The 271,039-nt window shown below is 51.2% G+C and overlaps 12 protein-coding genes and 1 long non-coding RNA gene across 27 annotated transcripts; 6 read left to right on the forward strand and 7 right to left on the reverse strand.

Annotated features, from left to right (window-relative positions):
- Positions 1–3,907: 3,907 nt before the first annotated feature.
- Positions 3,908–8,917, forward strand: IGBP1 (immunoglobulin binding protein 1). Its single transcript, XM_062006518.1, has 6 exons — positions 3,908–4,181; positions 4,310–4,615; positions 5,418–5,613; positions 6,495–6,580; positions 7,486–7,598; positions 8,404–8,917. The coding sequence occupies exons 1-6, from the start codon at positions 3,991–3,993 to the stop codon at positions 8,550–8,552; spliced, it is 1,041 nt and encodes a 346-aa protein (XP_061862502.1). The 5' UTR covers positions 3,908–3,990; the 3' UTR covers positions 8,553–8,917.
- Positions 8,918–10,798: 1,881 nt separating this feature from the next.
- LOC133626580 (diacylglycerol O-acyltransferase 2-like) lies at positions 10,799–17,409 on the forward strand. Of its 3 annotated transcripts, XM_062006603.1 has the most exons (9): positions 10,799–10,838; positions 12,404–12,532; positions 12,605–12,712; positions 12,951–13,021; positions 13,120–13,324; positions 13,798–13,972; positions 14,059–14,261; positions 14,398–14,512; positions 17,367–17,409. In XM_062006603.1, exons 1-9 carry the CDS (start codon positions 10,799–10,801, stop codon positions 17,407–17,409), a joined length of 1,089 nt encoding a protein of 362 aa, XP_061862587.1. The 3 variants fall into 3 exon arrangements, with proteins under 3 accessions (XP_061862587.1, XP_061862588.1, XP_061862589.1); XM_062006604.1 differs by lacking the exon at positions 17,367–17,409 and having other exon boundaries at positions 14,398–14,552; XM_062006605.1 differs by lacking the exons at positions 10,799–10,838; positions 17,367–17,409 and having other exon boundaries at positions 12,386–12,506; positions 14,398–14,552.
- P2RY4 (pyrimidinergic receptor P2Y4) lies at positions 16,493–17,581 on the reverse strand. The gene has a single exon (XM_062006606.1). The coding sequence runs from the start codon at positions 17,579–17,581 to the stop codon at positions 16,493–16,495; it is 1,089 nt and encodes a 362-aa protein (XP_061862590.1).
- A 5,092-nt stretch (positions 17,582–22,673) lies between these two features.
- On the reverse strand, positions 22,674–33,017 carry LOC104564157 (phosphatidylinositol 3,4,5-trisphosphate 5-phosphatase 2). Of its 2 annotated transcripts, XM_062006457.1 has the most exons (28): positions 32,749–33,017; positions 32,151–32,571; positions 30,921–30,984; positions 30,362–30,500; positions 30,124–30,274; positions 29,882–30,022; positions 29,654–29,741; positions 29,247–29,333; positions 28,955–29,062; positions 28,745–28,862; positions 28,477–28,583; positions 28,214–28,316; positions 27,381–27,577; positions 26,982–27,099; positions 26,794–26,890; positions 26,488–26,626; positions 26,303–26,402; positions 26,078–26,166; positions 25,746–25,827; positions 25,582–25,671; positions 25,376–25,492; positions 25,192–25,280; positions 24,950–25,037; positions 24,630–24,785; positions 24,450–24,531; positions 23,885–24,368; positions 23,439–23,626; positions 22,674–23,299 (listed from the first exon to the last, which is right to left on the reverse strand). In XM_062006457.1, exons 2-28 carry the CDS (start codon positions 32,285–32,287, stop codon positions 23,170–23,172), a joined length of 3,489 nt encoding a protein of 1,162 aa, XP_061862441.1. In that variant the 5' UTR covers positions 32,288–32,571; positions 32,749–33,017; the 3' UTR covers positions 22,674–23,169. The 2 variants fall into 2 exon arrangements, with proteins under 2 accessions (XP_061862441.1, XP_061862442.1); XM_062006458.1 differs by lacking the exon at positions 24,630–24,785.
- A 4,882-nt stretch (positions 33,018–37,899) lies between these two features.
- Positions 37,900–44,417, forward strand: ARR3 (arrestin 3). Of its 2 annotated transcripts, XM_010207260.1 has the most exons (17): positions 37,900–37,916; positions 38,397–38,427; positions 38,734–38,794; positions 39,110–39,154; positions 39,519–39,718; positions 39,817–39,876; positions 40,102–40,169; positions 40,490–40,625; positions 40,702–40,786; positions 40,884–40,956; positions 41,417–41,554; positions 42,035–42,118; positions 42,377–42,400; positions 42,480–42,532; positions 42,893–42,902; positions 43,917–43,919; positions 44,318–44,417. In XM_010207260.1, the coding sequence occupies exons 1-17, from the start codon at positions 37,900–37,902 to the stop codon at positions 44,415–44,417; spliced, it is 1,188 nt and encodes a 395-aa protein (XP_010205562.1). The 2 variants fall into 2 exon arrangements, with proteins under 2 accessions (XP_010205562.1, XP_061862651.1); XM_062006667.1 differs by lacking the exons at positions 42,893–42,902; positions 43,917–43,919 and having other exon boundaries at positions 42,480–42,537; positions 44,310–44,417.
- Positions 44,418–45,461: 1,044 nt separating this feature from the next.
- RAB41 (RAB41, member RAS oncogene family) lies at positions 45,462–62,023 on the forward strand. Of its 8 annotated transcripts, none has more exons than XM_062006287.1 (9): positions 45,462–45,611; positions 46,766–46,824; positions 48,452–48,505; positions 50,513–50,622; positions 54,111–54,235; positions 54,496–54,607; positions 57,631–57,724; positions 59,377–59,443; positions 60,059–62,023. In XM_062006287.1, exons 1-9 carry the CDS (start codon positions 45,533–45,535, stop codon positions 60,121–60,123), a joined length of 765 nt encoding a protein of 254 aa, XP_061862271.1. In that variant the 5' UTR covers positions 45,462–45,532; the 3' UTR covers positions 60,124–62,023. The 8 variants fall into 8 exon arrangements, with proteins under 8 accessions (XP_061862271.1, XP_061862264.1, XP_061862263.1 ...); XM_062006281.1 differs by having other exon boundaries at positions 45,522–45,611; positions 50,513–50,618; positions 54,127–54,235; XM_062006284.1 differs by having other exon boundaries at positions 45,522–45,611; positions 50,513–50,618; positions 54,130–54,235.
- A 1,817-nt stretch (positions 62,024–63,840) lies between these two features.
- PDZD11 (PDZ domain containing 11) lies at positions 63,841–66,725 on the reverse strand. 2 transcript variants are annotated; one of them, XM_062006520.1, is made up of 6 exons: positions 66,603–66,725; positions 66,403–66,486; positions 65,966–66,022; positions 65,577–65,675; positions 65,326–65,386; positions 63,841–64,661 (listed from the first exon to the last, which is right to left on the reverse strand). In XM_062006520.1, the coding sequence occupies exons 1-6, from the start codon at positions 66,687–66,689 to the stop codon at positions 64,627–64,629; spliced, it is 423 nt and encodes a 140-aa protein (XP_061862504.1). In that variant the 5' UTR covers positions 66,690–66,725; the 3' UTR covers positions 63,841–64,626. The 2 variants fall into 2 exon arrangements, with proteins under 2 accessions (XP_061862504.1, XP_061862505.1); XM_062006521.1 differs by lacking the exon at positions 66,403–66,486.
- Positions 66,726–66,971: 246 nt separating this feature from the next.
- On the forward strand, positions 66,972–87,901 carry KIF4A (kinesin family member 4A). Its single transcript, XM_062006540.1, has 31 exons — positions 66,972–67,043; positions 67,247–67,389; positions 67,481–67,595; positions 68,469–68,659; positions 70,450–70,539; positions 70,839–71,005; positions 71,257–71,351; positions 71,528–71,647; positions 72,812–72,987; positions 73,930–73,991; positions 74,449–74,584; positions 75,088–75,146; positions 75,344–75,449; positions 76,108–76,173; positions 76,492–76,677; positions 77,314–77,417; positions 77,612–77,756; positions 78,322–78,432; positions 79,095–79,178; positions 79,693–79,806; positions 80,063–80,218; positions 80,612–80,706; positions 81,174–81,303; positions 82,102–82,272; positions 82,657–82,758; positions 83,479–83,547; positions 83,636–83,737; positions 84,357–84,518; positions 85,764–85,883; positions 86,758–86,880; positions 87,215–87,901. The coding sequence occupies exons 2-31, from the start codon at positions 67,267–67,269 to the stop codon at positions 87,398–87,400; spliced, it is 3,666 nt and encodes a 1,221-aa protein (XP_061862524.1). The 5' UTR covers positions 66,972–67,043; positions 67,247–67,266; the 3' UTR covers positions 87,401–87,901.
- LOC133626573 (uncharacterized) lies at positions 70,311–71,146 on the reverse strand. The gene is made up of 3 exons (XR_009819641.1): positions 71,061–71,146; positions 70,868–70,975; positions 70,311–70,473 (listed from the first exon to the last, which is right to left on the reverse strand). It is a non-coding gene; the product is annotated as an uncharacterized LOC133626573 (long non-coding RNA).
- Positions 87,902–88,942: 1,041 nt separating the features above from the next.
- TAF9B (TATA-box binding protein associated factor 9b) lies at positions 88,943–93,084 on the reverse strand. The gene is made up of 7 exons (XM_062006936.1): positions 92,694–93,084; positions 92,537–92,618; positions 91,548–91,684; positions 91,343–91,477; positions 90,078–90,159; positions 89,722–89,832; positions 88,943–89,402 (listed from the first exon to the last, which is right to left on the reverse strand). Exons 1-7 carry the CDS (start codon positions 92,742–92,744, stop codon positions 89,236–89,238), a joined length of 765 nt encoding a protein of 254 aa, XP_061862920.1. The 5' UTR covers positions 92,745–93,084; the 3' UTR covers positions 88,943–89,235.
- A 2,966-nt stretch (positions 93,085–96,050) lies between these two features.
- LOC104554089 (fibronectin type-III domain-containing protein 3a-like) lies at positions 96,051–143,628 on the reverse strand. Of its 2 annotated transcripts, none has more exons than XM_062006422.1 (27): positions 143,540–143,628; positions 138,443–138,545; positions 125,406–125,541; positions 121,466–121,541; positions 120,244–120,320; positions 116,522–116,756; positions 114,778–115,050; positions 113,368–113,423; positions 112,134–112,288; positions 111,808–111,867; positions 110,277–110,415; positions 109,154–109,207; positions 108,365–108,486; positions 107,412–107,583; positions 107,096–107,182; positions 106,670–106,808; positions 106,178–106,246; positions 105,836–105,954; positions 105,625–105,730; positions 104,983–105,158; positions 104,079–104,192; positions 103,453–103,602; positions 102,172–102,449; positions 101,312–101,524; positions 100,563–100,729; positions 99,499–99,620; positions 96,051–98,221 (listed from the first exon to the last, which is right to left on the reverse strand). In XM_062006422.1, exons 3-27 carry the CDS (start codon positions 125,499–125,501, stop codon positions 97,901–97,903), a joined length of 3,576 nt encoding a protein of 1,191 aa, XP_061862406.1. In that variant the 5' UTR covers positions 125,502–125,541; positions 138,443–138,545; positions 143,540–143,628; the 3' UTR covers positions 96,051–97,900. The 2 variants fall into 2 exon arrangements, with proteins under 2 accessions (XP_061862406.1, XP_061862405.1); XM_062006421.1 differs by having other exon boundaries at positions 125,406–125,544.
- Positions 143,629–158,282: 14,654 nt separating this feature from the next.
- CYSLTR1 (cysteinyl leukotriene receptor 1) lies at positions 158,283–164,650 on the reverse strand. Its single transcript, XM_062006642.1, has 3 exons — positions 164,610–164,650; positions 161,925–162,086; positions 158,283–161,583 (listed from the first exon to the last, which is right to left on the reverse strand). Exon 3 carries the CDS (start codon positions 161,536–161,538, stop codon positions 160,501–160,503), a length of 1,038 nt encoding a protein of 345 aa, XP_061862626.1. The 5' UTR covers positions 161,539–161,583; positions 161,925–162,086; positions 164,610–164,650; the 3' UTR covers positions 158,283–160,500.
- A 62,419-nt stretch (positions 164,651–227,069) lies between these two features.
- On the forward strand, positions 227,070–239,359 carry LPAR4 (lysophosphatidic acid receptor 4). 2 transcript variants are annotated; one of them, XM_062006371.1, is made up of 2 exons: positions 227,070–227,361; positions 237,713–239,359. In XM_062006371.1, the coding sequence occupies exon 2, from the start codon at positions 237,866–237,868 to the stop codon at positions 238,910–238,912; it is 1,047 nt and encodes a 348-aa protein (XP_061862355.1). In that variant the 5' UTR covers positions 227,070–227,361; positions 237,713–237,865; the 3' UTR covers positions 238,913–239,359. The 2 variants fall into 2 exon arrangements, with proteins under 2 accessions (XP_061862355.1, XP_061862354.1); XM_062006370.1 differs by lacking the exon at positions 227,070–227,361 and adding an exon at positions 227,915–228,345.
- Positions 239,360–271,039: the final 31,680 nt, after the last annotated feature.

Consider the following 271,039-nt stretch of genomic DNA (forward strand, 5'->3'; position numbering starts at 1 on the left):
CTGGCACCAGCACACTGTGAAGTGAAAGATGGGGAAACCTGGACCCTAACATCACCCTCCTGTGACTTCCAGCACCAATTGGTGCAGCCTCTGCCAGAGAAACACGCAGGAGGCATTTCCTCTCACCTTTGCTTCCACCCCAAACACCTCCATCTCTGGCAGAAACAAACCTGGGCAGGGAGGGCAGCAGCGTGCCTCTAACAGCTGCGGCTTTGCAGCCCTTCAGGCACTGTCTGGTGAGGCATTTCTGCTGCCCTTCTGCCACAGAATCTCAAGGGCTGGAAGGACCTGGAAAGCTCATCCAGTGCAGCCCCCTGCCAGAGCAGGGCCACCTAGAGTAGGGCACACAGGAACTGTCCAGCTGGGTTGGAATGTCTCCAGAGAAGGAGACTCCACAGCCCATCTGGGCAGCCCCTGCCAGTGCTCCCTCACCTCAACAGGGAACAAGTTTGTTCTTGTGTTGCTTTGGAACCTCATCTGCTTCTGCTTGTCCCTGTTGCCCCTTGTCCCCTCCAGAGCCTGGTGGGCTGCTGGCACTGCCCTCTGCCTCTCCAGCCCTGGCCAGGCTCACTGCTGATGTGGCACATCTCTGTCTTCCATTAGCCATTTCCCCCCACATCTTGTGGCTTTTTGTTGATCTGTATCTCTGGCAGTGAGGCTCCCTGGAGCTGGATTCTCCATGGCAGGAGCCTTTCACCTTCTGTGTGAGCTGACATGGCAGAGAAGGCTCTGGAAAGGGCTTGTATGTAGAAGGAAAGCATCTGTGTGTGTGAAATGTGGCGAGGAATGGGCCAAGGGTGTGCTCTGGAAAGGCTCCTCTCGGGTTCTGCGCGGCTCTGAATGTGGCTTGGAGAGGAGCGAGGCTGGTGTGAACGTGATTGTTCCCGGCTGCCTGGGCTGGTGCAGACAATGAAGTCTGGAGAAAGGCGACTGATTTTCATCAGCTCTTTTGACTTTGCTGCTAAAGTATTGCTTCCCCTCCCACCCTGCCTTTGATTTCTCTATCCATTGAGGGATGCTGCATAACTTGTTCCAGGAGGGGAACCCCTTGGGGTATCTCTCCCCTGCAGCCCTGGACTGCAGCTGGGGCTGGACTGTGGGGCAGCATCTCCACCTGCCTGTGCCCTTCAGAAGCTGTTGCTCAGCCTCTGTACTGCTGTCAATATTCAGGGGCTGTTGCTTTGGCCTTTGGGATGGCTGATGTCCCCACTGCCACACCACAAGACCCAGGCATGAGGAGAGGCTGTGCTGGAGCTCCTGGGACACGCTGGATAGACACGCTGCATGGCCAGTGTTCCACACGTGTGTTGGATGCAGCCCACTGGGGAGGGGGGTTACTACCCACGTAACGCAAAGCATAGGGGCACCTTTCACATCTGGGAGTTGAAACTTAGACATCACACAGAGAGAGAGTGGCACAACTGGGGAGTGGGAGAGACTGATCCCTGGCTTGGCTAAGCTTGGGGAACTCCCCCTTTTCACATGCAGTGGGGCTAATCACAGCTACTATTCCTGTAGTCTCCAGCTTGAGGCTGATTTTGGTGTGGACGGGGACTTGCAGGGTAATTATTGCCTTCCAATGGATCCTTTCTTCTTTCTCTGTGTTGAGAACATTAGGTCTGTAATTAGAAGGGACAGCCTGAGAAGCCATGCCCTGCCAAGAGGAGAGCAACACTTGTGGGTGCCTGCAGTGTGCCATGCTGGAGCTGAACACCAGAGATGGGTGACTCTGGTCACTATCCCTTACTGATTTCATGCTCCCCCAGTGTAAATGAGACCTACTGTTGACCAGCTGTGAGAGCAGAGTGAAAACAAGGCTGATTAACTTCCATCCAGGAGATTCAAGAGCTTCCAGCCAGCGGATCCACTTGGCTGTTAGAGACAAAGCCTTCTCCACCTTGAGGGAAGCAGCCTCACACAGGTTAATATTCTCTGGGTCTACCCTGTCTGGTGCCCTGGGATAATGTGCTGCCCCTGACAATCTGGGTCAAAACTGCCTCTCCTACCCCGTGGTGTTTGAGGGGAGGGGAGGTGGGCTGAGCTCTCCTGCTCTGTCATCAGCCTCTTTCCCCTTCCTTGGGGAGCAAGGCTGTAAAGCTGCCTGGCCTGCTCTGGGAGCTGATGTCCTCAGAGGAGAACACCCTAAGGAGATGTTTGTTAAAGATTAATCAGAGATACCCTGTGGAAGGGTGATCTGGGAACTGCTCAGAGAGACTCTGGGTAACACAAACGTTAGTGCACCAGAGGAGTTTGCTTTAGCAGTCTCTAGTGCTCTGGTCCTTTAAAGTGCAGCAGTCACAGGGGGTGAGGATGTGACAGGTTTACTGTAGCTTGTAACCAGTCTGTAAGAAGGGGATTGCTCTGGTGAAAGTGAACTGATTGCGACCTGTTGGAGACGCCAAAGCATCTTCTGCTAGCGAAGAACAAACAGCTGTTATGTTCCTGGCCCCGTGCCACTTCCAATCATTATCCTAATTAACTTTCCCACACAGCGCTGCTCCTCAGCTCCTGCCTGGCGTGCAGGAGGGAGCCAGCTCTTGGCACAGCTCTGGCTGAGCAGAGCAGTCACACGGAGGGAGGGTGACAGGAGAGTGACACCACAGCGGTGCTCAGGGAATGGCAGCCTAAACCCACAGATCTTTGGGTTTTATAAGTAACTTTTTATCAAGCTGTCCCACAGAGCTAGGGAGAAAACAAACAGAGTCAGTAGTAAACTGACTCACTCTGGGTGGCTGAGGGCTTCCAGCCTGCCCTTAAATATGATGACACCTTATATGTTTCTCACATGCAGGACGATTACTTCCTCCTAAGGGACCAACATCAGCTCCTAAAAGGCCAGCTTTAACCCTTACCTGCCTTGTGCCTGTTTCAGAGATATCATAAGGACTTAGGAGCCAAATCAAAGATAAATGAGGAAGGCTGCTTGTCTTAATTTTGGTCTAAAAAGAATACAGAGACAAGAAAAGTCCTGTTCTTCGGAAATCAAACGTAGCAGAATGCTGCTGTGCATCGCACACTGCCAGCATTCCCTGTCAAGCTTTGCTCTCAGGCTCCAGCCTGGGCTCAACCCAAGGCTTAATATCACCCGGGCTCTCACAAGAGCAGAAGACAACCCTGTCCTCACCGCTCTCGCTCCCAGGTGCACACTCCCTGTCCTTTTATCTAGCTATCTGATTTTGGCTCCGTGGCCGAGCCCCATGACCAGCACACCTTCCCCAGAGCTGTGGTAGCCCAGTGTGCCGCTGGCCAACAGTCACACCCACACACTGGCCATTTCTTTTCAGGCTTTCACAGTCACCAGGGCTTTCTTCCGTGGTCTCCCACAAATCAAACACACCTGACAAGATCCCCCACCTGGTGCTTACACAAAAAAGCTGCAGCCTTGGAACATTTCACATCCAGTCAGTAATTACATACAATTATAATATTGCTTGCAGCAGCTCTTTACCACTAAGCATGTTCAGCAGACGGGTCTTCACCTGGGCAGGGGTCTTTTTGAGCTGTGGGCGTGACTTTAGTGTTATACTGAGGGTGGTTCAGCTGAGGATACGTGAACCTTGGGTTTTCTTTTGGCAAGAGATACAAAACATCCTTAAAGCATCCTGAAAGCCTCTTCCAGGCCCAACTGTTCCGGGATATCCTTGCTCAAAGAATGGTAATTGTGTACTTTTCTAACAACAGCCTTCTTAACAATACAGACAAGGAATATCTGGCGCAGAATAGCCCCAGAATCGATTTGGTTGGGGAAAAGACTCTTTGAGCCCGCCCCTACAAAGATGGCGGCTCCGCCCTCAGGCGCCTTTGCCGCCCTCACCGATATGGCGGCTCCGCCCTCACCGACATGGCGGCTCCGCCCTCGGGCGCCTTTGCCGCCCTCACCCACATGGCGGCCCCGTCCTGACGCCGTCCCCCTGCCCTCACCAAGCTGTCGGGCGGGCCGCGGGCGCGGGCGGCCGCCCCGGAAGCGGTTGGGCGGCCGTTTCCCGGCCCATGATGGCGGAGGGCCCGGGCGGGGGGCCGCGGCTGGCGGAGCTGCTGGCGGCGGGCCGGCGGCTGTGGGAGGAGGTGGAGAGCGGCAGCGAGCCGTCCTCGGGAGCCCCGGCCGTGCAGGAGAAGGTGCGGCAGGGCCTGGACGCGCTGCGGCGGGCGGCCGCCATGGTGGAGCAGCTGGAGCTGTTCAGGTGAGCTGAGGGGAGGGATGGGCCCGGCGGGACGGGCACACGGCGAGGTCACCCCGGAGCTCCCGCCGCCTCCCCGGCAGCCGCCGCAGCGGAGCCGAGCCGGGAACGCTCATCTCTTCCCCTCGCAGCGACAACGAGGAGCTGGAGGAGATCGCCTCGGCCGACCTGAAGTACGTGCTGCTGCCCGCCTTGCTGGGGGCCCTGACGCTGAAGCAGGTGGATCAGAGCCGGAGGATGGAGCACCTGGAGAGCGCTCGGCAGCAGTTCTGGCGCTTCCTCAAGCTGTGCAGCAGCTACGGGCTGGGCAGCTTCTCCCTGCCCCCCGCCACCAGCCCCACAGCGGAGGAAGAGGCCGGGAGCCCGTCGCCGGGAGGCCCCGCGGCCCAGCCCAACCTGGTGGCCATGGCGGCGAGCCGGCAAGCCAAGATCGAGAGGTAGGAGCTTGCCTCCAGGTGAGAGCCTCAGGCAGCACGGGTTGTACAGGCAAGGGCAGTTGGGAGAGAATTTCCCCCTCAGCCTTCTCTTCTCCAGTTGAACAGCCTCAGGTCTTTCCTCCTCACACACATGTCCCATCCCCTCAGCATCTTGGTGGCCCTGCCCTGGCCTCTCTCCAGCAGTTCCCTGTCCCTGTGTAACTGGGGAGCCCTGAACTGGACACAGGACTCCAGATGAGGCCTCAGCAGGGCAGAGCAGATGGGAGTGATGGGGAAGATGGGAGCAAGAGGCTTTGGTGCTGCATGCCTGTGTCCTTCAGGGCCTTTTTCTGAGCAGATTGGGACTCTTCTGCTTTCTTTAGTTTTCAGTTGTCTGAGCCCTTCAGTTGTCAGCTGGGTGAGGTGGGAAATGGATCCCCCTGTTTCATGTTTTGCCTCTTGCTCGCATTTTGTTAGAGATCACCAGTAAATGACAGCCAGCGTGAGCTAGTGCTGCCAGTGCTCCTCCTCTTCTCGACAAGTACAGTCCTGTAAGTCTCTGCTGTGCTTCTCCAGGACTCTCACTCTGTTGGGAAACGAATGGAGCACAGAACAGACACACAGAAATTTGTCCAAGGCAGGAGGAGCTTTATGAGTAGCTGAGATTTCCATACCCTAACGAGCAGTGGTCAGCAGCTGCAGCTCTGAGAAGCACTTCCAGGGGCTAGGCCAGGGGGCAGCTCTGGACTGCAAGAGAGAGGAACTGTGAGCTGGAGTAGAGAAAGGCTATTTAATGATCTTGATTTCGTTCTCTTTGAGACAGATACAAGCAGAAGAAGGAACTGGAGAACAGGTTGGCCTCTCTGGCAACCTTTGTGGAGAGTGAGCAAGCAGATGAGGATCAGATCCGGGAATTCTACATCCTGCAGATCCAGAAGTGGATCAACACCAGCCTGGAGGAGGTGGAGAGCATCGACCAAGAGATGGTCATCTTGAGGAGCAGGGGCACAGCAAAACAGGTATGAGATCTCTTGAACTGCAGGTACTGTTCGGGGTAAGTGAAGCCCAGCCAGAGCAGCTCAGGGTCACATCTGTGCAGTCCTGTGAATCCTCACCTGTAGCTGAGCTTAGTCACAGCACAAGCAGATGGGCTTTTGGAGTAGAGGCTCCCTGCTGCTGCCATGTATTCTAGACAGCCATGGCTTGTGAGATGCTAGAGCCTGCAATACCAGAGCTGAACCAGGTCATGTGCAAAGGCCTTTCTCCATGTTGCTGGGCTCTGCCAGACCCTTGACTCTAAAATGAGTGCATTTGCCAATTAGAAGCAGCCCCTTGTGATCTCTTTCAAACCTCTTCTGGTGTACAGCACATCCAGATGTTACAGGTTAAAGAAGTGCCCATTCTGAGTGATAAGGCTTCTCACAGACCTGCAGTTCCTGCCTGGAATAGTGTTTCTGTGCTTTATTTTACCACCTCAAATGCCTGTCCAGAAATAAAGACCCAGTTTTGGCTGACACAGCTGGTTTGGGCAGTTCCTTACTGGCACTGCAGGGCTATACAGTGCCCTGGGCAGTACTAATGGGAATGGTGAGCTCTGCTCCCAAATGAGCTGTGGTTGATCCTTGAGAGGAAGAACCTGTATCTCATGCTTTGGTCTGAGCTGGTCTGGCTTAGCTGTCAGCTTTCTGCTTTGAGCACAGGCACAAAGAGAAGTGCTTTGTAGGAGCTCACAGGTGGAGTTCATGATGTTCAGGCAGTTTAAGGCCTGAATTGTCCATCTTGAGACATTTCTTTGCAAGCAGAGACGTTTCTCCCTTGTTGAATCCCTTGTTTGGGTGGGAAGCAGGGAGGGGGATTCTCACCTGTCTGATTACCTGCTGACTCTTGTCTGCATCTTCAGCCCTCAGCTGCGCCCCACGGTGCCTCTCGGCAAGCCAGAGCTCCACTCAAGCCTTTCATTCTCACCCGGGATGCTGCTCAGGCTAAGTATGTGGCTTCTGTTTCTTTAGATCCAGTTCCAGGCAGTGCTGTGTTCTCCTGCTGAGCCAAAGACACTCTCAGGTGCAGCAGAGCAGTGGCTGGGGCAGCCTCAGGATGGCACATGTGTGTCTGTGTGTGACGGGGGATGGGGGAACGTCTGATACTTTGCTTGAGCTCCCTCTGATTCCTTCTGTGACCAGGGTCTTGGCTAATGCTGTTTCCTCCTCTTGGGTGGCAGAAGAGGAGGGAGTCTTAAGCAAAGAGGAGTCTGTTTCCAGGCCTCATGCTTGCTGGTGGGTAAGCTGCAGAGAGGAGAGCCTTACCTGCCTCTTCTTCAGCCTGTAAGAGCTCAGCAGTGACAGGCACATGTGGTCTCTTAGTCTAACGTGAACTCTGGATGATTTGAGTTCAGAGAAGCAATCCAGGGGGCTGGGAAGATGTGCCCCTTGCCAGAGAATCATCAGTGGCAATGATACAGTTTTTACCTGTAAGGCTTTCCCTGCAGTACCTGAACCCTTTGTGTCAGTGAGATTCTTGCAAGGCTCGTGGCAGCTCAAGGATGAAACGGGAGAGACAAGTTTTCTTGCCATGTTTGTGACATTATTTGCCCTGAGCCTTCCATGTATCTGCTGAGCCAAGCCCTCCAAAGGGGCCTCCCTGCAAGCTGTGCCAGCACAGAGTGCTCTCCTTTGGAGAAGGGATTCAGGGCCCTTGGACTCAAGCAGCCCTCCCCTCACCGAGCTGGACGAGCTCTGCAACTGCCTCTGGGGCTCAGGCTGCAGGAATACACTTGTTCTCGGGCCTGGTGCTGTCAGTGAAATGGGCTGGGGAGCGGCTGTGGGCACAGCTGTGTCTGTTTCTGCTCACTCACAGTGATGGGAAGTGCCACCTTTGTCTGTCTGTCCCTGCAGAGTGTTTGGGGCCGGGTACCCCGCGCTGCCCACGCTGACCGTGGATGACTGGTACGAGCAGCGCAGGAGGCACGGGGTGGTGTCCAACCAGAGCACACCTCAGAGAGCAGCAGGTACCAGGGGCAGGGCAAGGACTGCAGTGCAGAGATTGGGAAGTCTCTTGAGGGAGGAGGACTCAAGTCTCTTGAGAGTGTGGGCAGCAGGTGGAGGGAGGTTCTGTTTCCCCTCTGCTCTGCCCTGCTGGGCCCTCATCTCGAGTCCTGGGTCCAGTCTGAGCTCCCCAGTTCCAGAAACAGGGAACTGCTGGAGAGAGGCCAGTGCAGGGACACCAGGATGCTGAGGGGCTGGAACATGTGTGTGAGGAGGAAAGGCTGAGGGACCTGGGGCTGTTCAGCCTGGAGAAGAGAAGCCTGAGCTCAGGGGGATCTCATCAGTCCCTAAAGGCTGGATGTCAGGAGGATGGGGTGACACTTTTTTCTGTCATGCCCAGTGACAGGACAAGGGCTGATGGACACAAGCTGGAACACAAAAAGTTCCACTTAAACACAGGGAAAAACTTCTTTACCCAAGGGATGAGGGAGCCCTGGCCCAGGCTGCCCAGGGAGGGTGTGGAGGCTCCTTGTCAGGAGGTTACCAACCCCACCTGGACACGTTCCTGTGCCCCCTGAGCCAGGGGAACCTGCTTTAGCAGGGGCTGGGGCTGGAGCAGCTCTGCAGGGCCCTTCCCACCCACACCATGCTGGGATTCTCTGAGGAGGCTGTGTTGGTGGTGCAAAGCACTCACTGACTGAGGAAGAGCTGGCTTCATTAGGCTGGGAGAATAAGCAGGTTGCTGGGCTGCCGCGTGGCAGTTCCTGCGTTCTGCCTGGACCAGCTCCTCATCTCCCACTGCCCCTCACTCCTGTTCCCCACCTTCAGCAGGTGGAAGCGATGAAGATCTGCAGAAGCAGCAGCAGGAGAAAAAAGAGGAAGAGGATGATGAGGAGGCTCTTCAAAAAGCTCGTGAGTGGGATGAGTGGAAGGACACCCACCCCAGAGGCTACGGCAACCGGCAGAACATGGGCTGACGCGGCCGTGCAGGGAGCAGGGCCTGGAGCCGCCATGAGAGCTGTCTGTGTCCCAGCCGGCTGGGAGGAAATCCCCTGTACATACACAGAGGTGGCTGTGGAGTCCAGGAGGTGCCTGAGGCCAAGGAGTCAAGGTGCCAGTTTGCTTTGGTTCCCAGGGAGCGGCAGCCTGGGCGCTGTGGCCGCGGCAGCGCGAGCTCCTGGCAGGGAGCTGCCCCTGAGGGGTCAGGCTGCCTCTGCTCTCCCAGGCAGGGCAAGTCCTGCAAACAGACCTCCATCAGTTTGGAACCTGCTCTTTGTATTGTGGGTGGATGTATTTATTTTTAATTCTATTTTAAGACAAATAAAATCTCCTGTGCTGCCTAGTTCTGGCTGGGAACATCCCTTGCTCTTCCTCCTGGGCTAAGCAAGGCTGTCAGGCCTGTGTCCAGCCACCAAGGGAGCTGGGGGTGGGAAACAGGCCGTGTTAGATGGTCAGTTGTACGGGCCAGGGCTCCTGGACACAGCAGGAGGTGGTGCAGCCCTGTCCTGGGCAGGGAGATCCTGCACAGCCTCCTGGGCCTGTCCAGCTGTGCCTTCCTCTTGGGGAACCTTTGTGTCAAGTGGATCAGATATTTCAAAGGCAGTGCCTTGATGTGGTGCTGCTCAGCAGAGCCCCAGTGCCTTACTGGAAGTGTCTGTGCTTCTGCTTGGTGCAGGGGGGCTGTGGGGTGGGGGTGCAGTGTGGTGTGTGCCCTCCTCTAGCCCCATGGGCTCCTTCGCTTGGTACCACGCTGGGTGTTGGTGTGTGCTGACATCTACTGAGGGAGTCACCCTGGAGGCCCAGAACCTCCTCTGTATTCCTCTGGAGCCAGTTGAGGTACCTGCTGGCACTAACCCTGGAGTGAGAGCGAGGAGAGAGGGCAGGACTGCTGTGCCATATCCAGTGTGTCACCAAGTGAGAGTGTGGAGCTGCAGCCCTTGTTCCAACCCTGACACAGGTTGGGCTGAAAGCCACCCAAAGTCCCTGTGTCACTGTGAGGTGGTGCCTGGAGCAGGCACCAGACCTTCACCACTTTGAATTTGGTGTCATGGGGTGCTCCCTGACCTCCGTGCACAGCAGCTGCCTGAGGGAGTTTGGAGATTTGCCCACCTGTTACAAGGTTCAGGTGCAGCTGAGAGGGCAGCTGGGCTGCAGGAGACCCTGGATGGTTTATAGGGAGCTACCTCAGCCCCTCTTGACTGATCTACACCTGTGAGACTTCTGGGCCCTTTTTGCCTTGAGTCTCTACAACCTACAACAGCAGATTTTGGGGTTTTGTGGGTTCCAAACCTCTCCCGTGAAAGGTGTTTTTTGCCTGAGCCAGCCATTCAGTGCTCTGGGTGTGTTTGTCCTCTGCCCATGTTTGATGTTGGCTGCCCCAGCCAGAAGCTCCATCTTGGGGCTACTCTTGTTTCCTTTTCTTCTTCTTTTCCCCTCCCCAGTCCTCTGCCAGCAGAGCTTTGGCCTCCTGGGCTAGCAGGCTCTGATCCAGGGGCTAGCAGGGGCCCAGCCCCCAGGGCCAGCTGCTCCAAGTGCTGCTCAGGGGGTTGGGAGTGGAGGGGACAGGGCTGAGAGTGGGAACCCTCCTGTGGGCACCATGCCACGAGGTGACGTTTTTGGGCAGCTCTGCAGGGTAGTAGCACAGTGGGAGAGCAGGACAGGGGTTTGTGAAACACCCAGAGCAAGGACAGTGCCATTGCTGGGGGAAGCAGAGCCGGGGCCAGCAGCGGGGCCTGGACGGGGAGTGGCGGCTGCTCCTCAGCCCTGGGCACAGCTCCTCAGCTACAAGCACAGCTCCTTGGGCACAGCTCCTCAGCCCTGGGCACAGCTCCTCAGCTACAAGCACAGCTCCTTGGGCACAGCTCCTCAGCCCTGGGCACAGCTCCTCAGCTACAAGCACAGCTCCTTGGGCACAGCTCCTCAGCCCTGGGCACAGCTCCTCAGCTACAAGCACAGCTCCTTGGGCACAGCTCCTCAGCTACAGGCATAGCTCCTTGGGCACAGCTCCTCAGCTACAGGCACAGCTTCTCAGCCCTGGGCACAGCTCCTCACCCTCCCAAGGGCCACAGCTGCTTGTCCTGGCTGTGTGGGGCCGCAGGGGCTGGCTCCCCTTGGCAGGGACCAGCTCACCTCGGGTCAGCTGCTCACACAATCAATCAGTCGCCCGCCTGCTCTTTCCAAACTCACCTTTGAAGCTGCAGAAGCTGTCCAGCACCTGCTCACCATGAAAACGATCATCGCAGCCTGCTCACAGCACCTCAGCGGTAAGAGAGCTCCCATGGGCGTCTGAGTGGTCTCTGGGTGCTCTGCGCTGCTCAGGCCGGGACTGCTGGTGGTCACCATCCTGGATGGGCTTCAGAGGGCTTAGGGGAAAGGGAGCTGGTGGGAGCACTTTGGGGAGAGCAGCAGCAGAGGAAAAGACGATGTGTTTGGTAACGTTGCTCCTGTGAGAAGCTGCAGAGAGCTGCAAATTGCCCTTTGCCTTCCCTCACCGAGCCTGAAGCTCTGCAGGGGCTCCTGTGGCTGCCAATGGGGCCGTTTTCTGCCTGCAGCCTGGACACCCCTGGGGTGCTTGAGGGAACAGCTAGACAAGGACAACTAAAGAAAAAGCAGCTCTTTGGCAGGCACAAGTTTGCTTAGGGCAGAGCTTTGCATCTTCATCTTCTGGGGCTTTGGGAAGCGGGGAAGGGCCGGGCAGTGTGGGCAGATGGGCTGCTGGGGATGGGATCCCTTACAGCACAGCACACTGCTCAGGGACAGCGAGAACCATCCTTCAGTGCTGCTGAGGGCTCCAGAGCTTAATCTATTCCAGTTATCCCATTCGTGGTTTGCATCAAGCTGGGATGAGATGAACCTCCACCAGTCAGCCAAAGCAGGGCTTGGGGGTTCTCCCCTGACTCGGGGGTTGTGCTGGGGACCTGAGGGTCACCTAACCAGGGAGTTGTGGGGACTGAGCTGCTCCTGTCTTACCCTGAGCATCTCTGTCTGCCCAGCACACTGCTTTGGGGTTATTTTCCCAAGAAACCAAGGCCCCTGTGACACGGGAGCTGAGAGCTCTGTGTGCCGGGTGGTCTCAGCTGGGGACAGACCTTTGGCCGGGAGCCGTGTGGATGGCACCGGCGCCTCGGGCCCCTTTGCTGGAGGAGGGATGGGGCTGTGTGTGGAATTTGGATCCTGGCACCCAGCCTGGGGCTGTTAATGGTTCACCAAGGTTGGCTGGAGGGAAGGGGGCAGTGGGGGAACAGGCAGCTCCTGGCTGCTGTCCCTGGCACTTGCTGGGGGGCCAGTGCTGCCCTGCGCCTCCCTGGCACTGGGCTACCCAGACACCTCCTGGCACGGTCACAGAGTCACAGAGTTGTTTTGGCTGGGAAAGCCCTTGGAGCTGCCGCAGTCCCAGCCCTGCCCTCACCCTGCCAAGCCCACCACTGACCCACAGCCTCAGCACCTCAGCTCCATGGCTTTGGGATCCCTCCAGGACTGGGCACTCCCCCAGCTCCCTGGGCAGCCTGGCACAGGGGCTGACACCCCTCTCAGTGAAACAATTCTGCCTCAGCTCCAGCCTCAACCTCCCCTGGGGCAACTTGATGCTGTTTCCTCTTGTCCTGTCTCTCATTATCAGAGAAGAGGCTGCCACTCGCCTCACTCCAGCCTCCTGTCAGGGAGCTGCAGAGTACTCCGGTGTGCAAAGCTCTCTGGGGATGCACATCCCCCCCTCATCCCACCCCTCCTCACCCAACCACCTCGTCCTCCCCATCCCCTGCCGTACCCCAGCCCAGCCCCCAGCTTTGCCCGCAGCAGCTGGGTGCAGCCCATGCCTCCATCCCTGCAGGCAGCCGTGCCAGCCTCCAGCCCGCCCTGCGCACACTGCTGGCCGGGCCCTGGCCCTCGCAGCCAGACGTCCGCTCCTGCCTCCAGCTGCTGGCCGTCCTGCAGTGGGTGCTCAGCTTCCTGCTGCTGGGTGAGTAGGGGGCTGCAAGGGGGGCTTGGTGGGATGGGCACGTGCCCGCTCACCCCTCCCCGCCTCCCGCAGGAACCGTCAGCCTCCTCCTCCTCGTCTACCTGGTGTTCACCAGCTTCTGGCCCATCTCCGCGCTCTACCTGGCCTGGGTCATCTTCGACTGGGACACACCAGAGAGAGGTGGGGATGGGGGCGGTCACCCCTTCCTCCAGCTCCGCAGCAGGACGGGCTGCGGGGTGCCCCCGTCTCTGGGTCTGTCCCAGCGTGGCAAACGGGGAGCACCGCGGCCCACCTGCTCCATTCCTCCTCTCCCCCATTGCCGTCACGGTGGGGAGAGGGCTGTAGCAGGTCGGTGGGGGGCTCCCCCCGGGTCCTGCTGCCCACAGGGGTGGGCATGACCCCCCGTGCCCGTTGGCAGGTGGCAGGAGGCTGCCGTGCCTGCGGCAATGGCCCGTCTGGAGGCACTTTCGGGATTATTTCCCAGTGAAGGTACGGTGTGGGGAGCGGTGGGGCCGGGCTGGGCTGGGCCTGCAGGCAGGGCGTGCTGGTACCACCCGGGAGGACGTGCCACCCTTATGTCCCTGCAGCTGGTGAAGACGCACGACCTGTCCCCCAGCCACAACTACATCATCGGCTCCCACCCCCACGGCATCCTCTGCGTCGGGGCCTTCTGCAACTTCATCACGGGCTCCACGGGCTTCGGGGACATGTTCCCGGGCATCCGGCCCTTCCTCACCACTCTGGCCGGCAACTTCCGCCTGCCTGTCTTCAGGGAGTACCTGATGAGCGGGGGTGGGTGTCCCTGGGCCCCCTCCTCAGCCCTCCTGGGCAGCCCGAGGGCACAGCCAGCCCCTGCCCATCCCGCTCCTGCCCACCTCTGCTGCCACCGGAGCACGGAGGGGAAAACACCCACGGATCGGGGGCACCAGGGGGTTCCCCACTGCCCAACCCCACCCTTGGGAAACCTGGGACTGAGGGTCTCTGCTGCCCTGGCGCGGGCAGGGCAGGGGCTGTGCTGTGCCCACACCTTTACCGCACCTTTCCCCACTCTGCCCACAGCTTTCCCGCACCCTTCCTGCACCTTTCCTGGCCTCTCCCGTCCCGGGGGTCCCTGTCTCTCCCCTGCACTCTCCGCATCAGGGGGAGCCGTTGCACCGTCCCGTCCCGCTGCCCCGGGCTCGGTGGTCCCCAGACTGGGCTCGGTGGCCCCCGGGTGCCGCTGTGCCGGGCCGTGGGGTGAGCGGCCGCATTGCGCTGCTCCGCAGGCCTGTGCCCGGTGACTCGCCGCGCCATCGGGTACCTGCTGTCCCACAACGGCACCGGCAACGCCGTGGCCATCGTGATCGGTGGCGCGGCTGAGTCGCTGTCCTGCCGCCCTGGTGTCACCACCCTCATCCTCAGGAAGCGCAAAGGCTTCGTCCGCATGGCCCTGGAGCACGGGTGGGTCACGGCACCAGTGGGCCGGGGCACTGCCGCCACCACCGCAGCACTGGCACGGCGTCACCGCCCGCTGTGTCCTTCCGCAGGGCCTCCCTCGTCCCCTCCTTCTCCTTCGGGGAGAACGACCTGTTCCGTCAGGTGGTGTTTGAGGAGGGCAGCTGGATGAGGAGTGTCCAGCGGCGCTTCCAGAAGCTGATGGGCTTCGCTCCCTGCGTCTTCTACGGCCGGGGCCTCACCTCCATCCAGTCCCGAGGCTTCCTCCCCTACCCCAGACCGATCACCACTGTGGGTGAGCATCTCCCACCGGCATGGAGGGGACCCCACAAGGTGGAGGGGCAGAGGAGGGGGAGAAGCCCCGATAATGGCTGGTGTGGAAAGGCGGTGGCCAGCTCCAGGGCCGGCCCGACCCTCCTCCCCTCCCGCAGTGGGGGAGCCCGTGACCGTGCCCAAGATTGAGAACCCGAGCAGCGAGACCGTGGACATGTACCACGAGATGTACGTCCGCTCCTTGCTCAAGCTCTTCCACGACAACAAGACCAAGTACGGGCTGTCGGACACGGATGAGCTGCACATCCTGTGAGCGCGGCCCGTGCCAGCGGCCAGGCCTCAGCTCACTGGGACACTTGGCTCCTGGAGGGGGAATTTCAGCCAGAGCCCGGCTCACGAGGGCACCTGGCGCTTTGGGGGGGTGGATTTCAGCTAGCCTGGCACAGGGGACACACGGGGCATGGCCCCTACTCTGGCCCTCTGCTCCTCCAGCTGAAAAACCTGAGTGGGAAGTGGGAGGAGATGAGGGAGTGAGGGGAGGGGGGAGGTTGGGAAAGGGTCCCCCTTGAAAGGTGTTTGAAGGGGCTCTGGGTGACATGGCCGTCCCCTGAGGACATGGGGCTGATGGCGGGGGGAACTGGTGCAAGGCTTCAGGGCCAGTGATGGGCACAGTCCCCCCCCCCATGTAACCAGGACACCATGAACTGAGGGAGGGGGTGTCATGGGAGAGGGGAACTAGATGGGCTTTTTGGGGTGGCCCCCTGCTGACAAATGGGACCAGGCTGGGGAGACATCCCAGCCTTGGGCTTGAGAGGGGACAGTCTTGGTGACATGAGTGCCATGGAAGTGGCCTCAGACAGGACTGTGTGGCCCTGGGCAAGGGAGGGGGTGTCCTTCTGACCCCTGATGAGCCTCTTCTGCTGCTGTACCAGATAAAGATTTCCCCCCCTCTCGCTGCTGCCTGTATATGGTCCTGTCACCCACCCGTGTCCCTTCCCTGGCACACCTCTGCACTTGGGGCTGTGCTTGATGGAGACCTTGGCACTGCTCAGGTGCAGCTGAGCACCTCCTGGGCTCACCTGGATCCATCAGATATAATGGGAGGTGATGGGCAGCAACTGCTCTGACTGGTGTCCCTGGGCTTGGGAGGGAGGATTCCTCCTGTCTCTGCTCCTGGCACAGGGGTGAGTGAGAGGCTCTCTGGGGACCAGTGTGGGGTGCTCTGGGTCTGTGGGGCTGGCATGTGGCATCCTGGGGGCCTGAGCAGCTGCTGGGAGGATGAGGCTGTGTGTGGCTGATGCTGTGGCCGTGGTGGGGGGCTGATACCCTGATGGTGCCCTTGGCATGTCCTGGCAGGGCTCGTGAGGGGCAACAGTCCCTCTTGAGGCTTCCCGTGGTGGAGACAGCCCCGTGGCCCCCTGGCCAGGCTGGCGTGGGAGGTGCCAGTGCTGATAGCCATCTCTGCTCTGCCCCTCTGCACAGAGACTTGGTCAAACAAAAGGGCTGGGTAAACATTTAGAAAGCAAACAGCAGTAAAGGCAGATTCCCAGGGACTGTCCTGCCCCAGCTCCAGCCCCTCCCTCCAACCTGCCCCAGCACGGGCGCTGGGGTGGCCGGGGGGCTGCTGCCTGCTCCCAAAGCCTGCGACAGCAGTGGGCACCTTGGTCCTGCTCCTTCAGCTTGGGGAACAAACAGGCGTGAGCAGAGAGAAAAGGGAAGGGGCTTTATCAGTGGGTGCTGGGCAGCAAGTGCCCTGTGCCAACATCTCCATGGCCCCGTGCCAGGCTGACAGTGAGCCTGGCTTCAGTTCGGTCCTGATTTCGGCCCAGTTGCCCCCCCGGCTGCTGGGAGGGCTACGTGTGCCCAGGGACAGGCCAGGTGCTTCTCCTCAGTGACCTGTCAGCTCTCACGTGTCCCCAGGAGGGCTCTGGGACAGGATGCCTCCCCAAAACGGCTCTCTCATCGTCCTTCCCGTCCCAGGGGGTGCCCAGCAGCCGTCCTACCCTGAGGGCCACCAGCACCCTCCTCCCACCGCATGCCAGGGCAGGGCTGGGACAAGCCCCATGGCTGCTGGCCCTCAGCCCTGTGGTCTCTGTCCCTGCTGAGGCTGGAGGGGCGCAGGAGCAGGTTTGGGGACGTGGGGGTGCCAAGGTGCCCACACAGAGCCCAGAGGGGCTGCGGCCCGCAGAGCCCAGGGCCAAGGCTGCTGCGACACCCCTCAGCAGCAGCTTCTCTCCGTGCTGTCCCTGTCCCTCAGCTGTCACTGGCACTGTGGCTGCCACTCGTGAGGTTGTCCATGGAGGGAGACACCAGGGCCAGCTCGCACGTGGGCACGGGCCGCAGGCGCTGGCCGGGTCCCCGGCGCAGCCGCCCCCGGTACTTGTCCCCAGCCATGAAGTACAAGATGGGGTCGAGGCAGCTGTTGATGCTGGCCAGGGGCCGAGTGATCTTGTAGGTGAAGTTGACGATGTTGAGGGTGTGGCAGGTGGCCTGGAAGTAGCGGGAGGTGTAGTAGAGGGTGCGGGTGACGTGGAAGGGCACGAAGCAGATGGCGAAGACGGTGAGCACGATGATGATCATCTTGATGGAGCGCTTCTTGTAGGAGGGCGTGCGGGTGCTGGGGCTCGGGAAGCTGGGCTTGCAGAGTCTCTTGGCCATCAGGCAGTAGCACAGCACTATCACCAGGAAGGGCACCCCGAAGAGGAGGGCCATGACGGAGGAGCTGTAGTGCACGTAGTGGTCGAACTCCTCGGGCTTGGTGGTGTCGTGGCACAGGGTGGTGTTGTCCTTGATGCTGGTGGTGACAAAGACGAGGTTGGGGATGAGGCAGACGGTGACGATGAGCCAGGCCCCCACGCAGATGAAGCGGGCGTGCTTGGTCTTCGCCCACTTGAGGGAGCGGATGGGGTGGCAGATGCCCATGTAGCGGTGGACGCTGATGCAGGTCAGGAGCAGGATGCTGCTGTAGAGGTTGGCGTAGAAGAGGAAGCGCACAATCTTGCAGAGCCCCTCCCCGAAGGGCCAGTTGTTGCGGTCGGCGTAATAGTAGACCAGGGTGGGGAGGGAGAGGACGTAGAGTGTGTCGGAGACGGCCAGGTTGAACATGTAGGTGGTGGTGGCGTTCCAGGGCCTCATCCTGGAGACGAATATCCACAGGGCCCAGGAGTTGAGGGGCAGCCCCACCACGAACACGAAGCCGTAGGAGATGGGCAGCAGGATGAACTTGAACTCCTCGTCGAAGACGCACTTCTCCTCTTCCACAGCTGTGGTGTTTCCTCCCGGCCAGGGAGTCGGAGTCGATGTCCACAGGGCAACTGGGAACGTCCTCCCTGAAGTGGCCATGTTGTCCGAGCCAGATCTAGGGGAGCAGTTAATGACAGCACGTTAGTCGCTGCTCCCGGCCATTGTCAGGCACAGAGCGTGGAAGGGAGCCAAAGATGCCAGATTCAGCCCCCCCAGGAGCTCGGGCCGCTTTGATGGCTCTCTGCTTTTTCTCAGCTTGGCGCTGGGGCCTGGCAGGGAGCCGAGGGAGGCTTTGACAAACCTCCCCCCTGCCTCTCCCCGCAGCCCCCGCGCTGACACCGCGCCTGAGCCCAGCCAGACGCGCGCGGGGCCGGGGAGCGTGCCTGGGACACAGGGCTGTACCGGCCCCACGGCGCCGCGAACAATGAGGCCTCTGTGAGCCACAGCAGCCCCCGGCCGCTGCCACAGCAGCCTCTTGGAAGCCAGCTCAGCCTAATTGGCACCGTCCTGACAATGCTGCTCCGTCCCACGGGGCTCCTTGACAGAAGAAAGGCGGGAGGAGAAGAAAGGCTTGTCTGCGGGGACAGTGTGGCCTGGAGAAATCCTCAGGGGGCTGTTAAAGGAGCCTTGGGGAGAGAGCATCCCTGGGCAGCCAGGGGCCCCCAGCTGCTGGGTATTCTCCACAGGAGAGGGATGATCTAAGCTCTGCGGAGAGGGGCTGCAGTGGAGCCAAGTCCCAGTTCGAGGCAGTGTAAGCTCACAACGCAGGCAGAACTTCTCCCTTCTCGCAGTGTTAGGATCAAAGCCTGGGATCTGCATCCTCCTGGCAAACTGGGCTCCTGGGTGAGCTGTCAGGGGGTCATTTTAGCCTCTCGGGGTTCAGAGCTCACTCCTCCAGAGGGAAGAAGGAGCTTTTGGCACCGTTGTGGTGTCCAGCACAAGACTGGCAAAAGCTACCTGTGCCTTGGCCCCTCCAAGCCTGTTGCTGTCCCCGGTAAAGTGATTTCAGAGAGGCCACTTTTGCCAGTTGAGGATGAGTGATCAGGTATGTGACCTGGGAGCAGGAGCATCTGCCCTGCTGCTGGCAGAAACAGGGGTGCAGCCAAAACCGTGTCTGACGGGAGTGCTGGAGTTCACCCAGGAGGGACTGGGCCCCAGGCTGGAGGAGGATTTGGGGCTCAGGGGGAATGGTGATGCACATTAGCAGGATGCTGGTCTTGGTGGTACGAGGTGGAAGGCTGCATCCTCTCAGGCTCCTTCATCCCTTGGCTCCCTCATACCCCTCCTGTTTGCCCCTTGCCCTCCCCACGCAGATGTGCCTCTCGTGGCAAGAGCTGTCAGCAGGAACATCCTGTGGGGTGGATCCGTGGGCTCAGCTCAGCTGTGCTCCATCCTCCTGCAGAGCCTCGCCGGGAGAGACACCTCAGTGTTTGCAGAGATGATCATAAATGAATCAGCAGGCAGATGGGCAGGCAGGTGCCCATGGGACGGCCCCCCCAGCCCACACACACCTCCATGCTCTCTGTTTGAGTTGTGGGCTGAGCCACAGCTTGAGAGTCACCTCAGACACCCTACAGTGCAGGCACCTGTGTGGCTTTATTACAGGAATGAGTTCAGAGAGCAACAGGCAGATCTTGATCAAACATTAACCGTGGGAAGAATTTGCTCTCATTTTTTTCCAGACCCAGGAGGGAAAATGTGAGCCTCCAAGTGCTGGTACCAGCAGGTCCCATACTGGTCATACTGCTCCCAGTCCAGCAACTGCATCTGCCAGAGCCACGGTGCTGCTGAGGACAGGAGGCACCAGGAGATGCGTTTCCTACTTGTAATTCTATGGAATGATAGTGGTTGGAAGGGCCCTGCAGAGCTGCTCCAGCGCAACCCCCTGCTCAAGCAGGTTCCCCTCGCTCAGGGGACACAGGAACGTGTCCAGGTGGGGTTGGAAACCTCCTGAGAAGGAGCCTCCACACCCTCCCTGGGCAGCCTGGGCCAGGGCTCCCTCACCTCAACACCAAAGGACTTTCTCCTCCTGTGCCAGTGGAACGTTTTGTGTTCCAGCTGATGTCCATCAGCCCGTGTCCTGTCACTGGGCACTACAGATAAAAGGGTGCCCCTATCCTCCTGACATCCACCTTTTAGGGACTGATCAGCATTGATGAGCTTCCCCCCTCAGGCTTCCCTTCTCCAGGCTGAACAGCCCCAGGTCCTGCAGCCTTTCCTCCTCACACACGTTGTCAACCTCTGAGTGCAAGTGAGCATGAAGCCTTGAACCCAACCGGACTGGAGGCACTGCGTGGTTCAGTGACCAAAGCCTATGCCATAGGTCAACAAACAACTAAGATACAAATAAGCCAATAAATAAAACCCAGAAGAGTCCTGTGTGAGAAAGGCCCGAGGACAGAGCCAGAGCAGCTGCGTGTGCCGGGCTGCTCGGAGGACAGTGCAGGTACCAGCTCAGCAGCCGGACTGAAGCACTGCCAAGGGAGCTTCCCTGGGGGATAACCATGGGAAAATCAAAATGCAAGGATGATGACATGAGCCAAGCTTTATCTCAACAGCCTTCCTGCTTCCTCATCTTAGTCAACGATCAAAATCAGTGGTTTAAATTACTGATTTACACCGTCCCACCCTGAGGAACGTGTCACTGCCAGGCCCATGCCTGCTCCTCGCTGACAGCTCTGTCTTCCTGGCCACAGCCTCTCCAGCGTGGGCTTTGCAAGGAGGGACCATAGAATGAGCAGGGATTGGAAGGGACCTCTAGAGATCATCCAATCTCTGGATTGACTGCAGCTGCGGTGAGATCAGAGCCAAGCGTTAGGGATCGCTGCTGGAGCAGGAGGCACCGCAGGGGATGGACATGGAGCTCGGGAGGGCTGCACAAGGGGTGTCCTGCTGGGCTATGGGATCCCCCTGAGGGGGTACCTGCGGGGTGGTCCCCAGGAAGCAGTGAGGGTTGCTGCAAAACACCCCTCTGGCAGCAGAGATGGGCCAGGGCTATGTGTTGAAGAGCCACGTGCTGCAGGAGCTGGAGCTCAGCCCCGGCTCCAGGCCCCACACCCATCCTTTGGCCCCGGTGGGAGCCTGGGAGCCGGTGCGTGCCCCCAGCCCAGAGCATCCCAGCAGCTTCCCTGGGGCTGTTGGAAAGGCACCAATGAAATGAATGAGGCAGAGCGGAAGGCAGACTCTGCCCCAGGGCCAAAGTCCTGCTGGCGGGCAGCACGGCCTGGCACATCGGGGATCGAGGCAGCAGCTTCAGCAAGGGCAGCCGTGAGCAGCCGCCAAGGGACACGGGGCCGGGTGAGCCTGGGACCGGCTGCTGCCGGAGCACAGCTCAAATGGGGCTTTTCTTCTCCCCTAAGCTCTCAGAAATTGCAAAACAGGGAGAAATGATGCCAGACGCCCTGCAGAAGGACCCTTGTCCTTAATCGCCACGTGGTTGGTGCAGCCAAAGCCCCGGCACAAGGGGAGTGTGACCTAATTTCTTTTCGCTCCTTGCCTTTGCCTGCGAGAGCAGCCAAGGCACGATCTGCCCGGGCACCGCTGCCTCCTCCCCGGGGTGCCGCAGGGGCTGGCTGCTCCCCTCGCTGCCTCCCAGCTCCCCTGCGCCCAGCTGATCCCCTTTCTCTGCACGGGGGAGATGAGGGTTTCCTTTCACCCTTGGGTGGGCCGTCCCTGTCCCTCTGCCTCCCTGGGGAGCCCGCAGCACGGGGCTGAGCTGCGTCAGCCCGAGGGCAGCTCTGCCCTGTGGTTTGAGGGATGGAGAGGAGGAGGAGTGGAGGGGGCCATGCTGGGACAAAGGCCCTCCATGAGGTAGGAAGAGAGTGGCATGTGAGAGGGATGTATGGAGGGATTTGGGGATGCTGGAGTGAGGGGGGGAACGGGCTGACCCCCACCCCATCCCACCCCCATCCAGCCCCAGGGAGCCCACCACCAGCCCTGGAGGAGCCTGAGCTGCTCCCCACAGGCCCCCGGCAGCCCGGCTGGGTCAGTGTGGCTGTGGCACGGTCCCGTCCCGCCTACGGCTCCCCACCTAGCGTGAGCTGCCCCGGCTCACCTGCGGTCCGGTGCTGGGGGGGCTCTCAGGAGCGGGGCAGCCCCGCGGGGCTGGGGGCCATGCCCAGGGGCTGCGGGTGCCCACCGTCAGCCTGTCCCACACCGAGCCCAGGGTGCCCGCTCCCGCTTGGCAGGGCTGGGAGCAAAGTGCCCGGGAGAGGCAGGGCTGGAGGCGGGCAGAGGCGGGGGCAGGAGCCCGCTGTGCCTGTGCCCCCTCCCTGCCCACAGCCCACTGCCATCCTCCTGCGGGCTTTGGGCCAGCTGCAGCTGCCCCCTACATACGGGACGTCGGGGCCTCCTCCATGGGGTCCCAGCCCTTTCCCCATGAGGGCCAAGGACCTTTGGCTATGGGGACCACGGTCCCTCAACCACAGGGGCTGTAGACCCTCATCCGTGGGGATGCATCCCCCTGGCCACGGGGCCCGCAGCCCCTCGCCTGGCCGGGGCAGCCCCTGCCTGTCTGGGGCCATGTGGGGCCCCACAGTGCCCTGGCCCCGGGTGCTGCCTGCTGGCACCCATCGCTGCTGGACCATCCTGGGGACAAAGGTGCTCACTGCCACCTTGAGGCCAACCCGGGCATAGTGTCCCCAAAACCAGCGCTGGGATGGGTTGGAGCGTGCCCGTGTTTTGGGAGAGCGTGTGGCCCCGCTGCCTCAGAGCTGCATCTGCTCCCGGGGGATTCACTCAAAGGGCTGGGCGCTGTGCACACACGTCAGCATTGCCGTGAACGGGGTGCACAGGGGGTGAAGGGATGCACCCTGAGAACTGGGGTACTGTGGCTGAGAGTGGACCAGCTCAGGGTGGGCAGAGGTGTGAGGGGCTGGGTGGCTGGTACAGGAGGGGGCTGGGGATGCTCGGCCAGCAAGGGAGAGCAGGGGGCAAGCGGGGTGCAGGGCTGGCATGTTCAGAGGGGAGCCGCGTCACTGCGAGCACCAGATGAGGGAAGAGCCAGGGCAGCCTTGAAGGCTGGGGTTGCAGGGACCCTGGTTCAGCAGTGCTAGTGCTCCTGGAGTAGTCAGGGCCCTGGGACTCGCTGCCCTTCCTGCCTGGCTCGCTTGCTTTGGCTCGGCTTGGCTCCCTCCCGGCCCCTGCACAGAGTCAGGCGTCGCACACACACAGCCCAGTGTCCCTGAGACTGTATTCTGGGTAGGAAGAGCAAAGGGCGGCTCGAAAGGACACGGCCTCACAGCCTGTAGGAGAGTGCCCTGGGAACGCTGTCTGCCCAGGGCACAGGCAGCAGCTGCTGAGGCTGAAGGCACGAGGGGCCAGGCTGGGCATGAATGCTGCTGTGCTCTTGCAGCCTGCAAGTCGACTGCCTGAAGAGCCTGAGCCTTGAGGTCCAACAAGCACATCTCAGGTGGCCCCAACATCTCTCATGTCTCCCCTCCATCTTTGCTGGTGGGGTTCAGCGTGGTCCTTCTGTCACTTTGGGGAGAGGGGACTGAGACAGGAGGCGAGATCCAGGAAGCAGACCTGATGGCCTAGGGAGCTTCTTGAGACTGTGCAGCTGAGTTGCTTTCTCCAGAGGAGTTGGGAGCATGGCTGACAGGTCACCTGCCCGCTCCTCCTCGCCAGCTCTCTGCCTGCCCCAGGAGCTCCAGGGAGGAGAGGTGTGAGCTGGGAGGGCTGGTGCTCTAGGTGTTGGGTCTGAGGTCAGGTCTCCACGGCAGGCTCACAGCCGTGGCCTCACCGAATGTGCCATGAGTGAGCTGGGGATGGCTCAGGCTGAGCACTGTGGCCTCCAGGTCCCGCTCTGTGATGTCTCTGCATATGGGGCGAAGGGGATTGAGAGCTGGGGGAGCCACTGAGAGGCTGCCCCACACGGCCCCAGGGCATCCACAGAGACGGGGACACTTGCTGCCCTCCTGCTGCTGCCCTGCTGCATCCCCTCCCTGAGGCTCACCTCTCCTCTCCTGCAAGGTGCAGGGCTCTGCCAGGGACTCTGAGGCCACAGGAGCTGGCCTGAGGGTACCTGAAGATCTCCATGCTGTCCCAGCCATGCTTCTGCAGCCCTTCCTCACCCTGCTGCAAGCCAAGCTGGCTCAGGCACTCACCGGCGCTGCGAGACCACTCGTCCTTGTCACAGGGCCACTGTGGAAAGAAGAGCAAGGTCAGAGGCCAGCAGCGTCACACAGTGACTGTGACAGCCCCACCTTCACACCCTCACCCCGCGTGAATGGGACACATGGCTGCTCCTCCACCTTCCACCTCACCCTCCTGCCTCGCTCAGGCAGAGCGCTGCGTGGGGACGGGATCAACCTCATACCCGCTGCTGGCCCCATGGCCGGAAAGCACATGCCCTCGCCTCCCTGAGCTCCCCAAGCCCTTGGCTGAGCCCCTGAGCCGTACCTCTGTGGGGTGGCCATGCTGGCGAGCACCCCGCGTGCCCATCGGCCGGGGCGGCTCCAGGGCTCCGTGGCTGTGGCACAGGAGGGGCCTTGCTCCGTCCCCGCCGTGCCCCGCGGCCGCCCGCTCCAGCTGGCTCAGGCAGGCCGCCATGTGCAGGGCCGTCAGCGAGCAGTCGCCCGGCCCCGCCGCGGCTCTCTCCAGCACGGCCGATTTGGGCCTCTGCTGCCGGCCCAGGCCGGGGGGGCTGAGGAGCTGCCCAGGGGCCGGCACACAGTGGGACCAGCCGCCACACCGCTCCTCCTGGGAGGGCGACGGGACCCGCGCCATGCGGGGGCTGTGGGGCCGCGGGCTCTGGGGCCGTGGGCTCTGGGGCCGCTCGGCCGGTGCTTGGCTGGGGGCCGGCAGCTGCGGCACCCCCTCGAAGATGAAGTAGGCCGGGTTGGTGAAGCCGGCGGTGGGCTCCGGGAGGCTGCGGGGCCGGCTCCTGCGGGGCACGGCGGGACAGGCTCAGCGCGGCCCCGCGCTCGGGGGGCTCTGGGGCGGGGGATGAGCCCCTCGGGGTTACCTGCGGCGCTGCAGCGGTGGCCTGGGGCACGGCGGGGTGTCTGGCACCGGCTCGCCATCCTCTTCCTCAAAGCTGATCCACTCTGCAAAGGCACCAAGGTCTGGCATCTCCCCCTGGGCGCTGCACAGCCCCTGCCCGGGGCCCAGGAGGGCAGCGTGGGCTGCGGGGGGCCGGCGTTACCGTAGAGCCTCTCGCGGGTGCTGCGCCTGCCCTTGGGCACCCGCACCCTCATCCAGCCGCGGATGGAGCCCGTCTCCTCGCCACGGTGGAAGAGGAAGGTCTCGAACTGCTGGGCCATGCTGCCCAGCATCGACCTCATGGCGATGCAGCACTCGCCTGCGGGCACAGCCCACGCCTGTGTTACCCCCGGGCAGTTTCAGGGGGTGGATGTGCCCCCCCCCGTGTGCAGCAGCACCCTGGAGCGAGGTGGGTGCCCGAGTCCCTCCTGCCAAGCTCCATCTGCCACGCTTGGCACCCTCGTGCCACCATCCCACACGCACCGTAGGACTCGCAGCTCTCCACTCCCTTGATGCTGAGGAGCAGGTGCTGGTCCCTCAGGTACTCCAGGTCTGGCAGGATGGGGTTCAGCTGCATGCAAAGAGAGAGGCTCTGGGGGGAATCTTTGCCAGGGGAGGATAGTGACGGCCCCTAGTAGCCCTTGGGGCTCAGGGTCTGGAGCCAGCAGGAGGGATGGGGAGGAGGAGGCTGCTGGAGGGATGCTGACCCCCTCCCCTGGGCGTACCACGGGCAGATGCTTTGCAGACCAGCCCAGCCTGAGGAAGCCGGGGATGTCACAGCTCTGGGAGGTGTTGTCCCTGCTCCTCTGAGCCTCTGCCAGGGCAGAGCAGGGGGCACAGCTCCAGCAGGGCCGGCTCACCCCTGCAGTGGCCCCCCTGGCCCCCCCAGGCCTGGCAGGGCCACCTCACCCTCCAGGCAGTAGGAGTGGAACTCGATGTAGCACTTGCTGCGGCTGGAGGTCCTCACGATGGCCTCGATGCTCTCCCACTCGATGCAGGCCTGGGGCTCAGTGCCGGAGCTGGGAGCTGCCGTGCGACAGGAACCGGTGTGTTGGCACGTGGCAGCCGAGCTGCCCCCAGACCGGGCACGGGGCTGCCAGACCCCGACCCCTTACCCTTCTTGGGTACAAACTGCGACGTCACTCCCACCTCAAAGGTGGCAAAGACGGGCGAGTGGTCGCTGGTCACGATGTCATCGGTGCAGCCTGGACGGTGGGAAAGGGCACTGGGTGACGGTCCCTGAGCCCTGGGGTGCCCCCAGCCCCGGGGTCTCTCTCACCATAGGAGTTGCAGACCACGTGGGTCTCTGGGTGTGACTTCCACAGGATGCGGTCGCACCACGAGGGGACATTGATCCGCACCTACACAAGGGGAAAGCAGCCAGCTTCAGTGCCCCGTCGGGTCTGGCTCCCCCCTCAAGCCCTGGAAGCAACCCAGCACCCCAAAAAGTGAGCTCCCTCCCACCTGGATGCCCCTTGGGAGAGAACAGGGTGGCAGAGGTGAGGGGGCTGAGCATCACCAGGTGGCCCCGTGCCCCCAGCAGTGCCCGAGCCTGCCATCCCCATCCCCTGGTGAGGGCCCGTGGCTCAGCAGGAGGCTCCAGGAACTCACCCCCGTGGGCTTGAACTTCTGCCAGCTGTAGGTGTCCCGGGAGCCCCGCTCGTACCGGTACGTGGGTGGGAAGCAGATGTCACCCTCACCTGGGAACCGAGACACAGAGGTGGCACAGGGGACACCGTCCCTGCCTGTCCCCAGGGCTGCAGCAGCCAGGGGGAGGCCCCATGGGGGTCTCCGTGTCACAGGGCAGGGGGAGCAGTGCCATGGCCCCGCACTCACTGAAGCGCAGGAACACCTTGTTCTTCTCCCGCTCCAGGTTGAGCTGGTCGACAGCCAGGAGGGCTTCAAACTCCTTCTTGGTTAGGTGGGCGAGGATGTCCTGTGCCAGGGAGGGAGGGCAGTGTGGTGAGCACTGGCTGCCCTCGCCTGCGCCCATCTCATCCTCCCTGGCCACGGGGCCCCACCTGCACGTCCATGTCCAGGCGGTAGTTGAGGTCCCCGAACCAGAAGAGGTGAGTGAAGCGCAGGGTGAGGTCGAAGGCCCCGAGCCGCTTGTCGCCCAGGACCAGGGAGCGCAGGATGTCACTGTAGTTCTGGTTCCGTCTGCAGGGATGGGGGGGGACGGTAGCATTGTGTGAGCCACCTCGGGGGCACCTCATCTTCATCCTCTGCCTGCCGAGTGGGGACAGGAGCAGGACAGGGACAGCCCCTGAGGGCTCTTCCAGCCCCCTGACACATCAGCCTGTCCCGGGACAACCCCAAGCCCTCACCTGTGGGTTTTCTCGCTGCCTGAGGCCAGGTGGCAGTTGACGAAGCCGAAGGAGGTCCCATTAAAGAGGAAGGAAACACCCACAGCTCCCTTGTTCCCTGCAGAGGTGTGCACTGAGCTCCTGGGGGGGGAAGGAGGGAGACCTCGGGGTGGTCCCCAGGCATCGCCCCCACCCCATCCCCTCCCTACCCAGCGTGTTGGCGATGCCGGTTTTCACGCTGGAGGTGTGGACGTGGCTGATGCGCCGCTCGTGCTCGGGCTTCACCAGCACCACCATCTTGATGCTCCAGAGGCACTGCAGGGCGACCTGTGGAGAGGAGGGGTGTGAATCTACCTGTGTGTGTCCCCTGTCCAACTCCACGGCCAAGTAGCAAGGGCAGCCAACCCATCCCTCAGGGGTGGCACTCCCTGCATGGACTCCACGGGTGCAGGAGGCTCCCTGGGCTGCGGTTGGGGTGGGAGAGGACCCTGGGCTTGAGCGTGAGGGTCCTGGGGCCATGGCAGCAAGCTGGGATGTCTGGGGGACGTCTTTAGCACCGGCTGCCACCCCAGCACGGCTGGAGAGGCCAGGCTGTGCCCCGCCGTTACCACTCGGTAGTCGATGGCCATCAGGGTCTTGAGAGACGCGCGGAGGAACTCGACCCACTCGCGGTCGCCCAGGGAGTTCTCCTGGGTGCCGATGACGTAGATGTCGTGGGGGATGCAGGCAGTGGTCTCATCCTGCGTGCGGCCCAGGCCCCGGGACATCAGCCAGGAGGCGAGGGAGCGGGGTGGCGGTGTGCTGCCTGCGGGGATGGCACGTGGGGATGGTATGGAGGGGATGGCATGGCAGAGATGGCACAGCAGGCTCTCTGAGCTCCAACCCCAGCCCCTGCGCACCTCCAGGGGCCACTGGGAATAGGCAGCATGGTGCCCACCCCATGGCTCACCCCTGTTCATCCCAGAGTGGTGCTGGGGTTTCCTGCTCCAACCCAAACCCCTGTCTGTACACCAGCTCCTCCCTTTCTCAGAATCCCAGCATGGTAGGGGTTGGAAGGGCCCTGCAGAGATGCTCCAGCTCAACCCCTGCAGGTTCCCCTCGCTCAGGGGGCACAGGAACGTGTCCAGGTGGGTTTGGGAACCTCCTGAGAAGGAGCCTCCACACCCTCCCTGGGCAGCCTGGGCCAGGGCTCCCTCACCTCAGCACCAAAAGACTTTCTCCTTGTATTTAAGTTTCCCTGACAATGGACTACAATGAGACAGACAAACCCAAAAGTGCCCAGGTCGGAGTCTTCTCCAGTCTCCTTCTCCCACCGAGGATCCGCTCAGACCTCAACTTTCCTGGGGCAGCTCCCTTCAGCCCTCACCTCCCAGAACCCACCCAGGCTCAGGCCGAGCCCTGGCAGCCTCCAAGGACAAGGAGCCCTTTTCCCCCACCTTACCCATGTTCCATGTCCCGATGTACACCGAGATGAGGTCGGGCTCGTCCAGATTGGAGTGCTGGATCTTCACCAGCTGCAGCAGCTGGCAAAAGGCCTCCCGCTTCTGCGGGACAGTGTTTTAGGGTCCCAAAGCGGGGGTGCTGGTGGTGGGGTGGGGGGTAGGAGCTGTGGGGGTGGTCTCAGCCCTGACACCACTCGTGTGCTGCGACACTGCGCAAGGGCTGGGTAAGGGAGCAGCAGCGAGTGCAGCCGGAGCCGCTTACCCGAGCACTGGGGAAGATGAAGTCTCTGCTCAGGCTCCTCTGCGGCTCGCGGTCGTACACCAGCCTCACCTTGCTCTGCACGCTCTGGTACTTGATCAGCTGCAGGACTGAACATGGGGCGTCAGGGGGGCAGTGGTGAGCTGAGAGGGAGGCTTGGGGTGCCACCAGGCTCTGCAGCCCATCACCCTGACACCAGGCCTGTGCCAGGGAGTCCCACAGCCCTGCAGTGCCCCATTGTTGGCTGGTGAGGGCATCATCAGTCTCTTACTCTTGTCCTGAGGGATGGTCTCCTCCGGGGACCCACTGCCCCTCTTGGTGATGGCCACCGTGCCCGACTCTACGTCCACCGTCAGGGTGGTTGTCCGCTGCGACTTCCCCACCTTCACCTGCCGATGGGGACGCGGTTCCTGGGTCAGCCCCACGCCTGCCCTGCCCCAGCACGACACTGGTGACCCTCCATGTCCCCTTCCCCGCTCACCTCAAAGCTCTGCACAGCCAGGGGCTTGGCGGTGGGTGAGGGGGCCGCTGCCACGCTAGGCATTGCCAGGTTGTGCCTCAACACTGTCTCTTGCAGTGACTTTAGCACCTGCCGGAGAGATGGGCATTGTTCTGGGGGCACTGGGTTAACTGTGTTAACTGGGCTAACTAGGGGGACTGCCCAGCCTGTGCCAGCCCATCCTGCCCCAGCCCGGGGCACTGGCAGAGCTGGGCAGCGGCTGCCATGGCTCCCTTTGCACCCAGCTGGGCTTCCCAGCTGGAGGGGCAGGGACCTTCTTCTCCAAAGAAGAGAGGAGATGGTTGACAGTAGATATCTTGTTGAGGAGCAGCTCAAGATCTGGATCGCTGGTCAGGAGGCCCTGAGGGGAAGGACAGGCGTTTTTAGAGCAGAGCAGGTGGCACTGGATGGACGGATCCTTCCCTGTGGGTTGAGGCTGCAACCTGAGATGGGGGTCCCTGGGGTCTGGATGGGGAAGCAGCTTCCCCTGCTCCTGTGTCCTGGGCTGGGTGCGGGAATGAGTCCCTACTTGTCCCCAGGGAACCAGGTCCCCTCTGAGACCGTGGCACACACAGTGCTGCTGGGGGCACTGAAACCTCCCCAGCCGCCTCCCCCACAGCCCAGCTGCACCCAGCCATGCAGCACAGGGTCTGGGGGCTGTGGGGGCCCAGGGGGTCTCACCTGCTCTCTGGCTGTGCTGCGAGGGGACATGGGGGGGTCAAACACTCTGGCCAGCGTCTCCAGACCCGCCAGTGTGGAGTCGATCTCACTGCAGAGGACAGCAGCGGGTGAGGGCCGGCGTGGGCATCTCCCAGAGCCTCAGTGGTGCTCCTCAGCCCCCGGGAAGGGGACAGGGATGAGGTGGGTGTCCCCAGGGGGTGTCCCAGCCCCAGCCCCCCGGCCACTCGCCTGTGCAGCGCGCGGCAGGCGGTGACCAGCGCGGTGCTGAGGTGCCGCAGCTGCGGGTGCCCGTGGCGCAGGGCCTCCAGGTCCAGCTGCAGGTGGTGGTTCAGGTACTCGGCCATGAAGCCCGTGAAGTCGCTGTCTGGGCTGCAAGCGGGAGGGTGGCCACCTTCAGGAAGATCCCCCCAGACCCAGGCCATGCCCACCCCATCGCCTCCGTCAGCCTGGAGTGGGCAGGGGCACGTTACCTGCTGTGGACCTGCTCCTGCAGCCTCTGGTGCAGCTGCTGTGAGATGTGTGTGCGGCCGGTGACGGGAGCGCTGAGCCACGTGCCCACGCTGGCTGTCCCGGCCGGGCCCGCGCTTGCCACGTGCCCAGCACCTTGGCCATCCTCACCCTCTGCAGGCACAGAGCAGCAGCTCAGCTCAGCTCAGCCCTCCCTGCTCACAGCCCCATGCAGCCCCTGCTGCCCCCTCCCCGCCTCACCTGAGTCCTCGTTGGCCGCCTGCCTGGCCCGGAGCACAGGGTAGAGCAGGGGGGTCACCAGCCCGTTGTTGGGCTGCTGGTAGGCACCGATCAGGTCGGGAAGGGTGCGGAAACACTTGGCCTGGATGCCCTGGATGGTCTGAGGGAGGCAAAGCACCATCATGTCCCCTGCTCTGACAACTCCACGTGCTGGAGCAGCCCCCTGCCTGCCGTGGTGACTCCCAAAATGTGCCTGTGGCCAGCTGTGTGCTGGCCCCATGGGGAGCTCACCCCAGCCCCTCACAAGGCAGCAGAGCAAGGAGAGGAGTGTGGAGACATCTGCCCCGTACAGCAGGCAGGGTTGCACCCTAGAGACCCTTGGGATTTTCTTTTAGGGGGTGCAGAAAGGGGAGCTGCAGAGAGTTGGGTATGGGAAAGCACTGTGAAGGGACCTCAATGAAGAGCAGCCCAGCCCCTTGCACCTGCATCCTGCCCATGCCACAGCTCATGGCCTGTGCCCCTCAAACACAGTGAGCCACAGGTATTAGCCAGGGCAGGGAGGGCACCCTGTGGCACCCACCTGGACAGAGAGCAGCCCCTCGTCATCGGGGAGGATGCGGTAGGTGTGGACGTGCCGTTGGAACCTGGGAGAGAGCAGACAAGGGTCCCTCATCATGCCTTCCACCACACTGTGGGCCTGTGGCAGCGTTGGGGTGATGCCCAGCACCCAGCCCTGATGCAAACAGCTCGTCCCCTCTGCAGAGAGAGGAACTGAGCTCTCATTCCTGGAAAAAGCATCACCTGTAGCTCTGGGTCCCTATGAGCTTGCAGGGGAGGATGCACAGTGGCTCCACAGCCACAGCCACAGGTGGGGGCTTGGCCACCTCTCCGGGAGCTTGTCCCATGGCTCTGTGGGGCAATGGGGGGCTTTGGCCAGCTGGACCCTGAGCTGTGCTCCCTGTGGCTGTACTCACTCTGAGGCCACTGCACACCCCTGCCTGCACCACCATCCTCTCTGGCATCACTCTGACCCCTGCCCTAGTGCCAGGGCAGCTGCTGGCTGAGCCCCCATCATGCCCCACAGTCCCCATGCCCCTCAGCACCATGTGTTTGTAATTTGGCAGGTGCACAGGGCCTGGGCTGCTGTAGGAAAGGGGTGGCATCCTGCCAAAGCCGCTGCAGCACCACTCCCCGCGCCTCGCTGCAGACGTGTCGCTGGGCTGCAGGAAGGGTGCAGGCTGCATGGAGGGTGCAGGCTGCAGGGAGGGGTGCAGGCTGCAGGGAGGGGTGCAGGCAGCCCCAGCAGCAGTGCTCAGGGGCTGGAAGCCCGTTGCAGGCGTGGGGGTGGATGGGGGCTCTGTGAGTGGTGGCGGATGCAGCCCCTGACGTCCTGGCGTCACAGACGTTAGCAGTGAGCGCCGTGGTCCGGATGCGGCCATGCTGGGGGTTGGAGCGAGAGGGGATGTTTGTTTTCGGAGAGGGCGGGTGAGGAGTCAGCTCTCCTGCTCCCACGCACGGGGCCAGGGTTACAGGCAGCCCAGAACGGCTTGGCCTGCCCTGCATTTTGGGTCCTCCCTTCGGGAACTGCAGAGGGCTGCTGGCCCAGGCTCCTGCCTGGTGTTTTCTGCTGGTCTGATCCAGGGATCCCCCAAAAGACCCTGTGCCAGAGAGCTGGCACCCCAAGCACCCCCCAGCATCCAGCAGAAGGGCTTTCCACGAGGTTTTGGCAATGCCAGCCCAGCAGTGGGCAGAGGGATCCCAGCCAGAGATGAGAGAGAAGCGGCAAGCAGAAGCCAGGCGGGTGACTCACAGCAGGCAGAGGGCATAAGCCCCCGCGACCGACTCGCTGTCCCGCACCAGGAAGCATCCGTCCCGCCCGGCCTTGGCCAGCAGCTCCTCGGCCACCACCCGGCTGATGTCCCGGTGGTACCAGCTGGCTGCCGCCATCCTCCGACAGCGCGGCACAGGGGCTGTGGGGCGGCCCCGTCCCAGCCCCGCATCCGGGCTCAGCAGCAGCCGCTGGCCGTCAGCCTGGCCACGGGGGAGGCTGGGGAAGGGGGTAGCGAGGGGCGACCAGCGCCTGGAGGTCGCAGCTGGGGGTGGGCAGCCACCGAGGGGATGCTCATGGGGCTGAGGTGCCCCGTGGCCAGGCAGCGCGGCAGGAGCGGGACCAGGGGGGCAGCTGGAGGCAGGTGGGTGTCCAGACGCTCCTCATCACAGGGGGCTCCAGCCTGGGGGGTGCAAGGGCAGAGAGGGGCCGATCAGCCAGCGGGTCTTTCCCTCGGGGGGATGCCCTCGTGGTGCTGCCCCAGCCCCAGGGCCCCCGTCCTGCCCCGCTGCAAGGCGAGCACAGGCCGTGCCGGCGTCCCTGTGGCTCCCAGGACACGAACCTCACCCCGCACACTCACCGTCCCTGGCAGCCACGGCGCGGGGCTCCTGCGGCTCCCTCGGGCGCAGCCAGGCGGGAGCAGAGCCGTGACGCTGCGCTGGCCTCGCTGGGCTTCCTGCCGGGGGGCACGGGGGCTGCCCTGCCCGCACCCCGCCTGCACCCTGCCGTACACGCTGCCCGTGGGGGCTCAGGCAGCCCCCAGGCCGATGCCCCGCTCCCCAGCCCCCGGCCAGGCCCACACGCCCGGTGCCCTGCGCCGCTGCTCGGCACCACGGTGGCCGCCGACCTCTTCCTCCTTCTCTGCTCTCCCGGCTGCAGCCGCAGCCTCCTCGCTCCTCCTCCTGCTCCAGCCCCGCTACGAGGGGAAGCCTGTGGCCAACGTGGGGCTGAGCACGGCACGAGCGGTCCCTGAGCAGGGATTTGGCCTCTTCCTCGCTCCCCGCTGCCCATCTTCCCCAGGGGTGAGGGGTGATGGGCGCACCCACGCCTGGGGCAGGACCCTGGGAGAAGGGACTGCCAGTGGTGTGGGACAGCAGACAGACCCCAGCGTGTGTTTGGGGTGGTGGGTGGGCAGGCAGCCCCTGGGCAGTGACTGAGGAGCCTGCTGCTGGGGAGCTCGCTGCCCATGCTGGGGCTGGGCTCTGCGACAGAGATGCTGTGGGGCTGGGGCAGCCGGGTGAGCCAGGCACCCCCCGTGCCACCCACGTCACCCTGCCTGCGGGGTTCAGGGGCTCCCACGGAGGGGCTGGGAAGGAGGGAGGCTTCTCCCAGCAGGATGGGGCTACAAATAGCACCGAGCCCACCTCTCAGCTCCCGGGTGCAGACCCAGAGGTTTTGCTCCTCGTGGCAAGGAGCGAGCAGCCACGCGTGTGGCTGTCTGGAGCGGCACCGGGGTGATTAGCACCAATTAATTACAGATGAACAGCAGCCAGCATCTGCTGCCAGGGTACCAGGGCTGCTCCGGGGGGAGATGGGCAGCAGGCTCCTGCCAGAAGAGGATGAGGATGAGGATGGAGTGCTGTGCCAAGCCACGCTCCGGGCTGTCTGATGCCCTTGGTATCACGAGCTGACCCCTGCAGCCAAAAGCCCAACACAAAGGGACTGTCCCCCACCGGTCTGCCCAAGCCTGCCAGCACAGACACGCCAAAAGCCCCTGCCAAGGCTTCCTCATGAGCTCCTGGCCCTGAGGGGAACCTGTGGCTGGGGCCACCGATTAGTCAGGCAGCCCGCTCGATTGTGGGCTGGTGGCTCCAGGCCACGTGGCAGCAGTTGCATCTCTCACCAGCACCCACCACGGGGACAACCAGCGACAGTGAGTCTGTGCAGGGCCTGGAGGGGAGCTGGAGACCCCCATCCTGCCAGAGCCACCTCCCCCAGCGCTGCTCCCCCTGTTACTTAACGCAGGGCAGTAATTCCCCGCAGGCGCGGAGGCTTCGCTAATGCCGTCTGCGCCGCCTAATCCGGATCAGGGCAGGAAGGACCTGGAGTTCTGCAGGGCTTTGGGAAATCAGTGGCACCGGCTGCGGGCGTTTATGTAAGGCAGAGCCAGGCCTGGCAGTGCCAGGGCTGAACAGCCAGCACCGGGGGGCTCTGCCAGCCCCTGGGGACAGGGGGGGTTGAAAGGCTGTGGGGTCACTGGTGCCAGCTGGCTGGGTGGCTCTGGCTTCACCCAGGCACCGAGGTGGGAGGGTGTGGGGAGCCCCGGGGCCGTTCCTGGGGCAGGCAGGATGCTGCAGGGCGCTCTCCATCAGGAGCCGGGGCGAAGCTGGGCCCTGACGTGCTCCATCACCAGTGGCTGTTTGAGCTGTGCTTCACACCGTGCCTGGACCTGGAGGGACGGGTGTGATGAGACAGACAAGAGGAAGCCATATATTTGGCCATATATTAAACAGGAAAAAGGAAGAAGCCTTCTCTCATCTCCCTATTATTTTTACCACCCCAGTGCTGCATCCCCCAGCTTCCTCCCCCGCTGCCTGCTTGGGGCACAGTGCGGGACAGGACACGCTCAGCTCATCCCAACACTGTTTTGGAGAGGGGAAAGATCTGCTCCCCCTATTTAAGCAGGGTCTCCCTGGCTGAACCCACCCAGAATGAGACCTGCTCTCCATCCTCACCACACTCTGAAGACCCTTCAGCCCCAGCCCCTGTGGTTGGCACTGCTCTCAGGGGCCTTATTAAGTGCCTAATGAAGAGCTGTAAACACAGAGCTCAGGATTAGGTGCCCTGGGGCACGGTGCTGGGGGGGTGGCTCTGCTGTGCCCCCCCCAGGCAACCAGCCAGTGTCCAGGTGGGGCTGCCTCCTCCTCCTCTTCCACCCTTCAGTGGGAAGGTCACAGTTCACGTGTCCCCCCTGACCTTGGCAGAAATAGCACCCATTAATCTGCAAACTAAGAAGCTCTCCTGTGTGCAGTTAAAGAGATCACAAGTCCTGGCCCTGGGCAACGTGTGCTGCCAGCTAAAGCCCTGGGCAGCGGGGCTGGTGTGTCCTGCTGGCTCCCAGGGGCTTGGGCTGGCTCCCAGGGGCCCACACGGCTGGGGGCACAGGTGGGCTGTGTTTGGGAGGAGTTGGTACCCAGGTGATAAAGGTTGCTGAGCTGACGTGGGGTGCTGGGAGGAGGTTTCTGGTAGCTCTGGGACAGAGGTACAGCAGTGAGCAGAGATGCCTGAGACCAGTGCTCAGCTCTGGGGGCTGGTCCAGGACCAAGTGTGAGCTCAAAGCAAAGGACCTGGTGGAAAGAGCAAGGGCTTGGGGGATGCTGGAGGTGAGGAAGATGAGTGGGGCCTTGCTGGAGCAGCTTGTAGGCTGTCCCTGGGGTCTGTGCCAGGGCCAGTATCACTGTGAGTACCCCACAGCCACCTCTGTGGGAGGGGGATCCTGCATGGCAGTGGCTGGAGAAGAGTAGTAGTGGGAAATGTTTCTCTCTGTTCGCTGTGAGACAAATCCACTCTGTGCTTTCAACAGTTTTATTTGCAGCAGCAAACCTTGAATTAAGGATGTGCTGGTGGGGTCAGGTGAGGCCAGCCTGTGGTGTTATGAAATGATGCAGGGCTGTGCAGGTTGCTCAGCAGTGTTGGAGATGGTGGCAGCTCTGTGTCCCAGCCCTGAGGGGTGGCTGGACTCTCCCCTCCTGCTGCATGGGTGTGACTGTCCCTCCCCAGCCTCACCTGGTCCTTTGCCCCTTCCTCTTGTACATTGGCATCCCCAGGGTGAGGGTGTCCCATGTGCCCTGGACAGGTTATCCCTAGGTGCCAAGCCACATGGGCATGTTGACCATGCAAGAAGCTGCCTGGGCCTCCTGTCCATCTGTCAGCTATTAGCAAAGCATGTAAGGGAGAGATAAAACCAGGCAGGTCCCTCCACCATCTCCACCCACCCTCATGCCCAGAGCTCACCCAGCTCCGCTTGCCATGGGAACAGTTGCAGAGAGCCTGTGTAGGAATCTACACCCCTGCTCGTGCCCCTGCCTGCACCCCTGCCCACCAGGAGCAGAGCTTCCACCTCAATTACCATCACCTTACCCCTAAGCCCTCTTTGCCAATCTTCATAAGCTGCTTTCTCAGGGCTCTGGCAGCAGATGTATTTATAGCCCACTCTTACTCACGGAGCGTCTCCCCAGTTAATAAACTAATAGGATTCTTCCTGCAAGTCCCTCTCCCACGATCACACACACACCCCTCCAGCCAAAGCTGAGCAGCTGAGATCAGATGCCAGGGGAGGGACTGCCAGGGGGGTATAAGAGGCTGCAGGACTGGGAGCAGCCCGCAGTGACTGGGTGGCAGTGGGACGTGTTGGGAGAGGAAGAGAAGAGCATCTGTCTGTCCATCAACGCGTGAGTGCCGCCTGCTCTGCTGCCCAGCCTTGCCAGGGCCTTGGGGCAGGGCTTCTGCTGGTTTGGAACACTTAGAGGGCTGTGGGGCTGGTGCCAGGCTGTGGCTGGAAGGAGGGTGTTTTGGGGCTGAAAGGGGAAAAATGTGGCCAACAGTATGGCTGAGCCAGAGGGGTTGGGGAGCAGCATGGGAGCTTAGCAAAGCCAGGGGAGACCTGGGCCTCCTCTCTGAGGCTTGGGAGATGCAGAGGAGGAGTTCAGCTCCTCTTCAGCTTTCATCACCTCATCCCCAGTTCCTGGGCTCTGGAGAGGGCTGAGCCTGCAGTGCCCCTCTGCTCCCTCTGCACCTCCTCTTGCTGCTGCCCAAGGAACCTGGCAGGTGAAGATGCCACAGCTTCACATCCTGCAGCACCCAAGGGCATCAAAGATCCCATGTTTGGGACTAATCCCTTGTTTTCCTCTGGAGAAGAGAGTCATCTCCTCCTCCCCATATCCATTTCTTCTTTCTCCCGGGGTTGCATAAAGAGGCAACTCTGCCCACGCGCCACAGGGCTTAAAATCCTGCCTGGGCTTAAGCTCAGCTGATGTCAGAGCTGCCTAACTTTAAGAAGCTGAGCTCATCCCATCTAATCTCCCAGCAAATCAGCAGGTGATCAGCACAATATTTACGGTTTAATTCTGGATACCAGGCTCAAGAAAGCAGAATGCAGGTGAGCAGGGCTGGTGTGAGGGCAGGGCTAGTGTGAAGGCTGTGGGTCAGGGCTGTGCACCCCAACACCCCCCTGCTGCCCTCCACCTTTCAGCCTGGGGTTTCCTGGCTCTCCTGTGAGTGGCAGGATGAAACAAGCCCGTTCCTGCTGTTAAGCCACAACAGCCAATTTCCTGCAGACAAGAAAAACTCATAAAATTGAAACTCCATAAGCCCTTTTGTTCATTTTCTTGCCTTTCCCAGCCTTGAACTCTCTCCCTTGGGAGTCAGGCGCTGTGCTTCCTATTTCCTGAAGCCTGCCTGGGCCATCACTCCCTTTTTCTCTTGCACATCCTCCTCACCATCTTTCCATCCAGGGACAGGGGCGTTGCTCAGTGCCCTGCCTGCTGTGTCTCCAGCGCTGCCCTGTGCCCTGTGTGCCAGCCCAAAGCTGGGCAGCCACAGCTGCACCCCCAGCCTGCACAGGGGAGAGACCCAGCAGCACCAGGGCCTGAGGGCTCTGCTGCTTGTTGGGAGGAGAATGACTCTGTGCCTTGGCTGGCAATGACCATGGCAGCCCCTTCCCCACCACCTCACCCACCCTTCCCCTCCTTCTCTCTGCACAGATCTTCGCCTGAGCAGCCACTGACTTACAATGGCAGACGGAGCAAAGTAAGTCTCTTTATGTTTTTGTTTCTGGTTGGGTTTGGTCTTTGGAGAAGGGCACTATGGGGCAGGAGCAGAGGGAGAAAGTGAGATCCTCATCTCCCCCCATCCACTGACCCCGTGGGCCAGTATATGAGCTCACCAGTGAGCGATGGAGAGAGCTGGTGTGAAGCCAACAACACACCCTCCCCCTTCCTCTGTGTGCTGGTGCTTTCTCACTTGCCCACAAGACACAGCCACCTAATGCACCTCCTCCTGAGCTCAGGGGTGTGCCATCCCCTGGGGCAGCCAGACTGGCCGGGTTTGGCACTGAGTTTGCAGGACACGGAATTCCCTGAGGAAGGCTGGGCTCTGGTGTAGCTCCTGGAGATGCACCGTGCTGCCAGGAGCTGCCCTCTCCCTGCCTCCCTGCCCTGGGAGCAGGCTGTGCCTCATCCAGCCTCTTCCAGGGGCTTCCCAACATGTCTGTCTGTTTCTCCTCTGCAGGGTGTTCAAGAAGACCAGCCCCAACACCAAGGTGAGGCCACGCAGGCAGTGCTAGGGCCATGTGCCTGGTGCTGGGCTGTGGGCTCTGCCCACGGGACAGGATGCAGCATGGCTTTCCCTTCCCTGTCAAATCTGGCTGATCCCTGCTACACCTGCTGTGCCACCGCCACAGGGCTCGCTTTGCAAACTAGAAATTACTGATACAGCCTGGAGGAGCCCTCCAATGTGATGTGCTAACAGCAGGATCAATGAGCCCCGCCACACAGCCCAGTCTGGGCCAATTCAGTGGCAAAAGCTGACCTGTTTGCTTCTTCCTCCCACCATGTGCTGCCTCCAGCTATCCATCTACCTGGGGAAGAGAGACTTTGTGGATCACGTGGAGTCAGTGGACTCTGTGGGTGAGTAGGGCTGCATTAGCCAGGGAGGGGGGAGCACGGGCTGGGGAGGCTGGTCTCTGTGCCAGAGCAGGAGCAGCTCCAGAGACACAAACATCCTGTTTTCCTGCACATACCCTCACAGAAAAATGGTGGGGAAAGGGCTAAAGTCCCTTTGCAAACCAACCTGGAGATGCTGGAGGAGGCACTGCTGTCCCCTGACCAGCAGCTCCCCTCGCTCACCTTCCCACTGAGATGATCTGAATTTACCCCAGTGCTGTTTTCCCAGGGACCTCCCCGGGCCGCTGAGCTCACCCACCCCTCTCTGTTTCTTTGCAGATGGTGTCTGTCTGATCGACCCAGAGTACCTCAAGGACAGGAAAGGTATCAACACAGGCAGCTGCACGTTGCAAGGGGAGGGGATGGAAATGGGTGCAGAGCTCACCAGCAACCTGGGGCATCTACAGCTCACCACAGCCCAGGGCTGCCACAGCTGACCTGGAGGGGAAGGCTGTCTGTTTCTTCTCATCTCTTTTGGCTGGGGCACCAGCTCCGAAGCTACTTGTGCCTCGCAAAAGCAGAGATGAGCTGCATCTCGTTATCTCTCTATTTAGTGATAACACAGGATTTCTGCTGAACGTTACTGAAGTAGTTTTTCTTTCCTCTCTGTTCATTCCACCCCTCTTCCCTCGTGCCTTCCCTTTACCTCCCCTGCCCGCCGCTGCTCTCCGTTCCCGCGTCGCGCCAGTGTACGTGACGCTGACGTGCGCCTTTCGCTACGGCCGTGATGACCTGGACGTCATCGGGCTGACCTTCCGCAAGGACCTCTACGTGCTCACCACCCAGATCTTCCCGCCGGTGCCCGACCAAACACCCAAAACCCTCACTCCTTTGCAGGAGAAGCTCATGAAGAAGCTTGGGGAGAACGCCTACCCCTTCACTTTTGAGGTAGGGGCTGCTGAACCCTCCCTGACCACTCACCTCCCCAGTGTGCTCATCTCTGGCCACGCTCTCTGATCACTTTCCTCCTTCCCTGTTCTGCCCAGGTTGCCACCAACCTGCCCTGCTCTGTCACCCTCCAGCCAGGACCAGACGATGTGGGAAAGGTGAGCTGCTGTCCCTGACCCATGTTCCCTGGCGGGGGGTTGAGCAGTAGGGTACCAAAAATGGAAGCTGCTTCATTTCCATGGGGATGTGGCCGGTGGAGTGAGAAAGGATGGCTGGAGCTGGGACAGGGTCTCTGGGAATGCAGTGGAGGAAGGAGGGGAATAAAGCTGAACCTCAGGAAGCTCTGAGCCCCTCCTGCTTAGTGACTGCACGTGTCCCTCCAGGCCTGCGGCGTGGACTTTGAGGTCAAAGGATTTTGTGCTGAAAATCTGGAGGAGAAAATTCACAAGAGGTATTTGAAGGGGATCCCTTTCCTTCCCATGGCCCTACAAACAGACAAGCAGACAGTTCTGAGGCAGCCAGCTCGGGGGTCAAGCTGAGGACCTGCCACCAGCCCCTGCCACGCTTGGATTGGGTCCCCTGCCCAAAGGAGGGGTGGTGGTCCCTGTGTCAGAGCCCACTGCATCCAAACAGCAGGCTGCAGCTTGCGTCCTGGCTGGGGACACCGCGATGGCCCCAAGGCAGCTGCCCTGGTCACCTTGAAGGCCGTGTGGCCACCTTGAAGGCCATGTGGCTGCCGGGAGGCCAGGGCTGATGGCTGCTGCCCTGCAGGAACTCCGTGCGCCTCATCATCCGCAAGATCCAGTTCGCGCCCATGAAGACGGGGCCGGCCCCCAAGGCAGAGACCACGCGGCAGTTCATGATGTCTGACAAGCCCCTGCACCTCGAAGCCTCCCTGGATAAGGAGGTCAGTACAAGGGCCATTCATCCCCCAGGATGGATGGATCCCTCAGGTCACAGACCTGAGCCTCTTCCCATTGCAGATCTACTACCACGGAGAACCCATCAACGTGACTGTCAACATCAACAACACCACCAACAAGATTGTCAAAAAAATTAAGATTGCAGGTGAGAGGGGGCAGGAGGAGCAGGTTCCAGGGCCCAGCACAACCCAGCCTGCATCTCTCCCATGTCACGAATGCTGCTCCCTCTTGTCTGTCCTCAGTGGATCAGGTCACAGATGTGGTCCTCTATTCGCTGGATAAATACACAAAGACTGTGTGCACCGAGGAGATAAAGTAAGTAAAAAGGGGCCGGGGGTGCTGTGGCATGGTGGAGAGAAGGAGGAAGAGAAAGGAGGAGGGGATGGTGATGGGGAGAGGGGGTGGGGAAGGTGGTTTTACACCAGGCAGCAAAAAATACCAGAGCAGAAGCAGAGGAGAGGGAAGGCTGTGGAAGGTGTCTGCTGGGGAGGTCTCTGGGGGAAGGTGCACAGCTGCCCTGGCTGCTTCTTCCCCTCGCTTTGCATCTCTGAGGGCAGCTGCAGCCTCTGTGCCCCTGAGAAGGAGGAAGGCTGCAGCAAGGGCAGGGTTAGAAAAAAGAAGTGGTTGTAGAAGAGAACAAAAGGAGGAAACAGACCCAGGCAGCTGTGTGGGGAGGGCAAGGCAGGGGGATCAGCTCTGCCCAGGTGCCTGGCACGATGCTGAGCACTCACCAGGCTGGTGCTGGCTCTGAGCTCTCCTCTCCCACCTTTCCCAGCGAGAACGTGGCAGCCAACTCCACCTTCTCCAAAACCTACTCCGTCACCCCCACGCTGTCGGCCAACCGTGAGAAGCGAGGCCTCGCCCTCGATGGGAAGCTCAAGCACGAGGACACCAACCTGGCCTCCACCACCATGTACGAGCCGGGTGGGCTCCCCCCGCTCCCCCCATGGCCACAGCTTTGCCCTCCCCGCTTTCCCACAGCTTCCTGCTGCTCGGGATGCTCTGGGCCCCCACTCAGGGTCCCCCACACCTTCTGTGCCTGAGCCCAACTCATCCAGCTGAAAAGCAACGGGTTTGTGACACGGCCACAGACCCACCTCTGCATCTTACAGCAGAAACGTGGCTCCCAGTCCCAACCACGGCCCAGAGCCTCCCAGTCCCTCTGCATCGCGTCTCGGGAGCAAATCCCAGCTCAGGCAGCCCCAGTCACCTCCAGAAGCTGCTCTGTGACTTTGGCCCCGTGACCCACCCTCCCCTCTCTTTCCCTGCCACGTTGTGTTGTCCTCTCCTGTGAAACCCCACAGGAGCCAGGGCAGGGAGACAGCCCGGGGGCTGCTGTGGGGGATGTGTGCAGCGCTGCCCACCTCACCACTCTGCTCTGCCTTTCTCCTAGCCTGAGACCCGGCATGGACAAGGAGGTGCTGGGCATCCTGGTGTCCTACAAAGTGAAGGTCAACCTGGTGGTGTCCCGAGGAGGGTGAGGCTCTGTGGGCAGGGGGATGGGGACTGTTCCCCTGGGCTGTACCACGGGATCAGTGCTGGGCAGATGATGCAGGGATTGATGCCATGGGCGCTCACATCCCTGGGCTGTGGGGCAGCCAGGGGCTCCGTGACTCCCATTCCTCCATCCCCATGGCCACTGCCCTTCAACCTAAATCATCTGCTATGTGGTTAATCTAACGCCTCCTCTCCTCTGCCTCGCCTGGTTCCTGCCCCTTCTCTCCTGCTGCCGCAGCATCCTGGGGGATCTCACTTCCAGGTAAGGAGGGGGCTGCCCTGGGGGGACACCCACGGTGCAGCGCTGGGTGGGTTTGCTGAAGAGACGCTTTTCCTTCCAGCGACGTTGGCGTGGAGATGCCTGTCATCCTGATGCACCCCAAGCCCGCTGACGGTGAGTAGCGCCGGGGTAGCAGGCAGGGACAGGCAGCCCCAGCTCAGAGGGCAACTACAAACACGGCTGGAGCGGCCACCTCTGCACAAAGGGCTCTGCTCTGCCCCACCAGACCCATCCCTGGCGTGGGACGGGCAGAGCTGCTCTGTGTGGCAGGCACCCTCTGTCTGGGGCCGGCTGTGGGAGCTGCTCTGCTCCCCACAGCTCCCCTGCTGCCACTCATCCCAGTGCCTCTCGCTCCAGAAGAGCACCTGAGCCTTAAGGAGAGATGTTGGTTGAAATGTCTTTTCTGTATTAACCTGCATGTCTGTGTCTCTTCCAATTCTTGCTGCCTGTGCTTTGCTTATTACTGGATTACAGACAAGCCAAGGTAAAGAGACATTTCCTTACACCTCAGGCCGCTCTTTTCTCTGACACATAACCCACCCAGACCCATCTCAGCTGGATGAGACAGATCCATCCCAGATGGGTGCAATGTCCCATTCCAGCTTGAGGTTACACCCTTGGATTAAATCTTCTGGGCCTCAGAGTCCTGAGCCCCTGTGTCACAGGAGACAGCATGACACCCTGCACCGTGGCACGGGCAGCAGAGGCATTGCCACAGCCTGGGAGGATTCAGTTGCTGGGCTTGGCGTGTGTTCTGCAGAATCCCAGGGCTTATTTTACAGCTCTGCTTGCTGCAAACCCAGCAGCCTCTCCTGCTGCAAACCCAGCAGCCTCTCCTGCTGCAAACCCAGCAGCCTCTCCTGCTGCAAACCCAGCCCTCGCCTTGTCCCTCAGAAGCTGCCAGCAGCTCCATCTCCCAGGCACAAGTGCCACCACCAGACATAACTTCTTCTATGGCCTCAGCCCCTGTCTGCCCCATGCTGAGCTCTGCCCCATGCTGCTGGGAGCAGTGCCTGTCACGGCCTCGTGCCCCCACACACTCCCCAGCACAACAGCCCTCTCCTCCTCCCAGCACACGAGCTTCTTCCAGCTGAAGTCACAGCTGGGTTTGCTTCTCTCCGGGAAGCTGCAGCGTGCCAAACCCATTCCTGGCAGCCAGGGCCACCGTCAGCCCCACAGCCAGCCCCAGCTTGCACAGCCCCCAGATGCTGTTCTGTGGCTGGTTACACCCTGCACCAGGACTGGAAACTCGGGCTGCAGCTGCAAGGTTTTCACACCAAAGCCCCTCAGTTCTGCAGCTCAGCAAGGACACTGAGCCCTCCCAAGGAGGAGATCTCTTGGCCTGTCCCCACCGTTGCTCCCTGCACGTTTTGCCAAGTCATTTCACATTCACAAGCTTTTGGAATCACATCTGCTGACTCTTTTTTTCCATCTTCTTCCCGCACTGTTTCGTTTTGTGGCTCTCTCTCCGTGTCACACGCCGCTTGCCTTTCGCAAGAAGGTAACTAATCTCTTTGTCTCCACTTTAATTTCTTCTCCTTCCCTTTTTCCCCTTGACAAAGCAAAACGTCTTTAAAAAAACCCCAACTAACACTCCAAAAGCTGCAGGCAACAAGCCCAGCTCCTCTGGTCATGCAGTGGGGCCTGGGTTTGTGTGCTTGGGTCAAGCCTTGGCTCACCATGACCTGCAGGATGGGGGCAGATGGGGCTGGGGCGAGCAGCTCCCTGTCTGTTCCTGGGGAGCAGCACCCTGTCTCTGTCCCTGAGGAGCAGCTCCCTGTCCCTGTCCCCGGGGAGCAGCAGGGCTTGGGTGGCAGCAGGGCTTTTGCATCCTGGGCAGCCCGACTGTGGGCTCCCATCCCTCACGGCCCGGGCTCATGGCTCTGCTCTCCCTTCCAGCGAGGAGGACATCGTCATTGAGGAATTCGCTCGCCAGAAGCTCAAGGGGGAGAAAGACGAGGAGGACGAGAAGGAGGAGGCGGATAAGGAGGAAAGCTAACCTGCTGCCTGCCCTGCAGGGCCAGTGGCCCCACACGCCCCGGGTTGGCACGTAGATGCCCATAGCGTGTTCCCTGCTGTGCCACACATGGCACAGCCACCCCGGCCCTCCTGGGGCAGCACCCCCTCCTCCCCCAGCCTCCTCGCACCCCTCCAGCCCCTGCTGCCGTGGCGGGAGCCCCCCAGCCCTGGCTGCCTGCGGGAGGGTGGCTCCAGCTCCTCGCAGCACCGGGTGCCAGCAAGGGGACTGGCACAGGGAGGGCTGAGCCCCTGCTTGTCGTTTGCCTGCGTTGTGCAACACTCTGTGATGAATAAACCCGTGCCCCTGGCTCGGTGTAGGCTGTGTTGTGGTGCGGGTGGGACCAAGGGGTGCAGAGGAAAGCTGCTCAGTGCCAGCAGCTGCGCTGTGCTGGTGGGTGCTGGCTGCCTGGGGCTCGCTCCCAACACACAGCATGAGAGAATGTTCCTTCCGCACCCCAGAGACATGGGATCATAGAATGGCAGGGTTGGAAGGGACCTTTAGAGCTCACTCAGTCCAAAGCCCCTGCAGAAGCAGGTCAGCCTCGACCAGGTCACACAGGAATGTGTCCAGGTGGGTCTTGAAGAGCTCCAGGGAAGGAGCCTGCACAACCCCTCTGGGCATTAAGCGATTCTCTTATTTTGAACACTGTGGCCTCGCCGGAACTGTTCTGGAGCCGTTTTTCTGCTCAGCCTCGCATTTCCAGCCAAAGCCGAACCGTCTGCGGCCGTCGGGCCGCTTCCTGGGGGCTCGCCGGTGTCTGCACGACACCCAAGTGGGCACCGGCGCTTGTGAACATTCGTAACCCCCTGCTCGCAAACCCCCAGCGCCCAACCCGCGCGTGGGGCCGGGATTCGGGCTCTCAGGCTCGGCGCGGGAGCGGAGCCCCCACGGGCCGCGCTGCCGCGGGGAGCGGAGCTGGAGCCGCCGCGGCCGCCGTCGCTCCCCCCCCGTGCTGGGGGCGGCGCGGAGCCGCCGGAGCCGCCCGCCCCGGGAGTGACGCGGCCGTGACGCGGGCGGCAGTGACGCGGGGCGGCGGCGGCGGCGGCGTCTCCTTCTCCTCAGTCACGGCTCCGGCTCGGCCTCCCCGCGCCGCCATGTCCGCGCCCGGCAGCGGCGGCGAGTTCGGGAACCCGCTCCGGAAGTTCAAGCTCGTGTTTCTGGGCGAGCAGAGCGGTGAGCGGCGGCGGCGGCGGGCCGGGGGCCGTCGCGGGCCTTTGCCGGAGGGGAGGAGGGGCGGGCGGCGGGACGGCGGCCGTTACGGGCCTTGCCCTGCCCGGGGCGGGGAGTGACGGCCGTGCGGGGCCGGGGCGGCGGGCGGCGGCCGGGCGCGTCCTCCCGGGCCCGAGAGGGAGGGAGAGAGGGGCGGCCCCGCCGCGGCCCGGCCTGAGGCCCCGGGAGGCGACGGCCTGGCGAGTGGCGTGGCTCCCGTGGCCACTGCCCGCCTGCGGGCCTCGCTGGCGCCGGGGAGCGGAGCCGTGGCTGTCGGGGAGCAGAGGAGCCGTGGCTGTTGGGGAGCGATGCCATGGTTCTCGGGGGACCATCCCACGTGTTGTGCCTCCAGCCCCAGCCTCACCATGGGAGAAGATAAAGGCAAAGTGGGGCTGGTTGTGTAGCGTGGCTCCTGCCCCACGTACAGTTTGGTTTTGGTTTGCTTTACCTGAAGTTGCCTCCCTTCTGTGCTCCATCCCTAGTAGCATATCCAAGGTGTGTATCTTGCTCTTGGGATGGTGGCATTCTGTGCTGTACTGCTCTGTTCCTGCTTGTCTCCTCTCCTTACCCCACAGCTGTGGGTCTTGGAGGAATTCCCAGAGGTTGTCCCATTCCCCTGCCTTACCACTGGGATCGGAGTTGCTGCTGATTGACGTTTTCCTAACCTGCTTTTACCCCTCTGCAGTGGTCACAGCTTCACAGCCTTTGTGGCCATTCATTCCTTTTCCCTCTTCCATTCACGTCCCTCGATTTTTTTTCTTGGTAGCCTCCAATTTCCTGAGAGAGACTCAGAGATCTTTAGTTCCTATTTCTCATCTGCTCTACATATTGTCTCTTGATTATATTTGGAGACATAAATTCCAGTTTTTTAAGCAAGCCACCAAAGTTTGCTCTGTATCTAAACATCTTGTTCTGAAGAAAGGATGTGAGTCTTGAGCATTGCTTTTCCATCCAGCCGGAGGCAGGCAGACAACGTCTTGGCATCACCGTGCCTTGGTTTGATGTTTGTGCTTCCAAGTCCCAGGCTTGGTGATTACATAAGTAACAAAGCAGATGTGTGGCTTGCTGAAAGGAGACAGCTACTTCTTTGTCATATGCATTTTTCTCTTCTTTCCTAGTTGGGAAGACGTCCCTGATCACCAGGTTCATGTATGACAGTTTTGACAATACCTACCAGGTACGTGGTGGTCTCTGGTTTTAAATACATGGAATATTCCCCTCAGTTAACATACATACCTGTGGAAACTGTTAGGACCAAGCACTTTTCTCCAGGAGATGTCAGGTGGATATCATCTGCAAGGCTGTAACGTGCCTGGAATGGAGAGGTGACTCGATGGTTAAGCCCAGACATCTAGTGTGTGTCAGGTAATACAGCCTGCAGAAAAGCAGCAAGGTTGATACCCTGCCTGGGTGTGTGAGGAGCTTTGAGGGAGACAGGGAGCAGCAGTGGTTTGTGGGGTTGACTGCCAGAGAAGATGATGTTCAGGAAGCCAGAGGATGGATATGGAAGTCTCAGGAAACAGGATTAATAAGATATGAACTTGCCTATGATATAGCTGTTGGTCTCTGGCACCGTTAGAGGCTTTCCATCTCGGCAGGAATGGTTGAGTCCAGAGTGTATAGCTAGATCTGCACGGTGTGTTCTCCCTCTCAACATGTTTTATTATTGCTGCCATAGATAGAAAGCTGGGGAAGTCCTGGCAGGGAGAAGGTAGGATGGGGATGAAAAGCAGAAGATGTGCAAGAGGCCTGAAGATTTTGGGAAGAGTTGGCTGCATCACAAGCTCTTTGCAGTGAGGAATACCAAGTATCTTTAAAGACAGGATTAGGAGGTTACCTTTTAATTCAGGCCACAAAGAGTTACTGGGTCAGACTGGGGTAATTTTAAGTTGGAAAAGGAAGAGAAGATTGCTTTCTCGTGGACAAGTCCTTCACTGGAGCTGGATCCTCTTGGGCTTTCTGCATTTCTTTTCCTGACTTTTGTCAGGTGCTCTCATAGATTTACCTGCTTATTGTAGTTGTTCCAAACTGTGTCCTGGCTGCAGAAAATAGGGTTCCCAGGAACAGATACTCACTACAGAAACTGGCTGTTGTGCTCAGCTCTGGTGTTAAATGGTTCCCGTTCTGATAGAGACCTTCCAGAACGTGTTACACTGCCTGGGTTTGCTGAGCCTGGAGAGAATCTGCCTCAAATACTGAAGTCTCTTACGTCAGTAACCTGTTTCCTGGGGTTCTGGTGGGTGAGGACATCCATGCCTGGGAGCACAGCTAACTTAGTACAATGTCTTTGTCCCCAAACTGCTGTATGGCAATGGAAGTGTGAAAGGGAAGGAGACTTGGAGAAAGAAGTGCCTGGGAAGAAGCACTTCTGAGCAGCACCAGAAAGGAAGCACACCCTGAGATGAAAAGCCCCATACAAAGCATCACTTTGGAGCTCTCAGTCCACAGTTTATATGTTACTGGCTGTAGCTTTGGGTTATTTCTAACAAGCTAACAATTTGGATGTTTCTAAATAAGCCACCACAGCCTGGATTGTGGTAGAGCAGAAGGAGATGCTGGGTCAGAGATGATCTATGTTAAGGTGCATGACTGTCTGAGGCTGAAGTTGAGACTCAGAGTTCACATGCAGTTGAGAAATGAAGGTGGTGCAGGTGCCCAGGTTGCTCTGTCTCCATCGGCTACACCGAAGGCAAACGGCTTCAGCAGCTCAGTGACAAGTTTGTGAGCGTTTGTGCAGAAAGCTGGGCTTTGCAGGTGCTGGGAGGCAAGCTGCAGACAGCTCCTAATGCTTTGCTTCTTTTTAGGCCACCATTGGGATTGATTTCCTGTCAAAAACGATGTATCTGGAGGATCGCACGGTGAGTGAGGCGTGTGTGTGGCAGTGTGGCAGCGTGGCAGCGGCAGCTGTCTCGCCTCCCCTTCCTGCAGAGGGACAGCCTTTGTGGCAGCAAATCCCCGCCCCACTCTCCTGTTCCTGGTGCTTGTTAGTAGCTGATAACCTCTAGGATGAAGTTAAAATCTTCCACGCAAAATTGGGGCGAGCTGAGGTCCGTATCCCAGGGGATGGGCTGGCTGCTCTGCCGGCCTCAGGTGTGGTTTGCTCCCAGATTTTGCAGCTCAGCCTCTGGTATTGTCCGTGGAAATGAGGCTCTTCCAAGTCATTCACAGCTGCCCCTGGTAGCACAGTTCCTCCTTGCAGAAAGGCTCCTTTTGTAACACAGCTCTGATGGACCATTAATAAAGCCATTCTGGGTTTAGCTTACCTGAGATTCCTTTTTGCATAGAGACCCTTGGCATCCCTCTCCTGTCTTTCAGTATTTGTCTCTCCATTAGTTCATGTTTTGCTGTGACTTGCCCTTCGTAAGTTTCATACTTCTCACTCAGCCAGCAGTAAAACTGATGCAGGGAAGAAGGGGGCAAGTAGTGTGGTTGAAGTCCTTTGTGTTGCTTCGGGTCTGTTGCTTCTGAAGAAGTCTCAGTCCAGTGTGTGTGGTGAGTTTCCCTGAGTGCCATCTTACCCATGATTACCAGAGAAGACCTTGGTTTGGGAGAAGCTACTTGGATACCATTCTTCAATGGTTCTGGCAGTGGCAGAAGAAGAAAAAGATCTTGGGAATGCTGCTTGACACGGGTGAAGGCCAGTTGGGATGTCTGTCTGCTGCTCTCAGCAGCTGAGTGTTGATACCTTGTGGCTGTGCAGGTCACGATCTCATTCACTTGCTGGCCTGCTCTCCAGAAAACACTGATTTCATTCCAGAGCTGGGGATATCCTTGGCTCTCCTGGTCATGTCAGTGGTCCACAGAGCCCATAAAGCCCATCTAAAGAACAGAGAGGTGTGGAATGTAGGTAAGAGGAGGGAGAAGTACAATCACACAAGCTGGGAAAATGCAGACATTGGAATAGTGTCTCAGATGTGCTCTATTTAGCAATAGGCTTTGGCTGCTGGCCTCACTATGAGACCTGCTAGGCCTGTAACCATGGGGTGTGCTGTGGTGTGTTTGGTATGTCCTTACACCAAATACTACGTCCTGAAGTGACAGCTGTGCTAGATCACCCAGCTCTAAATATGGCCTGAGTAGCATATACTAGCCAGCAGAAGGGACAAATACACGTGGAGTCTGGTTCTTCAAAGCCATCTCCAGTGGCCTCCCACAGGGCAAATGTCAGCCCACCAGCTCCCACCTCATTCTTGAACAACCCATGGTATTGCCTTTTCTCTGCCTCAATACCTTCCCAGACTTGTTGGATTTCAGCATGAGATAAGCCAGCCTAGAGGGGCTTTGCTCTTCTGGCTTGTCTCCTGCTGCCATGGTTCACACATCAGGCTTTCTAGTGGGGGAATCAGTAGCAGGGTGGAGTGGTCCTTGTGACCAGGAGCCACCACAGCTAGTGGGCTGCAGTCAGCTTGTGTGGGGTGGTCCTTGACCACATCCAGGGAGCTGTGAGCTGCAGTCAGCTTGTGTGGGGTGGTCCTTGACCACATCCAGGGAGCTGTGGGCTGCAGCATGTGACCTGGCAGGATGCCCTGAGGTATGTGTGCTTATCTCCCTCGTTAGCAGGTGGCCTGAGAAGGTATTTTTTAGGGATAGCTTAGCTTTATGATTAAAAGGAAGAAGGTGTTTGGGTGTGTGAGTTCCTAACAGGCCTGTGGAGGGAGGGAGGGAGATTTCTTAGGTGAGGTCACCTCCAGGCTGCTCAGAAGTTTCCTGGGCTCTTTTCACGTTTCTGTTCCATTTGAACTTTCCTTTTGTTGCATTATTTTTGCCATGCATTTTTTTTCCTTTTATTTCACTGGAGTTTTGGTTTTGTTTTCCATTTTCCCTGCTCTTCCTCTCCCCTCCTCCCCTCCTTTCCCATTTCCCAGATCAGGCTGCAGCTGTGGGACACAGCCGGCCAGGAGAGGTTCCGCAGCCTCATTCCCAGCTACATCCGTGACTCTGCTGTGGCTGTCATTGTCTTTGACCTTACAAGTAGGTATTGAGCTGGAGCACCTGCAGGGATGTTGCTTGTGACATGTACCTTTTATGTGCTGGAAGTGTTGGTGGTGTCTGAAAGAGCTAAGGTAGGGCCTCAGCCCCAGGGCTCTAGGTGCTTCATGGGCTGAGGGGTAGTAGCTGAGTGTCTTGCCCCACAACCAGTGGTAACTCCATCCCATAATACAGCAACGGGGGAATGGGAAAGCTCTGGTCTGCCTAGAGCTCAAATGAAGAAGAGGAGACTGAGGGGTGACCTCATTCATGTTTACAAATACATGGTGGGTGTGAGGAGGCTGGAGCCAGGCTGTGCTCAGTGATGTATAATGACAGGACAAGGGGCAATGGGGACAAGCTGGAACAGAAGAGGTTCCAAAGCTACACAAGGACAAACTTGTTCCCTGTTGAGGTTAGGGAGCACTGGCAGGGGCTGCCCAGATGGGCTGTGGAGGCTCCTTCTCTGGAATCATCCCAAACCCAGCTGGATGAGTCCCTGTGTGCCCTACTCTGGGTGGCCCTGCTCTGGCAGGGGGGTTGCACTGGGTGAGCTTTCCAGGTCCCTTCCAGCCCTTGAGACTCTGTGACTCCGATTCTGTGATACACAGAGGATGGGCAGGTAGGTGAGCAGGGATTGTGACTTCTAGTGTGCCTGTGCTGGTTGGAATGAAAACTTCATACTTGTCCTGGTTTGGATTTGGTTTTTAAACCTCAGGATGATTAGTTGGGGTTTTTCCCTTTCTGGATACCATAGAAAGGTAATACCAGAACAACCTCAGATGCCAAAGCAAAGGAACACTGTCAGAACAGGTAAACCAGTACAACACCCATTGAAATAAAGGCTGTGTAGTGACTTGTGAGGGTTCAGGAGTGCCATTGCACTGAAGAAGGGAGCTGGCAATTCCTGTGAGTGACAAGAGCCTGTGAAAGAGAAGAGGTGCAACTACCATCATTTCTAAAGGGTAAACAAGCTTAGAGGGAAGTTCTGTGTAACTTGGCATAAGTGCTTTAGGAGAAGATATTAATACAATCATTTCTTCAGAACCCCCTTGTTATTTATTCCACTTGGGCTGGCTTTTTGGGTTAAGCTACAGGCTTTATACCAGTGAGTCAATACCATGTGGACAGAGACTAAGTAAAGAATGTAGTGCAAGTAGGAAACCTCTGGCTACAAACAGAGTCTGTCACAAACTCTAGATTATAGTGAGGGTTTATGGACCAGGGGTTTCTTTAATGGGTTAACTGAAGTGCTTAACAAGTAACAAGCTTTTGTTATGGTTTCTCATGCATATTGAGGGCAACTAACTTGTGAGCTCCTCCCAGAGAGGCTTTGCATGTCCTGGAGTTTCCATGTGCTCGTGTATTTTGGTGGGCATGATGATGGTGAGCACTGGTGTGATGAGGGAGACACAGTTTCCATTCCCACTGTGAAGAGCTGTATATTTGCACTGTCTTTGGTGGTGACAGTGTTTGGGAACCTCAGATAGTCTGCTGTAAATTAATGCAGGTCATGGTGGTGTAAAACAGGGACAGTCCCATAGGACATACTCAAGTGCCAGATGAGATACTCTTAACTAGTAGAGAAAAACTGCTAGGAGCTGAGAAGAAAAAGAGAAGTTGCTCAGTTATTACTGATGTGCTGCTGGGCAGCTTGAAGTGTGAGCAGCCTGTGGAGACATCCATGGTGGCAGGCTGTGCTGCAGCTCCAGCCCCTTCCTGAACAAGTTGCTGCGTTTCTACAAGAGGCTGTGTTAGTTCTGGGTTGAGGACCTGCCCAGGCTGGTGGGATCATCACACTCTCATCTTTGAGTGGCTTGTTTGTGTTTTTTTTCTCTTCCCTTCCAAAATGAATGCACACAAAGTCTGACTTGTAGAGATGAGAAGCCACAGAGATGGTGCAGCCAACTCTCTCAGGTCACCTTCAGGGTGCTTGCATGGTACCTGCACACCAGGTGAAGGCTAAAGGAGTGATACCCTTCACTCCAAGAAGACTACTGGGGCCAGTTCTTCCTCTGCTCTGTGGTACTTTCTCCAGTTGCCTTTTTGACTTGAGTCTGAAGTCAGAGTGTTTAAATCACCACCCTGGTGAACTGGCTGGGTGAGCAGGCTGGTGCAGCAGCCGTGCCCTGGGGACTACGTGGAAGCTTGTTGGGAAGTGCAGAAGCAGGAGCCAGAAGCTGTCATTAGCAATCTGATCTTCCAGCACGGTGTAATGTTGTCCAGGTGCTTGGAGTTTGTCATGCAGAGTTTCCTGGGGTAATGAAGAGACTTTTGCTATTGTAAATCAAAGCTGCCTTCAGAGTGAAGCAGGAGCTAATTGCTTTAACTGTAAGCCCTAATCTTCCTTAAGCCCCAGGGCATCAGATCTACATACTCTGCTGTAGATAGGAGGTTGTTTTGAATCTGCTTGTAGCAAGACACTTTGCAGACATGTGCTCTGTGCAGCTCCTATTTCTCTTCCAAACAAGCCAATTATTGGTCTTTCTGAAACTGCCTTGTCCCCTGTAGCCAGCCTCCTGCGAGCTGCCTCATTAACTGCTGCTCTGTGCACAAACAGCTGCTCTCCCTCAGCCCCCAACAAGTGGCTTTGTGAGCACATCCAGCCCATTCCTGTCCTTCAGCTGGGAACCAATGCCTGTTGTGAATGCCAACAGCAGTCTTGTTTGCTGGCAGCACAGGCCTGCTGGTCCACCAAGCAGTGTGGGGCAATGGCTGGGAAGGAAATGGTATTGCTCACAGTTGGGAGAAGCTTTTACCATTCAGTGTGGTACTTGGGTGTGTTTTGGCCATTACTATTTCAAACAGGCAGGTCTCAGAGCTCTCCCATGTAACAGGTCAGTTTGTGTTTGGGCACAGTTCTGCAGATTAAACTGTAATTCTCATAGCATTTGTGCTTGTTTCTGACTCTTGTCCTTGTTTGAAAGGGAGAACCTGTTGCCCTTTGTGTCACAGGAAGCCTACAGTGTGTAACATTTGCTTCTGCTGGAATTAAAGTTGCTGATTGCATTAATCTTGCATGAAGATGCCCATTGCTGTCTTCTGGATGCTTGATGCTGGAGAATGGAGGCCACGTGGTGTCTGAGCAGAGGGAGTTGCGTGTCTGTCGCGTGGGAATCGCCCAAAAGGCTTTGATCAGAGATGCTGTGGGCTGGGAGTCCCATGGAGACCCCCTGCACAGCCCTGGGTAGATGGGGAACACCAGCTCTGTGCTGCTTGTTAGCTTCTGCTCTCAGCAGTGGGTGGTGGCCATTACCTTGATCTCTGGGAACAGCAGGATCTCTAGGCAAGCAAAGGAGGTCGTGAAGCACGTTATCCCCAGGCAGAGGCAGCAAAGGCAGCTTCGGTGGTGGCTGGGCATTCGGGGCGAGATTGCAAGGGCAGCAGCCTCAGGCTCTCAGGCTGAGCTGCATACAGTGACTTCCAGAAGTGGCCTTTTCTCTAAAGGACAGTTTCCTGCTCTCTTGTCTCTCTGGCTGTGTCCCCCTGTGCTCTCCCTGGCTGGTACCAGCAGGTTCGGCTGCAGCTCTGGGACACGGCAGGCCAGGAGCGCTTCCGCAGCCTCATCCCCAGCTACATCCGCGACTCCACCATCGCTGTGGTCGTCTATGACATTACAAGTGAGTGCTGCTTTGCTGTCTCCTGGTTTCAGTTACTGCATGGAAGCAGAACTAACACATCACAACCACAAGTTGTGCAAAAGAGATGATTCACGTTAGAAACGGGGTTCCCCACAGTTTGTCTGTCTGAGTGGAAGGCGATTGATGAGTCGCTCGTGTGCGGTGTGGGGAGGTTTGGAGAAGCACACGAGTACAGGCGTGGCGTTCCTCTCCTCTGGAAAGTTTTCTCCTCAGCACTCTCATTTGATTCTTCCCCACAGACTTGAATTCTTTCCAGCAAACCTCCAAGTGGATCGATGACGTCCGAACAGAGAGAGGCAGCGACGTCATCATCATGCTGGTGGGGAACAAAACTGACCTGGCAGACAAGAGGTAAAGGAGAGGAGCTGGTGGCCTTGCTGCCCTCCCCAGTAACACCAAGGAACTGGCTGGTTTTAAGCAAGGCATAAATAGCTTGTCAGGAAATTCAGATTCCTGCTTTCAGCACGTGCAGAGTTATTCCCTTTGGCTACCGTGGTTAAAACAAACCCACCTCAAAGGAATTCCTTTTACCTAAGCTCTCTGTACCATGTTTCTCAACAGTGTATTTGGTCTGACTTTTCTTTTTCTGCTGAGCTCATGCCAGGAGGATGTTTTGCAAAAGCAAGGAGATGTGCCCTTTTTCAGTAGGCCTGTTTACATGACTCTTTCTACATGTGCACCTGGAAGTTCGTAGTCGAGTTTCTCCTTATTGCAAGATGCAGCCTGAGCTCTTCCAGTGTCAGTCTGAGAGGTTTCCCTTGGCAGAGGTTTTATGCCGTGCATCAGACGTACTGTGGCATTACAGATGTGTGAGAGGAAGCTACAGTAGCAAAAGTAGACTCCCTCAAGGGACAGACAAACTTAATCAGGCTCCTAAAACCAGGCAGACATCATTTTGGGACATGTCATGAAACATTTGGTTTGAAACACTCTTAATCATGTAACACTGCTTCAAGCAACACCACCAGTGTCACAGCTGCCTAGGAAACCACAGGCTTGTGCTTTTGCATCTCCATTTCACATCCTTCTCCTCACTGCTGATTTACAAAGGTTTTCTTTCAGGTTTTCAGACATTGTCATTCTTTAGGGAGATGTCAGAAACAGTGTCGTGTTTCCTTTAGTGTCAGCAGTGGTTGGCAAGGGGAAGGTGGAATAAACCATGCAGTGCCTTCCAGTCCTAATGCTCCAAGCTGAAGCCTCTCCACAGACACCAGGCACTCTAAAATGTGTGCTGCCTGTGTCCTGGGATGTAGGAAGCATTGAAAGGGTGGGGGGGTTTATCTGATGCAAAAGAAAGCATCTCAAAAGGGCCCAACTGGGAAATGCCTGCATCTCACAGCCAAATGAGGCCTCACACAATCACCCCCCCTCCTTTGGCTGTTCATGGGACACTTCTGGTCACAAGAACCCAGCTGGAAAAGCTGCTGCAACGGGAATGTTTTCTCTCAAGAGTCTGGCACTATTCTCTGAGCTGCCTATTTGTTTACTCTGTTTCTTAGGTGACGGGTCTAGGAGGGATCTGGCTGGTGCATTGTCAGATGCTCTCCCACGTTACACACTGAATCTTGCTCCAGAATGTCTTACAGGGTGTTTTTTCCCTTGTGGTGTTGGTGTTGTCCACCAAATGCTCATAAGAGGCAATGCCCAGGCTCCTGCCTGCCCAGAAGGTGCTTTTTGCCCTTTGTCCCTGCACAAGTCCTGCTGTTAGTTTTCAGTTTGCTGTGCATGGCAGGAAAAGCACAGGCAATTCTAATAGTGGGGAGTGGTTTGAGTCAGTGGGGAGAAGGATAAAGGTGGGCTCCAGCTGGCCACTGCGTGGGCTCTGTACTGGTGGGTCTTGCAGAAGCACGTTGTGTCTCCTCCACACAGACCACCACAGTCCTCACCACTCTGGCTTTTCCCACTGGCAGTGGGAGGCCATTCCAAGTGTCTCGTGCCTTGAACTTCAGAAGTGTTGGCAAAACTTGGTGCTCAGAGCTTCAGCAATATGAAAGTGTGTCTAGCTGATTTGGATTAAGAATTCTAAGTGGCCAGACCTCAGATCAGACTGGTCTCTGACATTGGCTTACAAAAGCAAGGGAGCACAATCCACTGGGTTCTACTGCAGGCAGCTCTGGGTGTTCACCACTTTGTATCTCTTACGCCTGCCTGGGAGCTGGAAGTAACTGCAGCTCCCTCACTGCATAACCTGGCACTTAGATGAAAGGCTTTCTGATTTCTATCAGAATCCAATTTCACGTGGAACAGGAAAACCTGATGGGCTCATGTCAGCCTTGGGCTATTCCCTGGTGGTAGATGAGGGAAGCAGTGGGGATGTGCAGGGCATCTGGCCCAGCACTGCCACAGGAGCTAAATCCCGCAGGTTGTTTGAGACATAGCTACAGCTCAAGGAACACTAGAAATTCTTGTTTTAGAAGTGTAATGGAAGTGGCAGCAGTTCTGGTCTGGGCTGGATGGGCAGGTGTCAGTGACAGAAACTGCCTTGCTGCCTTTTAACCAGGGGTGGGCTTGTGCTGGGCTGCAGTACTGCACCCTGTGAGCTTGGACAAAGCCTTGGGATCAGCCTGAGCTCAGTCACATCTTTCCAGATAGAATGCAGTGTCTTGGAAGCTATTCATCTCATGGTAAAAACCAAGGGATGATGTAAGTTAAGTTCTGAGGCCAAAAAGCTGAGCTAAAAATACCTCTGTGCTTCTTCAGTGCAGCCTGGGAAGTTTTTCTTTCCTCCTAACATTGCTCAGTCAGTGATTCTGGTGGGGTTTCTTTTTCCTGCAGTTCTCTTAGTATCATTTTTGGACTGGTTTTCAGTTTGGTTTGGCTGTGACTGGTTATGCAGACAGGTTTCTGTAGGGAAGGGTGAGAGAGAAGCCCAAGAACTGAACATGATGTGTATTGAAACCAGTGCTAAAGCAGGACACGATGTGAAACAGGCATGTCCAGGGTATTGATGAGAGCTGCAGGTACTTGCTCACAGGCAGCAGCCTGGAACTTGCTGTTCTGATGCACTTGCTGCTGGAGCCTTGCTGAAATCTTTCTGTAGCCTCACAGAGTTCCCTTCTGTTGACTTTTGGGAAACTGCTTTTTGTAGCTGGTGCAGGCTGCAGGGCTTCTTCCTTCCCCTGAGAGTGCTGTGAATGAGGCTCAGCCTACTGTGAAACCTTCACCCTGTGCTGATCATCCCTCACTGGTGGCCCCAAGCCCAGCTAGTCCCTTGGTGACTTCCCTGAAGTGCTTTCATTTGTAGCTGGAGGCCCTAGGGGGGGTCTGTGCTGGTGGGAGGGGTGGTGGAGCAGCCCTCTACTGCAGGCTATCTCGGACACAGACATGTCTAACTCTTCCTTGTCCTTTCTGCTTTTGTTTGCGTCTCTGTCCAGGCAAATCACTACAGAAGAAGGTGAACAGAGAGCCAAAGAGCTGAATGTGATGTTTATTGAGACCAGTGCAAAGACTGGATACAATGTGAAACAGGTAGGTCCATGTTCTCTTCCAAAGGCAGGACATGTGTGCTTCACTGCTCTGTATGTGTGTGCTGGGGGCTCACGTTCCATCGGGTATTTGCTTGTACTGGTCAGTGTCAGGGCCTGAAGTGCCCCTTGCCCAGTAATCACTGCAGCTGCTGCATCTGCTGGAAGCTCTTTCCTGTCAAGTCAATTATTTCCTCCTAAAGCTAAACCAAACTTGCCTTGAAGGAAAGGAGACTCTGAACCCAGGCTGTGCTGAGGGGTGGGAATGGCACTGCTTTGTGCACACAGTTACATGTGATTCTTGTTTGTCCGTTCCCTTTGCTTTTGTTAAGGCAGTTTCCTGAAGCCAGTGCTGACATCAGCTGGGATAACTGCAGTGGCAAGGTCAAGGGAGGTTCTTCTCCCCCTCTGCTCTGCCCTGCTGAGGCCTCATCTGGAGTCCTGTGTCCAGTTCTGGGCTCCACAGCTCAAGAGGGACAGGGAACTGCTGGAGAGGCCAGGGCAGGGACACCAAGATGCTGAGGGGATGGGACATGTGTGAGGAGGAAAGGCTGAGAGACCTGGGGCTGTTCAGCCTGGAGAAGACAAGGCTGAGAGGGGAACTCACCAATGCTGATCAGCCCCTAAAGGCTGGGTGTCGGGAGGATGGGGTGACACTTTGTTCTGTAGTGGCCAGTGACAAGACAAGGGGTGATGGACATAAACTGGGACACAGAAAATTCCACTTAAACACAGGGAAAAATTTCTTTACCCAAGGGATGAGGGAGCCTGGCCCAGGCTGCCCAGGGAGGAGGGTATGGAGGCTCCTTCTTGGGAGGTTTCCAACCCCACCTGGACATGTTCCTGTGCCTCCTGAGCCAGGGGAACCTGCTTTAGCAGGGGCTGGGGCTGCAGCAGCTCTGCAGGGCCCTGCCCACTCTGATTGTTGTGGGATTCTGGGGTTGTGCTGCTGTACTAGAGAAGAAGTTCCTGCTTGTGTCTGCAAGCCACAGAGGAAAATGTGAGAATGGTTGAGGTTGGGAGGGATCTCTGGAGAGGATCAGCCCAGGTCTTGTGCTCAGAGCAGGCTGCCCAGAGCTGGCTGCAGTTGAGGTCTGAATGCCTCCAGGCAGCCTGTCACAGTGTTTGGCTGTCTGTACAGGAAGAAAACAAAAATGAGCTTCTTTCTTACAATTAAACAGAATTCCTTGTGTCTCAGCTGGTGCCTGTTGCTTTAGATTTGTGATCCCCACTGTGCTCAGGAGTCGGCCTGAAGCCGACTGGGGGAGTAAAACCACCTGAAGGGCCAGGGGGCTGCAGGGAGCATCAGCACTGTCGCTGTCAGCTGGGAAACTACTTCCCAGTTAGCTGCACCCCAGCTGGTTGGGAGAACCTCACAGTGGGGTAACACTTTGTGCCAGTGGGACTTTGGGATTGCCTCTTTTAGTCTGTGGTTCTGCCTGGGGGTGTGTGCAGCAAGAACTGCATTGGGTAACTCAGCAAAACCTGGTCACTTCTTTGGCATAGTTCTGGTGGCAGGTGTTGATGATTGCTTTGCTTGCTGAAGTACCCACAGACCAAGTGTGTCCAGTCCAGCCTCAGCTGTGCTGCAGAGCAGTGGCTGTAAGGTGCATGTTTTCCTGCCAAGCCTTCAGCTTTCCTGTTGCTGCTTTCCAGCTTTTCCGCCGTGTGGCTGCTGCCTTACCTGGGATGGACAGCACACCAGAGAAGAGCAAAGAAGACAGTATCCTTGCTTTCTCAGCAGTAATTTTTCCTGTTCTGGGGGAATGTGGCAGTTATCCCCTGTTAAGCTGGGCTTACTGACTGTGGCACATTGTGGGGCTGGGCCTTCCTGGGGCTTACAGATGTGGCTGAGTCAGGCAGCACAGTGGGGTGCAGGTTATGACCCTGCTCGTGGCCTGTCTGTACAAGTACATCACTGCTTGGAACAGCAAGCACAAGTCTTGCTTCCTCCACTGAAGCCAAGGATAAAACTTCATAGAATCACAGACTGGTGGGGGTTGGAAGGGACCTTTAGAGATCATCCAGTGCAACCCCCTGCCAGAGCAGCTCCCACCCAGATCAGGTCACAGAACTTGCATAGTTCTGTTTCCCCTGCTTGCACAGTGCAGGGCTATGTGCAGGGCTGTGTGCAGCCCTGTCCCATCCTGCCCCGTCCTCCAGATGCTCCTGACACACTGGTTTTGCAGCTCCTCCTCTTGAGGCAGGACATGCTCTGCTCAAACCCTGGCCCTTGCCAAGAAAGGACAGATAACCCCTCTGCAGGGTTGTCCCTTCCTCTGTTCTTTCCTCCTTGTTTACTCCCAGCTGGGTGATTTCCTTAACTGCTCTCCCGCAGTGATTGACATCAAACTAGAGAAACCTCCCGAGCAGCCAGTCACGGAGAGCGGGTGCTCCTGCTAACACGCCCCCTCTGCAGCAGCAGCACCTTCCCCAGGGGCCAGGCTCACTGAAGAACATCTCTGCTCATTGCCTGAGGCAACCCTCCTTCAGGGGCTGAACAACCAACCTACTAAGCGAGCCAACTCCCCTTTACTGGTGGGGAGCAGCCCCGGCCGCCCCTCTCACTGCATGGTACGAGCCCCGAGTGCAGAATGAGTGTCCTGTCTCTCTCTTTTCATTGTTTCTTTTTTTATGTTGTTGCACTTTGGCACTGTGGTGCCCTTTACACTCTCTTTCTTCCTCTCCTCCTCCTCCTCTTCTTCACTTTGAGCCTGTCTGCTCAGATGTATCTTGTGAATGTGATAGAAAAGCCACCAAGTTAGGGAAGACAAAAATACAGCTCTTGGGTGGGCTGTCCACCCTCCTTACTGCCTTGCATCTTGACTAGTCCCCTGCCCACTCCAGCCCTGTCTTTGTCCTGCATCCCCACTTCCTCTGTTGAAAGGCTGCTCCTTTGAAACCAGTCCATTGGACTTGGCCTTGCCTTTTTGGACAATACAGGTTATCTGTTTCTAGGCTTTTGCTCCCTGCAGGGCACAGACAATATTAGCTCCTCACTTTCTCCTTTCTGTGGATGATCCTGGCTAACTCTTGCTGATGGCTTCTGAGTTTTGCCCCTGGTGTGCTGCACAGCACTGGAAAGCTCTGACCTCTGACAGCTCTGGCCTTGTTGCTCCCGTTTGTGCAGCAGCTCCTCGCTTGGAATGTCTCCCATCCAGAGGACCTTGGGCTTGGTGAGTGTTGGCTGTCAGCTGTGGGGAAGGCAGAGGGGATGGAGGCTTTGCAGATCCTTTGGAGATCCTCAGGGTGCTTTTTATGAGACCTGGGTCCTGCCTGTCAACAGCAAAAGCAAACAGCTGCCTGAAATCCATCACTGCAGGGGCAGGACCTGCCCTGGGACTGATGGATGCTGTTCAGGCTCCTTTCCTACTCTGCTCTGCTGCCCGTGGTCACAGAGGCTGGGAGCTGCTGCTAATGGAGCAGGAGAGCTGCAGCAGGAAGGTCAAGGATAGCTGCTCTGCTCTCACACCCATCACTGCCTGATGAGTCACAGATAGCTGCTTCTGCCTGGGGAGTGAACCCTATGGGGATGACACTAGTGGCCATTGCACTTCTGGAATAGTGTCAAGCTGTACCATTGCCACAGCTGAGCTGAGCAGGGGCAGGGAGGGAGGGATGGATGGATGGGTTGTTGGACCTGGGTAGAGGAAAGGAGGATTGTGTGCAGCAGAAGTGAATTCTGGTGTCACTTCTTGACCTTGGAGGCTGGGAAATGTATCCTCTTCCCCTTGTCCCTGGTTTCTAATGACATTAGCAGAGCTTTTCAGATACATTGACTGGGGGGTTTCCATCCATCTGCCCTAAGCAGAAGTCTGCAGGGTTGTTGACAGCGAGGAGAATCAAACAGTCAGATGCTGTGAGCCATTTGCTGCTCCTTTCATCACCCAGCCTGTGTCAGAGCCCCTGCCTGCAGGGTGAGCACAACAGCTTTGGTAGCTGGTGACCCTCCCCAGCAGTGGCGCCGTTGAGGGAGGGGAAGGGGCAGCCTCAGACCAGGGCCTGTCCCTGCCCAAGTTGGGCAACAAGTCCCCTCACCGCTGGGGAGCGACCTCCTGTTCCCCCCAGCCCTGTCCCTTCCCCTCCAGGTGAGCTGGCCTGCAGGAGGAAGCTGGGATGTGATTCCCCCTTTCACTCTGGAGTGTCCTCCCCCTCAGCCCCCTGTACATAGCCCTGTGGTGTGGGAATTGCTGGTGTCTGTCGGTGTGTCCGTGTCTGCTGTAGAACAGGTTATGCTGTCCCTGCTGGTGGGCAGCTGTGTGCTGCTCTGCTCTCCTGCTGCTCCACTCACAGACCTGGGGGGAGGGAGGGAGGGAGGGGGGAGACCCTACCTAATGGGGAGGGGGGGAACTAGTGAAAAAGATAGTTCACTTCCCACTGTCTTCTCTATGGATGTGTATAATATTGAGTGTGTGTCTGGCCCTGCTGTCTCCTAGCTGTTAGCCAAGTGTGACTATTACTCTGAGTATGGACTGTCTGCCCACAGCCCTGTATCACACTAAATAAAGTAATTTCACCAACACCTTGGCTGGCCCAGTGCTGGGGGTGGGCACTGGGGGCACAGGGGGGGTTGGGACTGGGCTGCCTTCCCTCAGCAGCAGAGGCCAAGGAGGGTGGCTCTGGCCCTGGGGAACACTGGTGGCCCCAGCTGCTCTCTGTTGAAGGGGTGTGATGTGAGCCTCTTCCTCCTCTTATGGAGGTGTTTTGGGAACCCAAAGGCAGTGCTCAGCCTCCCTGGCCCCAAAGGACCAACCAGACAACAAACAATGTGGTGACTCTGGTCTCTGCTTGTGCAATAACCTGCCTGAGCCTCACTTTTCATGTCCTGTCTGAACAGGATCTTGAAGCTCAGTGGTTTTTGGAGGTGCTGAACTGCATGGCAGAGCAGTGCTGGAGGGGTCTCTGCTGCCAAAGGGGCAGAGACAAAGGATTTCAGTACAGGGAGTTCAATTTCACTCTCCCAAGGCAGCTGACATCATCAGAGGATCTGGGAAGCAGATCATCCCAAGGAGTTAAATCAGCCTTCTGCCTTTCTGTTAGGTCTTGAGCTTCTCCCAAGCAGCCAGAGAAGAACTGGAGTAGTGTTGGCAGTGACTGGGTGAGACAAGTGCCAAGGCCTTTTCTAAGGGATGTTAAAGGACCTGCCCAAGGCCTGTGTGAAATGCCCAGCCTGGGAGCAGCAGCAGGATGCAGCTGAGGGACCCTGGCTGTGCCCTGACAGAACCAGTTTCCTCCTCAGCTGCTGCCACAGCCTGTGCTGCCTCAGAGGAGTGGGCTGAGGGGCTGCAGGCCAAGTTATCTGTGGTATCTCTGCCAGTCCTTCCCTGGCCAAGGAGTTGCTCATTGCCAAACTAAAGCTGCTCATGTGCTCCTGCCTCTTGGCCTCTATTCTGCAAGTCACTAAAAACCCCAAGGTTGCTGGCCCTGGCCCTTCCCAGCAGGAACCTGCAGTGGCTCCTTGGTGTCCCTCCAGTTCTGGGGGATGAAATGGACCCTTGACCAGTACAAACCCTGTTGCTGCTTTGTCATTTCAGATACCAAAGGCATGAGTGTGTGTGGTGGTGAAAGAATCCCCTCTTTCCTGTCAGCCCACAGCCAGCCTGTGTCAGTGTGATGGCTGCACAGGCACCCCACTAATTACCTCTGACTAATAGCAGGGAGGACGCTGCCCCAGGTGGGAGAGATCTTCCAGGAGCTCCTGCCAGGGACCATGCTGGAGCAGGATTAAGACTGAAGGGTAAGGTTGTTGCAGTCCCCCATCTGAGCTGCCTCTCGGCTCCTCAGCAATGTGCCCAAAGCATTTGGGGTGCACGTGGCCGAGCAGAGCCCAGGGTTGGCCCCAGGGCCAGGGAGTGCTCCCTGAGCCCTCACCCCAGCACCCCTGAGCACAGCAGGGACAAGATGGAGCAGCATAGAACGTTGCTGCAGCCTGAGCATCCTCCTTCCCCAGGGAACAGGTACATGCTGGGGAACTGCTGTGAGACTGCAGAGGCCAATGTCTGTGGCCCCTGCACACAAGCAGGGGCAGGGCTGGTGCCAGCTGCCTGCCTGGCCTCTCCTCGGGGCAGTGGCAACAACCAACCTCCACAGAGACCTCCTGAGTGGGAATGAGATGAGTCCTCATAGCTGACCTTGTTTATTGTTATTGCAGGTGAGAGGGAAGCAGCCCAGAGCAAGGGCTGTCCTGGTGCCATTGTCAGCGTGGCACTGCAGCCGCCTTCGCTGAGCGCCACTGCACCTTCCTCTGTGCCCTCTCTCAGAAGAGGGAAGGGACCAGTTTACCTCAGAGGGGTGAGGAGCTGGGACTGGGCTGTGCTGAGTGAAGGAGGTGGGTTCAGGGAGTGAAGCCTGACCGTGGGAGCTCCAGGACATGCTCTAGGCATCACAGGGCTCGGGGAGTGGTGCAGAGGGATGGGCAGGCCTAGAGGGGCAGAGGCTGAGGGGATTTTGCTCCCAAGCAAAGCCAGGAGTGCAGAACAGAGGTAGGACAGTGAAGGAGGAAAGAACTTCATGTCAGCAGAGAAGTGCACAGGCTGATCTCTCAGAGGATAAAGGCCATGCCCTGCTCAAGCACACTCAGGCCCTTTGGATCCAGAGCACTCATCTGATTTAAGTCCTGCTAGAACAGAAGCATAGGTCTTTGCTGGAGAAGGTGCCTTCCAGTGCCCACCTCCACATCAGCACCATCAGCTTGTTTCAACACACAGTCCTAGGACTACAGACTAAAGGCCCATCCATCTTCCAGCTAAATAAGGCTCCAGGCAGGGAGCAGAGCTGGTGCCCATGCAGACAGCACCAGAGTTGTACCTCCAGGGACAGATGAAACTTGATGTGTCATCTCATGTGTTGAGGAAAAGCAGTGGAGAGTTGTGTGCAGGCTCTGCAGACCCAGCAGGCAGCTGCCCACTAGTGAACAGTTCTTTCCTTCTGCCTCTGGTAATCTGGAAGGGAAAGAGAAGGCTGAAAGAGCAGGAGGCTGATGGCAAGGAGGGATTAGCCAAGTGTTACAGGAGAATGCACATTGTGCTTATACCTCACTAAGTAGAGGCAGCACTTCCCACCCTCATGTGCTTTTAACTAGCACATTTGCACCCAGACAAGTCATTTCAGGGCACTTGGAACAAAAGCTGGTTTGAAGTCCTCTCTTCTGCTCCATGTTTTCATCTTTTCTCCCCCTAGGGGTTAGTTTCCATGCCATGAAGAATCCTTGTTTGGCTTGATTTGATCTGTGTTTTTTCCCCTGTTACCTATGAATTTCGTGGGTGCAGAAACCAGGTTAACACAGACTTTTCCTTCACTTGGAGTTTAAAACATCCTCAGGAAGGAATAAAAGCCACAGGCACAGGCCCACTAGTGCTAGGACTCACTCATGATAAGCAAGGGTGAGCAGCTACTGCCCAGGGAGGGTGTGGAGGCTCCTTCTCTGGAGGGCTTCAAGACCCACCTGGACACATTCCTGTGTGACTTGATCTAGGTGGGACCTGCATTGGCAGGGGGTTGAACTGGATGATCTCTAAAGGTCCCTTCCAACCCCCACCATGATTCCACAGCCCTGCTTTACAAGTCTGCTGCTGGGGGCTGGGCTTGGAGCTGGGAAGCACTTACTGTAGGGGAAGTAACGCACACGCATGGTGATTTCACGGGCTGTCTTCAGGATCTCCACAGCCTGAAAGCAGAAACAATTGCTCAGGGGCCAGTCTGGGCTGGAGGAGAGGAGAGACAGCAGAGGGGAATGCATGTGTTCTGTGGAGCCACCACACGAGCTGGTGCAGGCTAAGAGGCCAGAGGGGGAGATGTGCATGCAGGGACCGCCCCTCCTGTCCCTGCTGCAGCAGCCGGGCTGTGGGAGCGCTCACCTTGCTGTGCTCGATGTCCTGAAAGTCCACATCGTTCACGGAGAGCACCTGGTCCCCCTCCTGCAGCCCTGCCCTGTGTGCATCCGAGTCGGGGATCACCTGCCACGGGAGGCAGCAGCGGCTGTCAGCACAGCCAAGGCAGCCCAGCCCCAGAGCCGCAGCCAGAGCACCTGCAGCCGGCTGGGGAGGATGGGGAGCAGGGGCTGCAGTGGCCCAGCTGTGCTGCCTGGGCTGGGGAGAGAGCAGCAAATGGTGCAGGCCTGGCTGATTGCTGCTTGGCGCGGGGCAAATTACAGCCGTGAGATGCACTGAAAGCATGTGACGGTGTCCTGCACACCCAGCTGGCTCAGCAACGCCAAAGGGAGGGACGGGCGGCAGGACAGACACACCTTGGAGATGAAGATCCCCAGCTGCGAGGCTTTTCCTCCCCGGATGTTGAAGCCCAGCTGTGAGAGAAACCAGCAGTGAAGTGCGGCCGCCGGGGGACCCTGCCCGCAGCTCACGGGGGCAGCACCGGCCCTCTCCGCTGAGTCCCGCGGCAAACGCGCCTCCCGCTCCCTGCCCTTCTCTGCCTCACCACAAAGCTTTCCTCTCCCTCTGCGGCACGGCCCTTCCCAGCAGGGCACGAGCGACTCCCCGCCCGTCCCACCGAGCCCCCGAACGAGCTAAAGCACCGGGACCCTTCCCCGCGGCCCCGGCTGCCCTCGGCCCTTGTCCTGCCCCGCGGATGCCGCCAGCGAAAGGCGTCGGGAACGGCGCCACGGACACAGCGCCCCGAGGATAGAACCGACCCGCACCGCCCCCCACACCCCGGGGGGGGTCTCACCTGCGCCCCGGGCGGCTTCTTGAGGACGATGGTGCGGGGCAGGAACTGCGTGAGCTCGTTGTTGTAGTCGGGGTGTGACACCCGCTGCAAGGCAACGCGCGCGGGCCTCAGCCGCCGGCGGCCGCCACTGACGGGGCTCCGCCGCTTCCCAACCCCCCAGCGTCCCCGGCGCCGGCCGCCCCCTGCCCGCGGCCCCTCACCTCGTGCGGCGGCACCCAGGCGGGGGGGCTCTCGTAGGGCGGCAGGAACACCACCGGGAAGTCGTCGTAGGGGACGCGGGCCTCCATGCTGCGCGCGCGCCGCCGCCCCGCCGGGCCACGCCCCCTCACGGCCGGGCCGCGCCCCCTCACCGCCCGGCCACGCCCCCTCACGGCCGGGCCACGCCCCCTCACCGCCCGGCCACGCCCCCTCACGGCCGGGCCGCGCCCCCTCACCGCCGAGCCACGCCCCCTCACGGCCGGGCCACGCCCCCTCACCGCCCGGTCACGCCCCCTCACGGCCGGGCCACGCCCCCGCCGCCCCTGGCCCCGCCCCGCCGCGCGCCCTGACGCTCAGCGCCGCCATTGGCCGCCGCGGCGCGCGGCCCCGGTTTGAACGTTGGCGGTTGCGGCGCCGCCATCGATCGCGCGCGGCGCTTCCAGGTGGGTCCCGCGGCTCCTGGGCCGGGCCGGCGCCGCGGCTCCGCTGCTCGCCCCCGCTGCTCGCCCCCTTCGCCCGCTGGGCTCGGGCCTGCCCCGCCCCGCCCTGCCCCACCACCGAGAGCGGGCTCCGAGCGTCCCTCCGCCCTAGGCCCCGCGCGCCCTCCGGGCCGGGCCGCGCCTCACCCGGCTCCGCTCCCCCGCAGGGCGGCCCCGGCGGCTGAAAATGGGCAAAGAGGATGAGAAGGGCATCCCGGTGCGAGTAGCGCTGCGCTGCCGGCCCTTGGTGCCGAAGGAGACGGAGGAAGGGTGCCAGAGCTGCCTGTCCTTCGTGCCGGGGGAACCGCAAGTATGGAGCCAGCCCTGAGCCCGCGGCCGTGCCTCCTTCCCCCGGGCCCCGGGGTTTGCCGGTGCTGTCGGTTCTCTCCTCTGCTCCGCAGGTGGTCTTGGGGAACGATAAGTCGTTCACATACGACTACGTGTTCGGCCCTTCTGTCGAGCAAGAGGAAGTCTTCAACACCGCCGTCGCCCCTCTCATCCGAGGCATCTTCAAAGGTTGGTGGGAATCCCATTCAAGCTTTGTTTGAAGGCCCTGGGTGGTTCAGGTGGGCTCTGCTGTGTTGAAGGAGGGGCCCTTTAAATTCTCCCTGGTGACTTGCTTTTTCTTTAGAAATGAAATTATCTTTCTTTTTCTTTCTCAGAGATTAAAGTCCTGCACTGGGGCTTTAAACTGAGAGGGGAGAGATTTAGGTTAGGTGTTGGGAAGATTTTCTCTGGGCAGTGAGGCCCTGGGACAGGCTGCCCAGAGAGACTGTGGCTGCCCCATCCCTGGAAGTGTCCAAGGGAATGTTGGATGGGGCTGGGAGCAGCCTGGTCCTGTGGAAGGTGTTGCTGCCCGTGGCAGGAGGTTGGAATGAGATGATCTCTAAGGCCCCTTCTGACCCAAACCAGTCCATGATCTAGAGACAGTTTTGAGCTTTCAGTGAAAAGTGCCAGATATTGCCAGTTTTCAACTTCCTGTAACCTACAGGGCCAACAAAATGACTTGGGTGTGTTCTTTGCATCATTTTGGTTCCTGAAGCGATTTATGTAGGAAAAGAGGGTTTTCTCAAGGAGAACAATGGATTGTGAAGCATCCCATAGCACAAGCTGTTAGTGATGCCACAGCAGAGCTGAGATGACAGAGAGCTTGCACTATGCTTTTATCACTAGCTGTAGTAAAGCAACAGTGAAGTTTTAAATAGCTGGAAGAATGATTTTAAGCTGTGTTTTAGGGAGCTTTTCATTGGCTTTGATTGTGCCCTCTGCATAAATCTTTTGTAAACTGGCAGTGAGGGGCAGTGCTACTCTGGCAGGATGCTTTCACTAGAATGCAGCTTTGTCAGAACTTCTGTTTCTGTGCCTGACTGATGGCCTTTTGTCCCTCAGGGTACAATGCCACTGTCCTGGCCTATGGACAGACTGGGTCTGGAAAAACCTTCACCATGGGAGGCACTTACACTGCCAACCAGGAGCATGAACCCAGCGTGGGGATCATCCCTCGGGTCATCGAGCTGCTGTTTAAGGAGAGAGAGCAAAGGCAGGATTGGGAATTCACCCTCAAGGTCTCTTACCTAGAGGTAAGTATTGCTTTGGCTTTTGAACTGTGACAAATTTGGGAGTGATCTTTAATGAAGTCACTTGTTGCTGCCACCGGCAGCACCACCAGGCCGTCAGCAGGGATCACTCGGCCCCCTGGTGAGGGGACAAGGATCACCACACATAACCAGCAGCACAGCTGGTGTGTTTATACTGCTTCTCATTGGTCCTTTCTCTAAAGGCCAGGTGCACTTGCCTGTGATAAGCCTTGCTGTTTCACACGCTGCCTCAGCCTCCTCCTTGCTCCAGCTTGTTATCTCGTAGGTATTTTTTCTTCTTCGTTTCTCACAGTCGAGAGCAGCTCAAGGACAATCTACACGTTAGTTTAGCAACTCATGCCTGGTGAGCTGCTTCTGATCCACTGAAAGAAAAGAACAGCTGACAAACAGAGTTATTGTACTTGTGCTAAAAGTAAAATCTATAGCAGGTGTGTGTTGCAGAGTTGTATGGCTGATATGGCTGATACTACCCACACTACTAGTCAAGTCTAAAACACAAACCACTGGGTTTTTGGGTTTTTTTGTTGTGTTTTTTGCTCCCCGTCCCCGCGCCAGCCTCCTTCTCCCAGCTCTCACTTCTGCCACTCCTCCAGGTACCTCACTCATGATGCGGTTGACTCTTCCCCTTTGTCCCGCCTCCATTTCTGTCAGGCGCCACGTTTGGCTGATCCTGCCGCGGCTGGCTTTCGGTATCGCCCAGCTCGGGGCTGCTCTCGGCGCTGCTCTCAGTGCTGCTCTCGGCACTACTCCCGGGGCCGCTCCGGGCGGCGCAGTCGGTATCACTCTCCTGTGTTCTCTCCGTTTCCCTTCACGTACCCAGTGGTACCCAGTCTAACATGGGGTCGCGCTTCCCCCCTCTCCCCTGATCCTCCTGTGCCGTGCTCCTGTCTGACTCCGCCCGCTCGACATTCCCCGCCCACTCTCCCACATTCTCTACCTCCACGCTCCTCCGAGTCTCCTGATCACTTTGAACTCTCTCCTCTGTCCATGCTCTCAGCTCCTTCCCCTGGAGAGCTTCCTGCACCAATATCTGAGACTTTTTCCTCTGCTTTTTTTACCAGAACCCTTGTAATATTTCCCCACACATCAAAAAGCTGACCCATTTCCACAGCCCCAGCTACAGAAGCCTGACACAGCTCCCTGTCCACCACCGTCCACTTCAGCGCATTTAATGACTCTATGGGTGTCCGTATCACACCCTGCCCCTGCAGCCATGCGATGCAAATGGCTGTGGGCATGTACTGAATCTGTTCAGCCACCTCAGGCGCCAGTGCCTCAAATCCCTCGATCATTTGCTCCATCTGTGCCATGGCTGCAGACGTGGGGGGTCCATCACATCGGGGTCACCATACGTTGCCTCCACTGGCAACATCACCAGGCTGCCCGCACAGATCACTCAGCCCCCACTGAGGGGACAGGATCACTGCATACTCAGCATGGATGATACTTTATTCCAACCCTTGTTTACACCATGTGCTTATATCTGCTACCACCAGCACCTTCTCTACTCCACCCCATGCCCACCTCTTCTGTACCCTCCACCTCTCACTTTACAACCCGAGATCTTCCGGACACCTGCCACAGGCACTGCCTTCAGTTAACAGATACTCACTGAATCAGAACCTAAGCTATGACAGGTCTTGTCAGGAACTGGATTCTGAGTCCCAGGTCTGTTCCCTGGGATGTCACGCAGGGTTAGCCATGATTTCAGCATGACTGCATGTGGGTCTTTCTTCCTTGCTGACTCCGAACTGCTGTTCTGCCACCTCCAGATCTACAATGAGGATATCCTGGACCTGCTGTGCCCATCGAGAGAGAGATCTCAAATCAGTATCAGGGAAGAGCCCAAAGAAGGCATAAAGGTCTGTTGCTGTTGGATCTGGGTATGTAAGGGCGTGATGTGGCTAGGGAGGAATGTTTTGGTGCAACAGCTGTCTGGCTCCTTGAGCCCTGCTACTTAATATTGCTGATATCAAGCTTGGAGCAAGTTTTTGCTGGGGGAATCCACACCCAGCCTCTTGCAGTGAGACTGATGCTTGTGAATGTGTATTTACACAGAGCCTTTGCTTTGTCTACCACAGTCCAAGGCAGAGGGTAATTCTGCTGTAAGTTGGGGTGAAGAGGAAGGAAGGGATAAATAATGCTTTCTTCCTGGTTACAGATTGTAGGGTTAACAGAAAGAAACGTCACCTGTGCCCAAGATACTGTGTCCTGCCTGGAGCAAGGGAACAGTTCCCGGACCGTGGCCTCCACGGCCATGAACTCCCAGTCCTCGCGGTCCCACGCCATCTTCACCATCTGCATTGAGCAGAAGAGGAAAAGTGACAAGTAAGTGTGATCCCACAGCCACTCCCAGCACCTGCCAGGACTCAGGGAGACTTACTCAAAGTCTCATAGTCCTGTCACGCTCCCTTGGTCCCAGATGAACTCAGCTGAGGTGCTCTGGAGGCAGGTCCTTCATCATCTCTCTCTCTCTGAAGTATATTTTTGAGCTCAGGAGCTCAAATCTGGTTACTGGACTCCTCCTTTCTGAATTGCATGTTTGCTTGAGAGAGTAAAGTTGTTTCTTTCTGCCACAGGACCAGCAGTTTTCACTCCAAGCTACACCTGGTTGACCTTGCTGGCTCTGAGAGACAAAAGAAGACCAAGGCTGAGGGAGACAGACTGAAAGAAGGTCTGTAGGAAAAGGACTGCTATAGACCACTCCTGCCACCTCTGAGTTAATTAATTGAGTCCTTGTCAGGAAGAGCAAAGCGGTTCTTTAACTCTTGTGGTATTTAACCCAATTTTTCTAGTAAGGACAGGAAATGACCAGTTCTTAGCTACTCACTGTCATCTCTTTGTATGCAGGTATCAACATAAACAGAGGTCTCCTCTGCCTGGGAAATGTCATTAGTGCTCTTGGGGATGAAAATAAAAAGGGTGGTTTTGTCCCCTACAGAGACTCAAAGCTAACAAGGCTGCTGCAAGGTAAGAGACAGACAAGGATAAAGCCTAAATCTACAGATGCACTTTAGAGTAGCAAAAAACCCCAACAGTGCCAGTTCAAAGCAATAGCTGCTGCTGACAAAGGGATTGTTGCATTTACTCAAGTTCCTCTTCTCACTGAAGCCAGGCTCTTTCTATCCTCACATTCGTGGTGCTTTGAGGTGGACTCACAAATGAGTCCTGCTCCTTTACAGCTCCTGTGTGATGAGAGGAAAACAGACAAATTCAATGCAGATTTCTGTTTTTGTGTTGATGGGGAAGGAGGAGGACAAGAAATGAAGTCTGGAAGCAGAGATCTGTTATTACACTCTAATTGTAGCGACTCTCTGGAGGATACTGCAACCAGAGCGAAGCCCAAGCTGGCTGTGCCCTCACCATGCCTGTCCTACTTGTTTGGGTTTCTTGGTTTGAATACCTGCTCTTTGTGACACTTCCTTCAATAGCTGCAAAGATCTTTTAACATGTTTAATCTAAGGTAGCCTTTCAGGTGGGGATAGCTACAGTGATGCAACTCACTGGGATGTCTTTCTTGGTAGTTTGAATACTTTGGTACAAAATCTGGCTCATCAGTATCTTTCATAGCTGAAGGTATCTAAGGAAACGAGTCTGGATAATGCAGAGCAGATGTGGGGCCCTTTTTTGTCCTGATCAGGAGTTCTAAGTAGCCAATATGTGTCAGTGTAAACCCAAAGGATAAAGTGCCATGCAGCTTGAGGATCTGAACAAATCTGTTCTTAGCCAACGGCTCTTTAGAGTGGAAGAGGATGTGAGTTCTGCTGTCTGGCTATCCGTGGAGCTCTTGTGTGGGAGAAGCAGGGGGGAAACCTGAAAGAGCTGTGCCAGAAGTGGCATCCAGGAATTACAGCAACCATAGAACTTGCTTAATAGGACAAGAGTATTACTGGGGCTTCTGATGTGAAATCATTGATGCTTAGAGCTGAGACATAACCGTGAGGCTTTGCCTTTCAAAGGAGGATGGCAGCATGGTAGTGACCGGGCCAGAGGAGAAATATGCCAATGGCACAAAACTGCAACAGGTTATCTTCTGGCTGTAGTGTGGAGAGGCCCTCACATGCTCTTAGATATCTTAACAATGACACCTTACTTGTCATTCTTGCATTGCTTACCCCTTGTCTTCCTCCTCAGATTCCCTGGGTGGTAACAGCCACACTCTCATGATTGCCTGTGTGAGCCCAGCAGATTCCAACCTGGAAGAAACTCTCAACACCCTGCGGTATGCTGACAGAGCAAGGAAAATAAAAAACAAGCCAATTGTCAACCTGGACCCTCAGGCAGCTGAGCTGCACCATCTGAAGCAGCAGGTACTGAGTGCTCTCTTAGGGGAGAGGAGCAGATGTGCCTTTTGGGGGCTAAGCTCAATAAACAGCATGCAGAGACGTTGGATGCCAAGCTACAGTATATGCAAATATGTAGCACGTGTTTCTCCTGGAGATGGCTGTGGAAGTGCTGTAAAGGCAGCACAGGAATGTTTCTTGTCATTCTACAGCAGCTATTCGATGCCATGGAAGCATGGTAGTGTTAGTATGGCTTGGATTTCCCTTCCACTGAGCAAAACATTGCCTGCCTGTTAGGCTGCAGGCAAAACTGAGTCATAGCTGCCCTGCTGACAGAGAGGGAAGTGAAGAGTGTTCCTGTGTGGTCAGCTGCAGAGGGGATTAAGTTGCATGGACTGGAATTGGTTAAACCAAACCTAGACGTACTTGGGGGCTTGTTAATCAGGCTTGCTGGGCTTGCTTGCCAGGGGGCACGTGAAGCAGCCTTCGGTGCCACCCCTCCAAAGAAAAACTCAGCAAGCTGCTTGCACCATGGAGCAAGTGAGTGGTTTTGCTTTCTGCATAGGAGCTTTCACCACAGCCTAGGGACTGTTTATTAACATGCTGTACATCCAAATTACCTCTTCTAGCAGCTTAGGAGAAGGCAAGTGGTCTGACCTGGGCTCACGTGAAAGATGCTAAGGGAGCATTGGTTCAGCCAGGGGGGAATCTGCCTTTTGGCCCAGCAACTGCACACAGCAGTGTGTGAGCTGGAGGGATGGAACTGCTCTGGTCTGAGCATTCCTGATGAAGGGAGCCCTTTTTAGGAGTAAATTTACTGAAATACTGCAGCAACATAATTCCTTCCCACAGACAGTAGCAGAAGGACAGTTTTGGAGCCCTTATTAACACTGAGGTTCTCAATAGTGTTCCTTTTAACCATCTGGTTACTATATGGCAGAGATTTATAACTAGTCATTGTCTTTCTAGGTTCAACAGCTCCAGGTGTTACTGCTGCAGACCCATGGAGGGACCCTCCCAGTGTCTATCAAGTAAGCTGTGTAGATGAGTGCTCAGTGTAACTGGTGGCCATCACACACCAGCAAAGGCTCTGGGGGCTTGCATACAGCAGGACAGTGCTTGCCCACGGCAGTGCTCCCCCTTCAGCCATCCAGAGGGGGTTCAGGGTGTTTCAGCACATTGCCCTGAGACTGGCAGTGTGGGTGTTGTCTGCTGAGGATGTTTCAAACCCCAAGTGCATGGAGTTTACAGCCTTGCCCTTGGTTGAACAGCATGACTGGTTCTAAAGTCTGTTTTCTTCTCTTGCAAGCGTCTGCTTCAGTGAGCTGTTTTCCTTCAGTTTATGAATTCAGATTAGGCTTCTCCAGTTATTCCTGTTCATCTGCTTACATCCGTGTCTGAATTATGTAGAAAACTTGGAGGTAACTTCAGTGCTGCAACAAACCTCTAGGGAAGTGTTGACATGCAAACCTGTCCTTCATGTTTCAGTAGCATGGCACCCTCGGAGAATCTTCAGTCCCTGATGGAGAAGAACCAGTTGCTCATGGAGGAGAACCAAAAGCTGAGCCGAGGGCTGAGTGAGGCTGCTGGTCAGACAGCACAGATGTTGGAGAGGATCATTCTGGTAAGATTCAGCTGCCCAAGAAGTGATTTCAGTTGCATCACTTCCCCTTCAGCTGAAGATTAAGCAATATCAGCTCCTGCACTACTGGCAAGTCAGGAATCTCCCTCTTTAAAGATCCTCTCACACATTTCAATGTCTAGTTATCAGTCAGAACCCAAAGGTTCCAGAGCTTGTCAGAGCCTACAGATTGGTGTCTTTAGCAGGGAAAAAATAGACCTGAATCTTTCAGCTTTTCTGTTGCTTTAATGTTTTAAATATCAGCAGTTGTATGTGTGCTCTCTCTCCCTCTTCCCCCACCCCACTCTGTTTTGGTTCACTGCAGTGTAGACTCCTGCAAAAAGAGGTGTTCAGTCTAAAGAGATTGGTGCTGGTGACCATGTGAGAGATTTCAGTGCATTGATTTGCCACAGACTGAGGACACACCTTTTGCTACAAATGAATTAGTTGCTTTGAGGCCTCTTCTCTTGCATTTCCTACAACTCTGTGTATGTGATTTCTCTCAGACAGAACAAGAAAATGAGAAGGTGAATGCCAAGCTAGAACAACTTCAGCAACATGCTGTGTAAGTCTCTTTTCACCCCCTCCTCACAGTGAGCTGTCCCAGATTTTGCTGGGATAAACTGGATACAGGCAGCTTGTGTCTGTTCATCCAGACTCGTGTGTGTGTGTACACTGGGGAAAGTTGTTCCTTACTGGTGTGTATATGACACAAATGTGCCCTGACATACTCAAGGACTTACTCCCACTTCTGCATTGCAGGTGCAAGCTGGATCTACAGAAGCTGGTGGAGACTCTGGAAGATGAAGAACTAAAAGAGAATGTCGAGGTGATTCGGGATCTGCAGCAGATCTTGACTCAGTTGCAGGTAAGACTGAAGCCAGGGTGAGGGGAGTGTGTGCCAAGGGAGTTTGTAATGAAAGCTCTGGTGGTTCTGCTGAGCAGTGGGTTCCACTCTGCAGAAACCTTGCCTGAGGAGCCCAGAAATTACAGGTATTAAATGACTCTTGATATCCACTTCAAAGCAAGCTGTCCTGCTGTTCTTTTCATGCTGCAAAAGGCCACTTGTGGTTGAGTGGCTGCACAGAGTGGGGGGCAAAAGGAAAAGTCTCCATAGAAGAATCTAATAATGGCAGATGAGTGAGGATTTACAATCCAAAAGCTGGAAGGAGTGAGGAACTTGGTAGTTTGAATGAGCAACCCAAACTGCAGATACTTGAAAGTGTTAAATAGAAGTTGACAAATCTTTGACTAACTGGGAACGTCTCTGTTCATCCCCACTAGACAATTCCCCTGTTCCCAGGCCTCTGCTCTTGTGAGGAGCTAGCTGCCAAGGCTGGAGCTCAGGCAAGGCTGGAGAGAATGTCTTGTGCAGCTAGGCTAGGAGCACACTCACTTTCCAGAGAGAGCTTTCTGGACAGAGGAGAATAACATTATGCTTTCTGTCATAACAGGCCAACAGACTGAGAGCTTCATTTTACTTCATCTTTCACTTTTTATCAACGTTTTCTTCTTGTCCTACACAGAGTGAAAATGCTGCCACAGTGGAAGCTGCTGTGGAGATGGCAAACTCTGAACAGGATGCTACAGCTGTAAGTGGGAGGGGTCCAGCAGTGCAGAGCTTCCCAGGGCATGATTTTATTCCCTCATCACTCCTCTTTTACCTGTGTCCTTGTGCTAGTTTTCTGATCCAAAGGCTTGCTGAACAATGTGTGTCACTTGCATGTGCTGCCCCTGGGTGCCCATGTTTCCTCTGTGTGACCATGATCCACAACCTGTTCTTATTTCTGAATATTTTATGTAAAAAAAACCCCAAACCAACCCAATTTGAAGTGTTCTGCAGAAACTGTGATCACATAGTTAAAGAGCTTTCAGCTGGCCTCTCCTGCTTATGGCTCTGTTTCCCCCAGGAAGCAGAACTGGGCCAGGATTCCAGGAGAGCCTCAGATGACTTCAGCACACAACATGCCCTCCGACAAGCACAGATGTCCAAAGAGCTGCTGGAGCTGAATAAAGCCTTGTTGCTAAAAGAGGCATTGGCCAAAAAAATGGCTCAGAATGATAATCAGCTGGAGCCCATTCAGTCCCAATACCAGGTAAACTCTTCTGCTGTAGCCCTTGTAAGGCTGTGTTCAGTTTCTTTTTGCCAGTGAGTGCAGTTAAAGCTGAGGAGGGAAGGGATCTGTACCCTCATGAGCATCTTCTTACTGGGTCTGTTTCCTTAAGCTTGTCACTGCTCCCTTGGGCATGGAGGGGCTGTTGACTACGGGTGTCAGCAGTGAAGGTGAGGGATGACTATGTCCCACTAGCTACAAGTAGCTCTACCACCAGAAGTTGCTCTTTCCCTGAGAGAGGTGTTAGCCTCTAGCTGTTCTATGTGAAACAGCTTCTCTCTGCTGTTCACAGGAGGTTTGCTTGGCCACAGCAAGCCAGAATGCAAGTACTTCATTGTCAACTGCCATAGTACAGCCATGTGATTGGCTTCCCCTCTTCACCAGCTGGGCTGGGACCTCCATCTCTGAAACTGTTCAGTCACAAATTTTAGTTGGTTGCAGTGTTTCTGGGGACCAACTAAGATGTCAGCATCTGCAGGCCTGGAGCCCTTTTGACACTGGTACTTCTTTTAGACAAGGTGGCTTACAAACTGTTGGAAAGGAACATGGCTTCTGGAGGCCTCCTGTCTTAAAGCTGTGTGTAATTTCAAGGTTCTTCAATGCTCTTGTCCTTTCTAGACTAATGTCAAGGATCTGGAATTGGAGGTCAGCAGTCTGCAAAAAGAAAAGGAAGAGCTGATCCTTGCTCTGCAAGTGGCAAAGAAGGATGTCAACCAAGCCAAGTAAGAGTGACTGGGCAAACTGTGCCTTGTAGCACTGAAAACTGATGTTTCATTGTCTTGCTCTTACTTCTACTGGTTGTGATGCTGTGAGGGCTGTATGAAGGTGACAGTACACAGTTCCTTTGCTTTTCATGTGTGTCTCAGGTTGGAGAGTGCAGTGCTGGGGCTGGGGTTGAAGTGTGATTTCCTTACAGGCTGAGTGAGCGGCGTCGGAAGAGGCTCCAGGAGCTGGAAGGGCAAATTAGTGAGCTGAAGAAAAAGCTGAATGAGCAGTCCAAGCTCTTGAAGCTGAAGGAGTCTACGGAACACACAGTGTCCAAACTGAACCAGGAGATCCGGGTAACTCACCCTGCATGCAGCCCTGGGCTTGCCCCAGTGCACACACAGCTGCTGCCAGACAGGAGACATTGGCTGTTTCCTCAGGCTGAGAACAGCAGGCTTTGCCCAGACTCCTTTGGCTCTGTGACCTCAGTCATTGGTTTCATCTAGTAGTAGGCTGCCCAGATGGGCTGTGGAGGCTCCTCTGGAGACATTCCAACCCAGCTGCATGGGTTCTTGTGTGCCCTACTCTAGATGGTGCTGCCCTGGCAGAGGGATTGCACTGAGTGAGCTTCTCAGGTCCCTTCCAGCTCTTGAGACAAATGTCTTCTGACCTTTCTGATCATTTACTGCTTGAGCTGAATCACTTGACTTCAGTGGCATTTCCATGTGTGTACTGTGCATGCATTTGCCCCCCAAGGTGAATTCCTGGGTTTTTGGCTGTTGTTTGGCCTGTGCTGTGAGTGGGCAGCACTCTGATGCTTCTGCCACTCCCCACCCGTGACACACACGTTAGGGGAATGTACATTGAATCTACCCAGAGTGCAGGTGCTGGACAAATCTTCCAACCATCTCTGTTTCTCAGGAAATGAAAAGCCAAAGGGTGCAGCTGATGCGCCAGATGAAAGAGGATGCTGAGAAATTCAGGCAATGGAAGCAGCAGAAGGACAAGGAAGTGATCCAGCTGAAAGAAAGGGTGAGCAAACAACAAGCTCCAGACTGTACCTCCCTCCAAAGAGTGTTTGCTGCAAGGCTTTGTTTAGCTGAAAAGCAGCTGGGAAGTGCTTTGAAGGTGATTTGTTCATAGGGTTGCCACCTTTCAGCAGTTGTCATAAATGGACTCACTTGCTTATGTCTGGAGACCTTAAAGCTCACGACAGTTGCCATGATTGAGCTCTAAAGCAGAAGGCAAAAAGCTGATGTGTTTCAGTGCTGCAGGTTGTGGGCTTTGGCTGCAGATGGGGTACTGAAACTTTCACAGGGCTGTTGAATCCGCAGGTAAACAGAGTTGTCATGAGTTCCAGTGCAATGGACAGCAGACATCTGGCCCTCTTGTTCTGTCTCAGGAGTTGTTCCTGTAACAAGTTTTCCCCTTGGTGCTTTGGGATGCTAAGCCTGAAGCTTCTGGTTTCCAATCCCTGGCAGTCTTTATGCTCCTAAACCTCTCTAATGGAAGGAAGGGGCTCCACATGAGTCGCCTGAGGCCAAACAGCCCCCTGTCCCCGGTGGCTTAAGCTCATAAAGATCAGTGAAATGGCTCTCCAGAAGCACTTGTGCTGCAGAACACCAAATGGAGTTGCTGTGTTCAGGAGGTGTGAAGCTGATGGGTGATTCTCCCTGTGTCCCCGTTCCCTGCAGGATCGCAAGAGGCAGTACGAGCTGCTGAAGCTCGAGAGGGATTTCCAGAAGCAGGCCAACGTCCTGCGCCGCAAGACCGAGGAGGTGAGGGGCCAGGGTCTGCTGCCAGCTCCTGGCCACTTCCTGCACAGCTGCAGAAACTTCATGCAGAAGCACTGTGGGGGGCTGGGAATTGGTGCCTTTGTCTCTGCAGAAAGATATCACGCTTCTCTCTCCTAGCCCCTGAGGGAACTGAGTTAAATCTGCTCCTTACAGGCTGAACTGAATCACCCTTTAAGCACTGGGCTGCTGGGGCAAATCTTACAGACTCCCAAGCTAGAGAGTGTACCGTGAGTTTGGGTGGTGGATGTGCTGGGCTGCAGTTCAGAACTCCCTTGGGAACAAATGCCTCTTGAAACCGTCGCTTCCGATGCTTCCTTCCACCTTTAGGTCTAGAAGCAGGTTCTCAGGAGAGGGAATAAGGATCCTGCTGGATCCTGAAGCTGTTCTGGTTTTATCAGCCTTACACTCTTATGTCAGTCTGCCTTGTGTTGTGAGTGCCTCGTGTTTTGGGCTGTGCAGTGGCTGCTGTTGAGCTGCTGTGTGAACCGTTTTGCAGGCAGCAGCCGCCAACAAGCGCCTGAAGGACGCGCTGCAGAGACAGCGGGAGGCGGCCGACAAGCGGAAGGAGACCCAGAGCCGGGGCATGGAAGGACTTGCTGCACGAGTAAAGGTGGGTGGCAGTGGGGTGGGCATCCCAGAAACCAGGGGGCAAACAGCAGGGGGCAAACTTGGCTCTGTGAACTCAGTAGGTGCTGCTGGGGCAGGTGGCTGGAGAGCAGAGGGGAGGAACATGGGGTTAAGGGAGACAATGGGATGATTCAGTTTATCTGTGAGGGTGTTTCAGAGAGGATTTAATGCTGAAGTTGAGACTACAGTGAAGCACTAAGCTGAGTTTTGGTGGTTTGGGTTTGCTTTTTCCCCTGCAGAGCTGGCTTGCAAATGAAGTAGAGGTTCTGGTTAGCACTGAAGAGGCTCGGCGGCACCTCGCAGATCTGCTGGAGGACAGAAAGGTCTTGGCCCAGGAGCTCCTCCAGCTCAAAGAGAAGAAAGAGGCCGGGGAAAACCCTCCCCTGAAGCTCCGGGTAAGAGAGGGGAACGTGCCATTTCCCCTGTCCCACACCTCTGGCTGCTCAGCAAGTGCTGTCACTTCCTCTGCTCCCTCCTGTCTGACCTTTCCCTGGTCAGAAGGTGGGGCTGGAGCCATTCCCTGTGGGAGGAAAGGGTTAATGCTGTTACCTGGCAGGGAGCAGAGCTGCTGAAGTATGTTGTTACTCACCCAGTCTGATGGATATGAGCAGCTCACACTCCTTACCCCAGACTTTATGCTTTTGGGAAGGAGCAATAAGCTACAGAGGGACACTTAGAGGCTTTGATACTAGTTTGGCTCCTCTTTGGTGAAAGGCTGTAACTGGAGCCCAGCCTGGGCTGCATTCCTGCCCCTCTGCCCAGCTCTGCCCCTTGCTCTCATCCTGCAGAGACGCACCTACTCCATGGCAGAGTTGCAGGCGTCAGAGAAGGACCTCTCCGTGTCAAAGCAGATAGAAAGCCTGGAAACTGAGATGGAGTTCAGGTGAGGCAGCAGGACAAAGCTGACTTGCACGGCCTTGCAGCTGTTTGTTTTTTCCTCATCTCTATCTATGAATCTTCTTCACAGTAAAATGTGTCTCTAGACTATCTACCACACAAGTACCTATAGACTACAGAAGTTCATGTTAAGTTTAATGTAAGTAAAAACTCAAGCAGTGACACTAAAAATGACAAGAGCCATGTGGGTTCCCTGGCTTGAGTTTTCCCAAAATGTGGGGCTGTGAGGACACTGCTCAGATGGCTTTTTCTGGACTGTTTGTGAGCATTCCTGTAAAACACTGCACTTCTCATCGGAAGTGTGGAGGGGAGGAGAGCCTACCCCTTAGAGCAGAGCATTGCAGACTCCAGCTGCTGTATCCTGTCTAATATCCTGGCACCAGTGGTTTTAGCACACACACTAGCCCAAGTTTTCTCCTGTGTTATAACCTCCAATGCCTGTGTCCTCCCAAGGAGTGCCCAGATAGCAGATCTCCAGCAGAAGCTCTTGGATGCAGACAATGGGGATCGTGCAAAGCAACGTTGGGACAGTATTGCAACAATTCTGGAAGCTAAATGTGCTTTGAAGTATCTCCTTGGAGAGGTAAGCTTTGGATTTCCCTCTTTTATCTCTAAAAACAAAGGCCCTGAGTCTGCTTAGCCAGGAAGGAAAGGAAGGGGCTGACAGCAGAAGCTGTCTGCACTCTTGTACTGGCTGAAGTTTCTTTTAATCAGAAATGGTGAGGGAAAATGTTCTCCTGTACAACACACAACTTGAGGGCATGACACCCAAACACAGGCAAGAGGGAAATGAAAAAGAGATGGGTCAGAGGTATCAGCTAAAGCTGTGCTTGTAGAATCCTTACCTTGGAATAGTGAAAGGGAAGAGGCCAATGTCAGAAGAGAAGAGAAAGATATACCTAAAATACTTCCTGCACAAGCAGAGATTCTGCAGCTCTGAGGTCAGAGAGGAGGCAGTGGGATGGATGTTGGAATGGGAGGAGCTTGAACAAAGTTGAGAGCAGGAATTGGACTAACATGGAATGAAAGACAAAGCAACTGAATGGCAGTCACATGTTGGTCCCTGGTGCTTGGCAGTTAAAGGAGAGTGAAGGAGAGCATTCATTGTTGAGGTCTTCTGCAATAACCAGATTTAAATCAGATTAATCTAGAAGGGTTAACAAGACCCCCTGCTCTCTGCTCTGCACTTCTTGCTGGTTGTCAGGCCAGCTCCAGGCCTCTCATCTAGTCTCCTTGTTACTGATGGCCAGGACAGTGCTTAGGGTGGCTTGAAGCGAGAAAGAAATGCTTCCCTGTTGGACTGGCCGCCTGTCTGTCCCAACAGCCATTCTGAAGCATGGAACTCATCATCCCAAGCAATCATCTTGCTTTTGTCTTTTAGCTGGTCTCCTCAAAGGTGCAGAACAGCAAGGTGGAGAGCAGCCTCCAGCAGAGCAAAGCCAACTGTTCAGATTTGCAAAATGTGCTGGTGGAAGAGAGAAACTACAGAACAGAGATGGAAGCTGAGTTCCAAAATCAGCTGTTGGTGCAGGAGCAGCAACACCAGGAAAAGGTAAAATCATACATGATAGAAATCTGGAGAGCTCCTGGCTCTTGAGACTGACTCACAGCTAATTCAGAGGCAAGGTGCCAAAGCCAATCTGTGGCTGTGTGTCTGACCAAGGTTTGTTAGACTCTTGCAGACAGTTACCAAAAGCCCAAGCAATGAGGGGGCCTCATCTGCTGTGCTCTGCAAGCTGCTTCACTTAATGCAGTTGTGCAGTGCTTTAAGTGAGGCTGTCACAGCTGAGCATGAGAGAACTTGTGAGGTGGATCAGGGCAGAATCCTGCTGGAAGTGACAGAAAGAAGCTTTATGAAGTTGAGGCTTTTCATGCCTGGGCTGCCAGATGTCTCTGTAGGAGTTCACACCTCTTTGCTGTCTTCACTGGTTCTTAGATTCTGTACCTGCTCAGCCAAATCCAGCAAAAAGAAGCAGCAGAGGAGAAGCTGGAAGAGTCACAGAATGGGACAGAGAAGCAGGAGTGCCTCAAGTTCCAGGTCTGCAGGGGGCTGGGGGTGGGTGGGTATGCTCCTCAGGGCTACCTGCTGCCTGGAGCAGGAGCTTTAGAGAGAGGAAGGGGCAGAAGGACCGAGAGCATTTCCCTTTGTAGCTGAGATTTGCCGTGTTTATGTGTATCTGATGGAAGATCCATCAGAGAGAAACCCCCAGGCTCATTCCAACCTGTGTGGCAGCTCTCCTCTGCAGCCAACTGCAGTGAGACTGAGCAGCTCATACAAACCTCTCCTGTGCTCAGAGCACGTTTAAGTGGGGTGGTCAGTGTTACTAATCCTCTGCTGAGCACAGCTCCACGTGCTGTCAGCAATGGAACAGCTTTCCCTTGCTCTTATAAACACCTGACAAGCTGCACCTTGTCTTGCCACTAAGAAATGAGTGGTGTGGCAGGCTCCTGGGTGAGGGCGTGGTCAGTGATGCATTAAAGCAAGAGCAGTCCTGGGTGCACCTAATTTGGAGACAAGCCTTAGAAACAGAGGGAGTTTCAGCTCTTAAAATGGTCCTTCTGAAAGGGTCATGTTCTCTCAGCTGTAGTGACAGAGTTATGCATGAACCAGGGTGGAGGCAGCAATGATTTTCCTGATTAGTCAGAGCTCATCTCCTGATGGAGAAAACAGAGAAGCCCCTTTGGATCTTTCTTGCAAGATCAAACAGCAATCTGTCCCAGACATAAGCCTGAGGCTTTCCTCTTGCCTTGCCAACAGGAGGAAGAGCTGGAGAAAATGAAGGAGAAGAACCAGGAACTTCTCCGGGAAAATGACATGCTGAAACAGGTAGAGATCTGTACACACAGGCCTCAGAGCCCCTTGGCCCTTGGGATGATGCAGGTTGCAGAGGTGACTTTGTTGTGTCTCCCTACAGAAGCTGCTGCTCCTGGAAATTGCCAGTGGGCAGAAGCTGCAGCGCATTTGGCAAACGCCACCCGAGTCCCCAGACTCTCCCTTCGACTATATCCCACCCAAAGTAAGGCTTCTGGGTCCCACCTTCCAGGCTTTTGCTCTCCCTGGCTTCTCTTCTCTTCATTATCTTGGTTTCTCTCCTGCCCAAGGTACTTTTTACAAGGCATTTTGTTCTGCCTGTTGCAGTGGGGCTGGCTGGGCTGTGTTTCAGACAGCCCTGGCTTCTGTGCTCACAGCACTTCTGAGACTGGCCTGCACTGGTTTGCAGCCTTAAAGAGACAGACCAACCCCCAAACCTGTTTCCTCAGTCTCATTACGTCTGTCTGTAATATCAGTAATGTCTCTGTGGCATTTCCAGCCTCTGAATCATGGAGCAAGGCACCTGTCATCAAAGACTGTAACCCTGGCTTTGCCAGAGAGCCAAATCTTAGTGCTGGGAGGAGGAAATGGTCTAAAACTGCTTTGCCAAGGCCCTGCCAAATCACTGATTTCCCAGGCACTTGCCAACTGTGCCCTTGTACAGTCTCTAGCAGCTTACACTGGCAGATTGAATCCCTCACAGCTTGATCTTTTGTCTCCTCCCTAAGCCTACCTCCTCCTTGTCTCTCAGGGGAAGGGGCTGTGCTGGTGGGACTCCCAAGAGCCTGTAAACCCCCCCCAACCCTCCCAATTTCTGTGTGTAGCCAAAGACTCGTCGGCAAACAACAGCAAAACCCCAGGCACCAACCCTAGAGATGAATGTGGCTGAGCTGTTTTCTGACTCAGGGGACTCTGGAGAGGAGAAGGAGGATGCAGACTGGGTTCCAGTAAAAGCAGCCAAAGTGGCAAAGAAAAGCACGACAGGGGTAAGACCCAGTTACCTCTCACTTGTTCTGCCCTGTTAGAGACTCACTGGGCTGGACCCTGGGGGTGTGCAGAGACACAGGGAGCTTGCAGAGTCTCTGCTGTTGCTCCAGAAAGCCTCTGTGTGACAGTGCTGCTGGCACTGCTTGTTTGTCACCTCAGACAGAGCAGAGGTTGCCAGTCATCAGCAGCACCTTCCTAAGTAGTTTCTAATTGGACAAGTCAGCTTCTAGCACAAAGGAGACATGTTGTGTCCTGCTGCCTGTGGCTGGGCTGGCCTGTGTTTGACAGCAGCAAAACAGGGAGCCCTATCAGCAGCCTTGTTCCTTCATGGAACCTCTTCTAGGGGGAGAAGAAAAGGGATGGCCTGTCCTGTGTCCCTTTGAACTGCTCCTGGTGGGGTGCAATGTGGCTCTGGGTTCTGACAGAGGCCTCAACTTCCATCTTCTGTTTGTATCACTCTGAGCCCAAAGCTTCAGCCTCCTGTGCAGTCAGTGGGGATGGAAGAGGTGATTTGGAACATCCTGACCACGAGTCACTGAGCCCACAGGCCTCTCTGGGCTTGAATTGCTCTGGAGTTAGACCTCCACTGTGAGCCAGAGGGTTCTTCCCCTCTCACAGATTCCACCTGAGTGGCTGTGAAAATGCTGCAGTTCCCACAGGATTTCAGCAAGTTTAAGGACTTGCTTCAGATCCTTCCACTGGAGCTTGTCAGGCTGAGAAACTGAGTTACAGCACTGGTGTGGTTTGGAGAGTTCTCCTGGGCCATGTTGCAGGAAGGAGGGTTTGTGCTTCACAAGGGCTCTTCTGAGTTGCTTTAGGTAGCCCCGTGGGACTCCAGGGCAGGTCCCTGCTCAGTTCAGCTGAAGGCTGGAGCAGCTGATCCGTGGGAGCTGCTGCTGCCTCCTGTCCTGGCCTAGCAGAGTCTCCCTGGCCTGATGCTTTGTGGCTAAGTTGAGTTTCCTCAAGGCACAGTGCCTCAGGTTTGCCTCCTGCTGCACAAATGTGAGCTCATTTTGGATAACCTGAAGTCAGGGCTGGAGTAAGTGAAGCTGCTTTTCTTGAGGTGGAAAGACCTTATTTCTTTCCTGGGCTGCAGCACAGAGAGTGACACAAGCTGAAGCTGGTGGCAGTTTGGGGGTGATGCTGTCCTTTGGATTGCTTCAGGTGTTGGCAGCTGGGGCAATCCAAGTGCAGTCTGCCCCAAAGCAGAGCTCTTTCTGTACAGCCCCTCTTCTCTCCCCCAGTGCTCCTGCAAGGGCTGGTGTGCCAACAGGCAGTGTGGCTGCAGGAAGCAGAAGGTGGGCTGTGCCGAGGGCTGCAGCTGCGACTCTGCCAGGTGCAGGAACAGAGACCCTGGGGTCCCGGTGAGTAGTGCCAGGGCCTGCAGCCCCAGCCCTGCCCAGGGGGCTCAGGGGGGAGCTGGCTGCACCCAGCAGCAGTTCTGCCACCACACTTTGTGTGGTTCAAGCTCCTGCATGTTTCTGAAGCTACAGTTCAGTGTTTATCTGCAGTTCTCGACTGCAGCACCAGCCACTAGCTCCAGGCACAGATAACTGGGAAATGTCCTGAGTGACGTGGGCTGCAGTTGCCCCAGGGGAGGCTCAGACTGGGGCTGAGGCAGAACTGTTTCCCTGAGAGGGGTGTCAGCCCCTGTGCCAGGCTGCCCAGGGAGCTGGGGGAGTGCCCAGCCCTGGAGGGATACCAAAGCCCTGGAGCTGAGGTGCTGAGGGCCAGGGGGTAGTGCTGGGCTGGGCAGGGTGGGGACTGCAGCAGCTTCAGGGGCTTTTCTAACCAAAATGACTCTGTAATCTGCCAGTTGTCAGCCCTGAGGCTGCAGACAGACAATTGAAGTCTTTTTTTTGCCCTTAGTAAACAAAGTACATCTTTAGCTCATGGCACAAACCCAGAACTCACTTCCAGACAGTCTGTTGTGTTTTAAGGCATGGAAGGGATGGTTTGGGGAGGGGATTGCAGCATCAGGGAAGGTTCTTGGGCCACTGCTGTTCATTTGGTCTCATGCTATAAAAGCCTGCCTTAGTCTTGGGTCTTGGAGGTTTGAAGCAGAGACTTCCCCCAAGAATTCTTTAACTGCTGCCTGACAGAGCATCCAGCAGCATCCAGCACCTTGTGCTGTGAATTACCTTGGAAAGGGACAGAAGGTGGTGTAGGGCCCCCTCAGCTGCTGGAGGAGGAGGGGTGGGCGTTGCAGAAGTGATTCATGGAGTGTTGCCCCCTCAGGATGCCACACTGGGAGAGGACAAGGTGAAGGACTTAGATGATTCCTTCAAGCTCGAGGACCCCACTGAAGTGACTGAAGGAGAGACCTTCTTTAAGCCCGTGTGTGTCGCACCAACTGCAAAGGTACTGCCTCAGCTCCCCTCCTTCAGAGCTCCTGAAACCCCCCCAGGATGAGATGCTGCTGGAAAGCTTTGGGCAGGCTCCAGCTGCCAAACCAGCTTCTGGTTCTGAGGCTGGGTTCTTAAGCTTTCATGCTAAACCTGTTTCTTTCCAGCACAGCTGGATTCCCTCAATCCCCACGTACCCTCTGCTCACCATCCCCAGGGCTGGGGCTTCCTGCTCAGCCCATGACCTTGCCCTTTGAGTTTTGACTTGAGTAAAGAAATGAGGCAGCTCTTCGTGTTGGCCTGGCAGCTTCTGGCCAACTCCACTATTGTCTTCCTTGCTTTTCTGACAGGTCCTGAAAGACATCACAGAGCAAGATGTGCTCCTGAAGAAGCCCAGCACTCCTGCTTCCTGCCTGGTGAGGGATGAAGAGGCCCAGGAGAACCAGATGCCTTTTGTAAAGAAGAAGAAGAGAATGCTGAGCAGCAACACCAGCTTCTTCTCAGGTTGCACCCCTATTAAAGAGGAGTTTGACTGACAAGCCCAGAAGCTGCCCTGTGCCTGGGTTGTGTTGTGCCTCTCTCAGCCTGTTGCTGGTGCTGGTTTAGGTGTGTTGGCATCTCTTGCTGCAGCCCCAGCCGGGTGCCGGTGGTGCCCCACAGCTGCTTCCCTCAGCAAGGGCCTCAAACACTAGTTCCTGTTAGATTGTGTCCAGTTCTTTGTAAATATTTCCGTGTTGTGGGGCCTGGGCTGAGACTCTGCATTTCTGTAGCGAGGGGAGGTGGTTCAGCCAGGCTGCTCCTTCCAGCTGCCTTCCCCGCTCTGAGCTGTGAACACGTTGGGTACTGTTGCATCCGTGACCTTGAAAGGACTTTGCATTTGCACTGAACTGTGGCCACTGTCTCTCACAACAGCACCAGCACCTCTTTGGCCCTGGGAGCCCTGCTGGTGCTGGGGAGGGAGGAGGCAGAGGCCTGGCGTTTTAAACCAGCCCCCAGCCATGAAAGGGGGGGTCAGTGCTCCTTGGGGGACACGACCTTGTTCCATGAAGTTAGAAACTGGCTGCCTCGGGCCAGTGTAGGAATTTTAAGTTGATTTTGTAATGTTAATAAAGTAACTCCTCCAACAACTCCCTTCTGCTTTCTTATGTACAAGGCCCTCCCTCAGGTGCTCTGGGCTCAAAGCTGTGCAGCAGGGCCTGTGCTGCTGCCCCTGGGGCTGCCTCCAACTCTTTTTTTTCTCTCACACCATACTCCAAAACCAGCCCCAACCAGCCCCTGCTGCTTTCCTTTCCCCTCCGTCCCCCTCTCTCATGATTTTGGAGTTGCATGATGCAGAAACAGTAACTTTTTTCCCCCCTCTGAGGCTGCTGCTGCCAGCTCAGCTCTCTCCTCTGAGCAGGCCCAGGCTCTGTTGGTCCTGGGAGCCCCTGTGCTTGCTCTGGCGTCAGGGCCTGTGTGGTTTTGCACAGGAGCTGCTCAGCTCTGCCTTTAATGAACAGCACAAGGCTACTGTATTTTTTCTCCTCCCTGCTGCAAAGGCCTGTGCCTGTGCAGCAGGAGCAGGGTTTGTACTGACAGACTGTTGTTCAGACTCGTTTGCTGTAAAGAGAAACTGGAAATGCAAAGGCTGGGTGGGCAGATTTGGTGTAGAAATGCCCCCTGTGCCCCAGCTGCAGCACAGAATCCTCTGCACAGCCACCCTGGCTGCTGAGGCCTGCCTGGCTTCCTCACAGCTAAAGGAAGTGCTGAGGGGCTCTTTGGGTGCAAATAAACATCAGGTCTGGGCTGGGATTTCCTCTCCTCTGCCTATTGAGCTGTGGCACTGGGGCAGGCACAAAGGGAGGCAGTGGAGTGATGGAAGGCTGTGGTGCCTGTGCTCTCCAGCACCTCCTCCTCTGCCCCCTGGCTGCGTTTTCACTGCCAAGAGAAAAAAATCCCCTGGCCCTGCCCCAGGACATCACTGTGTGTGACTCACACAGCAAATGGATGTCAGGCAAACCCAGGAGGTTCCCCAGCCCCTCCCAGCCCAGGCAGGCCTCTGCCATCACTCCAAAGGAAGCTGTCACACCACTCCAGTGTTCTGTACAAACTGCTTTTACTTGGCACAAGCAGCTCCTGGCTCAGCAGGGCCAGGGCTGGCACAAACAGGGACAGAAGAGGAGCAGAGACACTTCTCCTGTGTAACCACACACAGTGCTCGCTGCTGCCCGGGCTCTGAAGGCACCACAGGCTGCTGGAAGGACTGAGGGGCTTTGTCAGCTCTCACTGCACCCCCCAGCCCACAGAGTCAGAGTATTTACACACCCTCACCCTGCTCACAACCTCCTGGCAGCAGCCTGCCCAAGCCCCTGGGGATCCCTGCACAGCCCCTTCACAGGTTGTCGTAGTCATCGTCGTCCTCGTGCTTCCTCTTCAGGGGGTTGGACTCGCTGGCTGCATTCTGGGATGGCACCATGTTTGTGGTAATGAGAATGTTCTTGGGGCCAATTAACGAGGGATTAATCAGGACATTCTGAACTGTGGGGGTAGTTGGGGTGGCTGTGAAGGAAAAATGTGGAATGAAACAGTTCTTCCCACACTGGGGCAGAAAACTGCCACCACCAGCCACGTGCCCTCAGTGTCCCTGTGGCAGTGAGTGAGGGGCCCAGCACTGAACACAGCCCTGGAGCTGCAGCCTCCCCAGGGCCCAGCACAGGGGACAATCCCTGCCCTGCTCCTGCTCCTGAGGAGCCCCAGAAGATGAGCAACACTAAACACCAGAAAGGTGCAGCAAATTCCCCCCCTCCTGATGCCAGCTGCAGCTCTGCCCTGCTGCAGAGGAGCCCGAGGGGCTGCTGCCAGCTGCTCTGTACTTTACCTGCCTTTGCTGCCTGGGACGAGGGGATCTGCACCGTGAACCTCTGGCCCGTCAGCGACACCGGGGTGCCCACCTTTGCTGAGACTGACACTGTCTGTGCTGAAGGGGTACCTGCAGGGCAGAGCAACCCAGCCAAAGAGAAAGAGGAAATGAATAGCTCTGGCTCTGGACTTGCAGCAATGGATCTGTGTCTCAAAGACCACCAGCAGCCTTTTTTATTAGGTTTCCCCCTCTGGCTGCTGTCAGACAACCCCGAGCTCAGGTGGCACCCCCCTTCCCCAGGGGCTCAGGCACACTGAGTCCCTCCTTTACCTCATAAAATCAACATGGGGAACCCCACCAGAGCTGTTTCCTACCTAAGGTAGGAGTGCTGGGCCTGCTGCTCACAGCACCAACACTCAGGCGAGGGACTGTGATTCTTCCTGCCGTGGAGGAGACCTGTGGAGGCAACAGGGCTGCAACAATAGGGCCTGGCTGCAACAACAGAGCTTGTCTGCAACAACAGGGCCTGGCTGCAATCTCCCCTTAGGAAGGAAGCTCCCAATAGGAGAAAAAGAAATGCCCCTTGTACAACCCCCCAGAGAGCAGAGCACATGGGCTTGTGTGGCAGCAGGGCAGCCCACAGGTTCTCCATGCTGGGAACATCAGCAGTGTGAGGGGCTGAGCTGGCAAACTCACCCCAGCTTCTGCCCAAAAGACTGTTATAAGCAAGGCTGATGTAACAATGGTGTCATGAAACACAGCACTTCAATCCCCAGCCACTGTGCCCCCTTACCCCAGCTGCCAAGGCACAACCCACATCATACCTGCAGCAGGGAAACACACACAAGCCCCTCGTTTCCCCAGTTCCCTCTACAGCAGAGACAGCTGAGGTGTGAGCAGGCAGCATCCTCTGGTATCTGCACCCAAACCTTCCTTTTGCCTTTGCAAACTGATACTCAGGTTTTTTCTGCTTTAAAGGCATTTTTGCTTGGGGGTGTCCTGCTGGAGAGCAGCTCCAGGAGAGAGCCCTGGGAGTGCTGGTTGGTAAGCTAACCCTGAGCCAGCCATATGCCCTCCTGGGCAGGAAGCCAATGGCATCCTGGGGGCATCAAGGAGAGTGTGAGAGCTTCTGCTGCCCCTCTGCTCTGCCCTGCTGGGGCCTCATCTGGAGTCCTGTGTCCAGTTCTGGGCTCCCCAGCTCCAGAGGGACAGGGAACTGCTGGAGAGAGGCCAGTGCAGGGCCACCAAGATGCTGAGGGGATGGGACATGTGTGTGAGGAGGAAAGGCTGTGGGACATGGGGCTGACCTTTGAGCTCTGCAGGGCCCTTCCAACCCCCAGCATGCTGGGGCTCTGGGAAAACATGTGCAGGCACACTTCATAATGCACTCTGTGTTAGAAACTGTCAGTAAAGGTCCTGGTAAACCCTTAGAGACAGAATCACAGAGTGCTGGAGTGGCAGGGATGGGAAGGGACCTCTAAAGATCATCTCCATAACAGCCCCTGGCCTTGACTCAGACCCTCCTCTGACACGCAGAGCTCAGCTTTGGCCCTTCAGAGGTGTGCAAAACTAACTGCAACCAGATCCCTGACAAACAACAGGGCCAGGAGGTGAAGCCTTCCCTGCCTCGTGCCCTTACCTTCTTCTGCAAGGACTTGAGCCTGTAGTTGGGAGCTGTCAGGCAGTATCTGTCAGGGGGCAGCCTGGGCCCGGAGTACGGCTTGATGAGCGGCAGCGGCGTCTGGTTCTTCTGCCTCGCAATGTCTAACAGGAACTGCAGACACACAGTCACACCCCCTGCAGCCTCTGCCCCGGCCTGGGGCCCCCCAGCCAGCCCGACTCACGTCTCTGGGAGGTGGGGAGGTGAAGGACTGGTCTGTCCTGCACTGGATGGCCAGCCTCACGTCGTCCGCGTCCACGCTGGGTTTCTTGGCGTGGCTGGAGTAGATCTTGGCGTCCTCCAGGATGGTGGTCACATACCCTGGGGAAAACACAGCCTGGGAAACCCTGCCCCTTCTGTAACCACAGGGAGAGAGCACTGCAAAGAGGTTACAACAGTATCTTTGGGCATTGGTACTCTGTGGTTAGAGCCAACGTTGAGGTGGTGTTGATGGAGCCAGGACAGGCCACGTGCTGCGCTGGAGGCTCCTCTGCCTCAGGGCTGGAGAGCGGCGTGATGAGGGCACTGCAGCACCTGCCTGTGAGGAAAGGCTGCGGGCCCTGGGGCTGCTCAGCCTGGGGAAGGCTGAGGGGGGAGCTCATTAACAGTTACAGACATCTGAATGGTGGGTGTCAGGAGAATGGGGCATCATTTTCTCTGCAGTGTGCAGTGACAAGACAAGGGGTGACGGGAAGAAGCTGGAACACAAACAGTTCCACTTCAACAAAAGGAAAAACTCTTTCCCTGCTGAGGTGAGGGAGCCCTGGCCCAGGCTGCCCAGGGAGGGTGTGGAGGCTCCTTCTCAGGAGGTTTCCAACCCCACCTGCACACGTTCCTGTGTCCCCTGAGCGAGGGGAACCTGCTGTAGCAGGGGCTGGAGCAGCTCTGCAGGGCTCTTCCCACCCTCACCATGCTTTGAGACCGTTACCAGCGGCCCCGCGGGCCGGGCTCTGCCCGTTACCGGCGGCCCCGCGGGCCGGGCTCAGCCCGTTACCGGCGCCCCCGCGGGCTGGGCCGGTTTCTCAGGGCCGCATCCTTGCAGAGCGATGAGAGGCGGCTGAGGATGGAACCCCTGCCTCGTCCCGCCGATTGCTCCAGTTCTGGGGAGGAAACCCCCGCCCCCAGCCCCGGGAGGACGCGCTGCCCCGTCCCGCCCGGAGCCGCGGCCCTTACTGTAGGCGAACTCCAGCATCTGGTTGATGACCCGAGGCTCGTACTCCGTGATGCCCATGTCCTTGAGGATCTGCGCCATCACCTGCGCGGCGACAGGCCCCGCTCAGCTCCGCCCCGCCGCACCCCGGCCCCTCCGGCCCCTCCGGCCCGGCCGTACCTGCGCGTCTTTGGGCGCGCTCTTGGGAGACGCCATCTTCGCCGGCTCCATCGCTTCCGCTGTGCCTCAGCCGCCGCTTCCGGTCACGGGGACAGGCGGCCGCGCGCGGCTACGGCAGCCGGGAGGGGCCGTTCCCGTGGAGACGCGGCCGTCGCCGCGGCCCGGTGCGCTGCCGCCGCCTCCTCCGGGCTGACCCGCCCCAGCGCCCGCCGCCTTTCCCCATCTGCTGAGCACCCTGGCAGCCCTGGCCTGGCCTCTCTGCAGCCGCTCCCTGTCCCTGTGGGAGCCCAGGCTGGGCACAGGGCTCCCGGTGAGGCCTCAGCAGGGCGGAGCAGAGGCGCAGCACAACCCGCCAGGCCCGGCTGCCCACGCTCTGCTGGATGCCCCCGGGCTGCCACTGGCTTCCTGCCCACGTTGCTGGCTCATGGCTGGTTTCTTATCACCCGGCACTGCCAGGTCACTCCCAGCCTGTGCTGGTGATGGGCTTGTTCCTCCCCAGCCGCAGGACTCTGCCCCTGCTGAAATGGCTTCATGGCAGCCCACCTTCCCCTCTGTGCCAGTGCAAATGGCCACGGACACACAGGGGTTCCTGTGACCTCCCCATCCCAAGGAGAAGGTGAGAAACCAGCCTCAGGGAGGGTGCAGTGAGCTCCTCAGCTCCCTTCCCACTTCAGACCAACCTGGGGCACTGGGCTTTCCATTCTGCTTTGTGTTTTTAAACACCCAATTACCTGTGACACAGAAATCCTGTTAAATAGAAATATTGGTGGGCACAGGCTGTCCCCTGTGGGTTCAGGGAATCGTCTCCTGTCTCCTGCACTCCATGCAAGTCTCTTCTCTCCCTTTCTGAGACACAACAGAACAACAACGAAAGGTTGTTTCATGGGTTGGAGGGGGATCAGCAGCATTCCAGGAGAGGCTGCAGTCCTGTGGTCATTAGCTGGGATGGTCCAGATGAAGCAAGGGCTGGAGGAAGACGAGATATCCACAGCAGAGCAGAGATATCCACAGCAGAGCAGCTGATGTAACGGGGAGGAGAAGCCAAGCTCCTCTGAGAGCAAGGAGAAATAAACAGCTGTTAACTTGTGATCCTTCTGATTCATGCCTGTAAGGCATTGCAAAACACCCCAGCAGCAGCAGCAGCAGCAGCCAGGCTCTCCCTCTGCCTCCCTGACCTGCCAAGGAGGATGTTTAATGCCTGGAAGCCATCCACTCAGCCCACCTGGATGGAAATGCCGCTTCTGAGGCCGCCTCAGCCCCGGGATCTGTGTCCTGCAGGGGCAGCTGGTGGCTGGGGATGTGGGGGGCAGAGACAGAGGAGCTGGGAAGGGGCATCCCCCAGGTGCCAGGGCTGAGGGGCTGGCAGCCAGCGTGTCTCTGCTGAGGCTTCTCTGGCTGGGAGTGCTGTGGCCTTACAGTCCAAGTCATTTGACTTTCATGAGTCAGAGCATGTTACACAGAAACACCCCGCCAGGAGGGAACAGAGGATGAATTCCAGACGCTGACCTTAGACAACAAACAAAACCCCATTTTTTTCCCTCCCCTTGCTTTAGGGAAGAGGGGGAGGGAAGTTCTTCCACCAGGGACTGCATGTGGGCTGTGGATCCGGCTCAACCTTGGCCTCCAGCCCTCCAGCTGACTGCTGTCCCTGATATTTATTCTCCATGCAGTTAAAGATACTTTGTACTGCCAAGGGGCTCTACGTTTGCCCCCTAAAGCAGGCAAACACTCCTCTGTGTCCCCCCCAGCCTCCTGTCTATGCTGCAACAGCCATCCCCACCAGCCAAGCTGCACAGGGGTGACTCTCCAGGCTGAGCAGCAAGAGCTGCATTTCTGCCTGGAAACCAGTGGTGGTGAGCAGGAGAAGAGCCAGTTTCCACAGGGGAGACATTCAGCCACAAAGCCACAAAAGCCTTCTGTGCAGACAGCTGAGCTGGAGCAGCTCTGCCTGGCCCTGAAAACTTCCTCCCCAGCAGCAGCCCTGAGGGCACAGCCATGCTGTGAGTGGCTGCCTGAGGGAAGAGCAACCCCCTCCATCTCTGCACAGACACTGGGGCTTCTTCCAGCCTCAGGAAACTGGCTCACAGCATGGCCAGGCTCAGACTCCTCCATCTGCTGAACCAGGGACAGCTGCGTCCCAGCTGGGAGGGTGAGCACCCTCCAGCTCAGCTCTGCTCAGGGGGTGGTGGTGAAATCACCAGCACAGAGCCAGGCCTCGGGAGTGTCTTCCTAGGTGGGTTCTGTTGAAGTGTTTAAGGTGCAGCAAAGCCAAGCCCTGGCACACAGTCTGGTTTGCACTGTTTGAGGCGTTCTGGTGCCTAAATTATCTCTTGGATGAAATCCCACACAGACAGCACTTCTGCCCCTTGGAAATGCAGCAGAAGCTCCCTGATGTTAAACCGAGGGGTCCATCAACACAACAGTGACTGTGCTCAGCACTGACCTGTGAGCCCAAACCCCACACTGCTTCACTCTACGAAACACTGGCTTTTGAATAGTCCTCCAGACAAGAAAAGCTGCAGAGAGCAGGGCTCTGAGGAGAAGGGAGAGGGTTTATTCCACAGCAGCCACCCTGCTGGCCTCTGCCAGCACCCCAGTTCCCAGCCTCAAGAGGGATTTTGAGGCCTGTGGCTGGGCTGCTGTGCTGGCCCCGTGTCCCCTCACCTCATCTGCCCTGGTGCCTTCCAGCTCCTGGTCTCTGATCTGTTCTGAAGTGGAAAGTAAATCAAGGCTAAGTGTCAGACTGTCTCATTTTGAAGACTGATGGCTGAATAGAGGGCTTCCCTGTCCTCTCTTGATGGTGTCATTAAAGCACTGTCAGGGGAAATGTCTCCCTGGGTGGCATCTGCAGGGGAGGAGCTCAGCTGAGACAGGCCCTAAATAAACACAGAAGCATGGAAAACTCTGTCAGTGGCCCAAATGGGCTGAGCACATTTGCAGCAGCAAAGGACTGTTCTCCCCAGCCTGGCACTGACTCACTGTGAAGGCAGTGCCTTCTTCCTCAAGGCCCATTCACCCCTCGCCTTCCCCGAGTTGCTTCCCTCATTTCCTGCCTTCTACTTCGTTCTTTATTCAACCTCCACACAGCTTTCTGCAGTCAGACCCCAGCTCTGTGGGATGAACCAGTGCTCACCTGTGGAGCCCCTCAGCACGGACCAGGGACAAGCTCCAGCCATGGCAGGGTGAGGAGAGCAGGGTTTGCCCATGCAGCAGCAGCTCAGGGGCTGAGCCAGGGCCTCAGGAACCAGCCCTGCTCCCTCCCTGGGCTCACAGAGCCCCTGCAAGAAGCAGCTTCCCACAAGTGAGGTCTCGGTGACACTTGTCACCCACACAAAGCACAACACAGCCACGCTGGGGTCAGATCTGAATACATCTGCATCATTTATTGGCTGTATTAAATATATTATCTATTTGATAGTTACAATTTAGTAATACAATGCATGGCAACTTTAACATAAGTCTGAAATACCTCAAAATGACAAATACAAGGAGACTGAAGACGGAGCCAACAGGTTAATGCCACGAGGGAGCCCGGCCCGAGCCAGGGCTGGGCTGCAGCAGCAGCTTTTGCCCCAGGCTCTCTGGAAAGGTGACGGTTTTGTGGCCATTACAGGAGATCTTTCACCCTTTCAGGAGTGGCAACTCGGTAGTATTGAACTCTGCAATCCCCATTTAGCTTTTTAAAATGATCAGGAGTATTATTGCCCAGTGAAGCCTCCACAAGCCTCGTTCCGAGGGTTACAGGAACAACCCTTTGGCAAGCGAGGTTTGCTGGAGGCAGTCTGATCTGCTAAAAGCAGGCTAATGAAGAGAAGTAAAAAGACTGTAAACTCTTCTGCAAACTAAAGACTAATATCTGTATAAAACTCTTCCTAAGGCAGGAGGGAGAGATTTCTATGATATAACAGCTGATTAACTTAAAGTTCTGCTACAAGTAGAACAATACATTCAAACATACATTGCTTTTCCAGGACTTTTAATCAAAATAAATAGAGTACAAAAGGAAGAGTACATCTGGAAAGGATTAGTTTCAGATTGCACCAGAAATCTACTGCTGAAGAGTACTGAGTGATACTATGTCACCACTGAGGTGGTTCCCCCCCTCCATCCCAAACACAACGCCTCCAACTGTCACACGACCTCACTCAGCGACTGCCAGAGGAGAAAGAGCCTCAGAAGGGATGGAGGGCTGGAAATAAACAGCCCTTGGCCTGTGGCAGCCTCACCTCTGCCGTGTGAGTGTGGCTGCCTCCCTGGGGCGGGAGCCGGGCACAAAGGCCGTCCCAGGCCGGGGACGGGCAGCGGGCGCCAGCAGCCCCCGTGTAGTGCACAGTGTCCACGGAGCAGCCCCAGCCAGCCAGGCCCAGGCTCGGGAAGGTTCATTCCCAGGGAGGAAACGATGGAATGTGGAGCTGCTGCCCCTGGGGTAGCACGGCCTTTACCACCTTGTCTCGAGGGTGGCTAAAAGAGAGCTCTCTGGGGTACAATTTGGTCGCTGGGGGGACGTCCAAGGGCATCCCCAAGCAGGTGGAACTTTGTGTTTTCAGGTTAATAATAGTACAAAAAAGGTTTGCTCAGTTTGAGCCAAATAGTGTAACATTTATCATAAATGCACTTGTTTCTCCTTGAAGACGATACCTGTGCTGCTTTTTTTGCTGAAGACACTGTCAAAGATTTCATGAGGAGCACAGGAATTACTTTTCTCTCAGGCACTGAGAGTGAAATGTGGACGTGGCCAGGGGCTGCTGGCCCCTGCCAGGGCCCTGCCGAGGCCGTAGGGGCACCACAGCCTCCTCCCCTCTGCTCTGCACCGTGACCGCAGCCCTACGAACGCTGGGAACCGCTCCTTGGAGACTGCCGAGGAGCCAAAGGACTGCAGTAACATCCCTGCAGCACAGCTTGGCTTTCCTGCTGCAGTGTGTGTGTGTGCCCGAGGCGCTGCGCGGCTCTGCCTGCGCTGGGAGGGCCTGGCCGGAGCCAGGCGCCGCTCCCGGGCCGGCTGCGGAGAGGAGGAGCGTGTGCACTAAGGCAGCGATGCTGACCCTGATGGGAGAGGAGGCGGGATCCCCCTTGGTACGGTGCTCGGCGGGAGCTGCCGGCCCAGCCTCGCCCGCGCCACCCGTGGGACCGTCCGTTTCGATCAGAGCCGCCCGTCGGTACCCGAGACGAGCCCGTGGCCGGGCGGCCCGGCGGCGAGCGGGGCTCCTCTACTTGATGACAAAGTACTGAATGACGACGGCGAAGAGGATGGCGACGACGGCGAAGCCGCAGAGCAGCCCAAGGGCGATGAGCCGCTCCTCGCGCAGCGTCTGGCGGCTCCGCGCCAGCTCCACCGGCTCCGCACGGCCCGGGCACGGCTCCCGGCCCTGCGCCCGCGCCGAGAACACGGTGCTGGGGCTGTAAGGGCCGTACAGCTCGGCACAGCCGGGCGCCTCCTGGCTCTGGCGGCCGGCGCACACTCGCACCCGGTACTCACAGTTCGTCTGCAGCCCCGAGAGGCGGAAGGAGGGCTCCGGGCCCTTGTACACCTGCCCAGGAGAGAGGGGGTCAGCCTGCAGGCGGTGTGACGCTCCCCACCCGCAGCACGGGGGCTGCACGGGCCCTGCAGAGCTCACCCAGCCCAGCCCTGCTAAAGCAGGTTCCCCTCACTCAGGGGGCACAGGAACGTGTCCGGGTGGGGCTGGGAACCTCAAGAGCCAGCATGAGCCAGCAATGTGCCCTCGTGGGCAGGAAGGCCAAGGGCATCTGGGGGGCAGCAGGGTGAGGGAGGTTCTGCTGCCCCTCTGCTCTGCCCTACTGAGGCCTCATCTGAGTCCTGTGTCCAGTTCTGGGCTCCCCAGCTGCAGATGGACAGGGAACTGCTGGAGAAAGGCCAGTGCAGGGCCACCAAGATGATCAGGGGATGGGACGTGTGTGAGGAGGAAAGGCTGCGGGAACTGGGGTTAACTGTAGAAGGCTGAGGGGGTACCTCAGCAACACTTAAAAGTACTCAAAGGGTGGGTGTCAGGAGGATGGGGCAGCACTTTTTTTCAGTTGCATCCAGTGATAGGACAGGGGGTGATGGGAAGAAACTGGGACACAAGAAGTTCCATTTAAACACAAGGAAAAACTGTTTCAGTGTTTCAGTGAGGGAGCCCTGGCCCAGGCTGCCCAGGGAGGCTGTGGAGGCTCCTTCTCGGGAAGTTTCCAACCCACCTGGACATGTTCCTGTGTGACCTGATCTAGGTGGGAGCTGCTTCTGCAGGGATGTTGGACTGGATGAGCTCTAAAGGTCCCTTCCAACCCCCACCATGCTGGGATTCTACAATTAAGGAGACTCCACATTTGGTGCTGGACACCACCTGACATCCCTCCAAATCAGCTTCATGAAGTCTCAGTTTTACTCCAGAAGTCAGAATTCATTCCCTTGTGCAGCATCCAATGCTCCTGCTGTGCCCCACACTGACAGACCTGCACTGTGATGCTCATAGTCACTCCCCTGAGGACTCTCAAGCTCAGCCATTTGCTTTTACAGTAGATGGAAAGGGCCAAGAGGGAAATGAGACTCTGATCTCTGATAACCTTGGCTGCCATGAAGCAGAATGGCAGGACTCTGCTCCGGAAGCTGCCCTGGCCCATCACAAACCCAAAGTCCCTCTGAGAGCAACTGGCTGAGATGCAGAACAGGCCACACAGTAAACTGAGTCCTTTGGCACAATGAGAAGCCCTCCTGCTACCCCACCAAGAGCATTTCAGCTTCACATACAGACATCTCTTTCCAAAGTCAAACCCCCCCTCACGTTCCTGACGTTAAACAGAAGGTTACCTGATCAAACTCTCTGCCAGCAGCAAGCTGAAGGATGTAAACAATGGAATCTCCCTTCATCGGCTGCAGAGCTTCCCAGGTGATTTCAAAAGTGTTTTCTTCCAGCTGATTTGCTTTGGGTGCTGGAAAAAAGGGTGATTTGTTGGTATTTTGGGAGAAAGAGAACAATGGTCTCTGTACATGTTCTTTTCAATCAGAAGGTCCCAAATCACCCATTGCTGCAGTGCCTCGTTTCCAGGGTTAAGGTAGCAGAGAGGCACTGCTTTGGGTGTTCTTACTCTGGCTCAAAGCAGCTTCACTTTTGTACATTTCCCATTGAAAATGGGACAGTTCTAACACACGACTGGGCAGGAGAAAGCAAAAAGCTCAAGGCTTTTCCAATAACCTTGTTACTAACATGCAGGTAACTTCCAGGTCATCCCAGGTAACCCTCAGTCAAGTAATTTTTAGCAACTCAGATTTGTTTCAGCCTTTTCTTTGTTATTTTTCATGAGAACTCTAAAATATGATCACTATAATGTTTGTAGGCCACGCTTGTCTGTCTTCTTCAAGCTGACAAGACGAGCTTCTGATGTCTAATTCCTGCACAGAGGGCTGAGCATTTTCATACCACTGGAGGAAACAGCCTTTCCGTCCCAGTACCTGGTTAGAAAGGTGGCTGAGTCAGCCTGTGCGGGCAACCAGCACCCTGACCTTCAGAATGACCTTCTCTAATGGTCACCTTTAATGTCTGCAGTGGAAAGTGCAGATCAGAACAAGTATCTGTGTATTTGTTTACCTTTGTGCTGTTGTAACTCATATCTAGTGACAGACAACCCTGAAAAGTGACTTTCCAGATGAAAAAGGGTAGAAGAAACCCCCAGTGTCAGGGGTGGAGGAGCTGCAGTGCAGGAGCAGCCACATGCTGGTCCTACACCAGCAGAGACCTTCGTGTAGCAAGACAAAGACCCTCACAGCCAGTTTCTGCTCTCAGTCCCACAAAGGCCCTGGAAAGAGGCTGTGCTGGGGAGGCTCAGGTTGGAGTCTGCAATCCAGTGGGGAAATGGCTTGCAGAAGCTTCTCACCTTTCAAAGATGCAGGTGGGGACTTAGTTGTAGTGAAAGCATAAACTTCAGAAAACCTCCCCTCTCCAGCATCGTTGTAGGCCTGGATCTTAAAGCAGTAGGTAGTGGACTCACTGAGCCGCTGCACCTTGTAGGTGTGACACGGCCCGTTGTACACTGTAACAAACCTGTCAGGAAACACACAGCACACACGTCTCAGCTCCTCAGCAAGCATCAGGCTGTGTTTCAGCATCGGGTTGGAACATTTTTATCTAACTGAAGGACAAAGTGGCAACAGGTTCTGGTGCCTCAGGGTCAGGATGAGTGTGAGGGAGCGTTCCAGCAGCACCACACACCACTCCACGGGTGGGACACTGACTTCAGCCTCGGGAAGCAGCTCTGGGCACTGAGCTACAGCCACAGGCTACAGCCTGGGCTGCACCACCAAGCTCCCCCTCTGAGCCAAGGGAATAACCCTGCTCTGTACTAGCCCTGTTGCCATTTCCAGCTCAGCTGGCAACCCACCTGTCCTACAGGAACTGAGAATTTCCAAAGCAGAAGACACCTGGCCAGACAGGAAGATGCTACAGCACCACTGTTCAAATAGTAACTAGTAAAGAGCAGCTCAACAGCCATTAAGAGCACTTCTGGCTGAAGGATGGGATGAAAGCCACATGCTGAGAGGCGCAGAAGTGAGACACTTAAAAGGGCTTAAAAACTCATCACAAAGCTGTAAAGCAATGACACCCTTCCCATAGGGATCAGCTCACCTGCCAAACCTGTCCTCCATCTGCAAGTTGAACTGTGTAGGGTTGGGAATTAAAGCTCTGCTGGGACCTTCACCCCATTTGAGTTTAAGGCTCTGGTAGCTGAAGACCACACATTCAAGGTGAGGAGGGTCAGGAGGTAGTGGCTTCGTTTTGGCTTTAATGGAATGACTGAAAGGACCAACTCCAAAGCTGTTTATGGCCTGTATTCTGATTCTAGAAGGGTGAGAAGAGCAGCTAGACAGTTAATTTCCTCATGTCCTGAAAAAAATGCTGGCTAATAAAGCAAGAGTTAAATACAGTGAGGAATCTAACTCCAAACAATAAAGCAACGAAAACACAGTTAGAAACTAACTGCAAAAATAAGCTACTTCAAGTCACTCAAAGTACATTGCTTTCAACATAATGAAGCTTCAGTGTTTCTCGGTGCTGCTCAGTGAACACACACCCATCCTCCACCTGAACCCCAGCTGTCAGCACCACTGACACCAAAGATCCACCATCTGAACCAAGCTTTGAGCAAGGCTAAGCAGCCCACGGGGGAACAGCAGGGTACACTCATCCACTTCTGGGGAGACACTGCTCACCCCATGACAGGCACTGCTTCAGAACAGAAAATTCTAACTCCAGGCCACGTAGAACAAAGGCTTGGCCCTGAGACAGAGCTTAACACAGCACCCCGAGCTGTCCCTGAAACATCCCGGCCTCTCTCTGCACATCACCGGTTCCTTTTGGTATTTCTGGAGCCGCAGAATCAATGAGGCTGCATAAAACACGGCTCTAAACATGTCAAACAGCACCTTGAGAGCTGCTGCTTGGGAAGCCCATGCAGGCGGGTTCAGAACAGAGAGGCTCATCCTTACCTGTACAGAGTGTCGGGCAGCAGCTGCTCAAGAACGTGGCTGGTGCTCCTGCCAACAGTGACGAGCTGCTTTTCCCCATACTCGATGTTGTAGCCCGTGATCTCTGCCCCGTGGCAGCACGGCTCCTCCCACTGAATTGCCAGGCACGTTGACAGAGGCAGAGCAGGGTCCCCGTGCTGCTGGAGGAGCCGCAGCAGCGGCACGGCCGCGGGCGCCGCCGCGGGAGTTGTCACCGTGCCCGTCTCGCCAAACAGCCCCGTGCCAGCCACGTTCACTGCCTGAGGACACAGCAGGGCTGCTTACCCCTCACAGGCACTCACATCCCTGCTGCCTTTTGCGTGGCTGGGAAGGAACTGCTAGAGAGCAGTACAGGGGAAAGAGAGCTGGGGGTGTTGGTGGGCAGCAGGATGAGCAGGAGCCAGCAACGTGCCCTTGTGGGCAAGAGGCGAACAGCACCCTGGGGTGGGTTAGCAGGGCTGTGGGCAGTGGGTGCAGAGAGGTTCTGCTCCCTTTCTCCTCTGTCCTTGTGAGACCACATCTGGAATAGTGTGTCCAGTTCTGGGCCCCTCAGTTGCAGAAGGACAGGGAGCTGCTGGAGGGAGTTCAGCACAGGGCCACAGAGATGCTGGAGTGGAGCATCTCCCTTGTGAGGAAAGGCTGAGGGAGCTGGGGCTCTGGAGCTTGGAGGAGACTGAGGGGTGACCTCATTCATGTTTACAAATACATGGTGGGTGTAAGGAGGATGCAGACAGGCTGTGCTCAGTGATGGACAATGACAGGACAAGGGGCAATGGGGACAAGCTGGAACAGAAGAGGTTCCAAAGCAACACAAGGAAAAAACTTGTTCCCTGTTGAGGTGAGGGAGCACTGGCAGGGGCTGCCCAGATGGGCTGTGGAAGCTCCTTCTCTGGAGACATTCCAACCCTGCTGGACAGTTCCTGTGCGCCCTGCTCTAGGTGGTGCTGCTCTAGTAGGGGGTTGCACTGGGTGAGCTCTCCAGGTCCCTCCCAGCCCTTGAGATTCTGTGAAGATTCTGATTAAAAGCAGTTTGCAAGAGAATGTCCCACGTAAAGTGGAAGCACAGCAATGTATCTGGTAGTTAATGCAACTGCAGATGTAAATTTCACCTCTAGAAAGGCACAGTTAGGAGAGACTGAGGGAGAGGGAAAGCTGCTTACCCACTGCCTTCTACACTGACAGTACATGGCTTTATAGTCTCTAGCTGAAGTTTTTCTTCAAACCGCATGTACTTGTAGGCACAAAACAAAAGGCTTTTCATACCTGGACTCTGCAATAGTAGGTGGTTGCAGGTGTGAGACCTTTGACTTCGTAGCTGTGGCCTGGGCCAGTGTAAATGATGTGCATGGATCCTTCCACCTGCCCCCAGTCCAGCCTGAACTCGCTGATCTCGGCACCATTGCACTCGGGGCTCTGGGGGATCAAGGGACAAACTCTCTCAGCTGTTGCACATCCACACAGCCACCACACAGTGTGAACAGAGGAGCACTGGGGTTGAAACCTGAGGTCCTCTCCACCACAGCCAAGGGCATGATTTTAAGTTCAGCTTGTTAAAGGTTTCCATCTAGACACATGGCTGGGTGACCTCTGCAGCTCAGGCCAGAACTCTGAAAGACTCACAGTCTCTTACCACCGGGACGAACTAAATCTATTATACATTAGTTACCATACCATGAGGAGGGTTAAACATCACCCACTTTATTCAGCTAAGAAGGAAATCCATAGCTGGCAAAATGCCCTAAGCCAATGTACACCTCTACAGAGAGATGTGCTCAAAACATTCCACCTCAACACTTATTTCCCCCATTCCTGTGGCTCACACCTCTGTCACTACAGCAATAGAAGCCAAGTAGCAGCCTGTGTATTACTGACAAGTCACTAACACCTACCTCCCAGGACACAACAGCACAAGTTGCACTTTTACAAGTTATCAGGGGCTTGCAGCACTGATCAGGGGGTCCTGGAGCCGTGGAGATCTCTGCTCTGTCAGACTGAGGCCCAAACTGCAATGAAATGCAATGGCATGAGGGCAGCCACAGCAGCAGAGCAAGAACTGACCTGCAAGGGTACGAGCTGAAGAAAGCAAATTATTCTTGACCTGATGGAGAATTAAACAGAAGCGTTTGGTGCTGAGTTTCAGACCATCATTTGGAACTGCTGTCAGGTTGTTTCCTGTTTGAAGGGGCCCTGTGCCTGCAGGGTATCTGTAACCCTCCCGCCGAGATGCTTCTGTAACTCCTCCTTCCCCTGTGGTTGGAATCTGGCTTCTAGAAGCAGCTGGGAACTGTTTCAGAAAGACTTATGCAACCAACACTGATCCCAACCTTACTAAAACCTGACAGCATTTGAGTACAGTCCTCTTAGTCTTACTCACAGTCCACAACACTCTTCCCATACCACCCATCTGCAGAGACTACTCACAAGAGAAAGTGATTCCCTGAGGCACAGGTAGAAGGGGTTACTCCCAGCCAGCAATGCAGGCTCTTCCCTGAAGCCAAAGAAATGACTAACAGTAGTAAGAGAACGTCAAGCCCTGACCTGGGACCAGTTACCTTTGTACTGACAGTAATCCACTCAACAGATAGCAACAGGCAGTGAACACCCCCTCAGTCAGGGACACTCCTCGTACCCTACTTTATCAAATCTTCTTAAAATCATTTTTTTTTTAATGCTGTGAGAAATTTTGCTCCTTCAACAGAAGTACAACAGAGCACAGAAGCTACAACAGATGAGGTAAGACAACAGCACTCTTTGTGTAACAAGCCCCTTCTGCCCCGTTAGCAGAGTGGTTACCCCGACTTTATTGGCTGCTCGGATCCAGAAGCAGTATGTTCTCCCTGGAAGCAGATTGGTTACTACACATTCACAGCCTGGACCCTCATACACTTGTCTGCGTTCCTCTTGCTCAGAGTTTGCCATCTCCACAACATACTCTGTAACCTCAGATCCTCCATCTGCAGAGGGGGGAGCTGGGAAATAAAAAGAGAGAAGGGATTTCTTTCCCTATGGACCTCAGAAAGCGCTTCTTCCTTTTACACAGTTTCCAGTCAGCCTTCTCCAGATAAAAAGTTGAGGCAGATGATTTCTAAAAGACTAGGTGCAGGCTTTTAGCACGTGTCTGAGCAGAAGCAGCTTATGAAGCTTGCTTTGTTGCCTCCCATATACTGATAGGTTACTTTCAGGTGGCCTTCACCAAGTTTTTGTCAGGTATTTTCCACGTATTTCCTTCAAAACCCAGTGTATCTACATTACTCTTTCATTGGACACACACATCACCAACTCAGAGGTGAGCAAGCTTTGCTCTCCTTAAAAAACCCAAACAACAAGGATCTGGACCACATCTGTCTCTCCACAGAGAGACTTCCTTTCTTCCCTGACAAGCTGTACAGTTTTCTCATTTCTCTTAGCATCAGGAAGGTATTTTGCTGAGCTCACCCCACTGCAAAGTGACTTCCTTGGGTTTGGCTTTGCCTGCCAGGCACGGAGCACGACACGGCCCAGGAGGAACAGCCGACGTTGTCACAGTCGTCACATCAGAGGCCTGGCACGGAGACACATCATTTCAGAGAGCAAGCACAGCACCACATGGCACTAAAACCTCCCCAGAGATGGTTTGCAGAGGCCAAGGCCTTCTCCTGCTTCTCACCTGGCTCTCCCCACCTTTACTGACACAATGAACTCGCATCCGGTAGGAAGTGCCGGGCTGCAGATGGTCACACACGTGCTCTCGCTGGGCCCCGCTGTACACAGCCTCCCACTTGCCCCCTGCACAAACACACAAAACACTTCACACTACACAGCTCCTGCCAAAATTGGCCTCCAGAATTCAATGGGTCATTAAGAGAGTGGAGGCACAGACACCAATGCACTGAGCAGTGATGCAGGGGACACAGCAACACAGGTGATGAGGGAACAGCAGCTGCTGAAGCAGTGAGTGGGGAACCAGCACAGAAGCTGAACCAGTGCCCAAGGCTGAGGGGTTGCTTACCAGCTGATGCCTCTGACAGCTCCAAAATGTACTTGGCAATGTCTGACCCTCCGTTATCTTTGGGTGGTTCTGAAAGGAATCAACATCTTAAAGTCCAGAAGACTCCAACCCCTGCAGTCTCAGATTCAAACATTCCCAGTGCACTTCCCATTAGTGACTGAGATTCCAGACAGAAGAGTCTCCAGGAAAACAACTGTCTATTGCAGGTGTCACCTCTCATTTCCTTCAGAGCCCATGACAGTTACGTGAGCATCACAGTAAATGTGGAGTCTGCTCCAACAGCACTGATTATTGCTCTGAAATGAATCCAGAGAAACCTTACTGCTGCACTACAGCCCCAAACCAAACAAGCTGCAGTTCTTGGCAATGCTGAGTCCCTCTCCTGCAACATCAGTATCTGCAGGGAGAAGTCCTCAGCTGGAGTTGGCCTCTGGGTTAATCAGTGTCCCTGAGTGACTGCACCTGCAGAGGCAGCATGAACAGGACACCTACCCCAGGTGACCCTCAGGCTGTGGGAGTGGATCTTGCCCTTCACAGAGGGTTTACTGGGTGGCCCAGGCTTGTCAGGCTTGGTGCTGTGTTCAACCACCTCACTGGGGCTGCTTTTTCCTTCACTGTTGTAGGCAAAGAGCTGTTCCAGAAGCAAAGGGACAGACAACAAAGGCTTTATTTAGTGTCACATCCTGCTGCTGTACAAAACTCTTCCATTAAACCAGCCCAGGACAAGACAAGAACTTCCAGGAAAACCAAATGAGCCACTGAGCCCAAATCTGATTTGTGTTCTGATGCCCCAAACCCAGACCAGCAACAGCAGTACATTGTCTGCTGTCCCCACAGAAAATGTCTGTGTTGTGTGAACATGCTGATCTCCAGAAAAGCAGAACCATAACAAAATGAGAAACCAAACCCAGTACAGACCCTGAACTTGTAGGCTGTGCTCCTCCTCAGATTTCTTAAAGTGCACGAGAGCTCATCCCCATTGTACTGTGGCTGGAAACCATAACCCTGCCAAGGAGGGAAAACAACAGCAACCACAGTCACTCCTTTTGGGCGACAACACAAAAGCCAGATCAGAGCCATGAAGCTGGTCTGTAGCCTGAACTTCACATTTGCTGCATGAGCACAGGCAGCACCTGCCAACCCCTGCAGAGTTCTGCAGCGTTTCACTTGGAAGTGACACACAGAGTTGACTCTGGGTTCAGGCTACAGCTCATGTACCAACCCCAGCACTTACAGAGCCTTCTTCTTCCATGTCTAAGGTGTAGGTGAGAGCATCATCCGAGGCCCCGTGCGCCGGGCTCCACCTCAGCGACAGCCACGTCACCCCGGCCTCGACCAGCTGCGGCGGCGGCGGGGCCGGCGGCACCATCCCTGCGGTGTGGTACGTCACTGGCTCGCTGAACCCGCTGCAGGAGGTGGGCAACAGTGTCAACAGCAGCACAGGGACCAGAGAACCCCACAGGGATGTGGGCTGGAAGGGCCCTGCAGAGCTGCTCCAGCCCCTGCTAAAGCAGGTTCCCCTGGCTCTGGGGGCACAGGAACGTGTCCAGGTGGGTTTGGGAACCTCCCGAGAAGGAGCCTCCACACCCTCCCTGGGCAGCCTGGGCCAGGCTCCCTCATCCCTTGGGTAAAGAGGTTTTTCCCTGTGTTTGAGTGGAACTTTTCCAGCTTCTTCCCATCATCCCTTGTCCTGTCACTGCACACTACAGAAAAAAGTGTCACCCCATCCTCCTGACACCCAGCCTTTAGGTAGATGAGGATCCCCCTTCCGTCTTCTCTTCTCCAGTTGAACAGCCCCAGGTCTCTCAGCCTTTCCTCCTCACACACATGTTCCATTCCCTCAGCATCTTGGTAGCCCTGTCTTGGCCTCTCCAGCAGCTCCCTGTCCCTCTTGAGCTGGGGAGCCCAGAACTGGACCCAGGACTCCAGATGAGGCCTCAGCAGGGCAGAGCAGAGGGGCAGCAGAACCTTCCTTGACCTGCTGCCCACACTCTTCTTCATGCCCCCCCCAGGATGCCATTGGCCTTCCTGCCCACAAGGGCACATTGCTGGCTCATGTTAGAGGGACTCTCAGTCCCTCTTTGCAGAGCTGCTCCCCAGCAAGTCACCGCCAGCCTGTCCTGGGGGGTTGTTCCCCCCAGAGATGTAGCTGATGAGCAAATAAATGACACATGTCATGTTGATTACCTCATGCCAATATCGTTTTTAGCCGCCAGTCTGAGCGAGTACTTTGTGGAAGGAGAGAGTTTGGTAAGTTTATACTGCTTCAGGTGCCCATAGTAGCATTCTTTGAAGGGTCCATTCTTCCCCTTTAAAAAACAGTGAGAACAATCTGACCATTGTTTGCACAGGGACTGTATTCTCCCTCCCCAGGCCAAATTCTTCACTCTTAGTTTTCCCAAATCTCATTTCACTAATTTAATAGCACTACACAAGCAGGAATGTGCCTAAAGGATGTGAGAAGCTGATGTCATCACGGTCATACTGAGCGTGCCAACAGTAATCCTGAGCACTCTTGATTATAAAACCCCATTTGGACTGGGACATGTTTAGGTTTTGGCAATGCAGACTTGATAAAATGGTAACAAATGACTGCAGTTGAGAACAAACCCCATTGCTGAAGTTCTTCATCGCTTTGGAACACATTTCAGTAAGAAGTTCAAAAGCTGAGCCATGTTTGTGGCAGTTACTGAAGACAGAAGCCATATGCCACCCATTAAACAGAGCACAGGGATTAAAGATGCTCTGAATGACAAGAAGTCAGTTTGCCACTGTCCTGTCAGAGGACCCGATCATCCTCCTGACTTGCTGCAATACCAGTCTTTTGATTTGAGCTCTTTATTTGGCTTCCCCATTTAAAACTGTCTGGACTCTGCCACTGAAAATAGCTGATGCTCCTCAGCTAAAAGGTATTTTTAAGTATAATTGCTCTACAGATGTCATCATGATTATTTTTTGCACCAGAACAGGACTCACCTCATCCCATTCCAAAAGGAAATTAGTTATTTTGGAACCATTGTCATTTGAGGCCTGCAAAAAAGGAAACCATGAACAAAAGCTACAATCAAATGGTTGTACTTCTATACCTACTTGTGCACATTAAGAAACCCCCATTTTAACAACATAACATTCTCCAACTGCCTTTTAATACAAACTCTTCAGTGCAGAACTGAAAGTTTGTGCAGCTGGCACTCTGAACAGCCCTCTTCTGCCACAAACACACTTGGGATCACACAGCTGGAGCTCTGCTGCGGGCACAGACACAGGGGGTCAGAAAGGGTGAAAACCAGCGGGTACTGTAACTAAACCAGAAGCCTTGCTCCTGATGGCTCTCCAGGCTGCCACGTGATTTCTATTCACCCTCAGAGCTCAGAATGGGAATTTGTGTTCGTTTCACTTTATGGGTAACACAAATGCTGTGCCTACAGCTTGTCCTCTGCTCACCAGCTGAGTAATGTAAGTGCTCAGATGAGCAATGTTTGTTCTTGTTATGACATACTGGACAATCTCTGAAGGTCCCTTTCAACCCCAACCATTCTGTGATTGTATATGAACTGGGAACTTCCTTCCCTTTTAAAGTATGGATTACACAAATACCCTGACTAAAGGAAATGAGCTGTGAACTGTTTTTCAGGTATAAGCACAGTCATAACAAAAACATGAGAAGAAAATCAACAAGTTACCAACAAGTTTCACAGATATTGGACACATTCAAAAGTCAGACAAAAAACCCCCTCAGATCTCCAAACTAGCCAAAGAGATCTGCTTTGAATGGGTCAGAGGAACTACAAAACCTCTGAATTGTAACGTTATTCATCATCCTGGAACCTCGAGCAAAAAGACAAATGCTCCATCCTTTCCATGCTGCCAAAGAGAACTTGCCTACTGCAGTTTGTACTTTGAGACCTGCTGCCCACTCTGCAGCACTAAAACTGGACACAAGAAACTAAGGGAACGGTGAAAGAAAGAGGAAGAAACAATCCTGGCTTCAGTTATCAGTCTTAACTGAGCAATTGAAAAGCCAACACCTAAGGCACACACTAAGGTATTGACAAAGCCAGTTTCAACATACCCTGGGTGAACACCCCAGGCTGCTTACCTTCCACTGCAAACTCAGGCTGTTCTTGGTTCTGTTAATCAGCTTTGGTGCTGCTGGGCAGTCTGGCTCACAGCTCTCTGTAGTGAAGCTCACTAACTCTGAAATGGATTCTTTTACGGAACTGCTGGTTGCTGAAACTCTGCAACAAAGCACAAATATTTGTTATTTCGCTGTTTCATTAGCAGGGGTTACAGCACCAGCACCAGCCTGCTCACACTATGGGAAACAAGGGCCCAATCCCTCTTCTTCAGATCACTGACTCTAAAAGACAATTCCATGACTTTTCATTAAGGAAGGAATAACAGTAAGTGAGCTTATGACCTTGCTCCGGGTTCTAGTAAGTGATGCCCATAAGAAACCCTCCTGTCTGTTGCCTGTTGAGGGAGACAGGGGGATGCTGGCAGGGCAGGGGGATGGAGATCACACCCGTGCACTCACAGATGGTGAAGACTCCATTTGGCATCGCCCTTTCACTTTGCAGTTACTGTCTCTCACAGTGATGCAACAGGGGTGGGAGGCATGATGAAAGCTCTAGCAAGTGGCACTGAATGGTAACAGAATACCTGACCAGAAATGAATCTTTTGCTAAGAAGACCTTCAGATTCAAACACAGACATCACTCAACTGTGCAAGAGTAGGGTACAGCCAGGGCTGAACCCACTGCTCAGGAGACAAAGCCACAGCTACCAGCACAGCTGTCCCAGTGGCACAGGCTCTCTAGAACAGCCATGCTCACTTCTGTTTGGTTTTGAAAAGCAATGGCTTGATTAATTGTTCAGGAATGCTGTCTTGGCAAATGACCTGTAGGTAAAACAGGTGGCCTGTGGGGAGAGCAACACCCCAAAACCAACCATGCGCCAGCAGAGCTGCGCTGAGTGTTCACCACGCTCCTTTGCAGCTCAGGAATACGAGTTTGCTTCAGTAAGTCGTAAAACTTGCCTCCTCCTGTGCCCAAGCACTAAGGCTCTCTTCTGCCACCAGATCACAGTGTTCTCCTGGCTTGTTTTTCCTGACCAGTTAAACACTGACCCCAGTAACACTTATTTACTGTGGGGCAGCTCTTGAATGTCACATCTTGTTCCCTTCTAACATGGCACCACTCCCCATTTCAACCAGTTCCCACTTCCCTTCTCACACTGCTGCAGAAGGTGGCAGTTTAGAGAATCACAGAACCTCAAGGGCTGGAAGGGACCTAGAAAGCTCACTCAGTGCAACCCCCCTGCCAGAGCAGCACCAGCTAGAGTAGGGCATACAGGAACCTGTCCAGCTGGGTTGGAATGTCTCCAGAGAAGGAGCCTCCACAGCCTATCAGGCTGACAACTCAGACAGGCAGGTCCATGCCCAGGGCTGTGTGGTTTTATTCACCACTGCCTTCAGGCTACAACAATCTCTTGCACCCTGACAAATCTCCTTGTTCTAAAAAACAATACCCACAGAGGATAAATTGAAGCTTGTATCTGAGAAACACAAAGAGAGGAAAGAAAATGAGGGGACACTGCAATGATGAAGTATCTCGTTCCCAGCCACATACCTGGCGTGATAATCAGTTGCTGGTCTGAGATCAGGCAGTGCAATCGTTAACTCTTCCCCACTGCGAAGAGGAAAAGACAAAAACACCCCAGAGTTACGGCTCTTCCCGAGGCTCTGGCGGCTCAAAGCTCATTGAAAAGCAAAACCACGTAGCACACATTTAACTTTCACGTTTTCCATTGTCCATGGAACTCTTAGCAATATGACTTCACGTTAATTTCACGTGAAGTAGGCAGGTCTGCAAGGCAAGAGCCAGCTCCTGACAGCCATTGCCTGGGTGCACGTTTAAACATCGGAATTGCGCTTAAAGGAAGAAACTAAACTTACACATAGACAGATTTAAATTTTCCATTTTTACCACTGTTGGATATTGCTACTTCAAATGTAAATGCTGCTGGACTATGACTATGGCTCTCTCCATTCTGTGAACTAACTGGGAGATTCCAGGACAGAACGGCTGATCTTGCTTGTATATCAGAAACCTATTAAAAGCATAAATAATGCAAGTAAGTTTGCTTTCTGTAAGAAAAGGTAGGTTAGTCAACAACATGGTGTGGCTAGTTTGCCTATGCAGCTCCTCACTGGAGGAATTCTTTACCTTTGCAGTGGAAATATCGAGTCATTATTTGAAGTTCGATTATTTCCTCCTTTCATTTCTAAAGTCTCACCCTCAAGGGGTTCCCCTCAGCACACACACTCCCCTGGCTCAGTGCACGGACAGGAAACTTCCATTTCCCCTGCACCGACTGGAGTCTTCAACACTGACACCACATCCATCTTCAGGCACAGTCAGATGGCTCAACTTTCCAACTCTGGTACAGCTCCCTCACGTAGCCTTAACGTTTACCCATTGTGCTGCAGGACTGCAAGAGCCTTTGATTTTAAGTGCTCACAACTTATTTTCTGCTGCTTAATCCCCATACTCCAACTTTTCTCTGACAAAGTCAAGGCATTAAGGACAGATGTCAGAAGCAGGGACATAGTTGGAAAGCTGGAGCAAAAGAACACAACCCATGCTGACTGTATAGATCATGAAGTTTCATTAAGTGTGCTCAAGGCCAAAACCATCAGTGCAGCTTTAGCCTTTAGGCATTGAAATGAACGTCACCAGACTCCAGCTTCCTAAATAAGTCTGTAAAGACACAAATATCTGCTTCAAATTCTAAACACACCATAAAAAGATGATCTGCTTTTGTAAACTCTATTCCCAGTATTCTCAAATCATTTAAGCTGAAGGAAGGATGGTTCCAGGAGTGAGCAGACTTGGGTTTGGAAGGTACTAAACTCCTTACATACACTAAATAACTTCAACAGTGGATATACTCTGGGCTTAGAGCCAGGGAAACTGAGTCAGACAGACTGTTCCAGAAAGTTGAGGAAAAGTGGGTCTCTACAGCAGGGCTGCCCCTTCCCTGCCACAAACTCTGACAACCAAGGGACATTTTCTCTATTAAAAAAAGAAACCACGAAGAAAAAAGGGGAAGAGAGACCAAGATGGTGCATGTTACTTGATAGAAAGTATATCCACAGCAAATGATGGTATTTGAAGGAGAATACTTACGACTGGCTTGCCAATGCTCAAGTGAACATCACACTTCTTGGATTCTGTGTCAGATTCTGAAACGTCAAACACAAACCAGGTTACTGGCAACCCCAAGAGCAAAAGGGTCTGTTACAGAAAGGCCACCACAAGATGGAGTTTGCCACATTAAAGCTTTAACAATGGTTCTTATTGTGTAAAGTTCATTTCCCCTGTTTGTTTTGGCTGCTTGAGGGGCAGAAACATGAACTATCCAAAACTAACAGTGTTACAAAAACCCTTTTAGTACATCCTGCACAAAGGGTGGATTTTCCTAATCCCAGCACAAATAAAATAAAAATGCTTCTCCAAAAACCAAAGGTGTTAAGAAAATGACAATAAGATCTTATCTCTCTATTGTTTGTGCTTCCCTTGAATTGCCATTGCAAAGCACTTGCTAGAGCAAGGGATAACTTGGAAGAAGCTTGAACAAAAACTGCACGCTACAAACACCTCCAGGTACCAAAAGGGCTGCATCCCTCAACTGAATCCTGCCTTCACTACTGTCCGAGTCAAACAATTCAGGAGACAGTTCTGCCCACACACAACAACTCCTCCCTCCACTCCCCTGCCCAATCAATTTGTACTGGGGCAAAACTTCAATTATGCTTTTTGCCCTTGGCTAAAAGCTTTCACCTCTCCTTACTCCCCAAAATACAAAGTCAGGTTTCTCTTTTCTTTCTCTAACTGAAGAGTTAAATACAACAGTGACCCAGATGAAGATCAGACCTCACAGCCTAATGACATAGTTAATTTAAGACACACACACACACAACACTAAAAAGGTGCACAAACCATGTAAGGAATTGTGACCTGAAGCTGTCTGTGCTCCAGTGACACTGTTTCAACCCAACAGGAAAGGCAAAGATATTGCACATGAGGTATTTCAGTATATGCATCTAAATAGCCATAAGGTATTAAAAATTCACTCATTTGAGCAAAATAATGCACTGAACTGCAATGACAACTGATCCAACAGCAGCCTGTGCAGAAACTTGCTCAAACCCTGCTATTTTTTCAAGTTTTCATTAACTCCCAGTTATCTGAAAAGTACCACAAAGCACAAAGCCAGAAGTCCTTTGTGTGAGTACCCACAGGTCATCCTGCTTGGGATACTGATCGGCCCTGGGGCAGACAAGGCAGAGAAGCAAATAAAAGGATTACAATTAAAATCTTCCTGAAGATCTTCTTTGATAAATATCACAGAACAAACCTGACATTGCTGTGACTTACAGAGGAAAAAGTAATACAGAGTATTTCAGGTTTTCTCTCATCCTGAATCACCACAGAAACTGACAAAATCACTTCTTTCACAAACTATTTTGCAATGAATCTGCAGCATCTTCTGTCAGAAAAGAACCCAGATTTTGTTACCCTTTCAGTGCCACCTACCTCCCATCTCTGCATCTGGGCTGCCTTTTGTTTTTCCTATCTGCTTCTGCTTTTGTGGTCCTCCTGCTCCTTGCTGAGCCTTTCCATTTCCATTCTGAATGGTTGCATTGGAAGAATTAACAACTTTATGTGGTGAGGATGGAGGACTGTTAAGTTTATTGTTAGTGTGACCACTGGCTTGTCTGTCTTTTAGTCTCTTCTTCAGGTGTTCTTGCATTTTGAGGCTCCTTTCATCTCTCTGAATGAAGTTTGTCCTTCCATGGGAACGAGGTTCTACAAAGAAAAGGAGAAATTAGTTTAATATCCAGTACAATGTATTTGACATCTGAGAAATACGTTGTAAGTTGAAAGAATAACCAACTACAGTAAAACCACAACTTGAAAACCTGTGGGACTGACCTGGGCTTGCTTTGCCAGGCTGTAGGTGTGTGGAGCTGCATGGCTCACACAGCTTTGGCCTGGGAGTCCCAGGGTGCTCCATGGCTGACACCCAGGTGTCTCTGGGCAGCAGAGCAACAGCCAAGCAGCACAAAGGCATCACACTGCTGCCAGAATTCAGGCTCCTCCTCTGATACAGAGCATCCATCACCTGCTGAGTTTAGGCCTTGGGTTGTTTGGGTTTTTGTCTTTGATTTAATTCTTCAAGCCTTTCTCTTTTGCTGGCTGCTCCAGATTGCTCCACACAGTTGCCCTTTTCCCCCTGATACAGCAGTTCAGTCACATTTCCCAAGTCTAGCACCTAAACTATTTTTTTAAAACACAGTCTGGGTACTACTGAATATTTTACTCTACACATGAGCCAAAATAGCTTAATGACCCATTTAAGCTTGAGAGAGAGACAGTGAATGGTCTTACATAGTCTTAACTTTTTCCCATGTTACATGCTTGTTCATAAAGCAAGGCTCACAGTTTGGTTTAACTCAGTGACCCCACTCCTCCACTCAAGTATTGCTTCATTCACTTTTTAAATACAGAGTGGATTTGCACTTCCTCCCCCAACATGGATTACTATGGCTTTTGTTTTATGTCTGTTATTTTCTTTCCAGTCATATTTGTAGCCTGTCTAGTCAAAAAATAAATACATCCATGTGTCAAACTCAATGTCTTTCCAAAACACTTCAGGACAAAGCTGGGGCACAACACAGCAGTTTTAGAGAGCACAGTTTGAGAGAAAGGTAGAAGCAATCACTGTGGCATTTACAGTGACGAAGGTAAGGATCCATAAAAAATACAGACAGTAGCAGAACACTTCTAAGCTATAGCTCTTGCACTAAACATGTAATGGAATGGCAGAAGACAGGACAAGGGGTAATGGAAAGGAGTTGGAACACAAAAAGTTCTGTTGAGGTGAGGGAGCCCTGGCCCAGGCTGCCAAGGGAGGGTGTGGAGGCTCCTTCTTGGGAGGTCTTCAAAACCCACCTGGACAAGTTCCAGTGTGACCTGATGCAGGTGGGAGCTGCTTTGGCAGGGGAGTTGGACTGGATGAGCTCTAAAGGTCCCTTACAACCCCCACCATGCTGAGATTCTAAGATCTAAACAGTCGTACTTTCTAGGTGCAGAGTGCCTGCAGACCAGGCTCCCTGATACCTCAATACACAAGTGTATTTTAACACACATCAAGCTCAGGGAGTCTAACACTAGCACCAACATCACAGAAATGTGTGAAAGAGCACTTGTCTGTCTCAATCCAGAAGCACTGTGAGAAAAGCCCTCTTGGGCACCCAAACAACACTCATGCCCTCACCTTGTTCTTGGAACACATGCGGTGGTGGGTGCTGGTGAATGAACTGTGGTGGCAGCTCTCCTGTCCCAGGAACTGGAGGGTACACTGGGTGAGGTGGGTGGGGAAGCAAAGCGTGGTGATGGTGCATGTAATGCTGCACATGGGGAGGAGGAGGAGGAGGAGGATGCATGGAAGGATGGAATTCAGCTGAGTGTGGCAATACCACCACTTTACGAACTCCGTTTTCTTCCACCACCTGTTGTGCAACATAAGAAATGCAAAGTTAGAACAGTAACAATCTAACTGTACATCTAATAAAGAATCTGGATGCTTAAGCTCATTCCCACAATGTGACAGGCATGGATACACACACTCAGTGAATTCCAGCAGACACTCACCACGTTACTGGAAGAAACTGGAGTTTGAGGTGGTCAACTTTAAGAAGCTGAGCCTCACACTCCAAGGCATTAAGCAATTGATGGATACAGTATCTATTCTTTTAAAGCAGTCCTGTGAATGGATGAGGGTGTAACTTCCAGTCCACTTGCAGAAGTGCTTTAGCAGTGCCTGGACTGGTGGCACTGCCGCAGGCACACGTCCGCACACGCTGTCCTGTCTGTGGCACACGTCTGCACACACCTCCTCAGCCAATGGCAACTGCAGACTGCTACAAGTCAGCTCTGCTGTCTTCTGCTATGAGCCAGCATGTGTCAAAACATTTCATGTTTGCCACAGGCTAAGAGACATCAGACAAGGAATTTGTCTGCACGCCTTTGTCCTGCACTGGCAACATACAGCCTGCTCCTGGAGGCTAGTTCTGCCAGTGTGAAACACATTAATAGCTCAGGGTATTGCTCTTCCTACAGTACATTTAAAATATGTTCATTTTTCTTTACAATAATGCTTCTCAAAAGCTTAAAAGTGAGAAGAGACTTTGGACAGAAGAAAGGTTTTAGAAGACAGAAGTAAAACAACACACAGCTGAGTCTCATCTTTGAGATACCTGGAACTGAGAACCAAAGGCTGAGGTTTAGAGTCCCTTCCCCAGGCAGGGTTCACAGTACAGAGGACATCTGCACTGCTGCCTTGTCACTCTGTGGTCACAGTCCATTTTGCTTCTCTGAGGGATTAAGTTTTCAGCACCTACAGTCAACCATCAGAGAAATCACCTGCTCATATTCCAGTCTGCTGCTTCTGAAGTGCACTGGCATAACATTCAGACTGTACCTAATGAAGTCTGCCTCAGTAGGAAACTAGACTGTATTAAATCCTATTTAAAAGCAGACAATAAATCAATTGGGTTTTTTTTTCCCCCCTCACACAAAAAATTGAAGAGGTGTGGGCAATGTCACTGGAAAAAAACATCAATGCTAGAAAACTGCTCAATATTAAAGGCAAACTGACACTGCGAATGAACCAAGCTTCAGCAGGAAAACCAGGCATTTTTCTCAGGCTGGTTTAAAATTAGCCTGTGGCTTTATGTTTCCTTCCCTCTGCATCAGTCATCTCCTCCAAGTTGCATTTAAAACCAGGAATCACAAATGCTATTAGGCAGAGCCTTACAGAGCTTTAGTATCAACAGACGTGGATTGTGTAGTTACCAGAAAATATGAGCTGAGGACACGAGTCAGGGGCTGTCACACAGCACTGAGATGCAAAAAGTGTCAGCTTTTAGTGCAACCCAAAGTCCATCACACAAGGGAGAAGCTGCTCTTAGAACTCTTCAGAGTATTCATGTAGCCCTCTGCTACTAAAACTAGACACAACTGGTATTTTCAGGCATTTAAAGAGAGCCCTTCCACGAAAGCAGGCCGTGTCTTTTATCCTGTCAGTTCCTTCAAGATCTTCTCTTAAAGCATATTTAGTTTGGCTGTGAGAAATCTTCCCAGCATGTCCCAGTTGGCCAAGGTGGCACTGTGGATGTTGAGCTACTGCTGATGCCAAAAGTTCCCCCAGCAAAAGACAGAGCAAACTGAACACAATTATCCTTGTGAAGGGAAACAGAATGTGTCCACTCACAAACTGCTCTGACAAAGTTCAGCTGTGAGTGCCTCAGTCAGCTGCATTATTAGCAATTCTTAACAGACTTCAAAGAGGAGGAAAAAAACCCTCCAAGGAGAAGTCACTTAGGAATAAGCTTACCCTGAACACACTTTGCTCTAGAAACAGCGTGGGGGGCTTTTTCGTTCATCAAAAACACTGGCACTACAGCACATTGCACAATATCATAACACACCCTGGAACATATACAAGGCAAAACTCACAGCAAAGTTTGATGGCTATTTTAACTCTATCTGCATCCAAAGCCCAGTCTCAGGCAGAAGGGAGACACTGATACAGAGAGGCTTTCACATGATTTTTACAGTCTGAAGTTGCAGTGTCCTCATTACCCATTACTGAATCACTTTGTTCTGCTTTGGCAGAACCCAACAGAACTCTCTCTAGGTTCCCCCAGACAGATTTAGGAACAGAAAGCTAAAGCCTCATCTGCTGACCAGAAAAATGTAAGTACCTCATGCTCAGAACTGAAGTTGGTTCTGCTCTTGTCATAGTGACATGGGGAAACTAAACCAAACCAAACCCAACCTCCCCCAAGCTTCATCTGACAGCAAACACAGAACAAATGTACCTTCAGCATCTGCCAGGGCTTTGCATACTATTTGCACTGAAGACTCAGTTTCATATTGATGCATAAGTTATTTGGAGCACCTTTCTTTGGGGTCTGCATGAAAGTACCTCCTCATAGCAGCAGAAGCACAAACTGCAGAGGCAGCTGTATGCAAAGAGACAACTGCCTGGGGAAATCACAAATGCAGTTACAAACCTCATCTGTCCCATTTAAACATTTGTTTTTCATTATTTCCCTTTAAAAATGCATGAATTCAAAAGTAACTCAAACTGGTATCTTCAAATCTCTGATAACAGTTCAAATACCACAGGCAGGTCTGATCTATTCTGACTTATCAACACAGGGGAGTGGAAAACTGGTGAGAATGGAAAAGTAAAGCTGGGAGGGTGCCCCAGCGTGCTGCTCATTTCACAGGCACACGTCAGTAGCATTAACCCTCCTCTGCACATTTGTGCTGTCAGTGTGTTCTGCTGAATCTTAAGGAGAGCAGAGCTGGTAATGAAAGGACATTAAAGACTTTGATAAATTGACCTGCATTAGAATAGAAACACTTACATTTAGAGAGGATATTAAAGAGAAATATCTCACACACTGCAGTAAAGGAAAGCACGTGAGGAATGCAAGAGAGAATGACATTGGTCTGTGACCCAGCTAACCTCACTGTGAAAGCCACGAGTCTGTATCCCCAGCGTGAGACACGGTCAATGGCAGAGCTGCCCCCAGCCATGTTCCCTCAGCCTGCTCCCAGCAGAGCCGAGTGCTGCCGGTGCCCATCGGCCCCCGACACTCAGCTGCTGTCAGCTGAGGCTGCTCATTGAAAACAGCACTGAAGCAAAAGCCTGCTGTGGGTCCTGCTAAGGGAGCTCAGCCAGCCAATTCACAGTCATGCTTTACTGCCTAGTAGTATTATTAAAGCAACCCTCTGAAAATGAGATCAGATTTGACCGAGCGAGCAGAAGGTGAGAGCCCACAATCAAGTACATGAAACAGTTGGTAAGTTCAATGGAAAACACATGAGAGATGCTTAAACAGCTGTTCCAGGCTCCAGGTTCAATAGCTGTATTTTTAGAGCCACACTCACAAATATACTGAAACATAAGAAATTAAAGTTTACCTGAGATACATAACCAGGAGGCACAAATATAGGTGGCATAGAACCATTTGGTGACATCATAGGAACATGTGCAGGACCTGAGAAATAACAAGGAGCCACTTTTTAACAAATGAGGCTTTTACAAACTTGAGATACCTTTTTTTTTCCCCAAAGGTGGTGGCTTGCCATGGGGCCTGAGAAGCCAGTAACTGCAGCCAATCTGTGTTCACTTTTAGACAAGTGCATTTAGAAGCAAGGCTTAAACTACCCCGTTAAAAGCTCAGTTAGGAAAGAAACTTAAATCATCAGGACTGTGAGTTTAAACAAGAAGAAGAGTGACTACACCAAGATCCCATCAAGGAAAAGAATGCAACTGATGTCACTGATGGAGAACTCATTCTCACATTCAAGATACATGTGAAATATGATTCAATAAGTTTCAGGAAGCATCCAGAATCTTCGGTAACCCTGCTGAAGGCAGGCATGGCTGTATGTTTAGTCACAGTTACACGGCCAACAGTGTTGCTTTAAATGCATGAAAATCAGTGTAGGTAAATGTTAGTTGTTATTCTGTGACAAAGTTCCAAGTCTATACCAACAGCCCTGGCAGCACAGTCACACTGACAGCTGCTCTGTTTAAAGACATGAAGAATACACTATTTTCCACATCAAGCTGACAGGAAGTGTTCCTGTCTGGGATCTGATGAAAGCAGAGTGGACACATTTTATATAATATCATCTGAAATGGTGAAAAATACTCCAAAAATGGAGGTACTGATAAATCCAACTTGACTTCGAGGAGACATTTGGACCCAACTGATGTGCAGCTGTGCCACTTAGCCGGGAGGTAACGAGCGGCTTGTGGCCACAGCGAGAGGGCAGCGATGCCTCCCTCCTCCCCTGCCTGGCAGTGACTGAAAGCACACAGCCTCTACTGAAGGTGTTTAGATTAGTGTGGACTAAACCCCACGTAAATTCATGTGTTATGACTGAGCAGTTACTGAAGGAGTGTTACAAAAGCAGTTGAGGTGGCAGCTCTGCCAACGGAGGAGCTGAGGCACAGGCAACCTCGGCAAGGTCCCAGTGCTTCCTCATTTGTGCCTTAAGCACAAACTGAAAAACCTGAATTGTTACACTGCAGAACATAGAAAACCACGTTTGGCACTACAGAAACATACACTGGGAGTAGTTCTGTGATATCTGAAGAATGAAAACATTTGGGTTCAGCACTGTGGGTTCTTACCTTGGATACACTGAACGTGTCCATCCTCAGTTGTAATTGTAAATGTTTCACCTGGGTTTACCTGTACAAGAATAACCTGGAGAAAACAAAACAGAGAAGTGTTTTGGTTTTTCAATTTAAAAATTGCCTGTGAGGAAAAGCCCCACCTCTTTCCCATACCCACATGTTAAAACAAGACAGCTTTGGCAGCCTTAGTGAAGAAGCAAGACAAGGAATGCTGTCAGGTAGAATGACATTTATTCATACTTTGACATTGCTTTTGCAAAATCAGTGTTTTTCTCTGGTTATTAACAGAGCTGCTTCCCTTGATACATTTGAAACAAATAACTAAGCTTTTATTTTCAATGTTTTCACATTTCCTCTCTTACTGAAGCAACAAGTGATCTCAGGTTCCCCTTGCTTTCCAAACTTTGCCTAGGAGAGTATTTCAGTTTCAGGGATAAATTGGCACAATCAGGACTGTACACACATTTTAACAAGTATGTATTTTGACAATGTTATCCAAAACTTGCAGTCCTTTGGGGGTGGAAGGTGGTGATAAAGCAGGTCACACCAGCCCCCTCTGCCTGACAGCCCCTGAAAGGTCACGTGGATTTACTCCCACATTTGTGTTACCCTGTAGCTGAAGGCAGACAACTAACAGTGAGATGCTGCAGGTCAGTTTGGACATGATCATACTCCCTTTCATACAAATCCATGTGGACATCTGCCAGAAGGACTCCTCAGGCAGCCTACAGCATCCTTCCCTGGTGCTGGGCACCACCAGCCATCACCTCATTGTACCCCACTCATAACACATGCTCCAGTCTCACTGTGAAATAATGGCAGCTGTGCTTCAGCTCTGCTGTACCACCTGAAAAAGCACCAACCAAGGGAAGATTGTTTCCTGTGATTTAGATGCCATACCCTGGGTAGAAATCCTTTGGGATCTGTATCTGCCTTGTTTTTGGAAACAGTGCAACACTGATGGCTCCCACTGGCAGTCTCAAGACTCTGTCCCTTGGCAGGGCTTCTCCTAAAGGACCACTATCAAGCCAGTCACTCCTATGATGAGCTGACTAAACACAGCACTGCACACTTGCTGCTAATTTTCTACATTAACTTTCTAGTGATCAAAATAATTCCAAGTTTCCAAGATGTTTGCACCTCCCCCCCATTCCAGACCAGCTGCAGGTTTATTAAGTACAAGCCGATTCTGCTGAATTGGTTGTGAGTAAAAAGATTTTTAGGAGCAAAGAGATGTTAACTGGTAAAGAAAACTGACAATAATGGTTTGGGGATTTGCCAGAGCACAAAGAATCAGGAAAATGAGGCCTGCTGCAAACAACAGCTGCTGGGGAAGGACACTACCAGGGCCAGGACTCCATTGGCAGGGATTAAACCTCACAGCAAGTCTCATTGTAGAGGGTAAGAAATTTCAGAGGCAGCAAAGGGATTGTTTTAGAAATTCAGAGCCTCTGAAGGCATCAGATCTTCAGAACAAGTTTCATTTAAATGAAGTTCTCACAAATAGTTCAGGAAACTGACTGAACTGAGAGAAAAGGACCATTTGCAAGCAGTGCAACCAGAGGGCTGCAGAGCAGCTCAGACAGTGGAATTTCAGGAATGCACAGGGCAATGTCTTAGAGCAATGACTCACTGCAATTAATGAAGCAAGGGCAGTTCTATCTACCTTCCACCAAGGAAGATTTCCAGGAAGCTTGAGTGTTTCTAGCAGTCACTCTAAGGCATTACAGGACAGAGCAGTACCAAGAGTCACAGTAATTTTAACCCCTTCAGGTGTCCCATGCCACCATTTCAGAAGGAGTGGGCTCAAGCCATTTCAAATCACTGGGCAGTGTTCTGCTTTTATCCCTTACTCACACACATTGCTGAAGTTTTTTTGAGAACAAGAAATCCTTCCATAAAACTTCCAACTGATGATGTGAAATGCAACAAATGAACTGGGTGCTGCATCTGAGTGAGTGAAGCAATTGCCCAAACTGCACAAGTTGTAGTTGTGAAAACAACTCAGTACAGCACTCTGTACTTAGCCTGTCCTCCATGGCCCTGGCAGCAAAACACTTAGAAATCACCTGTGTAAATAAAGCTTCTAAGCTAATGCTCTATGTAAGAGCAAACTTGCAAATGAGAGGTCGTGGGTCAGAATCCTCTCTGGAGGAACAGCCACAAACAAGGGCAGGAAGTGTACTTATTAGGCAACTGAAGGAAGGCAACATGACAAGGTTGTTTACACACAGCCCTGGTTGTTTACACACAGACACTACAGAATGAGAAATTTTGGCACTTCAATATGAAACCATATTCCTGGTCCCATGAAGGTATTTCACTGGAGTTACTTGTTACCTCCAACATAATTCAGCTGTAAGGCCTGGAGACTATCAATCTTCAAGTCTACTCTTTCCCACTCTTGTTTGCTTGGTTGGATTCTTTGTTTGTTTGTTTGCTTTCAACCACACCTGCCTGTTTGCAAACAGCCTGCAAAGGGTTCTGAAAACATCAATGGCTGTCACTTTCTTTTGGGTCATTTGATACACCCTAGAGTTGTACAGGCTGCTCTGTAGGATGCCAGGCCACACAAACACAGCTACAGAGACAGTGCCCAATTAGATCTACTGGATCTCTTCTCCTGGTGTAACCTGAAACGTCACCTACTGAATAACCTCACAGCTGCCCACTGTCTACAATTTCACCTTGCTAATGCCCTTTGAACACTTTTATCTCCAGGGTCTGAGGGAAAAAAGCAGTGTGTATCTCTTTTAATAAAGCCTACTTTCCAAGTATGCTCCAAGTGAAACACTGCAGATCTCCTTCCCCACTCGTAACAGTTACAGAGAACACCTCATGGGAAACTTCCCAGCATTTCTGGTCTACCACACCCTCAACAATTCGTCATTATTGTGTTGTGGCCTCTGTATTCACTGGACATTCAAACATGCCAAGGTCTCCACTGCTACTTCTCATGCAACAATTATCCTCCAGAAACTTTTATGCAACTTTCCCTTCTGGATTAACCCCTTCATTCCTACTTCAATTAGTGTCGGGCACTTGAAGTTATACACTGAGCAGATTAAAGCAATGGGCAGCTCTGTCCCTTGCTTCAATAAAATGACTATTTAACTCCAGGTACACAAAGCCTCCAAATTTATGTGCTGTTATTACAGTATCCTAGAACAGTCCAGGTTGGACCTGGTTCAACCCTTTGTGGGAAAAGGAGCTCAGGTAAGTCTATCTAGTGCCCTGTCCATGCAAAGGCAGCCAAGCACACACTTGGCAAATCAACCCGTTCTCTCCTACCAGGATACAAGCTTGTGCTTCAGTTTGTTTCACTTCTCTCTGTATTTGTGATCGTACCTCTTAAAGGTTGTGTCCAAACAGAATCCTAAACTTTCAACTACATATACTCAGGTTTCCCCACTACCCTGTCATTATTAATGAAGATACTTAACACCAGGAAGCCAAGGTCTTTCCTCTCACTTCCCTGCAAGACACTTCTTGGTTTAGAGCATGGCAAGCACTTGTTAATCTTTTATTACCTTTCATGAGCTTCAAGTAGAGCTTCCAAAACCTTAGTGGTTTGTTATTTGGGTTTTCTATTTAATCTAACAGTACTTACATGCACGTGACAAACTTTCCTTTTAATCTGCCATCTTTTCCCATTTCCATTGTATTAAAAGCAAATTATTTTCCTCCTCTCTCTGTTTGCATTACTGCCTTACTGATGGTATCAGTGCTGACAACCCCATGCTGCTCTAGCTTTGCAAATCAGAAGCAGAGTTGCTTTATTTCCAGCCCCTCCCTCTTTCATCCATCATGGAAGTTGTACAGTTGTACAGTTTTACCAGCTATTTTCTGTAGCACACTTGAATGTCAGCTTCCCCACTACCACCACTGGCATGGTTTTACACGACTTGTAGGAAAGTGCAAGGGATTCACTTGCCTGTTGTATGCTGTCCCCATTAACCATATGAGGTAGAAGTGGCACTTCATTCAATAGAGGTGTAGCTTCTAATGGAGGTGGCTGGTCGGCCATCATGTCTGAAAACCATTCATTGACAGCTGCTCACGTTAACCACCTGCTAGAAGAAAGAGAGTGCAGCGTTAGGTATGTCTCTCCTCTCCCCCCTGTAATTCTTCACTTTGCCAAACTTGGTACCAATGCTTCAGAAGAATACAGCAGTGCATTCAGGACACTAGGGTGTTTTTTCTTCTTCACACAACAAATACTTGCACTACACTATGAATTGAATCACAGAATCTCAAGGGCTGGAAAGGACCTCAAAAGATCATCCAGTGCAACTCCCCTGCCAGAGCAGTGCCACCCACATCAGGACACACAGCAACGTGTCCAGGTGGGTCATGAAGACCTCCAGAGGAGACCCTCAAAATCAATTTCTACATTACTTGTAATGCAGAACCTAAATTTGAAGTGATTTTAAATGTACATTTCAGTCCCTGACGATCAAAAAGACCCAGACCATGCAATTGCCCCAACACTGCAAGCTGTCATCAGTACAGAAATGTGACACGGTGAACACAAAGCTCAAGGCAACACCCTGGAGTCTGCTGTAGGAGAACTGCACATGGAAAAATCCTGCATAGTTTTGGGCTTCTAGTGAATAATCTGTAATTTTAAGTCAAAATACAATCCAAACATCAAGATACAATCCAAATGTCAGTGATTTTTCAGACCATAGTTAATTCAGCATCCATAAAAAGCGCAAGATAACAGGATACAGGAAATGCTGACGTTTCCTTCTCCCTTCCCCATTACCTCCTGTGAACCCAGACAGAAGACAAAATTAGGAGTTAGGATACTCCAGTTCATTAAGCTAAAAATAAAAAGCAAAATCAAAACAAACAAACCAACCCCTCACATCCCCTCCCTCGGCCCATCTGTGCACGAATCCCATCAGTCCACAGACAACCGCCGAATCCTTGTTCAGTTACCTGTAACCTGGTATAGAAGGGACAGTGTTCAGGGGGAAATAAACACAAAAAGGAAAACTCCTGATGTCCTTGCAGGACTGCAGATTATCAACAGTGGGAGAAATACCACAGCCTGACTGTTTATAACTTCCTCTGATGTTACTTCACTCAGGAAGGGTCTGCAATAAAACTGAGATTATACGGATTTCTCCTATATTGCCATCACAATGGCAGAACCCACTGCTAAAAACCACACTCCTCGTTTGCAAAGGCATTTCAAGGTAACTGCTACAAGCACACAGCCACAAAATGCAGCATAACAGGATACCCAAGACTGCCAAAGAAATCAGCTCACTCTGCGTGCCAATTGCTTTCCGGGTCTGCTCCAGTAACAACTTTAGGAGCCAAATGGGACTGCACAGGTGCAAGAGCTAGACATGCCCTCTGAAGTTTAAACTGGTGTCAGGTCTGTCCAAATACACTTAACCACCTTAGCATGTTACTTTTTTCCTGAATAGAATAATATTCCATCCCATTTGTCAGATTCTTAATCACCTCTGCCAAGGACACAAGCTCATCTGAGCGCAGGTAACTGTTCCACCCCCACACCTGCCTGGTAACACTGCCAGGCAACATGCTGAAATTAAAGCAGCAGTTTCTTTCACTTTTCATCTTTCCCATTTTTAGAAGTTTAGAGGTTAGATCTAAGGTTTAAGAGCCATAGCAGGAATTCACTATCTGTAGGCAGGTTGAAAACGCTTTATCTCTGTGCATAGTCTCAATTCCTTTCATCTAAGAACCGAAAAGATGTCAGAAATTAGCACTTAACACAAAGGGGAAACCCCTGCCCCAAAAAAGCAAATACATCTGCATTCAAATGTCGAACTACCCAAAACAACCAGCTGTAGAAAAACATGTTCTGAAACAAGTCCCAATACCACCTGCAATTTAAAATAAGCATTCAAAGTTTCTATCCTAAGTCTCCTACACTGGCTGGCACATTCAGTCTCTGAGGCTCTGTCTGCACCAGGGAGCAGCACAGTGGAGCTGGTGCAAATTGAGAAGCAGAGCACCAACATCCACATGGCTTTTAGAATCCTTAATCACTGAATCACAGAATCTTAAAGGTTAAAAAGGACCTTGAAAGATCATCCAGTTTGAAGAAACAAATTGTTTTATACTGTTAATGACAATCTCCAAAAACAGCAAACACAGCCTCATGTCTTGGCAGCAATCACCATATGGTCAGGGAAAATGGAAGTACTTAAAGAAATGAAACCATTTCAATAACTCTTGGGCAGTTTCACCAAGCTCTGATGCTAACAGGTTACTGTACAGCTGGGCTCAGATGGCTGGAAGTGGCAGAACACCAAGGACAGAGGGTAACATCTCACTGCACACTGATGCACTTCACAAAAAACAAGGCTTTTGATTGCTTTCAGAGCACAGCTTCAGTCCTTGACAACACTGATAAGACAGCAGCAAAAGATATTGAATGAATATGGGACTCAACTCCTCCTCACTTTAACAGGTAAGGTCTTTCAAAGGAAGTAAACCACTCCCACTGAACATGATATCAAAGGGTTTGAAATATCAAATATGATATCAAAAATAGAGTATCAGAAGGCTACATTTCACTGAAGGAAGCAGGTGGTATTTGGGTAAATAAAAAGAGAATTCCTGAAAAGTTATTACACGCTCAGCACAATTTCCTGAAAAACACAACAAAGAAATGGAGATCTATCTTGAAAAGCCATTACCCACAGCCTCTCACTGCCGGCCTGGCAGCAAGGCATCCAGCTCTGCTCCAGCTCTGCACAACTCTCACGCCACAGGGGCTGCTGCAAGGGAGGGAGAGGGTCAGGGCAACCACTGCATGGACAGAGAGGGACACCCAAGGATCCCAAACCCACCCTCATCCACATCTCTCATAGTCAAAGTCCTACCAAGCCTCACAGCTTCCCTCAAACCCTGTCACCAACACTGGGGGTTCTCTGAACCCTTGGTTATACCCCAAACCAAGTTAGCCTGGAGAGGCAAACCCAGCTAAGAGCTGTACGTGACCCAAAAAAGGAACAATCTACCTACAGATAGACCTGCATCAAAAAGCTTCTTGGGTCCCTAAAGACCAGCTAGTTCTATCACATGCTGGGCACTAGAAGTTCAGATTGCTGCTTTCCAGTCTCTGTTCCTGGCAGCTAGGTGGGTTTAAGATTAACCCTCTACTAATTACCCATGCGGTCAGGGGGCAAAAAATGAAGACAAAAGTGTTTGCACTAAGAATTCACAGGCAGCACTGACATTCAAGCTGAGCTCATACACATTTTTAATTCTAGACTAAAAACAAACAAGAAAGATCCCAGCTGCAGGCATTACAGACCAGGCAAATTGTGGAGTTTTCAGTGTTGCAACAGAATATAGTGAGAATTAGTGAATCAGTATACAAGAATCCACAGCAGAATTTGTACAGGTGTCTTCCAGAGCTTTGTCACCACGCACTGGAGATTTTGGAGTCAGTATGGAATTAAACAGATTAACTTTTAGAAAGGTTACACTTTGCAAGGATACTTCTGGCCTGATTAATTTCTTTACAGTGGTTCCTATTAGACATCAGTTAAAGGTCATTTTGCAACCCTTGTTTGAGCTGAAGGATGATTTCAGCAAGACAGTCATTAAAAACCCCAAAGCTGGGCTTAACCATCTCAGAAACAATCCTTCTGAAACATTGTTTTAGCAAAGCTGAAAGGAGCAACATTTCTAAGTTAACAGAAATCTACACTGGACTAGATGATCTCTAGAGGTCCCTTTCCACTCCTACCATTCTGTCACTCAGTGAAACAGCCTGAGCTACTGCTTTCAAAGATTATTTCACACACATCTAAAAAGCTGAAATATTTTGACACTTATTTCATAATGTTAAAAAGAGTATTTTCAAACTGAGATCTGTTCCTATTGTAAACACCCAGAGAAGTGCTCCTGAGCCATTCAACACTGTGCAATGTAACACCGCTAATCATGCTCACCATATCAAAAAAGAAGGCAGTATTTTCCACTGACAGTCTCACACCACAAAGGCTTCTAAGAAAAACAGAAAATCTTAATGACTGGCCTTCCAGAAAACAATTACAGCACAGAGCAGCCGGGCCTGACCTCACTTCCTGACATGGCAAAAACCGCTGAGGCTCTGGGAGACTGAAACATTGGCCTTCCCTTTTCTCCAGCCCAAATTCTTCCCGAGCAGTGCTGCAGTCACCCGGCCCCCGGCCAGCCCCAAGGATCCTCGCTGACCTCCGTGTTCATTGATTCCTGCCTGCAGTCAGGGCCTGGGCCCGGAAAGCTCAGCCCTTATCCAGCCCTCAAAGAGCCACCACGTTCCTGGAGCACAGGCATGGCAGCTGACTGCAGTCTGTGTGGGTATTAGCTCATCGTGCCTTAGGCCTGGAAAACATCATGGATTCTCAGGAGACAATTTGAAATGAAAATCTAAATTGGTCTCCAATAACCTCTCTCCAAAGTGAAAGAAACGCAGCGCTGCTAGGACATGGGGGTAGGTACTAACCAGTGTTTGCTCTTACCGAGCCTCCCGCTGCCACTTGCCAACAGGCAGCTCGGAAGGAGGCACCACGTTCAATTCACAGTCACTTCAGTGACACAACAGAAGCAACTTTAACACCCTAACAGCAGTAACTCTAAGACAAAACTACAACCAGAGTAACTTTTCTGTGCAAGCACATCACTTCTGTTTCAGCCAGGGCTTTGCAAAGGTCACCACTAAACACATGGATGGCTTTACAGACACAGCTTCTCGGTGGGCAGGAACAATGAATTTGCAATTACTTACGTGCAGGGAACGTAAAAACAAGTTTGTGTTTTCATTAAATGCTTCATAGTACTATACAAGGTCAGAAAAATAATATACTGAAAATTACCTTTTTCATGTCTCCTTCTCAGGAGGTTTCAAAACCCACCTGGACATGTTCCTGTGCGACCTGATCTAGATGAACCTGCTTCTGCAGGGGGTTGGATTGGATGATCTTTTAAAGGTCCCTTCCAACCCCTACCATTCTATGATTCTCCTTTAACCATACCAGTAGAATATGAGATTAACTATTGTGCAAGTGTGGAGCAGCATCATGTATTTGGCAAGTTTTTAAAATTCTGTTATTTCATCTGAAAATATTCTCCTAGTATATTCAAAACCTCTCTCCAAAAAGACACCACACAGAAACTAAATGAGGAGGAACACTGGAGACACAAATGAATCGGCTTCATTGCACTGCCCAGAGTGGAAGCTGCAGGGATTTCAGAAACAGTAGGGAAAAAGAAATCATATTCCCACACAGAAACCATCCCAAAGACTGAACTTTCATTACAGTAAATGCTGGATTTCATAGAATCATAGAATGGTGGGGGTTGGAAAGGACCTTTAGAGATCACCCAGTCCAACCCCCTGCCAAAGCAGGTCCCACCTACATCAGGCCACACGGGAACGTGTGCAGGTGGGTTTTTAAGACCTCCAGAGAAGGACTTAATATGGATTTAATATTAGAAAGTTCTTATTCCTTAAATGGAGACCTTTTTTTCTAACACAGTATGCCTGAGTGAGGAGAATGACGTGTCCAGCACCAAAGAGGAAGTCTGATGGCGAGATAGAAATTTAGGTCAGGCTTCCTGATTTCTGCAGTGCCTTATGCAGCCTTTTAACCTGAACAGGCATTTACATTTATGCAGGAAGCAAATGACTATAATATTGCCATTTATTAAAAGCAGTACTGTATAAATCCCTACAGCTTTAATTATACCATGTCATATTAACAGAATTACTAACAAGCATTATATATTACCATACTTAAATATAGTATATTTATTTTCTCTAAATGGGGGAATAAACCCTCCAACAGCCTCATTCCAAGTAACATAGGAAAGATGAACCCTTATTTATGAGGCCCTAAAAAGCTCTCACTACTCCAGATTGGAAATTCACACCCTGCCCAATTTTGAGGTAGGAAATATTCTGGAAAAAAAGACACAAGCTGTCTTCTCCCACTCAAGGTTTTCAAATAAACAGGATCAACAAGGTGTTTTAAGCTATCCCAACCCTAAAATAGCTCAGGACCACACACGAGACATCGGAGGTGGACTGGTTTACTTTCAGTAAAATCAGGGGAATTAACAGAAGCTCGGTTACACCTTCAGCTCTGAAGAGACCACCATCACACCATAAGAGTCATCTGTTCAAATCCAAAGATATGTTTTGATTAAAACGCCGGCAATCGTTTCTAACGTCGCCCCAGTGCCTTAGCTTGGCTCCCAGCCACGAGGGTGCCACAGCTTTCGTACTGAAAACCTTCTTCATGACTTACCCAACAAATGTGCTCAGTCAAACGTTTTTCACACTTCCAGCTCTAAAAATCCCATGGCATTTTGATCTAGGTATTGCTAGGACCTCCCAGTTTTGACCTAGGTGAGGTCTGTAAGCCAACAGAACTCAACACAATGCCCACCCCAACCCCACAAACACACAGTGAAATGTTCACACACCCTGTGCCAAGTGTTTTCTTCTAGAAACTCTTTTAAAAGCTTCTTTTTTTTGACATCTAAAAAAGTGACAATTCCAACCCATTTCTATGCATTTTCCCAAATGCTTAACTGCTACTTCAATGCTTCTTCTGAAGTAGTGCTAGTAGTTACCACAGTCAAATATAAAAGTACCCACAAGTCTTTTATCACACATGGTCCTTCTGCCCTCACAAGGGCCAGCCAGGAATCAGATCCCTCAGGCCAGTGACCAGAAGGACCTCTGGTAACCTCCTGACAGCTGCAGAAAGCTGGCTGGCTCCTAGGGCCACTGACAACAATGATCCATGGAGGAAGAAGTCAAGGTGTACACACTCTGTAGGAGAGCTGGGAGGGGAGCAACTAGCAAAACTAACAGAAGGGCACTTTTTTTCCCCTAAAGATGATTAAATTAAGTGCTAATGTTTACTTATCAGGGTACTATGAGACCTGACTGGCCATAGAAGTTTCCCTGAAGGAGTACGACATATCACGGACACAAAATAACCCACAAACCATGCAAGAAACAGCAGACACAGCACACTAGGACACATGGTAACTCTGACATAAGTGATAATATCAGCTTCCATCCGGCCTTACCCATCAGGATCAAGTTCCTGATGCCACTGAGACAGGAAAGCAATAAAAAAACCCGCTCCACTCCACCCTCAAACAGAAATTGCACAAGGAAGTGCCCACAGAACTTCTGAATTCTTTTCTAGCCTGAAACTCTTTCCCTCAAGATTTGAGAACTCTGCTCCAGAGGGACAAGAAGGGCAAACACCCAGGCTGAGGGGGGCTGCTGACCCTACAGGGTTACGCTCGTTCTCCCAGTGGCTGCAGAACTTGCTGCTCTTCACAAGAGAAACTCTGCTGGTGAGAGCTGTGAGCTGGGGAGAAAGTATCTGCCCAGGGCACGTTAGATTTGACCTGATCAGAGCTGTTATTCAGCATGCTCACTGGTCACATTAGGGTCATGTCTGTCCTCTTAATGATTGACTTATGAGAACTGTAAAGTTTGTATTAAGTGTTTCCACAATGCAAACATGGCATTACTTTAGATAAATATTTTCCTTTGTTGTTTTAGTTATTTTGTGTCTTTATGTTTATTGCCAGAAAAGCAGAGTCATATCCTAAGCACTTCTGTGCTGCTTCCCCAAGTGACCAGTCCCATAAAACACAACCCAGTAGTTCCTGAAAGGTCTTATTCTTGCTTCTAAAACCGTTCAAGAGAATGCAACACCTTAAAGGACTGAGCCCTTAATGTGTTTCATTCTTCTTTCCAGTTTTTAAAAGTCATGGGATGAAGATCTTTTCCAGCTGTGTCAATGTTGTTTATAAAAAAAAAAAAGGGCAAAACTGTTTCTTTCTGCTTCCTTCCACCACTCAGGAAGATGACATGTCCTGGCATACACCAAGCTGCTTGTTTTCATGTCCCAAAGTCACACAAAACATGAAATTCTCAAGATTGTATGAAAAAAAAGCTTTTAATCAATGCAATGCAGCAACATATTGATTTTAAATACCATTTTCCAAGTGTGAAGCTGTGTTCCCTGAAATTCAAAAACATTGCTCTGGTTGTTCAGGCCTAGAAGGAAGCCAGTTTACTTACACATTAACAACATTCTACTGTAATTCTAAACCCAAATGTCTATCTAAAGCACCTGGAAGTTATGGAACAAACATAGTCCACTGAAAAGTAGTTGCAAAAAAAACCCCTCCCACCAGTCACAAGGAGAGCACACTGCTGAAGTGAAAAAAAGATCAAAAAGTCAGAAATGAAAGCCCTACAAAGAACAAAAGTAGAGGCAGTGTCCTCACAAGACTCATGGTGCAGTCGTGATGTTAACAGTGGTGATGAACAGATGGAAAGCTAACAGGGTATTTCTTTTGCAATTCAAATACACAGCTCTAGAAAAGCCCATAACTGTCAAGAGCACAGGCCCTGCTTCGTACCCAAACATACATCTCGCAGGAATGGCCACAGAGAAACCTTACCTTGTCAGCAAAAAGGTAGCTGGAGTTTGCACCTTGAAGTAACTACAGATCTGAACAGATGAAGCAAAATGTTTGAAACTGTGCCAAGATTTACGAGATGGGAGCTGCAAGTGCTCCAAGATGCTGAAGTTCAGGGTAAGCACCTGGGTAACTAAGTGCAAATATTCCCTATGGGTCTTGAAATGGAATGTAAAATTGAATCATTTTTAATGGTACTTTTCCCCTTAGATGAGTTCTGCCTGTTTATTGATTAGCTTTCTTCAATTTGAGGGGGTAAAAAGAAAAATCTCTGTTGGGAAGACTGGAAAGAATCCAGAGAGACATCTATTGTATGTGCAGACAAGAGAGCAATACCTTGCTCACAGCAAGGAATAGATACCTAAGTATTTTTAAAAGCTCCACTTGTAATTTTCAAGTAAGAGATGGCTGAGGAGCAGCCAGCAAAGTGGTAAATCTAAGGGCACCCTGAGCTTGGCTGGTCTGTTTTGTCCTGTTTCCAAACATGCCACACCACATGTTGCACACACACGTGGATGCCAGCTTACTGTAGCCAACGAAGCCTCCTGGGATTATGCCAAGGAAGCACCAAACTCCGCTCTTTCTAGTGACAGAGCTGGGTAATACATGTTCTCAAGCTAAGAGAGTACTATGGGGTGGCAGACACATGCACAATGTTGGTACAGTTGGTATGATACGACCAAGATGTGATCTAGAGGTTATTTTCTAAATGGTTGCATTCCAAATCTAGAACAACTTCATTAATCTTGATTCTAAGGGAGAGATGGACCCAACAGTAACAACAGTGTTTCCCAGGAAGGCTCCCAACCATGACACTGGTCAGAGCACTCAGTTGTTAACAAAATAGAAGTAAAATCAGGACTTTGCAAGATTAATACAAGCAGGAGTTTGCTTTCAGGTTGCTGTCAGCACTAAGGAAAGCAAAGGCTGATTTCCCACTAGCTCTGCTTCAGAATCAGAGCACGTGCTGGATGCATCCTGTCAACCAACGCAAGGACACACACGAGCTTTTTAATAAGAACTATTTTACAAAACACAGTTCCAAAAACAAGCATAAGAATACAGCAAAAGCAAAGGATTTCTTCAAGTTGTAGGAGATTACGCAAACTTCAAGTAAGGCAGAATTACTTTGATGCACAGACTGAAGGCTGTTTTCCTTGCGCAACACGAGGAGGAGCTCCGGCTTTAACGCTTCAGCTGCACAGCGGATCAAATTAGTCCAGTTAAAACAGGTTATACTTAAACCACGGGCTCAAACACACCAATAAATTACTTAAATTACCACATCTGAGCAGTATCATGCCAGAAGACCATGTGTATTTTTTTTTTAGTTCATGGAAAACGCAAGTATGAGATGACACCTGAGGTGTGAGCAAGCAGAGTCTCAAGGGCTGGAAGGGACCTGCAAAGCTCATCCAGTGCAGCCCCCCTGCCAGAGCAGGGCCACCTAGAGTAGGGCACACAGGAACCCATCCAGCTGGGTTGGAATGTCTCCAGAGAAGGAGACTGCACAGCCCATCTGGGCAGCCCCTTGCACTGCTCGTTGTTTCTGGCAGGCCAGGAACATGCACATGGCCCTTTATCACAGTTCAGCTGATGCACAGTAACACATTGAAATAGTTTACTTCTGTATTTGAGCTGTACATATTTACTGGTAATCAGTCTGCTGCAAGTTTAGGGACATTTACATGGACATTTACATAAGAGTTTAAGTGGAAATGATCAGAGTCTTGAAGCATTTAAGGAGGACAGTTTATCTGGGTGTTAACGTTTACATTTGAAGGAATCTCAGCATTAGAAAGCCAAGTGACAGTTTACAGTACACCAGAAAGTCCTTCACACGGCATCTTGCAAAACCCAGCAATTCTTGTAAATAATTATCACCCCTGACATCTTGAAACAGACACAAATATATGCACTGGGAAGCAGAGCAAACCTTCCAATGAAAACAGGCACTCTGCTCAATAGTAGCATGTACTGTCTTGCAAGTGCTTGGAGAGTACTCAAGCTCCTCACATCCAGGCACACATTAAAGGCTGCCTTTATTCCTTCAAGTAACCATAGTGTGCTGAACCCACTGAAGCTATATGTTAATAGTACAGATCCCTTCACTAGTTTGGAACACTTTAATACTCAGCAGAGCTGAAAGTAACTGACCCCTATTAAAGGGATATCAATGTTGAAGCTATTTAATAAAGGGCATTAAACAGCAGATAAAAATGCTTCATCTAAATGTATAAACCCGTATTTAACGTGGTCAAACGATTTTGCTCCCTAAGTACCTATTCACCTCCAGGAGATTTTAGCATCGTTACCTATTTTTCTTTACACCTTGAAAGAAATCCATCTGCTGATTGATCTTTTGCTCACACAACACTTTCAACTTCTCTCCCCAGAGACTTGGTTTGTAGTCTCACAACACGCTCTATTCTATGGCGATCAGATTCTCTGATTTCTTCTGTTGCATCAGACAACTGTGAACCAGGGATGAAAGAGTCTGGGTAGATGGGGTAACCTGCCCTTTGCAAAGTTGAAACTAGCGTAGAATCATAGAATGGTAGAGGTTACAAGGGATCTTTAGAGATCATCCAGTCCAAATCCCCTGCCAAAGCAGGTCCAAGCTAGACCACGTCCCCCAGGAACGTGTCCAGGCAGGTTCTGAAGACCTCCAGAGAAGGAGACAAACCCAAAAAGTCTTTTTGGAGAAAGCTTCACAATGGTCTTCAGGACACATCATCTCTTTAAAAAATGAAAGCAACCACATCACAGGTGACTTCCAATTCACAATCCCTTTATACTGCATCTGCTTATTCTCCTCCCACGTAACACACACCACGGGTCCATAAGGGTCTTGCAGTGCTGTACAGCAGAAGAGAATTCGCAGGCATCTTCACTACAGCTGAAAAATTCTCTCTCTCACAAATGCCATACCATGGCAATTCTGACAGCTTCCTTTCTGCTTTCCAAGCGGGTCAGTTCCACGAACCAATCCATTTGATGGCTGAGGAGCTCAATTCCAGGAGCTCCAGCTTAACTCGATGTGTGTGAGTAACAGCACCTCGTGGGTCACTTATCAGCACACCACCACCCACTCGAGCTGTTTTCTACACAGGAAATGCAGTTTGCTAAAAACAGAATTGTCTTTCTGTATCCAAAGGCCAATTATGGAAGTCTCTTTAAGAGAAAACTTCCACCTAAGGGGGTAGGGGGAGAGCAGGAGAAAGTAATGTGAAGATAAAGATAAGGTTGCTACCTTATAAAATCAATAATGCTTATGTGGAAATGCTGAACCCCTTCTTACCTTGAGAACTTCATCAGTTCTGCATCCCTTAATTATTTTTTTCCATTTGAGAATGAGTTACCAAAACGTTCTTCCAGGATTAAAAGAAGAAAAGGAAAAAGAGGAGCCCTAAGTTCAGAAGTCTGTATTATTTCACCTTAAAGTGTTACTTAGAGGCTTAACAGGATGTCCTGGTTTAGCCAGGAGCAGCTTTTGGCTTGGTAACAGGGGGAGCGGGTTGCAGTGAAGACCCTCCCCCGGCTCCTAGGTTCAGACCCACCTCCGGCCCGGCTGGGCCAATCTGGCGCCTCTGCGATCACTATTTAGGGGACGGGAATTTGAAATGCGAGTCGGGAGGTGGAGAGTGATACAAGATGGAGGCCGCCACGCGGACCCTTCAGCCAGAGAGGGAGGAAGGAACGAGAAGCAGTAGACCGGAGACCCCTCTGCAAGCCGTGGCGAGAATACAAGCTGTGCCCCTGAAACCTATGGAGATTCGTGGCAGGACTGAGAGCCACCAACAGCTCCGTGTGGGTGAGCCCGGACGGGCGGGGGACTGTGTGGGGAGATGGCCATGGCCCAGGCCGTGTTGGAGAGCCTGCGCGCCGCAGAGCAGCCCCACACGAGAGGCAGAGAGGAGCTGCAGCCTTTGGAATAAGTGGGCATCGGAGCAGCCCGTGCAAGTCTGCCATGCTTGTGAGTTACCCCACGGACTTGCAGGGAGGACTGGTGTGGAGTTCACCCGTCCTGAGGAGGGACAAACGGCAGAAGCTCTCGGAAACCGACTGACTGAACCCCCCACTGCCTGCCCCCCCGAACCGTTCAGGGGGGGGCAAGGTAAAAACACCGGGATCAGGGCTCTGAACCCGGGAAGAGGGGAGGGGTGGCAAGAAGGTGTTCTTAAAAAGGCTGGTTGGACTCTCCATTGATGTATTACTCTGGGTTGTTTCATTTTGGTTATGTTTTGGTTGATTTTGCATTAAATTATTTTCTGTTTTCTTCCCCAAAACCGAGTAGCCTGGTCTGTTTTGTCCTGAACCTTAAGCGGCAATTAAGCCCTCCCTGCCCTCGAGCAATCCTCAGCCTCTTCGGTACTCGAGGCTAATCGTGGCCTTTGTTCCCTGATGGGCCTAAACCACGACACAGGAAAAAATGTTTCATCAAATCTGGGAGAAGAGTAAGTTATGTCTAATTACCTTTGACAGTCTCCTGACTTGAACTTGCTCCTGTTGATAGATGTTACACAGTCAGTGCCTGTTGTCAGATGAGCAATGTGTTGTGCTGTCCTCAGTCTTCTTTCTGCAGACAAGAAAAAACTAATAGTGATTTTCTTTGTAGTGACTTGGCAAGGATAAAGTCTGAAAGAAAAAAGGGGCAGAAAACAACCTACACTCGCTAAGGCAGCAAAAGACATCAGGGAACAGCCAACTCTACCAGTATCAGCAAAGGAGACTGAAGGAAGAGGCCTCTGGGGAAGCACTGGCAGACCTCACGCAGCCTTCTTGCCTTTATTCGGTATGTACAGAATGCACAGCTTGACAACTGCATAAACACTGCTCATACACTTAATGCCCTATTAGCCAAAGACACTCCACTGCTTATCTGGGATCTAATTAGTGAAAGGGAACTTCAGTGCTATGAAGACAGTTCCCTTATGAAGCGCATTCTGTGGCTATTAAGTGTATTTACTTAGTTATCTACTCAATGCTTTACTCCTCTATGCCACAATAATGATGACAAAAAAGATCAATTTCCAAAATGTACGTGACAGGGGACATAAAGACACAAATTGTACAATCTGGAAACCCCACAGTTTACTGCTAGGGAGCAGCACAACTTTATTTTAGAAACCATCCCACTAAAGACGCTCCACCATGAGCAGAAGGTTATGAGCAGCTTTAGTAATCACTGAAGGCACTCACGATGTTACATTTAAGAATATAACCATTATCTTTCTCAAGGAGAGACCCCATTACCTTTCTCAAGCTACTGGATCCAGTACCAAACTCCAGCTCCTAAATGGTTTGCACACTGAGGATAAACTTAGGCTCTCCAAACTTACGAAGTCTTAACAAATACTAGTCAATTCCCAGTATAGATTTTCTAAAGATAAGGTCCAGGCAGGTATGTTTTGCAGTGTTACTGGAACGCTCTGAGAGATCACAGCCCCTGCAGCTCACCAAGGTAGCTCCCAGCCAGCAGAAGCTTGTTGCTTCCTCGCCCAAACACAGCAGAGCCATTGTTATTTTCCCCAGAAAGGTGATACTGTCTTGAAGTCACAGATGTTTCTGAAGTCACAGTCTAGTTCCTCCTGAACTACTTTTTAACGTGACACGGGCAAGAAGAAATACGAAGCATCAAGCCCCAGTGCTGGAAAAGGTAATCTTGAGCAAACAGGGGCATTTTCCACATCAATCACCACACTGGGAACAATGGCAGACTTACATCAAGATCAAAACGGACTAAGGGCTCTGAGCCAGTGGTCTGTCTTTGCTGGTCAATACACAGAAAGGATTGTGTTAGCACCACTGGAAGAATAAATTATCGCTGCTTTTACAATAAGCTCTTCAAGAATGCAATAAAGAGTTCAGTGTGTGCTCCTCATTCGGGAATCCAAAACTTTTCAGTTAAAGTCTGGCTTGCAGCAAAGATAACAGCTGAAAACTAACCATCTTGACCTTGGTAAGCTTCATGACAACTTGCTAGAAACAGGTGAAAAAAAATGAAAAGGTTACTTCTCTGATATTCACCAGCCTTGAAATCAGAGCAAGAAGCAACCACAATTTTCAATGCTGGCAGTTCAGACCTGAGGGTTTTGAGATAGAGCAAAATTAGAAGTGAGAAGTGTATTTTTTTCCCTGCTTTAGTCTCTGGACTGTTGCAGTATTGCTAATGTTGAGGTTTTCTCATCTGCCTTCAGAGATACATTTAAGATTCTTCTCTGATTAAACGCAAGGATGACAGGAAATTAAGAAAGTATAGAAGCAGGGATGACATTCTTGGAGTATTTCCTACCACCTTATGGCTTTGATGGAGAAGGCTGTAAGAATGCCTTCCCAGCTGGGTATTTTCTTGAAAGTTACAAGTTGCTTCTACAGTTTGACAACAAGTCTTCCAAGTCAAACCAAAGCATAAATTTCAGTCTTCCAAGCTTAAAACACCTGCTTTCATTTGCTTGAAATTCACCCAAAGGGCTTCCAAGATCTTTTCTAATATTGGGTGTACAAATGGGTCAACAAATACATCCACAGCAGGGCTCAAAAGCCCTACATTCCCGAAGGGCTGCCAAGGCCATACGCTCTCTCTCCCCAGCAAAACGCTGATGTTTTTATTGTTTGCACAGTACATATGAAATCTTGTTTTTTAAGGACTCACCAAACCTCTCCTGTAAATAAACAGGAGAGATGAAAGAGTGTTGGCATGGGTGTGACAACCCACACAGTCAACATGATGCGCCTCCAAGAAAACCCAAACAAGCCACCGTTACAAGTGGTTCTATAGAACATTTATACTCCACTTTGTTGCAAATTTGGTTTCAGTCCAACATCAAAGAGAGATGCAGTTTGTGATGGAGGGTTGCGGCAGGAAATGCACTTGTGAAGACACAGTTAACTTCATTCTGTCTAAGGGTGAATGCACTAGGAGTTACTGGTTTAAACTATCCTGACATCCAGTTCCTCAAAACCACTGCAAGTTAAACGCTGTAGTAAAACTCCCAGATTTTACCAACAAGAGTAAGCTATGCCAACACAACAGGAATGAAGTCAGCCTGCAATATGTATCTGTGCAGACACCAAGCCCCCAAAGTCGAGGTTATTTCATCGTCAAAGGGCTGCTTAACTGCTGCGAAGGCCAAGCTGTTCAAAACTTGCTGCAACAATCCTGAGCCTACAGCTGAGGCAACAGCTTGTAACAGGTCGCTCCAGGAGACGTGTAAGACGGTCAATAGAAGTCCTGTTTATTCACAAACTGCTGTATTAAGAATCACCAACGAGGATCCAGGATAGCAGTGAAGAGAAAGCAGACTGCTTTCAACTCAGCTCTACAGAATATTAGGCTTATTTGATCCCAGCTAAGAACAAATTATTCCCAGACAACAACAGCATTCCAAAACTTTCAGACTTGGAACACAGTAAGGTAAAAAGACCTAAAAGAGGGGAGAGAGTAATAGCTGGCTGGTTTTCAACATGCATGATTACACACAAAGCCTTGAGAAAGTCAACATCTTCCCTCTTTTACCACCTTATCCTTTTTCACAAATCACACAAAAAACAAGGAAAGGAATGCAAGTGTGGGAAGCAACTCGGGTTTTGCTTCTTACTCACAGAGATGCTGAACAAAACACAAAGTACTTTCTTCTATGCTGGATATTAACTCCAAGGTCAATTTATTGGCTTAAAATACAGAGAGGATGCTTTCCCTGGTTAAAATGCTAATCTGAGTCTCAGGAAATCTAGATTCAATTCCCTGCCTCACCACATACTTCCTGTGTGACCTTGGGCCATAAATATTTCGGTGCCTCAGTCTTTCCATCTGTGACTGAGATAGTATTTCCCGATTGAACCGAGCGTCACAAAGATAAATACATGAGAAGAACATTTGGAATCGGGGCTCACGGGCACACGAGCACCAGGCCACCAAAGAACTTAATTGTGTGTCAGTACTCTTAACTTGGCACCAGGTGAAGCAAGGAAGGGCTGCCAGGGGCAAGAACCTGGTTACCACAGGGCAAAGAAGCCATCAGATATTCAAAGAATGGATAGAAATTGAAACCTCAACTATGGAAAGAAATCAGCCTTAGAAAAGGTCCCTCATTCCAACAGGAAGTGCAAGTAGCAAAATACTAAACAGAAACAAAAGTCAGAAACCAGATGACAAGGAGTTGCTCGAGGAAGCAAATACACCTGCCAGCAAAGCACTACTATCCTGTTTTCTGCTATTACCATGACGTGGTGTGCATGAAGAGCCTCAAATCAGAGGTGGCAGAGGGGCTGCTGAGTGAGACTGGGGGCCACGAACCCCTGAGGACTCTCCTCCAGCCCTCCATAGGATGCCGAAGTCAACGGCCTTTTGTAAGAGGCACTAAATAGGAGCAGGCTGAAAAGCAGTCACAGTGGGGTCCCCACCTTTGCTGCTGCCCCAAGGCAGAGGGGGACAAAGCAGAATGGGGGAAGGTAAAGGATGGTCACCACCCAAACAGTAGATGACAGGACTGACCTCCCTCTGCCCCGACCCCTGGAGGAGCTGGGGGAGGTGTCTGGTACTCGAGCTGCTGATCAGCCAAGGGGAACAACTAGAAGGCTACGTGGCATTTGCAGGCAGCAGCTCCACTGCCGATGAGGGAGAACGGAGCGGGGGGGGGTAAGGGGGAAGTGGAGGGGGGAACACGACGACACATGGACAGAACTTGAGTTCTCAACCCCGTCTTCCCAAAGAAATGGAAAAAAACGGGAGGGGAAAGAGGGGGGCAGAGAATTTGCGCGCTGGGGAGAAGAGCGGGAACAGGCGCAGGGAAGAGGGAGGCCGGGGAGTTCGCCGGTATTAACCCCACCCGGGCAGGCACGGAGGGGGCTCTCTCAGACACAGCCGGGACGCCGCCGCCACCCCCGGCCCAGACCCCTCGGCCTTCCCTGCCCACCGCACCGCCCGGGAGCTGCCGCCGCAGCGGGGCTGTGCCGTTACAAGCTGTCCCTCGCCTCCGGCACCGACCCCAGACCCTACACCTCCAACACCCTCCTGCCTCTCCCTGCGCAGATGCCCACAGGGCAGCCCACTCCTACAGCCCTCCTCCTCCTCCTGCCCCGTCGCCCTGCGTCCCCCATGCCCGCCTCATCCCCCATGCACCCCATCCTCCCCCCATCCCACGGGCTGCCCCCACCTGACCCGTGCGCCACGTCCACTCCCAAACCCGCCTCATCCCCCGGGCTCCCCCCGTCCCACACGGCGGGGGTCCCGCTTCTCCCCTCGCTCGGCCCACACGCGGGCTCCCCCCCGCCCCGCACGGCGAGCACCTCGCTGCCCCCCCCCGGCCCCGTCTCGTCCCACACAACGGCTCCCCGCAACTCCCTCGCCCCGTCCCGCACCCTGCCGCAGACGGGCCGGCACTCGGCCGCCTCGGCGGGTTCGGCTGCGCTCCCCGCCGCGGGTCGCGCCGGCCGCCAGCTCCTGGCACTGCCCACCGCGCCTTGGGCGGGGAACGCCGCTCTCCCCCGGCCCCTCCGCCCGCTCCCGCCGGCGGAGCGGGGCCCAGAGGGAACCCCCGGGAGCAGCCCCGGCCCCGCGGCAGCACTGACCGTGCGCGGCGCCGCAGCCTCGCCTCGCCTCACCGCCGGCGCTGCCGACCGCCAACCGCCCGCTCCGCCATGATGGAATGCGGGCACTGCGCCTGCGCCGCCTTCGCGGGCCGGGGCGGGCGGGCGCGCCAACCACAGGCCGCGCCGAGCTTCGTCTTCAGCCACACGCTCCCGCGAAAAGAGGCGCGGGGGGGCGGCGGGGGAGCGCCGCAGGTGGCTGGAAGGCCGCGGCCGGGCGGGAGCTCGGGGCCGCGGGTGCCTGACGGGGCAGGCAGGGCTGAGGGGACGCAGATCTTCATGGCAGAGGTGGCACTGAAGGGAGACAAAGGTGCGACGGTGGCCGGAGCGTGTGGCCGCCGGCCGGCCCCCGCCGTCCCGCCGCGAGGCCGCGTTCCCTGAGGCGCCCCGGGGCCCGCAGCCCCTGCCCGGCCCTCGGCGGGTGTCCAGCTCGTACCCGCTGGCACAGCCAGCCCCTTGCCCGTGGCCCGGTGGTGACACACGAACCAGTGCCCGACTGGCCCCGAGGTCTGCGGCCTCTGTCCCCTGTTGTCTCAGAACCAGGGCAAACGCGGTGTTTTACACGGCTGATATATTTCATCCCCCCCTCACGGCTTGTGGGGAGAGGTGGGTCACGGCAGAGTCGAAAGGCCTGAGCTCTGATACTGTGTGGTAACATGAAAAGCGTTAGTGCTGGTGACCACGAGAAGTGAGAGGCATCACACCGAGTCCCGGCTGGCGAAGGACAGGGAAAGGTGAGGTTTCAGTACTGGCTTGTCAAAACGAGCCGCACGGCTCCCTTTCCCCACATCTGCTCCTGCACCCCGAGCCCTGCTCCAAAGGAGACCAAGGGCAGGGGCTGAAAAAGCTCAGCACCAGCTGCAGAGCCCCTGAGGCACATCCACTTCCTCCAGAGATTCATTCTGTTGCACTCTTCAGCTCATTTTCGCCGGGCGCTTTGCACCTAGACGGTCTCACGAACGTGCTTGAAGCAAGCTCGAGGCTTGGTGATTTGTAAAGTGGTGGTTTAAGGGATGTTTTGTGCGTGGAAATCTGTGTGGAGGCAGGAGAAATGTGACAGCTGTGCTCTTACACCAGCCCCAAGTAAACGTGGATCACAGCAGCTTAAAGAGGTCAAAGTCGGCATTTACACGCCAGCTGTATAATGCACGGCTAAAGAACCTCACCTCTGCCAGTGAATGGCTGTGTGTGTGCCCGTGCCTTGATCTCAGATCTATTTTTAATGAACATAGGAAATTTTGGGATGAATAGAAGAAATTGTTCCTCTGTGTCGGGGAGTTTCTCTCCAGAGACCAGTGGAAGTGGTTGATTTGCCACACTGAATAACCTGTGCTAAACGGGCCCAAAATAAATTCCCATCCATCTTTTTTCACTAAGCAAGCAGTGTTGAGGAAGGCCAGAGGTGGTGGTAGCTCCTGCATTTCTATGTGACTAATAACTGAGCTCGTGAAGTAAATGCCACAAAACCACCCGGTGTAACTTTGCAATTCATTTTACGTTGGCCCATCAAATGATGAGCATAGTCGCTGCAAATCCATAGCAAACAGTGAAGGAACAGATGAAAGCCACCCTTGGACTGCATCTCTGCATGCCTGGCTCTTGCTGAAGTGTTGTGCCTTTCCTCTCTTTCCTTGTGTTTGATCATCTTGCTGTTACAGACCTCACTAATGTGTTTTGTGTAGAAAGACAAGCAAATGCTATCATTATACTTCAACATCACTGACAATGTACATCTGGTGCAGAACAATGCTGCTGGTGCGCTGAAAAGGGCTTTTGCAAGGAGCCTGTTGCCTTTCTATTCTCTGCTCTCTGTTGTGAGTCCTGTTTAAGCTTCTGAACATGGACAAGAGCTGTATCTGAATAATGGTCTTTGCTCTGAAAAGCAACATTTGGGAGCTGAATTGGTGGACAATTCCAGGTTGAGAAGGAAGGAGGAACCTTTTTCTCCTAACGAAATAACTGGCAAAATCCCTGTCATGGTCTCTGCTGTGACATTTCCTTTTTTTTCTACCCCTTCCTCAAGTTTTACCACACATGAGTGACCATGGGCCTGACTCCGGTAGAGAGAAGCAGCAGCTCTACTTTTGCCCAGTGAACAGTGTGGATCAGCACATCATATAACTCCTCATGCCTGTAGAATAGATGGAAAGCTTCAGAAAAGCACTGAGAGGAAATAGAAGCTGCTCCCCTGTGTTGGGTCCTGTCATCCCTTTGTCACTAATCATTTTGCTGGCAATTCTGAAATGAAGTTCTCCAGTTCCAGCTCAGCTTTGAGGCTTGTGAACGCCTCAGAAAAGGCGGGAGACCAGGCCAGCATGGGGGGCTCAGGGAATGCAGACCTGCACCCTGCATTATGGTGCTCTAGGGAACAAAAGGTTGGTTAATCATTTCACCTTTGAGAGAATTCCTGGAATCTTCAGCACTCCACCTCAGGAATCTCATCACTCCACGGGCTCTGGCTGATCTGCGCTGAAGCGTATCTGGTGCCCTGGGGATCTGGCTTCTGAAGGGAAACATTTGTACTCCGTTTTTGGGACATCCTCTGAGGGACACCCATCGGGATGGGATTTGGGAGCGTGAAATACACGTTGTGGAATGAATGCTGCTGCTGAAGGCAGCCATTCAAGGACTATTTTGACTTCCCAAGCTCGGTATTTATTCATTGCCAACTAAACCTTAAAAGTTATGACTAGTGGTGTTGTGTGATGTACCAAGCTCTGATTCCCCATCAGGAGTGTACTGTGTCTGATACCCAGAAGAAGAAAGGTCTTCAGGGGTGAATGCTGAGCATTCTTTGCACTCAAGGCTATTGGACCTCCCAGCCTTGATCATCACAAGAATTCCTTTGTAGGCAATAATGCAGTACTTTAGCACTCAGAAACATCCTTTTACTTTCTCTCTAGCCTTTAATGAATTAATTTCCCCCCCCCCCCTTAACTTTCCGTGCTAAATATACTTTATATCCTAGCAAGGTATTCTCTGGTAATTCTTGCCAACTTTCCCACCAGGCCTCACTTTACTGAGTTGTAGCTAGTTGCTAGTGAGACACAGGATGAAAGTTCCACAAACTGCCCACATTCCATGAGCTCCAGGGCTCCTTTAAAACTCAGATTGCTTCAACTCCAAGAGCTATTCCCACACGGTGGAAAAGAAGTGACGGGATGTTTGCTGCCTGCATCCTACCTGCAGATTGCTGTGAGACAACAGGCAGGGAAAATACTCCTTTTCAGCTGAAAGGGGAAACTCCACAGGCAGCCAGTGAGGCTGAAGGCACCCAGCCATGGGGCTGTTCTGATGGCACAGTTGCACAGAAGAAAGATTTGGTGTGAGTGAGCAAGTGACTGGGAAGAAGGCCCTGGTTAGATGGGTCAGAAATTACAGAGGAGCACGGAACAAGTCCAGGGGGAGCTTTAATTATGCTTTGAAATCCCTGAAGAGACACAAACACCGTGCAAGGACAGTGGTGATGTTGGCTTCCACTCACAAAGGCAGGCCAGGCTCCTCTTGGGTCACTGGAGTAGAAAAAGATGGATTTTGAGGAAATGATTGCTCACACAGTCCTTTCAGTGTAGAGAGGAAGGGGGTAGAAAGGCACACACATCAGTGACACTGGGCCTGGGAAGATGGAATTAAAAATAGCAGAATGTAAGGTCAGAAAACATTTAGAGAAAGGAAAGAGAACAGAAACAGACAGAATGGGAAATGGAAATGAGTCAGGAGGGAGGGAAGAGAGCACAAATGGGAAGAAATCTGAGCTTCTAAATGAAGGGCAGTCTCTGGGATGGAAAAGGGGAGTTAAGGAGAGTCAGTCTTAACAAAACAATGGCAAGAAGCAGTGCCAGAAATAGGCTCATGCTGCCATTAGAAAAGTTTGAATTGGCATTTCTGGGTTTTTTCCTTTGCTAATTCAACTGTGCTGTGTGAGTTAACACAGAAATGTGGGGGAGGGAGGAGGGAAATCTTAAAGAAATGGAAAAGAAAAGCCTTTGATGGGAAAGGAGAGAAGAGAGAGATAAGAGGAATATTACAGTTTGCAATCTATTCTGACCTGACCGTGGATGGGGAGGCTGCCAAAAGCCTCAAGTAACAAAAACCTGCTGCTTACTGTTGGACACAGTAAATAGCTGTGTGCACAAACCCCCTCTAAACCAACAACCCACTCAGGAGGATCAGCAGCTGCTCTGGCTTCCTAGTTCCTGCCCATAATAAAAACTTCCCCCCCTCCCCAATACTTGCATGGCAATCATGATGATTCTGTGTGTTTTAACCATCTCCTGAATCCATTAGGACCTGAGAATGAGGCCTTGGAATACGTTCACTTCACTTTCTCTTACTGCATACAAACTAGTGTTGTGTACACTTGAGGAGGGACCGAGGCAAAGCAGCTGGGCAAACAGCCTTTTCTCAAACAGCACTTTGTGGGGAGTGCATGTGCTTACATCCTCAAAAGCAAACAGCGGATCCTGGAGCAGATTTTCCACCAGTGTGTGCTGGCATTGCTCCCTCCAGCCCAGTGGCATTAGGAGTGTTTTCCCCTGATGAGGAGCTGGCCCATGGAGAGCAAACCAGCCTGTAGGGCATCCCCTGGCAGATGGGTGACACAAGCCTGCTGTTCTGCACAGAAATTCAGCCAGGTTTGGAGATGCTTGACACAGGCCACTGGACAGCCCTGGCTGCTCTTGAAATGAGGGTGAAAAGCATTTGGAAGGGCCTAGCCAGAGCCTGGAGGATCCCTGGAGGCTGAAGGTGCCTGTTTGCTTGTGAGAGGCAGCAGCCTTTGGCTCACTCATCCCACTTCATCCAGATGACTGCCTGCTGAAATCTGGCAGCGTCTCTGACTCCTTGCTGAGCTCAGACCCTGTGGTTAACACACTGACACCTGCTGTGTGCTGATCACAGAGCTCAGGGGAAAGTGCTGTTTGTCACAGGCCTGGCACTGAGGGGTCACAAAGCCTTGGAGAAGCTCATGCAAACGCAGGAGCTGCTTGGCATTCTGGCACCCTCCAGCTCTCCTTTACCACCTGGATGGCTGCCTTGGCTCCAGGCACTGCCCAAGCACTGACACTTTCTTCACCTGAGAGCCTGGGGCAGGGCTGTCATTGATTGTTTCTCCTGATCCAGCCCAGAGCTGCTGCTCTGCTGCAGTCCCAGCACAGAGGAGATGGCTGTGGGACACCTGCCCCATCTCTCCCACTTGCCTTTACCACCTTCTGCAAGATCTTTCTGCTCAGTTCCTCCTCAAATTATCCAGTGAGAGCCCACATAGGAATCAAATGTCCTGAATCAATTTAATTCCAAGCACTAGCTGTGTTTACCCATAAGTGTATAACTCTTCCTCCAAGCCAAGAAACAAACTACAAAACCCCAAAACAAACCCAAAGCCCCCAAACAAACAGGTTGAAGGGCCCTGGGCAAAGCTCTGGGAACAGGCAGGCCCGGGCATATGCCAGGAGAAGCACGCAGAGCATGGCACTGTACCTTTTGCTGCAGAGAAAAACATCCAGCTGAAGGGAAACGTGACCTCCTTGCCAACAGCTTCTCCTTGCGGGAGGGAGCTCACCCCAGCCTCACTCCCTGCTGTTGCAGCATCTCCATAGCACATAGGAGATGTATCAGATGTTTCAGGGGTCCCTCTGAGGAGCTGGAACCGAGTCATCACTCCCACAGTAAATACAGAGGCAGTTCCTCAGCTGACCTGGTGGCAGCATCAGTGGAGGTAAGTCAGGTCTGCTTGCCTGGGCTGATATCAGTGTAGCCATAGTTCTAAGTCATCCAAGTAGCTAGATCCTGAGAAATGCTCAAAACAACAATAATGTAAATGTATCAGAGCTGGAGGGTGCTTGTCCTGGCTCTGGCCCTTATAAACTAGACATTTTAAAACACCCCAAACTAAGGCCATCAGCATGCTTTGCTCTTGCTCCACATGAAGAGAACTGCAAGGTTGTGAAGCAGCCAGGTCCCGTGTTTTTATCCCAAAGACAGGGATGTGGCAGGAGCAGGTTTGCTCCCTGGGATTGGCAGGGCAGGGCAGGGGCTCGTTACCTGCTGTATGACACTCAGCTGCAAAGGGTCTTTGGAGAAGGAGATTGAAGCATCAGAGCCTGTATCTGAAGAGCAGAGAGGGAGGGGAAGGACAAAAAGGAGAGCAAGCAAGCAGAATAAATCTGAATTGTACCAGAATTACACTCTGTGTTGAAACTTCCACATTTGGAATTGATTTTATTTTCCCCTCAAGGCAAAATGCTGAGAATTTAAGTGGCTGAAATACAAGTCTCTTCTTTAACCTGCAGTAAATGCCATATCTGGGGGAGCTGCAGGTGACCCATCAGCAATACAGGACTGATGCAATCAGGAAATACCTTGGTGTCACGCGTAACGTGATGCTCTTCCCTTTGTCCACCTTGTTTTCTCTCCTGCTCTGCCTGTGCTGCAGGTTTCCTCAGGTGACCCAGCTTCACTCCTTTTTCTGGCTGCTGCCTGTTTTCTACCTCTCCCCCGCCCCTTCACATTTAGGGTGTGACTGTGCCACGGCACAAATGTCGTGGCATGGTGGCAGGGCTGAAGTCTGCACTGTGCACACCAGGAGTGCTTCTTTGCATCCCCTAAGCCTTGTGTGTGCTGGGCCTGAAAAAACTGCTGCACCTCTGTGCAAAGCTGCTTGCCTGTGGGCAGCCAGCTCCCTGCCTGCTCTGTTTCACCAGGGCTTTTCAGTTGTTTCACTCCATTTCTCCATTGTCTCTCTTCAGAGAACTATTTCTTTCCTATCTGGCATTTTCCTCACTGTCCCCAAACAACCCCTTTTTCTTGCTCTCTCCTACAATAACCCCGTGCCTCATTATTTCCACTCCCCTTTTTTTGTTGTTTGGCTTGTTTTTTCCACTTGATGGAGACCCCAAGGGCCCCCACTCTGCCTTGGGGGTTCCTCTTCCGCAGCACAGCACTGGGCAGACACATCAGAGCTGGAGCAGTGTCTCCTTGGCCTTGGGTCAGTGTCTGCACCGCTGCAGAAGAGCCTCTGACGGGCGTCTGGTATCTGCTTCTCAGGAGCAGACGTGATCTACCAAAGGGCAGAGCGGTGATGAATCAGGTCTTTGATGCAAATCAGAAGCAGCCACTTGGCACAAAGCATTTGGGAGCACTTCAGGCTGAAATGAAAACAAAACAAGCCAGAAGAAGAAAAAGATGCAGCTGTGAAGAACACAAATATTGGCTCCTTGAGGAAACCTCCATCTTGAACCTACTTGTTCCTTCAGGGCTAATGCTCTCCATTTCCAGATTGTCATGCACCTAGTTTCCTGTCCTCAGAGAGCAAACTAGAGGTCTAAGTGGTGATATTCTGTGTGAGGGAGCTGCATAAGCAGCCTTTCTCTGCTCCCTGGCTGACTGAGCAGATTGCTGGGTGAGAGAACCTGCTGTTAACATGAATAAGGACCCTTTTGTGCATGAGAAAGCAGAAAAACCCACAATGCTGGCCTCTTCCCACCTTCCCCATCTTTTGCTATGAAAAGAAATAAGTACCTGCCCTGCCTTCCTCACTGCTGTTGGGAGTGCCTTGATGCAAGAGGGCAGGTGTTACTCAACCTTTCCAAAAGCTCCTCTGCAGGAACTCAGAGCACTTGCTTTGCTGCATTCCCTGTAAACACTGTGCTCCAGAGAAGGGTTATGGTTATGATTAGGGTTAGGGTTAGGGCTGGCAGCTCCAGAAGCTGCAAGCAAGGCCCTGAGCAGCTCCCAGCTAAGCTCATCCATGGGTATCCAGCTGGGGCTCATCTCTCATGCTCCAGCTGTGAGTCTTCCCATCACCTGCAAGAAAAGTAGAAGAAAGAAAGTGAGGTCTGAGCAGCATCTGGAGCAGTTACGTAGCAGCCTTCGTGCCTGGAGCACAGATGGGCAATGCTTCAGGTCACCAGCACAGTCCCACTGGTGGTGGGCTCAGGCTGAACATTTCAGCTGGCAGGAGGTGGCTGAGAGTGACCTGGTACTCCAGCAGCAGTCACTGCCTCACTTCTCCATTTGCACCCTGGGAACAGCAGTGGCTCCCTGCTGACAGGGGAAGTCAGGAGCCTGGGTTTGTTAGTGGTTACTCTGTTGCTGTGATAAAGGGGGTGAGGGAAGTGCAGCAGGACAGAGGGCAGAGCTGTAAGAGAGGAGTGATAAGCTGCTGTCTGCTGGGCAACTGATTTGAGAGCCCTGAGCTAAGTGCTCCTCTGCTAAAGTGCGGGGCAAGTCAGGCAAACCCCAGAGCTGAGCATCACCAGCACTCAGCTGCACAGGTCCCAGCTCATGGCTGGGGCAAACATCCATCCCCAGGAAAGCTGTGAACTGAGACATTTTCTTTGCATGCTGAGCAGCACTGCACGCTGCACGGAGCCTGAGGGGCAGCCTGCCAGCAGCACGGCCTGAAACGCCATAGCAATAGTGAGGCAAAAGTTTGAAATGAGCCTCTTTGCTCCTGTTGATCCTGAGCTCTTCAGATGGAGCTGAGGGAAAGCCTCCAGAAATGAAGCATTTGTACCTGTGAAGGGTTTCCCACGGCCCTCACCCCTGGAGAGCCACCCGTAAGCAGAAACCCGAGTCCTTCCCCACCTCAGTGTCCTCAGTGGCTGCTCCAGCCATTTCTCTACAAACAAAACCACAGAGCACCTATTTGAGAGAAACACAGGACCCTTGTTTCATAAAGATATATGAAGCAATATGCTTTTCACTTCCCCTCTCTGCAGCTCCTGCAGCCTTTGCCCCCCAGCCGTGCTGGCCGTGCCAGCAGCGTGTCCTTCAGCACAGTCACGGAATGCTTTGGGCTGGAAAGGACCTTTCAATATCCTCTAGTCCAGCCTCCAAGAAAAGCAAGATTACTTGGCTTTTCCCTACCATGATTCTTAAGACACAGATGAGGAAGGTGGGCAGATCAAAAGGAATATGGGTTGAACAGGAGCACCAGACCGAACCCAGCTCAAAGGTACGAACAACATTATGCAGAGCACGTGCATCACAAGTGCTGTGGGAGGCCTGACTTACCACTCCTAGTTCTGTTTGCTTAGTTTTTGCAGAGTTTGCAGCTATATATAAAGTACATCCCAACTTTAATACGGATACGGTGTGAGTGTGGCTCATTAAACATTTGCACAAGGCTGGCCTCTTGTCCCAGCCTCACTCAGGGGGTTTGCTAATCCTCTGTCTTCTTAAAGGCTGTGTGGCTGAGGCTTGAGAATCCCCCTTCTGATGGACAAGATGCCATCAGTGCCTCTCTGCAGCAACCTGCTAATAGCCCCCAACTCCCTTATATCTTTATAAAAGGGGGAGAGATAACATCTTGCCAACACTGGGCTCTGTTGCACATGTATAGTGTAGCTGCCTTTGCACTGCTGCCCTTGGGTAAGTAGGTTTGTGTTTATATATAGAACACGGCACAAACAAGCATAAAAGCCATGAGCATTTAAATATAGATCCCTTCATCTAAAAGGAGCCTAAGCTGTGTTTATGTGAACTGGGAGAGGAAAGGCAACACTGTCCTGTGGTGCTTCTGCATGCAAGTTCAAGTCCCTCAAGTTTAACATCAAAAGAAACAAACACATCCCCCAAAGTACTGTTGTGTCAGCTCCAATTTTCCTCCCTCCCCCAGCAGCCCTGGGACACTCAGCAGCGTGGTTTGTGGTGACATCATTGCTGTAGTTTGTGTGGAGAGCTGACAGGCTGTAAAGGTTTCAGCTTTCTAGGGAAAGCAGAGACTGAAGATTTTGTGTGAATTAAATTTGGGATTGGAACTGCATCTGTTGGGCTTCTCTGGTCTGAACTCTCCATTCATTCTCCACTTCTTGCTGTCACTTACCTTGGTAGGGCTTGAACAGGTTCCTTCTGTTTGCTGCCCAAGGAACACTTTGCTTACACAAAGCAGGTGAGATACCTGAATCCAAATCAAGGGGTTCCTTGGAGATGGTGTGGCCACAGTGACAGTGTTCTGCTGCTTTCTGTCTGCCTTGGTGCAGGAGGAATACCACAGAGAAAGCTTTGCTGGCTTTGATGGCCAACATTCTTCTACTTTTTTCCTCCCCCCTTACAACTCTCAGTTAACTCCCAGAGCTTCCTGCTAACGAGGAAGAGTCATTTACCCAAGGAAATGTGCCCTTCATGAGTCTGGACTGGTATCACATGGAGCAGCTGGCAGTGCAGAGCCTGGGGACACTTCCTGACCCTCAGAACACCCACAGATGTAATCATTAGGTTTAGTTTTAATTGCAGTGAAAGCAAACTCGACAGTCAGCTCAGTATTAGCAGCATAGTTGGGATCTGAACCAGCTCCTGGTCTGATCACAAAAGTGCCCAAGCCCTCAGGCTGTGCAGGTCTGTCCCTGGGGCTCTGGCCACTGGTTCTCAGTGCCTGTTTCATTAGTTCCCATCCCTGAGGTTTGCTTTTCCTGCCACAGGATATGATGATGACTGGAGTCATCATGCTGCATCCCAAGGCAGAAAGTCCACCTGAATTCAGCACAGTGCCTCTGCCCTCCTTGAGATCTGCACAGCCTGGGACCAAGCAGACCCTGGGCATGGCTCGTGGGTCTCCTTCAGGGCAGGTCTTCTGAGACCACCTCATCCTGCACCGCCTGGCTGATCTCCTTTCCCAGGTGGGGAGCAGGGTCCCCAGGCTCAGCAGGGGACCACGAGCTCTCCTGCCCAGGGCCAGGATGTGGCTGTAGCTTTGTAGGGGAGCTGCAGTGATGCTCTTCCCACCCGAGTGCCCAGAACATAAACCATCTCTGCAGTCCTGTGAAGCTCTGGCATAGTGAGTGGGGTGGTGAAGGACATGGGGATGTGTGGGAGGAGATGCTGCTGACAGGAGGTGAAGGCTCAAGGCCAGTTGTGGGGAACTTCTCATTCTTTTTTCCTTGAAAAATGATGGTGAAAGGGCAGAGCAGAATTCTTCATCCCTCACTCACATAGCAGCGTGTGCTCACTGCTGCAGCGGGCTCCCTGCCCTGAGTAACAGGGAGGGAAAAGGGCAGAGAGTAGGGACTGTCTCATTTCAGATGGTTACTCAGAAAGGAAATAAAGCCTCTGCTGCCTCCTGGGATTGATGCAATTCTTCAACAGTCAGGCCACATGCTCACCTCTTGCAATAACTGCTCCCAAAAGCAAGTGGCTCTGGAGTCAGACCCTTGCAGCCCCCCTGCCCCGGGCTCACTAGACACAGTATCTGCACAAACGTCCTCCCTTGTGCTGAGTCCCCAAATGGTTACACAGGGCAGCTCTCTGCCTTCTGCCCTTGATCCCACAAGGCATTATCTGGACTTTGATGAGGGCTGTCTGGAGCCTTGTTGAAGTGAAACTCAAGCAGAGCATCACAAGACACTCCTCACAAGTAAAGGGACTTCAAGGGGCTAAACTGAAAACAAACTCTGTTTAGTCTTCAACATCCCTAGCAGAGACATGCACCAGCATTCCTGGAAGTGGAGCTCTTATTAATAACCAAACCAGGGTGTTTTTGCTACCTCTTCCCTTTCATCCCCCCTCAAACTTGGTGAACATCCATCTGGAATATATTTACTGCACTAACAAAGGGTCCTTGCTCTGCTCCAGAGCAGCCTGCCTTCCTCTGAAGCGTAAGGAGCTGCCCTGACAGGACAGGAACGGGCACTTTTCACCCTCAAGTGAAGTCTGCAAATACTCCAAATACTTGTTTGTACATGTGGCCACTTGCAGAGCTGAAATTGTTGGTCTGGGAGAAGTAGGATTGAGTTCCCAGTCCAGCCCAGCCATGTGTCAGGAGATGCATCTGTAACCCCGGCCCACTGGGCTCTTCATCCCTCTGATTTGCTTTCAGGAGCATTTTTAAGACACTTTATTGCTCACACTGATGATGTTTTAAAATCTGACGTACTTTCCTTCATTTTTGCTGATATCTACCCCCTGCCCCTGGTAATCAGGTAATTCCCTCTGCTGTTGTAGGTGAAGGGTAAAGAGCCCAGTGTTCTCCCTTCTGCCATATGGAGAAAGCCCTCTGCTCCTGTCAGGCAGCAGTGGAAATGGGGGAAAAAGCAGCTAAATTAGGATCCAGCCTGAGAATCTGCTCCCACTAAGGGACCTGCAGCCATTGGGTGCACAGACCCCTATTATAGCTGGTGGGGAGTATTCACTCCATGGGCTGCACCAACTTCCTCCTGCCCCTAAACATGTGCCCAGGCTGCTGTGGATGGTGGGAGGAGAAAGCACCTGGCTCAGAGCAGGAAACCTCTCTAATTGCCAGTGCTTGGAGGTTATTGGTTATTGAACTGAAGGGCTGCTTGCCTCTTACGTCCTGGAAGTGTTTTATATGAAGACATTTTGTATAGAGTAAGGCTGGTTAGTGACTTTCCCAGCTTCTGGAGTTGTGTGGAGTTAAAAACCCACAAGTGACAACTTACTGTAGTATCACAAGTGTGAAAAAGGGAAACATTTTATAACCTGAGGAAAAAAGGCAACTGAAAGCTTGTGAAGGTGGTAAATGTGCTACTGAGTGCTGGAAATACAGCATCATCCTCTGGGCTTTGCAGGGTGGGGAGAATCCCCTAAAACTTAACCTGCAATTCTGCCTGTGGGGTGTGGGAACACATAGCCTCAGAGACATCAGAAACTGCTCTTCTTCCTTGAGGCAGGGTCAGAAGATTTTACTGCAGCCCAAGAAGAACATTAAGAAAATCTGAGAGAGAGTCCTGCTTGAAAATCCTCTGTGCAGCCAGAGGCCTGAGCTGGAGGGGATGCTGAGCAGCTGAGGAGCACAGAGGGGATTTGTTGGAAGCCCAGGCTTGTGCTGTTCTCTTGGAAACTGAAAGACCTGGGTTATTTTTTGCATCAGCAATCCAGCCTGTGGTTAGCTTCTGGCAGCAGGTGCTGCTTCAGACCTTCTCTGCAAATGAGCACAAACAAAAACCTCAACCTTTTAGGCTGCTGCAAAGACAAAACAGCTCCCATGCAGTTCTCTCCCCAGCACAGCTTATCCTCCTGCTCCTCCTCAGCTGGGACACTCCTGGTTGGTTTGTGCTGTGTTGGCACTGGGTCCCCTCATCAAGGGCCTGAGGAACTCCTCAGCATGGGGCTGTGTCTGTGTGAAGGCAGCTGACACACTTGTTTTCTTTTGGTAGGAGCCAGGCAGGACCATTCTATTGCCACATGGGCACAGGGAGCTCATGCCAGGTCCTGCTGTCTGCAGCAACAGCCTCCTGACACAAACAAAGGCCAAAACAATGGGACCTCAGTCGTGACTACGTTGGGTTGTAGTTGCCATCAGCTTCAGGTGCTCCTGCTCTGGCAGGGGTGTTGCACTGGATGATCTTTCGAGGTCCCTTCCAACCCTTGAAGCTGCCGTGATTCCAGACACAGCTTTGCAGGTCTGAGCTCTGTGCCAGGACAGCCATTCAATGGAGAAATGGCATTTTTTTAGGCAGGGCAGGAGGGATCCTGCTCACCACCAACACCGAGGCTGGAGTCCACATGGCTGTGGGGGGATGGAGGCTGCTGGACCCTCCTCTGTGGGCAGCTCCCTCCCAGCCTGAGCATCCCTCCGGGAAGACAGGAGAAAGCAGAAAGGAGGCAGCGACGGGAATCCCCAAAGACTGTGAAACAAAGCTCAGGTAGAGCGGGAGAGGGGGAACTGAGTGCGAGCAGCACCAGAGGAAACAGCAAAAGGCCAGGGGAGGGCAGGCTGTGCGAAGGAAGAAACATCAGCGGGCAACAACAACTCGCACTAGGGGACACTGTTGGACCGTGAATCGCAGCAAATGCAGCAGCAAAAGCACACCCCACCGCGCTTTGTCAGGTGTTTCTGACACCGACCCTGTACCAGGACGGCACTGCATCTCCTCTTCACAAGCCCTGTTAGCTCTTACAGCCCGTACAACTGTCCCAACTTCATCCCCCCTCCTGACAGTAGTGGGTCGTGTTTCTTGGCACTGATTTCTCTCCAGGTCTCTGCTCCTGAGCAGCACTTGCTGCCAGAATGGCACTTTCCTGTGTGCCTCAAGGTAAAGTCACAGCCTCACTTCTCACCTGGAGTGGAGATTCTGCTGAGCTGATGCAAAGTTCCTTCCTCAGCAGCACAGGCTGGAGTTTTTCAGCTAACACACTGCAGATCCTGCATCTGTGCTGGGAAAAGCTAAGGAGAAAGTGTCATTCCCAGCAGACTTTTCCATGCAGGAGCCCTTGTGTGATACATCACCACCCAGGACACCCAAACATGTCATCCTCACCTAGAGCATCACTTCCCCTCAGCTGTCTTGCAAGCATCTTCTATCTGTAAGCACAAATTTACCAAGGTCCCAGCTGCTGTCTGTTGGGGGTGCTCCTCCACTGCAAGACCCACAGAGACCCCAGCTGCTATCAGAAGTGGTTTGGCTCCAGTATGTCCCCTCAGCAGCAGCCCCAGACGGTGCTCTGAGTCCAGCAAGGCTGGGTACCACCATGGCCAGTCTGGCTGGATCCAACTCCAGCTCTGAGAGGCAGACCAGCCAGCCCCTCAACATCTCAGCCCACTCCACATGCTGCCCTCAGCAACTTCTGTGCTGCATTGACTAAGTTGTTGTTGTTATATCACTGTAAATGACTGTGATCTGACTGTTACACTCTAGTGCTGTGTGTAGACAAAAATCTCTCGTGGGGAAGAAAATCTGGATGCAGAGACACTAAAACAAGACACAGAACAGCAGTTGTTAAAACTGAAGTTAACATTCTCATTTAATTTTCAGCAATGCTTTTAAATGATCCTTCCTTCTGCACAGGAATCAGCTCCATTTCTCCTGCCACAACCACTTCTCATTGAAAAAAAACCCCAAGACACCAAGAGAAGATTAAATCCCCCACTCTGGTACAAGAGAAATGCTCTGCAACACCTAGATCTCTCTCCAGCTTTGCTGTACGATATGTTAAAGTCTGGGAATGTGTGTGTTATTTCTACATATCCTGAAACTCAGGTTTCTATGACAGTCTCTATTTACAGCTGCACGATGCCGTTAATGCTCAGAGGCATCGCTGGAACTCAGTGCTCAGCCCCGAACAGCAGGTTCAGCCAGCTCTTCCCCACACCTTCTCTGAGCAGGCTGCTGGCATCCTTGAACTGGAAGCTCTGCCCTCCTGTGGGTTTGGGGGGAACTGTCACACTCCTCTAGATGAGCTTTCATCACTTCACAGATCCTTCACATTCCCCGCAGGGGTTTCAGCTCTTGCTGAACACTCACAGCTGTGGGTTGTTCTGCAGGTGACTTTGCTGTTTCAGGTGCCTTTTGCTGAGCCAGGGTTGTGCTGACTGTGGGGTGAACTCTTAGACTCTTGTGTGTATCTGTAAAAATAATGTCTCAGGCAGCCCCTTGCCCCAAGGCCAAACTCCTTCTGCTCACCCTTATTCTACAGAATTCAGCCCTACAACAAGATTAAATCCCATCAGTCTTAATCCCACAGCAATTTCCCCTTGTCTGTGTCACATATCCCAGGCTGGGCTTTGCTCCAGCAAAGGCACACAGGCCTTCCCGTGGCTTCACTGCAACAGCAGAGGGATGTTTCCTTCTGCCCAAGCTTCAGGTTCTTCTGTACACAATAAACAGTCCAATCTGGTTTTTTACCATATTGTGTTCAAAATCAGATCCACTTGTGTCCCATCTGGACTCAGACTCTTCATCTTCAGGTCTTCCTGGAGATCTTTCTGAGGGTGTTGGGTTGCCTTGCTTGGGAGAATCACAGAGCCATTGCAGCTGGAAGAGAGCTTTCAGCTCATGGAGTGCAGCCTCTGTCCCAGCCCTATCACCCACCAGCCCTTCAGTGCAACACCCACCTGGCTCTGAAACCCCTCCAGGTGACTCCAGCGCCTCCCTGGGCAGCCCCTTCCAATGCCTGACAGCAAGGAAATTCCTCCTCACATCCAGCCTGAACCTCTCCTGGTGCAGCTTGAGGCTGTGAACAACAGGAGCAGCCAGGTGAACATTCCTGAACAGGGTCAGATATCATGCAGGGCTATTTTCTTTCCAAAAAATGCAGAAGTCGTTCTAAGGCTCTGCTGGTTCAAACACTTGTTCAACAGTTTGGAAAGACAGGCCTGGTCCTGCACTGGACTCCAAGCTCACTTACAGCTGTATCTCCTGTAGAGCTAGTGTGGTAATCCAGGTCCTGCAGCCAGCACTGGCAGGAGCAGTCTGACTCAAGTCAGTTTCGAATGCACACCAGGACACAGCAGCTTCAGAACTGCTCCCACAGGTGAGATTTTTCTAGGCATTCAGAAGACACTGACAGATCTGCTGCCCACAAAACGTGTCTCGAGCTGCTCGTTGCAGGTGGGCCCAAGGCCAGGTTCCTGGATCTGCAGACCTAGGCACCAACCCTGCGAGTCTCACACACACAGTTACCTCAAAAACTGAAACCCAAAGCAGAAGGGAGCAGGGCAGGAACTATCCCAGCCTCTGCTGTGTAAATAATTTAGCGGCTGTTTGAAGGTCCAGTGACAACTCTGCCCTCTGTGTTTGTCAGCAGCTCGCAGCAAACGTTGTGTTTACATTTCCCACTGACTTGGGGAATTAAAGCTCTTTGTAGAGCTGTGAAATGAAGCAAATGTCCAAATGGAGGTTTTGGAAAGTCTGTTTATGTGAGCTGATCATCACATCAACAGTTTTCTGGTGCTGGCTGGCACCCCTGTGGCTGTGAATGACCAAGCCGTGGTCCTGGGGAAGGGGTTGGTCACCCCCAGCAGCGCCTTTACTGCCAAGTAGCATAAATGAGCTACTCTAGGTGGTGCTGCTGTGGCAGGGGGGTTGCACTGGATGAGCTTTCGAGGTCCCTTTCAGCCCTTGAGATTCTGTGATGTGATGGACCATCTGCTGTAACTGTTCCATATCTCATTGTGATGAAGGCTCATGAGCCTCCATCATGTCTTCTGGGAGAGTTCCGAGATCCCCATTGCCCACCTGAGATCTCAGGGGAAGGCGCAGTCGCCCTTAGGAAGGGGCCACGGCCGCTTTCCCATTCTCCCTGTGGTTTTCTCCAAAGGGTTCCTCATCTTTCTCTTTGACAGAGAACTTCTTCCTGATGGCTTGCGTTAAACTGGAGGAAGAAGCCTTCCTAAACGTGGTCAGCCTCTTCCGAAAGTTGCCTCCCGAGAAGAAATAGAGCAGCGGGTCGAAGCAGCAGTTGGCAGCTGCCAAGGGGAGCGTCACCACCACCCACTTCTGGAGGTAAATGGCATCCTGGCAGCTGGTGTCGTGCAGGTGCAGCACGTGCAGGTGCACGGTGCGCAGGACGTGGTACGGGGTGAAGCTCACCAGGAAGGTCAGCGTCACGATGACGATCATCCACACGGCCTTCCGCCGGTTCGCCTGGTTCTTCCTCAGCGAGTTCCTCAGCAAGGTCTTTATGATCATGGTGTAGCAGATGGTTATGACAATAAAGGGGAAAATGAAGCCCACAAACAAGGCGATAAAATCCAGGATCACCACCAGGTTTTTCTTCTGGGAGTCTTCGGGGGGTTCGAAGCACTTGGTCTTGTTGCCGTGCTGGTAGGTGCCGTTCCGCAGGAAGGGAGCGCTGGTCAGCGTCACAAAGATCCAGATGCCGACGCAGACGAACTTGGCCTTCTTCTCCGTGACCAGGTTGATGTTCTGGACCGGGAACACGATGGCTATGCAGCGGAAGAAGCTCATTGCGGTCATGAAGAAGATGCTGCAGTAGAGGTTGACGTACAGGGCGTAGGAACTGATCCTGCACAGGAAGTCGCTGAAGAACCAGTTGCCTTTGTGGACGTAGTAGATGACCCTCAGGGGCAGGGTGCACACGCAGAGGAAGTCGGACACGGCCAGGTTCAGCATGTACACCTGGAAGGCCGTCCTCTGCCGGTACGTCCTGATGAGGACGTACAGCACCACCCCGTTGCCCACGAAGCCCATGATGCTGATCATGGAGTAGAGCGTGGAGTAGACCCGGTTGCGGAAGTCGTCGATGGAGTGGTGGCACGACAGGTTATTGAACGGCGCCGTCATGTCGCCGCGGAGAGGGACGATTCCAGCTGCAGACCAGTGTCAGGCCTGGGAAGGACAGACTCAGGTGAGATGCATAAAGCAGAATAATAGAGTCATAGAAGAGTTTTGGTTGGAAAAGACCTCTCAGACCATAAAGTCCCAGCCCTGCCCTCACCCTGCCCAGCCCACCGCTAACCCATGGCCCTCAGCACCTCAGCTCCACGGCTTTGGGATCCCTCCAGGGCTGGGCACTCCCCCAGCTCCCTGGGCAGCCTGGCACAGGGGCTGACACCCCTCTCAGGGAAACAGTTCTTCCCCATCTCTAACCTAACCCTTCCCTAGTGCAACTTGAGGCCATTTCCTCTTACCCTGTCACTCGTTACTTGAGAGAAGAGACCAACCCTCACCTCACCAGGACCTTGTTTCAGGGAGTTGTAGAGAGTGATCAAGAAGCCCTTGAACTGCAAAGCGTCAGAGTAGGTATTCTGGAAAACTGCTATTGTCCATTGTCCTTCAGTCTTCAGCTTTCTCACTGACTGGCCGCTCTGAGAGTCCAGAGTTGAGCTGTCCTAAAGTAAAGCACGAGAAAAATACACACTTTGTTTCTTCCCCTTGTTAGTTCTCAACTTCTGATGGTTCAGATACAGAATCTCTCTCACAGACCACGTAAAACCCCAATGACAGAACTGCAGAATACACACAGGCTGAAGTACCAGGGCTTAAGCAAAACAACGATGAAAGCAGCAGCTGGGACAAGAGGGGTTATGAGAGCCCACACCACGGATGTGCTCAAAAGTGACATTAAATGGTGTGTATTTGCACCCATAGGAACAGTCTGGCAGCATTAAAGCAGAGTCTCTGCCTCTCTCCAGGACTCACTGGGAATTCAGAACCACACTGGGATGCTCAAGGCTTCCAGGTCTCAGCCAAGTTCCAGCTATTCAGAAGTTTGTACTCTTAAAACAATTCTCTGATCATCTGCAATGCACAGAATACATTAAAGCTCAACAGATACCAAGGAGGTGGCACAGACAGGAGAGGAGGCAAAACCTCGCAGAATGAGGATATTTTCCCCCCCTTGTGCTGTTTGTGGACACGTAGGGGTGTCAGTGATGAAGTGGGTGACTGCACAGAGGTCTCTGGCCAGGCAAGGCAGCCACAACTTGACAGGGCTCTCCCAGGCTCTGTCAAAAGCATAAATGAAGCTTATCTAGGGATTCTTATTGCAAATAATCAGAGAAACAGTGGGTTTGTAGCTGTGTCCTCTCCCTGACCCCAAATGAGCTCCTTTCAGCTCCAGCCCACAGCAAGGACCAGCCAGCAATGCAGAGCCGCTACCCCAGTGGAGGGCTGCAGAGGAGCCTGAGCCCAGTCCTCTGGGAGATGCTGAGGGATCCAGCCTTCACCACTTGACCAAGGTCTTTGCCTCAGACTTGAGGTTCAAGTTCCTAAAGGAGCAGCACTCCAATAGTGTTTAAAAATCTCTAAAACAGGGCTAAAAGTCAGTTTCTGGCAATATTGGTCTGGTTGTAAGCAATTGCTTGGGAGTAGCAGGTGATGCCACGTTCTCTGAGCCCCACTCCTTGGTTTTATCTGTCAAGGCAACTCACATGCAGGTGATGAAGCTTTTACTGCCCTGGCTCTTAGAGCAAACAGAGCTGCTGAGGAAAGCCCTGCTGTGCTGTGCACTGTACACACACATCGAGATCAGAGGCTCAATTATCTCATGAAAGCTGCTGTGGATAACATCTCTGTACTTACCAAGGCACCATATATCAGTTCTTTCTCAGATATTAAAAAAACCCCACTCACTAACAAGATGTTTGAGCTGAAAAGACTGGAGTGATCCTCCTGACACACACTGTAGGTATTTATCAGCATTGACAAGGTCTCCCAATAGCAGGTTTTGGCTCGGGTGCCTTTTGGGAGGACACTGGCCATCTGTGTGTGCAGAAGGTGCTGCTGCCTTCCTGCCTCCACAGTTTCCCTTTCCTTCTGCCAGTTCAGCTACCCTGCCCCAGAGACACCCAAGGGGTACTGGTGAACATCTCAGCCCGTCATCTGCTCAGCAGATACACTTCCCTATTTCATCTCCTTGCCTCTCTGTGCATGCTTCTGAAGTGATAGAGCTGGATTATAAACCTTTAACCTCCTCTAGGGCCTGAATTCCAGCCCTTCAGCTGCTGTTCTATGAGCAGGGAACAGCCACGGGGAGTATTTGTCTTTTTAAAAGACAATCAAGACCTGTTACCCATCATGTTTCTGAGCATAACTTAAAGTGTCTTTAGTAACTGAAAAGAACTCTGGTGATGACAGTACTGACACACACTGCAGTGTAAGAGCTGGAAATGTACCTGTGAAATCCCCAAAACCCCCACAAAACAGAGCTTCCCAGCTGAGGCTTTAGGCTGGGTTTGCACCTCGAACTGAAAACCAATGTCAATGCTGCTCCGTTTCATTTGTGCCGTCCCGGTTCGCTGAACCGTTTATGTGCCGGTGCATTCAGCTCTCAGGGAACGCACACAGGCAGCAGCGCAGTGACAGCCGCCCGGCAAAAGCATCCCAAACCCAGCACATCCCTAAGCCCCTGCTCCTCTCCAGGTCTCACACAGCACAGCTGCCCACAGCAGAGACAGAACGTAACCACACAATCCATGAGCACACCACCGAACGACATGCTCCCGCTGGCCTCAGGCTCTGCCAGAGCCCCCCAGCACCGCGATGAATGCGGCGCTCGGGAACACCCGAAACACCGCACACGGACCTCGGCGCCTCCCGCCGGGAACGGGGAACCGGGGCAGCGAACAGCAGCCGCTAATTAACGACCCACCTCGTTAGGTCGACACGGTGTCACTGAGCTTCGGGGGCGTTTCACCCGACTGCAAACGGCTCCCGGCGCCGGGGCACCGCGGCTGCCTTGGACCCAGCACCCCCCGTCCCGTCCCGACCCGACCCGTCCCGGTCCGACCCGACCCGCTGCTCCCGGGCACCACCCGACCCGACCCGACCCGACCCGACCCGACCCGACCCGACCCGTCCCGACCCGACCCGTCCCGTCCCGTCCCGTCCCGTCCCGTCCCGCAGAAGCTCACCGGAGCCAGACCGTGCACGCAACTCTGCCCTGGCCTCCCCTCCACCGCCCTTAAACCGGGGCACGGCCCAATCCGGCCGCAGCCTCGGGGAGGGGCCCGTCCCGCCCCCGCCTCGCCCCGCCGGGACCCTCCGGGGGCGGGACGGGCACTGGTCCCCGGGGCAGCCTCGGTCCCCGGGCCGGGGGTGAGCCGCTGCCCCCGTCCCGGCGAGGCTGGCGGAACCGCGGCTCTGCGGCCGCAGAGGAAGCCCCTGTGCGGGGATAAAGCCGCTGCCGGCGCGGGGAAGCCTCCGGTCGCCTGCGGCGTCGAAGCTGGTCCCGGCGGGATGACTCGCTGGCAGCCGTGCGGGGCCGTGTCCCCGCACACGGCGTCCTGCCGGAACGGCGCCCGCGCGGCCGCGGCTTTGGCGGGATGCTGCGGGGCTGGGCGATGCCCTGGCTCAACGTTGAGCCGTTTCTGCCGCCCCAGCTCCTTTCTGCTGGCTGGTTTTGGAGCTGCCACACGCCTGTGTGCTCTCCAGCTAGGGGAGCGCTGCTCGGCTGGCTGCATGGCCCACACAGATGGGATCCACAGTGGTGAAGCACACAGCTGGGAAACAATGGTAGCTTGACAGCATCAGGGGGGAGAAAGTCCTGTGTCCAGTTTTGGACTCCCCAAAAACATGTGTGTGAGGAGGAAAGGCTGAGAGACTTGGGGCTGTTCAGCCTGGGGAAGAGAAGCCTGAGCTCAGGGGCACCTTATCAATGCTGATCAATCCCTAAAGGATGGGTGTTGAGAGGATGGGGCCAGTCTTTGTTCTGTAGCACCCAGTGACAGGACAAGGGGTAACAGGCACAGGCTGGAACACAAAAAGTTAAACATCAGGAGCAAGTCCTTTGGTGCTGGGGTGAGGGAGCCCTGGCCCAGGCTGCCCAGGGAGGGTGTGGAGGCTCCTTCTCGGGAGGTTCCCAACCCCACCTGAACACATTCCTGTGCCCCCTGAGCCAGGGGAACCTGCTGTAGCAGGGGCTGGGGCTGGAGCAGCTCTGCAGGACTCTGCCAGCTCCCACTATGCTGGGATGCTGTGAACGTTGCAAGTGGAGCAAGCCCAGCTGCACAGCAGCAGTGGAACAGGAAGGTGCCCCAGTGAAGCCCCTGCTGCTCTTGGCTCCTTGCTCTGCACTGAGAGTGCTCTGGCAGAGGCAGATCTTTGCCTGTTGTAGCAAGTCAGCGACTGAAAACCCCCCACCCAGACCAGCCTCTGAGCACTTTGCTGCTCACCAGCAGATGTGGAGACCCCACAGGAAGGTTCTCTGTGCTGACTGGGAGTTGCACTGTAGCAGCAGATGCACACAAGTGATTCTTTCTTCCCTGCACTCAGGGGCAAACCTTTCCCCTGTGCTGTCCTGGGACTGGTGACACCACCCTGTCTCCTGCAGAATGGACATTCCCAAAGTGCAGCTGGGGGGACCTTGGGCACCGACACCAGCAGCTCTCCAGGCTGTCTCATCATCAGCCCTGCAGCCCCTGTGTCTGTGGGGTGGAACAGGAGCAGAGCTCTCTGCAGCCCTTCCTCAGAGCAGAAGGCACACGCAGGTGGTGGATGCCCTGACACACATCCAGGGCATGGGAAGATGGTTTTTTTCCATGTGATCCCAACTAACCTCTAGTAGTAACTCTGGTATTAAGCTTTAGTTTCTCATGGAAAACACCAGCACTGAGTAAACACACTTCCTCATAATTAAGGGTTAACTTCTAAAGTGAGAAGCACAGAAAACCCGTTAGTAACCAAGAGATGCTGGAAGTGCTGCCCTGTGCTCAGGGTACTTACATCTCTCCACATGCTCCTGTTCCCAAGGCACTTTTGTGGTATGAACGTTGTGTGAGAGAATCCACCCTGCCCTTCTGTGCCCATGCCAGGGTCCTGCAGGCTGCTCCTGCCTCTGGCCCGTTTCCTGCCTAGCAGGGCATCCCACACTCATTTAGCAGTGCTTGGTGTGGGAAGGAATCATTCCCACTCTAGGGCACGGGTGGAATCACACCACGGTGTCAGGGGCTGGGGAGAGACGAGGCAGGAGAGGAGGAAGGAGTGTGGGAGAGCAGTTACTCCCAGCACTGCTGCCCACCTGAGCTCCTCAGACCCTGCTTCTCCTCTGTGGGGGTCAGCATGGCCCCTGGTTCTCTCTGGAGGGAAGGGCTTAGTGCAAGCACCACTCCTGATGTTCTTCAGGCTCTTTGCTTTCTTGCAGGCTGTTTCTACATCTTCAGATCTGGCACAGCATTAGGTAGTAGCATTTGGAAAACCCCTACAGATGGCTGAGCAGTGACATTGGGGCTCCAGGGCTTCAGAAACCTCCTTTCCTCGTTACCAATGAGTAGATCCCAGGACAATGTCTGCTGTGTGAGTGCCAAGGCACGGCCTGGGGCAGGGAAGGGGCCAGCAAGCACAGCCCAGAAGCATGTGGGTGCAAAGAGCTGAGCTCAGCCCCATGCCAGTGCCAAAGTGGGGAGATGGCATCCAGGCGCTGTGCTGGGAGAGCTGCAAGGCTGCAGAGCTGAGCAGCTGCTGGGGAAGGCTGCTGGAGAGCACTAATTACACATTTTGCCACCTCAAACCTTTTAGAGAAATGGCTTAGAATGAACCAAATGCCTGGAGTCTGCTCTCGTGGGAGGCAGGTGGATGATGATCCCTGGGCTGCATGGGGCTGCTTTTGTACCTGTTTTATTTCTCACTGCACTCAGCCTCTGCCAGCTCCTGTTCACCATGCTCCTGTTCTCCCTTCAGCACTGTTTTACACCACACAGGGAAAGTAAAGGCTTGGGGAAGGGTTGAATATAATGACAAAGCCCCTGTCCAGCTGGCACTGGAATTGCAGCCTCATGACAGAGGCAGTGGGACACGCTGCCTTACAGCTGTGCCTGTTTCCTCCAGCTGCCCTGCCACGGCTGCTTCTCTTTCCTTTTGGTTTCCTCTCTTCCACCCTGGGGTGTGCCAGAAGGTTTTATCTGCTGGAACCCAGCAATTTGCACTTTTATTGGAGGTCATTGGCACCTTCTCACACCCAGGACATGCACTTCAGAGAAAGCCAGGGTGCTGTGGAGGTGGCAGTTCCTCTTTTGCACCGCTCTCTATGAACGGTGGAGGTGTGTGGGAAGCAAGAACACCTCATCCATCCTTCCTGAGAGTCTTCCCTGCCTTCCTCACCTACCCTGTGCACAGAAACACCTGCCTGTCTCCAAGGACCATGTGAGGAACAGTCATATCATAGGATCAGGAGGTAATCCAGGTTGCAGGGGACCTCAGGAGACCTCTAGCACAACCACCTCTAGTACAACCTCCTGCTCAAACCAGGCCAGGACAGGTTGCTCAGGGTTTTATCCCACCTGATCTTGAAGACTTTCAAGGATGGAGATCCAAGGACCTTCAAGACTGGGCAACCCACTGCAGCACCTGCAGTCTCCCACACTGGGAACCAGCTCTGTGCTTTGCTTTAGTTGTGGTGCACATGTTGATATTACTCCATTCTGCCATTCCTTCTGCTTTTTTAGGGGGCGTGGGGGTTTTTTTTGGCTATTCCTTCTGCTTTTTGCTGGTCAGCTTTGTTATTCCTTCTCCTTTTTTATTTGCTGTTCCTTCTTCTTTCCTTTTCTGCTGTTTACTCTCAAGAACAGGAAGATTCCTGGTTGTGGGGTCAGACTGAGATTGGTGTGGGATGCAGGAGGCTGCTGCTGCTCCAGGTGTGCTGGCAGAAGGGCCAGAGTTTTGGTGGGAATGATTCCTCACCAGGTTCCTAAAAGGAGGTCAAACTGCAGCTCTGATACAACAGGGCCAGGAAGACACAGTGGGGCAGGCCTGATAACCAGGGGCAGGGCTGCAGTACCCACTGAATGTATCAACACTCTGAGGAGCTGGATGAAACCCTTTGTCCTGTGGGATGGGTGGCTGGAGGGTGGGCAGCCCTGACACCTCCATGCACCAGGGGGACCCCAGTGCTCCAGGAGCTGTGGCATGCAGACCCAGTACCCTGGGAGAGGTCAAAGCAGACCTCCTCAGCTGTAGGTGACTGTTTATACAATCATTCTGCTTGTAAAGACCTTGAAGATCATCGAGTCCAGCTGCTGTGTTCCTGGACACAGCCATCAGTGCTCACTGGGACAGGACACAGAGACTCTGCTCTCAGTTTGTGCAGAGGAAGAACTCCAAGGCACTGACTGCTGAGTGCTTCAGGGAAGTGCCATCAGTGTAGGGTCCCTCACAGACCACACAAAAGGCACCTCCTCGCTCCTCCTGCCCTGCTTGTTCTGTTAAAGCCTTCCTGTAAGCCAGAGTGTAAACACAGCTAATGTGTGGGTCTCCAGAGGATGATACAGAGCAGGTCAGACAAGGAATTGGGAGGGAGCAGTGCAAAGGATGGAGGAGATGGCAACAGGAACACGTACGGACAAGGGAGATTCCCAGAGGAGGGCAAGGGAAGGGGAGGACTCCTCAAAGAAGCTCCTGAATACATTGCCAGAGAAGTGGGGGTGATGAAGACCCCCACAAAGTGATTCCCATCAGATGTGGAGCATGAGGTTACACATCACCTCTCCTGAATGGCTGGGCTTGCAGAATTACCCCAGGCAGGACTACAGGCATGAGGAGGCTTTAGGAAGATCAGGTTCAGGATGTTGAGTGTGAGAACCTGTTCTTGGAGGCTGAGGGTGGGCCAAGGGGAGAGGGCCAGGGGTCTGCAGCATGGGTGTGCTGTGATGGAAGCGTGGGGAGTGATTAAGAGAAGGTGGCAGGGTGAAGGATGGTTTTGTCTAGAGCAGCAGCTGAGAGGCACACCCGTGTCCTGAGGGAAGAGATCCTGCTTAGATAGGAGCTCAAAGGAACAAGGTCTGGAGGAAAGGTAAGAAACAACTCAGAGGAAGGTAAAGCAGAGGAGGACAAGGAGGGGTAGGCAAAAACTACAGGAGGTGGGACTGTGCAAAACCACACAAGGCAGTGACAGAGGTTGAAAGAGTGGGGAAGCCCCTAAGAACTTGCTTGATGGGAGTGGGGATGGGGTGAAGGCTGGAGATGAAGAGATCTGTAGGGCATTTTGGGAGAGGGCTGGAGGTCAGCAAGGGAAGGAAGGCTGCACTTCAGCCTAAGTAAGGGAAGCTACAACTTGTCATTTCACTCCTAATACGGCACAAAATGATTTCTTTGCTCTCCTTCAAAGTCTTATTAGGCCAACTAAGTGGCAACCTGCATTCTAGCTGGGGAACCAGACACAAGGTGTGTCTGAAAGGGTCATTTAGCTCTGTTAAGACACACACACACACGTGCCTGCTGAGGGGAGGAAGCAGCCTTGGGTTTGCAGGCTCCTTGCTCTGGGAGGTTCAGAGCACGCTGGAAGGCTGAGTGATGTGCAGACTGATGATGCCAACTGCTGACACTTCCTGCACATGGGCAGGTCTCTGTGTGTGTCTGTCACTGTGTCACAGGCATCAGCTCTTGCAGTACCCCCCTGCAGGGTCTTGCCTGCATATCTTCTGCCTCTGGGAAGGGTTTTCACTGATGGAAAGGTGTTCATTAATTAGTGACACCACACATGTTTGGGACTCTGTAGGTATCTGGAGGCTGAAGATTTGTTCTTTTAGTGCTGAGTGAGAGCAATTTGGTGCTGAGCTGTAAATCAGTCCCCTGATTCCCCTTTCACAGGACAAGGGGACAGGGCACAATCAAAGGGTACAGCCTTTGGAAATCTGTCTGGGACCACCCGAATCTGGACAAGGCCTGATCATGCTTTAGGGTTAAGTTGCCGCTTAGCACTGACTGACCCTCCACTGCTTTCTCCTCCTGGCTCCTGATTGCCCACAGCTCCAGCCAGACACCAGACTCCAAGATGTTGAGCCCTTAGCTGAATGTCATGTCAATCCAGTACACTGCACTGCTTATTTCTTTACTGCTGGAGGCAATTTTCCTACAAGCCTAAATAGTTGGCAGCCTGAATGAAAAAGCTCTTCAGCTTTGGCAACTGCTTTCACTGTGGCTATTTGAGAAGCAGATATCAGAAACACAACATAAACCAAACATCCTTTTAACATGGTGCTGTTTTCTCCTCTCCTGGGGATTCCTAAAATAGGTTATTTCCCTTTAAATGTTGTGTGAAAGAGGTGGTAACCTCAACTTCAGCACAGACTTGCTCAAAGTTACCCAGCACAGGCTGCACTGTGTGACGTCAGGGGAGAGCAACCAGTGTCAATGTCACCCCCAGCCTGGAAAGTGAGTAGCTGTGGTCCCTGGGCTCCATGGAGGGAGGATTCATCAACCCAGGCACGTTCTTCCCTTTGTATGTATGAAATAAAGCACGTGAGGAAAGCAGAGGCAAGAGGAGGCATGGCTGTTGGTATGGGTTAATGAAGGGAATGCACTGGATCTAGCAGGTTGAGGGGCACTCCCATTGCAGAAAGATGGGGAAGCCACAGGGAAATGGAGGGTTTGGAGATATTGTTCGAGTGTGAGAGGAGATAAGGGTCTTTTTTTTAATGCACCAATTTCCATCCCTTGATGCTTGGCAGTAGTCATTCTGAAACAAGTGGCTTTTCCTTTGTGGCCACACAGAGCTGCTCAGGGCAGCAGCTGCTCCATGTCTGAGCCCTGAGTGGGGCTGAGCCTGGGGGTTTGGGTGGCAGAAAACCACAGTGAGCACTGATGGTGTTGGTGGCTGGAGTCAGAGGGAAATGCTCCCCTCCTCCTTCATCAAGCTTGCAAATGTGATGCCTTATTTGGAAAAGACATTTCTGTTTCTTGCCAAGGATGTGCAATCCCTTTTCTGCTCTGGCCTTGCAAGAAGAGTGCCTGTGGGCGCCCTCACCCAGCATGATCTGTTTCTCCAGGGGACCATCTCCTACTGTCACTTACACCCTATGGGATGTGTCTCCATTTGTTCCCTGGACCTGGCACAGAGACTTGATGTCACAGTTTCAGCACTGACTCCGTCTCCCACTTGGTTTTGGCCCTCACTGGCAGCTGTGAGCAGCTGCTCCATCCCATCAGTACAGAGCAACGAAGCTCCCCCTTCCCCTGATTTCTGTGTGAGGAGCTGAGAAACCTTCTGTGAAGAAAACCTCAGCCCTTGTCACTCAGATCATGGAGCTGTTGATCATATACAACCTTTAAACTGGCTGCTGTGGACAAGAGGACTGAGAGAGGATGTAAAACTGGGTGAGATGGGAGAACATCTTCAGCACTGACTCTAGTTGGCATTTAGGGCAGACAGCAGTAACTTCAGGGTCTTCTACCAGGGAAAACTTCAGAATTTAGCCTGCTCTGACCCATTCACCTTGTGCAAAATGAAAGGATGGGCTTGTCAGGCCAAAACCCAGAGACGACCCTCTGCTGTGGTTTGGCTGGTGAAGGACCTCAGCAAACCATAAGAACTGGCCATGTGCAATCAGCTGACCATACACCACACAAGTACCCTGCAGATGTGTTTGTAAAAGATGAGGTTTGAAGTTTTACCTTTCTGTGGGCATGATGGATTGGCCTCAGGAGATGCTGACACCTCCAGGTCTTGCTATCTGCAATGGCAGGCTGGCATCCCGAGTCCCTTGAGTGGTACCCACCTTAGGAAAGAGAAAAGTGAAAGAAATCATGAAGGTTTTGCACTGCTGACTTGCAAAGCTGTGTTTCCCTGGGGTTTTTTATGGTTCCAACACGTCAAACCTGCAATGAATAGAATAGCCCTGCTGCCAGGAGATACCATCCTGATAGGGCCAATTGCTGCTTCCTCTTCCTGTTTTGTACATGTAACCAAGGAGTGCTTTGGTAGATGAGGGAGATAGGGCTTTCTTTAAGCTGTCTCTCCATTATTTCACAAGTCATGCTGCAGAGACACCAGCCCTGAAATGAGAAGCGTTCAGTGTCACTTTGTGGATGGCACCTTTGCAGGCAAAAGCAGCAGAGCATCTTCCTTCAGGGGCTGGGAAATCCTACTCATTCCCTTGGCTTTGTTAGGACTGACGTGAAACCTGTGTTACATGCAAATCTACCCAAAGCATTCTATCTATTTGTGGTTTTCCCAGAACGAGACAGCTCTAAGGTGCATTTATTGGCCCTTAGACTGGAACTGGGTGTGAGAGTCCAGGCAGGTCAGCAGTGACCTCAGGCTTTGGGAGTCTGTGCAGGTGATCTTGAGTAGCAGCTACTTTCAAACTGACAAAAGATTGTGCTGTGATTTTCTAGCTTGGTTTCAGATACTGACACTGCCTTTATTGCCCCTCTCCACATTTTCAGTAAAAAGGAACACTGACATACATGAGGTTCAACAAGGACAAGTGCAGAGTCCTGCATCTGGGAAGGAACAACCCCATGCACCAGGACAGGCTGGGGGTCTAACTGCTGAAGAGCAGCTCTGCAGAGAGAGACCTGGGAGCCCTGGTTGATAATAAACTGACCATGAGCCAGCAATGTGTCCTCGTGGCCAAGAAGGCCAATGGCATCTTGGGATGCATCAAGAAGAGTGTGGCCAGCAGGTCGAGGGAAGTTCTTCTCCCCCTTTACTCTGCCCTGGTGAGGCCTCATCTGGAGTCTTGTGTCCAGTTCTGGGCTCCTCAGCTCAAGAGGGACAGGGAAGGGCTGGAGAGAGTCCAGCACAGGGCCACCAAGATGATCAGGGGATGGAACATCTTTCATACAAGGAAAGGCTGTGACACCTGGGGCTGTTTAGTCTGGAGAAGAGGAGACTGAGGGGAAATCTTGTTAACATTTATAAATACCTAAAGGGTGAGTGTCAGGAGGCTGGCACATCCCTTTTTTCTATAGTAGCCAGCAACAGGACAAGGAGTGATGGGATGAAGCTGGAACACAAAAAGTTCCACTTAAACATAAGAAAAAAACTATTTCACCATGAGAGTGAGGGAGCCCTGGCACAGGCTGCCCTGAGGGGTTGTGGAGGCTCCTTCCTTGGAGGTCTTCAAGACCCACCTGGACATTTCCCTATGCAACCTGATCTAGGTGACCCTGCTTCTGCAGGGGGGTTGGACTGGACGATCTCTAAAGGTCCCTTCCAACCCCTACCATTCTATGATTCTATGATACAATTTGTAAGCAAGAAAGTCATTCCATCTGACTTTTCCCACCCACAGCAGCAAAGGAGCATTTTAGTTCTCTGATAGCAGAGTTTTCTAATTGCATAAACCACCAGGGTTCTTCTTCCCTGGAAAATAAAAACATACTTACCCCTGGAAAATTCAACAGTGCACAAGAAACCAAGTCTCATTGGGAACATTTACTTCAATCTGCTTTTGGAATGTGATCCAGAAAGCTAGAAATAGTATAAGCAAGTCATCTTTGTTCTTTGGAAGTGGGATGGAACAAACATCTCAAAAACATGTAAAATATGGAAATGGTTTGGAGGCTTGTTGCAACTGGAATTCTCAACACAATGTGAATTGAAAGGCAAACTCGTGCATTGCTGCATGTTAACAGTGATAAGAGCTGTTTGACAGTTAACTGAACCCATATTATCTAGAGCATTAGTTGATACACACTGCTGGTATCTGAGCATGGACAGATGATTATCTATGACACAATAGAAGTCAAGTAAAATACCACAGAAGAGCAACGATCACGTTAACCTACTTGTGTTTGGGTGAGGATATTGGCTCTGGCTCTGGCTCCCAGCAGAGGCTTTCCTAAGGAAATATCCCCCAGGATGCAAGCCCTGCCCTTCACAGCATCCCAGAATGGTGAGGGGTGGAAGGGCCCTGCAGAGCTGCTGCAGCCCCAGCCCCTGCTAAAGCAGGTTCCCCTCGCTCAGGGGGCACAGGAAAGTGTCCAGGTGGGGTTGGAAACCTCCTGAGAAGGAGCCTCCACACCCTCCCTGGGCAGCCTGGGCCAGGGCTCCCTCACCTCAGCACCTAAGGAGTTTCTCCTCTAGTTCCAGTGCAACTTTCTGTGTTCCAGCTTGTGCTCGTTACCCCTTGTCCTGGCACTGGGTGCTACAGAACAAAGACTGGCCTCATCCTCTCAACACCCACCCTTTGGGTACTTGTGAGGTCCCCCTGAGCTCAGCCTTCTCTTCTCCAGGCTGAACAGCCCCAGGTCTCTCAGCCTTTCCCCCTCATACACACGTTCCATCTCCTCAACATCTTGGTAGCCCTGCCCTGGCCTCTCCCCAGGGCTCTGGGTGACAAGCCATCATCCTGCTCCTGCAGTGTTGTTTTACTCTATGGTGTGCTGATGTGCACACTGGCTCTGTCACTGAGATTTGCCCTGTGACTGTGCCACACATCCACTGTAAGTGGTCTCCACTGTTTCTTTTGATGCTTTCCTTTTTAATTTGCAATTGCTGTAGTGCTTCACATGGCAGATGATTCAATGAAGAGAGTAGTTGTGTCCTGCCTATCCATAGCTTCTCTGCTCTGATCTCAACTTGTGACAGATCTGGAACTGAGAACATCTTCACTGTTTTGTGCATCTTGTTTGCTATTTGTTCCTAGGGTAATATCCCTGGACTTCTCAGCTATGTTTAGGTTGTATGAATAATCTGTATCAGGAGGATGATGCTGCTACTGTTTCACACAAGGAAAGCCCCCTGTCCATTTCTAAGCTGAGATCCCTGCTGAGCATCCTTGGGGCTCAGTGCTCTCAGGCTTCTGTCTGCAAAGGTGCAAATTGACACCATTGTTAGACCCTGCAGGAAGGGGAGAGAAACGAGATCTTAAAAGGGCACTATAAAAACAAACAGAAAGCCAAGCCAACACTTCAAAAGCCTAACCAGACTCTCAGAGAAAGGAAGAAGCAGGCTGCAGCTGTGCTGAGGGTTAAACACGCACCTCCACGCCTGTGCAGAGGGGTCTGGCAGCCAGCAAAACCATCAGGGGAGCTGAAGCCAGCTCTACCTGGAAAGTCATCAACACAATCAACTTTGAATAGTGGCATGTACCGGCAAATCAGCAGCAGAGAAACGGTTTTGACTGTAACAACCAATGCAAGGGGAGAGTATGCAAGTGCAAGGTGAGATTTTAAGTCAACAAGGCTTGAGGCCCCTGGCAGGGCAGCAGATCACAGATCAGCAGATATGTAAAGAAACTTGGTTGAAATAGTATTAGAAATTTCCTGTTCTTTGAGCATTCAAGTGCTGTCACCCACTGCTTCAAAACTTCCCCCTCTTCTGTCCCACAGGGGTGGTCTCAGCCTCCTAACCATGTGCCAGCTCCAGGCTGGCCATAGGCTCATCAGCAGCCCCAAAAGCACCTTCCCCAGGCTGTGAATTGAGGCTTTCAGGTTTATAACCCCCTGCTCTCCCGTGGCTGCTCTTGTCTGATGTGCTGAGACATGCCCAACCCCTCTCTGCAGAAGGATGACACTGATTTTTGCCACAATTCAACTACTTTGTTCACTGATGCTGGCTGCAGGATGAGAAGGTGATTTGGGCTCTTACTGAGCCAATCAATTGTCACGTCGGGTGTGTATTTGTAGATTTAAGAGTCTCTCTTAAAAATGAACCAAATGAAGAAAAACGAACCCAAGAGCATCACAACTTTCCTTCTCTCACACTTTCTTCTTGCTTAGCTCCATGTCTAACTGCCAGGCTGGGGCTAAAAAGGCTTGTTTTCCACTGGATTTGAACCCAGAAGGTTTTACAGTTGATTTTCACTAACAACCACATTCACACCAAACCAGCCCCATGGTTACAGATGCTAATCACAGGCTGAGAGTTTTACACCTCCCCTTTTCTTGTCAAACCAGTGATGCAGCAGCTTTCCAGAAACCTTGGTGTGGTTTCCCCCCTCTCCCCCCTCTTTATTAATTATGTTACATGACCCTCAGCACTTTGCAATGCCCTTTAGGGTTCTGTGCTTTGATATTCTTCCCCTCTGGTGGAAGGATTTAATAATGCATTTAAACCCATTAGATGTCATGGAGAAAAAAGGATTCTGGGGCTGGTAATGGATGAAGGATAAAGAAGAGGTAAGAAACAAGTCCTTGGGGTTAGAAAGTGATAAGTACACTGGAAGTTGCTTCAGTAAGATCCAAGGGCAGCAGTGAGATTTGTGGCAGTGAAGGTGATTTTTAACAGTAGATCAAAAACCATTCTGTGCAGTCAGAGCACAATGTGTTGCCCTCAGAGCGCTTCACTGAATTCTGCGCTGTGAAACACACACAGGAAACAAGTCATTGTTATTACCATACCTGTCAAAGTCAGATTTTACAGGAAGAAACACTCCCAGCTCCCCCTGTCATGGTGCAAGGACTGGAGAGGGCACCAGGGCACTAAACTTCCAGCCCCGCTCCCACCGAAGGCAGCTGAGGATGTGGTTTTACGACGGTGGCTTCGTTTCCTGGCACCATGTCAGATCTTACACAGCTCTGGGTTAGATTTCTTCCAGTTTATGAAACAAACCAACTTTTGGCAAGAGCAGACTATAAACACTGCAAACCAAAGAGTGTCTCTGCAAAGTTGCTCTCCTGATTCTCAGGAATAACACAAACGCTTCGAGTCTGAACACAACTGGGTGACTCACTTTTCATCTAATCCTACTCCCACTTCCCATGGAGCAGAAACAAGGAGCAGCCCTGGGAAGACAGATTTCCCCTTTAAAATCAGAGCAAGCAAACTTGACCCATGAGCTTCACCTAAGCACAGATCCCCCATCTTACATTTATGGTACATTGATCTAATGCCTGGAAACCAAAAGCCGCTTGGGACTCATCTCTGTCAGGAAGTTACTCCAATGTTTAATCTCAACTGATCCTTGATGTAGTGCCATCATTTCCAGTTCTAACCTGAAATAGCATTGCCAATCATTATTCTCCCTTCCTGCTGGAAGGAACCTCTGCTTGTTGGCTCTTCCCTCTTCCCCTCTCTTGCCTGGGCATTTTGAAATCACCTTGCAAATCTCTGGCTGTTAGATAGAGTCAAGTAGATGAACTTCTCTGGTTTGCTTTCAGATATCTTCAGCTATTCAACTGATTTTAAGACTTTAATCCACCATCCTGCCTCTTATAGATGGTGCCCCAAGTGTTTTCTCCTTTCCTGCTCCTTGCTGGTGCCCCTCCCAGCTGCCAACAAGCGTTGCCCAGCCAGGGTGCAGCAAAGGACCATTGCCCTCCTGTTCATCAGGTGCTCCTCTGTTCTGGTTCAGAACACACAGGCCATCTCCTGCCCCACTCAGTCTCATTTACATCCACCCATTTCTGTATCTGCTCCTCCTGTCCTCCAACACAACAGCAGCATCTGACCAGCTCCCAGCCCAAGACGTGCATGTTGGCAACATCTCCCTGGGTGGAGGGGAAAACCATCAGCAGCAAGTGACCAACTGGCTCTGGAGGTGCAGCCCCAAAGTCACTCAGTGCAATTCCTGATTTTCTTCCTGTTTTGCAGCCAGATGAGTTGAGTGAACACAGCAATCAGACCAGAACAACTTTGAATGAAAGGAAATAACTCTCCTGTGGGATGATTAGCAACACACCCTGTCCAGCAGATATCTGTGGAGCTTTGGCAAAACTGAGACCTGCTCCTTTTGGAATGAATGCCTTTTTATGTCTTCCAGTAAATTGCACGTTCTGAGAAGCAGAGAGCTAAAGGAGCAGTAAAGTCTCAAGTCTGTTACCCATTGCCAGCAACGTCTGTGCTTCTAAACCATCATCTTTTGAGTTATGGTGACAGGGGTCACGGGGCAGTCAGTACCCAGAGGTCCCAGCGGTGGAAACAGATCTGTCCCCAACTTTCTCTGAGCTTCCTGAAGGAGTGTTTATGAGATTTTGTTTCAAACTCACAGCTCTCAGGGTACACCCAGATATAAAGTACACCAGCACTCTTGTGTCTGTCTGTGCCTGGCTTCTGAGCAAACTGTCCACACATATCTGTGTGATTTGTGGCTGACACTTGCTCCCCAAAGATAATCCTACATGATGGAAATTGGCCTTTTTTGGCCATCTGATTACTTCTGAGATAAAGGAGCTGTTTCTGTTGCATTTATGGTGAGACTTACAAGGAATTCATGTTACAGGCTATTTATTCAGATACTTGTGCTTAATTTGGCTGCTGCCTGGCAGCCTTCATAGCTGCTCTTCCAGGGCCTTTCCTCATGCTTTACACTCATGCAAGTCAAGTAGGATTACTGTATACCATGCACTTTGCACCTCCATGAAAGGCAGCAGTCCCAAACACGGCAACCCAGTTAGAGACAATGACTTCTGCACAAGGGAGAGCATTTTGTGCCCATCCAATGCTAAACCCAATTACTGATTTCTTCATTGTCTGCTGACTATTGAGCTCTTTCATTGCCTTCAAAAACTCAGGTTTCAGATTCTCATTCCTGTCTTTAAAGTTCTGTATTACACACAATTAAGAGATTTAAACATAAAAGACTTAAAAAGCATCAAGCTGAAGTCTTCCAAACTCTCAGACTCACTGCAGGAATCACAAGCCATTAGTTCAGCTGAGGTCTTGGCTTGCTTCCCTATTTATTTAGCTCTGCTTGGATGCATTATTCCACGTTGTCTTTTCCTTCTCATTTTTTCCCACAACGTTTATTTTCTTCTAAGGCACAGCAGGATTCCACAGAACAGGATCACCCATGATTTAGCCTTTATTTTTGTCTTAGAGGCTGATATTTTGGAAGCAAATCCACAGGGTTATGTCAGTGTGGGAATCAGCATGAGTACCTGCCACAAACCCTGCCAAGCACCAGCTCTCAGTACTTCTACACCTCTGCAACCACAGTGACTATTGTCAGTAACAACAGATGGGTCCCAGGTCCTGCTTTACATGCCCCAGTGCTCTCTTTTGAAGAGAGGAAGAAGCAAATCCCAGTAGCAGTACAGGAAGCTGGGAATCCCTTAGGCTTCTCTCTGCAGGTTGTGGTGATAAGCACTGGCATTGACACCACCTGTGCACACTGAGCTGGGTGTGTGGGGAGGCAGGTAACACAACATCTGTAGTTTCAGCTGGAAGTGAAAGTCATTTTCTTCTGAAAACTACTGATGTGGCTTAAAAATCACCAAGCTAACACACTTCTGACAATTCCCCCATTGAACAGACACAGTCCTCCTGCATCCAGACTCTCTCCAGATCTTACCAGCTTCAGACTTGTCAGCTGCCAAGTGATAAACCCTGGAAGTCCTGAGCCCAACTTTCTCTCACCTTCAGAGCAGAATTTCCTTAAGCAGTAACCAAAATTTTCCTCTTTCTTTTGTGATGCCCTGGGTCACAGAAGCTACAGCTGCCCCAGCTCATGGGAAACTCTTCCACTCCCACTGGCACCAGTGCTTTCTCTGCTCTACTTGTCTCAAGCAATTTGCCCAAAATTTGCCATGAAAAACCCCTCTGAGGTGTTTGCAGAGGGGGGACTTTCATGAGAATTGAACCATCAAGTCTCCCCTGATCCTTTTCATGAGGAACATAAGGAGGAGCTTCAGGAGATGGACTGGGTTGTTCTAGCTCTTCTCATTCCTCACTTTGCCAACCCATCAGTGGCCACTGCAGGTGGGGTTGGCCAAGGCCTTGTGAAGGATCTATCTGCAGCCACTCTGCCTGGCCAGGCCATAGCACTGGGCTCAAATGGCCCCTCCAGAAAGGATGTGGTTTAAGAATAATTCCCAACCAGTAATAAAAATATCATGTTTATCTCCTTGGGAGTTCTACAGAACTGGGAGAGTTCAGTGGACAAAGCACCAAGTGGAGGAGCTGCTTGGCAGGAGACAACTTCAGGCTGAAGCTCCCAACAGGACTTTCACAGCACTGAAGTCAGCCCTATTTCAACTGCCATTTTATCCATGTCTGTTACAGACTTCTGAAAGCCCAAGTGGTGCAGTAGCCACACACTAAAAAGGAGGAGAGCTGAAACAACTGAAAGAGAGGATAAGTATGAACAAAGTGCCCTTTTTATTTAATAAGTGCTTATGCTGCCTACACACCTTTTCTCAGAGTTACAGCATTGCTGTTACAGTGAGAAGCAAAAGAACAGTAACAGCTCTTGCAAGAACCTGCAACACTGCACGTGAGCTGCAGCAGGAGAGAGGCTGGAGAGGTGATAATGCAAATGTGAAAAGGCAAAAGCTTGAGGAAGCAGAAAAGTGCTGATGCACTCACCTCTGTCTCCTTGCTTGCTTCTTCAGCTGAGCCTGTGCTTACAGGAAAAGGAAGAATTTCCACAGGTCTGCACTCATGTTAGTGCTGTAGCAGTGAGCACTGAAGAGGTGAAACTAGATGATTAGGCCACTCCAAGAACAAGTGTCAGGAAACTGGAATCCCCTGGGCTGAACTCTTGATCAGAGGGCTGCAGAGACCCTCCTCCACCAGAGCCAGGCACTACCAGAGCAGTGGAGTGGAGGCATGCAGGTCCACTGAAGAAAGGACACAGGTAAGAGGTTTTTCCATGGAGACCAGAGCTGAGGGTGTGCTGGAGGCTCTGCACAGCTGAGGAGGAGTATATTTTGGCCAGGACTAATTGAGATATGAACAACTGTATCCTTCCCCTTTTCTGAATCCCAAGTGATCTGGTCAACCCCTCTTTCCCCTCTCTTCCAAGGTATGCAACTACCAGCAATTCCTCCTGCTTTGCAAGACCCACCCTTTCTGCCTTTTCTTAACCAAGGCAACTATATAAACCTGTGATTGCTCACAGGGAGCTGCTGTGTTCCATTTGGAGGCTGTGTTCAATGTGAAAACCCGTGATATTTGGTGTCCCTTTGAGAGGGAAGCATAGTGAGAGCTTGGCACGAGGCAGTCCTGCCTGGGCAGTCATTTTTCCCCAGCTAGCTGCAGGATTTGCTCCTTCCATGTGCCACTCAGTGACTGCTGGCAGGTGGCTGGGTGCTCAACCTGCCTGTGCTTAGTTACACTATTGATTGCCAAAACACTTAATGAGAACACAAAGAATTCTTGGCCATGAGGGTCAATCACCAGGTTTTCAGCCTTTAAACAATCTAAGCATTGAATAGAACTCCCTTAGGACAACTAGGGTTCCAAAGCTATTTTGCAGAGCTGCCAGGGAGGTTGCTCAGAGTGTCTGAAGTTTGACAATGGAGTAATTAGGCTGTCCTCTTAATTAACTGGTTTTCTAAGTTGTTTTTGTCCATCCATGTGGTCCCACTAGGAAACAGCTTACTAATGCCTGTCATCTGTCCAAACAAAATACATCTCCTGAGAAGCAAATTGCATAGAGTAGCGCAGAAGTTGCTTCCTCCTTTCATTCCTTTGGGCAACAGTAACACTTTTAAAAAGCTCCTGGGAGCTGTTGTTAAAGGAGTAACACGTTTTATTCTGTCAGCTAACTTTCCCCTACTCCAGCTGAAGATACCCAGCCTTCAGCACAGGTGTCTGGCTAATGCTGAAGGCAGTACCAGGGATTCACCTTGGACTTTTTCCAGCTCCCTTGGTGGCAGAAGGGCCGCCCCATGTGATGAGCACACATACACTGGTCTGGGTGGAGGTGTATTGTGGCACCAGCACTGTGGCTGATGGTGGGTTCTCAGCTCAGCTGCTGGGTGAGCTACCAGAGACCCAAGCCAGAAATTCTCCCAATGCAATCCCAAATACTCCTTTAGGCTTTTCCCATGAGTATGTGTTTACCTCCCACCACTGCAACGAGCTTTTGGTCTGCTTTCTTTTGCCACAGAGCTGTAAGGGTTGGAGAATACACTTGCTCCAGGTAAAAATGCATTTGATGAGACATGAGACAACATCACTTCTGCTTGTCAGTGACCTACAAGTCCTGGTCTGGTGCCTCATTCTGGAAATGGCATTGGTGTGGTGTGTCACCCATCCTAAATTAAGAGCAAGTCTATTTCCCAGTGCTATTAGAAAAGGTGAAACTCATTCTACTAACCCATTTGCAGCTTCTCCAGACCTCAGGCACTGTTTTCAGTCCATGACTGAATTTTCAGTCCCAGAGGTTCCTCATGCTTTACTCAACAATAATTTGCTGTTCCAGCTTACAAGCCTGAGTAAAACTGTTTTCTTAAAACAACAAACCAAGCAAACCAAGCCCCAGAGAGCTGGAAAACACCCACCAGAACCTAAAGAAAGTCTCAAACCTCAGACCAAGGTAACCTTGGAAAACAACCAGTGGCAAGCTGAAACACACACTTGCAAATGTTCTATTTTAAAGTCCTCCTAGTCACTGGAAAATAGTTTCTGTAGTGTAGTCTCTGTTTCCCCCAGGAGAAGGTAAAAATTAGACTGGTATTCAGGGAAAGAATCACAAGTGTTTGTGGAGGACGTGATCCCCAAAGCTAGGCTGGGGCAACAGCACGTGTGTATCCTCCAGGGTCTCAATGACAGCAGAGAACAGTTTTCCTGGGAAATCTGTGTTGAACCCACTCCAGACAGTAGCAGCAGCCACGTGTCTGTGTGACCACGTGCTCTCAGCTCCTGGGTTTGCTGGCTGGTGGATACTCAGCAGTGCTAGCAGATACCAGCTCTGTGCTGCTCCCAGAGATGCTGAGGCTGCCAACAGTTTTTCAACACCAGGTCAAGAAGTCGATTTTCTCTTGACTCTGGATATAACAACAGAGAGCTGCAAGTGGACCAGAGCTGTGTAGCAGCCTCCTTATGTCTGAGGCAACCTGTTGTGAGGCTACAACCAAAGCAAAGAACCAACCAGGCAGACTGAGGAGCAGGGGCAGAGCAGGGCCTGGGGGAGCACAAAGCTGAGCTGCATCCCTGACAGACATGAGGACAGCAGCGTGCTCCCACTTCTGGGGACTGAAGCCAGTCTCATTTCCAGTATGACTCAAACGACAGATATCCTCAGATCACCCCTCACCACTGCCAGTGGTGGTGTGGGATGCTGAGTCCATCTTTGGTGTAGTTTCATCTACAGGGAAAGTTCAATTTCTGGCAACATTATTGCACAAATGCTAACAAAATATCCCAGACTTTCTAAAGTGAAGCAAGGGTTGCTCCCAGTGACACAGCTCACTCCCATTTTCCCCCTGCTTGGGAGGGCTGGGACTTGAGCAACTCTTCCAGGCATTTACGTATCCAAAAGGCACCTCAGTGCTGCTCTCATGCTTTGGCTTGTTGTTGGGAGTAGCAATAAACACAGGCTGCATGCAGGATGCAGCTCCAAATTTGACAACACAGTTCCTGTCTAAAGACCACAGAAATGAGCTCACCCTCTGTCTTCTGTGGGCAGCTGTGGGTTTCTGCCTTCTCACGTGCTTCACACAGTGTATTTGTGTGTTCTCAGGTGTGAGGGACTAGAAGGGAAACAAAAACCTCAGAAGACTTTTAGTCAGATGATTTAAGAGAAGAAGGAAATCCGAGGAAAGTAAAACTTTGTGTACTTGTATCTTGGCCTAAGGTTGAAAAATAGACTGCCTTAATCACACACAGCATCCAGAATAACTTCTTGCTGCTGATTAACATCCTGGCCATTTCCATCCCTGCAGAAGCTGGTAAAACCTCACCATATATTGTTTCTGTCATGTGCATCTCAACCCAAAAAACCAAAGCAACTGGCCCTGTTTGTGAGTACAGTATGAGGCTCTGCAAGTAAGGCTATAAATTCTTACATAGTAGGTACGAAGAAACACCAAGAAAGTAAGAAGTAGAGAGCACAGGATATGAATAAATGATAATGTAGGTAAATGGAGGCAAGTAACAAAGGGACACTTAACAAGCAAACATGCCATTTACAGCAGGAAGAGCTTCGGCTGTGCATCAAGGAAGGGGAGGAATGGTCATTAGATGGAGACATTAAAATCCAATCAAGACAAAATACTGGACAAATAATTGCAATGAAAAAAGGCTGCTGCACTGATGGGATACAGTCAGACCTTTTAAACTCAGATATACTTCATTTTGTGATTCAATTAGCTAAGTTACAATATGATGCCTTGGGAACAGAATAATGCAAGAGGGCAGAACGCATCATGGGACACGTGGAAGTACCAGCTCTGGAGCAGATATCAAGATTGCCTCTAGTGCTCCTCCAAAGGCAGAGCAAAGATCACATTTAGTTTTTGGCACTGATAAGAAAACACTATATGCACAGCTTCGTGCTGCATGGACTGTGAGGACTGACTGTGATGAGACAGATTGGTCAGGAGCATGGTGAGTGGGCCTTGGGTGGGGAAGGTGGAGGAGTTCAGCACAAAGCTGTGATGCCAGGGCTGGGGAAGTTCTGGGTGCTGGGGAAAGTCCCACTCTCTGAGCTAAGTGATGCCAGTGCAGGAATGCTGTGACTCAAAGGACAGTGCTTTCCCAGACTGAATTGAACAGAATTTCTGGAGGAGGCTGAGGCAGCTACTGCTGGGAGCCCCCAACCAGAATGACAGACCCTGTGTGAAACCATGTTTGAACAAAGAAAAGGCACAAAGGGTTTTTCATCCCAGAGCACAAACGTGTGCACCTGTGAGGGAGGGAGTTGTGCAGGCAGGGTCATGGCTCTGCAGGATGAGAACCCAGAAGTGATTGACTTGGGCTGCTTCAGGCTTTCCTCCTGCATTACTCCTTTAGGAGAGTTGATAGCTGAGAACTTGAAAACCCACCTCTAAAACTTCAGCCATGGGTAACTGTAGGGAATTTCCTTCCCAGCTACTTTGCTTGGTTGAGGGGCATTTCATAAAATGCTGCTGCCAGTGTTGTCTCAAGCTTGGAAATGTGAGTGAAGGAGGAACCCAAACCCAAGTGAGGTTTGCAGTAATCTTTTTGTACCCAGTTCTTCTCTCCAGTTTCAGGAATCACCACTGTTTCTTTATGCATTCTATCTATAACCTTGGTACCTACACAATACCTTAGAGGAAAGGGATTATGCCATCAACTTTTTCAGTGTTTCCCTGTAAGGAGATCTTTTCTGTCAGCTGTGAAGCAGGGGCTGATGAGATCCGGGAAGCCACTCACAGGATGTCTTTTTGCTGGACTCGCTGTCCTCAAGGAATAAACACTACATTAGTACTGCTTTATCCCAGCATTTGCTCTCATTAAAAGTGAATTTCCTTTTCTAAAGTGAAGACAGAGAATAAAGGCAATAACACGAGGGAGATGATTATTTGCTTTGTCCACGAGCTGTTTGGAAAGGTGGAAAGTGGAAACTTGTGTTCTTGAGAGAGCTGCAGAATTCACCTGGGTCACACAATCCACACCTGCCCCTTCCTGTTCTCATCAAGTGGCCAGCACAAAACATCCCCTCTGTAGTGAATATCTTGGAAGATTCTTGTCTGTGTGCAAATGAGGGAGGAGATGATCACAGACTGGGTTGGAAGAGACCTTGAAAGCTCATCCAGTCCAATCCCCCTGCCAGAGCAGGACCAGCTAGAGCAGGTCACACAGGAGTAGACAAATGCTTAATCACCTAAGAGTTAGGACTGGTTATGTAGGAGCAAGTTGCTGAGTTATTTTCAAAGAAAACTGCCATCCTACAAGTTCCTGGAAACCTTTGTGACTGTTAAGAACCCCTCTCAAAAGTGCAAGCTATCCAGATGATGTCATCTGTCTGCATTTCCTCAACAGCAACGTTCTGCTCAGCACCTTGTAAAGGAAAAGGAACAGGAATAGGACTGATTTCAGCATCAACCAGAGGGAGGGGCTGTCGAAGCAAAGGGCAGCTTTCATGGTGCCTCTTGGGAGCACTTTGGGGTGCACACAACTGGAGAGGGGACAGGGATTAGATGGCAAGGGAAAAGTGCTGGAACCCCTCGGTGGTCAAAGGTTAAGTCCTTTGCACAGAAGGAAAAGGAACTTTTCTTGCCTGTTGCTGAACATTAATGGAATTCAATTGTATTTTAGCTGCTGAGGGAAAAGAAATAGAAGAGCACTTGTAATGGAGGTGCAGAACTGGCCAAAGGCCTGCAAACAAAGGTGCAGTGTGAAATCAACTGCTGATGGAAAAATACTGGCAACCATCTCATGGCACTGCAGAAATCAGCTGGGGCTGGTGCATTCCCTGTGCTCCTGGTAAGGGGGACACTGGTGGGCTGAAAGAAGAGAGCTGAAGCCATTGCTCATCAGGAGTGATTCCTGATACAGGTACAGATTAACTGAGGGGAGCTGGTTATGGATTTCACCATGGCCCATTCCATCTCCCCACTGGCTCTGCAGAGCCTGCCAGCCCCAGGTGAAGTGGGGCCCCAAGCCCCCACCTCAGCCTTCCTGCCTGCCCTCTGCTTTGATTGCTGCTTTCAGGGAGTCAGTGGCCCAGGGGAAGCCCTGTGCGGGAATGGGTGGTGCCCTGGACAAACAGAGGCCTTTGCCTTATCTTTCTGCAAGTTGTGATGCAATGTCAAGCTGCTGAGAAAGCCTGTAGCTTCTCTGCACAGTTTATGCTCTTGCAGCTGATGGTTCTGTTGAAACATCTCAGTGTGCAGACAAACCAAGCAGGAGTGACACAAACAGCACTTGTAAAAACCGTGGAGAGCCTCTGGCAAGAGCTCCCTCATCTTGAGGGCAGGCAAACTCAAAACTAAGCATTGCTACACCTAAAGCACTAATTGTATTCATCACCAACCACTCAAATCCCTCTTTTCAGGGACTTTCCTGGCTCTGGCAGCTGCCCTCTCACCAGTACCTCAGTGCAAGCCCAGGACTGAGCAGTCAGGAGGGCACAGAGCTGCCTTCCCTGCGTGCTCCCCAGTTCCTTCACAGTGCTGGGGTTTCCAGCTGCTTCACCTTCCCACAGCTCTCCATCCCTCAGAGGAGCAGGGAGAGGAGCAGTGTGCTGCTGGCAGAGCTGCTGCTGGGCTGACAGCAAACTCTCCCTGTTGGTCAGAAACCAATGCAGCCTCCCTGCCTCTAATTCCCTGATTCCTTGCTTTCATGTCCAGACCCCAGGCATGAGCTCAGCATCCCCAACAAGCCTGGGAACTGTGCCATGTGTCTGTGAACACATCAGTTGGCTTTTCTCCACCATGCCTGGGGGAGTCTTGCTCCGCTCTCCCACTGCACCAAGACCTCATGAAGAGACTCCCTTGCCCTCAAACACAGAGAACTTGGCTCACCCAACATCATGCCTGGAGAACAACAGATTATATGCCAACGTAATCAGCTTCAAAAGTGAGTATCCCAGGCAACACCAACACAAACACTCACTGGGGATAGCCCATGCCAGCTAGATATAGTGCTGCTTTTCATGCCAGAGAATATCCTTTCTTTGCTCAGAATAAAATCACTTCTTTACTCATGGATAGTCTGGGTGACTCCTGCGACAGCCAGACCAGCCCAGGACTTCACCCTGTAATCTGCTCCATCTCCAAGCCTGTATTTGAGGAAGTGTCTGGGACTCCTCTTCCACACAGGGCATCAGTTTTTCCAGACAGCTGAAAGTTAATAACTACCATGATTCAAGCAAGTCATTCTTGAGAAACCTGCTCTGGAGATGTTGCCTAGCCAAACAAATCCTGTCAGCATAGCCCCGTGCTCTGACGTGCTACTGAACACACCACACCGTATATAACAACCAGGAAGCAATCCAGGGGAAACGGCACCTTTTGGCTCTGCTGCCGACCACAGACAGAACACAGTGATGCAGAGAACTATTCCTGCCTGCTTCTTCCAGCAAATGTAAGTAATTTTGCCTTTAAACTCAGTAGAAGCTAATATCACTTCATTACAGTCAGGATCTTCAGTGGTAATCTGGGTTTCAAATCTGTTCTCCTCTTCTCTATATTCTTTGACACAATTCCAGAAGGAGACTTGAAGGATTTTTAAGAGCAGGAGATATTTTTGTGTACCTCTCAGACTGGAATGGCATCCCAATGACAAGTTACTATTAACTGGGATTTATAAAGTGTCTCAGGAGAGAAATGCCTGTGGGGATAAAGAAGTAGCACTGCTGGAGGAGCAAAGGGCCAGCTCAGGAAAAGCTCCCCTGGACTTGAACTGTGGTTTCATCTCAATAGGGACTAAACTAAAACTGTCTGAAGTGTCACTGTCCATGTGCAGCCATCAGGCAGGTGACCTGAAAGATGTAAAGAGAGAGATTAATTGGCTCAGGTTGCTGTCTTCATCCATTCTGGCAAGATGTTCCTGTTCCCACCAGCCCCATCCCAGGTGTGGTCTGCCCAGGCTGGGCAGAGAAAAGGCAGCTGCCTCCCTGCCTCTGTGCAGGCAGAGGGAAGGGTCTGCTGATGGAGAGAACCTGCTCTCCACTCCTCAAGGCTTTCTGCAGGCTGGCAGGACTTCCCACATGGAGGAGAGCTGCTGGCTTGGCTGTGGAGAAGGATGCTGGAAGTAGAAACTCAGGAGAGCCATGCTAGCAGCCACCTTCTCCAAACAAGGAGCCTGTGGCTTCAGACACCAGCTTGTGCACTCTTCATACATCTGTTCTTTATCCAGTGACTCCTTGATCTTAAATAGGTAAAGGCTGTGTCTGATCAGTGACGTGCCCAGGAGGATCTCTGGCACTGAGCTCAGGTAGAACAAGGGCCATACTCTCAACCCATCCCACCTGTGGGCAGCTGTGAAGAAATGAGATCCAGCACCTGGAGACATCTCCCATTTCTGCATAATTTAGAGCAGATGTATGCAAACAGCACTTGGAACCAGTACTGGAAACTGAGATGCCCTTTTCCCTAACAGACATCTGCAAGTACCTGTGTTGTGATCCATGAGCCTCTTTCCTGGTCCCTGCCCCTTGGCTCAGGGTGTCAGCTGTTTTCCTACACTGTGCCCAGATTCCTTAGGTGGTAGGAAAAGCATCCCCACCTCAGCACAACCTGTAACCTGCTGCTTGGGACACCCATGAGAGATAAACATCTAAATCCCCTGCAGCGAAGGAGGAACTCAAACCTTGCTGTGCTACATTCTGGATGAGAGTTTTAATCACTAAGTCACAGTGTGAACAGGGGTGGAGGGAGGCAGGAAGGTGCCATAGCAATGACCCTGTCTCCTGGGGCAGTTGGGGCTTGAAAGGAAGGACACAAAGAGCAGGAAGGCATCTCCCATCCAGAAACTGCAGTTCCTTCCCAAAGTACACTGTGGCATGACGTAAAGTGCTGTCAGCGTTATGCAAGAGGCTGAAGTTTTCAAGAAGAGAAGTTATGAGGAGCACACCAAGCTCCTGAATGTCTGGACTGGCTGCTCCTGGGCACCTCCTCCAGCTGTACCTGCTGCACAGCATCCTTTGCTAATGCTCATCATGACAAGAGCCTGTGAGCTCATCACATCTTGGGGTGTGGGACAGGACTCAGTTCCCAGAAGCTCAGAGTTAAAACGCTCCCCACGGACAAGATAAAGTTCTGCTGTAAATCCAGCCATTGGTGTCTTGTTCCTTAAGCCAATGAACTTTGCTCACTCATTCAGCTGCAAATCTGCATCGATTTTTCTACCAATCCTCATCTGGGATTTCCAGGCTCAAACTTAGCTGCAGTCCTGTGGGCAGGTACATTCATCTTCAGCACACAGCAGCCTGGGACAGGTTACACACACTTTCCAGCACATGACAATTCACAACAGTAATCAAAGATATTTATCAAGGCATAACATTTGTCTCCTCAAAAATATACTTGATGAAAATACACACAGCAATAGGCTGTAATAGCAAAAGAGAAATGACTGGGGATTCTTAATGTACCTTTCCAAAGCAGCAGCAGCTTGCTTAAGTAACAAGATAAATCAGTATTCAACTGTTCATGTCACAGTTGGGTTCTCCTCCACTTCTACTGAGAGATTTGTAGGAGCTTTCACACTGTTTTGTTCCAATAGATCTGAATTCAATTGATGCTCTGTATCTAAACAAATAAACCAGTGCTCAGACATCAGTGCTGACAGTGGATTTATGGAGTGTTTCCTCCTTACCTGTCCATCACTTCTTCACTGCACTTTATCTTGTGCCTTGCTCTTTCCAATAACATTCCGACATGTTTATGCCATTCTTTATACCAGCCTTCATCATCTAACCCTCACTCCAGTTATTTTGCTTTGGAGATCCTAGGAAACTAATGATTTAACCAAATGCACCTTTTCCTGGGGTTTGTAGCCTCATCCCCCACAGGGACAGGTCCCACTTTCACCCTTTGGATGCAATATTACACAAATCATGCTAATACCTAAAACCACCCAGGCACTTTACAAACTTCACTCCTGCTTAAGATATCAGTGTGTAAATACAAGCTCAGATCCTGAGCTGTGAGTCATCTCCAGCCAATTCTCTCTGACATGCAAAGCTGTAGTTGGTGATGGCTGCTTTGCATGTATAGGAAGTGAGTAAAGCCTTGGGATGCAGCCCTGATTTGTGTCCTTACTCCAGCACGTTGATATAAAACGACTGTAAGGATGATTTGTCAGGCAAACTCAATCCCATCGATGCAAAATACTTCGCTTGAAGCCACTCACTGAGATGTGAAGGAATCCCAGGCAGAAGTGCATCAGCCAGGTACCTCTTTCCACTGAATTCAGAGCAAAGGTAGTGTTCACAACCTTGAAAAGCTAATGGCCAGACCAGGAAGGGCTCTCACTGGCAGCCTATGGGAACTGGCTGTTTCCATAAATATCACTGTTTCAAACGTTGCCTAAGCACAGCAGTTGCCATTCTGGGTGGCTGGTTCTGTCAGACAGCGTTAGCCAACAGCTGGAGGGATGCAGTTTTTCCTCTTGCTTGTGCATCTTGGTGAACTCAGGTTTGTATCAGGCCTGTCAAGAGAGAAACTGAACCCCAAAGCACAGCATTGCTGCAGAAGGTTGCAGGCAATCAGTGGTGGGTAAGTATGGAAGGACTCCAGGGACCCAGAAGCACCAGGAGCAATGGACGTGGTCCTCCTCCAAGTACCTTCATCCCAAGGCTCCTTTATGTACCTTCCCACAAGCCTAGAAACTGTCCCTCAAATTACAGGTCAGATCTCACAACTGATTCATAAACATCCAATTGGATGCATTGCAAGATCCAACTGAAAAACATACTGGAAATACAACAGCATAGCTGTCTCAAGGGAAATTAGAGATGGAGCTAATCACAGCTCTGCTAGTCCCAAAGGGAAAGATGCTGGTGGTTGCCAGCAAGGACCCAATCAGCAGAACAGCAACTTGGTCATAGGCTTTGTTAATGGTACTTAGAAACTTAAGCAGTACATTGTAGTTAGCAGTAATGCTTTAAATGGCTCTTGGCTTTTAGTTTACTCCCAAAGCAACACAGACATAAAGTCAGGACATTAAAGAAACAGTTTGAACAGTGCCCTAGCTGAGATTAGGCACCAGCTGCACCAGCTTCCAGTTGGAATCTTCACTCCTGGTCTCAGAGCTGAAAGCTCCCAGGCACAGGGAGCTGCAGTGGCTCAAGGATGCTGCCACCAGCCACACAGCAGACCAGAGGCCACATGCCTTCCCAGGAAAACTTACAACCCCCACAGCTTGGGCTGCTTGTGCAGCTGTGGCAGTGAGGACTGCTGAGCCCACCTTTTCCCCACCAACCCAGCATACAGAGGGGGTATTTCTAAATGCATTGCCATTTCCCACACTGTGTCTGGGTATTCAGCTTCATTTAGAAGGGACAGATGCCATATGAATGCGTAGAAAGTGTTGAGCTAATGACAGGAAAGGGAAATCAGATGGGTATTTGTACAGTAATTCCCAATTACTGATTCAACTGGAACATTTCTTGGATGGCATTCCCTTTACACTTTCTTTCCCAGAATGAAGGACAAATACCTCATTTACTCTTCCACACAGAATAACTGGAAATACTTCTCTTGCTGTAACACCAGAGAATGGATTCTTCATTCTTGAACTGAACCACAAAAGCAAACAGATTAAACCCTTCCACAAGGAAAGTACACTTATTTTTGCAGTACTAGTCCCGAGTCATCCCAGTTCCCTGCAGTGACTCCTGCATTACTGTAAGAAAATGCTGTCACCTGGGTTTAGGCACGTTTTGTACTTGGTGCAGTCTGAGCATCTCACATACTGAGTGCCTCTGAAACCAGCAGTGCCACAACAACGCTGAAGCGTGCAGGATGCCAGCACACGTGTCTACAAATGCAGGTCCACGGTCATTTCTTTGGACTCTAGCTTGCTAATTTTACATTTAATCGCCTTTTTTTCCCCTATGTGTTCTAGATATTCATCCCTAACTGGCATTTCCATGGAGAGAGACCACATGAAAGACCTCAGAAGATACCTGGTCCTTAAATATATCCAATACCTCGTCCTCTCTTCTTCAACTGCTGTGAGCACTCTTCTGGGCCTGCTGGGCAGTCTGTACGCAACGGTCATCCTGCAGTCTGCAAACGTTTCATCCAAGTCCACCGCGGTTCTCATTTCCAGCCTCGCAAAGGCTGACATCCTGGTTGCCATTAGTGTGGTTTCTGAGGTGCTCCTCTGGACCTTTGGTGTGAGCAGCTCATCTACAGCCTTGGCGTCAGCTCTGCTGCAGAACCTGCTCACGGCCAACACGCACGGCAGCTGCTTGCTGCTCAGCTGCGTTGCCTTCGAGGCTTACCTGATCACCTTCTTCCCGGCGCAGTCTCGCCACTTTCGGACAGTGAGAAATGCCAGGCTGACATGCAGGCTCCTGTGGACTCTGGTGACTGCAGAGTGTGCCCTGTTCCTGCTGGATGATCTCCTCGGGGCCAGTGGTGCTCCTGCTCCCACCCAGGGCCTTTGCGCGGTGCTGCTGGGCGTCTCCAGCGCGGCTGCTGCCCTTCTCAGGGCCCTCGCTTATTTCCTGGGGATTCTTTTAAGGATTGTCAATGTGTACATCTACTACAAGATATTTTTTAGCATATCAAACAGATCCACACTAAAAACAAAGTAGCACAGATTGCCAGGGGCAGCAGAGCTGTGACACCAGGCTGAAGAGCAACACGGTTTGAAAACTGCTCAAAACCAGGACTGAGGCTCGTGCTTTGGCACACCACGGAGTTTAAATCTTCCTGTCTCCTGACCTCCTCCAGCCTTGGCTATTGTGAGGAGCTTGGGGCTGAGGAGCCCCTTGGCACTGGATCACATCATGTTGGGCCGTGGGTACTCGTGTTGACGGCCGTGGAGCAGCCCAGGCTTGCTCTGCCTGTCTGCAATCTGGAGTCTCTTCACTGTACAAGCGAAACAAGTGACATTTCAGGAATGGTTCTAAAAATGAAAGGACCTCAAAGAGTTTTTATAGGAAAAGGCTGCTTAGAGGCTTACTCAGGGATCCATTGAGCCAAGAGCTGTATAGTTGTACACTAAAGACACAATCGACTTTCTAAAATGTCTCTAACCCAGGTGACCCACCAGACTCAGCAGGTAGGACCAAGAGAGCACCAGGCTGGCCCAGCCTAGCTGGCCTGGCCCCAGGAGGGAAAGGAGCTATTCTTGCTCCAACAAAGCAGTAAATAGCTTCTTTCACATCCTCCTTCAGAAACTGTGTCTGTTCCCATTGCTTTCACTGCTGTGTCTCCATCTTGATGGCTTTGCAAGAAAAACCCTGGGGAAGGTGAAGAAGAACTTGGTGTGGTCTTGTCTGTGTTGAAGTCGGGGGCCTGATTTGTCTCTGATTTCAGTGACTGCTGATTTAGGTCTGCAAAGGAGCTTAAAACTTCCCCCATCTGACATGGTTTGAGGAACAAGTTGCACCATCCTCTCATCAAAGCTAAGACAAGCTTTAAATAAAGTTGTTGGAGTCGCTTAGCTGAGATCTACAGATGATTACCTTACCACAGCCAAAGCTGCTGAGATTTTCATTAGTGAACATTTAGACACCATTTGACTCCTTAAGGTGGCAGACAGGGACACAGAGAAAGTCCAAATGGGAGGAAGGCACTGCTGTGTGCTTCTGTCTCCTGTCCTACATCTAAGCAGTGAAAGCAAACTCTCATTTTTGCTGTTGCACGCCCACCAGCAGTTTGTCCCCATCACCCCCACTTCTGATCCCCTTCTCAAATGTAAAGAAAACAAACCTTACACAGGATGATAAAACTGATAAGTAGAAAACACTTCCTTTACCCTGTCAGCAGAAAAGGCACCAGGGAGCTCGAAGATATGGGGTTTAGTGGCAGTTTCAGCACGTAGCTCACGTGCACTGCAGATGGGAAACTTTCCTCCTGGCACTCAGGGCTGAAGAGCTGCTTTGTGCACACCCTGCAGCCATGGGTTGAAATAAGTCCCCAAGAGGCTCAGTGGCCTTTAGCTTTCCCCTGTGCTGGTATGACTTTTGCAGACAGAAGAGCGTGCCGCTGTACATGACCTGTCGCCAGGCCGAAGGGAAGGAGATGGTCTGCAAGGAAATCTGTGCTCCAGGCCCATGGTAGGGGCAGCAGCCAGAGCTACCCAGAGACTTGCACAGCTGGAATCCCCAAAGCACTTTGTGGTCAATGACAGACCCTCTGATCCCTCTGTTTACATCCTCATAGGAATCATTTGAATGAGAATCATTAAAAGCAAAGGGATTTCTCTGCAGCTCTATTAACAGACACGGGCTATTTTTTCCTTTCACTTGAAGTACAATTCCCAGAGTGACGTGGGCTGGTGCCTGAACTAGCACATCCAGTCATTCACATAAGCTGTGGCTGGAAGGTCAACTCTTCTCTCTCAGAGGGTCACAAACACATCTGACTCGGTCAAGAGCTTGGAGTTATTTTCTGCAGCAAAATACTACAGCACTTCTTCCCCTGGTTTGATGGGCGCTGCAGACAGCCCTACTCCTTTGGGTGCCTGAGGAAGCCCAGTCCATCCTCTCCCTGACCACAGAGGCTTTTTTGGGGTGCAGGAAGAGGAAATCATCCCTCTGCAGTTGAAGAAGAAGGGCCTGATGGGCAGGAGGGAAGTGACTGATAGGCAGGACCCAACCCAGCATGGGTTGGGCAGCAGCAGGCAAGTGGCTGCACGTCCAAACAACCCTCCCCTACACCTCTCACAGTGCCTGTAGGAGCAAAAAGACACCTCTACTAAAGAGCCATGGCCCAGATCATTCCCTGATCTCCCTCTCAAAGCCACCTCTAAATGCTTTACCAGCAGCTGCTGCAGTGCACCTGTGGGTACCAGACCTTCAGTTTGCGTTCCCTGGGGATGGTCCTTTTTGAAACTTGTAGAAGCAACAGAAACAGACCTAAAAATCCCAGAGCTTTAAAGGAGAGTAAGACCTCCCGTGCAGATCAGGCTCTGCCAAGTGATGTGAGGCTCAGGGGTCTGCAGTGAAAGGCAGAAAATCCATAGTAGGTTTTCTAGAAAGTATGAAGGAGGTGGCAAGGGGTGCAGTGAGTGGTGGGCTGGGGAGCAAACACCACGAGGCAAGCACAAGCTGGTGGTGATGGAGAAAGCAGGGCGAGCAGGCCAAGTGCACATCTGCAGCCTGTCTGTTGTTTAGGTGTTGGTAACTCTAGACAAATGTCTCCAAGGCTGGAAACACCCCCTTTTCTACAAAACCAATCAGGCTGCTCTTTATCCAGAGAATACCCTAAAAGCAGGGCAGGAGTGAAACAAAATCCCAACCAATCTGTGCTGTGCTGAGAGCTTTGCACTGCTGAGCAACCCATGAGACCAGCTCAAGGGCTGTCTTTGGTGCAAGGTCTCTGTTTCAACACCTGCCAAGCAGCATCATGGAGAACCACACTAGCCCCAGCAAGCAGGGCTGTGGAATCCTTGCTGGAGCTTTCTTTGGCTTCTGTTGGAACACACTGAAGCTTTATGGCCCAGTCAGATTTCGTCATGATCCTGACAAGACAGTGTTCATGAAACCATGAGCAGATAAGCAATTCTAGCAAGCATCTCCCAAGGGAGTGGTGCAGCACAGCCTTTTATCTCTGGTGCAGCACAAGCTTATGATTTTTCCCTTCTTACCTTGTGGGAGTTGCTCAGAGTGGGTGACTTCTGTCTGTACAGCCCAACAGGTCACTGCAGTGCTCTAGGATGTGTGTGAACTCTGCCTCTTGGAAGGGCATCAGTTTACATTTCAGTGCTTTTAAAGTGTGTGTCAGTCAGGAATCACATGGCTGCAGTAGTATGATATGAGCAGAATGTCAAAATGAAAGAGATTTTGGAATAGACACGTGATAGGGCACAAAGAAGGAAAGTTCCAGGTGGGAATAACCAGGACAGTTAGAACATACAGCTGAGGCCAAACAGCATCTTGGTCTCCATTATTAAGGCAAGAACCAAACCTTTCTCATGTCTTTGCTGGGAAGCCTCTTTCAAACAAAGTTTGATAATAACCCAGCCAGCCATTTCTGAGAAGGAAACAGTCATAAAAACACAACTAGGTCATCTGTCAGAGATCTGTGTTCTTCAGCACTGATAATCCAAAGAACGGACTTCAAATTAGACCTCACACAGCCCACACGAGCAGATTGAAGAGATGGGGCTGCTCCTTGCAGCGAGTGAGGTTGCCAGAAAACACTACATTGTCTTGGAAAACGTTGCTATTTTGACATTGATGCCTTGAAATTCTGGAGGATGGGGAGCAGTTGCATTGCTTCTGACATATGTTGGCTCTGCTTTCTCCAAATGACAGTTAAAATAGCTTTGTGGCTCTTTACAATGAAAGTGAAGATATTTGGCCACTGTGGCTCTGGGCTCAGACATGTGAGCAGCGTGGAGTGGCTGCTTGAGAGGCAGCCAGACCCTTTTGCAGGGCCCTCAGCAGCCCCAGCCACACAAAAGGCACCTGACACACCACGCCATTACGGCTTCTGGCTCTGCACACTTGTTCCTTTTTGCTGTATCATTTCTGAACTCTTTTCTGACAGGGGAATCTCCCTTCTCGTTTGCATATCTTGCCCTCTGCTGGGAAAGCAATGGTTTAGGCCAGCCAGAAAGAAAACCCTCCTGGTTTGCCCTGGCAGATGCTGTGGCACAGCACAACACTGGGAGGAGGCAACAAGTCACAACCAGCTCAGTACCCGGTCCCACGATGGCACCTTTCACCTTCCACACGATGCCCATTTGTTCAAACCCATTTTTGGGAGCTCTGCTTTGCATACTGCAGCTATGGCAGAGAAATGTCACTGGGGCTGGTTACCCACTCCCTTGCCCCCAGGGTTATTTGAGTTAGGGCACTTCCATTGCTATGCAGTCCATGCTGAGGAATAAACCCGTCCCACCGAGGCCGTGGTAAATGATCACTGGTACTCCTGGAAACTGCTGCTTGCCACGCACAGACACACAGTTTGGTCTAAGACCACTCCCTTTTTAAACCTCCAGCCCAAATGTTGCTGTGTTGCCCACTGCTTGCCTTTGCATTCTGGCTTTTGGTTATTTGTGAGCGTGTTACTTCCAGTTCTCTGGGAAACGAAAGCAGAAGCTGAACAGCAGCACATGCGTGTTGGGTGCACACAGTGACCAGTTCTGGCCCTGACCAGAAGGTGCTGTCAGAGACTGCAGAGCCTGTTGCTGCCTCAGACCTGCTGAATGCCTGGACAGAACAGGGCTCCCAGGGACAGCTCTAAAATGCTCTAGAGGTGCTGATCCCCTCACCCTGACTAGCCCGTGTTCATGTTGGTGGGGTACCATGTTTGCTTGACCAGAATGAACAAAGCCAATCCATGCAGAGGGGGGGGTTGCAAAAAGGAGAGTGTCCATGCTCAGAGCATGTTTTAAGAAGCCCTCGAGCATCCAGCCCAGAACCACATTAATGATGATGTACAAACTTCAGCCAACTCTCTCCTCAAGAATCCTCTTCACTAGCAAACACAGATGATTTCATCTAGACAAAAGACAAATCCTCTCCTCCTTCATGTGGTTATTTTTAGCTACACTCTGACAATGAACAACTAGCCAGAACTTATTGGAAAGCCTGAACAATTGAATGTGCCAAAAAGCAGCTCTTCAGGGCCCCCTTACCCCAGCACACCCTCAGCAGGAAGCTCGCAGCCCTGTCACACGCTGAGCAGCACGACTACAGCTCAAAGGGTCTCCAGGCAAACCCCAAAGCCCCAAAACAGAGGAACTGATAGGAGAACTTCCTTAACATCTCCTGGTAACTTCTCTAGTTTTACTTTTGTTGGCAGCCCAGATTTAGTCCTGGGCTGGCAGCCAAACCTCAAGAAACCCAGCAAGAAAGAGGCCCTGCCTTCACCTGTCTCTGTTACTGGCAGTTGTGCCATGATGTGTGAACGATGCTGAGGTCAGAGTCCTTACTGACATGTCTTCAAGGCTTGCTCTGGGAGGCAGGGGCAAGTTTACTGCCAGGTCCAGGCACAGCTTTGCCCATAACCCTTTCACTTCCTTGCAGCTCGTCCTACCCAAGCCCAGGAGACTGTGAGTTGCACCGAGGGTCCCGTCTGCTAGAGGAAAAAGCAGTTTGGCCAGTCCAAGAGCCAGTGGCTCAGGGTGACCCAGGCTCCTACCCCTCTCCACATGGCAATGAAAATGTATTTTCATCCCAGACAGAGAGCAGGGCAGCCTTAGAACACAGTTTGCCCTGTCCACCTACTTAGCTGAGAGGAATGAGGTGTAATTAAGACAACTGAGAGCTTTGGGCTGATTCTCAGAGACGGGGACACTGTGTACCCACTCCTGTCACATGCCACGTGCTGGTAGAATGCACATTAAAACATTAAACAGCACATATGAAATGACATAATGTTTGAGTCCATGGCAAAAGTCCCCACTGCAGTTTATCAGGAAGGAAAGACAGACAAGAACTGCCCAGAGCTGTTGAGGACCAACCTGCTGTGGATGAGAGCATCCAAGCTGAGGCTGAAGTTGGATGTGGGAAGGTGCTGGTGCCACTCAGCAGGAATGTGCCTGTGAGATACGGCTACTCTAACTCCACCAGTTCTCTGAGGAGGATTTTAAAAGGCATGTGCTTCATGATATAAATCCTGCCAGTTACCTATTCTAACAAGTGACAGGGCTATGAAGAGGTTGGCTCTTGCCCTGATCCTTTCTTCCACAGGCTGTCTCTGGGAGCACTGCTCAGTCAGGCAGTCAGTGTGCACACAGAGCTGCTTCATGTGCTGCTTTGTGGTTTATTTTTACCTTTTATGGCAATAAAGACAATTATCCAGCATGAGTCCCTGTGCCAAGAGCCCATCCAAGCTGTGTATGATGCTTCTGCATCTCCACATGCCTCTGTGCCACCAGGAGCCAGTGACACTCAGCCCCTTGCCTGGACGGTGCCCAGCTGCAGCAGCAGCTCTTTAACAGCTTAAAATAGAATCCCAGAATCACAGCTCACAGCCTGGCTCGTTCCTGGACCATTCCCACCCCTGGCTAACACCGTGCAGGCCGTGGGTGTGGAGGAGCCTCTGCAGCTGACACTGGGGCTGATTCAAGGGATTTTGGTGTTTTCCAACAATTTAACTCATGGCCCCAACCCACAGCCTGGGATTTGGCAAAGCAGAGCCCATCTCTGTTTGCTGCAGCCACACAGGGATGATTTACAACACTTCAAGCTGAGGATGTGACAGATGGCACATTTCAATTCCCTTTTATTCCCACTCTAATCTCCATGTTTTCCAGAAATTAGCCTGGTCAGGCACCCAAACCCAAAGCATCTGTTTCTCCTTTCAGTGTCAGCAGAATAAATACAGTGTATTTGCTATGTTTTTGTGTCCTAAACACAGAATTTTGGGCTTTTCTTTGCGCGTGCCGTGGAGCTTTGCTGCGGAGCTGGATGGGTTGAGGCGCGTGGCTCTGATCCGTCGCCAGGCACACAGGAGCCTGTTTACAGAGCCCAGGAACCCTTGGGGAGTGAGGGACCCTGCCTGTCATTTCCAGGAACCGTGATTTACCCCGGCCCTTTGCTGAAGCTGCTCCTGTAACAGCAGCTGCTGAAGGGGCGAAGGTGGCTGTGGCACCCCACAGCCTCCGGCCATCCATTGCCTTTCCATCCTGCTCCCACTCCGCTGTAGCCGGGTTTCCTCTGCCGAGATGCTCAGCAGCTATAATCACCGTTGTTACCACGGTGGGGAGCCAGCAGCCTTCTGGAAGGGTTCTTTGGCTGCCTGCCTGCGCAGCCTCCCCAGAGCGGGCTAAATCCTGCCCGGCCCTTAGAACCGATTGGCGGGGGCTCCAGCTGACACGGGCTCTCACCCTGGGGCTGAGTAACTGAGCACCTCAGTGGTTTAGAACAAATGCACAGCCAGAGAAAGGAGCAAACCCCTCTATTTTAAGTGCTTTAGTACATTCCTACTTTCTTTTTAACCAATGGAGTAGGAATATTCCCTCCCAGCACCTGGCACAGGGTGGGCAGTGCTAAGGAGCCTGCTCTGCCCCACGAGGGTCTGTAGGGAGGGATGCTGTGGCTGGGAGGACACAGAAAGCAGCTGTTTGCCTTGAAAGCACAGCAGCATGGTGCAGGAACAAAAGCCCACAGGTGAAGAGGTTCCACTATGGGCAGATGCTTTACCAGAGTTTACATTGTCAGATCTGAGAATACACATAAACACACAAGATTTTCATTGCCTGTGAAAAGAGACAGGTGGATCCAGGTGGATGCTGGTCTTGGTGCTGCTTTGCTGCAGGGTTGGTTTTGGAGCCCAATCCCACCTGGCCCCAAATCTGCTCCTTTTTTCTTTCCTTGACACCCCCTGCACCTTTTAGACACCAGACAGAGCCATGACCTAGCAGCTTTTTTTCCAATCTCTCTGTATGATGGGTGGTTTGCCCAGGTAGCTCAGAGGAAGGATGAAGGGATACAAACCCTGTTTGCTCTCCAGGCTAGAGGGGTCAGTGATGGTTCAGACTGCCACACCTGGGCATTGAGTGCTTTCTGCCTAGTGAAAGTCACTTGTTGGGGCTCAGCAGCTACCCTCACTGTTGATCATCTATGTGAGAAAATGCAGATTTGCCTGTTCTGTGGCTGATTCAAGATCTAAGAAAAGGTCAGCCATAGAAATACAGAGATACTGTAGCAAGGAGGGATGTTATTCAAAGGGCAAGCTTTCTCCAAGGAGATAAATAGCAAAGAATGGGGGGAAATATCAAAAGGAGAGGGATTTTCTGAGAAGAAAAAGGTTTTTTCTCCCTGGAGGCTGTAGAGAGCATCAGAGGGAGGTGGCATCAGTGTCTCTAGCCCCTGTGGGACTGCTGACCTTCAATCCAGGCAGAACTCTGCTCCTTGCTGTGGGCAAAAGTTGTATTTGCTTTTAAGAAATGCCTCAGAGCTGCAGCCCCATTTATCCAAAAGCAACAACCCCACATTTACTGGGGAGGATGAGAGAAGTTGTTAGCAGGCTGAAACTGGTGTGGAGTAGCTGCTTAAACACAGCCCCCCTGGCATATGCAAACCTCCTCATCACAGCTGGGCAAAGCAGAGCTGCCCAGAGCCACTGGCACAGGGCAGTGGTGATGCTCAGCAATGTGTTCATGCCAACCTGTGATAAAAGCCAAAGAACTGGCTGTTTCTGACACTGTGCCTAGATGCTTAACCAGAAGAAGCTGCTCACCCAGGAAGCCCAATGCTCTGGAGCTGGATCCTGGGAAGTCTGAACCTCAATTTGCCCCAAACAAAGAAGGGAGGTTGGAGGCTGGGAAAAGCTGCTTAAAAGCCATCAGGTAGAAAGGTGGGAAAAGATCTCAGCTGGAAACTACAGGAAGGGCTCTGTCTGCTTCCAGATTCCTGAGAAACTTCAGGCTCATCTCGCTCTTTCCCTCATCTTCCTTTATGTGGAAGGCAGCTGGCACTACTCCTTTGATTATTTGTGTGTAAAATATGCAAGAGCCTATTTTAAAATGATTTTTGAGTTCAATCAGCTGCACATTTCATTGACAAGAGGAGAGACAGATAGAGCAGCTGGAAGAAGCAAGGCGTTTTGAATACCTACACGGATAAAGAGCAGAGATGAAAAGCAGATGTTGGAGGCAGCTGTGTAAAACAAATATTGAGGAGGCTAGGAAAGAGATCACAAAGAAATAACATCCCTAGCAATGAGCTTCTCAAGCCCCATCTCTGCATTACTGTTGGCAGCAGCCAGGTTTTCAGCCAGTCAGGTTTGCAGTTCCCAGCTTTCATCTCTTGGTGGCCCTGCACTGGCCTCTCTCCAGCAGTTCCCTGTCCCTCTTGAGCTGGGAGCCCAGAACTGGACACAGGACTCCAGATGAGGCCTCAGCAGGGCAGAGCAAAGCAACAGGTATGGAAATTGTGGACAGGGATATCCATTCAGCCTTTTCACCTCCACTGTCAGAGGCCACTCCTGCATCCCCCACAGCCCAGAGCCACGCTGTGCTGTTGCCAGATCACAGGTACGTGCCCTTTGCTCGGGTGCCACACAGGGCATGGTCCCACCAAACCCCAGCTCACACCTCATGGGTGATCTAAGGGAAATGAACACCAGGATAAATGCCCAGTTCTCTTGGAGTATAAGTGTCAACCAAGTGTCAAATCAATGTTTGGGGTTTGAGGGCAATAAGAATTACTGCATTTCACTCATCGAAGCACAGGCTTATCTGTTTTCTGGCTAATAACACTTGCTTGCCTTCACAAAAGGAAGACAAATGCCTAATCTGTTCATAGCTCAACTTCAGAAAACTCTGCTCACTTCTTCCTTCAAGCAACTGAGTTCACAACCAAACAATGGCTGATCTCCACGTACAGTGTAGCTGTGGGCTCTGCCTGGTACGAGTTCTTTCACTGCTGTATGTCTGTCAGCCTCATTTAAGCTCCCCTCAGACTCTTTCCATAAGGAAAAAGTTTATCACAGAAAGACCTTAATCATGGTTTGTTTGGTTTTTTCCCCAGTATAAAACTGAGAAAGCAGAAAACCAAACTGTATGGCAAGATCAAGGCTGGCTAGTGCATTCACTGCAGAGCAAGGCTTGACCCAAACTACTGAGAAGTTCTCCCACCATCTTGAACAGACTTTCACTGTAAGTCAACACACCAGGCTTGGGAAAGGAAGAAGAGAAAAATCTACTTTCCATTTGATCCTCTTGCCTTCCCCAGCTCTGTGGGTGTTCCTGGAGAACGTGCTCTAACCAAGAGGCAACCAAACCTTCCCTCTGCACACAACTGCTCCATCCAGGGATTTCTAAGGACTGCAGATGCCTTCAGACAAATTTAACACAAAGCACAGAAATGAGCTCTCTTTTTCCCCAATAAATAAACACTATAATAATCACAGTACAGGATGCCACAAAGACCTGCTGGTTAAATACACCGTGAGACTCTTTGTCTCAAGAGCTGCTTGTTGTGGTAGGTTTCCCTTTAACACAAATGTTGAGGATGCCACATTTCATTGTCTGCAATAATTCTCCAAGGAGAAAAACTCAGGCAATGAAAATAGTTTGGCACTTGACCAACTATTTAAAACATTTAACAATGACCTTGAGGATTAGAGAAGGATCCATTGAAAGCCCCAGTTTGGGGGGGGGGAAAGAGACCAAAATATGTTTCCTTGCAGAATCTGGTGCTAATGCACATTTACTGCAAAGTTTCTCTCAAATATGCTCTGTACACAATGAAAATGACCTTAAATTCAAAAGAAAAGGAAACAGGTTTAACTCTTTGTCTTGGAATTGCTCTGTGACTTTGCATGTGTTTGACAGTTAATTTGATTTTCAGAATATCTGATTGCTTCATTCCAAAGAGTCAAACAGTTGCTCAGATCAAGGAGAGTGACTGGGGCTTACACTGAAATGGAAATTACATTCATGAAAAGGGTATTTGTGGCTCATTGCATTTATGCCAGGTCCAGCTGGCAGATCCAGCCACAGATCTGCCCTAGGCAAAGCTCCCAACTGAATATTCCAAAGACACCAGGTTTCTGCACCTTCTGGGCAGGGGAAGGTCATATGGAGAAGCCCAAAGGATGAGCTCAGAGCTCTCTGCCATTGGGAATGTGCTCTTGGGGACCACAGACAGTGCAGGACCTGGACAAAGCATTAGGGGAACACAAGCAGGGACCAAGTCTCATTTATCCTTTATGGTTTCCCACCCAGGACCGTGCCTTAGAGGGGGTATATCTGGCTAAGAGGGGCAGAAAGCCCCTCTTTCTGGGGGCTGGTTTCTGGTTAAACTGGGTACCACAGGGGCCTCCTGGGTGGGGATGGAGGTGAGAGCAGAGGGTTCACATCAATCTGGGGTCCTTCTTCTCTGCCATTTGAGTGCTTTCCCCATTATCATGTCTTCCATAGCTGGAACACAAAGAGTTCCACTTAAACACAAGGCAAAAACTTGTTTGGTGTTGAGGTGAGGGAGCTGTGGCCCAGGCTGCCCAGGGAGGGTGTGGAGGCTCCTTCTCTGGAGGCTTTCTGGATGATCTCTAGAGGTCCCTTCCAATCCTCACCATTCTATGATTCCTGCCATTAAACTACAACTGCTTCTACTTTGTATTTCAGTGTGTGTCTCTACCACTGTTTCTAAACACAACTGCAGCATACTTTAAGGCTCACTTTGTACAGACTGTAATAGGTGTGTAGGGACCTGCATGCTGCTGTGATATGCTGCCTATGTGCTAAAACTGTTACTTTCTTCCTCTGGCAACCTGAAAAACAAGCCCTGGAGCACCAGGTGTTGTTCTGTGTTTCTTGAGCACGTTTTTTTGTGGTTCAACAGACAGGAAGGGGAGCTTCTTGGTGGGGAGATCCTATTTGTCCTTACAGCCCAGTGTAGCTGGCTGCTGAGCGTGTGGCCCTCTGTCACGCTGGGAAGCTGTGTGACTTCTTTTTCCCATGTTATAGGGCCTGCCAGATTTCCTGGTATTTCTCAGCAGGTGAAGCCCTGGGGTGAGAACCCACACAGCAGTCCCGAAGAAGCAGCAAGGAGATTTGCTTTGGGTCAAACTGCAAAGAAATGTGGGTGTCTCCAACTTGGCAAGCTCAGAACAGGGAGAAAGGACAGACCTGATGGTCCGTGGTACCTGAGGTCATTTAAGTATGTTGGGGTTCTCCATGCTTTAACCCCTGCTAGTGCTTATCTGCCTTTTTATGGACTAAGGGCTGTCAGGCTCGTGTCCCAGGAATACAGGAATCAGAAAGCAAACCACAACCATCTCGGTTTTGCCAGCACAAGACTGTTTGCCTCAGTCTATGCACTTAGTTTTGGCTTTTCTCATTGAGTGGATCTTCCCCAATCCCCAGTCACTCAGTGATGCTCTTGCTGTAGGTTAACAGAGAGATATGGGAAATACCAAAAAGCTTCCAGACTGCCAGCCACAAGCCAGGAACAAAGATAAAGCAGACCATTTATGTTAGTCCCTTGTGTACTATGACATTTCTGCTGCACTTGCAGGAGCTCTGTGCTCCAGCAGTACCTGTGTTATCTATCCATGCTGCTACTGTACCAATGCTCAACCTGTGCTTAGCTGTTATAGACCTAGAACCAACCTTCTCCCAGATACACTATAAAGTAGGGGTTTTTTCTTTCAGAACAGTCTTTTGGGGGAAAAAAGAAGAAAAGCTTAAAGCCAACAGCATTATTTTTCTGATCTTGTACCTCTTAGGAGACTGTAGGGAAACACGTAATGGATCAACACTTCAAAGTATTATTCAAACAAAGATCAAAACAAGCACTCAGAATCTGAGGAGCATGTAGAAAGTTATGCAAACAGCCCCAAGGAGACCCAGCAATGCCACCAGACTTCACAGGGCCACAGTGTGCCTTAACTGAGAAGCATTTTGTGTAAACTCTCTGCCATTCAGTGAGAGTTGGGCACAGAGGAACCTCATCAGATTCAGCAAAGGCAAGGGCAGAGTCCTACACCTTGGGAGGAACAACTCCAGCACCAGGACAGACTGGGAGTGACCTGCTGGAGCAGCTCCAGGAGAGAGAGCTGGCAGTGCTGGTGGGCAGCACATTAAACATGAGCAGCAATGAGCCCTCATGGGCAACGGCATCCTGGGGGCATCAACAAGAGTGTGGGCAGCAGGTCGAGGGAGGTTCTGCTGCCCCTCTGCTCTGCTTTGGTGATGCCTCATCTGGAGTCCTGTGTCCAGTTCTGGGCTCCTCAGTTACAGAGAGACAGGGAACTGCTGGAGAGAGGCCAGAGCAGGGCTCTCAAGATGCTGAGGGGATGGAATATCTGTGTGAGGAGGAAAGACTGAGAGACCTGGGGCTGTTCAGCCTGGAGAAGAGAAGCCTGAGCTCAGGGGCACCTCAGCAACACTCACAAGTATCCAAAGGGTGAGTGTCAGGAGGCTGGGGCACCACTTTTTTTCTGTTGTGCCCAGTGCCAGGACAAGGGGTGATGGGCACAAGCTGGAACACAAAAAGTTCCACTTAAGCTCAAGGAGAAAGTCCTCTGGTTTGAGGTGAGGGAGCCCTGGCCCAGGCTGCCCAGGGAGGGTGTGGAGGCTCCTTCTCAGGAGGTTTCCAACCCCACCAGGACACGTTCCTGTGCCCCTGAGCGAGGGGAACCTGCTGTAGCAGGGGCTGGGGCTGCAGCAGCTCTGCAGGGCCCTTCCAACCCCCATTGTTCTGGGATTCTATGAATACAGGCTCTTTTCTTTTTGATTCAAGACTAGAAAGCTGGGTGAATTTCAGCTGAGCACCTGGCAGCATTTCTCACCATCTCTACACTTCCACATCTGCCATCTTAATGTCCCTCAATTCCCACAACATGTACACACGCTGTACATTTATTTTTTGTACTATTTGCATTATTAATTAACTCCTTTGGTGTGTTAAATGGTTAGTCCTGTCAATAACATCATTTCAAAACAATCTTTTGGATGACTTGGTGAATCAGTTGCCAGCTGGACAGAATGAGGAACCTGGATCCAACTTTCTAGTAAGTTCTTTACAAAGAAAACAAGATTCCTTCAGGGATATGGAAAGTTTTGCTAAGATTTTAATTGATTTTCCTCTCTGTCCTCAGCTTTGGCATCTGACACGGATCCATCTGGACTTGCTGATGGATGGCAGGACATGGGGGGTCAATAGAGCGTGCTGAAGACAAAACCCACCCTGGCAGCTGTCAGACATCGCTGTTAATGAGGGAGACAAGAAGCAAAGGCTGTCTCTGTACAGCAGAGGCAAAGAACCAGCTTATCATCAACATCGAGGCCACCTATTGAAAAAGCACTTATTACCAGAATAAAATGAGTGATCTCCTCCAACAGTGAGCCCTGCTGAGGTCCCAGGGGGGTGGGAAGAGCCAGGAGCTGTGGCTGCAGCTGCCGTGGCGTGACAGCGGCACAGCCCCGCCGGGCTGGCAAAAGCCCTCGTGCAGCCAGTGCCAGACACGTCCGGCTCGGAGTGGGGAGATAAAGCACACGTCAGGGGTTGCACCAGCAGCGAGAAGTGGTCGCACGAGGCCGTGTTAATCGCTTCCATGTGCCCGTTATTAGCTACAAAGGCTAAAAGGAAGAGAAGGAGCAAGCGAGGCCAGACTTGGGTTCGTACTTCTCGGCACCAACAGCAGAGATGTTTTGTAGATCCTGAGTGCACGAGCTGACACGTGCTCAGGCCCCATGCTGCGGGTGCTGGGCACCCATACACTGCCGAGGGCTGCGTGAAACCCTCCCCAGCCTCGCAGCACAGGCACAGAGTCGGGAAAGCCGTGGTGAGACCAACAGCCACTCAAGCTACGTGTGTTTTCTGCACCCAGATAGTTGTCCCTTGTCCCAGAGAACAGGCTCCAGGCAGCAGCGATGCAGGGTGAGGCTTCACCCAACACCAGCACAACAGCCGCTGGCCAGAAACAGCCCCGTGAAGCAAATGTGCAGCGCTGTTGTTTAGCTCCATACCGAGGTGTGGCTGAGGCTCTGCAAGTGCAAGGCCATGCTCACTTCAAGCTGTTCCAGCAGCTTATCCCTTGGGAAAAATGCATCACCCAGAAAGCAAACAGAGAGGCTGGTGCTGGCTGCAGCTGCGGTGTCAGCCAGGGGAAACGCTTCACGGGTCTGCCTAAATATTTGGTTTTCTGCTCTCTTGCGTGTTTCCATCAGCCCTCTAGTCATCCTGTGAAAATAGAAACTCCTCTTTCAAGGAGATAATTAACTAACCCTGAGCAGCTGCAAGGATTCAAACACGGCAAAAGACTCTGAACCCAGCAGAGCTCTGGGCCAGCTGCACGACGTTACCATTTCCTACCAAGGGTTCCTCCTCGACATCAGGCAAGAAAAAGGTAAATGAAGACATAAATCAGGCAACATGCACTTGGCCTTTTCTGATACAACCTTCAGGTGAAGTGTACCTCGTGCAGTCTGACTTGCCTGAGTGGAGATGAGCAATGCCTGAGACCTTTCTTCTGGGGGATGGGGGCAGCCCCATGTGAAAGGCTGGATGAGCACCAAGAGGGAGGAATTTGGGTCACCTCCTTTGCTTTATCTGCACCTTCTCCTTTGCTGTTGCAGCTGGTTCCCACCACTGGCATGCAAAGAAATGATCACCTTGAGGATCACATATCACAGGCAGGAGGCAACATATCAGAAGGTGATCTGGGAAAAGGGTTCCCATTTGAAGCTGACCATGGTGGCAGCCAGGAGGATGATCTCTGGCCACAGGCAGCTTCTCCAAATTAAGACATCAAAGACTCTGGCTGGTTTGTTTGCTTTGGCTTCTGAGGGAAATCATTCATGTTATTCCAGGTAACAATCTGCTGTGGCAGCACTGCACAGGCTGTTTGTGGACTTTTGTTTTTGAAGGAGAAACAAGTCTGTGAAAGCAAGATGTGTGTGTGCATTGAATAAAGAAGCCTCCAAGCTAAAACTGCAAGAGCAGTTTAACAAGTTACACAACCACAGCTCACTTTTCAGTGGTATATGGAAAGCAGAAGGAGAACACATTTGCAGTGACCCTCAGAGACAGAATTTGGCAAAGCACTAAGTGCTCTTAGTGAAATAAAACAGTTGGGGAAAAGACATGGCCTGCAATCCCTTTGCTTGTGATACCAAGTGTAATCCTCAATGGCCTTCAGAGATTGAAAACTGCTCTGCTGGTTTTGGATTCAAATAAATTGATTCAACTGTGAATTAACAGCAGATGACTTATGGGAATAAACATTCCCACATTTAGAGTTTGGGACTATTTGAAAGTGTTAGAGCAGAAGGCAGCTGGGGCAGGGCTCACCTGGGCAGCCAGAGCCACTGTTACTGGAACCCAGTCTTGGCAATACCACTCCAGCCTCAGATACTGAGGATGGGTGCAGAAACCAGTAGATGCTTAACTGGGCATGTGATGAAATGCTGTGACTCAGAGCCCAGGGCTTTCACCGCCCCTGAATGGGTCTTTGGAAAGTGCAGGTGAGCCCCAAGCACAGCTGGAATAGCACTTGATCCAAACAGGACAGAGTGAGTGGCTGCCAATGGGGAAAAGGAGCAAGGGACACATCCTGCTCAGCACACACTGCTGCAGATCCCTAGGGACAGCTTTGCCATGGATGTGAATAGGCAAAGCACATCCACTTAAGCTGGTTCCATAGAATCATATTGCTTGACAAAGCCCTTTAAGCTCATTAAGTCCGAGCCCTGCCCAGCCCAGCACTACCCCATGGCCCTCAGCACCTCAGCTCCACGGCTTTGGGACCCCTCCAGGGCTGGGCACTCCCCCAGCTCCCTGGGCAGCCTGGCACAGGGGCTGACACCCCTCTCAGGGAAACAGTTCTGCCTCAGCTCCAACCTCAACCTCCCCCGGGGCAACCTGGAGCTGTTTCCTCTTGTCATTTACTACTTGGGAGCAGAGACCAACTCCCAGCTCACTGCAGCCTCCTGTCAGGGAGTGTCAGAGAGTGCTCCTGTCTCCCCTCAGCCTCCTCTTCTCCAGGCTCAATACCCTCAATTCCCTCAGTCCCTCCCCAGCACCCTTGTGCTCCAGCCCCTTCCCCAGCTCTGTGCCCAGCTCTGACCACGCTGCAGCCCCTCAGTGTCCCTGTGGCAGTGAGTGAGGGGCCCAGCACTGAACACAGCCCTGGAGCTGCAGCCTCCCCAGGACCCAGCACAGGGGGACAATCTCTGCCCTGCTCCTGCTGCCAGCCCAGTGCTCTTGGCCTCCTGAGCATGCTGCTGGCTCATGTTCAGCTGGCTATCAATGAACACCCCAGGGCCCTTTCTGCCAGGCAGCTTTCCAGCCACACATCCCCAGCCTGTGGTGTTGCATGAGACTGTTTCAAGGTCTGCACCCCTGTGAGCTGGAATGGAAGCATGAAACTGCTTCTAGGAAAAAGCTCCTAATTCTCACAATTTTGGATGAATCAGCCCTGCTCTGCCTCTTCCCTCTCTTCCTACATCAATCTGCCTGTAAGCAGTAGATAGAAATAAGATCTCTAGCAAAAGAGGATTACACACCCATTGCACCAGCCTGTTGTAGTAGCTGAGACTTCCAGACTCACGAGGAAGAGTGGGTGATATCTCCCGCTCCCTTCCCTGGGCCCTAACAATGTGGGATTGTACCTGAGCACCAACGCAACATTGTGGGCTCAAATGGACTATTTCTCAGGCAACAGCAGCATGTGGAATGCAATACAGTTGGTATTACATCCACTGCTCCTCTTGGCCACGCCGCAGGATGGCCACATGCCCAGTACCATTCATTCACAGGCTCTTTGCTGCTCCATGCAGAGCTGAGACAACTGGGCACGTTCATCATTTAGCTGATAAGTGAGGCTTGGATAACCACAGGGAACTTATTTTTACAAGTGCATGTGTGGGCTATAGGTGGCTGAGAAATGCTCCAACCTCACACAATGCCTGAGGACTCTCCTCCCTCCCATGCCTTCAGAGCAGCCACCGTACCTCACACCACACCGTTTTTGCTCCCTGCCCTCAGCAGCACTGCTGTAAACCCAAACAGAAATAGCTAATGCTCTTCCATGGTAACAACCAGCAAACTCTGGGAGCTGGGGTGTCTGCCAGTGGTCTGTGGGAGTGAAGAGATTTGCACTACGTGACCTGGGTTTCCGTGCAAGTGCCCGCTGCTCCGCGGCAGCCCAACCACTGCGCTGCGGGCAGGGACACCTGAGCCCAACAAAGCCCCTCAGTCCTCAGAACAGTGCAGGGCTGTCAGCAGGCTGCTCCTCTCTGCCTGGCAGGCTTCATTGCTCACAGTGTTAATTAGCACAGGATGAGCTGCCCCTTCAGCTCCAGTCTCTCTACAGTGCTACCTTGTAGTATAGTCACATGCTGATTGATCCAGGACCCCCCATCACAGCAGTGAACAAAGGTATTTCTGGAGTATTTGTTTATAACACAAGGCCACGTTTGCAAATGCACATAAAGCTGCTGGGAAGATATCCCAGAAACCCTCACAGTGATGTTTAAAAGGTTCATCATTTTTTTGGAGCACCCAGTCTGACAAAAGAGCTGACCCCAGGTGCTGAGCACCTGCTGCCCAAAAATCAGGCTTCTGCAGCACTTACAACCTGCCACTGCCCACCTTAGGTACTGATTCCAGGGAAGTAACCACTCCAAATCAAACCCACACAACACACAGACCCTGACACTGCTGCTTCTGCCTTCTTTGTGAGAGGGAGGTAATCAGAGCAACACAAAAGATCAAGTTACTTATCTCCTTACAGGCAGGAGGAACACAGACCGCACCATGCAGGCAGAGCCACAGAGCAAATAGCAAGAACAGCATCCTAACAACATAACATGAGCCACAGTGGGTCCTTCATTTGAAGGAATAAGCAGATTTGGAGAACAGGTATATGTATCTGCATCAGTCCTCTACAGGACTTGGTATTTGCTGTCTCCAGGACTGAGGAGTTAATCAGTAAAGTCAACAAGAGAAAGGCTGTGGGCACTTCTCTAATACTGAAAGGGTGAAAAATAACGGGGTTTGTGTTTTGTTGAGTTTTTTGAGCAGCTGGAAAATCTGCATGTTACAGATGAGCCCAAGAGTGGGAGTTATCTGGAGGCACAGCTGTGTCCAGAAACTGTTGGATTTAAACCTGTGTCAAATGCCTCTGATGTTTCCCCCTGCTCAACCAGGCTTGGTGGCTGTGTAAAGACTCATCCTGCTGTAGTAGATGGCTGCAGATCCCCAAAGAGTCAGAATCAATCAGGGCATGTTTATAGTGTTTTGCAGTCATTTTTGAGTCATAAAACACAGAGCTGAGCTCCCTCTGAGTTTATGGCTCTGGATCTCATGCTCTTGCTCGGGCTGCATCTCTCAGGATTTATACCTGCTGGAGCTCAACACCAGTTTCAGGTGCTATTTCCAGAAGCCCCATTTGCTTGGGTTTAGGAAGAAAAATCTCTCAACTTTACATTAGATTCAGATCCCATCAGTAGCTCAGCCTGACACTCAGCAGTTTAATTGGGTCCACTGGAATATGGAGACATCATCTGACTGAACTAATAGGTTGCTGGTCATTAAAGCCTCCTTCAGGAATTCCCTTGAGACACCAAAGAGGTGCTTTGTGCCATCTAAGCAGAGCTGAACACGTCAGCAGTGGCTTCTCTCAGTCAGTTGGACTAGGTGATTGTTGCAGGTCCCTTGCAAATGAGATCTCCTCTTGCCATGCTCAGCTATGGGAGGGGGCTGCCAGGCCTGGGTGGGTGACACAGCCTGAAACCTCATGGGTGGGATCTCCCTCGCAGCTCTTCTACAAGCTTGCTGCTCTGCAGAACACCCCTCTCTGAATCCTAGCATGTTTTCCTTTATGACAGAGATGGGGGCTTCTTCAATGCACAGAAAATGGGGTTGATTTCCTGTTATCCACAGAAGTGCTGTTGGCCAAAACACTGATGTCATCGTGAGGCTGTAAGAATGTGCTGAATTATCTGCTTTCCACTAATGCAGAAAGCCAGGGGAAAAAAGCTGATGAAGAAGTCTAAGTTTACCTGAAAATCAAGCCAAACGAGTTTTTCTCTCCCCCTTTCTATGTCCTTCTGTAATGGAAGGAGTTTGAAACAGCAAGGATCAAATTCATGGCAGTCTAAATGTTAAATGTGGGCTGCAGGAGCAGAGCTTTTAAAAAGATTTCATTGAACGTTGTTTTTCCTCCCTCAGACTCCCAAGCTTGTGCAAATTGTACCTCAGCCTTTTGACAAGCACCCCATTCATCCTGACACTGGCTACTGGATCTCCCGCCGCTCACAAAGTTGTTGGTCCAGCCCCAGTCCCTCTGCTTCATTAAAGGGTTTGTGTTTGGTGGACATGCTGTGGGCTCCTTTCATCTCCCAGCCTCCCTTCAGGCTATTTTTAAACGTCAGGTTCCAGTGCTGCGCTGGGGCAGAGCTGCTGCCAGGCTCAGCATGCCCTGGGTGCTCAGAGACCTGCTCAACTGAGAGTCAGAGCAACTACAGTGTCCTTGGTTGAGAGCTCAGAGCATGCTCAGAATTGATGCAGCTCAAGAAATCCTCCTCGATAAAGAACAACTCACCCAAATCAACAGAACCGAAGGGTGACTGCACTGACTGACAGCCTTGGGCAAAAGCCAGAGTCCTGCCTGAGGGAGCTCTGGTGAGCAGAGATTTTGCTGTATCTGTGTTCCAGGGCTGGTTTTGTGCCCTTTGATGGGTTTTTATAACATTTGTCCTGGTTTGTGAGGCAGGTCAGTGCAGCATTCCCTGCTGCTCGTTCCCTGGGAGCACCAGCTCCTCCCTGGGCTGGGGGAGGAAGGGACAGAAACGTGCTTTCCTCTCTCCCAATTTCAAACCTCTCTTTAGAGAATGAGACAATGAGCATTGTACTTTGTGCTCTGCCAGAGAAGATGATAAACCCTTCCTCACCATTTGCTGAGGAGTTCCTTCCATAACTGAGACTCCCTCTGCACAGGCTTTGTAAATCTGATAGTCATGGCTCAAAACACATTCTTTCAGTGTAAGGAAAACTGTTGATTTGAATCATAAACAGCACAAATAGTTTCCAGTTGTCCTCATCTAGCGTGTCCAACCCATGACACTGGTGTAGATAGAGCTCTACAATCTACTGGCAGGGCTGAGCGACACACAGCAAGCAAGGAAGCCTTGGAAGGGTTATCAGGAGTTTTGTGAACACAAGTATCTACCTGAGAAGGACGAGAGTGAAGATCTAGTTGTGATGGCTCTGGGATATGCTCCTTCTGCAAAGCTTTCCCTCAGAATGTAACCAACCCCCAAAAACCATTCAGGAATCTCACAAGGTGCCACACACACCTTTGGAGCCAGGCTTTCCCTTGTTCTCACTAGGCAAACAGATGCTGCACATTGCAGAAAAGCTGCTATAAAACATCCAGACACTTCTGTCAGGTTCCCCCAGCATTTTGAACAGCCTGTGCTCAGGTTTCTGTTAGTCTTTTCTGGGGGGCTGCCTGTGGGGAGCCTCCTGGTACACCCCCTGCATGGCAGGTGACAGGCTGCCTAGTTCAACATGGCAACGACATCTTGATTGGAAGAGAAAGAACACATCAATAGGTGCTAGAGAGCAACAGCTGGTAAATCTATACACAGGAAAACAAATAGCCATGAGCTTTGATTGTTCAAGTTCGCAGCAGAGATTACTTACCTTGGCACATACATAGCCGAGGCGTACGGCTTGTAATTCCTGAGCTAGTGCTAAGCAAAACCATGTGTCCTAAAACAAGGGGAAAGTTGAACTCCAACACTGTGCACAGGCAGAGTCAATGGTGCTAACTTGAACTTGTAGCAAAATGAAGCTGGGAAGAGCCAAGCAAAAGGGTCCCAGAGAGAAGAGCAAAGAATGAGCAGCAGCTTGGAAGAGAACAAAAGGTGGGTTACAGACCCACACCAGGGATGGAGAGAACACGTCTACTTGATCACAGATGTGCCGTGAGGTGAAGAACAGGGTATAGAATCATGAGCTTCTCCAGTGACCAGAAGCTATGGTGCTTCCCATGACTTCAAGTGGGGCACCACCTCAAAAAATGAGGCATTTCAGCAGCTCCTCTCCCCTTCTCTGCTTGGGGAGTGAGCCATAGCTGCACTGTTGCACCCTGTTTCACAAACCAACAGCCCTGTTGCCCTACAAAGTGGTCTAGGTATGGGAAGTGTAGGACTTTTAAAGTCAGCTTGCTCTCATGTGACCCTCATGCAACCCAAACCAACTGCAGTGGCAGTGAAGCACTAGGTAAGTTTCTCCTTCCATCAGATGTGTTTATGAGCATTCTTCCTCTCTCCTTCTCCAGATAAAGCATCATTATTAACAATGGCTGTAAAGCTGCTGCAACCCCTGCTTACTGCCCAAAAGGCCTCAATTCGGGTTCATTTCCCACAGAAGGGTTTGTTGGTGCTGCTGAAAGCTTAGACTGACCTGTTATTTGGTGACACTGTCCTCATCAAAAGGTAACACAGTCAAAAAAAAAAAGATAAAAGCACATTAAAAGAGAGATTTGGGAACACAAGCAGTGAGTTGGGCCCTTGGCAGAGCTCTCCAGGGCTGGGCCAGCAGCCTCTGCTCTGCCTTGGCTATATCAGAGCCAGCAGCTGCCAGAGGCACGTGCAAAATGCTCTTGTGATTAAAGATGCATCCATCATCGTTAGAAATTAGCAGAAGCCAAGTTGAAGCGAGACAAGCCAACAAGAAGGAGAAGTTAAAACAACAACAACAAGCTGCAGTTTTCTGTTACTCACATTGCAAACACATGATGTCCCACTGACGCTGCAGCAGGGCACCCCAGCCAAAGGGGTGATATCATCCCTCTCCTGGGATGTTTAGAAAGAAGTCATTTACTCCAAGATGAAGCAGAGGACCACGTGCTTGGCAGTTGAGGGCAGCTTGTACCAAAAGGCTGTGTAGAGGACAGAGGGGTGATGAGGAATTTGGAAGCAGTTCAGCAGGATTTGGAAGGTGGTAGGAGAGGTGCTTTGGGAAGGCTAAAGAAAACAAAAGGAGAGGAAAAAAATGTTTATAGAAGAGGTGCAACAAGGACTTGACAGAGAAGAAAGGAACTCTGGCAACTATTTCTGCTCAGAAAAATGTTGTTAGGATCAAAGCAGTGCTTAGGGAGGCTCTGCTCTTTTTCAAACTGCTTTGAATGAACCACACTCAGGGAAAGTGATAGTGGTAAACTCTTTAACATGGACCTCCTAGTGTAACCCTGCTATTTAAGGATGTGTCAGCATTGAGATAAATATAGCATCTGCTAGTAACAGTCCGAGAAGTCATCTCAAACTCACATGAGACTGCACATCAGGAGACCCAGCAGAGCCCAGCCACACCACCGCCACTGCGAGAGCTCCCAAAGCGAAACCTCCCTGTGCTGCTGCAATGGCTGGAGCTGGAGCCTGGTCTGAACCCAGCACCAAACACCATCTGCTGCTGGGGTGCCACCGCCCTGCACGCTGCCAGAGGAGACAGGACACGGAGACAAAGGTTGTGTGCGTGGTCAGTAAAGTTTTGTAGGAGATGAGGTGACAACTCCAAGGACCTGGATAAATTCCAGCCTATTTAATTGCTTTCTGTCTCCCTGAATTCCTCCGGTGCTTCCCTTTGCTGTTTTCTGCTTCCTGCCCTGAATCACAGCACAGTGCAGCTGGAGCTGGATCCCCCCAGGCACGGAGCTGAGAGCCTGCTGGAAGACGCTGGCTTGATTGAAAACTCATTGTTTTCCAGTCCCACAAGGAAACTGCATCTCCAGCTCCTGCAGAAGAGCTGGAGCCTGTCTTGCAGCTCTACTCCTTGCAGCCCACCTCACCACTGCACAGCAAGCAGGGAAATCCTCCACACCAAGCCTATGGAGAAGGGAGTCCCTTTATATACCACAGGAAGGTTGTTTGCAATGAAATGGGCATGGGCATGGCCATGTACATGCAGAAGCAATCACTGAGGAAAGGACTGTCCTAAACAACATGCAGAGGTTGCTGCTCCCAGGCTGGAGTGCCACTGCTGGTGGCACAGCTTCTCCTCCCAGCCTTTGCCACAGTGGGCCACAACAGCAGCCAAATCCCTCAGCAAGCAGAGCTCAGGGCAACACACTTTGGTGGCCTTGACATGCTGTCCTACTCTGAACATACACTGCAGTCAAACTGGCCACCACAGCCTCTCGTAGCCCACTGAGTGCTCTGCTCCCTGACATTCACAGTCCTTAGTGCCATTTGGAAGTTTTTTGATTAGTAAAAGCCTTTCCCAACAAATACAACAGCTCCATCAAAGCCTGAGCAAACCACCAGTCACGGCTGCATCACTACCTCCCTCCAATCGAGGAGAACCTTCCCATCTCTCTTTTTGCTGAACATCACATCTGTGGCTCTGACAAGGGCAGCAATGGGGATGGGATGGATGAAATTATCCCCAAGGCAGCAGCCACTCAGGTGCTATTATAAACAAAAAAGCATCCCACCTTCCCCCATCCCACAGCCAGCTTGCCTCAGAGGAGTCCAGGGTGGTGATTAATTAGTGAAATTAGATCACAAGAAACAAGAGACTACTTAACAGCCAGCAGGAAAGACTTTTAGTCAGACTATGTAAACCTATCAGGGGTTTATTTGTTTTGGTCTATTAGCTTCAGTCAACAGCACTTGCTCGTAAATGTTAAGTAAAACTCCTCCTTTAAGTAAATCCTCTCCTGCAGGAGAGACGACATGAACCCAGGGGTAAATCCTGGATTTCAGTCCAGTCTAGTGTGAGCCCTGTCCTGATCCAGGCCCTGCAGAGCACCAACTCAGTTGAAGGAAAAAATTAGCTAATATTTAGCCCTGGGAACAAATACAGAGCATCAGCCTCTCCTGTGCAGGGGCCTGCGCACAGGACACATTCAGTAAAGCAAGAGACTTGAGGAGCTTAGAGCAAAGGGAAGAGATGGCCACAGTGATGGGAAGCAACAGTCAGGGGGGAAGGACATGGTGCCCCAGGAAGGTGGGTAGGCTCAGGCCAGGGAAGGAGGAGAGCATGAAAACAAACATCTCTCCTAGTTGCTACTGGAACTGATCAAACCCAGAGAGATCCTGTGGCAGAGAAGGACAAAGGGACAGTAGTGGTGGGTGAGTTGAAGACTTGACTTGAAAGGCCATCAGGAGTCAACAGAGAAAAGGTAAAAGAGAAAAAGTCATTACCCTGTTGATGTTGCTTTGCTCTGTAAGAACAATGCTTTTAAAAGTGTTTCTTCCCCTCTGATAACAAAGGGAAGCATTATACAAGGATTTCCATTCTTATCTAGAGAGCTCCTAGACAGGGTGGCCTTTCCTCTGGCATGGCAAGCTGCCTCTCCCAGCTCCTCCTCCTTCAGGATTAAAAACATTTTTAGAAAACCAGCTTTTTTTCAGCATATCTTCTGTATTTATTTGCCTGGCTGCTCCTTTTTCAACCTAATGGCACTGCAGAAACACTCAACCACCGAGCCTCAGCCACTGTGTGACTTGGGCACTGGGTCTTTCCATGTGAAAGCTGCAAATGTATCTCTGAAATTCACCAGAATTGGAACAAATTCTCAGTGCTGAAGTGCCCCACAGCAGCCAGAAATGGCAATATTCATCACAACAGGTATCCTGTTGTAAGCAGGTAACTTCTCAAGCTGCACAGCTTGTCCCGTGTCAGTGGCAGCCCATTGAGCCAAGCCGTCACCAATATGCCCCTGGGATATGGAATCAGGTGTTTGCTGTTGCCTCATGCTGGTGGAAGCTATCATCAAAGAGTGTGTTTGGCCTGTTAATAACTTATCCATAAGGAAACATCTCACTGCAGGCTCCCAAGGAGATATATGTGCTCTCAGATGGGAGTTTGGTCCTGTCCCTCTGTATATGAAGCTTTTCAATCAAATGGAGAAGGGATCTTTTCCTACCTCAGGAAAACCTTGCTGTGCCCAACTCACACTAAATTGCTGCAGCTTGCCTTTAGCTTAAAACAAAAGGAAATTGGCCAATACCTATATTTGTGCACCTGATGTTTATTTGATGCTGTTTTAGCACACATATAAATGGCAATTCATAGACTTATGGAGTGAAACGTAATGGTCCAGGGCAAAGTGGAAAGAAACAAGAAGTGCTGGAGACAGCCTGGAACAGGCAATTCCTGTGCTAGGTCAAACAGGCAAACATTAAAGAGATGTGTTCTTCCTAGTGTTTCTGGGTTAGGTGGACTGCAAGCAGGGGACATCACAATCAAGGAGCTCAGCAGAGAGAAAGTTTCCATATTCCCTATAAGCTGATGTAATGACTTGCCCAGCCCAATTCCAGCACAATGAGCTCATTTGGAGAAAAAAACAGCAGATGCACCCCTCCAAATCCAAAAATAATGGCCTGAAACAGAACATGATGAAAAAACATGATGGAAAAGAAGCTTACCAAGTTTAAACCTAACGCTCAGACTCCTCTCCGTGAGGATGGAGGATCCCAAGGTAAAAGACCTTCCCCAAACAAGATGTTCACTGGCTGGATGCTGCTGCCTTCCCACATTTGCTCATGAGACTGGGAGAGTTTGTTTGCTACTTCTCAGGACACAGTCATAACTGCTTTACTGCAGACTCTAGTGAAGCAAGGAAGCAAATACAGTCTGTTTCTCAAAGGAAATGCAGGCTGCATTTTACATTTGTGCATCACTGACACACTTAGGCCTTGATATCTGTATCAGAATCTTCCCTCTTTACTGCTTTTCTACACGTAACATCCTGCTTTTGTTAGCAACACGGGCATTTTTCTGGAGTATCTGGTAGAAGAAACCTCAAGAAAGTCTGTTGCAGATAGAAAAAGCCTTCAGAAAAAAATTGCACAACCCTGGGGCATGAAATACTTTTGCCTGCTTGGAAACCACTTGTCAATCAGAAAAACAAGTTAGTAAAAGAGCTTCCATGAGTCACAACAAAACCATCAGAGCTATCAAATGAGGGTACCACCACCACAGCTAGTAGCATATTCCCCAAAACAACCAAGCATGAGAACTCTGGAGAGCAGGAACAATCAAACCCACAACAGCCAGCCTTGAATGATGCTTTGTAAAAAGCTTAATTGCAATCAGATTGAGGTGATGCCAAAGGACTCTTAACAATGAGCTGGTGGAGAGCAGGAGTTAAATGGCTGTGCAACATGAACAATGCTGCTTTGATTTGCATAACACTGTGGGACTGGGTGTTTGTTCAACAGAAAAGCACAGGCTTGGGAAAATTAGCTCCCTTAATGCGCTTACCCTGGCAGGTTTGGACCCAATGACATGGTACAGTCCTGCACAGTGGCACATATGCTGCTGTAGGTCATGCTCAAAACATTGTTCTTTTGGGCTAAGATACTCAAAAGGGTCACCCCACTGAGAAGACGGGGGAAATTACAGGCTGCACCACCTCTTAGGTACTGCAGTGGCTTGGATGCTAATGAAAAATGGCCAGCAGGTCGACGGAGGTTCTGCTGCCCCTCTGCTCTGTCCTGGTGCAGCCACATCTTGAGTCCTGTATCCAGTTCTGGGCTCCCCAGCTCAAGAGGGACAGGGAACTGCTGGAGAGAGGCCAGTGCAGGGATATCAAGATGCTGAGGGGACTGGAGAAAAGGCTTTGGGACCTGGGGTCATTCAGGTTGGAGAAGGCTGAGAGGAGTCCTTTTCAATGCTGATGAATCTCTGAAGATCAGTGTTGAGAGGATGAAATGACATTTTGTTCTGTAGTGTCCAGTGCCAGGACAAGGGGTGGAACACAGGAAGTTCCACTAGAACATCAGGAGAAGGTTCTTAGGTGCTGAGGTGAGGGAGCCCTGGCCCAGGCTGCCCAGGGAGGGTGTGCAGGCTCCTTCCCGGGAGGTTTCCAACCCCACCTGAACACATTCCTGTGCCCCCTGAGTGAGGGGAGCCTGCTGTAGCAGGGGCTTGGGCTGGAAGAGCTTCTAGAGGTTTCTTCCAACCCCCACCATGCTGAGATTCTGTGCAAATATTTAATTTTTCATCCATTCTAGTGTATTTCTTTCCTCAATAATTGATCTGCTAACAGCTCTGCTGCTGCGTTGTTTTGCTGCAGGAGGCTCCCAAGGCTGTGAACCACAGAATCACAGAATCCTTACAGTTGGAAAAGACTTGTAAGATCATTGAGTCAAACCAGTCACCTCACATTGCCAAGCCCATCTATAAGCCATATCTCTAATTGCTATAAAGCACGATAAAAGTCACCCATTTAGCCTTTTCCACACTCCACCGGTGTTAGGGCCACATGGGTTGGTGCAGTGCCCAAGCAGGGGGAGTCTGATGGTGCTGTGGATCCCCCAGCATTGCCCTGGGGGCTGAGGCACGGCCAAAATCCTGCAAGCCCCTGGACCGACCTCCATGGCATATAAAGGGGGAACCACAACATGCTGGTAGGTAAATCTCTCTCCTACATAGTTCTATAGGCAGCTGCCCTCTAGAGGGAGTGGGACTTGGGTTAATTGGCGTTTCATAGGCACATGCAGGAAATGAGCTTTCTCCAAGTGCCAGTGATAACCAAGGCAACCTCCTCTCATTGTTGGGAAATGCAGGACTGCAAACAGCACCGTGTCCCCTCTCCCCCTTCTTCTCTACCATCCACCTCACAGGGAGAGGACATGCACAGAGAGCTCACAGCCTCCGCCTTTGCAGGAACTCTTCTGAATCCATGCATCAAAGAATGCATCTTAAAGATGTTGTTAATCACTGCAACACTACATTCACTAGCTGTTGTTAACTGCATCTCCCTGTATTGAAGTGTTTCTTCCCAGTACATGAATATGCTATGGTTTTGTCTACTTTTCTATTATTCAGCCCATGTGGGCTTTTTACCCTTGGGAGTCTCCACTGAAGCTTAAGAGTCTGCATTGTTAGCAAACATTTCCTGATATTCAGCTGCTTCTTCCTTCTATTCATGCCCAGCAGAATTGCAAGCTCCTGCCTGGTTGCTCCTTCAGTTGTTTTAGGTGCTCCAGGCTCCTTTCAACCTCTGATTTTTCTTTTTTTCCATCAGAACACAGACTATATTCACCAGCTTCTTGTGTCCTTTGGGTTTGTTTTGTTGAAACTCAATCTCCCTCCACTGCTGTGCTCCGAGATGCTGTCCCTGCTACTGCACAGGGAAGCCAGCCAGCGCTGGCCCGCAGTGTCTGTTGTTCTCTGCTTGCTTCATTAACTGCTCTGCAGTGGCTCTTCCTGACACTGGAGCTCTTCATCCTTCCCAATTTGTTTGGTGAAACTCAGTTTCCTCCCCTAAAGCAGCACACTTCCCGGTGCCGTGTCCTGGTCTGACTGCAGCCACCCCACAGCCTCAGCCCAGGGAAGCTGTGATGTATGAAATGCAGGTATTGCGCCTCCTGCCAACACCAGCAGCTGCTTCAGGTCCAGCCACACCAGTCAAACAGGGCTATCCCTGCTAAAACACCCCAGGCTCCACCATATCTGGAACAGGACCTGTTGGTTGGCCATCATTGGGATTTGGAAAAAGAATAAACCATCTGTGCTTCATCTGCTTTTTGTTCAAACCTGCTCTGCTCCCCACCACGGGAAAACCCAGACAGCTGTTGCAGCTTCCCCTTTAAGATGTTCAAACATCATCCTCCACTGCAACAAGAGCATATAATAGGAACACAGAATCCTTTTGGTTGGAAAAGCCCTTGAAGCTGCTGCAGCCCCAGCCCTCCCCTCACCCTGCCCATCGTTACCCCATGGCCCTCAGCACCTCAGCTCCATGGCTTTGGGATCCCTCCAGGGCTGGGCACTCCCCCAGCTCCCTGGGCAGCCTGTTCCCTGCAGAACCCTCCCTTCTGTGAAGAAGTCTGTGAACAAGTAGTGATGCTTGATTGTGGAGTCAGGCTCCTCCTCAGCTGGTGCTGGCAGTGGCTCACACAGCAGCTCAGCAGCTCTGCTGGAAAACACCTGCTCTGCTTTCCAGAGGATCCCATTTTGGCATCACTGGTGTCTCTTCTCAAGAGAGTGAGCTATGTTACAACATGTTTACTGAAGCAAGGTCTCTGAGCATGCAGAACTGAAAAGCAGCCACTTTGGACTGGGGAAAAAGGATCAATGAACCCAGATCCCACATCAAATGAGGATGGAGTGAGTTTCTGAACTCATGCTGGGGGAGAGAATAATCAGCTATTTCTTCTGGCCTGAAGTAACTCCCAGGTGCAGTTTCTGAAGGGAGACATTAGAAATTGTGCCACATTATGGGGAAAATGACTGAGTGGGGAGTCTGCAAAACGAGTCCCTGCTCCATTGACAAGAAAAAGTAAAGACTCTGAAACAACTGAGACACGCTCAGAAGAGCCTGATTAAATTACTGCAGAACATGGAGAGCAAAGGCACAGGCATGCCAAAAGACTGACCTTCTAGATTATTGATGATGCTACACAGAGAAAAGCAAAGGCTTAGGAAAAAATGCATGGTTTGGAGGAATACTCAGGTTCAGGTGCTTGGTGCCACCAGAGGTTTCTATTTACCTGACCCAGCAAACAGTATGAACTTCTGTTCCCCATTTTACATGATGAAACACATTTCAGCAACTCATAATCTCATGCCTTTACCTGGAGTTAAGTATCTTTAACAAATGCAGACCTGCAGGACTCCTCAGAATGCAGAGAGTTGCTATTTGATGGGCCTAAACCTCAGAGAAACAAATGACATGTTAATCAGTTGATCCAGTCCTTTCCTGACTGAACTGTACTTGTGTCTTAGACTGTGTTCACCAGAAACCCATCAGCACTGAGAGCAGAGGGGACCTTTCCGGACACTCAGTCATTCCACTGGCACAAGTAGCACTTTCCCCCACCCCCAAAGATCTTCAATTTGATTAAATATTTGGAGAAGAAATATTTTGTTATTTCTTTGCAAGGAGACCTCTTGGATTGGAAATTAATGGAACTTTAAGTGCTGGTAAACTAACAAACCAAGGCTTCTTAAAACTGCAAGGATACTGATTCAAACAGGCACTTTCCCCCTTTTTTTTCATCCCTCTACAGCATTTAAATAATTAAAAAGGTCCTTTGAGATGCACATTTAAAAGCAACTCAAAACCCCCAAAGCAAACAGGATGAGGCTTTGCAGTTCCACTTGATTTTTGTTATGGCTTTGTCATAAAACTCTTCAAAAAAAGGATTTCAAATGGAATCCCTGACAAACCATTCAGCATCAGGAAACACTGAAGCATCAGTGAGCTTCTGAAGGGTTCTGCTGCATCTGCTTGGGACTTTTCCTCCAAAAGATTTTCTAGCAGAGACCGTGGTTTCTGTCAAGTGACATGGTTTGTTGTTATTATTTCCAGGTAAAGGTCAGTGTTACTGAGTTTTCTCCTTTGGCTTTCCTGGGGAACATGTAATTTCAGCAGTCCATCCTAACAGAACTGAACCTGGTGGTTTAGTTATCCAAACATTTCCTTTAGGGTCACCCAGGCATTCACTTGAGCACTACAGCCCCTGTGGAATAAAGGCTGGGACCTTCGGAAGCTGTGTGCCTCATGGGATGAACAAATGACACAGGACATCACGTGAATGTATCACAAACAGTCAAGATTTCCAAACCCACTCCCCAGGCAGGGTCCCTAAGCTGCTCTGGTGCTGAGAAGCTGCTCCTGGATACTCTGTTTTGACCACTGCAGCTCAACAGCAGTTTGTTCTCAGACCCTTCTCCAGGGGAGGGAGGGCTCCAGGCAGCCTCAGAACATCTGATGTTCTGAGGATGAACTAAAGCCATGCAATATTTTGGTACCAAATGACAAGTTGAGCCTGCTGTTGTATGAAAGCAAAGGAAAGAAGCAAGCCTTGTCAATGAGTAGGGGAGAAAAGGGAAAAGGTGATGTCTGTATCTTGTATGTTCTAGTGCCCTTTGGATCACAAATCTGATTTGGTTTCTGCTCTTTGGCTCCTTTTGAGTGCTCCTAAGTGCCCTGAACTAGGAATCTTGTCCCAGTGAAGCATCAACTGACTAAGAATAGTGCATTTGACAGCAGAAGCATTAAGTTTCAATCAGGCAATATGCTAGTCTTCTGGGCAAAAGTATTCCTTACATTTAGACACTCATGTGTGGCTGAAATCAATGGCAATTCCATCAATGGCCAGTCTCAAAACCACCAGACCACTGACAAGCACAACAGAGGTATCCTGTCAGGAGAGTTTCTATGCATAAGCAGAAAATGATAGTACTGAAAACAGAGGGTAAAACTTCTGCTTAACCCTGTTATGCCTCCTCAGCAGCTGTGGTTTCCAGTGAGACAACAGTCCCGTTTCCCTTCTTTTCCAAAATAACTAGAGATTATTGATGCACTGCCAATGTTTTAACAAGGAGAGCTCACTAAATCCCACCCTGCCCCAAGTCTAAGATGAATACCATGGGATCAGGGTGGGGACAGCAAAGGGGTTGTGCAGAGAGGAGAGATGAAGAGCCCAGGAGTCTGTTCATTGTTTTCCCATTTTAAAGCAAACACTCCCCTGTGATTATAACCAAGAGGAGACCTGGCCACCTCCTTTTTTCATGTTTGGCAAATAAGCCCATGTTAAGGGCATGTTGTTGGAAATGTTTGTTCTTCACTTATTTTAAAACACACACAGAGTACATTGATAGCATTTGGCCTATTTAAACTGCTGTGGAGAAGGATAAAGGCCTGTGTGTATTGTTTGGTGAAATGTGCCTTGGAGGAGAGCAAGAATATATGGCTTGGGGACGTTTTTTCTCATACTAATACCAAAACCTACCTGTGTCCCATAGGGGAAAGGAGTGTGATTTTCTGTTTTTAATGATCTCTAGAGCCTGAAAAGCAGCACCGTGGGTCAACATAGTTGTCCACAAGAAGTTCTACTTGTCCAGCTTCTAGTTTTGGCTATAGCTAGCAGGAAAAACAAACAGATGCCCGTTTGAAAAGACAAAACCCCAAGTAAGAGGTGACACGAGAACCTGCTCACCAGAGATGTTTGTGAACCATGGATGGATACAAAGTTGAAACCACTACAATGTTTAGAAAGATGGACTCCAAAAAGGGCAAAATACCATCCCCAGCCTCCTGTTAGGTTAGAGGTAACACTGTAAAGAGTTTTGAAGAGCCCTTGAAGTTCACAACCAGCAGAAGACTTTTGCTAGGAGCATTTAATTAAACCAATGACTTAAGAAAGGCAACATCCCAGATAGGTTCAGCTGCCTGGTTCAATTCCAACAGCGTCACAGTTGGCACAGTTGCCACATCCTGACTAAATACTGTAAGAAGCACAAAGATTTTGTGTTAAGATTTATGCTGCATTTAATCTTCAAGGAGTAATCAGCCTCCTCTCTAGTGGGTTGGCCCAGGACTGGTACTTTTGAAGGCTAAGACACAAGATGTTGTTCTGCAAAGGATTTCAGTGTGCTCATTCTAATCTGTACCAGTATACCCAGTCTCAAACCATCCAAACCACATTTATTTCCCTAAAAAAAAGGTGAATTCAAATGCAAACGTGTTTAATGGGTCCCCACTGAGAGCACTCACACCCGCATAAGAAGGGGGCCAGGGGTGTGAAAAGTAGTTGCATTATACCCCTGGGAAGAGGATTTCTATGCAGTCAGACTGGAAATGCCCAGGAGCCATGAAGGGTCAAAGCTGATTTTTGAATGGAAGTTTACTGGTGACACTGGTGGATTTTGCTTCCCCTTCTCTGTCACCCATCCCCATGCTCACCCCACTTGTGCACCAAGGGTGATGGTTGTTATCTTTGTCTACCCCTTCACAGTTTACCCAGATTGTCTGTCATCTTTACCAGCTAAAAAAGGGAAAATGGACTTTTGACCACGAGGGTCAGGAAATATCTGCACCATTTTCAACCCAAATCCACACACGTGGTTTTATATGTTTTATTAAACCTTGAGCCCTCAGAGGATGGGGTTTTTGCAGCCTGGAGTCGAGCTGTTACATGAGATATTCAGGAAGTTATTTGCATCGACTGGATAAAAGCCTGTGGCAGCTGGGTGTGCTGCAGAAGCGAGTCAGAGACCGCTGCATCGGCCACCGGCCCAAGGAACACCATTCGTTCCAGCCTCACAATGAGTTGTTTACTGGCCTTGGCTGCCTGTGGGAACAGCCAAGAAGAGCGGAGGAAAAGGAGAGACAAACACAATGCGAGCAAGACACGTTAGGTGGGAGGCTGGGCTTTAACAGCAGATTCGGGATTTCAAACCTATGGAACTGGAGAGCGCTGAAAAAGGAGTAAAAGGGCACTGGCTGCTGCTCCCCAGCACAAACGGGCTGAGGCAAATCCCGCTGCCAGAAGATCATCTTCCCTAGCTGAAGGGCTTCATACTGAAGGTAAGAGATAAGAATAAAAGCTTTTTAGCTAGTGGCTGGGCTGGAAGGCAGATTCACAGAAAGGCAGGGTGAGCTACAGGGCAGCTCAGCTTCCCTGGAATACTTGCATTTATGTCCCTAAATGTTTTTCAGCAGGAACTCAGGGTTTCCAGAGCAAACTGCTGAGGGACAAGAGTCTACTCAGCTCCTTTGACAAGATTTTTTGACAAGACATCAAAAGACCCCAACCTAAAACCCAACAGCTTTCTAGATCTGCTTAGAAAGATGTTTTCTGTTTAGAGCCAGCTTTACTTTGCGGCTCCCCAGTCTCACCCAATGCCTCCCTGCTTCCTAGCTGCCCCTTCTCCCTCTTTTAATTGGAAGGAAAACAATGACAGCCACGCAAAGGCAAACCCGAGATTTCAGCAGCTTTCCCCGCCGTTCATTCCCCTGGCGGGGCGGAGGCGCGGCCAGGCTCTCGTCCGCCAGCTAATTGCTCAGGAAATCCGCGTTCCCCATTGTCGCCTTGTCCTTAAGCCGCTAATTCTGCGGCGGGAGCTGCCGGGGCCGGCCAGGGCTGTGGGAGAGGAGAGCAAAGCAGAGGATACAACCCCGCGAGAGGGACCCGGGCGCGGGGCGGGCTCAGCCACCAACAATCCATCCTCGCCCAATGGCGAGCGGTTCGTAGCGAGCCCCTCGGTCCCCTCCCCTGCCCACAGAGCCTGCTCAGACATTGGGCCCATTCTCGCGTCCCGCTTCCCAAGACACGATGGCTGCGGCGTACAGCGGGTTTTGTTTCCTCGCCGAACAAAGGCGGGCGGGCGGCTGCCGCGGGCTTTAGCTTCTCAAGATGAGCGGGTGAAGCCGGAGAAGGCCGAGCAGGGAGAGCTGCCGCGTGGGAGCGACACGGGGCACAGACAGGGACCGATGTGGGCTGTCAGCGAGGAACCGCGCTGAAAGCGGCCGAGCCGCGGGCGGGAGCTCAGCCCCGGCCGCTCCGTACCGGTGAGTTTCTCTTTCCTCCCTTTCCTAGTGCGGCAGAAAAGCAGCCGGATTGAATGGCAGCTCGCAAAGAACTGCCGTGTTTTCTGCAAGCCGAAGGCTCAGAGACAAATCTGGGGGGGGCAAAGCAAGCGGGGACGGGCTGGGGTTGGACAGTTCAATGGAGATTAGCAATGCTTTTAAGGGCAGAGCTCATTCCTCTTCCTAGAGCTATGCTGGGGTTGTGATGGGAGAGGCAAACGTTTCTGTTTAAAGGGAGAAAGATGATCTCCAAGTTGTTTGCAAAGTAATTGCCATGTGAACTGCTCCTCCAAACTGTTGCTGTGGAAATGGTTGTAATTCACATTGTAATTCTCATTGTAGCACCGCAGATGACAACTTAAGGACTTTCCTTGTCCCTGCTGTTTGTTTCAGAACAGTGAAAGATATCCCTTGGTTAAAGCATTCCTTCTTTTTTGTACTTGGGGTCAGTATCCTGAAAAGACACTTTTATATACAACCCTTTGTGAAGTTTATATTAATGTGGCATAAACTTAGACTTCCAGCTCACAACCATACGTGCTCTCAGCTTCATGAGGGATCTGCTTCCTATAAACCACATTAAAAATGAGCAAATACATTATGCCTTTTATACTGCAAAGCTCAAAGAAAATATATATCACCTTGGCTTTCATTTATGGCCAAAATTTGATCCTTTTAAACTCGGTGGCAAGATTCCACAAGAAAAATTCAAGCACAGCACTAAGCAGATAGAAACAGAAATACTGTTGGCAGAAGTCAAATGAATGACAAACAACATGCTGAATCTAAAGTTGTTTGGAAGAAATAGGATTTAACAGAAGCATCTGCAAGAGGAGTTTGAGGGTTTTTTAAGTGACATTCCTTAGTCTTTGAGAGGAGACAGTTGTATGGTTTTGTATTGCTTCTCTGTATGAACAGAATGGTGAAACTCAGAGGATGGGAAGTGCAAAGTTCACAGGTTGGTGATAAGGATATTTCCCCCTCACAGCACTGTTTTATCTTCTTTCCCTTACTAGCATTCTGAAAGCTAAAATAGAAGAGTCAGGAAACTAACCTGGATGTATGTGAGGGGTTCAGAGCCTCTGAATTTTAAAAGAAAGTCCTGAAAATCAGGAGAGGAAGGAAAGGGGAGGCTGAATATACACTGCATTTTAATCCTTTAAGACTAAAAATGAGACTCCTCCTTAACTGGGGTTAGGTCAACTGATAAAAATCACAGCCTTTCAAAGGTCTGGAGCTCAGCTCTCCACAGACAGACAAACAGAACTAATGCCTGAACACAACCACTCATTCACTTTCAGAGCATTGTAAGGAGACAAAACCAGAGTGAAACCTGTGCCTCAGTTTGAGAAGCAGCAATTGAAATGCTGGGCCTGCCTGAACCACCCTACAGCTTGTGCCAGAGAGAGGATGCACTGCCAGCTGGAAGATGGTTGCCCTCATGGCTGGAGCACAAGTGCAGGAATTAAGACCATTATACCCAAACCTGGGGCTAGATCCCAGGGAAAAGGTGCTCTGTGTAGGAAGGTACATTACTTGAGAACAGAAGGTGAGAGAAGAGTGCTCCCTGGGGAGAGCAGGACATGGCAAAACAGTCTGGGACTTGGTTATCGTGGTATTACTTTAGCAGTTCCAGCCACATGTATTTATGCCAGTGTTTGTGATGCATCTGTGCAGGCTCCAACCAACCCTGGTTACAGCATATTTGAGTACTGGGGTTCTATGTACCTATGTCTGATCGTTGCTGGCCAGGTGTACACAGATATTGTGGTGGTCCCAGCCTGATGGCTCACACAGTGCTCCAGGATCACAAATGAGATGCTGCTGAGCTGTCCTGTCTGTGGGCTGAGCTAAGAGAGGACGGCTCCTGAAGCATGCATCCAGCCTCAGTAGGTCCTTCCAGGTCAAGTGTGCGTGCAGAGGATCACTGCTCCTCCACAAATTGCTCCTCCTCCATAAAATAAGGATGCAGTTTAGTCTCTGGGAAGGAGAGCCACCACCTTTCACAAAAGACAAATTCTCTCCTTGAAAAGCTCTTTATTCATGAGCACAGACAGTGGCTCTGCAAGGCTTCCTCTAACTCATCATCTTCCCAGTTCAGTCCCATAAAAGGGGGTAAAGATCCACATCACTCCAGAGCCAAAGTAACCTTAGCTGACCCCAGCCCTGAGGAAACTCTTCTGAATTATTTGCAACAGTTTGGTTTGGTAGAAAGAGAGAAGTCTCTTTATCTTGGCGAGGGAAGTGGAAGGACATTCATCAATCCCTAAGGCCCGAGACAAAGGTGCATGCTAGCAACAGAGCAGATTGCTTTCTCTGTGCATAACGTGACCTCATAATATTTTGAGCACCAATTATGCCCATAGACAACTACAATGGCAGCTCTTATTTTCATCTAGTAATATTCCCATTTAAATGTCTTGAATCTACAGAGAAGCCCCTATCTCCCACCTCAGCATGCATCTGCTTTTACATGGTAAATGGAAGTTCCCATATTTAACATCCCTTATACGACACCAAAACATCATTCCCTTTCTCTCATTATTAGCAACTTGATTCCCAAGAACCTACACTGCAGAAACATCACTCACTGGCTGAGATTTGATATTTTTGCATTGCAAAGTCATTTTAAAATGTATTTTAACAGATCAGGGCAAATTTACCCTCTGCTCTGCTTCCTCACACAGCCTTTCATTAGACACTACTGAGTGCTTTTCCCCAGAGGGTAGGTGAGGAAGATGACATGAAAACCTCAGTTCTGTCTCAAAATCTCTTGCTGAGTAACACACACCAAGGAGAAGAGGGAGCCCAGCAGCAGTTCTGGAGGGGACTGTGCATCTCCAGCGCTGAGGCCAGACTGCTGGACTAAAGTAAACTAATGCTGACCCATCCTCTGCCCTCCAAGTCCACACTGCTGTCAGAAGGGAGTTTCTAAACCTTCACATTTATACCTCCCAAAGTAAAGCAATTTGAGAGAACCAAGCCCTGTTTTACCAGTTCACCCCAGCAAATAACTGCAGGGCATGAGTCCCTCAAGATGCAGAGTCCCAGAGCAGCACAGGGGTTGCATTCTGCCCCACTGCTCAGCACCTGCTAGAAGCCACCCAGACCTCACCACAGCCAGGTTGGCCTCCAAAGCCTGAAGTAGGTATTTGTGTCATGGTGCTGGTAGCTGGATGGAAACTTGTTGGTGATAAACTGTGTCAGAGAAGCAAAGAAGGGAAGCTTTTTGGGCAGGACGTTGACTGGAAAGCATTTTGGAACTGTAAGCAAATAAACTGAGTCCTGGTGTTAGATTCCCCAGTGGCTCAGGGAAATGGGACTTTTTTCTTCTCCCCCTTAACCCCACTTTGTAAATAAACAGGGTTACATCAAAGACACAGCTACCTCCATCACCAGCTCCTACTTCTGAGTGAAACCAAGCTGTAAATCTTCAAGAATTGGTTCAACCAGAGTAACTCTGTTTTTTTCTTTGCACCTAAGTCCTCTCTTACTGGCTTTTCTGGTGAATCTGGCAATGCTCTCATGAAGCAGTCTCCCCTTAGTGAGAGACCTGAGGGCCAAAAAAAGCAGCATTCCTGTAATCCTCCATCATCAGATTGGGGTTCCTTTGCAAGCAAGAACCAGTCCCACTTACAAGAGTATAATAATGCAAACTTTGCTGGGAAGTTTGAGGTGAATTCCATCACTTCTGGCCTGTGGATGAGATCTTCTGAAGGCCAAAGCAGATGGGGAAGGCCAAAGCACATCAAGGGTTAAAGGAGTGATGTAAATGGAGAGAGACATTCCCAGTGAAAACAAAAAGAGAGTCATGCCCCGAGGATCAGTGTCTGAATGTAGGGTAAGTCAGTTCACTATTCTCTTCTGAAGGAAACATTTTAATTAGCTCAATACAAAACAGATACAGCTCAGAGAAGTCACCACCAGCAGGAAATGCTTTGTAAGTCTCAGAGGACAGTTTGGAGACAACAGCAGTGCTGACCAATTAAAACCAAAAAAAAAGAGGAAAGTAAGAAGGAGAGTGCCTTTATGGTTAGGTCTGAGAGACTCAGGTTTCCATTTCCCTGCTCCATCTTGGAGAATTAAATTGGGCTCCTGCCACAATTCGTTCAAAGTAGCTGTTGAACTTGGAGGGTCTGGGAGATTCCCAGAGAGCCAAAACCATTCCAGGCAGGGAGGAAAGGAGAGGCCAGTGCACTCTCAACTTAGTCCCAGCAGGTCCCCAGGCTCCCACTCAGTGGCTGAGTGAGGGGAAACACCTCATGGGCTCCCATGTTTGGTTTTTCCTTCTATCACAGAAGATTTGAAAAGCAGACTGTGAAAGCTGACTGGCTGAGATGGGCACAGGCAACTCAGGATTTCACCTTCCCAGCAGGTGTGGGAGACATTATTACACCCAGAGCAAACACTGGGGAATGAAGGTACGGATGGGATTGAAGAGCCTTGCACAATAAGTGTCAAAGCCATGAATAAGAGCCTTCCTGCCTTGTCTTTTATGCTAATCATCAGAAAAACATCCCTCTTTCACCCAGCATCCCTGGCCTGGCCTTCACTCTGATAAAACACAGGGAAGAATGGCTCTTTGAAGCTACAGAAACCTTTGCTAGACTTCAAAGTCACACTTCTGTCTACTTCTTTCCTACTGTTCTCAAATACATCACTTAGGATTAGGAAATGAAAGAGATTAAAGCATTTGTGCTTTCCATCACTTGGTATAGTCAATAGTGCTTTGTTTACAAGCAGCTGCTACGGTTCCCACTCTCTAATCCCCCCCTTTCTCCTGCTCCTATTGCACCACGGAGGCAATGTAGGCAAAAGTTACCCTGAAACTGCAAGAAGCTGTATTTGGGGAGGATGGAGAGCTCCCAGCAACTCAGCAAACCGTCTGGTTTAAAAGCCAACACCAAACTTGGTGTCCCAGGTCCTTTCCCTGCAGCAGCAGCTGAGGCCAGCAACACTGTGGAAAACCATAAACCCCCACTGGTGGCACTGGGGAAGTGGAGCCAGCATTGCTTTGTGCCACAGCTCCTGCCCTATCAGACACAAACAGGCAAAAAGGCAGCAACCAGATTCCCCCAAACCAGAGGCTGGTTCTTACAACCACCTTCAGTTAAACACCCTCAAAGTTCTTTGCAACCAGAAAAAAAAATCCAACCTAGTGAAACTTATTGTAAAATACCAGATAAGGGGAGATTCCATTGCAGGCACTGAGGTAGTGCAGGAGGAGGACAGCAGCACACAGCTCACTGCTGAGGTGGCTCTGTTGCATTTTCCAGCCCTGCTTTCCTCTCTTTGAGTTCACATTTTTGTGGTTTTGCAGTGAACCTTTGTATTGGAAATGGCAGCTTAGTGGTGTTACAGTTGCTCATTAGCAGTGCCACAGAACTGGCACAGTTACTTTTTCATGTAGAAGAGTTTCTTGCTTATTTATTAAGTGCATACTCAAACAGTTGCAGTCTATCTGCCCTTGCCTGTACTACTCATACCAGGCTGGAAGAATCCAGGCTCTATAGTCTTGAGCAGAATCATCATCTACGCAAAAATCTCCCAGAAAGCCAAGCTACTCACACCCCTGCTCATCCCCACAAAACCTTTTTCAAGCGTTCTGCATGATTAAAGTGTAATAAAGGAGAGAAATAAACCCCAAGAAACTGAAGAAATGGTGGTGTTTGTGGTTGTCAAACCAAAACCCTGGGCTCAGTGGTAAGAGTAAGTTACACATCATTGTACCAACTCGCTGAGTAACAGGGAAGTGAAAATCCTCTAATGAATGTAGTTCTTGTCAAGAGAAGGCATAAAGCACAGGCTGTGCCCAAGTAAATTGTTTATTTGCAAGGCCAGGGTCTGAGACCATATCAAAACACAACAGGTTCTGCCATATCCTAAAGATACTTCTGAATAAAACCCAGAGAACCACTCTCCCCTCTGAAAACGCAGCATCCCCACCTTCTGACCCATCATTTTGTGGCTTCTGTACCTAGAAAACCTTTGTCTCACAAGATTGAGAGATAAGCTGAGTACATACAGTGATAATCTAGAAAGAGATCCTTCAGATTGGAAAGGTTTTCACATTTGATCTGTATCAGACCTCAACCAGAAAAGACCTTGTAGTGTTCAGCTATTTAACTGAACGCCCAGGATGTCCCACATTCAGGCTGATAAAGTTACATTTATCTTGCATCTCACACGAGAAAAAATGCAAAGATGCAAAAATGTCAGTCCCAAGCTTCACACTGCTTTCTGACCTGGATTGGATGGATTTATAGAGAATGGATGAGGCAGAAAGAGTGGACTTAATAGAACTACAGAATCTGATTTTAAAACACGCTTTTTACTTGCAGTTATTTTCTGTACTAAGAAAGAGTTGATCTGCTTTAAGCTGCAGGCTGGCTGTTGGGAAGGTTTCCTGGGGTGCCAAGAGGAGGAAAGAAAAGAACTGTAAACAGGATATTTGTGCTCTGTAGGAAGCAATACACAGAGGTTTTCCTTTATTTCCAGTACACTGAAGATGGGGGATATAGGCAGGTGGGAACAAATCTTGTCAGCTATTCTGCTGAACTCCTCTTTATATGTGAGAACAACAGGGTTAGGTGAGGGACAGCTGCTGTAGGTTTGCTTGTACCACTTCAAACACCAGAGAGAATGTTCTCATTATTACCTCTCTGTGTTCTGCTGTGGCATCACTTCTGACAACAGCTAAATGAATTCCTCTCCTCTTGCTACCTCACGTTTTAGGTACAGGAAATACAGATTGATAAAGTTTTTCTTTATATTCACTTAACTCAGCAGTTTAAAGTGTATTGCCAGGGTTTATACCCTAGCAAGGCAATAGCAGTGGTGAACATGGTGTCCATGAAGAGCATCCTACTGCTTTAACCCATAGTGAAAAGGAAAGAAAGTGAATTTTGCATTCAGAAAACAAGATCTGTAGGCTCATGCTGCATGTGGCTGAATCTGAAGCAACATGTCAGCTTGTTGAAACACCTCAGTGTTAGATATGTAAACAACACAGGGTTGTATTTTAAAGGCCTATAATTTAGCTAAAAGAAAATGCACCTTTGAGATTTTACCACTATCCTTTTCATCAGTTTAGATGTTTGGTATCTTATTTAGGTGATTTCATAGTAAGGTTCAGTTAGCCATGAACTTAGTAAGAAAACAATTGAGTGTAAAAGCAGAAAGGGGTGCATGGAGCATTCTGCTGCCCTACACATCCTGTCTGTCTGTCCCCAAAGTCCTGTGCAGTTTGCAGAATGAGGTGCCTGCTGACATGTGCAGCAGAGAAAACCCCAATGTGGGACTGGTCTTCTCCATCATTGCCACACAATCCACAGCAATCAGACAGCACATCTATTGCTGGTTTGCACTCTCGCTGATGTAGGCTATCATCACAAATGTGCAGCTCAAACTGCAACTAAAATGAAGGAAGAATTTACTACGTTGGGTGCAGAGCGTGTACCAAAGGCACCTGAGGGAACAGGGAACTCCAGTAGTTGAAGGTTTCCACAGCAAACCCAGCCAGAACAGCAAAGCAGCACAAACCCCACATCACTGCTCCAGGCCTGACACTACTTCAGCCTGTGGAGAGCAGGGACCCTTCCCAACAGGAGACACCTGATAGTTCCAAAGTCATCTGTTTGGATGTCACAAGGTTCAAGCCCTTTGAAAGTCATCTTTCTGAGAAGTGACATCTGGGGATCCTCCCTTCCTGCTCTTTTGCTTTACATCCAACTCATCTGTAAAGTGCAGAGGCGAGGTGCTGCCAGCTCTCTGGGTCACAGTCCTGGTTTTTTAAAGCCTGAGGCTGTCCAGGCACCCCCAGGACAGGGCAGAACTTGCACCTTCCATGGGCAAAGCCAAAGCTACTACATCCTTCTAAACATTTGCTGTTTACCAGCTGACCCGGGCAGCCTGCATGCAAAAACAACTGTCAGCACCAGCCTTTCCAGGAGGAAAGCACACAGAAAACATTTGATTTTGAGCACTTTGCATCCAAAATTGTCCTGACTCCATGCTTTCTTCTCCAGTTTGTTTATATGTTGCCTTTTCAACATTTAACACAACTCAGTTACCATGTTTGCTGTTGAAACTACACTGTCACAGGATCACTTTCTGGAAAGAAGCCTGCCCTTCACAGGGGTTTCACCTCTCTCTAAATTACTCCATGGTTGGAGCTACTAAGATTTTTCTTAGATTAAAAGAAGATTATAAGCTTTGTGTTGTATCTGATTTGTTGTAGTTTACAAGGCAAAGGTCTTTTCTCCTTAGTTATCCAACTTTGCTCCATATTTCCAAAGTGGATTGACTGCCCTGCCTACCTTTCAACTCACAAACCCTCCTTATTCCAGTGAGAGACACGTTCCAACTACTTATCCTTGCAGGCCTTAAAAATAACACATAAAACAGCAATCAGAACAGAAAGACAGGTCAGAAAGAACTTATTTCCAACAAACATCATCCTATTTCAACTCTACACTTGTTAAGCTTGCTGAATTGGGACAAATTCTTACAAGAGAGTAGTGATGAGATCTCCCAAGTTTCAGGTTCTGAACCTTGACAAAGAGTAGAAGTGAAATGAAGCTGCCAGCACAGCTTGGAGGAGTCCTTTGTGCAAAGCATTTCATGTTTGTAAAGAGAGTCCTTTTGAAAGTAATACTATTTTTGCAGAAATTAAGAAGAGAAAAAAAAGCATAATTTCCCCCAAAGTGGCAAGCATGACTTTGGAAAGCAGCTTTGAAAAACATTTCTGAAAGGCATTTTGGTTTTTCACTTTGAAGCACACGTGTAAGGGTGCTCCTGTTTTCAAGTATAAAGAAGGCAAAGCAGTTAACATAGGCTCGGGGGTTTTTGGTAATCTTCCATCAAAAAGGGTTGAAAAAACAATTGAACTTTCATTTCTGCACAGTTAAAAGCAATCACTCAGCTTTCAGCTCCTTTCTCCTCTTGCTGTATGCTTAGGTGAACATTTTGGACTGCTCGATTCGACACCTGGGCAATATTGTGAGGCCACGGTTTCACTTCTTTCCGAACACACTGGGCCAATTCCATCTCGTATTTTTAAGAGCAACCTTTCCAAGCGGAAAGTTGGAATTAGGAGTCCTTCTCCTTCCAGTGAGAGGACGAGGCAGCGATGGGGGCAGGAAAGGCAAGGCTGAGTACACTAACTGCTGTGTTCCGCTTTGAAAGGTCTCAACAATAGCGGAATTCTTAAAGATTACCTTGAAAACTAATTACTGGTCTTGTTTGTACATCCATTGGCTTGGAAAGGAAAGGAAACGTGTTCTCTTGCACAGACACTTTGGGTGACGGCAGGCTGGCGAGACTCATGGCATCTATTTCTCTCTTCTAGGGTGAAAGGGTTCGTGGCAGAGATGTGGTAGCGAGGCGCCAAGCAGCCTCCCTGGGATGCGTTCCTTCGGGAAGAGGAGACGTCGCTGCCTTATTTTATGGATGTCACTGAAGTAGACTTTGAAGTTCTTTGGAAGCACGTCACAAACTTGGCATGGGAAACCACAGCAACAACCATACCTGTTTGACAGATGATTCCTTCAAGTACAACTTGTATGGAGCCGTGTACAGCGTGGTCTTCATCCTGGGCTTGATTACTAACTGCGCCTCCCTCTTTGTTTTCTGCTTTCGGATGAAAATGCGAAGCGAAACAGCCATTTTCATGACCAACCTGGCTGTTTCAGATCTGCTTTTCGTGTTCACTTTGCCTTTTAAAATCTTCTATAATTTCAACAGGCATTGGCCTTTTGGAGACAGCCTGTGCAAGATCTCTGGCACAGCATTTCTCACCAACATCTACGGGAGCATGCTGTTCCTCACCTGCATCAGCGTTGACCGTTTCCTTGCCATCGTCTATCCATTCCGATCTCGCACCATCAGGACCAGGAGGAATTCTGCCATAGTCTGTGCTGGTGTTTGGATACTGGTCCTCAGTGGTGGAATTTCAGCTTCCTTGTTCTCCACAACCAACATTTCCAACACCAGCACAACCTGTTTTGAGGGTTTCTCCAAACGTATCTGGAAAACCTACCTGTCCAAGATCACTATATTTATTGAAGTGGTGGGATTCATAATTCCTCTGCTACTCAACCTTACGTGCTCTTCTCTAGTTCTCAGGACTCTCAGGAAACCCGCCACCTTGTCTCAGATTGGGACAAACAAAGAGAAAGTGTTGAAAATGATCATTGTGCACGTGGCCATTTTCGTCGTGTGCTTCGTGCCTTACAATTCCATACTCTTCTTGTACGCTCTCGTCCGCTCCCAAGCCATAGCGAATTGCTCCTTGGAGAGGTTTGCAAGGACAATGTACCCAATCACGTTGTGCATCGCAACAATGAACTGCTGCTTTGACCCCTTCATCTATTACTTTACATCAGAATCCTTCCAGAAGTCTTTCAACATAAAAACCCAGATAAAAATGGATTCTCTTTTCAAGACTGAGACACCTCTAACAAAGACTGCGCTACCGGCACCACAGGATGAAATAAGTGACCAGGCTATCACAAATGGAGGAGACCCAACATCTGAATCACATTTCTAGGGAGATGTTTACACCTGGAGTCATCCCCCTTTTTAAACTTTTGATTAACACCACGTGTGAAGCAGTTGTTTTCAGGATAGGTGGGTTCACACGTGGTATTAACGAAGAAAAATTGCTGGGGGAAAACTACAGGTAGACAAATCCCAACACTGGGACAGTCCCATCAGATACAACAGGTGAACATGGAATAGAAAAGTCCCAATGGATCTCCCATTGGGGTCTATGGATAGGTAACAACATACACACCAGCTACGAGGAGGGAGCAGAACAGCTTCTGTAATCAGATGCCAACATTTGGCATTTTTCCCCCCAGCACTCGACAGGAGATCAGTTGGGAAATAGAAAATCTAATTTTCTTAGAGATGCCTGACAATGTTTCATGCCTTCTGGAGATGCATCATCATATGTTAACTCAGTAACTTCACAGAATATGTATGTTTGCTTAAAGAGGCATAATAAAAGCTTTTGGCTTTTCCTTATTTCATTACAAGTGTATACATCCTGGTTTTGCTAGATACAGGCATGCTGGACTTCTTGTATGGAGAGGTTTGAAGAGTAAATAGTTGCTTTGAAAACAGACAAAACAGTTGCTTGGTGACAGAAGAGAAAAAATAATGGGAAAATAATTGATAATGCAACTCTGAAATAAGTTTCCTCTTTGTCAGATTAAACAGCCTTTTAATTTAAATGCCACCTCTAGGGAGAAGAGCTTGTTGCTGTTCTGCTGCACTTGGGCTTTTAGGACACAGGACATTAGGTGTGAGTATTTCTGGTAAAGGTTAGGCTATAAAGCCGACTGAAAGAAAAGGCTTGAAACCCCAGAGTTCTTGCAAGGGCAATTCTCTTGTGTGGAAATTGAGTGCAGCTGAAGGGCTGGAGAATCACAGAGTGCTGACCTTAAAGAACTTGTTTGGTTAGAGACAACTGGTGTCAGAGCATCCAGTCAAGAGAAGACCTTGTGATTGCTTGCTGGTGTTTGCTATACAGTCAACTAATGAAACTAGAGAGCCTCAAAGTAACTCCCCAAGAAGAGCAGCTAAAATGAGTTAGTCAGGCTTTTCTTAGTCGGTTACACCATTGGTAGCTTGGTTTTGGATTAATTACATATCCTGCATCTCCTTTTATAGATATAGAAATACATGGGAAGTTAACTGTGTGGCACCATTTGCCTGGATGGTTCATTTCTCCAGCCATCATTTCACATTTGAAGCTCTGCTGTCTTTAACAGGCAGGTGTGACACACAAAAATAGTGAAAAAGTATGAAGTGACAACTTGTTAGCTCAGTAATGTACATTTTCCACTGTGCAGCATAAAGCTACTTCTAGGACCATGCTGCCAAAAAAGAAGACAGACAAAATATTAATTGGACAGATGTTTTCCACTCGATTATTTCTCTCAGCCGAAACCTTGTGAGATAGAGCCACGCATCAAATATGATTACTACTCAAGGCATTCAGAGCTTTTTAAGGTGTGAAAAGAATTCAGCTGCAAAAAATGTGAATGCTTTAAGGGACTATTTACTTAGCACTACATTTACATTGACTACAAACATCAGTTCTTACCAAGGCTAAGGCAGATCCCAGAGATTGTTCTATTGTAGCCCTAAACTGACTGTTTCTTACCTACTGTCCCTGGTTTTTGGCTCTTGCTGCAGGAAAGTGTATAATAAACTCATATGCAGGGATTGTGAGGGCAGCCACACTATATCTATATCTCAGCTTTAAGTTAACAGCTGTAGCAACTTGCAGAGGACTGTCATGGGAGGTTTTTGCTCTGTATTAAACCCTCAGACAGCGTCACTTTAGAGCAGAAACAAAATGTGAAAACAAGGTCAGATCAGTCAGACCAGTTGATGGAATGAGGTAGATGTGGCAGAACAAGGGCACAGTCACTGAGGGTGAGTTTGTCAGTAGCTGGAAAAGGTTTGCCTCAAACAGAAGCAGTGAGCTGTGTTTTAAGCAGCATCAGTGTTTGCCATTTAGCAGCACACAAAGTGAAAGCCAGTGCCATGGCCCTTTCCTTCCCGTACAGGCCTGAACTGTTTTAGAGGGCTTTTTGAAATCCCTATTTCCTTTGGCTGATGTGCCTATTTCAACACTTGCCATAAAATGTGTGTGTTTCAGAGAAGCTGTTTCCATAACTTCAGATCAAAAGGTAAAGTGAGGCAAGAGGGATTTTGCAGGCTTTGCTACAGGCAGGGTTTTCTGGATACAGCAAACCACCCTCCACACCACTGTGACGTCAAGTGAAGAAGAGGAGGTTGTGAAGCCATCAACAACTGACACATGCCAGGATGTGTGAAAGTTGTGGGATATCCCCATCTCACTGCCTTACCATTAACTGGTTGTTAAAAGTTGTACTTGATGAGACATGAGATCTGTTTATAGGGATTGGAGAGAGAAGGAATGAGAGTGGGAACGATTCACTACAAAGCTGAGGGTGAAAAAAACCCTTTTGGAAGAGAAATAGTTGGTACAGAAGTGCTCTTGTCTGAGGCAAAACTCCATATTGCAGTTTTACAAAGAGATAAGGAACTTGTCTACATGACAGCTTAATCTCAACAGGTAACATCCAACTGTCAGCTTGCAAATCTTATTTTAAAGCTACTTCTTTCCACTTGCAAACAAGAAGCAGAAAGATGAGATTCTGAAGTTACTTGGGAGCTTTCATGGGCTAGGGCTGTTCTCACACATGGTGGCTGCTCAGTTGCTCTGGGGTGAGAGCACAATTTGGCCCAGCACCTCAGAGCTGACAGCAAAGGAATATCTCATTTGCAAGAATCCTGGAAGACCTTCTGCTCTACACAGCCCTTCCTCTAGTTAAACCCATGAGGAGAAAAAAAGGGTATCTAACCTAGAAACCACTGTCTGGGCTTCTTAAGGAAATGTTAAAAGAGAGAGGGGAAAGAACTGTGTGTGACTGGACACCCTCCAGGCTGTATGTACATAGCTGGACTGTAATCCCAGCATAATGGGTGTCTTTTTCTGAGAGAAACCACTGCCAATGCTTACAAGTTTCTGTTTGCAGTTTTATGGGGCAAGAGCTGCGGTCGATATTCTCACATCAAATGTAATTCTATCATCATGTGCCAAAAGGCTCACTGAAAAGATTCATTATTTTGTAATTTAATACCTTATAAATTCTATGGAGATCGTATGGTGACTGACACTCACATCTGCTGGGATGGGTCTTGACTAACCTTTTCTTCTAGGTCAGGTATAGCAAGTAAATGCTCTATGGTCTGTGTAGAAATAACCAATTATGCATTCAGAGAGAGGAAAATAATTCTTCAGATGCTGGTATAGCCAAGCTGGAAGGATCAGTGGTGGTAAAAGAAAAGTGGATTCACATTTTCTGGCCAAGGCACGGCTAGTGCTGCTTCTCCTGTGCCTGACAAAGGGCTGTTCTCAGCAAGGAGCACACACCAGAACTAGTTTAAAAGTGAAAATCAAATTAATTAGAAATGGAATAAAACTGAAGCTGAGAGACAGGACCCAGCAATCCTCTCAGACTCTAAATATACAGCATTAAGGAAGCATTTTGTTGCTCCCAGCCAGCTCACTTTTCCTGTTCCTCAGTCCATGTGTGATTCATTTGCTGTAAGCTCACCACAAGCTTTGCAACTCATTGCCCTTCTGGAAAGCTGAAGCTCTGAGAGGCAATATGAAAGCCTCCCTGCATAAACTCATCTTTGTGTATGCACATCTATGCAAAATACCACACCAATCTGAGTTTTCATGGTAGATGTCATGACAGGAGGAAGCCAGGACTTGTCACCACAAAAGTCTCTCCTCTTGCAGGAGGCTTGTCTGAGTAACGTATCAGGCTCCACATCAGATGAAAGGTGCCAAGTGCTCATAGGACAGCATAAATCTTCACCAGTTTTGTAGAGGCAGTGCTAACTACCCAGGCTCAAGCCTGTGAAATGCAAGAGCAAGGAGACAGCATGAGTCACATGTAAGCCACGTAAGAGAAGGATGGAAAGTTTCTGTGCTGCACAGAATGCAAGGTTCTGTTTCTCCTAACCTTGCCCACCACAGGCCTGCTGGATGGATTCAGCTTCTAAGTCCTTTTAAATATGCCCCCTGACATCTTGAGGAATTTTCTCCCTGTGGTGCTTGCAGGGGTGATGGAGTGAGACTGTCTGCTCCCCCACACTACCCAGCCAAACCCTGCTCTGTCTCCTAGAGAGGGCTTCCCTCTGACAAACAGCTGGTGAAGGAAAAGGGGACCCACCACACTGATGGCACACCTCTGCTAATCTTCCCAAAGACTCTTCCCTAAAGAGCTCCCCAGTAGCACTCCATGTCATTCCTAGTGGGTGAGTTTGCTGTAAAACAGGCAGGAAATTACCACCTCAGAGATGCTGTGTCAGAGCAGAGAGCAGCAACAGACACCAATGTTCTCTGTGAAAGTACATTTACATGGTGCAGAAAGCAGAAATAGAGGATGTGAGGGAGCTGAGGGGAGCAGCTAAGGCTGTTTTCACAGCCCACCACAAGGCACAGCGAGGAGATGCTCAAATGATCCTCAATCCAGACAATGAAGTTAAAGCACAATAGGTAGAGCTGTGATGGGAGCAGCATCACTGATTCCTATGTGCCCTTAGCTCTGCTCAGCAGCCCCCAGCACAAAGGTGACCATCAGGAGAGCCACCCCAAGCTTCCCCACTGGTGGAGGGGGGATACCAAAAGGCAGGCTGGGCCTCACTGCCCCTACCAGGCAACAACCCTCAGCACCAAAGCTTTGGTGCATCCAGAAGGACAGACTGCAAATGGTTCTTTGGGAAGGATTTAAGAACAGAAGCAAACCAGTCCTCATTTCAGTAAGAAGATTATGGTGCTCTGCATTAATTTCAGACAGAGGCAGAACTATTATTCATATGAAGTCCAAGCCCTGTTTCCCCCTCCTAATGCTGGAAAAGCTGTGGTTTTAACTTCTGAATGCTGACCTCAAGCTTACCCCTGAGAGTCCTCTCGGGTACGAGCTGTGCATTCACTCTGACACTCTCCTAAGGACCATAACTCAAGTCAGCCCTGAGATGCTGTGCTTGTTTAGAAAGTGAAGGCATCATCTTGAGTCTTCCACTAAAGAGCCTAGAAAGTGAGAAAGATCTACTCAACCCCCTTTTTTTTACTTCCCACCACAGTAGTCACAGATCCTTTTGTCTAGGTACCAGTTCCAGCCACCTCAACCTTCTGTGTTGTTCTGTCAGTGTCTGGGCATATTAGGGCTCATTCTCCTCCCTGCAGTGCTTTTTGCTGTAGACATGAAACAGTGAGTTTGCACTAACAGAGGTGTGAAAGGTTGCCAGGCAGGGCTGATGGGGATATATGTGAAGGGCTGTGCCTGCTGGGGTTCCCATGGGGGAAAAGGGCTGGTTGAGTTTAGTAGCTGGCTGGGGTGAAGGAAAGTGAGGGCATGAGATGGACACTCTGAAGCTTGTCATTGAGCCCAATGATTTTAACCTTTCTAGAAAACAGGCACATTTCACAGCAAAGCAAAGCACAGGTGTTTCAAGCTATTCCTGCTTTCTCTCTGGAAACTGTCACTTTAAAATAATATGTAACACTGCTGCCTGCACTTGGGTTTAATTCTTGAATCCAACTTCCATGCAAAAACAAGGGACACACACACCTAAAAGAGTGGGACAAGAAAGGAGTCAGGTGGTTTCACTTTAGGGTCACTGTGCATAAGTTTTCCTGGAACATTTAACTCTCCAGTACCTAAGAAAACCTGTGCTAGCTTTTTTTTTCCCTGCCTGGGGGATTTTGACCAATGTAAATATTGTCTAGAACTTAACACCACACATCTTGCACTATTTGCTCTTCTGTGTGTGTGCAATGAAAAAGGAAAGGGATCCTTTCCTGAAAAAACAGCATGTGTGAGTGTGCTCATTTACTCTGACTTCTATACATGGAAATATGCTTCCAGTTAATAAGTGTATTGAAGTTTTTCTGTAGACTTCTGAAGAAACTGAGCCTGTCCAGCACACATGGAGAACTTCCTGGAAACCATAGCCATGGGAAACTGGTCACTCCTTGCTGTTGCTTTATACAAATCCCCTGACTTCTCTGAGGCCCTGCATCATTACCCTCAGTGGTCTCTGCAGTTACAGAACACTTTCTGGGAACCCATTCACTAGATGAGAGGCAGCATCTTAAGACTACAGCTGACAGGTAAGACCAAAGCAGTTGCTACTGAATCTCTTCTATTCAATTTGTTTCCCCAAGTGCACAGGATGACAAAGTCAGAGCCTGGGCTGCCGAAATACATTCTGTCCCTGCTTGTGCCTCCCACAACCTCCCCCCTTCAGGCTTGGTGTTTTGGCTGTTACGTGAACTTCAGTCTCAACCACAGCACAAAGTTTGTGTCCTCACAATAATGGAATCAAATCAGCCTTGAATTATCTCCTGACCACTGGAAGGATCATGCTGCTGTGTTATCTCTGGAAGTGAGATGGCAGAAAAGCCACCTCAGCAGAAGTGGTGGTTGAGCTCTTACCAAAGGGCATATTTGAACACAGGTGATTTAGCAGCTGACAGCCATTGGAGGTGTTATTTCACATGCTAAATCAGTATTAGCTGCATTAGGGAGTTAGGGAAAGTGCTTAAAACTGAGGCACAGCATCAGCTCAGCACACACATCACAGGGAGGATTGCTTGCTACTGCTCACATGCAATTTATTAGGTTGGGAAATACTTCTACAAGTTGTACATAGGTCACACAGTTTAAAGTTATCGTCTGTTCTGACAGTGACACCCTGTCATTATTAACATCACAAATTCCAGCATGCTCTGTCCTTACAGCCTTGTGCAGAATCTGTGCAGTAATGCACTCAGCCTGGACTAAAGCCCCACCACAGTCAAGTCTTTTATAAGCACAGGGCATGACTTCAGCAAGGTCAGATGCTGACTGTGCTGCCCCAGGTAAGGCAGCAAAGAGAATTATTTTCTGGTATAAACAGCATGATCAGCACCACCCTAGAGCTTGAGTTGACAGTGGAGTTGCAGTTCGCTCACACAACAGAAGAGAAACAAGATTTCCTGCCATGAGCAGGAAAAGCAAATTGACTTCTAACAACCAGTGTAGATCCAGGCATTGAAGTACCTGACTGCAACCACAGCCTGGAAGTAATCTGATAAAACCTTGGTTCATTTTCACATTCATGAGCAGGAAAATGGTTCAGATTTATCAAAGTACATGTTTCAGTCTCAAGTCCGACAATCACCCCCTGCTGATGTTCTTCCTGCAGTAGTATTTGGAGAAAGCATTTTCTGTTTCTGGACCTTAGTTTTGCAGGTTTCACTGCTAGTGGTGGTCACTTGGCACATGTACAGCTAGGAGAGACGTGGACTCCTGTTAAAATTCCTCCACCACACAAAAGACTTTGCACAGCAAGTGATAGAAGTTGAACTGCATCTTCTCTCAGCATTGCCCATGCAAATAATTCTGCATTTTCCAACCCTACTCCCACCTATGTGGGTCAAAGACAATATACCTGTGTGACAGAGCCATCCCAACCCAAGAGAGAAAGGAACATTGCTGAGACCCCTTTGTCCTGATGTTGGTACAGCCATAAATAAAGTTGCCCTTTGGCAGTTCAATTTCCTGTTTCATATTATCTCATCATCCCAAACTAACTCAGCAGGTAGGGAAGACAGGGAGAAATGAGGATGGGGAGCTAGATGACATTTGTCATGCAGCAGTCATTCATATTGCTAAGTATTTATTCTACAGCTCCCCCTTTAAACATAATTCATGTTGGTTAACTGCTACTCTGTGAAACCAGGGTGCACAGTTCAATTGTCCCTCTTTTCTAAGGGCTGGAAGACAATGAAACTGATTTCAGAGGCTGCCGCCTGCTCCTCTCCCCATACCCCTTTCTGGCTCTTCCACTGCCCTTGAGCTGTGCAACAACTGCTTGGGAGGTCAGACTGTCTACCAGATCGCTGCAATGATCTGGTTTAAAAATAACTCTTATGTCTATCACCTCCTCTCAAAATGGGTGTTTATTTTTAACCTGGGTCATTTAACCAGGGTTCCTGGTAGCAGCCCTGTCCATCTCATTAACAGTTGTACTCACTGAGAGCAGGGTGTCTGTGAGTGTGGGACAATGGGAAATTTGCAGCTCAGGTCAGTGCATCAGAGCCTCTCTCCAGAGCAAACTGCAGGTGTGTAGTGAAAAGGGATTGTGATTTCCATGGGAAGGTCTTAGATATGATGCCTCTCAGCTTTAGAGGTTAGCACAAAGGCAGCATGCCTGTAGTTCATATCAGAATTATAGAGGGTGATTCAGACTGTTTCATAGACTAAACAGCCCCAGTTCCTGCAGCCTTTTCTCGTATGAAAGATGTTCCACACCCCTGATCACCAGAGAAATGAACTCCTTGCACATATTTATGCTGCATAACCTAGCTGTCTGCACACATCCCCCAGCAAGCCATCACCTTCCTTCCAGAGCCTGACTCATATTCCATTTTTATTTCGTATCTTAACCTGTTTGGGTTTGAATCCCAGCTCTCACAAGTATTTTCTGCTGATACAGCAACATGCTCTTGGGGAAAAAAGAACAACCCAGAATACTGTTGTAAGCATCCTTTGCAGTTATCAGGAAGCCTGTAGCTGAAGGACAGTTATCACTTTCTTCACACTGTCCTGTTAGACAAGGCAGGCCAGTTTGTGCAGATCAGTTAAAATCAAAGTGGGAGGGGGAAAGAAAATTAGAATAATCACTGTCAAGCAGGGAGAACAATTACCTGAGTTGTTAAAGAGCCCTTGTATGTGACAGACTGCCACTATCTTGAGTCAGACTTTGATGTCAAACCTGCAGGACTGAACATTTTTGCTATTTAGGGATTCAAAATCACATGTGGATTTGTCTGACACCAAAACCTCAGACTTCTTGTGGACTAACACTACAGTGAAGGGCCCAAGGACAGGCAACAGTAAGAAACTCACAATGAGTAAAGTTCTTTAAAGTAAAACAAATAGTAAACAAACTCACTTACCAAACCATGAACTCATGACAGACCCTTCAGTACCTAAACCACTGAGTGAAACCACTAACAGTCACTGTAAGCAGGCATGGCACACTGTAGTAGGCTACAAAGTTTACCTTCTGCTAAGGCCATCCATTCTTTTCCACATTGACAAGACCTACAGATCAAGGTGTTGTGTTAGGACAGGCTTGTCACTCATTAAAGGGCATGCTTGGCATAATTCAGTGCTGAGAGAAGCAGTCTGTGCCCTGGTGTCAGAAGATCCAGCAGACAGCAATGCCTAGTGAAGAGTCATGGGAGGAGGAAGCTGACACATAGGGGAGCCATTGCTCTGAATGACAAGCCCAGCAGGCACAGTGACAGCTCATTGCATCCAAACACCTCTGGGGGACTGTGATAACAGAGGGGCACAAATCTGGTTCCTTCTAAATATATTCAGAGTGAACTTGCAAGATGCAGTAAGCTTGAAGAAACAGTCTTAACACCCTTCCCACCCCAGACAGGCTTGCTGCCTTCCAGCTCTGCTACATAGTGCTGCACTGCTGGGTGGAAGATGCAGGAGTGCCCAAGTGATGCACATCCTGCACTGCTCAGCTGCTGCTCTCCTGCAAGGCACCAGCCCCTGATCTGCTTCAGGAATGCAGTAAGGTTCATCTACAGGCAATGGCCTGAAGGGCTGCCCTCACTCTGTTCCAGCCAGTAGCCAGCCTCACGCTGCTTTGAACAGTCAGAAGGTTAAATAGCAAGCACAGCAAGCAGCCCAAGATAATCCCACATGTATCTATCTCAAGCTGCTAATTTAGAGGTTTATAGGAGGTGTAGCTTGTACTACAGAGGAGAGTATGGATTTGTGAGGAGGAAGGCTGAGGGAGCGGAGAGAGAGAGACTGTGTGCTGGAATTAGAGCTCAAATTTCCCCAAATAACATATGGACTTGAATCTTCCACAGGATTTGCATCAGCTTGCCAAGCTGGCTAGATGCCAGCCAGCTCACACCTGAAATCCCTGTCCCTGCCTCAGCACAGCACTGTGCTCCAGGTTTAATAAACCCTGGCCTTTGGCAGGGGTTGCTGGCCAAGGAACAATGCTGAGCTGACACATCCCTGTTGTTTCCATTCGGGGCTTGGCTTGCACCTGGCCAGCCCAGAGCAGAGACAGCCCACTCCAACTGCAAAAGCACCCAACTTCAACCTGTCAGGTGCTTTTCAAACACTTTTGCAATGCACTAGGTTGGGGTTTTTTTTAATTACAAACAGGATTTTCTTTTTAAGAACTAGCTAGAAATCGGCTGGCAACCAAGTTTCAGCATCTCAGACTGGAGGGTTTATCATTCAACATCTCAGACTGCAGGAGGGAACTGAATAAAAATCACAATGTATTGCCAAAATGATTCCTCCTTGCCTGTGAGTCACCAATTTGACTCAGGCTGGTGGGACACGAGCCATCTGACAACAATAGAAGTTTGGCAGTTTGCATCTGAGAGTTAAATAAGCTCACACACCCTAAAAATAAAGCCTCAAAGCTGCTGAAGTCGTATTTTCCTACCAAATTTCCTGCTGAGCAGTTCCAACCATGTACTGCCTCACTGATGGACCTTCTTGGTTTATTGTAGACAGATTTAATTAGCAAGTAAGGAAGCAAGTAATTCCTGTTGGTGTTTTCAGAGGGGAGTAGGAGGGAAGAACAAATGAGATAAAAAGAATTATGAGCAATGGGCACATTTTCCTGGCATCAGAGCTGCTTTGGGGTAAGCGATGCTATGAAACACACCTCCTTCCTCTGCATGTGTCTCTCCTTTCCTTCCCCTCATAAAATATGGTTTAAATAAAGAAACATCTGCAGAAACTCCGCAGCAGATGAGCCCTAATCAGGCAAAGATAAATATAAGTACCTGGGGTGTGCACAGAGGTGAGACACCAAGGGTCTTTGTGAGAAATGGGTGCCAAGTCACTTAAGCTGTGGATTAGAATTGGCAGGGATTCCAGGGAGCTGTATGTCTGGCCCCAGCACTGGGGAAACATGCTGCAGGACACAGCCACGGAGAGCCCTGACAGGAAAGGACAGGCTGGAGTATCCTGGGACAAAAAGGACATCTCAGTGAAAAGGAAATGCTACGAGCAAATCTATGGAGCAGATGGATGGAACAAGTTCCTGATGACACAAACACATTTGTGGTGTGGGGAGTTAACAGCTACAGCTGGAATTACCCTTTGCTTCAAAATAATGCCTCATCTAATACGTGGGAGCTCTTAGAAGTAGGACCTGCCTGTGTCTTCATATTTAGGGAGAATCCAGGCAGGAGGTCCCATTCTGACTGAGATTTTTTTGGGGAATAAGAGCTGTTAAGGGTCCCAACCTCAGCCAAAGGTGCTCTCAGGATGCTTTACAGAGATGCACATGGCTTCTACTCCTAATGGATGTGATTAACGCTTTCCTCTAGAGAAGCAGCAGCCTACATACAGACAGCAGACTGCCCTCGTTCACACAGGGCTCCTTAGCCAGACTGCAGAAACCCCACAGAATTTAAAATGATCTTTATCTGGTAACAGTGATGAACACCACAGTCATCTCTGCACTTCAAACAGGAAATTTAAGCAAACACCACATGAGGCTCTGAGCAAACAGTGACTTTTTCAGCGGCCCTTGTTGCTAGTGTTTTCACAGCTCTCTCAACTGCGCTTTCCCTTGCTCTTCTGCTGAATATTTCACTGGGAGAGATGGGTTACAGGAGATTTAAAGCAACTCCCCATAAAGCCTGCTCAGTTTTACAGCCCAAACTCCAGCAGTACAATTTCATCTGGTAAGGCTGAACAGACAGTTGCAGCTGGAGCAGGGTGAGACCAATGGCTAGAACAGGATATATTTTTACTGGCTTTGTCTCACTTGACTGCTACAGAAAGAAACCTAAGGGCTCTAGGCAAGGAGCAGGGATCAGATTTACTTCCTTTTCTTGCAGAGTTTAAAGTGAAAAAGCATATTCCACAGCATGCTTTCATGAAAACATATCCAGCATATTTTAACTATTATTTTTTCCCCCCTCTTTGTTTTTGCAATAGCCTATGGACGACTGCTCTGGATAAAGACCAGAGACAGAGCCTGGTATCTGTATCACTGACATTGCACTGGATGGGCTGAGCCACATCACAAAGTTCCAGAGACATTAGACACATTCCCAGCAAGAGTTCCACTGGCTGATGTCGAACGTGCTGGGCCTTCTGTGCAGAGCCAGAAGCTCTGAGAGGCCTGTGGGCACCTCAGGGAGCTGATGAAAGCTGCACATCTCGGCCTTGTAACACTCCCTCAGCCAGAACTGTGAGGTGCTTATCACATCCAGTCAGATTGGGCAGCTCAAGGTCACATCTTTGCACAGAACAGCACAGTCCAACTGCAACCTCACACCATGGGAAAAGTCCTCCCATCCCAGTTGTTTCACAGGGCTGAGGGAAAGAATTCTTCCAACCCCCTCATCTCCCCAGTTATTTTCCTAATGAGGCAGCTTCGTGTCAGTGTCTCACACAATTTCAGCCTTCAAGAAGCAACAGTCTATAAACAAGCCATCACAGAGGTTGCTGCTCAGTTTCTCAGGACAAAAAGGCTGGTGGTAGGTAACAGGTTTCTGATTTGTGCTCTTCTCACGCTGGGAACATGAAAAGTAAGTGAGGAAGGAATCTCCATCCCCATGTGGAAAGCAACGTTTTTAACTGAGGAACCACAGAATAAATGGGAATAAAAAGGGAAGCAGATCATTCAGAAGTTGAATGACTGTGTGTTAACCAGTGAGCTCCAGTGGTATTTTGGAGACCATCCTAAGAAAAAGGCTATTTGTTCCTAGCACCATAGTGACGAAAAATAGGCTCATGTTAGCAGCTCTTGTGCTGCAGCCAGGCTTGCAGCCTTGTGTCTCCAGCAGCAAATCAGGCAAGGAATTTTGATTACAAGTGATCACTGCTGAAGATGTGTATTCAGATTAAAAAAAAAAAAAAAAGACTTTTCACCCAGTTCCTTTTGTTTCTTGATTCATAGTCAAATTCTAATCCTGTGCATATGGCTTGGCAGCTTTGAATTTCCACAGCAACTCTTTGTAAGCTAGCTTCAGGGTAGAGAAAGCTGGCAAAGGGGGAAGGTCAGTGTTTAAATACCTTATTACTCTTGCTTCTACAGGATGTCTGTTGCAAAACACACAAAAACTGGCCTTGTTTTTAAGCTTGATCTATTTAAAAGTAAACACCCCTCAACGTGAAAATCCTTCATTTTGGGATCTGCAAGTTCTTGGTCTGCTTCACTGTGTGGCCTATGTGTCCACACAACTTAAAAGCATTGTTTCTTAATGCAAGAGGCAAGCTTTCTGCTGAAAGTGTAAGGTGAGAGAGCAAAGGAGGTGTAAACTTTGGAGAATCACACAGAAACATTTTGTTTTCTCTGCTTTTATAGTCACACTGAGCAGCAGAGGATGGGGCAGGAGGGATGGTTGACACATGGAAACTGATCTCCCTTTTAACCATCTAGATTCACTCCTTTAGCTGAAGGGCTGGCATTTGTGCTATTTAGAAATACACAGAAAACCTGCTCAGCATGCTACACGCCTTCATTTATTTGTTTCTGAACAAGCACACCTCCATCAGCAGCTTCAACCCAGAGCTGTGACATGGGTAGGACTGGCCCTGACCCCAAACACAACCTTGAGAGACTTGTGCCCAGACCTTCCCAAGCCATCCCCCAAAACCATAGGGAAAGAAATCATCCTTAAAGAGAAATCATCTCTGCTCAGCTGGCCCTGAGCTTTCATGGGCTTGGAAGAAGCAAGTCCCAGCTCAGGGGTCACGCCAAGATGCCTCTTCCCTGCAAACTATATTTCTGTATCAGAACTGGAACTCTGCATAAATTTTCTCCACTACACATGGAAATGAGACACATTTTCTTTCAAATAACAAAAGCCCCAGACACTGACTTGTACATTCAAACCAAGGCATAATATCCAGTCTGCAAACTCCTGCAGATTGCACACCTGAAGCAGCAAACCACTGCCTGCACTAGCACGGGAGCTTCGTGCACAAGTGCTTCTGCAGCCTGAATGTTGACAACAATGTTCTTCCCCTCCAAAAACCCAACACTTAAGTCAAATCTATCAGTGGGAAGGAGGCATTTGAGTATTACTTGGCTGGGTTTCACTTCAGGTGGTCAGTCGTCCTACCATAGCCATCAATGCTCCTGGCCACAGGACACTGCTAACACACTTAGGTTCATGTTAGAGCTCTTGAGAAAACAGCTGTGCAACTATTTCAAAATATCAACAATTTGCTTTATAGGCAACACCAGTATTTCCCACTGGGCTCTGAAAGCTCTGATGCACGTTTCTAACAAGAGCTGAGGTTAGGAGACCTGGCTGGGACAGGGTCCAGAGCCATTTCTAAGCACACTTCCACATGCCTTACCCAATTGTCTGAAGTGTGACTGGGATGGCTCATTAGACACCACAACAAACAAACAAAGCAAAGTATATAATCTCAAAGTAAGACTGTAGAACATGAAAAGCCTTTTCTTCTCAGCTTCCAGGAACAATAAAAACACAGCATACCCAGAAGGGAGTGCTTACCTCTGATCCAAGGGCACGATGCTCAGCAGGAAGTGGGCTGTAGTCACAGGAGTGATGCTGGCTGGTATCTGTGGGCAGATAATACTCCTTGCACACTGCAGGACTGGTGAGACAGGATCAGGTACGAGAGCCATGCCAATGTTTCTCCAACAGTCATCTGGAAGGAGACCCTGAAAAGGCACATGTTCATTAGCATTTGTGCCCTGGCCACACTGCAGGCACAGGTGTCACCCACTCTCAGGCAGGTCCTGCTTACAGTCTTATGCCACTTTTGAAAGTAAAATCAAACCTTGTAATAGCTTTGCAGTAATCTATCTGCCCTTGGAAAGCCACCTGGATATTGCCTGGCAACTGGTGCTCCCCAAAGGCATCTGCTCAAGCTATATCTTAGCTTGATTTCACTCAGTTAAGTGTGTTACCCTGCACTAAAGAATCAGTGCTGAGGTTGGGATCAGCTAACACAGGTTGGTTAGATAGCCTGACAGTATGTCAAGGAGAAATCTTTGGCGAGATATTGGGAAGAAGCTCTTCCCTGTGAGAGTGATGAGGCTGGGGCTGCCCCACACAGCCTCATGCAGTATTCAAGTGCAGGTTGGATGGGGCTTGGAGTAACCTGGTCTGGTGGAAGGTGTCCCTGCCCATAGTGTGGGTTGGTGCTAAGTGATCTTTAAGGGCCATTCCAACCCAAATCATAAGGAATGATAAGGATACCATGATAAGGAATGCATTGTATTTTTATAAAGGAAAGGAAGATGAGATACTTAGACATGGGGAAAAGAAACACTTCTCTCATTTCTTACAAACTACTGGAAAGGAAAGGATTAGAAGTTTGCATTCAGTTGCCTTCAAAATGAACTGCTGTAACTAGTGCTTTAAGCATGCACTGCCATCATGCGTTCAGAAGGAAAAACACAAGGGTAGAGAAGGAGCCGACCTCAGCAGCAAGGTGGGTGGGGAAGAACACCTCTGCTTTCTAAAATCTTCAAGCCATGCTGTAACATCAGCTACTCCTAGGCACTAGTGTTCAGGTCCCATTCGCTGCTCCGGGCAGTTCAGCTCACTCACCCAAATAAACTGTACAATACTTCTCTAGAAATAACATTTCTTCCTTCACATATGCTTCATCAGTGTACTTAGAGGCATGCACAAAACACCCACTCAATCAGGTACAGAGATAATCAACAAAGAGATGGTGAAAGGAGGAGGAAAAAAACCCAAATCAGAACTAATATAAACCAAACCATTCGACCAGCTCATCACACAAACTTGCTCTCTCCTGCCTTCTCCATCCTGGTTCAGAGCTAGGAATGAGGCTCAGGTGGGGAACAAACCCCAGCCATGCTGTTTTCTAGCTTCCCTCCCACTGCCACCACCTTCCATCCCTGCTGTAAAAAATTGCTTGCAGATCATCAGGCTGCTCCCAAAGCTGAGTTCAGAGCCATCCCTTGGCAATAACACCCCTTGGCACTGCGGTGGCAGAGCCACAGTTCTGCAGGCAGTGGCATGCAAATGCTGGGAATCAGCAGCATGAGTCTTGAAACAGAGGTACTGAGTATGCTTTTTGGTGACTGACTTTGACCCCCAGATCCAGAATGTCACTGCCCTCAAAGGGAGCTCAGTCACTAAAGCAGTTTCTTCAGACAATTATAAAAGGCTTTTTGCAACAAGGTAGAGCAACTGTTACCCAAGAAAGCCAAACTGCTGATATCCCCCATAATTACATAGTTGGTCAGGAATATTACTAGCAGAGAATCAAAAAGATCCTCATCTTTCCATGCAAAGCTGATCTGAAACTGGCTGACTTTCAAAGCTGACACAGATGAAGTGGGTAAAGCTAAAAAAGAAAGAACCACCTGTTGAAGCATAAACCTAAGCCAAGTTATTTCTCCTTTGAGGTTTACAAGAACAAGGCTCTTTGTGCTCCCCACTTTCACGCTTCATTCATTCCAGAATTAGAGCACTGGTCCTTCACTTGGACCCACCATAACGTCACTCAGATGACAGGTTCTTTTTCTTTTTCTAATGAAGCACAGGCACTGTCCTGAGCACTGACCCAGCTCACTTCCATCCTGTTGCTCCACTCATGCACGTGTTCAAGTGCTTTTGCAGTTTACTGGAAACTAGAAGGACAAGGTCAGCTGTCATAGCTCTTTCCAGAGAGGCAGAAGCCAAATGTTAACACTCCAAAGCCTCTTTTAGTAATTAAGCTGGATATTCAAGAAAGAATTCTGGGAGATAAATTGTGTCAATGATGTTTGGAGACAGGTAAATTATTTACCAACATCTTGAGATGTCTCCATTCCTTAACCCAATAAAGCTGAAGCATGTGAAAATCCTAAGAGATGGCCATTGTTTGCTGCTTTCCACACACCTTTGGGTGTTGAGTCATGAATAAGTCTGCCAAGTGTTGTGACAGCTATAGCAATATCAGATCATAGACACAACTTCTGTGCTACATCCTGGGATTAAAAAGGATCCAGTGGAGGGTTTGGAAGAGTGGAGTAAGAATGATGCTGAACTGGAGCAGGCACCTGGCAAAAGGAGTTGGGCCAGCAGCACTGACAGGGTTCATTCCACACATTCAGAGATTATCCTGAGATGAGGGGTAGAGGGAGACTAGAAGAGAATTAAGGACAGAATCCCCTAGGAAACCTAACAGAGTTGATTGGAAGATGTATTCTGAAAATAAAGACTAGAGAGATATTCCAAAAGCCAGGAGACTAAGGAGTTCTGGCCAAGAGAAATCAGAACTGCAGATTGGGGATTAACCAAGAGAAGGAGAATTGCTAAAGGAATTTCTGGGGGAAAAAAAAATCACACATGTTGGAGAAAGGTAATGGCATTCTTGCCAGGTATACATGTAACCAGAAAACAGGTATGGAACGAAAGGCAGAGCCTGAAGTTGTCATGAGGAAGGAGCAAAAGTGCAAGGTGAATCATTGTGGTCACAGAAGAGGCTGCAAAGACACAGAAACATGAGCCGACATTGCAGAAGTTGGGTGAGTGAAGATCCCCATCAATAGCCAGGGATGGGGAAGAACAGAAAGTTTTGTGGGGTGCAGAAAGGTTTGTGAAAGTAGGGGAGGAAAAGGAGGTGAAAATGGACATTGTCAAAGGCAGAAGCAGTGCCTGGAGGACTGACATCTGAGAAGGCTGTGAGGGAGGAAGACAGAGTAAAGATTTCAGAGATGGAAAAAGACAAGGGAGACAGGTAAAGAACATGAAGCAGGAAACGAATTAAATGAGAGCCGGGGTGGCAGAAATAGTAGTGGAAACAAGCGTGGGAGATGTAAAGATAAAGAAGGTGATCTGCCTGCACGAGAAAAAGGTCTCCGGAACCAAGAAGGACAACACAACAGAAGTACTGGTGAGAAAGAGAAAAAATCAAAACAGAGAGGAGATTTTACAAGAGTTGAGGGACAATTGCAGGGACAAAGCCAGGTGAGAAGAGGTAAGCAGAAAAGCAGGACGTGTTTCCTGACAGAACTGCACAGGGGGAGAGCAGAGGGGCAGAAGCGATGCACAGACCTGTCATGCTTGTGAGGGCACGTGAAAAGCAGAAGCATTTCTGGGTTCAGTTAACAGAAACGGGCACCTTCCCTCAGAAAGCAGCGCTGAGGTGCAGCGAGGGCTGCCAGCCGGGACAGGGCCACCAACAGCCCTCACCACAGACACCCAGCTGCTTCCCCTCCACCACAGGCCTCTGCCACAGCGGCACTGCCAAGATGGCTGCCAGGTCCTTCCCCTCAGGGGAGCAGCTTATGGCAGCGTGAAGCTGAAACGCTCCACGCTGCTGTGGGCAACAACCTGGGTGTTCCCTCAGGCCCTGCAAGGCCTTGAGGCTCCCAGCATAATCACACGCACCATGGCTTTTTAGGACAAATCCTCTCAGGACAGCATCCTGCTCCTGGATGTGCACCGAGGCAATGGCAACTCATCTCTCCCCTCTGCCACCTTTTCTTCTGTCTCCACAGCTCATGACACTGTCAGACTTCTTTGGCTTCCATTTCCTGAGAGACATCCCCAGAGACAGAACTCTGGGCAGCATGGACACCCCACGCTGCACCAACAGCAGGGACCTCTTGCTATTGGTGCCCATCTAGCTCTATTTTTAATTAGACTTAAAAACCAGCAGCTGCACAGAGTAAGAAATAAAAAAGCAACAGGAAGATGAAGTGCTTGCTGAGGTGAATATTTGCTTAAAACCTTCGGGCACGTATTTACTGCTAAAATAAAGTTTGGTTGGATGACCCCTGTCAGACCAAAAGTGGTTGAAGTGCTTTGTACCAACGTTTCGTAAGGTTCTTTGTTTCAAACAAACATCTTCTCCTCATTTCAAATTTTCTCAATAGCAGCAAAATAACCTTCTGCTTCCCATACACCTACAGCAATTTTGTCACTCTCGTTTTCATTTCAGCCAGAAAACATGTAAAACACATTTTAAGTTACCTGAATTGGCTTTTTGGGAATCAACATTTTCATGTGTTGCTCCACATACACTATATTTCCAACTCTACATCCTTAGACTGTTGCACAAACAACTCAAGACAGAGTCCAGACTTCAAGAACACATTTTCAATGTTTCATACGTATAAATTCTTTCATTTCATTGCATTTCAGTAGCAGATACCTTATAGCCTGGGGCAAATAACTGCTTACAGAAATTTTACTATCTGAAGTAGAACTGAAGCTTATTGTTACAAATAGTCACATAATTTGGTTAAAAGGGACATAAATCTACACAATGGCAAGTTCCTTCCTGCTCTGAAGGCACATCTGCAGCAAGGGAAAGTCCATTTAGCCAGAGATTGAAGCCGAAAAAAATAAGCTTAAAATAGCAAGTGAGCCCAAGAAGGTAAGAAGTCATAATTATAAAGTCATTTACCCTATAAATACAATTTTCTGAGATTGAAATTAACGACACAGTCATGTCTACCAGAGTAAGAAATGGGTCACAGAGGTTGGCAGGGAAGAGGCAAGGAGGAGGACTACATAGCTCCATTACCAGCAGTTTCATATTTGAAAGGAAGAAACAACAGCTCCTTCTTTGACCTTTATGCCAGCTGTACCAGCTAAATCCCAAAAGTATTTTGGCAGCTCCCACAAATGACATTTAGGAACACAGATCCCAAGCTGACATCCTCCAGTGCCTCATACTTCTGCCTGAACTGGGTAGGCACAGCTCATCAACAATTTAATATCTCCAGACACTAAGTATGAGACACAACGTGCATAATTTTAGGTGCTAATTAGTCATCTTGACTTCCCTTGAGTCACTTGAGACAAGCAGGCACCTACAATAGCAAAGTTTAGCCTCTCCTAGAATAGGTATCTAAAACAATCACACCCTAACCATACCCATTTCTTCCTCAGTAACTAAAGGAGGAACCCAGCATGAGTGGTTCACAGCATAGTGCTTGCCTGTACCCGGACAAAGTGACTTAGAGACTCACTGGAGAGGCTGAATCCAGCAGACATCCTGTGTTTATACCCACTTGACAACAAGAGCTGTCAGATCTTCAACACAGCACTTGCTTTAAAAGTAAAATAAAAGTAAAAAGTGATCCTTAGGCTCGTTACCCCTCCTAAGCTAAGCTTGGGCTGCTCTCTGCACAGAATGCCACCTGGTCCAGGTCCCATTTTCACATGTTTTACTTTTCCCTGGAAACACCATCACCTTAAGGGGTTCTGCATCCACTCCAAGACCTACAATTAGCCACTCTAACACTGACCCTGAAGCCTACAAGTCCTTTGTTTACTCCAGCTCTTTTATTTGAGAGGAAGCAGCTAGTCAAGCATTGTCAGGATGGTACAAACAACCTCAGACTAAGCAGGAGACCATCAGGGAGTATGTGAGTGGCTGCTCCCTAAAGACAAGAGACATGGGTGATCCCAGCACAGGCAGTGAGCTCACTCATCCGGTGCAACCTCCTCAGGACTGGTAGCTCATCTCATTAGCCAGGGCAAGCACAGAGCCAGGAACAAAGGGAAACAAAGCCAACAGCATTGCTGGAGACCAGGCTGCAACAAGACTCCAAAACCTCCCCCAAGAGCCAGAGTCAAAGCTCAGGCTAGAAATAAACTATAACATGCAGCCAAGCATTTACCCCAGAGATAAGTTACCTGCAGTGTTGAGGTCCATCCCAGACACATAGCCAGAGCCAGACATGCCCCCATCAAGGGCAGGAAAAGAGAGAAAGCCTGGCCCTGGGCTTAAATGGAGCTGGGGCAGGTGTGAAGGGAGTACCAAGTGAAGCTGATCAGGATCATTAAGAGGCATTGACCCTAGCAAAGAGTTAGTAACTGGGTGCAGCAACTGCCAAACGTCACTGCTATGAGACTGGTGTCTGTGGAGCCCTGGAGCCTACTAGATTTTTCTCCAATAAGACTCTCACTCTCATACCAGCTTCCTTTTGGCAGCCTCCTAAAAAACCTTCTTCCTTTTCCACTAAGCCAATGCTCTGTCTGCACAGAGGACTCTTGCTGTTTCTTAGTCCTCTTTCTGTGAAACAGAGCTAATACCACCACCTTTCTTAGTAGGCTGAACACATTAAAGGCCACCAAGCACTCAGATAATCAGAGAAGTCATATAAATACATAAACATTTGTCTATGTTTAATCTCATAGCTCGGGCCTTCAGGCCTGCTGCCTGGGGAGCTAATAACAGACTAGCCACAGCTGCACGAAACGGTGTGGGCTATGAAGCCTGCCCACAAAGCAGCAGAAATATCCAGACAGCTCATGCAAGGAACTGTGCTGTCACAGCCACATTGCTCTGTGCTGGAGCTACATGGTCTGAAGGTGAAGCACTCTGCAGCAACTGCAGCACCAGGAGATGTGGGGATTTGTGCACCCCGGGATTATCCAACAGGCCAGAGTTGGTTTGGATTCTGGGCTGGGCAGGCATGCTTCAGTCAAACAAAGCAAGACAAGCAGGGGAGAGTACAGGACAGGTTTCTACAGAAGGACAGAAAGTTGCCAAATGTGCCGCTCCAAAGGGAAAATCTCGTGAATGAATGTGAAACCTCAGTGGATTCAGCCAGGTCAATGCTGTGTGTCATGCAGCTGCATGGCCAGTGCCTCAGTACTAGCAGCCCTTTGCCCAAGTTTACTCTCTTGCTGGGAAACAGGCTGAGAATAAAAAGCTTTTTTACCTCCCAGCTTTCTTTGGTGACTTACATGGGGAAATCTTTGGATTGTCTTCCCTGGTGATCAGCTTTCCATCAGCAAGCACACTCCCAACACTCAGGCTGAGCCTGAACAAAGGACTTGGGATTCTTAAAAGTGGTTTTGGTAAGATGGAAGTACCAGAACTGCAGCCACAGGCAGCAAACACAGCCCTGGACGTGCCCAAGTGCTTTAGACACTCTGCAATTCCACTGGTGCTACAGAAGGTGCCTGGAACTGTGCCACATGCCTGGAACTGCCCAGAAATCCAGGAAAGAGCTATTCCTTCAAGCCTCTCAGACAACTCCCATCACCCAGTGCCAGTGCTCAAGGCACACTCACACTGACAGGATCAGGAGATCCTCACAAATACAGTTGCAGTGGTGCTTAAAACAAATGGAAGCCAAATGCCCAGCAGTTGTGCTGGTGCCACGGTTCTCCTTTGCCTGTGATTTCCACGTGGCTGTGGGACCTGCCTGGCTCACTGCTGGCGTTCAGGGCAGGTTCCCATGTCACACACCTCAAGGGAGACTGCTGTACCTACTGCACTTGGCAATTATTCCTTATATAAAGGAAGGCTGCCTTTCCGCCCTTCCTTCCTCAGCACTCCCATTCGTGCGGTCAAGAATCCAAGCCTCAATAAGCCAGAAGAGGTGGGAGAAGATCCTGTATCCATCACCCCAGCATCAACTATGAGCTCCTTGCTTGCAGCACCCACTCTTTCGAGGAGCCCCCTGCCCTGAGAGTAGGAGGAGAAACCTGTGAGCTGCATAGAAGCTTCTGTGTTCACTCTGGCATCCTCATACCAGGTGTGGGAGTGCCAAGGTTATGCAGGTGCACTGGGTCTAGCCTTAAAGTATATGAGCAGAAAGCAGCCATGTATTGGCCCATGCTCTGGGCCAGTTTCAGATGTAGCCTTGTCTGAAGAAACAGCTATGAGATGAAAGGTACCTCATTAAAGACGTGATTTTAAAACACAGCTGTGTTGGAAGAGGCTGCTAAGCTACCTTCTTGTGAAAAGGGTCACGTTTAAACAGCACCAGAACAGGATTTAAATGCCTTCCTCCATCTTTTGGTAATCTCTTCTCAGCAGAGAGGATTGAAAGAGGACAGAAAAACAATGAGCTCCCTCGGCTGCAGAGCTCTTCTCACTTCTGCAGTGGCTTTCATCTATGTTTTAGGAAGCAGAAATCATCATTCATTTGCCATCACTCATTCAGTCCCCATGAGAACAGGATTAATTACTTTCACCAGTGTTAACAAGAAACCATATTGCCAGCAGCTAATGGGCATTTTCTGCTTGCAGATTTGGCCTGGCCTCCCATGAAATCAGCCCTGGAACTCTCCCACTGCTCTGCAGTGCCTGTTCTATAGCTCAAAGGTATCTCTGGCACCATCTCAGTGCCAGACTAAAGGTGGTCACTCACCCTTCCTCCCACTCCTGCAAGCCACTTGGTGATAGTTCAGGACATGCTTATCCCTTTCTGTCTCCTACACCTCTCCCATGGTACCTTCTTTCAGGGCACAGACACTTCTTGCTTGTCTGAGCTGCCTGAACATGCACCGGCCACAGCACGGCTGCAGTGAGTAAGGGTGGTTAGACCCTGCTGAGCCCTTGCCATAGCCCTCACATGCTCTGGCTGGAATTTCCCTCCTGCTCCAATACCTTCTGCCTCACTGCTGCACACAGTGTGGAAAGCAGATCTTTCCTTCCTCCTGAGCATCTGTTGAGACTGCTGACAAAAGGCAGGATATTGCTTTGATGAAGCCTGATGTCTTTGGCTCTGCAGCAATCTAATAAATACATGTTAACAGAGCTAACTTGAGAACCCTGATACAGTGACTGTTCAGTGCTTCTTCCAGATGCTGGTTCTCTTTCCAGTAAGGAAAAAAAGAAACACAAAAGAATCACTATGGCTGATGTTTGCATCCTGACACCATCATTTAACTGAGTGAAACTCTCACATCACTGTCCACGTCTTCACCACAAAGCAGTGGTTTGTCTTTTAAACAGTACAACAGTTCTCAGAAAAAAAGTCATTGCACCATGAGTTTATGAGATGGAGCCATCCAAGGCAATGCATTTTGACACTTGCTGTGGCCACAGATGTTTTTTATCTAGATGCAAAGCTGTTGAGACATCCTGGGAGAGGTAGAGATGGGCTTGATATCAGTGTGGAAGAGGAACCTGAGACTTACTGACAGACCTGGGAAACATCTGTGTTCTGCTTAGAAAAAAAACCAAAAACCCCAACCCAAGAGTTTTATGAAAGCTCAGCAAGTAAAAAAAACCCAACAACGTGACCAAAACCCAAACAAAAAAGCCCAAATCTCAATAATCTGGTCTGAAATGAGAGTGTCCAGCCCAGTTCTATTCAAAGGCAACGATAACTTCTCAGTCAGAGCTCAAGGCAAACTGGGCTCGGCTATGGCTTGGTCTGCAGGGGCCTGTCATGTATTCTTCCACTGACTTCAGGGAGGAGATGAAATAAGGAACTTTGCTTTCAGTCTGCAATTAGACTTTTTAAGAATCCAGTTCTGAACTTTTTCTCTCTTGGAGTGCTCACTGGGACGTTCGACATGTGAAACCCCCCAGACCATAATCCAGTTTCTCGACAGGTTTTAGAGACCGAGGCATTATCCCACCTCAAAAGCTTTTCCTCTGAATCATCCAGATTCTCAAAAGTTTCGCTTTTTAAAGCAGTAAAAAATGGAAAGTTACAATGAAGTTACAAACCCACTGGAAGTTTGTGCTTTACTTGTTTTCCCAAGGAGGGCAGATGTCGTGCAGTTATTGTTTTGCATTTCCTCCCCCAGTGTCAGAGAAAAACCGTGACTGAGGAGTGAAAGGCAAATTTGAAAGACAGAACAGACAAAAAAAGGAGACAAACTAAATACAGAGATGCTGGAGAAATTGTCAAAAGGAGAAGAAATGACTGAAAAAGATCAACAGGGACGACAAATTATCATTGCCAGGGGAATCTGGACTCCTGTATCCAATTGAACCGCCTGTAATAGTAAAGACTTACTCATTCCTTCCAACACACAGCTGGGTTTAACAGTCCTTGTGGGACAGAAGCAAAGGACAGCACTCTCCAAAATGAGAAGCAGGCCCCAGGTCTGACACGCAGTCCTGTTGGCTCCTTCTCCACTCCCTCCCACCAGCTTCAGAAGACCAAATCCACCTTCTTGTGTGAGGCCACTGCTCCTTTCCATGCCTCTTCCCAGCTCTTCTTTGCCTGTTTGCCTAGAACTTACTGCAGGTTTTTAGCTGTAGCTCTGTCCATAGCCACAAGAAGGCTCAAACTTGGCATTCAGGTGGTGTTCAGCTTCAGTGCAGTCCAAGCACATCCCGGCACTTGGTGTGAGGATGATGCCTTGCAAAAGATCTTCATAAGCAAAAAGATCCCCAGACACATTGTGCTTACCTAATGTTTCTCAAGGAGAGCTGAAATCAAGCTGCTTTATCTTGGTGTACACACAGCCCTGCACTCCTGCCTGCCTTTGGACAGGGAAATGAAACCAGCTCCGAGGGCTTTTCCCTGCTTTGTTAGAATCATGGAAAGTAGTGACAGGAGCAAAACCTTCTTGTGCCCTATCGTTATTCCAATCAAGCAGTGAAGTCCTTGTTGCAGGTGCTTTGATTTGTAGGTGCTGCCAGTGCTGTTTCTCATCTTAAAGAAATGATAAAAGTCTTTTTGTGAGCTTATTTTCTCCCATGAATCATTCCCCTTGGAGCCCTTTAGCAGACAGGAGCGACCCAGAGGAGACCTGGAATATCACTTCTGCTGTTGATCTCTTGGTGTTGGTTGCTGATGTCATTGAATTGGGGTTTTGATACCTAAGCACAGCCCTAGCCCTGTGTTCGTGCTTGTCAGACACCTCATTTGTCCTACACAGCACCTGACAGGCCTTTTACCACACCAGCCCAGCATGATGCTGCCAGCCCCACACAATTTCTGGGGATGCAGACACTTGCTAACCCCCCTTGGGAAGCATCACTAGCACAGTCTTGTCCTACAGAGCACAAACAGTCCCACTGCTCTCTGTTCCTGCAGCTCTTAGCCATTCTGCACCCTCTTGTCCTCTTTCCAGGCTGGATTCCTGCTAGCCCTGTGGCCTGCCAGGCAGCATGTCTGGCTGCTTGGGCCCCAGCCCACACACTGCTGCCTGCACACACTCCATTATTACTTTGAAGGATGTCCAGTGAAGTTATGAAGGATTTAATATTCCTTCAGCTGCAGTTGGCTTTGGTTTAGGGCAGAAGGTATGAAAGGGGCTTACAGGAGCCAGCTTGAATGCCAGGCCCCTACCAGGACTCCAGTATATTGAGTTCAGCTGGCTTGCTCTGACTCTTGCTCTTGTATGGCTTGATGTCATTTGTGTATGTCAGTGGTCTGACCTCAGTCTTGACAGGTTATTCCTAGTTTTGAAATTCAAATTTGTTCTCAGTTTGCTGAAACCTTTGCTGCTGTCTACCCAGATGAAGTGAAAGGGGAAGAGCAGCCTTATGAAGCAAATGTGATGAAGAACATGAGTGCAAGTTGCTCATATTTGTTAGGAGGGTGTTTTCCAGTCTTGGGAAGGCCCTGTGGAGTTTGTTGCTTTTTTGTGTTCCAGTTTGCATGAAAATGTTTGCCCTTCACTCTGTGGCCACCATGTGCAGGGTGCAGCAGCCTCCCACATCACAGACAGGATCTGGGACCCTGGCACACCAGTGGATTTTGAAGCAGCCTCATGTTTCCTGGTGCCTCTCCACGTGTGTGAAATCACCGTGTGTGCTCCTGTGCTGGGAAGCAACGTCACATAACAGATGGGAACTCCTTTGGTGTCTGAGAGGAAGTACTGAAACATGCAAACACCTGAACTCACAACAGTGAATCTTCCCACACCAGCTTCATGAGCTTTCCCCTCCTGACCCAGGCACTACCCCACAGTACAGTATCGTTATGCCTTAGGATTGAGGGTGAGCTGCAGGCATGGCAATGGTTCCAATATAACTTGAAAAGCTCATTTCCTGAAAGCCAGCTATTATATTTCAGGTAGGTTCCCAACAGCAACAACCGGAGGATGCACAAGTTCACACAACCACAGCAGACTTTCATTGCCACCACTCCTGTAACTGACTCTTCAATACAACAGGGGTTAGTCACCAGTATGCCAGAGCTGACATAACCAGCAGATTGAGCTGATTTGGGTCACTGTACGAGGTTGTGGTACTAGAGGATCCTCATGCAGGGAGCTCTGAAGACTGCTAATGGCAAAACCTTTACGTTGAGTTGGATCTCACCAGACTGTTTTGTTTGCTGTAATATCTAGCAATAAAGACAATTTGTTTCTCCTGATAATTCACCAGCAATGGAACTGGGGAAGGGGTTGGAGCATGTCTGAGGGGAGCAGCTGAGGGAACAGGGAGTGGTTAGTCTGGAGAAGAGAGGGCTGAGGGAGGTCATGAGCACTCTCTATGACTACCTGACAGGAGGTTGTAGTGAGGTGAGAGTCGATCTCTTCTTCCATGTAATGAATGATGAGACAAGAGGAAACAGCCTCAAGTTTCCTCAGAGGAGGCTGAGATTGGAGACTGGGAAAAGCTTTTTCCCTGAGAGGGGTGTCAGCCCCTGTGCCAGGCTGCCCAGGGAGCTGGGGGAGTACCCAGCCATGGAGGGATCCCGAAGCTGTGGAGCTGAGGTGCTGAGGGCCAGGGGTGAGTCCTGGGCTGGGCAGGGTGAGGGCAGGGCTGGGACTGCAGCAGCTTCAAGGGCTTTGCCAACCAAATGAGTTTATGACTCTATGGTCCTACAAATACACTGTGCAGACAAGAAGAGGGAAACACATATGCAGTCCTGCAGTAGCTGTTACAGGGCTCCTCACCACTTTACACACCCCTTGGAAAGAGAACTTTGCCCCCCATCTTGGACAAATTGGGCAAAAACATTAAAATCATCACCACCAAAGCTAAGCACACATCTCCCTCCCCCCAAAGCCCCTTCCCCACAAAATTCTCACTTATCTCCACAGGATAAAAGACAAATTCTATTCCATATATCCCCATAGGCCATAGGTTACAGGATTCTGTGTGTCAAGGATTCTGAACTGCAAAGGGTGGCAAAGAAGCTTTAGCAGAGACAACCAATGAAGCTATTTTTAGCATTAGCTGCATGGAAAATATTTCTCAGAGGCTCTGGTGTGTTAGAGTAGAAGACATATTTCCTCCTTTTTAGTTTCTGCTGAAAAAACAGAACTTTGAAAGTAAATAATAAGAACAAAAGAGCAATGGCACTGATGGATTTGTGGCTGGTTCTGACAAGCCCCAAAGCTCCCTGGAGAAAACCTCCTCAGTTTCATCCAGTCTGAGAGATTCAAGGTGTTCAGCTGGTCTGAATAAAATCTGGGGTGAGCTTCCAAGGTCTGTGCACCTCAGACTCCAAACCATTCAGAAATTTCCTTTCTCATTCTGCTGTCAGAGAGGAATATTTGTGTTACTGTGGAAACACTTGGATGGGGATGTTTCAGTTCATTAGCTATTCTCAGTTTCGAGAGCCCACGGAAGGCAGCGAGTGTTGTGGGATGTAGTCAGTGATGAACTAAGATGGAACCAGCAGGCTCCTCTATTAGGAAATGCTCCTGTTTTGAATTAAAAACCGATTTCAGACACAATCTGCCTCTCTTCTGGTCAGCAGTGACATGTGCATCTTTACTAGGACCGGGGGAAATGATTACCAACATGATTTCACTGTGCCATGTAACTGTAGCTCTGTAAGAGCAAGAGTCACTAATGAGCAATGATGCCTCAGCTGCCATAAGAGTGCAGAAGGTAATTAGAAATAATTTCTCACAGAACACCCAGTTGTTACCTTTGCAATAAGCCTGCTTTTTCTTTTTCATTTTTCAAGGGGAAAAAGAAGTGCTTCCCATCTAGGGGCACAAAACCAGGCAGAAGTACAGCATTTTGCAATGTTTGCCCTTCAGTGTTCCTCTTTGTTATCTGATTTCCAGCATGCAAGAGGACTACAGAATAAACAACACATTTATGTACTTGAATCTGCAAATATGCTTCTTGCTTTCTATTGTAAATCATTGTGCTCCTTTAAATTAGCCCCTGTAATTCTTTGTAAGAAGACAACCAGGAGACCAATATTTACTTTCTGTCATAGTACAAGTTTTGACCAAACTCAGATAGCTTCTGGGTAGGATCTTTCACTGAATATCTGCTTTTCCATGCTACAAAGGTTTGATTTGACAGCAAAACAAATTTGCTCTCCATGCTACAACCTGAAATCTACCTCGTGGTCTTTATTTCAGGCAATTGTTAATAATTAGATGATATTAGTGATACTAATAATCACTGAGACATGCAATTCTCTTTTCCCTGGTTGCTGTAATTTCCTTCATCAGAGACTGATTTTGTTTTTCCTCATGTGACTCCTTCCCTTGCACATGTGGAAAACATGCCCATCTCAACAAACCCACTTCAAACAGTCTACAGACTGAAATGCTGTTACTGCCTGGAATGACACATTTTAGCAACCTCATTTTGCATTTTGGAAAAGAACTTGGAAAAAGAAACAGAAGTATAAAAAAGGAACAGTAGTGTCATAGAATGGTGGGGATGGGAAGGGCTCTGCAGAGCTGCTCCAGTCCAAGCTCCTGCTCAAGCAGGTTCCCCTCGCTCAGGGGGCACAGGAATGTGTCAAGGTGGGGTTGGAAACCTCCTGAGAAGGAGCCTCCACACCCTCCCTGGGCAGTCTGGGCCAGGGCTCCCTCACCTCAGCACCAAAGGACTTTTTCCTCCTGGGCCAATGGAACTTTTTGTGTTCCAGCCTGTGCCTGTTACCCCTTGTCCTGTCACTGGGTGCTACAGAACAAAGACTGGCCCCATCCTCTCAATACCCATCCTTTAGGGATTGATCAGCATTGATAAGGTGCTCCTGAGCTCAGGCTTCTCTTCTTCAGGCTGAACAGCCCCAAGTCTCTCAGCCTTTCCTCCTCACACACATGTTCCATCCCCTCAGCATCTTGGGAACCCTGCACTGGCCTCTCTCCAGCAGTTCCCTGTCCCTCTGTAACTGGGGAGCCCAGAACTGGACACAGGACTCCAGATGAGGACTCAGCAGGGCAGAGCAGAGGTTGACCTCCCTCAACCTGCTGCCCACACTCCTCCTAATACACCTCAAGATACCATTGGCTTCCTGCCCACAAGGGCACGTTGCTGGCTCACGTTCAGTTTATTATCACCCAGCACTGCCATGTCTCTCTCCCAGAGCTGCTCTCCAGTAGGTCACCCCCAGCCTGTGCTGCTGCAGGGGGTTGTTCCTCCCCAGCTGCAGGACTATGCACTTGCTCTTGGTGACCCTCATGAGGTTCCTCTCTGCCCAAAATGTTTCTACATGTTTCTCTATTGCATGTTGACACAAGCTGCCTCACAGACACAGGGGCCAGTGTGGAGCTATTTGTCCATTAAAGACAGGAGAGCAGTTGATGCTCAGCTCCTCTCTACCAAACGGCAGCAGCGCTGGTCCCGAGGAGCTGCAGCAGCCAACAGCCAGGCTGCTGCTGTGGGTCAGCCCCATGCCTCCCAAACCCCCAGCCAGTCCTGGCCATCTTCTTCCCAGGCAGCTGCTCCACACAGGCTTCCCTCCTCATTGCTCCATGGAAGTCACGCTCAGACCTCCCTGGGGAAGGTCCACAAGTGATCAACTCTGAGCAGCACAAATATAGCTGAGGTCAAGCCCCTTCTGTGAACTCCAGGACATATTGCCCATGTTGTTTGGCAGGAGCCTGGCTCTCCTCTAACGTAGGAGCAAATGTTTTTGGCAAGCCCGTGATTCTGGTAAGCCATAAGCCAGCCTTTGGCATGCTATGCAAAACAGCATTTTGCCTACATAATGAAGGGAAACAGATCTATGGGGAAAGTACGTCTGTAACCAGTGCAACTGTCTGCAAAATCCCTACAGTAAGTAGAATTTATCAGCAGACAAAAGCCACTTCCTCACTTCTTGCCTGCAGGATGACTGATAGGCAATATGGACCAGCAAGGTTCCAGTCCCCAGGGCAGGCTGTACCACAGGCCTCCTCCAGCAGCAAGTCCATGATGCCTGGCAGGGCACTCCAGGGGTTTTGGAACGTGTGGAATCTTCTGAGTCTTCCAGAAGTCCAGCCAGCAAACATCCTTCTGGTCCAGACAGGGAAACGTTATCCCCACGTCACAGCTGGGCAAACTGAAGCAATTCAGCAGAACCATGGTGCAGGTTTTACACAACTTGTGCCCTTCAATCTCTGTCTTGGTCCTACACTTCTCATATAACCATCTGCCCCAAATCAGGCTGCTAGGACCAGTTCTATGTAGGAGTACATGGCAGCAAGAGTAGCTGCATCCCTTCAGGAGACAGACCTGTTCTAGCAGACAGGGCATTTCAACAAGCACTGCTTGTCTTGTAATTGTTAACTTTGCAGCTGTGATGCTTCCCACACTGACACCTACAGCAGCAGCTACAACTGACTCCATCCCTCCTTTCCACAGAGTTTGTGGCTTGTGCTCAAATCAGTCAGGTCTCTCAGTGACACCTGAGTGAGGGATAAAAGCACTACAGACAGAAGCTTGTGCAGGCAAGAGAGCATCTGCAGGTTTGATGATGCTTGCTCTCCACACATGCCAGCTGGGTAATCAGTGAGTTGTTTGTGCAGTGCTGTTCCCAGGTGAGGCTCTGCTCAGCTTGCTGGGCTGCAGAGAACTGGGGTTTAACTGGGATGTAACATGAAAGACAACTTTGTGATTGGATAAATTCCAGCAGATATGTTCCCATTGCTAACGGGTGACTTAAAAAAACCCAGCTAAACAGGATGTACTGATAAACACTGCAACATCAGCCAAAAGCTCACTATTGCTTTTCATGAAGCCCATATAAATAACCCTAAAATAAACATCTGACATTGTCCCAGCTCCCACCAAGCTGCTTTGACAATTCCTGGAAGCAGCCCAGCGCTGTGCTTCAGGGGGTGCTCACGTTTGGGCATTCCTATTTGAATCAGAGCCATTACTTTTAGGCTTCTGAGGTTTCTGAGCAGTCAGACATCAACATCTATATTGTCCTCAAGTCCAGCAGTCACTGCAGGGATGTTCTGCTTCACTCTCTTATACTACAACAGAGCAGAGTTAAGCACTGAGCTGCAGCGACTGCAAGCCAGAGGTGATCCTGAAGAGGCAAAACAGGTCAGATTCCCAGAGGCCTTTTGAAATTCCAAACAGTTAGATCCTTTTAGTGGGTAGAACCCCAGCCTTGCTGGTGGATCACTCCCCAGGGTGAGCTGAGGCTGGATTTCACCCCATTGCTTGAAGCAGCTTCAGAAGTGGCACCGTTTGACACT

Source organism: Colius striatus, chromosome 13 (genome assembly GCF_028858725.1).
Source record: "Colius striatus isolate bColStr4 chromosome 13, bColStr4.1.hap1, whole genome shotgun sequence".
Lineage (NCBI taxonomy): Eukaryota > Metazoa > Chordata > Aves > Coliiformes > Coliidae > Colius > Colius striatus.

Coding starts and splice junctions, on each gene's coding strand:
- KIF4A (XM_062006540.1), top strand. CDS start 67,267: ATGGGCAAAGAGGATGAGAAGGGCATCCCGGTGCGAGTAGCGCTGCGC. Junction 76,174..76,491: donor CTGAACAGGATGCTACAGCT/GTAAGTGGGAGG, acceptor TGTTTCCCCCAG/GAAGCAGAACTGGGCCAGGA. Junction 81,304..82,101: donor TGAAGTATCTCCTTGGAGAG/GTAAGCTTTGGA, acceptor TTTGTCTTTTAG/CTGGTCTCCTCAAAGGTGCA.
- LOC104564157 (XM_062006457.1), bottom strand. CDS start 32,287: ATGGCGGCAGCCAGCTGGTACCACCGGGACATCAGCCGGGTGGTGGCC. Junction 30,501..30,920: donor AGGGGCTGCTCTCTGTCCAG/GTGGGTGCCACA, acceptor TGCCTCCCTCAG/ACCATCCAGGGCATCCAGGC. Junction 24,532..24,629: donor CACCCGCGAGAGGCTCTACG/GTAACGCCGGCC, acceptor GTGCCTTTGCAG/AGTGGATCAGCTTTGAGGAA.
- CYSLTR1 (XM_062006642.1), bottom strand. CDS start 161,538: ATGACGGCGCCGTTCAATAACCTGTCGTGCCACCACTCCATCGACGAC.
- LOC104554089 (XM_062006422.1), bottom strand. CDS start 125,501: ATGATGGCCGACCAGCCACCTCCATTAGAAGCTACACCTCTATTGAAT. Junction 110,416..111,807: donor GCAACTGATTATCACGCCAG/GTATGTGGCTGG, acceptor GCTTTGTTGCAG/AGTTTCAGCAACCAGCAGTT. Junction 109,208..110,276: donor GCCTGAGTTTGCAGTGGAAG/GTAAGCAGCCTG, acceptor CCTTTTTTGCAG/GCCTCAAATGACAATGGTTC.
- RAB41 (XM_062006287.1), top strand. CDS start 45,533: ATGTCCGCGCCCGGCAGCGGCGGCGAGTTCGGGAACCCGCTCCGGAAG. Junction 54,236..54,495: donor GGTCGTCTATGACATTACAA/GTGAGTGCTGCT, acceptor TCTTCCCCACAG/ACTTGAATTCTTTCCAGCAA. Junction 57,725..59,376: donor CTGGATACAATGTGAAACAG/GTAGGTCCATGT, acceptor GCTGCTTTCCAG/CTTTTCCGCCGTGTGGCTGC.
- ARR3 (XM_062006667.1), top strand. Junction 39,719..39,816: donor CCTACCCCTTCACTTTTGAG/GTAGGGGCTGCT, acceptor TGTTCTGCCCAG/GTTGCCACCAACCTGCCCTG. Junction 42,119..42,376: donor CTGGTGGTGTCCCGAGGAGG/GTGAGGCTCTGT, acceptor CTGCTGCCGCAG/CATCCTGGGGGATCTCACTT.
- P2RY4 (XM_062006606.1), bottom strand. CDS start 17,581: ATGGCCACTTCAGGGAGGACGTTCCCAGTTGCCCTGTGGACATCGACT.
- TAF9B (XM_062006936.1), bottom strand. CDS start 92,744: ATGGAGCCGGCGAAGATGGCGTCTCCCAAGAGCGCGCCCAAAGACGCG. Junction 92,619..92,693: donor GCGCGCCCAAAGACGCGCAG/GTACGGCCGGGC, acceptor GTCGCCGCGCAG/GTGATGGCGCAGATCCTCAA. Junction 89,833..90,077: donor GCCCAGCACTCCTACCTTAG/GTAGGAAACAGC, acceptor TCTGCCCTGCAG/GTACCCCTTCAGCACAGACA.
- IGBP1 (XM_062006518.1), top strand. CDS start 3,991: ATGATGGCGGAGGGCCCGGGCGGGGGGCCGCGGCTGGCGGAGCTGCTG. Junction 4,182..4,309: donor GAGCAGCTGGAGCTGTTCAG/GTGAGCTGAGGG, acceptor TTCCCCTCGCAG/CGACAACGAGGAGCTGGAGG. Junction 5,614..6,494: donor GCAGGGGCACAGCAAAACAG/GTATGAGATCTC, acceptor CTGCATCTTCAG/CCCTCAGCTGCGCCCCACGG.
- PDZD11 (XM_062006520.1), bottom strand. CDS start 66,689: ATGGAGGCCCGCGTCCCCTACGACGACTTCCCGGTGGTGTTCCTGCCG. Junction 66,023..66,402: donor AGAAGCCGCCCGGGGCGCAG/GTGAGACCCCCC, acceptor TTTCTCTCACAG/CTGGGCTTCAACATCCGGGG. Junction 64,662..65,325: donor TGTGCGTTACTTCCCCTACA/GTAAGTGCTTCC, acceptor TTTCCCTTCCAG/ATTACCAGAGGCAGAAGGAA.
- LPAR4 (XM_062006371.1), top strand. CDS start 237,866: ATGGGAAACCACAGCAACAACCATACCTGTTTGACAGATGATTCCTTC.
- LOC133626580 (XM_062006603.1), top strand. CDS start 10,799: ATGAAAACGATCATCGCAGCCTGCTCACAGCACCTCAGCG. Junction 10,839..12,403: donor CTGCTCACAGCACCTCAGCG/GTAAGAGAGCTC, acceptor CCATCCCTGCAG/GCAGCCGTGCCAGCCTCCAG. Junction 14,262..14,397: donor CAGACCGATCACCACTGTGG/GTGAGCATCTCC, acceptor CCCCTCCCGCAG/TGGGGGAGCCCGTGACCGTG.